The sequence below is a fragment of the Polypterus senegalus genome, chromosome 1, assembly GCF_016835505.1.
Source record: "Polypterus senegalus isolate Bchr_013 chromosome 1, ASM1683550v1, whole genome shotgun sequence".
Lineage (NCBI taxonomy): Eukaryota > Metazoa > Chordata > Cladistia > Polypteriformes > Polypteridae > Polypterus > Polypterus senegalus.
The window spans coordinates 323,396,620-323,684,977 of record NC_053154.1 but is presented as its reverse complement, the minus strand read 5'-3'; the positions used below and the strand labels follow the sequence as shown (position 1 = coordinate 323,684,977).

Genomic DNA, 288,358 nt, shown 5'->3' with positions numbered 1-288,358 from the left:
AGTCCCTCTATATCTACAATGAGAACCTGAAGTTATTGAACGCATTTTTTTCTACAAAAAATATTTTAGCAGCCTACATCAGAATTTCTTTGGCCAATTCTACAATAAAATCAGAACATTTCATACCAGTAATTTTGCTACGTGTTTTTCATTCACTATGTAAAACAGAGCGGTATACACCCTCAATAAATCAGGGCAGTAAAAACAATTTATATCAATTAATTAATAACAAGAGTGTGGTGTTTGGGCATCGGCTGCATTTGGTACGACATCATTGCTTTAAATATATAGATTTTTATCCGTTATGCATGTTACAATTGTGCTGCGACTACAATGCTTTAAGTATCAACGAAATATCAGTATGTGTTTTAAAATGCAATTTCCTTGATTAGAGATTACCGAGAAGCGATTAAAATAACAACACCACGCTATTGGAAAACTAATACCATTAAGGCCATGGGTCAGTCGAGATATGTGTCGGAAATTCCCCGTCAGACACGCAGTCCGGCCGACAAACGACGCTGAAATCAATCTAATCAGACGCACGACGAGCGCAGGTAACACTCGCGATTTGCAACGCCCTTAAATTAACGCCTCTGATCTCGGATCAGACACCTGTTTTAGGAACGTCTGCACAAGTAAAACAGAAAAAAAAAAACACACACACACATACATCCGAGAAAAACGCATGCAATACAAACGTAAAAATCAATTTTTAAATACTGTTTTTCACCGACTGGTTTTAATAACCAGGAAGCCGAAACTGCCTCGGGAATTCGAATTACGCTGGGAATGTCTTGCGCGGTAATTTCCGTGCCGGTCTCGACATTCTGACGGTAATGAGTCTTAGCAAAAAGAACACTTGAAATATTGATATTGTTAATGGTTATAGTTTATTATGTGTTTCGTTGACCTTTCAGGAGTCCAGTTTAGTTCCATCTGTGGGAAATTTTACATCGATTGTTTTCTCCTTCAGAGAGGCTTCCCACTTTCTTTTCGATGCGTTTATCAATTGCGCTTGCGCTATTATAAATACTGCGCTTTATAAATATTATAACGGTTTAGAAAAGGGTGCCGTCGTCTGGAGGCGTGCAAATCCCGAGCTGGAACTGAACACTCAAACACTGTAAGCGGTAGCCTATAGGAATATTCCCCATTTGTGCGTGTACCTAGAAGAAACACTCATACACGGTCTTGTACCATTCGCGTTACTGCAGTAAAATTATGTAACTAACACCGTGTGAGTAATGTACATACACAGCCAAGATTATATTATGAAAGCATATTGCTCTCTTTTGTAAATCTGTAAACACATTGTGCGCTATGCTAATCCCCCTCCCAAATATAAAGGAGGGAAGGGAGGCACGCCGCGCGCACAACGCGGCCAGAGCTGCCTGCCGCTGCGCCTTTCCAGCGGGTTCACTGGCAGAGTTCATTCAGAGGGCAGCCTGCTCCAGGACAGCCATGGTGAGGGCACTGTTGCTGACGTCACAGTAGCCAGCCCTTCCATTGGCCCGTTTCCAGTTTATAGCGGACACTCCGCAGCTCCTGACAGAGATGATGGTAAGAGACGCAAGAAGCGTCTTTTCAACGTAACAGCTAATGGAATTGGTTTAGTTACTCATAATGCTGACGACCTCCAAAATTAATACGAAAAGAGCGATTTCACATAATAAAGCATTTCCATAAACGATCTTTTTTCAGAAAGATGCATAATGTTTATTACTTTATTACATATTCAGTACTATTCCTTATTTAAATCCCACTCAATAAATGCATATCATTCCAAATGCCGAAAACGGTTATGATAAATGTCCAGTTTTCAACTGGATTTGATGACAAATACCATAAACAATGCTCCCCTAACATTTCAATCAAGAATAAAGATTAATTTCCAAGTCTCTTATTCAGTCCGAAAAACGGTTAAACGAATTTTCTATTTTACCGTGGTCAAATGGTCCTGACGTTTAATAGTTTTATTTATATAATTGGGCAGATGCTTTTTCTTCAAAGTGACTTGTAGATCGTAATCAAATGAATGAACCTTCTCGTCTTGTGACGGTGGTCGAGTAATCTTTTTTGGGGGTAGGAGTGTTTAGAGAATATCAGTTCACAAGAAACATAATTTCACACCATTTCATGGGTGTATTCTGAACCTAAACTATTCCGGATTAAAATGTATCTCTGGGAAATATCAGTAAAAGCCTTTATTTTTAAATATATGGTCAACCTGAGTTACCATATATTCTATAGGATTTAAAGAATGCGCCGCAGAATTCAAAGTGATTATTTAGTATGTTGCCCATCCACACCGGTTAATCCGTTCACATGTATAGCGGCTGAATAGCGTAGTCTCTTAGTTAGTGTTCTTAAGATCTGGGTTCGACTTCAGGGCAAGCGATTTGAACCCACAACCTTAGGGTTTAAAGACCGAAAGTCTTAACCATTACGCCTCATTGCCTGCCTTGGAATTGGCTCAGTTTCTTTTGTTTTTTCCAATTTGGTCACAGGCAGGTGAACTGATTTGCTCAAAGCCTTAAGCACCTGCGGCATGCTTCCTATAAATAATGATATTAAGTAATAATAAATTTAAAAAGTGAATTATCGATTGTCGAAATTAATAGTATACATATACATGATCCCGAAAAGTTTTTCCTTTGCAAATTCTGTCCGAAACGGAATGGAGGATTGTGAAAATAAATGGATGACGGAGGATCCATTCTTTGGACCCGAGACAGCACGGGTGACAGCATTTCTTTAGGCAGGCAGTGTGACATAGTGGTTAAAGATCTGGACTACCTCACTTGAGGTTGTGCGTTCAAATCCCTCTACTGACACTGTGTGACCATGAACAAGTCAGTTCACCTGCCTATGCTCCTACTGGAAAAAAAACAAAAAAAAAACAAAAGAAATTGTTCCAATTGTATCTCAGATGTTGTAAGCCGCCTTTGATAAAGGCGTCAATAATATACTTTATAATATTTGTTTTGCATGATGATTATTTGACCTGCGAAAATATACAAAACATGATCTCTCGCAATAGAATCCCCTGCAACGTTTAGAAGATTCGTTCACCACTATTCATAGTTGAGATGAAACATAATTAGTAGCATTATAGGTTTTAAGATAATGTTTTAGTTGTAATGAAATAAGCGAATTCTTTCTTTCAAAATACAGAATGAAACCGCGCCTTTAACTTGGCACGCGCGCTGCACGTCCTTACTGCCATCTTGTGGGCTTCTCTGAAATAGTCCTCAGTTCTTAAGTACCAACATCCTACCGGTCAGCAGCGTTTCAGGTGGGACACATATAAACATTTTAAATACAGCATTACACTGTTGTGCAAACATATAGAGGATACGACACAGAAGCAGTGTGTAATAATAACAACAACCACAACAACAATAATAAGAAGAATTAAAAATAAAAAGAACTTGCCAGACAATGCCTATAATTAGACAAACTTGGATAATTGTTTTAACTAGTTGATACATTTTTGATGATACCACCTTTATGACATTCTTATTACAGACGTGAATGTATTACTCTTACAGTCTTAAAAATGCAACGCTTTACTATTTAAGAGATACAGAGCATATTGCAAATCAACTTACATATTACGGTAAAGGACTTCCTCTAAGCATCGTCCTGATAAAGAGGGAAGGAAAAAAAAGAGAAAAAAAGAAAAGAAAAGAAACGCACAGTAAGTGCTTTTCAATTGCTGTGACATTTTCAGCCAGTGCGCAGTGCTTATTGGAGTAAGAATGTGCAGGTAATTGCCATCTGATCAGTGGTGCAATCAGATGTAGTGTCTAAAGAAGCGATCAAGACAAATCTTCGCCCAAAAGGAGGGCTTCTTCTCATTATGGGGGCATGTAGACTAGGGGCGCTGCTCAGAACAATGATGCTGGTACCATAAGACAATACCAGCGTCGCCCCGTTGCAGTTAATAGGTCTAACCTCCCTCCTCGTCATTGTTGCCTGCACTAGTTAAAAATGTGCCAAGGCCCAGCGGGGTGCAGCCGCCTTTCAATAATCCTGCCAGCTGGGGGAATGGATGCGGTGCTAAACACCCGTACTGGGACAGACATGTGACGGATAGGGGTCAGGGGAGCCACCTCCCAGTTCGTGTCAGGGTTGAGAGCGTTTGCTGAAAACTTCTTCCGTTGGTTTCTTCCATTTGTCAGCTAAAGCTGGATTCGGAGAAGGTGAATCACGGCACTGTGCATGGTATAGTTTTATTTCCAGTATAATAAGAAATTCGAGAAACGAGAGGAGACCATTCAGACCATAAAGCTCGTTTGTTTAGCTAATAGCTAAGCTGCTCCAGTATCTCGTCCAGATTGGTCTTATGTATATATCTGTATTGTTTTATGGCTATACACTTTAAGAAATGACACATCCTAAGTGTGTGAATTCATTCGTGTGGACACCCAGCCGGCCTCTAAAGGCATTTTAGTCGGGAAGAGACATATGCCCTCATTAGCATTTCTTTGTAGTATTTTAAAACTGCAGCAGGGCTGGATATTGTGAGGTGGTCTCCAATCATAGGATGTGCCTCAAACGCGCCATTGACAGGCAGCTCCGATTCTCCGAACCGCTCGCATTCAGATCCGCGGACCGTTCATTTACATTCACACATTTTAATTGTTTAACTAATGATGTTAAACAGCCTGCCAAGGGTCTCTGTGGGTCGTATGGAGAAGTGCCATTTCTACCTAATTAGCGTTTCTTTTTGCAATCCCTAGGCCTCCAGATGCAGTCCCTGATGAGTCCGAGGTTGACAGGTTCAATTGCCTTCAACGGGAATGGCGGACTGGTCATGTTTTCAAACTTAGCCAGGTGTTTTCTGAATGGGCCATTTCAGAATCCTAGTTCTCTGGGGGTTCCTTTTTTTCTTTATTAATTGCTATAAATACCCTCCCCTTTGCTATTTAATCTCACATCAAGGTCAATATCTGCTTTGCCAAATCAGCAATTAATTTGTTGTAGCTGATCAAGTTGGAGAGGCTCACGTCGTGGAGCCGTAAGGAGCTGAACTGAGCAGAACAGAGTTGAGGTGACGTGACGTGACGTGATGTGCGTGCGTGCGCGCGCGCGGGTGGGTCCGCCAGTATATGTCACTTTCCGTGCTCAAAACGGAAGAAGCCACTTGAAAATCCCACAGCACGGCACCGATACCCCTGAAGGCTTCTTATTTTATAAGTTCCATCATTCTCATCGTTTATAATAAAGGGTTAATAAGAGCTCTACTGAAATGTTTTTGCAGAGGCCCCCCACGAAAATCAATTTTTCTTTCAAGACACCAACCTGTTTTCAAAAGTGATTTTATTTTTCAGGCCGGACCCACATTTGCCTAAAGGAGAACAGTTTAAAAAATGCAAAATGAAATGCCGCACACAAGTCGAAGAGCATCCATCACAGGTCATGGTGGTAGTACTGGTAGTCACGTGTCCAGGGTACAGCGAACTACTTATCGTCTGTCCGACCACCATTGAAGAAATGATCGCTCAGGCGACATGATGAATGGATTAAATACAGAAGTACTGTACACTTTACTTTACTAAAACGATATGAATTGGATGGACTGTATAGTGTGCTGATTATCATAACTGTTAAACGATGTCGACCCTACAGGTTTATTAGTTAGTACACTTTGACATTTAAAATTATTTTTTTATTTTTTATATCTTAAATTTAAGAAATGTTGTTGCACTGATTGGATTGCATTTTACGTTCGCACTTGATATAAATATATAAAATATGACCGGAATGGAACTCGAAAGTTTTCTGTTTTTTTTTTTCGTTGATATCTAGCGATTGTTGTGCTAAATATTCATGTATTTCCTATAGTTAAACATCCAAATTGACCTGCAAATCACAATGTTATATATTTGTACAGTTTCAGGGAGAGCAGAATAAGTCATATTTTATATAGTTCCTTTAATTATTGAACATTTAATATAGTGTATTTATCGTTATCTATCTATTATATAGTGCCTTTCACATCTATCTATAAGCTCTGAAAAATTAAGGTGCCTTGCAGAACGTTTCTTTACATCGGGAACAGGAACCATTTTTGGCTCTTAAAAGAACCATCCTCATGAAGGTTAGAAAGAACTTTTTTTTATTTATTTAGACATGTAACAGGCTCCATACAGTAAATAACCACGAATAGATGGCAACAGTTTTGTAAAATACTACTAGATCATGATTTTAAAAAAGAACTCTTCCAGCATACGTGCAGTACCTCAAGCTAAGTTCTGGTTCTCTTTATCGGTTAGTCATCTGTTATCGTAAAGACTTCAGCTTTTTTCCTACATATTGGGAAGTTTTTTCAAAGCACAAAGAACCAACTTCATACACAATGAACCCTTCAAAGAATGAAATGGTACTTGGTCTAACAATAGCTCTAGGAACCCCATAAAGTGTTATTAAAACAGTATCTATCTATCTATCTATCTATCTATCTATCTATCTATCTATCTATCTATCTATCTATCTATCTATCTATCTATCATGTAGTGCCTTTTATTATCTAAGTGTCTTTAATTGTCTACCCATTTATTATTTAGTATCTATATCTTTCTATTTAGTACCTTTAGCTATTAATCAGTCTATAATTTAATATAGTAATTTTATCTGTTTTCAATGTAATATTTTATATAGTGCATCTATCATTCATGCCTATCATTCCTTTATCTATCTATCTCATTTTATATATTACCTTCAATGATCTATCTCTGTATGAACGTACTCCCAGTATTTTTATTCACAGTCCTTAAAAGCATATACATCCTTAGGTGTCATTTTATATTTAATATACAACTACAAGCATTTCTTAGTTCGCCCGCTGAAGCTAAGGGAGCCCCCGGACCAAACGCATTTCGTGGGTATGAAAACAGAAGGATGGGATACATATGTGGAAATGTGGGTTTCTTTACCACTTTTAGGACTAATCACATTAAATTATGTTTACTTTTAGAGCTCCTGGATATATTGACAGACTTTTTGGAGGCCATTTACAGTTAGGGACACTTTATCCGACAGTGATCAGGCCGTAACAACATGAAAAAGTGGATTCAACCCATAAACAGTTGTGGGATGAAATTAAATACAGAAAGGCTCTATAAAATGTCTCAAGGTCAGATTCCACCGTTAACTTTCCTTTTAGTTATGTGAGCCTGACTATCTGCTAATTCTTCTGGTAGAAATATGGACCCATAAAGTCGCTGGAGTAGCATTAAAAAGTCACAAAAGTGATGTGGCGACGGTTACAGTCTCGATTTTATCGAGGCCACGATGGCACTGCCTTGAAGTAAAGCAAGCAAAAAAAGTTTCTGCCATGTGACTCCTCCTAAGGAATAAACTCATGTCAACTACGTATCTCTTGTATCCCAGAAGTAAAAGCCAGCCCATGCAATGTTAAGAGTCACATCAGTTTGAAGTACACCGTTAAAACTAAAGGTTCCAGAGCGGCTCTTCAAAGCGATGCTATATGGGGGAACCAAAAAGACTCCTCCACATTACATTTCCAGAAAGAGCCTTTATTTATTTAGATCCGTAACCAGCTCCACACAGTAAATAACCACGAATAGATAACAGGTAACAGGTCTGTGAAATGCCAGTGGCTCCTGATTTTAAAAGTCCAGGCTTTCCTAATATGTAGCGTCCATAGCTTATCTAAAGATCTCAGCTTTCTTCTATATATTAGGGAGTTTTTCAAAGCACAAGGAGCCACATTCATATAGGAAGAACCATTACCAGAATGACATTGAATTGGTCAAGCAACCGTTTTACGAGGAACCACACAACCCAGTAAAAAACATAGCGTGCCATTAAAGAGCCAGGAGTTTTAAGAGCGTGTGTGCAACATTTCTGAACGCTTTAAAATATCATTAGACTTAAAATATGCTGTATATTTATTGCAGTTTTTTAATCTTGTCCTGTTGTTATTTAGCTCAGTATCCTATTTTTTAACCTTTAAAAGTATTATTGTACCCAAGTTGTCCCTCGTTCTTTAAAGGCTCCAACTGTTACATCTCTTATTTCGGACGCTTTGTAACCCACCCCAAATGGTCTAAAACTAAAATGAAATCTGTTTCATTGCTAAAATATGTCAACAAATGTGCTGCCCGATGTTTTATTAGGTTCAGTGAGAGGTTAAGTCCTAACATCCAACGCTCTTGACCTTTCAGTTTCCGAATCGAAACTTCAGGCGCGCTTCCCTTAACATTATACGGCCGAGCGTTTTATTCATCACTTCAGTTAAAATGCACACGCATGAAGGTCTGATCAGTCAAGAGGTGCGTGGAGATCCTGGTTACAGAAAGGGGGCTGGGGATGTGAAATAATTGTGAATAATTCAGCAGAAGTGCAATGGCGCTCAGATCGGATTGTATTTGTACGAACCTTGCATAACGCAAATAAAGGATCGACCTGTCCCTGAACTCTCCTGCAGCTTTAGGGGGGATTGACTTAAACAAGATCAGCTCGGCTGATTAGAAAGGGCCTTAAACGTGTGCTTTACACAAAACGATTAGTCTTAAATTGTTTTAAGATCGAGTCATTTAATTTATTTTACAGACTAGGAAAGCATCTAATTTGTATACATTGCGGTTATTGCAAGGACAAAAGAAAAAGAGGTTTCTTTTCACTTTTTCATTCACCAAAACAGACAAGTGAATACAATCTAATTTTAGTTGGTAATTCTGGATTGTTTAAGGTGCACGTTTGTATTAGGCCTTCTTCAAAATTAAAATACATAACTAAGCTGCGACATAACGCGTTTACTCTCCATTTTACCATATATCGCATAGTAGTGGCGTCCTTGATTTATACTGCCTTGAAATCCATGCGAAAACTTGACGGTTGTAAAAGACGGGGTGCCAGATAGTCCCGATCATCAGTTACATGTTTGCCATTTTATGAGGTGAGCACTGAACCGGCATTCATCTTTCTTTATACGTCAACGAGCGAGAATTGCAGCTCATTGAGACATTAAGAGGACGTGAGGCACACATTCTCCTTCCCCTCAAATATCATATCCCAAATGTGTTTTAATCCCATTAAGATAGCACTGTTTGTGTTAAATGTTATGCATTTTACAGTTAGTGGCAAAGCACAGCTGTTATTACAGTATTTGACATCAGATTATTGGTATACTCTCGCTGATCCTATTTATTATTTATTTCACAGACGACGCTCTTTCAGTGTGACACCCGGCGCTTTGACGATGCGCACTTCCAGCTGCTTCGGATGGCGCTTCCCACATCTCCGCATTCAGTATTACGCGTTCGCAAGAGACGCACCTCTTGGTTTGTTTTATATTCTCTGGCCATATTATGTATTATTGGTCAGCAATGCAGAAGAAGAAAAAATAAAACTGTCACCTAATGTAACGTCTCTGGTGCTGCAGAAAGCAAGCTGAAAAAGCGACGGGCATTTCAAAGCCAATTAAAACAAAGCGATATCCAGAGACGGTTAGCTTCCTTTCAATAAAAAGGCCGACCCTGTAGTAACGTCGATTTGAGGCTGTTCAGATGTGACCTAACGAAAGCGCCCAATAAAACGCCATGTCACGAGAATTCGAATGCTTACACAGATTATCATTCTATACATACTGGTCTATAGCGCCTGATGAATTGAAAGCCGACTGTTGACTAAAACTCGGCTCAGTGATGTAGTAAGGCATATAATTAAAAAATGTACACCCTTAAAAATAACGGTTCTGTCATGGCACTGTGCTGGGTTGTGTGGATCCTCGTAGATTCATTGTTTGACCAGGCACCATTGATGGGTTATTTGCGTATGACGTTAGTCTTTTGGGCTTTGAAAAGGTTCCTAATGTATGGACAAATCCGAAATCATTCAAGAGTAGTGGGGATCGTGGGAGGACGTAACAGAACAAGAACTCAGCCCGTGGGTTTGTCTGAGCCAAATATAATTCTTATAATAGGGATCTAAATAAATAAAGAATCTTCCTGCAGCCTTCACTTGGACGGTTCTTTTGGGAATCCCCTATTGTAGAACCACTTTGGCACTATTATTTTCAAGAGCGTATATTTCATATTCAAGGTTTACATTCAAATTGTGCTAACTTAAATGCATTAATAAATTTAAAAACTCGCAAATTCAGATGCAAATGTGTTGTGCGGATTTCATTTCAAAATAAAACTTTAAACTCATCAACATTTACATAAAACAGACTACTGGAACGGGAATGGCATCAACCTTGCATTGATATCGCATTCAGGCATTTAAGGGGAGATTTGCTGCTAAGGATGAATGAAACAAGAAAGCCAGAGAAGTAAACACAGCAAATGTGCAGTGCGAAATCATATCTTATAAAATTTGAAAGTGTATTGATTGAAAAATGTGAACCCTATATTCAAAAGTTCATTAACTGCTTACATTTTTTTTTTTTACAGCGGACATTAAACCTAAAATCAATACTTAGTTTTTATATCTTGAATTAAATACTCCAAGAATTTTATTCTAGAATAGATGGGATTATAAAACGTCTTTGAATTAGGGGTAAAGAAAATCAGTTTTTCTTCATAAACCACCAACTTAATTTTCAAATTTTCACATTTTTGTTTAAAGTTGTATAAGGTCGATCAGTGACAAAGAGACACCCTACTCCCTATTGTAATAATTGTGATGCAACTTTAGCTATCCAACAGGATTTTGAAGGTTATAGGACAGTGAAATTTAATGATACCGTCCAAAAAACAAAGAAAACTGCATTGTTATAAATGCCACATATGATTGTGTGAGTGTGTTTGTGCGCGCGCGAGTGTGTGCAAAGTGGCATTATATGCGTATATATATACATACATACACACACGCACATACACACATTATATATATATATATATATATATATATATATATATATATATATATATATATATATATATATATATATATATATATATATATATATATATATATATATATGAAACGAACAAATGTAGATATAGTAAACGACATCGTTCCAAATAGCGCAGAAAATCTACAACGTTAAGCCCTCTCTTATAGTGTTAATGTAATCTTTTTCGAGTGTACGTATGAAAAGTGAAGTGTGGACCCAAGTACACTTAAAGTGTTAATTTATCCCTAGCGATTTCGCTGTGATGCCTCGCAAATCTGCTTTTGGGGCAGTACGCTCTTGTTTCGGCTGTTGGTAAATTCAATTAACTTCAGCGCAAGTAACTCACAAACAAAGAAGACGTGCAAGAATTCAGATGAGGTCTGCCTGCACGTTTCGTCAGTTAGCACATCGCACGACCTCATACTGCAAAGGCACCCTTAACGAACAGGTTTATTTTATTAATGAAGTGCAGAGATTTACAAGAGAACAGAAGTCAAAGCCCTCATCTTGGCTTTTTAAGCGGAGGTGTTGGTTCCGCGTTCCATGAGCTTACCGTGAAAGGCGGAGGTGACGGGTTCAAGGAATGGATCCTCCTTCGTCCATCCATTTTCACAACCCTCCCTCCCATTTCGAGACAAAATAAATAACCGAAGGTTGAATTAAGAACTTCATGAGGAAAAGCTTTTCGGGACATTGTATATGTGTAATGTTGATATTGCCCATGTTTCATTCACTTTTTATTTTATTATCACGCATCGTTATTATTTATAGGTAGCATGGCGATAGTGTTTAAGGCTTTGGACTTCGAGCCCTGCGCTAGTGGGTTCAGTTTCCGCTTCTGACGCTGTGTGACCATGAGCAAGTCACTTCACCTGCCTGCGCTCAAATTGGATTAGCAAAAGAAATGGAGCCAATGGTATCTCAAATGTTGTAAATCGCCATGAATAAAGACGTCAGCCTATTATAAACTTTTAAGATGTGTGTTAAAACCCTCACATCAATGATAAGTGACTACTTAAAAATAGTGGAGTCTATGAGAAAGTAATAATATACAGTATTTTCCCAAAAGCTTTTTAAAACGAGCACTACAATGAAAAACGTACACCAACACGAAACGGTTTTCTTTTCTTTTTTAATACATACTCACATTTTAGAGCAAGCCCAACACGCACAAGTGGACGCTCCTCGCTCGGGTGAAAGGTTACGGTCGTTATTTTAAGATTCTTTCCACTCGATCGACGATGTGGGATACGTAAATGTGCGTTTTCACGGTCATGGACATTTACACATAAGTTTTAAGATCCAATTAGTCTGAAACGGGAGGTTCTACGATCCCACGACCATGAATTTTAAACGGTATCTGTCCTTTTTTTCTTCTTGTTCTTCTTCTTTTAACAGCGGGAACAAAACGGAAATGAAGGAGGATCGGAAAAAAATGATGAGGTGCAAACGATTAGGCACACAAGAGAGTTTGCATTTTTCAAATAAATCCTGTTTTTCTTAATGTGCCAATTAAAAACGTGTCTTACCAAACGACCGTTTTTGAGCTTTTTTTTTTTAACAATATTTAACTCATCAAAACGAATGCACAACAGGTACGGAAAATGTAGAAGGTTACGGGCACTGGTGTACGAAAGAATTCTTTGAACTGTTTCGAAATAATTTAATTCGGATTTCCTCAGAAAAAGGTCTATTTATATAAAGCAGGCAGAGGCAAGTCCACAAACAAAAGCGAGTTGAGAGGAAACAGCTATTCAAACAGCGAGCATGTCAAGCAACACTCAAAGAACCGTATATGTTAATGTGATCATTAATTTAACAAAAGACTGATTTTGTTGTATAACACACTATAATAACTGATAAGTCCGAGTTCACTACGGATGTATTGGCTTTCATTCGAACTGTACACTAAATGTGACAAATGAAGCATCGTGCAAGTGGATAAGAAATTACCAAAAAGTTACAAAAACAAAAGAAAGAAAAGTTAATGTTTTTAGAAATGCAGGCGGACACGCCGCATCCCCACTCACTGGCCCAACTTCTGGACAAATTCAGTTTGCGACGATCTGCACATAAGCAGTGTGTGTAAGTGTGTGAGTGTGGGTGTGAGCCTATATGTGTGTGTGAGTGTGCGTTAACTGCGATGGGTTGGCGATACGTCCAAGATTTCTCCCCGATTTATAATTTTTCCCCAATGCCTTTTAATAGAAAGCAGCTGTCTTATCGGTGCCAGGTAACAGTTTCTCAAGTTTATACTATGTTGGCGCCAAATAATTAAAATGACACGAACTTAATGTGAGGCACATGTAGCTGACCGGTGATTATACGAGAGAATAGATACATATTGATAAGGCACTATAAGATAGATAGATAGATAGATAGATAGATAGATAGATAGATAGATAGATAGATAATGAAAGGCATTTTAGATAGATAGATAGATAGATAGATAGATAGATAGATAGATAGATAGATAGATATGAAAGACACTATAAGATAGATAGATAATTATATAAAAGCAGCGTGTTTATTTACCGAGAACTTAATCAGTTTACAAACTCTTTGAGATTATTACTGAAAGCGTGAATTCGTTTGTTTTTTATCCATCCATCCGTAATTATGTTATATGCACTTATTTAGCTAAAAGCGACTTTCAAACCACGATGTTACTATTTTTACATATTTATACAGTTTCAGCGATGGCAGAATAAGTGTATAAGTTTAAAACTAAAGGGGCCTCAGTCTGTCTGTCTATCTTTTTAAGTATTGCCGTTCATAGCTATATATGATACAGTGTCTTTCACTATACCTATCTATGGTATTAAATTACTTAAAACAGATTTACGGAATTATGCGATTTTGTTTTTGTCCTGCAATCATTTTTACTCAAACGACAATTCAGCCTCTGTTCACGAAGATTTCACTAATAATTCCTGGCTATAACAGAGTATCATTTCCTAAGAAGTTTGCCATCTCATTTAAAGACACGTTTCTCCTTTTTCCCGGGCCTTTAAACAAAATTAAACCCTTCCCAAGCTTTGTAATGCAGCACCTCGTTCAAGATTTAGTTTTAAAATATTTTAAATTCGTGGATTACATTAAAAAACCGGATCATTTTAATACCAGTGATGGTCAAGTATCATTATGAGGAATAAATATTTATTTTTCCTACCGATGTCAGTCAGAAGAATCCCTGGGCAATGCTTGACTGTGGGAAGAGCTCTTGGGTTATTCCAGTACTTGGAGAGACGTTGGCATCAATTCAAGTGCCGCCAATATTTATTTCAAGAATTTATTTTGATTGTGCCGGGTGATGGTTGGTGTTGGTTTCCTGGAAACTTAACGAGCCCATTAACAGTAGCAGAAAATTGAATTTGAAAAGCATGAAATTTTAAAGCAATTCTGCTGTAATAACGTTTTTTTTTCTTTTTTCTTTCTTTTTCTCTTACCATTGATCAAACTCATGCAGACGGGTTCTTGCCTGATCCTGGTCGTTGTTCTGCTGCCATCCCTAAAGGAAGCCTCAGTCTTGTCACTGTAGCCGATGCTCCCTGCTCAATAGTTTTTACGTCTTACACGGTAATATTTTGCTTCGAATTGTACCTGAATAGTTTCTATTATAGGATTTTTACCGATTATTTTCAGGGTTTTACGCTGGTTTTAAGCAGCTTTTTTAAAGAAGAATAAAAATCTATTAACTGGATTCCTTGAAAAGTAATTACTCGTCTTTCCCGATGTATGATGTAGGCGTATACAGTATTAAAAGGTGCGTTTGACTCAAACTTTATTAAACATTCTTAAAGGTTTTAAAACTGCACTGCAGTCACAATACAGACCTGTCATTCAAAAAATGAACTGTTGGGGATGTTCGCTTTATGTACCTAATTCAAGTTATTTTAACCTAAGGTAACGTTTTCTGTTAATAAGTACCTTTTTTCTAGTTACACTAACAATTAATTTATGCTGAAACAAGACAATCAGATATGCTTCTGTTGAAAAAAGATACACTTGTCTCAGGAACTATTGTCATTACTTACTAATTTATGTTACTCCTACACAGAATTAAAGCTATTCTATCCTTGAAACATGGCATTCCTACTTTTCCTATACACAATTAAAATTACGTTGATTTAATTTAAAATAGTCACGTTGTATGTACAGGACTATCCCATATTTGCATAAAGTGTGATTTTTGCATAAGGAACCGCCCCTTTTCTTGACAACACAATCCGAGGGATCCTCACACCTTTGTATAATTGGAAAGAAAGTTAAAGACTTTTAGTAAAATTGACGTTTTTTTTTCCAAATGCGTGGGATTTGTGGGGTTGTGCAGCCGATTTATTTATTTTAAATACACGTCGTCCACCCTACATCAGAAAACCAGTTTTTCTCTTTGTTTTCAAAACAGCAATTTAATTATATTACCATTCCATGAAAAATGCAGTCAATGAAAATATGACTTAATTACCTGATCTGGTAAAACTGAATGACCACACGCTTAATAAATTGGACAGTATTTATATGATTCGAATATTTATTATGCAAGATGTAATTCATTAGTATTGCTATCTACAGCTAAGTAAAGATGTATCTTTTATGAAAGTCCATTTATTTCGTACTATATATTGTCGTTATTAAATCCAGTAAAATAAAACAGTGTTGAGGTTATAGTTTAGTTTGCTGAACACATGTAAATATATTTGACCTAACTTAACCACATTGTGTTGACTAAGGGCAAGTCATTTAAGGAGTCAATACAAAATATTTTTAATTATCATTTACACAACTCCGTTTTGTGGAAATTGTTGACATAACACAATTAAGTAAATCCACCAAGATTTTTTTGAGTGATTATTATTATTAAAAAGAACTCTAAAATAATGGTTCTAAAATTTCATTTTCTTGGATTGTGCGGTTCCTTGATGGCCATTGCTTCACAAAAAATAAAACTTTTAATTCTGGGATGAGTTCTTTGACTATGAATATGGTTATTGGATTTTGAAAAAGTTTCCAAAACAGAAATCTTTGATGACGTGCAACTGCAGGACACTATCCTATTAAGAATACCTGAACTTAGCCTGAGTTGATATTTAAATCAAGAAAACATTGGTGTTTACATCTATTCAGGCTTACTTATAGAACTTCTACGGATCTAAATAATTAAAGGTTATTTCTGGGACCGTGGATTGTTCTTTTGGAAACCAAAAAATGGTTGCCCTATGGCATCTCCCTGAAGAGCCATTTTAGTACCTTTATTTTAAAAAGTAAACATAACTGCTGTATCTCAATAAAAACGTGGACAGTTAACTTTTAAAATTGTATTACTTCTGAGGCAAGCCTGTCTAGCTCCACAAGTAGGCTGCAGACACCCGCGGAGAAGTTCCGCGCAGCCCTAATGGTGGGTCTTGGCTGCAGTGCGTCATGGCCGTTTGTTGATGTACCGAACTAATCATCTAGGAAGACATCATGGTCCCTGAACTAAGCCTCAACTTGAGCTATTCCCATTTAAAGTCTGTTTTTATACATGTATTTAATTTGTCAACAATTTCTCAGTATTGAGTTTGGTACTCGGTATATATAAAAAAGCATGGAGTCTAAATAAGCTTGGCTAGTCACCTATACATAAGGTAAAACGAAATGGTGAATGACCCAAATTGTACAAGAAAAGCGCATTCTAACGTGAGCCTCATGGCACCGATGAAACAACACGTCTTATCACGAGCGTCTCTCGGAGGAAATCCAAAACTCGCAACTTACATTACTATTGTGAGACTAAATAGGCTTTATTTATAAACGGCAGAAAAATAAAGTATGGCTTAACACTCGACTGCCGCATAGAATTGAAATATGTACTGGAAAACTACTTTCAATAAATAAATAAATAAATAAATAGATAAGTACAAAGAATGAATAATCAGATAAATAAAAGTGTAAAGGTGGCCTAATATTGATTTAAAGTTAAAGAGAACGAGTGGCCATAGTGTACAACAGGATGGATTCTCACAAAGTTTCAGATTTGTTAAATTATGCGAACTGTCGACTCACGATTGTCTTGGTCTGAGGGAATCTTAAAGTGTGTACCGTACTTTGTCCTAAGATGGGACAGGCGTCCCGTCCATCTCGACATCCTCACTTAAACTCCTAATGCTGCCGAAAGTGGCTTCTGCTTCTTCACGTACTGGACAAACAGTTTAGAAAGACAGAGAACTGTCACGGGGAAAAGGCGACTCCTTGTGGACTGATTAGTGACTTCCCTGTAGCAGGTTTAAACTGCCGCGTGATTTCCTAAGGGAGGTAAAACAGACATATTTTCTTGATTTCCTTGCAATAGGAGTACGTCCGTTCTAAATAAAAATAAATTAGCTTACCTGTTGAACTGCACTGTTGAAATCCTGATTCTTTAATAACACATTATGGTTCTTTTCTGGGTTGACAAAGCACCATTTCATTCTGGGAGATGATTTTTGCATATGAGGTGGGCTCTTTGTGCTTTTAAGAACTTCCTAATATGTAGAGAGAAAAAAAAAGACTCCTTTAATGTATGGTAGCCTGCAGGACACTAAGAACTTAAAAAAGCCTGAGTTACTGGGCGTATGTATGCAGCGAGAGTCGTTTTAAATCATGAACCATTGGCATTTCATAAATCTGTTACCATCATGGGTGTTCACTGTATGGAGCCTGTTACAGATTTAAATAATTAAAGGCTCTTTCTGGAACCTTCATGTGGATGGGTATAGCATCGCTCTGAAGAACCCCTCTGGCACCTTTATTTTTAACAGTGCTGTGGCTACTTTTGAGTAAATTGATTACCAGATTTATATTAAAAGGATCTCTCTCTTAAATCCATCCATCCAACCAAACATTTCATTAATGGGGGACGGGACCAATTACTGTCGCATCTGATGCAAAACTGGACTTATCCCTACTCTTTTAGAAATATTGGCTGTTTAATGGCACTTTACTGGGTTGTGTGGTTCCTCATAGAGCCACTGTTGGACAAACAGCCATTTCATTTTGGGATTTAGGGAAGGGTTCTTTGTCTGTTATCCTCTATTCATGGTACTGATTTATTGAACCTGTTACAGCTGTAAATAAATAAAAATAATTTCTGTTGATTGTTCTTTTGGGAACCAAAAATAATTCCCTTTTGGCATCTCTCTGAAGAATTACTTTGGCACCTTTAATGGAACCAGTGTCCCCAGGGTACATATCAACTAAAGACATTTTACCCACAACCATGATGTATTTTTTTACGTAGCCCAAATCCCTTTCAGTTTTGAGCACTTGGTGCTGTTACTGTTTCACGGGTTCAGTGTCCCCAGTGTGGATTTTGAACCTTTGCCCTCTTAGGTATGTAAGTTTTCTTCTCAGTACCCCCATTTTCACCCCACATTACCTGGGGCCTCATGTATAAAGCCGTGCGTAGAACTCACACTCTAACATGGCGTAAGCACAAAAGCGGGAATGTGACCGGGATTTATGTAGCGGAAAAACGTGGAAGTTTGCATACGCACAGATTTATGCATCTGGACTTTTCTGTGCGTACGCAAACTTCCACGTTCTTCCGCTACATAAATCCTGATCAGCGTGAAAAGTAATGCAAGTGCATGTGCGTGCTGTCCCGCCCCGTCTCCTCTCAGAATTATGCCTCTTTGAATATGCAAATCAATATAAATATAAGGGAAAATATAAGAATTTCAGCGAATACCAAGTGGAGGCAAAGACAAACATAATATTTGTTGGTTTAAACGGTGGTATAAACAACAAAAAGAAGTTTATCGAGTGACATAGAGTGTCGGAGAAACTCGAAAGCTCAAGTTCACAAAATCGCACAGTGCCTGAAATAAAAAAAGAAGTTGTCACATATCAAAGTTGCCGTGCAAAGGCGAGTCATAGCCCACCGTCTGAGTGTCATATGAAAGCTTATTAGGCTACAGAGAAAAAAGGCACACAGTGGGATAAAAGCACGAAATGTCAACTTTAATCTCGAAATTTCCACTTTAATCACACAGTTTATTTTGTCATATGTTGTAGAACATCATAAACTTCACCTTAAAATCGTTTAATTTACTAATTTCTCAAATCCCATCGTAACTAAAGTAGCACATTAAATGCTTTGTTTTGTATTTGATCTTCTACGTGCTCAATGTGTGTGAATCACTACGTGCTTCTGGGCTTTCTCTTCCTTGGACAGGACACTGAATCCATTGCATTCGTGATATTACAGCTCTCTGAATAACTAAAATACTGAGATGTATACGTGATATGATTTTCATGATGTTTGGAGGTAAATCGTGTTATTAAACATGGGAACACGGTGGCACAGTGATTGTTCATGTCTCACGGAAGATGCTTGTTGCACCGTGCATGACCTTCGATGAAATACTTTATTGTAGCAGTACTGTCTCTTTCAAACGTACTAACCTCCATTTCCTGTCCTTACTTTTCTTTCTCCAAGTAACCAGTCGCCACACAATCAGCTCTGTAATGGACATTAAACCATCTGTAAGCTTAGAACGTCGATTCTTCAAAACTTTTATTGAACGTTGAAATATCTTCATAGTATGTGTTTAATTATTCTATCCATCTATCTTTCCAGTGTCATGTTAGCACAAGCAAGAATACAGCGCGAGTCAGGAATAATACGTGAACGGAGTGCCAGCGCCTTGCTAGCGCTGCGACACCATGTCCTCGCATGTTTAATTATTAACAATATAGAATATTTAAATCAAGTTAAACTTTTATCTGTATAATATAATAAACATATTTTTCTGCATTTAATCATAAAATGATATTGTCATCATATGTAAATACATGCTTTATAAAGTGGCGCAGGTTGTGCAATATTATAACTGTATCGCAAGTTTACAGTGAGGTGATTGTACTTATAAGTACAAACAGTTCTACAAGGAGCACTTGATGGACTGATTGAGTGCGTTTAGAGTTCTTGGGATGAAACTGTTTCTGAACTGCGAGGTCTGTACAGGAAAGGCTCTGAAGTATTTGTCGTATGAGAGCAGTTCAAATAGACAGCATGGCTGAGGCAGCGTGTGCATGATGCTGTATACCGATAATTCTCTTTCTGATCAGCTGCTGTGATTCCCCACTCAGATACAGTGATATAAATACTCTGAGTGGTGCAATGAGAGTAATATGGAAAAAGATGATCCACTGTGGCAACCCCTAACGGGAGCAACTGAAAGAAGAAGAATACAATACAATACAATACAAATTATTTTTGTATCGCCCAAAATCACACAGGAAGTGCCGCAATGGGCTTTAACAGGCCCTGTCTCTTGACAGCCCCCCAGCCTTGACTCTCTAAGAAGACAAGGACAAACTCCCCAAAAAAAACCTTGTAGGGAAAATGGAAAAAACTTTGGGAAAGGCAATTCAAAGAGAGACCCCTTTCCAGGTAGGTTGGGCATGCAGTGATTGGCAAAAGAAGGGGGTCAATACAATACAGAACAAATCCTCAATACAGCATGAAAATAAAAATTTTAGAATTACAGAGCAGAATTTAACAATAGATGATATCATATAATAAGATTTGGATATTTTTAGAGTCCTGGAGACCTCATCCATCAAGCTGCCTCCCCCATTTGGCCATTCCACGGCTAAAAACAGTGCTGGGCCAGCCAATCCGATGAAAGGACCCTTCTTTCCCATGATTCCTGTGATCCTCCATCAGGGATGACTTTACCTTAAGCAGGCAAAACAACTTGGCAGGTGGGCCGTGGCACCAAGTGCCACATTTGAGTACCGAGAAGAGAAACAGAATAGGTGAGGTTTAGTATCCAATTATAACTGTTATGTTACTTATGTTTTAGTGCTAATGACTAACAACAGAGATGCAGTCTGCACAGTAAATCAGCAGCTCTAGTCAGGGTGTACTAAACTGAAGTAGTGAGTCTTCAGTCAGGATTTGAAAGCTGAGACCGAAGGGGCATCTCTTATAGTAGCAGGAAGACCACTCCACAGTTTAGGGGCCCTGTAACTAAAAGCTCGACCTCCCACTGTTATTTTATAAATCCTTGGAATCATAAGCAGACCGGCATCTTGAGATCTTAATGTGCGCTCAGGTTGTAAGTCATGATAAGTTCAGACAAGTAAGTCGGACCTTGGCCATTTAATGCTTTATATGTTGAAAGGATTTTGAAATCTGCCCTGAACTTAACCGGGAGCCAGTGTAAGGATTTAACCGGAGTTATGTGTTCGTATTTTTTTGTTCTTGTAATAATTCTTGCAGCAGCATTTTGGATTAACTGGAGGCTGTATAGAGAACAGTTTGAACACCCAGTGATCACCTCATTGCAGGAGTCAATCAATCCTACTAGAAACAAATGCATGAATTAATTTCTCAAAATCCTGTTTATTTAGAAAGCACCTTAATTTCCAGACATTTTTATGATGGAAAAAACGTGATTTGGACAACTTTGTAATGTGCACTTTAAATGACATGCTAGAGTCAAAGATAACTCCTAGATTGCGGGCTGATTCAGTAAAATTAATTGGGATTCCAACTGAGTTAAATGATGACAAAATATTGCTGTGATCAGCGTCATTCCCTCCAACAATTAACATCTCTGTTTTATCTGTATTTAAAGACAAGTAGTTCTCATTCATCCACTCCTTTAATTCGCCAACACAACTAATTAAAGACAACATCGGAGAAACTTCATTTGATTTAAATGAAAGGTATAACTGGGTGTCATCTGCATACGAGTGAACATTAACATTATGTTTCCTAATGATAGATCACGGTGGAAGCATGTAAAGTGAAAACAGTAAAGGTCCCAGGACTGAGCCCTGCGGGACACCATATCTCACTTCTGTGTATAATGATGGAGTCCTGTCAGCACATTTCTGTACATATTGGAATCGATTTGATAAATAAGAACTAAACCAAGCGAGCACGGGGCCTGTAAGCCCAACATCATTTTCTAGCCTGTGCAGTAAAATAGAATGGTCAATGGTGTCAAACGCTGCACTTAAGTCGAACAACATAATTACAGTGGAGTTTCCTTCATCAGAGGATATCAGAATGTCATTTACAACCCGTGTTAGTGCCGTTTCTGTACTATGACCAGTGCAGAAACCAGACTGGAATTTCTCAAATAAATTGTAATGCGTAAGGTGTGACTGAAGCTTACTGGCGACTACTTTTTCTAGTATTTTAGAGAGAAGAAGAAGGTGCAGTGAGAGTAACAACGCTAAAGCAGCTGTGGTATTTAGAATAGTTTGACCATTCTGTGGACCATTACAGGTTAATTACAATCAGATGCATTAAACTAATAAACAATATGCAGTTAATTTCAGTGTATTTATAAAGCCGCATCAGGGATGTGGATCTGAAAAACAAAGATAAACCACACAGGAACAGTAGCACTGCTTTGATGCTGGGTGCCGCCAGTCTGCAAAACCGAGCGGAGAACTTGCGTACGCCAGGGTATGAGGTACCGTGGAAATGTGCATGGCTTTACGCCAAGTTTAGGTTTTAAACATCGCGATCTGAACACGGAAACGTTCTTACACAACATTTTTGTGTGTACACACTGTTTATACATGAGGCCCCTGGTTATTCCAAGATGGCTTTGTAAGTTTCCTGCTTTGCACTTAGTGCTACTGGATAGGCTCTGGACCCCACGACCCTGAATTGAATTAAGCAGGTTATGGCAGTGCAATGATAGCGCTTCTGTTTGGTAATAAGCAGACTTTAGTTCTGGGTGCAGAGTCTGCATGTTCTTCCCGTATTTTGCATGGGTTTCCACTCACAGTCCACAGACATGCATGCAGATTAGGTAAACTGACATGAGATGGCATGGCTGAACTGCCTGGTGGCCTGTCAAGGTGATTGTGGCCGATGATGGGTGGGATAGGCTCCAGCTGCTCCTCCACCCTGCACTGGAATAAGGTGGGTAGTAATGTGGATAAATGGGTACTACCTATTGAAAAACTTTTCTACTTTTACACAAGAATCACATTAACTAAAACCCCAAAATATCATTAAAATATATCTGTTCTATCAAGCTCAATCAGTTCAGGGTTGTGGGGTATAGTTTTTTGTCCTGGAGATTTTAGGGGAACCATTGACGTGACGACAGTCCTTTCATTGTAAGGCACTGGCACACACAAAATGGATATTCATACTGGGTCCATAGGAAATTGTCTGTTAATCTAACATTGACGTCTCTTTCACGTGAAAGAAAAAACAGAGTATCCAGGGAAAATCCAACTAAAGGAGATGATGATGATGATGAACTCGCTTAATTCAATACAAGGTCTCTAAGGTGCAAAGCTTGTACCACCAGCAGACGTTTGTTCCTGCCTTGCGCCCTCTGTTGGCTGGGATGGATGGATGAATCCTGCTACTGTCACTGTGTGACCATGTGCAAAACACCTCACCTTTTTCAATTAGAAAAGCAAAAGGAATGTAACCAATATCTCAGATGTTGCAAGTTATCACGGACGAAGTCAGCTGAAGAAGAAGAACCAGCCCTAGGGGGAGCCATCTTCTCGCAAAGTCCATTAGCGCCAACGTCACCTCAATTTAGAGCCCATAATTAACTTGCAGGCGCGCTGAGAACGTGCAAACTCCAGACGGCTAAACCTTGAACTGAATTCATAAAGCAGCACTGATAACCAATGAGCGGACTTATTTACAGGTGTCCATATCATTTTGGGTGATAGTAAATTAAAATGTCCTTACGAAGTAAATTGTATGAAGACTAAACCAATATCGGCTGACAAAGTAAAGTGGTTTAATTAAACGTTTAACTGTTCGTATACAAGATGACGAGAAACCCTCAACCCGAGAGCTCAGTGGAGTGAATTGAGACGGGAGCGACGCGTTAATGAAACGCGACCGGTCACTGTAAGACCTGGGCACAGCCGCGAAATTAAATAGGAACTGGACGTTTTAGTTAATGCCCGGGTTATGTCTACAAACACGTCTTTGTTGGTTCTTTAAAACTGGACATGCTTTTAGTAATGCAAAGCATTTTAGGACGGTATTCGCTTACCTTAGGTGGAGTGGTGGCTCAGAGGTTAGGGATCTGCTCTGGCAATCGGAAGGTTGTGGTTCGAATCCTGTAAATGCCAAAGGGGACTCTGCTCTGTTGGGCCCTTGAAGCAAGGCCCTTAACCGACAATTGCTGAGCGCTTTGAGTAGTGAGAAAACCGCTATATAAATTCAAAGAATTATTATTATTACCTTGGTGAACATCTTCCATTAAGTCCTTTACATTTTCCATAAATTTCCCGTTAATATTGCGCGCTTTTGAAAATGTAACAGTGGTGGATGAAATCGCTTGCTTAGAATCGCACAGTATGTAGGTGCGACATAAACAACCTCGTTATCCGCTTTAGGTCTCAATTCCATCCATCCGTGTTCAGACCCGCTTACCTTGAGCAGGGTCGCGGGAGCCTATTCGACCAAGCATCGGGCGCAAGGCCATCGCAGGGTAAACACACACATCAGAGGCCAATTTTGGGGACGTCAATTCACCAAACCTGCACGTCTTTGTACGAAGAAATCATACGCATACAGAGGGAACATGCAAATTCTACACGGGGGGTTCTTTGATGGGATGCAACAGCGCTACCACAGCCCCACCGTACAAGGATAATCCTAAAATTAGCTCAGTGCAACGAAATCACACCTTTGGTGTATTCAAGTTATTGTGCTCTGTTACTAAATCAACGAGTCTGTGATTTGCATGGCTCCTTTCAAATTATTTATCGCAAGCCACTTTAGAAAGTCAGTCCTATACGGGAAAAACTAATATTAATGTGAAAACCACTGGGAAACAGGTGTTTATGTCACGTCAGTGAAACACGTCATCGCTGCGCAAGATCATTCCTAAATGATTTCTTTTGCTAACTTTTTGGCACTTTCATTTTTTTAAACTAATCTATTGCTTACAAATAAAAGCGGCGTTGAGAGTTCTTATGTGAATGCTACATTCTTTGTTTCTAACTTTTACAAATGACTCGTCTTCCACTTATACTTTTTAATCTGTGAGCACTATGGGAATTGGGAAATTAGCTTGGGTGCGTTCCCAAGGGGCCTTTATTCCAATGTAGCCCGCCACCGCCGCTGCTTGATTAAAGGATCGAGTATCAGCGTGCCGCCGAAATGACCAATGGAGATCCGCTCTTGATGAAGCAATCGAGTGTCGCGCCTTAGCTAATTGCGAAATACCGCGCTGCGCTAAACGACCGCTATCTGCGCGATGCCCTGGATCAACTCTCTGCTAGCCACCCAGGGCCAGAGGGGGTCTTGATCCGACCTTGCTGGGAAACCATATTAATATGGTTATATATATATATATATATTGCATAGATTCACGCGAGAAAAAATTCAAAACGTACATATATTTTGATCTTTGGGAAAAGTATTCTTAATGTTTGGAGAAAAGAGAAATCTTGCATGCATAGGCTACCTAGCAGGAGAGAAACGGCTCAAGAAAGTATAACTTAACCTGTCTAAATGCGATCCCGTACAAACACCAGTCTATGGATTTTTCCCGTATATGCTGGACTCAAGTCAGCCCTGGATGGGATGTACATCAGATGAAATCCACTTCACGAAATACAAACTCACTTTATAGCCCATCAGTCTTTCGAGTGTGTGAGGATGTCCGCAGAAACACAATGGAAATCAGGCAAACTACACACAGAAGGGAGGAGTTTACATTCGTAAAAATAAAGGAGCCAGAGACGTTCTTTAGAGTGATGCCTGGTTCCCTAAAGAATCATCAGCATGAAGGTTCCAGAAATATCCATTATTCAGATCCATAACAAAGTCTATAAACTGCCATGAACAGATTATGACAAATTTGTAAGCTAAGAAGACCAGGCTTCAAGTCCCAGGTGCTCTCTGCCTGGAGTTTGTATGTTCTCCCCATGTGTATGTGGATTTCCTCCACACTCTTAAAAATAAAAGTGCCAGTGTTATGCCATAGGGGATCCGTTTTTAGTTCCCATCCACATGTAGATTCCAGAAAGAACTTTTATTTATTTCGATCTGTACCAGTCTCCATACAAGCATGAAAAGACGGGAACAGATCTGCGAAATACCAAAGGGTAGTCATTTTAAAGAAACCCTTGCTGCATACAATAACATATTAGACTAAGTTCAGGTTTTCTTATTCTGTTTGTGTCCTGGTTAGGTAGCCTACCATATGTTAAAGATTTCAGTTGTTTTCAACATATTAACAACGCTTTTCAAAGAACCAACGTCATATTCAAAGAACCCTTCCCAGAATAAAATGGTGCTTTGACAAGTAATTGTTCTAGGAGGAAATTCACAACCCAGTAAAGAACCACAAAGTACCCTGGAAAAAACAGGAGTTTTAAGAGTGCAGGTGATCCAGTTTACTCCCACAATCCAAAGCTATTCAGGTTCACTCTTAAAAATAAAAATATCAGAGGGGTTCTTCAGAATAATGCCATAGAGGTGCCATTTTGGCTCCCAAAAGACCCATCCACATGAAGTTTCCAGAAGGAACTTTTATTTATTTAGATCCAAAATAAGCTCCATACATTAAATAACCATGAATAGATGATGAAAGATTTGTGAAGTACCAATGGCCCATGATTTTGAAAGGACTCTCGATACATAAATAACACAGGTAAAGTGTACCTGTAAGGTTTCTTAATCTATTAGTGTCCTGTTACAGTAAAGATTTCATTTTTTCCTACAACTTGAAAGGTTTTTCAAATCACAAAGAACCCTTCCCAGAATGAAATGGTCCTTTGCCAAGTAATGGAGCTACAAAGAACCACATGGCCCAGTAAAGTGCCATTAAAGAACCAGGATTTTTAAATGTGTTAGCTCAACTGGTATTGTTAAATGGTCCATTGTGTGTGTGTGTGTGTGTGTGTGTGTATGTGTGTAGTGGGTAGCGCTGCTGCCTCGCAGTTAGGAGACCTGCATGGGTTCGCTTCCCGGGTCCTCCCTGCGTGGAGTTTGCATGTTCTCCCGGTGTCTGAGTTTCCTCCCTGTACTCCGGTTTACTCCCAGTCCAAAGACATGCAGGCAGGTGCGTTGGCGATTCTAAATTGTCCCTGGGGGGTGTGTGTGTGCGCGCGCACCCTGCGGTGGGCTGGCGCCCTGCCCGGGGTTTGTTGCGCCCTGTGCTGGGAATGGCTCCAGCAGACCCCCGTCACCCTGTAGTTAGGATATAATGGGTTGGATAATGAATGGATGGATGGAGTGTGTGTATGTGTATTCAGCCTCTGATGGGCTAGTAACCTTTCCAGATGTTTTTCCCCATCTTGTACCCATGGCTTTCTGCCCTGGATAAGTAGGTTAAAAACATTAATGGATGGACCAATTGGTTTAAGATTGTAGAAGGACTCTTACTGAAAACACAGGAGGCTAGGTTCAGCTTTTCTTGATCTCCTGGTATCCTACTAGACATGAAAGATTTCTGTTTCGTCATCATTTTGAAAGCCCAAAAAATCAACTTCATATGCAATAATCTCTCCCCAGTACGAAACGGTCCTTTTTCAAGCGGTAGAGAGATACGTGGGACCAAACATCCCTATAAATGTCACTACAATTCCGTTATTTTTGAGACTGCAGGGTTCGAATCACGCGCTCGAGTATTTGCATTTATTTTACTTTTACAGTAAAGTGCTGTTTTATTACCGTTTTTCTTATAGGTCCATTCCAAGATTTTAGAAATACTTTTCAATCCGATTCCATTTTTATCACTCGCAGAGAAGGATTTGTAACGGGTAAATTCTCTAAGGACCATTATCGTGTGTTTTGACCTGCATCTGTAATTTTCTAAGAGTCACAGACAATGCCGTAATCATCAAACATGCAGTATGACAGGAGCCACCGACGGATGGAGAGTTAGCGGGGTCGCCAGACGCAAACTCATCGTGTTTGGTCCAAAATGAACTCTCAAAATTAAAACAAAAGCTGACCGACTGAGTGCGTATCTACTCGGAGACACAGATTGTAAATGCGCCCATAACTCTGACGTCCAGGACTCTCATCCGAGATGCACATTGATATCCATGAAATCTCTTTAGCGGATTGTACGTTTTTAAATATTAGAAGAGATCCAAATGGTAATGCCAGACATGTTTGTGTCTCAAAGGAGAGTGTCACCGACTATTGATGGAACAGGCACTTGTGTCCGCGACCCATCCACTTTAAGTAGGAATTAGCAACCAGTACTCCGTAATCTGTTCACGTGATAATAACGACTTACAAAGCTTTAACAAGAAGTCAAGCAAAATGACACTTTTTATTGGCTCACTTACAGATGACAATATGCCAGCTTTCGAGACAACTCAGGCCCCTTCTTCAGGTAAGATCTTGCCTGAGCTGCCTCGAAAGCTGGCATATTGTAATATTTTTAGCGGGCCAATAAAAGGTGTCATTATGCTTGACTTCTAATTACGTCCGTAACGACTAACAGGGTACAATACCCCACTGCTACGAACCTGTAACAAAATATTCTCAGACCTGGTGAATCCAAGTGAACCGTTAGCTCGGAGCCCTTTATTTTCCTCGGTTTAATAATTCATCTCGTTTCACGTTGTTTAAAAGATCAGGGCTGTGCAACAAGCACGATTTTGCACCATGAACTTAAACTGACCAGCACCTAATGACTTCCTGACCATCCGGTTAAAACACAGCCGTTTCATTAATGGCCAAACAAATCAACGAGGCCATCTAGCGGACGAACGCTGCACTCGTTATAGCTCTTAAACTGAAACCTCTCCCTATCAGTTGCCGATTAAAGTGTAATCAGTGATTAAAAAATTAACACACGTGACGTGAAATAACAATTAAATGGAAAAGACTCTCCAGCGAGATCGTCTTAACACTTTTCACTTTTGCTGCCCCGCAGATTCACGTCATCGAAATGATGCATAAAGATGATTAAAATTGTCCGCAATCGGCCGTCTTCCGCAGCTCAGATTCCTGCTCAGTTCATATCCTAATAGGTATTATGTTAAAGTCGTAATGATGAGCATTTACATTACGGCTGATGATTAATTCAGTATTAATCACAACAAGTGGATGTGTTCCCGTTAAATTGTGGAAATGACCTGAAAATCGGCGGCTTTGATGGAGGGACCTTGTTAATTCAAGTTGTGATGAACAATGCGGCTAACCTCTTTTAATGAATTGCATTGTCAGAAATTACAGACACTAAACTTAAAAAAAAAATTAAATTATGATAGCTTTGAGCTTTGGAGGAACTTATGCAAATATAAAAATATTTCAGAAATCCTATCATATTCCCAAATTAGTGCGCCCTAAAGACCATCATGTGTGTCCCTCAGAGAAGTGTCTCATTCGATAGAATTTAACAGATGAGCCACCCTCCTGCATGCAGCCTTCAGAAAGGCCCAGGCACTTTAACAGAATCAGCCTCTTCAAGACTGCAGAGAATATATGCTAGCATTTCTAAGAACACTCTTTAAACCATTAAAAATCCATTATTAACTTTTAGTTGTTTCTGAAAACTAAATCAAACTTCCTCAGATCTGTTAACCCAGAGCTGTGGGGAGCTGGAGCCTGACCTGGCATAACTATGTGCTTGCTTGGTAGACAAGAAACCAGGATGGGCATCGGTCAGTCACTCTTAAAAATATAAAGATGCCAATGTGGTTCTTCAGAATGATGCCATGGGGGAACAATTTTTAGTTTCCAAAAGAACCATCCACATGAATGTTCCAAAAAGAACCTTCATTTCGATCTAAGGCTGCATAGATAACAGATTTGAGAAATACCAATTCCTGATTTTAAATGGATGGCTGGACCAATAGGTTCATGATTTTAACAGGACTTTTGCTTTGTACAGTAACATAGGCTCAGTTCAGGTTTTCTTCATCTGTTGTATCCTGCTAGGTAGTCTATTTTATCCACAAATGAGCCCAAGGAACCAATTTCATATGCAAAGAGCTCCTCACAGATTGAAATGGCTCTTTGTGAAGGACTGGCCTTATGAGAAACCACACAACCCAGTAAAGTGCCAGCTGCGTGAGTCAGAATCAGGAGAGGAGGAGAGAGAGGTTAGAAGCACACACTGATACAGCACATGATAAAACCAACTCAGGATCCCAGATTAGGACCTGAGTGCCAGCCATGCAATGGGTGACACCTCAGAACCACACCAGTTCAGATGGAGTGGAACACTATAAGTTTTTTATGGTGGCTGGAGTGCCAGTTCTGCCACCAACACCCAGGTTTTTCCCTGCAGGTTGAATGCAGATTAACATCACATGCAGGACAGAGCAATTGTAGGTTAAGAGCCCAAAAGAGTAGAATCACTTTTGACATTTTATGGGATTGGAACCGGCAAGGTGCAGATCCCTAGCCTCAGAGCCACCACTCTGCCCTAAGAGGAGGAGGAATAGAAAGAAAAAGAATTGTGTTGTGGACTCTGAATTGAGGGTGGCATGGTGGCGCAGTGGTAGCTCTCCTGTCTCGCAGGAAGGTAGACCTGGGTTCGCTTCCTGGGTCCTCCCTGCGTGGAGTTCACATGTTCTCCCCGTATCTGCGTGGGTTTCCTCCCACAGTCCAAAGACATGCAGGTTAGGTGCATTGGCGATTCTAAATAGTCCCTAGTGTGTGCTTTGGTGTGTGGGTGTGTATGTGTGTGCCCTGCGGTGGGCTGGTGCCCTGCCTGGGATTTGTTCCTGCCTTGCGCCCTGTGTTGGCTGGGATTGGCTCCAGCAGACCCCCGTGACCCTTTGTTACTATGAATTGAGGAAAGAGAAGCCTCACCGAGGGTACTCTATCATATTAAAACATTTACAATCATATTTGATTGTATATTTGAAGATGTGTCAAGGTTTTGGGTCTTTAAGACACCCCCTTAGTAAAAGGATTAGCATGTGTATGTCTGTATATCTGTGTGTCTGTCCAGGCATTTATTTCTCTGTCATCCTATCAGATGGTGCATCACAAACCTTAACTCTGCTTTAACAAATCCCAGGCCAAGGCATATTACACAAATATGTTTGATGCATTTTCCATTCCAACAGATGGTGCACTGCAAATGTTAACACTAAGGTCTGTGTTGATCACTTAGATTTTTCATATATAAAACTAGCATAACACTAGTGTATACTAGTGGATGTATACACTAGTGGAGCTAAATTCCTAAAAATGGTTGTTCATATATAGCAAGCTGGACTTTATTTTTTCACCATTATAATACCGTTTCAATGTGATTACATTGGTGATCTAATTTTCTTAAGTCACGGTCTTCAAACAAGCATCGATCTAAGGATGTCAAAACAATGCCTGAAAATGGTCAGAAGTTTTGAGTATTTGATAATCAAACTATTCTGTTTATCCAACACATACTTTTGTTTTCAAAATGAAAAAATATAGCATGACATTTAACACATCGCTGATGTAATTTTGGTTAAGTTAAGACTTTGATGTAAAGATATAAAAGTAATGCTTTCATATGGTCTGAAGTTTTGACTATTTGATGATGTTTTTGATGATCATTGCTGTGCATTTTGGTGTCTGGGGTATTACTGTGTTGTATATCCTGGACTTTTTCTTACATGCTGATGTCACTTTGCCATCCTTTATTAACATTTAATAAAGTTGGGTGTTCATTGACCTATAAACACAATACTTACACTTGATTATGAATTCTGAACACCTCGCCTTCTGTGTTGTGCTTCACTCTCAGCAGACATCGCTGCTCTTCTTGTTCTTTCTTACTTTTATTGTGTTCTTCACCACGCAATTGGCCTCTGCAATTTGCTTGGCATTCAGCAGATGTCACCGCTCTTCTTTTTCTTTGCACCATGTCACTTGGTTTTGCCATCATGTTGTTGTAATTAAACACATGACCACAGGTCACATTCATGAGGTTGCCACTATTTTTTTTTCCAGAATGTAACAGGACATAAGTTTTCAATTAAGATCAAGGTTTGAGTCACAGTAGTTGATGAATAATCACATGACAGACAGAAACATAGACCTATGGACCTTAGCATTTTATATGTACACTCACTGGCCATTTTTTTAGGTACACCTGTTGAACTGCTTGTTAACACCAAGATCTAATCAGCCAATCACATGGCAGCAACTCCATCCATCCATCCATTTTCCAACCCACTGAATTCAAACACAGGGTCATGGGGGTCTGCTGGAGCCAATCCGAGGCAGGGTGCCAACCCACCGCAGGACACACACACACCAAGCACAATTTAGAATCGCCAATCCACCTAACCTGCATGTCCTTGGACTGTGGGAGGAAACCCACACAGACACGGGGAGAACATGCAAACTCCACACAGGGAGGACCTGGGAAGCGAACCTGGGTCTCCTAACTGCGAGGCAGCAGCGCTACCACTGCACCACTGTGCCGCCCATGGCAGCAATTCAATGCATTTAAACCTGTAGACATTGTGAAGATGACCTGCTAAAGTTCAAACTGAGCATCAGAATGGGGAAGAAAGGGCACTGAAGTGACTTTAAATGTGTCAGGCTTGTTGGTGCCAAATGGGTTAGTCTGAGGATTTCAGAAACTGCTGATCTACTGGGATTTTCACGCACAACCATCTTTAGGGTTTACAGAGAATGGTTGGAAAAAGGGAAAATATTAGTGAGTGGCAGTTCTCTGGGAAGAAATGCCTTGTTGATGCCAGGGGTCAGAGGAGAATGGCCAGACTGGTCTGAACTGATAGAAAGGCAACAGGAACTCAAATAATACAACTGAGGGGTGCAGAAGAGCAGCTCTGAAAACACAATGCATCAACTTGAAGCAGGTGGACTACAGCAGCAGGAGACCACAGCGGGTGCCACTCCTGTCAGTTAAGAACTGGGCAACTGTGGCTACAGTTCATCTGGACTCACTAAAATTGGACAACAGAAGATTGGAAAAATGCCTGGTCTACTGAGTCTAATTTTCTGCTGCAACATTTGATTGGTAGAATCAGAATTTGTCATCAACAACATAAAAGCAGGGATCCATCCTGCCATGTATTAGTGGTTCAGGCTGGTGGTGGTGGTGTTGCAATAATACGGGGGATATTTTCTTGGCACACTTTTGGCCCCTTAGTACCAATTGAGCATTGTTTAAATGCCACAGCCTATCTGAGTATTGTTGCTGACCATGTCCATCCCTTTATGACCACAGTGTCCCCATCTTCTGATGGTGACTTCCAGCAGGATAAAGTGCCATTGTTTAAAGCTCAGATCATCTCAAACTGGTTTCCTGAACATGAAAATGAGTTTGTTGTACTTAAATGGCATCCACAGTCATCAAATTTCAATCCAGTTGAGTACCTTCGGGATGTGGTGGAACAGGAGATTCACATCATGGATATGCAGCCAACAAATCTGCAGCTAATGCATGGTGGTATCAGGTCAATATGGAACAAAATCAATGAGGAATGTTACCAGCACCTTGTTGAATTTATGCTATGCAGAATTACAACAGTTCTGAAGGCAAAAGGGGGTCCCACCCAGTACTAGCAAGGTGTACCTATAGTAGCCAGTGAATGTATATAGAATATGTATTTGTATGTATACAGTATAATAATAAACATGAATGCAGTTCATAATTATGTAATGCAAAACATGGCAGTCTTTTTAGGGGCAAACAGCCTTAGACAGGAGCCAACCCTGAGTGAGGTGCCAGATATTTGCTGGATAGCCTCGCAAAAAAACACCTGTAGCCATTCATACCACTTAAGTTTTAGACATGCTGATTAAGCTATCATTCATAACTCACAGAAAAATTCATGAAAACAGAAAGTAAATGTGAGCTATAGTAATCGGCCATGTCAGAAGTCAAATCCAGGTTGTTAGAGCCATAAAGCATCTAAGATAACCTCTGTGCCAATATGACACTTTATTGGCAGATTCAGAGCTTCACAGTTGTACTAAGCAAGGCTGAAAGCAGCAGTTTGATTTGTATAGTGCCTTACATGACAATGTCCATGAGCTCAATGGCAGTATTGTAAAAGTCTGTTATCTCGCCTAATAGAAATCAGCAACTACATTTCATCACTACCTAGAAGTCCCTTTACGCTGCGCCACGACGTGTAGTTCGTTTATTTGGCAGCCTTTAGATCGGAGTAATTACATTCATAGCATCCGTGTTCTGAGTCCCGATATATATATATATATATATATATATATATATATATATATATATAAGCATCCTTCACAAACAAGACTTGGTGCAGACTGTCTAAAGACTACAATTTACCCTATAATTAGTACAATCTGCTAATGCTTATTATCCATGGGACGTGGATGCAATGCATAGTTTTGGTTAATTCGAATGTAAATGTTATTGTTGAGGTAATAAAATAATCGTTCATAAAAAATTGCGCAAATCGAATTGTGGATCAGGATACGCATTTAATGTTAAGCAAATAAGGATTTCATTTTAAGACAGAGACAGAATTGGGGGCGAGCTGAGGTTAACAGAGGTTAAAGATTCTGCCTCAGCTGCACGGCTGGGCTCATTCGCTCCGCCTGCCGTATTCAGTGTATTACACGCTAAACAAGGTCAATTTCTCTTATTTCACCGAGTTTGAATAAGCAGACAATGCACTGAAAAGCAGAAGATTTTCTTTTACTTATAGAAATGACCTAATGAGCAGAAAAAAAAAAACAAGTTGCAATAGCAAACATCCCTGCATACAAAAGAATTAAGATGACGCGACACGAGAAGCGCAACCGCTTGCGCCGCCGCCCGAGGATGAAATGAATTCTCCGCCAGGCTCCTCTGGTGCGCCCGCATCTGCGAGAAGCCCGAGCGCGCCTCACGCTTGGCCGGCTTAACGGGGGTTGACAGGGTGATGGGATCACCAAGTGCATAATCTGGGAGAAGCAAAGATTTTTCTTTTTTATCTTAATTGGGTTGATGTAACAGCATGGTTCATAGCCTGGTCACTGAGGTTTCGTGCCGCTTGTGCCTACTGGGGTGTTTTTTTTTTCATCTTTTTCATTCTTTTAATATTTCTTCACACTTTTACACTTTCATGTACAAAACAATTTGCTAGAAATCTACAAAGCAGCCATTCTAACGGAGCGGACGGATAAATTCCTGAGGGGTTTTAGGAAGGAAGGGGTGAAATCATTGCACACCTCCCCAGAGAGCTTATAAAATATAATGCACTGCTATTTATATTTTAAATGCTGCCCGCGTTCGTTTTTTGGTTCATTGAAGCGGGCTCTGTGCAATCAGAATTGGAAGCTTTAATTTTGTACATTCTTATACGTTAAGGTGTGCTGCTGCCAGTTGTCAGCTTAATAAACCGTCCTGCACCGGAGACATCCACCGTACGGCTCGAAACGGAGCGTATTGGGCTTTAAGGAGCTAACCAAGGGTAGTGAGCCCCAGGTTCTAAACCCACATTGACCGAGTCAGGTGTGTTTTTAATTAAAGGAGTGTCTGTATGGAATAAACAGAGGAATGTACATGTTTGGCGTTGTCGGCTTCTAATATGAAACTCTTTCCCGTATTCCATTTGTTCTTTAGTTAAAGAATTACAGTATATGAAAACATCACTTTTTAAATGTGTTTGTTTTAACCCACTGAATCCACCAAAGTGGCGAGCATAGAACCTAACACAGCTAACACATAGGGAACAAGGCAGGAACAAGTCCATTGCAGTGCGACCACACAAACACACACACACACACGACCCAATTTGGCGTCACCAGTTCGTCCAACTTGCATATCTTTGGACAGTAGGCGGAAAAACACACAGACAACATGCAAACACCATGGAGGGAGAAACCCGGGACATGAACCCTGGCCTCCTTACTGCAACTGTGCAACTGAAAATAGCAAATAACACACGCAAATGACAAATGTCTTCTTTATGTGTTATCCATCCATCTTCCAAACCCACTTATCCAGAGCAGGGTCACCGTGAAGATGGAGCCAATCCAAGCAAACATCAGGTTCAGGGTAGGAACAATTCCTGGACTGGACGCCAGTCCATCACAGGGTGAAAACACAAACACACACACATGCCTAGCAGGTGTCAATTTACCTTCTCCCCAATCTACCTAACCTGCATGATCTTTGGACTATGGGAGAAAACTGGAACACCTATAGGAAACCGACAGGGAGAAGACGCAAATTCCATGTAGAGAGCGCTGACGATTTCAACCCCAATTTTCTAATTGTAAGGCTGAAGAGCTAGCACTGCATCACCATGTGGATTCAGAAAGTATTCCGACCCCTTCTTCCCCTTTCTGTGCACTTTATTGTGTTGTAGATTTAATTTTAAATGGATAAATTTGTTTTTTCACCCCCATCAATCTACACTCAATAACTACAGTAGCTCCGCGCACACAAAATGAAATGACCCGTGCAAACTTAGAACAGGAGGCGCGCGGAAAATTAGAATGACGTCAGCATTAAAATATGGCGCGCGCCAAATCAGAATCGTGGCCGCAATGACAGAATACCCGCACAAAATCAGAGGCGTGGCAGCATCAACAGGTGGTGCGCGCTAAAGCGGAGTTGAGTGTACCAAAAAGGTGGGTACGAATGCAGAAGAAAAGACAACTGCTGCTTGGTCGAAAGAACTGCCAGTCAAATTTGGTGGCAGTAATTTAGTGCAGACTGGAAACGTTCGTTTATTTCATTTGAAACATACAGATAATTGAATTATACTATACATTCTGTCGGAGCATACATCTGAATTAGGGCGGTTGGCAGACAAACTTAAGGTGCATAACCTGCACCAACCGGATTCGAGTGTGATGCAAAGCAGTGTTGAGCAAATTCACACCTTACAAGAGCTATAGCTCAAAGTTCAGTTCATACATATTAAAATTAATAAATTCACGTTCATTGTTCAATATTTCAATGTTGAACTAGATCATGTTTAGTTCATTTTGTATTTTTTAAGGAGTGAGAATAAATGACCCATGTATACTTTTTTTTTTAGTTTTCTCATGCCTATATATTATAGGCTATTACAGTGTTCTTGAATAAAATACAATAATTATGAAGACTTTTTTTATTTAAATACACTTTATTGAGTTATACCCAGGCATAAACACGTATAACCATATATGCTAATATCCTCCCGGTTAAAAAATAAATTAAATATATGCAAGTATACGTATAAATTACCGCTCCACTTCCAACCGTGTGACACAAATGGTGACTGTGGGAGCAACGTGTAGGTGAACTAACCTTTTACTCTGCCGGTCAAAATTCGCGTCACATATTGCATGTCCAACGGGGGAAAATATAAAGTGGCCTCGCAAAGTGTAACGTTTTCCCAAGGCCTTGTTCAAACGGGCGTTAAGTTTTTGGATAAACGAACTTGCTCTGAACGTCCTAGACGTGTATGTTGCATTTTGTGGTGGCGATCGATTGACTTCTACACCGGCGTTCGTTTGTCTGTCTAACGCCAGCCTGCAGCCCAAATTGTAGTTTGTGTGTTAACCTGTGGAGGCAGTGTCGGGAACTGGATATGAAAGCCCTTGTCGTTTTATTTGAGGTGCCTCCTTTCAATATGGACCATTTTGCTATGTTAGATATTAATCTTCTTGTTTTAAAAATACTCGTAATACGGCGACGTAGGGAGAGAAAAAATCGCCGCCGCTACTGGGTTCATCCTCTGACTGCACAACGTCGGGTTAAAGGAAGTTTTTTTGTGCTTTATGAAGAAATGCGAAAATTTCCGCGCAAGTTTTTTAATTACTGTCGGATGTCGGTTTCCACTTTTGATTGTCTGCTGCAGCTGGTGCAATGCCACATTGCACGCCGATCAACCAATATGCGACTTGGTGTTAGCCCCGAAGAGAGACTACTTGTCACTTTGAGGTAAGGAAACAGTAGTCGAGTGTGCGCTTACACCGGTGTTATGCACTGAAATGCCCCCCGCTCTTTCGAAGCGTAAAATAAACGCGCAGAAAACGAACTAGAAGCGGTTTCCTTGCGTTCGTTGGGTTTTGAACGCCAAGAAAAAGCTGCATGCAACGTTTTTTGATGCCATAAAAACGCACAGCCGGACAAACGCACGTCACCAAAGCCCGTGTGAACACTCATTGACTCAAAAAGCGAAAGCGGAGCTCGTGTCAGCGGCGGTGCAGCTTAAGCGCAAGCAGGCAGATACAGGCAGTGCCTGTTTGGTTTTACGTTATTTTTTCCGAATACAAAAAAAATGCAAAAATTCGTATGAAATAAATATTCGTAAAAATCCACTATTTCTGCTTATCGGAATTTCGGATTCTGCTCCACCCCTACATTACAGGGAAAGGTAAAACGTTTAATGTGGACCTAAACCAGATCCAGAATGTCACCTAAAACTGAACTCGCTCACATTCAAGTTCTTCGCTTGCAAATACGATACCTTAAGTTCACCGTTCTTAGAAAAATGAGTTTGTTCAATGAACGCACTCATTTGAACTAGTTCCTGCACAGCACTGATGCAAAGTAGGCTATGTAGGAAAAAAAAATCACCCTTTTCACTTTCCACGTTACTAGATTGTTTTGAAAAGCCCTCCCAAATGTGCATAATGTAATACACTGGTATGAATTTGAGAATCCATATTTTTGTACCTTAACAAGTTGCAGCGTGAAATGTGACACCATAATGAATTATTGGATCTGTTTGCCTGGTTCACTGTTATCGTTATAGTACAGCAATATGCATCCTTTTAAAATCCCACATGCCACATTTCTTGCCAAATTTTCTTAATCCTGGATTTCACTAAATGTCTCTCTTCTCCTATATTCCAAATAGAAGTTTTATTTCAGATTTGTGTTTTTGAAGCGTCTTTGCAGATTGAAAGTCCACCATATCATTTCCTTCCACTACTTTATGTGAAGGAACCCATACAAAACTATATTCTTATATGCCTTATTGTAAGCATTGCCTGATTGATCTCTATTATTAAATAATTTGTGCTTTTACAGCTTCCAATACTCTTCAGTGCTGATATTGTGTCTGTACATATTACTGATCTATCCAGCCTTATTTCATCATTCCAGTGTAAAGGTAAAATTATGGCCACTATTTCTGTTGTATATACACATATATGAATGTATTCAGACCTTCCCAACTGGAGAAAAAAGTACTTATGCTAGGCTACTGTTCCTGGACTTCAGCATTCAATATCATCATCCCTTGGATACTCAGCATGAAGTCAAGTCTAATACACTACAACACGTCCCTACACACACTCTTAAAATAAAGGCGCCAGAATACCCCTTCAGAGCAATGCCATAGTGAATCATTTTTGGTTCCCAAGAAATATAAAATGACCATCAATTGCCCATCTTAAGATTGCAATGAACATCCGGGCCTGTACATGTGCCTTCTTGAGCAGGGGGACCTTGCGGGCACTGCAAGATTTCATAGTGTATAGTGTATTACCAATGGTGTTCTTGGTCACTGTGGTGGTCCTTCAGCTCATTAACAAGCTGCTCTCATGTAGTTCTGAGCTGATCCCTCACCTTTCTCATGATCATTCTCACCCCATAAGTCAAGATCCTGCATGGAGCTCCAGACCAAGGGCGATTGATGGTCATTTTATATTTCTTCCTTTTCAAATAATCACACCAAGAGTTGTCACCTTACAATATAATACAATACAATACAGTTTATTTTTGTATAGCCCAAAATCACACAGGAAGTGCCGCAATGGGCTTTAACAGGCCCTGCCTCTTGACAGCCCCCCAGCCTTGACTCTCTGAGAAGACAAGCAAAAACTCCCCAAAAAACCTTGTAGGGAAAATGGAAGAAACCTTGGGAAAGGCAGTTCAAAGAGAGACCCATTTCCAGGTAGGTTGGGCGTCCAGTGGGTGTCAAAAGAAGGGGGTCAATACAATACAATACACAGAACAGAACAAATCCTTAATACAGCATAATAATAAAAATTTTAGAAGTACGGAGCAGAATTTAACAGTAGATGATATCACATAATAAGATTTGGATATTTTTAGAGTCCTGAAGACCTCATCCATCAAGCTGCCTCCCCATTTGGCCATTCCACGGCTGAAACATTGCTCCGATGAAAGGACCCCTCTTTCCCATGATTCCTGTGATCCTCCATCAGGGATGACTTTACCATAGGCAGGCAAGCAACTTGGCAGATGGGCCATGGCACCAAGTGCCACATTTGGGTACCGAGAACAGAAACAGAATAGGTGAGGGTTAGTATTCAATTATAACTTATGTTTTAGTGCTAATGACTAACAACAGAGATGCAGTATGTACAGTTAATCAGCAACTCTAGTCAGGGTGTGCTAAACTGAAGTAGTGAGTCTTCATCTGGAATTTAAAGGTTGGGACCGAAGGGGAATCTCTTATAGTAGCAGGAAGACAATACAATACAATACAGTTTATTTTTGTATAGCCCAAAATCACACAGGAAGTGCCGCAATGGGCTTTAACAGGCCCTGCCTTTTGACAGCCCCCCAGCCTTGACTCTCTGAGAAGACAAGGACAGAAAACGAACTAGAAGCGGTTTCCTTGCGTTCGTTGGTTTTGAACGCCAAGAAAAAGCTGCATGCAACGTTTTTTGATGCCATAAAAACGCACAGCCGGACAAACGCACGTCACCAAAGCCCGTGTGAACACTCTCATTGACTCAAAAAGCGAAAGCGGAGCTCGTGTCAGCGGCGGTGCAGCTTAAGCGCAAGCAGGCAGATACAGGCAGTGCCTGTTTGGTTTTACGTTATTTTTCCGAATACAAAAAAATGCAAAATTCGTATGAAATAAATATTCGTAAAATCCACTATTTCTGCTTATCGGAATTTCGGATTCTGCTCCACCCTACATTACAGGGAAAGGTAAAACGTTTAATGTGGACCTAAACCAGATCCAGAATGTCACCTAAAACTGAACTCGCTCACATTCAAGTTCTTCGCTTGCAAATACGATACCTTAAGTTCACCGTTCTTAGAAAAATGAGTTTGTTCAATGAACGCACTCATTTGAACTAGTTCCTGCACAGCACTGATGCAAAGTAGGCTATGTAGGAAAAAAAAATCACCCTTTTCACTTTCCACGTTACTAGATTGTTTTGAAAAGCCCTCCCAAATGTGCATAATGTAATACACTGGTATGAATTTGAGAATCCATATTTTTGTACCTTAACAAGTTGCAGCGTGAAATGTGACACCATAATGAATTATTGGATCTGTTTGCCTGGTTCACTGTTATCGTTATAGTACAGCAATATGCATCCTTTTAAAATCCCACATGCCACATTTCTTGCCAGATTTTCTTAATCCTGGATTTCACTAAATGTCTCTCTTCTCCTATATTCCAAATAGAAGTTTTATTTCAGATTTGTGTTTTGAAGCGTCTTTGCAGATTGAAAGTCCACCATATCATTTCCTTCCACTACTTTATGTGAAGGAACCCATACAAAACTATATTCTTATATGCCTTATTGTAAGCATTGCCTGATTGATCTCTATTATTAAATAATTTGTGCTTTTACAGCTTCCAATACTCTTCAGTGCTGATATTGTGTCTGTACATATTACTGATCTATCCAGCCTTATTTCATCATTCCAGTGTAAAGGTAAAATTATGGCCACTATTTCTGTTGTATATACACATATATGAATGTATTCAGACCTTCCCAACTGGAGAAAAAAGTACTTATGCTAGGCTACTGTTCCTGGACTTCAGCATTCAATATCATCATCCCTTGGATACTCAGCATGAAGTCAAGTCTAATACACTACAACACGTCCCTACACACACTCTTAAAATAAAGGCCAGAATACCCCTTCAGAGCAATGCCATAGTGAATCATTTTTGGTTCCCAAGAAATATAAAATGACCATCAATTGCCCATCTTAAGATTGCAATGAACATCCGGGCCTGTACATGTGCCTTCTTGAGCAGGGGGACCTTGGGCACTGCAAGATTTCATAGTGTATAGTGTATTACCAATGGTGTTCTTGGTCACTGTGGTGGTCCTTCAGCTCATTAACAAGCAAAACTCCCAATAAAAACCTTGTAGGGAAAATGGAAGAAACCTCGGAAAGGCAGTTCAAAGAGAGACCCCTTTCCAGGTAGGTTGGGCGTGCAGTGGGTGTCAAAAGTAGGGGTCAATACAATACAATATACACAACAGAACAATTCCTTAAGACAGCATAATAATAAAAATTTTAGAAGTACGGTTTAACAGTAGATGATATGACATAATTAGGTTTGGATATTTTTAGAGTCCTGGAGACCTCATCCATCTAGCTGCCTCCCCATTTGGCCATGCCATGGCTGAAACGTTGCTCCGATGAAAGGACCCTCTTTCCCATGATTCCTGTGATCCTCCATCAGGGATGACTTTACCATAGGCAGGCAAACAACTTGGCAGGTGGGCCGTGGCACCAATGGCCACATTTGGGTAACCAGAAAAGAAACAGAATAGGTGAGGGTTAGTATTCAAATATAATTATCATGTTACTTATGTTATAGTGCTAATGACTAACAACAGAGATGCAGTATGTACAGTTAATCAGCAGCTCTAGTCAGGATATGCTAAACTGAAGTAGTGAGTCTTCAGCCGGGATTTAAAGGCTGAGACTGAAGGGGCATCTCTTATGGAAGCAGGAAGACCATTCCACAGTTTAGGGGCCCTGTAACTAAAAGCTCGACCTCCCACTGTTATTTTATTAATCCTTGGAATCCTAAGCAGACCGGCATCTTGAGATCTTAATGTGCTCAGGTTTGTAAGTCATGATAAGTTCAGACAAGTAAGCGGACCTTGGCCATTTAATGCTTTATATGTTAAAAGGAGGATTTTGAAATCTGCCCTAAACTTAACTGGGAGCCAGTGTAAAGATTTAAGAACTGGGGTTATGTGTTCATATTTTCTTGTTCTTGTAATAATTCTTGCAGCGCATTTTGGATTAACTGGAGGCTGTATAGAGAACAGTTTGAACAGCCAGTGAACACCGCATTGCAGTAGTCAATCCTACTAGAGATAAATGCATGAATTAATTTCTCACAATCCTGTTTATTTAGAAAGCCCTTAATTTCCTAACATTTTTAAGATGGAAAAACATGTTTTGGACGACTTTGTAATATGCGCTTTAAATGACATGCTAGAGTCAAAGATAACTCCTAGATTGCGGGCTGATTCAGTAAAATTAATTGGGATTCCAACTGAGTTAAATGATGACAAAATATTGCTGTGATCAGCGTCATTCCCTCCAACAATTAACATCTCTGTTTTATCTGTATTTAAAGACAAGTAGTTCTCATTCATCCATTCCTTTAATTCACTAACACAACTAATTAAAGACAACATCGGAGAAACTTCATTTGATTTAAATGAAAGGTATAACTGGGTGTCATCTGCATACGAGTGAAAATTAACATTATGTTTCCTAATGAGAGATCCCAGTGGAAGCATGTAAAGTGAAAACAGTAAAGGTCCCAGTACTGAGCCCTGCGGACACCATATTGAACTTCTGTGTATAATGATGGAGTACTGTCTGCACATTTCTGTACATACTGGAATCGATTTGATAAATAAGAACTGAACCAAGCGAGCACGGGGCCTGTAAGCCCAACATCGCTTTCTAGCCTGTGCAGTAAAATAGAATGGTCAATGGTGTCAAATGCTGCACTTAAGTCCAACAACATAATTACAGTGGAATTTCCTTCATCAGAGGATATCAGAATGTCATTTACAACCCGTGTTAGTGCCGTTTCTGTACTATGACCAGTGCGAAAGCCAGACTGGAATTTCTCAAATAAATTGTAATGCGTAAGGTGTGACTGAAGCTGACTGGCGACTACTTTTCTAGTATTTTAGAGAGAAATGGTAAATTTGAAATAGGCCTATAGTTATTTAGTATGTGTGGGTCTAGGTCTGACTTTTTAAGTAAAGGTTTAATGACTGACACTTTTAGTGCATCAGGTATGTGCCATGCAGTAATGAACTATTGATAACGGTTAGAATAGGGCTGCAAGAACATCCATTGCACTTTTACTAGTTTTGTTGGCACTGGATCTAGGGAACAAGTAGTGGGCTTCATTTTAGTAATTAAAGTTAAGACTTCCTGGTGAGTTACAGGATTAAAATTATTAAAGTGCTGAATGCAATGTGCGACAGGGTCTGCTAAGCTAGTATTTGGTTTGTACTGTGATGCTGAGATCTGGGATCTTATATTTTTAATTTTCTCATTGAAGAAGTTCATAAAGTCTGTACTGCTAATATCTGTTGGTATTTTGCACTGTTGATCTGAATTCCCATTTGTTAATTTAGCCACTGCTCTAAAAAGTACCCTAGGATTTTTATTATTGCTATCTATTAATGTAGAATAGTATTCTGAGCGAGCTTTAAAGAGGGCTTTTTTATATTTATTTACACACTCTCAGTTTAGGGGCCCTGTAACTAAAAGCTCGATTTTATTAATCCTTGGAATCCTAAGCAGACCGGCATCTTGAGATCTTAATGTGCGCTCAGGTTTGTAAGTCATGATAAGTTCAGACAAGTAAGCTGGACCTTGGCCATTTAATGCTTTATATGTTAAAAGGAGGATTTTGAAATCAGCCCTACACTTAACCGGGAGCCAGTGTAAGGATTTAAGAACTGGAGTTATGTGTTCATATTTTCTTGTTCTTGTAATAATTCTTGCAGCAGCATTTTGGATTAACTGGAGGCTGTATAAAGAACAGTTTGAACAGCCAGTGAACACCGCATTGCAGTAGTCAATCCTACTAGAGATAAATGCATGAATTAATTTCTCCAAATCCTGTTTATTTAGAAAGCGCCTTCTTACCAAGCTTCTTGCTGGTGGTCTTGTAGCCCATTCCAGCCTTGTTCAGGTCTACAGTCTTGTCCCTGACGTCCTTTGACAGCTCTTTGGTGTTGCCCGTGGTGGTGGAGAGGTTGGAATGGAAGAAATTGGTTCTGTGGACAGGTGGGCTTTATACACGTCACGAGTTGAGATCAGGAGTATCTGGAATTGATTGACAGATTGTAATCTGTTTGCCACACTGGCACACAGCCAATCTGTTGAAGGCAGAATTCTGGTTGGGTTGTAGGGAATCAAATCCTTATTTCTCTCAATGACATGCAAATCAATTTATAACTTTAATGTAATGTGTTTTTTCCTGGATTTTTGGTTGATATTCTGTCTTTCCCCATTAAAATAAAACTACCGTAAAATTAGAGACTGTTTCTTTGTAAGTGAGCAAAATTCAGCAGGGGATCAAATACTTATTTTCCCCACCATATGGAGTGCTTCTCAGTAACAAAGACAGGGGGAGCTGCTCAGAATTGAGGAATGGATGAATGTAACCAAATATAGAGTGGTCTTTAAGGAAAACCTGCTCCAGAGTGCGCGGGACTTCAGACTGGGGTGACAGTTCATGTTTCAGCATGACATCGCCAAGACAACACTTGAGTGGCCATGGGACAAGTCTCTGTGTGTCCATGAGTGGTTGAGCCAAAGCCTAGCCAGAATATCCGTGGAGAGGCCTGAAGATGGCAGTTCACTGGCACTTCCCTTCCAATTTAATGAAGCTTGAGAGAATTGCCAGGAAGAATGGGATGAACAAAAACCTGCAGCCACAGTGGGTCCCCAGGACCGAGTTTGGGAACCACTGTTCTAGATCATGGATTTTCAGCGTTTTTGAAAATGTGGCCCTTCGTGTGTACTTTGGAGTCGAGTCCCCTTCCCCTTAACGACACAAAAATACACACATCATAAGGATGCACACATCATAATAATATAGACTATTTATGATACATAAACATCATAATACCGGTTTTTTACATTCATCATATGATTTAAGCCAAGAACTTACTTTATTCAGTGGGACGGTTCAGCTTGTTTCTGGCACTCCATCTAATGAATTTGGGGTTCAATGCTGGACACAGCTAGTCTTAAATTATCCTCCACTGTCAGCAAACGTGAGCAGCAATTGCTTTTGATGTACCATAGAATAGAAAACGTATAATTGTGTTATTAGATAGTGGATTTTTCTCCATATCATTGGCAAACGTATCTCCGTGCAGAGTTCTAGAAATCGCCATTGCTGCTGGGCGAATTAGAGTCTCTGCAATTATATATGACTAGCCAAACCGTGGCGTGGCATACGCCGCATAATTATTTATTGATGTGAGAACACTTCCTGAAAGACACAGTTGTCCAAATGGGGAGGGTTTGAGGATACAACTGTCAGTGAATGAAAAGATGGAACTCTGGAGAGAGCAACATACAATTGTCTGTGACTGAAAACAGGTTTTGGCAGATACAGGCATATCTTTTTGAAAGTTTGACCCTATGCCTTATTAATTGTCATTGCAAACGACAATCTAACAGGAAATTGTCTGCGTATAAAAGTTAAAGGCAAATTTGAATCTGATGGGGTCAGGGAAATCCGGGGAATAAGGACAGTTTGTGAGGTAGCAGCTGTGATAGTCTTACACTCCAGTACATTGCGGTGAATGCTGGTAACAGAAAGTCTAGTGCCATTACAGAGACCTTTTGCTGGCATGAGGTTTCTGAGAAGCATGACGACTGAACCAATTTTAATTTTGAGTTTATGCGGAGGCATGCCAGTGGGAGTAAGACTATTAAGAAATTCTTCGGGGAATGAAAGTTGATCTGCAGGATCGTCTGTGACGATGGAGTCAACGCTGGTGAAAGTTACTTCGTCGTTAGGGATAAGTTTCAGCACTTGTTCATTAAGGTGTAGCGAGTCTTAGTTGGTGATGCTTAATATAGCTCGCGTACTGAGTTGTTCCAGAGTGACAGTTGAGAAGTCGATGTCACCATTTAGTTGTAGAATGGGATCAGAAATAAAAGGAAAACAATGTGAAGGCAATGTCACAGGTGTTCTGTTTTTCCCGTCTCCAACATCGAATAGCCCTTTTGCGAAATGTTGTTCTTCAGGAAGAGCTCTCATATTTGTCGTCAGTGTAAGAACATGCATGTGATGCTACAAAGGTTGCTTGTTAATGCAACTGGCGACAGTAAGTGCTCAGGGGCCACGCATAATGACAGGGAGTATTTGTTTGGTGACGTGTTGGGGGCAGGCACATCAGCGCGGCCTGGAGGGGTGACGCGGCAGGAGCGTGAGAGTTGGCGGGAGGGGCTCTGTTGTGCGTTCCCCATGACGCAGGAGGAGGGTTAGAGTGGGCAGTCGGGGCTCTGTCGTGCGTACCCCATGGTCGGGCGACTTGGTTGATTATGTATGTAGAAAAGCAGCTGGAACGGAAAAGAACAATGAAAAGTCAATGTGGCTCAGAGGTACATGTGGTCTTTAGCACAGATGAAAGCGACTGAGGCTGTGTTTGGTGAGTTGTTGCATGCTGGCACATGAGCAGGCAGTGTACATGCCTCGAGAGCGACGGTAGATGCGGGAGGAGGGTTGCAGTTGGCAGGAGGGGCTCTGTCAAGCGTATCCCATGACGCGGGAGGAGGATTAGAGTTGGTGGGCGGGACTCTGTCGAGTGTATCCCATGGTCTTAGAGTTGGTGGGCGGGGCTCTGTGAGTTGGCGGGCCTGGCCCTGTCATGCGTATCCCATGGTATCTCATGGTCTTACAGTTGGTGGGCGGGGCTCTGTCTTGCGTGCGTCTTGCGTGCCCTTAGTCAATTATTATATATGATGTTTTCGCTTTAGCGATGAAAACAGGATTACAACTCAAATAAAATGTTGAATTTTCATCTGTGAATGCTAACAGATTCAAATGTGAGAAGAACCCCATAAAACCATGAAGGACAAATACTAGGAGACAGATAGTGACTGTACTGGCCATTAATTCCAGCTCCCTGGAGCTCTGACGCAGCAGCCTCAACCAACATGTCTCATTTTACTAAATGATGTGGTCTGCTAATATCTCATTCTACATTATGGGAAGGGTCCAAGGGGGTGATGCTGCCACAAATGCTGAGGACATGTGCAGGCCCCTTATGGAGATCTGAAGCTGTAGAAAGCCGCTGGCACTATGGTGACTGCACCATTACAAGGAGAGCCTCTCAATTTAAAAGCTGCTGAAGGAGCTGAGATGGTGTCACACTGGCAGTTCTCATGACCCCCCTTTGAATGGAAGGCCGGAGTGGCACATTTAGCCGCTGTCGCATGCCCCTTCAATTATTGTTAAGTTTCGAGGGTCTAAACTCCCACCGGGTATCGGTTCAACCATTTGTCTCAATTTAGCTGATATGACTTCAGGTACTGGGCCACAGCTGCAAGGTGGCAAATCACTTAGAGTAGCCAGCGGGTGGGCAGTTAGTGAAATGAAGAGCCATTTTATTGCCAAATGCCCACTCCCTCCGCCACCCCCCACAATGGCATTAAGTGTGCAGAATGGACAAAGCCTTAGGAAATGTAAGGCTCTTGTCAAGCTGGTGGCTGTCACAGAGCTGAATAGCAGGGCACGCCGCCTTAGGAAAGCAAGCTGAAGGTGGTCTGCTGGCACATTTTGTACCAGTCATTTACAATAGGAGGATTTTGAAGCAGTTACACATTATTATAAGCATTATTGTACAGTTTAGTGAGACCTGGGGTTAGATGAAGTGGCTGCACTGAAAACTTGGAAGGCTATGTCTGGTTGTACCCTTTAAATCCAGGGGAGGAAGGGTGGTGTCACTTTGGTGTGCCCGCTTATAGACCTGAAGTGTATCATTTGCCTTTTCTGAGATATTTTTTTTTCAGTGTAATCGGAGACAGCTTTCTAGCTAAGTGTTAGGGGGTCACATTTATAAGTCCTTCAAAAGACAGCAGTAACGTGTTTGGACCACTAGGGGAGAATACTGCTACTCATCACAGGGGAGAACCAATAGGGTGTCAGAATTTGAAACTGGATGGGCAGAATCCTCAAAGCTTCACTTCTCAGAGACCAGAAGTCAGACCTTTGTACTGCTGTCGTTATGAAGAGCAAATCTGAAATGTCTGGTCCTACTCTTATAGTAAGACATTTTTATGTGTGTGTTTTCTGATCTTTTAAAACGAAGATTCAATTTTTGAGGGTTATTTTTCATTTTGATTTAATTTTTAAAAAGTTTATTTTCCTTCACAGGCAGCACAGATGTGCAGTTTTAGCACTGCTGTCTTACAGTAAATAGACTAGGGTTTGTGTCCTCCCTGTGTGGAGGTTTGCATGTTCTCTCTGTGTCTGTGTGGGGTTTCCCACAGTCCAGAGACATTCAGGTTAGATGGGTTGGTAGTGCTAAATTGTCCATAATGTGTGTTCATCCTGCAATGGATTGGTGTCCTTTCCAGAGGATTATGTCTGTCTTGTGCCCAATGTTTACTGGGATAGGCTCCAACCATCGCAGCCCTGTTCAGAATTATTCAGGCTTAGAAAACAGCACTGAATTTTTTTTTTTTTTACGCAATGTAGGTTATAATAAGTGACATTTGACATGGCAGGAAATAGATTGGGATTGGTCCTTTTGCACAGTCATTTACTGTAAACTGTTTTTGACCCTGTGAATGGGGCTGCAGCAGTGGTAGGTGCCACCAGGTGGTGCTCTAGCTGTGAATCTCCAGAGCTTCACTCCATTGAGGTGGTTGTCCCTTTATATTAAACCAGTAATGGCGCAGAATACACATGACTTGAACATTCATAGCTTTCCTATTCTTTCTCTGTACGTTTAGCATTTGTTTGCTCAGAAGTTGATGCACTTGCTGCTTTCCTGAGCAGCTCTTGTTTTCTCCACCCTAGTGGCCCGCTTCTTCTCTTCTTTCCTCAGCATCTTTTTGGTTTAAAACTGATGAAGTCAGTGTTTGTGTTGCAATTACTTAGTACATGTTTCTTTAATGTTTCACTTAAGCTGGCACTTTAGTCTTCAATCTGCCTCAAGAATGATTTAAGATATGAAGAGGTTCAGGGAAGTGATGGCAAAGGTGGTAGGGGTTAGTATGGCGCCCATACACATGCGCTGCATGACTGCCCTGCTGCCTGCTGCCGAGAGTTGATTCTACAATAAAATAAAATAAAAATAAAAATAGGAATAACCTTGGAGGTCATTCATCACCCCAAAAGCGGATAGCAAATGTCACGTAGTATATGTGTAGCAAATTTCAGGTCAATAGATCAAACGGTTTGCGAGCTACAGGTGATTTAAAATCCTCGACAAACAAACAGCCACGACAGCGTATTATATATAAGGACTAGCTGCTCCCTGCGTAGTAGTGAAACAGGTAAAACTTTAAAAATCAATTAAAAAAATATAAAAGAATGTAATACTTTGTATTTAGAAGAATTTATATTGATAGCTTTTATATCCGAGGGCCTCTTGATATACAATGTTTCGCTATTTTGAGAATGTAGCTGTGATTTCTTTGGCAAAAATGTTAAAAGTTGGCAAGGTGTCTGTGGCCAAGCGGAAGGTTAGTACACTCCATCTTTAAACGTTGGCACTATATCTGATCGTGTTCAGCTCCGACGGGAGAGCATCCCCCGTGTAGGGAGAAGAGCACATGGCCATGATATCTCTGCCAATGAACAGCCACCCTCTAAAACACATGGAGCTCTGATCACTCAAAAACGTCAAACATTACTCTTTAACAGCTCTAGATAATAATGTCTGCTGAACAAACATATCGCTAGCTAATCATAGGCAAGGTGTACTCCAACATGTGTCGAGAGCAGTGGTGACGCCATACCTGGTCCAGCAAGGTCCCAGGACCCTGTAAAAACTCCATGGACTTGTTAAAGGACCTGGTAAAAAAAACTTGGTGACTAAGTGAAAAAATTGATGTGATTTCTTGTTATTGTTCTTTAAATGCCATAGTATTGTAGCATTGTAGCATTGTACAAACTGCTGTACACTCCAGACTAGATCCCGGGGGATTACATTTCATAGGTAAGGCTGAACAATTGTTTTGGTTATATTTGGCCATTAGAAAATCCCGTTTTATAATCTTAGCACTCAAGGTCACCTTACAAAAAAATTAACATTAGTAAAATTAAAACAAGAGAATGATAAATCAAAAAGCAAACAAACTAAGATAACTGGCAGTAACAGTGCAAAATTCACAACTGGTATGCCAGTTTGAAAAGATAAGTTTTAAGGGCAGTTTTAAAATGTGTTATTGAATCGAGCTGACGTGTATGAGAGGGAAGAAAATACCCGAGTTGAGGAGCACAATGGGAGACGCTTGAGCTCCCATAGCACTGAATCTGACGTGCGGTACAGAAAGTGGAGCTGCAGATGAGGATCAGAGTGAGCGAGAGGAGTGTCAGTCTGTAGGAGATCAGTGAGGTAAGGGGGAGCTTTAAATGTTCAGAGCGGTATTTAGTATTGTATTCAGTAGTTAACAGTGAAGTTGAGAGAGAGTAGGCGTAATATGTTCAGTGGATTTAGAACAGCAGGTTATTATCCTGGCAGCAGAATTTTGAATAAATTGTAAGCGATGGATACGTTTTTGTGGGATGGCAGACAGAATAGCATTACAGTAATCTATATGTGAGGTGACTCGGGCATTAACCAATACTTTAGTACTGTGTTGCGTAAGAACAGGACAAAGTCTAGAAATGTTTCCGAGATGGAAGGAGGCAGTCCGAGAAATGTTACTTATATGGGAGGAATTATTTAATAATAATAATTATTATTTAATAATTGCCATTATTAGTGTATAAATGAATCTAAATAATTGCATGTAAATGATTCGCCAAAATCTGTTGTATGTAAATGATACTGTTTTAAACATTATTGTTTTTACATCAGAAACCCAGTTTCCACGCCTACCTGTATTAGTTTAAATGGCAATTTTGCCACTCGCAATATGGCAGACGCGCTGACGTATCGTGTCAACTGGGCAACTCAGTGAATGCGGCATCTACCTATATACTGTATGTCTATGGTAGAAACAACCACGCTTTCTCTTTCTTTCTGCTACCCACCTACTTTGCTCCACAGAAGGCAGCTTCTTAAGTCTGTCCTCCTGATGACTGAACTCCGCCTGTCAGACATAGATATACATTGGATTTTATATATATATAGATATGTCAGTGATAACACCTGGCTACACTGTGGTTAAGATTAGGGTCGAGGTGTGGGTTATCTCACCCAAGTCAAGTAAACCAAGTGCCAAAAACCTGCAATTCAATTGGCTGTCCAGCGGAACAAATGAGTCCTGTTGCTGAGGAGGTCCACAGCTGGACCCATCTCGAGTTTTGGCTGAGCTGCTCCCCAGATGACGTCCTGGTGGTCGCAATTGACAACTGCAAGTCCATGAGCTACCTGGAAAGAGCAGCAGCGGAGATGAACTTATGAATTCAATATTTAATCTGTTAGTCTCTACTGAATATAGCTCCTTTTAAAGTGAACATCACCACAAGGGATATATAAAAATTAAATAAAATGAATAAACAGCAGTACAAACAAGTGACAACATCTACTGGGGCTTTTCCATTTTGTGCTGGCTTTAAAGACAGTAATGGCACCATTGTGGATCATCTGCAGGGGTGGACTGGCCATTAGGGAATTTGGGCAATGCCCGGTGGGCCGCGGACTCTCGTCTGGTCATAGGCTGGTCATTTCATGAAATAAATTTTATGTACTGGTTACTGTTTGACATTAAAATTAATTTTCTAAACTACTAAACATTACCTGTCTGGTACTGTGATTTATATAGTTCTATATAATATACCGTATTATGTCATCAAGTTGTTTTAGTTGTCATTACACGACATTGCAGCGAAACATTTCGTCAAAACTGCCTTTTGCTGATTTCTGTTTCAATACCGCTACATTTCGGTTAGCATATACATTATAAGGTGCTACTCCGGTTGAACCTCCTAACTGATGCTTACAAGAGCACTGGGCTTGCCTACAAGCTACTGATAACTCTGCCTGTGTCGCAAGTGCCGTGTGAAAGATCATTCTCTGCATTGAAGAGAATCAAAAGCCACCTGAGAAGCACAATGACGCAAGAACATCTTGAAGCGTTCATGTTGATGTCGGTGGAGAAAAGTATCCTAGCCAAACTTGACACTAACATTATTGTTGATGATGTGGGTGCTAAAAACAGCAAGCTGCATAAGCTACTAGCCTACTAGGGTACTGGCACTTGGACCTGACATTGACATTTGACATGTACTCTAATAACGTGTAAGCCGTGTTACTAAATTTTTATGTTTCATTAAATTTTATTTCTAAGCATGTAGTCAAATTTTAAGTTGTGTCTAAACAACAGTGTACAGATTAAGTTTGGCAACAGTTTAGCAAGTAGCGAGCCGCATACTCATCACAAATTTAAGAAAATTACAACGAATAATGGGCCGCATGGTTTGACCAGGTCACCTCACTTGTTGACGGATGCCCGGGCCGGTTTTGAGACCCACCCGCTCCTCATCACCTGCCTAAGTAAAGTAAGAAGATAACAGAAGCCATATCTCTCAGCAGTAAGGGGCTTTCTTTTTTTTTTTCTTGAATAATTTTTTTATGCTCAAATGACAGAAGAAATGCCATGACATAAATGACACATTGTTCCTGCTGCACACCGGAGTTCATTCAAAGGACACCCTGCTTCAAGTCACAGAGCTTCATGTTCGCCACCCTCAGAACATCTCTCACTGATAAAAGCACAACTGACTCAGAAAAGACATCCAGTGCTCAGATTGCAACTCGCTCTGCTTTTCTCAGTGGTGCCTCCTAGTGAACTCATCTGTCAATTCACTCCTAAGCAACATGTTTAAGTGGTCCTTCCCAAGCCTGGATTAAGACCCTGCACAAGCCCCTAGGATGTTACATGAATAAAGCTCCTGATCGTACTTCTAACAAAGCATCATGGGCTTGCGTCACAGGTCCTCCATGCGTGGAGCATTTTGAGTAGTGAGAAAAATGTAAAGAATTTTTTAAAATTATTAATGCATTGCACGGACACAGTTGTTTAATGCAGCATGGTAATTTCCACCATTTCTTTCGGTTTTTCAATTGTTTCATGGTTGGTTTTGGTGAAATGGTCCCTTGCCATCACAGACCCCCAGAATGCCTGGTCAGGTGATCTGCCACAGGTCCTTCCACTGACCAGAATAACCCCAGGTTAGCCCACCTAGTGCTCCTGTGGTACCAGCAGTGAAATGACAACACCAAAATGCATCTTTGGACCACCTAATCTGGGATCGGGCGGAGCATTTCATTCAGGGGCTTTTAACTTGCTTGGACTTACAGTATGACAATGAAAACTAAAGAAAATGTTTAGTACTTTATGCCACTTCCCAAGTATAAAAAAAATCATCATATGTACTGATACAAAAAGAGACACAGCTCTCATTGTTGGACTGAAATGTCAACTTCCATTGCTGGAATAACAATAAACAAATGAGAATAACAGGAAAACAAAACAGGCAGACGAGAAAACAACAGGGAAAGCAACAAAAACAGTGATCTGGCAGTCCTTCAGTACCCTGGGTGATCACCACTACTGGATACCTCGGATAAGCCCGGAGTCTACACTTGTCAGATATTATCCAATTCCACCAGAAGAATCTGATAATGTTGCTGGCCATGCAGGACAAAAGAAATGCCATGACGTAAATGACACATTGTTTCTGCTGCACACCGGAGTTCATTCAAAGGACACTTTGCTCCAAGTCGCAGAGCTTCATGCCAGCCTCCCTCACAGCATCTCTCACTGATGAAAGCCCCGCTGACTCAGGAAAGACATCCAGCCCTCAAATTGCAAAGGCTCTGCTTTTATCAGTGGTGCCAACTAGTGGACTCATCTGTCACTGCACTCCTAAGCAACATAAGGGTCACTTCTCTGATCGTTGTGTTCCAGGATATCTCAAAGATACTCTAGGGGGTCAGGTAAGAAGGGAACCACACCAGTATTCCCACTTCAAAACAGTTGTGGCCAGCCATTGATGTTCTGTATGAAGGTGTAGATAGAGGGGTTCTGACAGGTCCTTCACTGTCCTCACACTCACTGCATCTGCCAGCAGCAACAGAAGCAATATGAGTGACAGATCTGAAAATAAATCTCTCAAATGTCTGGTATTGCTATGGTGTGGTCACTCATGGACGACCAGATCTTGGACAGTCATCTGACCTGCCAGTTGGCTGCACCCTCACCCACAGCTGGAACACGATGGAGTGGATTAATAATGTCTTGTGTATGAACAGTAGGACAAATGTGACAAGAACAGGCCATTCAGCCCAACAGGCCCATCCATCCTCTTTGCCTGGATTGTCCAAAATAACATGAAGTCAAGATGTGAAAGTGCCCAAAGTCCAACTCTCCATAACTCTACTTAACTAATTCTATGTGACTGTGGTTCTTTGCGTGAAGGAAAACACTTGAGCAAAATTTGGCTTTTACAAGTTGCCAACCATATCCCCGTCTTCTTGTTGCAGAGTTCATTTAAGGTAAAAACTGGGATCTACTGCACTAATTCCCTTTATAGTTTTTAGCTCTTCAGTCACGTCACCTCTTAATATCCATTTGTTTAACATGGACTCAGATTTCAGACTCCTCACAAATCCTACCTCTCAGTCCTTGAATCTGCCTCGTTGATTTCCTCTCGACATTATCTAGCATTGCTATGTGTTTTTTGTAACGCAGAGACCAAAACTGCACACAGTAGTGCAAGGGAGGCCTCACCTGTGTGTTATAAAACTTAAGCATAACTTCCATTGGCTTGTGCTCCACACCTCATGATATAAGCTAGCATCTTATTACCTTTTTTGATTGCTTTTGTACACTGTACAGTTATATCACTAACACATAACGTTCTCAAATGTTTTAAAATTCAGATTTGGTAGGTACATGGTTCTTCCTTAATGTCTGGGACATATCTTTCCTTGATTTTCCCCTCTGCTCCTCAGTTTAAAATTACAAATCAAACAATTCAGAAATTGTGATTAAAGTGCACATTGCAGACTTTCATTTATGGGGATTTGCATACATTTCAGTCAGAAAATAAAGAAATGACAACACTTTTTCTCTACAAGGTCCCCCATTTCAGGGTCTCATAATGCCTGGGACTCAGCAATGGCAGGTCTATTAAAGCAGTTGTCATATTTAGTTCTTTGTCACATATCCCTGCCATGCAATGACTGCTTGAAGTCTGCAATTCATAGACATCAGCAGGTGCTGAGGGTCTTCTCTGGTGCTGCTCTGCCAAGCCTCTCATGCAGCCATCTTCAGCTCCTGCTTGTTTTGCGGTCTTGTCTACTTAAGTTGTCTCTTCAGCATATGGATGGTCTACTCAATTGAATTTAAATCAGGTGACTGGCTTCGCTGTTCAAGAATTTTCCATTTTTTAGCTTAGATAAACTCATGTGCTGCCTTAGCAGTCTGTCTGGATCATCATGTTAGTGTCAGTATGAAGTGCAATCCAATAGGTTTGGAGGCCTTTACTGGAATTTGAGCAGATCAGATATTTCTATACACCTGTGAGGGATTGCCGGCCGTGTATCCCAGCCAACACCGCCAAACCGTCAGATGGAGCCATCCCTACAACATGAAAGGACCCCGAATTCCAGCAGGGCATCATGGAACTTGGAGTTTTTCACAACAGCCTTGCTGGATACCATGGGGGCCACAGGAGGACGCTGCAGGGAGGCCCAGGGACTTATACTTTCCTTATAGCCCGGAAGTAATTCACGATTACGGAAATAGAAGGATTGATATACTTCCGGGCTGAAGAAAAAGAGAATTACCCGACCCAGAATTGTTGGATAATCACATGAACTGAGGGCTCAAACACTTCCGGGTCAAGGAATATAAAGGACTGTGGGAAATCCCAGACGGACGAGCTGAGTTGGGAGGCTAAGCGTCTGGGAGTAAGGAGGATTGTTATGGGTTTATTGAGTATTGTGGAGAGGAGTGTGCTTTGTGCACCTATTTTTAATAATAATTATTTGAACTTTTACCTGGTGTCTGAGGGTACAAGGAAGTCCTAATATGTCACACACCTCAGAATTCATTGTGTGTCTGCTGTCAGCAGGTCCATCATCAGTGAAGAGAAGTGTGCCAGTCAGGACCTGTGGCAGCCATACATACCCAAGCTATAACACTGTGACAATGAGGGTTGGCTCCACACTCCCAACTTCCTTACAGGAGCCCTCAACCCCACACCGTCAATAATTATAACCGTGATGAGCTGACAAATGGGGGCAATTCTCAAACTGACGCCAGGGGATATTTCCAAAAGTGCTAAGTGCTTTTATTAAAACAATAATCAAATCAAAAAGTGCAGTGTCCAAAGTTCCAATAAATATTCCTTAAAACGAGTGTCCAGTGAAGATACAAAGCCATCAAATAAATAAATCCTTTAAAACAAGATGAAAAATGCAGTCTCTCTCTCCCCCTTTACTCTCCGGCCCACCTCCGTCTCTCTTTCTCCCTGGGTCACCCATTGCTCTCGAAGCCGGTGGAGACCCAACAGCCATGAGCTCCTTCAGCTAACTTCCTTCTTGGACTCCTTCCGGGCGTCACTGACAGACCGTCGAGGTCAGCTCTCCTCCCTTCATCCTTCGCACACCGGTAGTCGCTCCTCGGATGGTCACCTGCTCTGCTCACTCCACTCACTCGAACATTCAGTGGGGCGAACTAGCCCCTAGAGTGCAACTGACTAACGCTCCTGCGTGGGGCCCCAGCTCGTTCGTCTCCTCCTTACAGGTGACCAGATCCTCCTGCTTAGACGGCCTTTCTCACATTCTTTAACCTCCTTTTTCCTTTCTCCACGATCGACCTCTCTCCTCTCATTTCTATCTATCCCCATTTTCTGGTGTCGACCCGTATAAATACATACCTCTACGCGCAGTTAATCACACACCGCAGGAAGCCAATGAGGCAATCAAGAACGACCGCACTCACGCGTGCAGGTGTGTGCAATCACGCCCATGGAGAACGGCACGGCTATACGGAACTTAAAACCCAGGCTTTTACATGAGGCTGCGGACCCGATATACCATAAACACCCCCAGCAACACCATATTTAACAGATGAGGTGGTCTGCTTTGGATCTCGGGCAGTTCCTTTTAGTCTCTACACTCTGCTCTTCCTATAACTCTGATCAGATTCATCTTTGTCTCGTCTGTCCATGTGACTTTTCCCAGAATTCAGCAGGCTTCTTTAAGTCCTTTTTCTCAAACTTTAATCTGGCTGTCCTGTTTTTGTGGCTAGCTGCTGATCTGCATCTTGCAGTGTGGCCTTTGTATTTCCTTTCATGACGTCTACTGCTGGTAGTTGTCTCTGACTCAGACACATTGGCCCCCTGAAGACTGTTTCTGATCTGACAGACAGGTGTTGGGGGCTTTTTCTTTACCATAGTGAGGATTCTTCTGTCATCCGCAGTGAAGGTCTGCCTTGGTTTACCCCAGTCCCTTTGTGATTACTGAGCTCACCAGTGTGTTCTTTCTTCTTCATGATATTCCAGATATTCCAGTTTTCTTTCATCACACAGGCATCTGGGGTTTTTTTCTTGACCATAGTGAGGATTCTTCTGTCATCAGCAGTGGAGGTCTTCCTTGGCCTACCAGTCCCTTTGTGATTAATGAGGTCACCAGTGCGTTCTTTCTTCTTGATGATTTTCCACACAGTTGATTTCGGTCATCCTAAGGTTTTATGGATGTCTCTAATGGTTTTATTCTTGTTTTTCAGCATCATAATGGCTTCTTTGGTTTTCATTGCCACAGCTCTTGTCCTTATGTTGAATGATGGCAACTCCAGACTCCAAAGGGCAGCAGCAGGCTGAGGTGTCTTATGAAGCAATGAAACTCACCTAAGTGATCAGAAACACCTGTAACACAAATTGTTCTAAACATTATGGTGCCCTGCAATTGGGGGGCTCGGGGGGCCATGTAGGAAAAGTGTTGTCATTTCTACACGGTCAGACTGAAATGTGTGCAAATCCCCTTTAATGAAAGTCTGCAATGTGCACTTTAATCACGTTGGAATTGTTTGATTTGTAATTTTAAACTGTGGAGCAGATGGGTAAATGAAGGAAAAGTGGAGGGCACATTATGGAGGGAACTATATATGAATGTGTAAAATATTGGCTTATAATGCTTTGGTAACTTTTCCCATTTTGCTGACTTAAATACAATACAAATTACAATAAAATGTAATAGACTGAAAGAGTTACCTAATATAATGAAAAATGTATTGTGAGATTTTCCTGGTATGGAAGACAGAAATTTTGAGATAAAGTAGTTCTACTCACTTATCATGGAGCTGGTGAGGTGACCTGTTGATTAGCACAAGTAATTAAGAATTTCTCTGTACTTTGTATGTGCGAGAATAAGGACGCAATGAACATGTAGGCATAGGGTGGGGTACTCTTAAAAATACTGCTTCTGTCATGGCACTCTACTGGATTATGTGGGTCCTTTTGCTTGACAAAGAACTATTTTATTCTAGGAAGGATGCACTGCATATTTATTTGGCTATTTGGGCTATGAAACAGTTCCTAATATGTGGACAAAACAGAAATCTTCCATGACTAGTAGATTACTAGGCAGGATATGAACAGATCTAGAAAACCTGACCTGAGCCTGTGTGATTGTGTACAGGTCAACTCCTTTAAAAATCAGGAAAATATTGAGGTTTCACATGCCACTTCGTGGCTATTTATGGTACCTGTTACAGATCTCAATAAATAAAAGGTTCTTTCTGGATTCTTCATCTGGATGGTTCTACTGGGAACTAAAAAATGATTCCCCTAAAGCAGGGGTACCCAACTCCAGTCCTGGAGGGCCACAGTGGCTGTAGGTTTTCATTCTAACCCCTTTCTTAATTAGTGACCTGTTTTTGTCCCTAAGTAACTTCTTTTGAATTCATTTTAATTGACTTGCTCTTGAAGACTTAGACCCCTTAATTAGCATCCAAACAATAATGAGATACAAAATTAACCAAAACATGAACAGCAAAACATGACCAACATTGTCAATCATACAATATCTCTCTATTATAAAAAAAAATCTTGGAAGGAGACGAGATGTGATTTGCTCAGAGAGACACTTGTAAGTCCCTCGAGATGTGTCCACACCCGGGGCCGGAAATAAAGGACAAAGAGTACAAACGTTGTAAAGAATTTAAAAATGTTGGCGCAAATACACAAGCAGAGCAGGTTAGAGATAATGGAAGTACGAAAATTCGAAAGTCTCAAATAAAGGATAGTAAAGATCGCATTAGCGCAAACAAATGGAAATTAATTGGTGAAATAATGGAACAGTGAAAAGAGATTGAATATATTGTTTGGATTTAAACTTTAAGTCAGAGAATTGTAGATTGTCTAATTCATGTTGCCAGCGAGAATTAAAAGATTCCAAAAAAGCTGGCGCGGTATTTAGTTTCGTGAGACGGAGACTTTTAACATGAGATTCTTTCAAGTCACACCCTACTTACCACTATTTTCAAACAAGACCACCGTCATCTAACTTCAGTCGTGTGAATGCTTTTGGCAGACACACTTCCTGTGCACTCAGCTCTTATAAATTTTATCAGGACAATAATTTTATACGTTCTAGATGACACATCAATGACTAAGTGAAGAAGAAAGAGCATGGACCAACATTCGAAAAAGTCATTTTATTTATTAGAGGAAAGAAACGATATTCACTCACAGGCAGTTACATATTGTGTTGTCATGATGTAAGTCTAAACATAGAATCAAAATTCAATGCAATCTTGAAGAAAATTTAATTCCAGATATTGTTTTTACTAAAGTTTTAAAGTAAAAGTGAAAATAATGCATATGTAACAATTCCCATGCAAATAACAATGTATATCCGGTTAACCAAACCCAGGGGTGAGCAAGCAAAGCGAGCAGGGGGCAGAGCCCCCTAGTCTGAAAATAAAGAAAGATGAAGGTCTCCGAAATTTCGATCTTCTCAGGTCCCAAAAACATTTTAACAGGGCTCTTAGAAAAGAGAAAATTAACAATTTCAGAAATGTCTGCTGTTGCACAATGAGAGCAGCAACAAGCCATGGAATTAAAGAACGGGTTTAATTAACAGGAATCTGCGCCTAATTAAGCAACTAGTTGGAATAAAATTAGATGGATTTCATTTGGTCTTCTGTTGGCTCAATCACTTCACATTTCATTTCTGTTTGGGTGCCATTTAAGGAAAGAAATGAAGAAATGCAGATGAATGATGAAGAAAGTCAGGGGAACAAATCTTTAAAAAATAAGTAACTTAAAATGGATTCAAAGGAAGTTAATTAGCAGCAAACACAGGTCACTAATTAAGAAAATGATTAGAATGAAAACCTATAGCCACTGGGGCCCTCCAGGATGGGAGTTGGGGACCCCTGCCCTAAAGAATCACTTTTTAGCCCCTTTATTTTTAAGAGTTGATAATTAAACACTTTTGAGCGTGAATTTGAAAGGGGTGTTCTAATTCTGATCCCAGCTTAGGCTCTGCCTCTCTCGAGTCCTTATATACTCTTTGTGTGCTTGTGGCTTTTTCTTTGGGTACTCCAAATTTTTTCTGACATTCCAAAAATAAGTGTGTAAGGTTAACTGGCAAATCTAAACTCTCCCAATTTCAGTGAATTTGGGTGAGGATGTTGTGTAATGGGCAGGTGTGCAGTCCAGCTTTAAAACTGCCAGCATGGCTTCCAGCCCCTGTGACCCTAAACTGGATTGAACAGGCTTGCACACACCTAGTTGGCACATACCTACACACCTGTGTATATTTTCATACAGTCAGGCACTGACCATTCCATCTTCATCCTGTACTCTTTTGCTTTTTTAACTGGTGGACACCAGAGTGTAGCCTGTAATCTCTTTCCCTGAGTTTTGCTGATGACTGCATAATGCCTCTACAAGGCCAAAATGGAGGAATTGTGGGAATTACTGCCACCCTCTGGTCAAATGGGAAATAGCACCCATTTGAGGCACTTGAAGATAAACATTTGAGAATGCTATAAAACAAAAACTTCTTACACACAGCCAGGATTCATAATAATGGGGTACGTATCAACAGGATGGTGGGCCAGCTTACCACTCTGTAAACAGCATGCCATTTTAATCTGCTCAACAAAATTTTGATTTGAGATGTTCATCTTGCCTGAAGAAAGGGCCTGAGTTGCCTCAAAAGCTTGCATATTGTAATCTTTTTAGTTAGTCAATAAAAGATGTCATTTTGCTTGTCTTTTCTCTACATAGATAATAATAAAGATAATAATAAACTTTACTTATATAGCACTCTTCATACATGCTGTGGAAAGCTTGAACGCGACACACACAGGCAGACACGGAATGTCTTAAAACACACACGTTTATTTACACTACACCAGAACACAGAGCACCAATCACCATGAAATAGTCCTTTCGACTCCTTTCTTCTCTCTTTACCGCCTCCAACTCCTCCCAGGCAAGCTCCGTCCTCTTCCACCCGACTCCGGCTCCGGGAATGGAGTGAGGTGGCCTCTTTTATATCTTCCCCGGATGTACTCCAGGTGCTCGATAACGAACTTCCGGCAGCACTCCCCAGTGTGGTGGAAGTGCTGCCCTTGCACCCGGAAGCACTCCGGGTGTACACCATCCCTGGTCCTGCAGCACTTCCTGGTGTGGTGGAAGCGCTGCTTTCCAGTGCTCCACAAGTATCTGGGCGCCCCCTAGCGGTGACCACGGGCCCCAACCAGGTTGAACTTCCAAGCTCTGCTCCCGTGGCCCCCACACAGGCCAGGGCGGCTGCCCTCTGGCGGCCTGGGGAAGGTATTGCTCCTCTCCCGGACCCTCCAGGCGTCCCAGGTGGGCAGGACACCTGGCCATCTGTCACAATGCAATGAAGCTCAAAGTTATATACTAGATTAAATAAGAAACCAACCACAAGATATAAAGCTAAATAATTCATACAAACTAAACAATAGGGTGTTGTGCTGGGTTAGCCATTATGGGTGCAATGAGAAATTAAGCAAAATGGCAACTTTTATTGGCTAACTAAAAAGATTACAATATGCAAGCTTTCGAGGCAACTCGGGCCCTTTCGTCAGGCAAAGATGTAATACATAAACTGGAGTTCCCTGTGTTTATATACACACACTAGGACAAGAAACAACATTGGAAAACATCTTAAATGTAAAAAATGAATAGACCTCTCCAGGCTAAGATTCATTTAGCAAGAGAGGAGAACAATGTATGGTTAAGGTCTTTGGAAAAGATAACTGTCCAACAAAATCTTTTGAAGGTTTTCCATTTAATGTGGAACTATAGTCAAGTTGTCTGGGAGAAGCTCGAGAGATGTAAATGATCCTCATATCTGGTCATAAAACTCTTGTCTCTTTTTAAACTATGTTGTAATGTGTTAAATTTTAGCATTCGTTTAATTTCCAATTCCTTTCTGTCTTGCTGTGTTTTGATATAACGCGTCGTTTTTTGAGGAATTCTCTGACTTAATGTCAATTTTAATTACTAACTATGAAACACTCCTAATAGTTGGCGACTTTAATTTTCATATAGATAATCAGTGTGATCTAAAAGTAAAAGAATTTATGAACCTCCTGGATTCTTTTGATTTGAGACAACTCATAAATCAGCCTACACATAAAGCAGGTCATACATTAGACTTAGTGATTACTAAAGGACTGAAAGTTGATATAAAACAGATCATTGATATTGGTCTATCAGACCATTTTCTTCTACTTTTTAATATAGAAATAATGATAAAAAACACTCATGAGAAGCATATTGTTAAAAAACGCTTCTTTGATTCGGCAGCAGCTTTAAAACTTACAAACATTTTAAGCAATCAGTCCGTTTACAGTGCCAGCTATAATAGCGAGGACAATGTAAATAGTAAGGTGGAAAGATTTAATTCTAAAGTGAGAGCTGCTGTTGACATAGTTGCACCTGAAAAGACAGTGAAAAAATCTTCTAGCATTGGTATACCATGGAAGACCCAAAGAGTGTCTGATTTAAAGAGAACATGCCGTAGAGCTGAGCGTCAATGGAGGAAGACTAAACTTACTATCCACCACGAAATATTAAAAGTCAAAATAACAGAATACAATAACACTGTCCGTCTTGAGAGACGCTGCTATTTCTCAAGATTATAAATAACAATGCTAGTAATCCTAGAGTCTTATTTTCAACAATTGATCGCCTACTAAACCCAGGTAGCTCAAAGGAATGCCTCCTAAGTGCTTCCAGTGAAACCTGTGAGGCTGTCGCTGTATTTTCAATCAAAAATTAATGATATTAGAAATAACATAGTATATCTCCCCAACACTAAGGATCCCCTAAACCCCAACATCCTGTTATAAACAAATTAAACTCTTTCACTAGGATAGATTTACCTGATTTACAAAAAATAATCTCTCAATTAAAACCCTCCACCTGCGTCCTTGACCCGATACCAACAAGGTTTTTCAAAGAAGTATCAGGCGTGCTAATTGATAATGTTCTTGACATAGTAAATTCGTCACTAGATACTGGGGTCTTCCCAGACTGTCTTAAGACTGCTGTAGTTAAACCCCTACTTAAGAAACATAATCTTGACCCCTCAGCTCTTGAAAATTTTAGACCCATCTCTAACCTGCCTTCTTAAGTAAAGTTCTAGAGAAGGCAGTCATTATGCAGTTAAATGACCACCTAAATAAACATGCTATTCTTGATAAATTTCAGTCAGGTTTTAGAACAAATCACAGCACAGAAACTGCACTCGTTAAAGTAGTAAATGACTTGCGGGTAAATGCAGACAGAGGCCATTTATCTGTTCTCATCCTCTTAGATCTGAGTGCTGCATTTGACACCATTGATCACAACATTCTTAGAAATCGCCTTAGTCAATGGGTGGGCCTCTCTGGCAGTGTCTTAAATTGGTTTGAATCCTACCTGACAGGGAGAAAATATTTTGTTAGTTGTGGGAATTACAACTCGAAGACACATGATATCCAATATGGTGTTCCACAAGGCTCTATCCTGGGTCCGCTGTTATTCTCAATCTACATGCTTCCGTTAGGTCAGATTATCTCAGGGCACAACGTGAGCTACCACAGCTATGCTGATGACACACAGCTGTACTTATCAATAGCACCTGATGACCCTGATTCTATTGATTCACTAACACAATGTCTGACTAGTATCTCAGAATGGATGAATAGTAATTTTCTCAAGTTAAATAAAGAGAAAACTGAAATTTTAGTGATCAGCAATAATGGATACAATGAGGCTATTAGAAATAAACTGGATACATTAGGATTAAAAGTCAAGACGGAGGTAAAAAGCTTAGGGGTGATTGTTGACTGTAATCTGAATTTTAAATCACATATTAATCAGATCATTAGGACAGCATTTTTCACTTAAGAAACATAAGTAAAGTTAGACCTCTTATATCACTGAAAGATGCTGAGAAATTAGTTCACGTTTGTTTTCAGTCGACTAGATTACTGTAACGCACTCCTCTCAGGACTACCCAAAAAGATATAAATCGTTTGCAACTAGTGCAGAATGCAGCTGCTAGAATCCTAACTAGGAAAAGAAAATCAGAACACATTTCTCCAGTTTTGATGTCACTACACTGGTTACCTGTGTCATTCAGAATTGACTTTAAAATTCTGCTTATGGTTTATAAAGCCTTAAATAATCTCGCCCCATCTTATATATCGGAATGTCTGACACCTTATATTCCAAATCGTAACCTCAGATCCTCAAATGAGTGTCTCCTTAGAATTCCAAGAACAAAACTTAAAAGAAGTGGTGAGGGGCCTTCTGCTGTTATGCACCTAAAATCTGGAATAGCCTGCCAATAGGAATTCGCCAGGCTGATACAGTAGAGCACTTTAAAACACTGCTGAAAACACATTACTTTAACATGGCCTTTTATAACTTCATTTTAATTAATTTAACTTAATCCTGATACTCTGTATGTTCAATTCATCATAATAACTATTCATGGTGGCTCTAAAATCGTACTGACCCCTACTCTCTTTTCTGTTTCTTTTTCCGGTTTCTTTGTGGTGGTGGCCTGCGCCACCTCCACCTACTCAAAGCTTCATGATGCTCCAACAATGATGGATGGATTAAAAGGAAGAAGTCTACGTGACCATCATCATCATCAAGCCCTTCCGTGAGAACCCTAAATCCAAAGAGGACTGTTTCATTTATGTTAGGTAGAATGCCCAGAGGGGACTGGGGGTCTCATGGTCTGGAATCCCTACAGATTTTATTTTTCTCCAGCCGTCTGGAGTTTTTGTTTTTCTGTCCCCTGGCCATTGAACCTTACTCTTATTCGATGTTAATGTTGATTTATTTTGTTTTATAATTGTGTCTTTCATTTTTCTATTCTTTAATATGTAAAGCACTTTGAGTTACTGTTTGTATGAAAATGTGCTATATAAATAAATGTTGTTGTTGTTGTTGTTGTTGATGTTGCCCATAAGCACTGGGACTTTAAAGTCCTTCTCACAGTGTCCATGACTGCTGAAATGAGCTCCTACATGAACATCCCTATTGTCCTGCTTAATGTGGAAACTGAAAACTCAGTCTTAGGTGCAGTGTTTGTCCAGTTTCTCCCACACAGAGTGCAGTGTCAGGACATTTCATACAAAGAATGAGGTAGACCACTTTAGATGATTTACAGGAAAATGATCCCTTGATGCGATGTTCTAGTCAGCAGTGTGGTATAGCTCCAAAATCTGTATTATAAATGTGAGCATACATTTTACATCTTTTCTGTAGGCAGGGAGATGGACCATTATCTGTTGGTTCACTCTGGGAACTTCAGATAATTACAGTAGTTGCTGCAGGTTTGGTGGTTGTCTTTATGCCAGGAGGGGAGGTTCTGGGAATACATCTCTCAGCGTTTCATCATTGTTTAGTATTGGCTGAAGTTCTTTTATAATTTTTCGAAGTGGGTTACAGGCGAAACAAGCGGGATGCGGTTCTTGTTGTACTTGTTTTAATATTCCAGAAGACTGTCTCTGGGTATGGCAGTAGCTTTTCTTATTTGAGTACCTGTTGTTTTGAGTGTATAACCTTGTCTAATGAAATCTTGTCTAAGCTCCTGCAGTTGTTTATCTTGGTCTGTGATGTCTGAGCAAATACAATTCTAACATATTGCTTGGCTGGAAATTATGAGGAGCGCCTTATATGCTTGGGGTGGAAGCTACCACTTCTCTGGTAGGTTCATCTGTCTGTCTGTTGGTTTGTGAAAAACTGAAGTTACAAGGGTGTTGTCTTTCAGTTGAACAGTGGTGTCAAAGAAGCTGACTTCTATTTTTGAGTAATTAAGCTTCAGCTTTATGTTGGGGTGGAAAGAATTAAATTCATTATGAAAATGGAAGAGGTCCTTCTCACTGGCAGTCCAGATAATGAAGATGTCATCTATGTAACAGAGATACAACATTGGTTTAAAATGCTCGTTGACATAAAGTCCTCCTCCAGTTTTGTCATAAATAGGTTTGTGTAGTGAGGTGCAAAGCAACAGCCCATTGCAGTCCACTTTTGTTGCAAGCAGAAGTCTTTAGTAGCCATTCATCTTCTCTAAATTCATCAGCTAGTGCAGTGGTTCTCAAACTGTGGGGTGGGACCCCTAGGGGGGCACGAAGTAACAAAAAGGGGTGCGCGAAGATGTGAAAAAAGAAAACAAGAATCGAAAATATGAAAAATACATGTACTGAAACCAAAACAAATGAACTTAAACTACATTCTGATACTAGAAAAATAAATATAGAGTTAGATAAATGTTGATAAAAGTTAAGTAGGTATAATAAAATATGCAGCTATGATATATCGTTAATTAAAACAGAACAAATTGGTATTAGTGGGCTCCTTTCAAAAAAACATTAGGTGGGGGCGCAATTAAAACTGTTATGAAAACTCGGGTCACAAATACGTAAAAGTTGAGAAATGCTGAGCTAGTGTGTTCCATAACTTTGGGGCACAATAGCTAAATGCTGACTTCCCAGTATACTTATTAACGCTAGGTATATAAAGAACCTTAAAATTACAAGATCTCAAGGTTCTCATAGGAGTGTAAAAATTCAGATGTTCAGTAATACAGTATATGATGAGGCTAGAATATTATGTGATTAATAAGTGAGCAAAAGAATTTTAAAATCTATTGTGAAAGACACCAACAGTCAATGAATATAGTACAAAAGTAGCACTTAGTAATGTTATATTATTAATATTATAATACATCCATCCATCCATTTTCCAACCCGCTGAATCCGAACACAGGGTCACAGGGGTCTGCTGGAGCCAATCCCAGCCAACACAGGGCGCAAGGCAGGAACCAATCCCGGGCAGGGCGCCAACCCACCTCAGGACACACACAAACACACCCACACACCAAGCACACACTAGGGACAATTTAGATTCGCCAGTCCACCTAACCTGCATGTCTTTGGATTGTGGGAGGAAACCGGAGTGCCCGGAGGAAACCCACGCAGACACGGGAGAACATGCAAACTCCACGCAGGGAGGACCCGGGAAGCAAACCTGGGTCTCCTAACTGCGAGGCAGCAGCGCTACCACTGCGCCACCATATTATAATACAATCCCATACAATTTATTATTATTATTATTATTATTATTATTATTATTATTAGTAGTAGTAGTAGTAGTAGTAGTAGTAGTAGTATTATATTATTAGTATTATTATTATTATCCATTCCATCCATTTTCCAACCCATTGAATCCGAACACAGGGTCATGGGCATCTGATGGAGCCAATCCCAGCCAACACAGGGCGCAAGGCAGGAACCAATCCCGGGCAGGGCGCCAACCCACCGCAGGACACACACACCCACACCCACACCCACACACCAAGCACAAATTAGGGACAATTAAGAATCACCAATCCACCTAACCTGCATGTCTTTGGACTGTGGGAGGAAACATTATTATTATTATTATTGTTATTATTATTATCTAATGTACAGTCTTTATGCTGCCATCATGAACAAAGATTTTTGTCTTATTTCGATGCAACTAATATGAAACATTGTAAAAGACCAATAGCCCTCTGACCATAACAGTTAGAAGTATGCATCAGATTTGAAAGTCAGGTTAAAACAAATTAGAAATCTGTAGAATGACCTTCAGATTTCTTCCCTAAAGTTTTTAAATACAACTTAGAGCTAAATTTGGTATCATGTATTGGGAGCCTGTGTGCCACTAGAAGGTGCAATACGATATTGATTGGCTGATTCATTCATTGATCTGTATTTTCAACATTTACTCAGGTACAGGTAGGCTTTTGATAGATAGATAGATAGATAGATAGATAGATAGATAGATAGATAGATAGATAATGAAGAAAAATATAAAACAGATAGATAGATAGATAGATAGATAGATAGATAGATAGATAGATAGATAGATAGATAGATAGATAGATAGATAGATAGATAGATAGATAGATATGAAAGGCACTATATAACTGATCAATAGATAGGTTGAAACTATCACTGAAACTGTTTTTTGACAATTCATTTCCAATCTGAGACAAGCATATTGGGAATCCATAGAAGAAAAACTATCCTGGAGGGTTTCAGGAGTGAGGGATGCAGCAGCTACATCATCAGCATACTGAAGCTCAAAGACAGTCAGGACAAATGTGTTGGATATTTTTGCCTTTAGATGTAAAAAGTGTAAAAGATACCCAGGACACAGACAGACACCGAGATAGCCAGATGTCCACAACACGCACGTTTATTCCTCTTTTCTGCAACACAGCACTCACAGTGCACAATCCAGCACAATAATGGCTCAGTCCTTATCTCTGTCTTTCCTTTTGCTGCCTCTACTCCTCCCTTTGTAAGCTCCATCCTCTTCCACCCGACTCCAGCTCCTCGAGTGGAGTGAGGTGGCCTCTTTTATAGTTCACCTGGATTTGCTCCAGGTGCTTCCTGATGATCTTCCGGCAGCACTTCCTGGTGTGGTGGAAGTACTGTCTTCCAGGGCTCTATAATAATCTGGGCGCCCCCTGGCAGTGACCACAGGCCCCAACAGGGATGAGCCTCCAAGCTCTGTTCCCGTGGGCCCCATGCAGACCAGGGCGGCTGCCTTCTCGTGGCCCGGGGGAGGTATTGTCCCTCTCCTGGTCCATCCAGGCATCCCGGCTGGGCTGAATCCCTAGCTGTCTGCCACAGTGGTTTAAAAGATTACTAGACAGTTGGTATCAAGATTTCAAAACCATCTTCTGTTTCTCTGATGTTTCAGGATAAAAAGAGTGACTCCTACAGGATAGAGGTAGACAAATGTGGAGCTAGCACACAGCTGTGTATCACTCCAACTTGCACTGGAAATAAATCAAAAGAACCATTCCCTCCCATTGATACTCTTTCCTGCGTACCTTCATGTAAGATAGGTAGATAGATAGATATTAAAGTGCTCTGTATCTTTAAATATATATTAGATCTATCATAGATAGATAGATAGATAGATAGATAGATAGATAGATAGATAGATAGATAGATAGATAGATAGATAGATAGACTATATAACAGATAGATATGTGTTTCACCCTAATCTACACCCTGTCAAGTAAGCAAACCAGCTACTGTGGTGCAACATCTGAGGCTTTGACTTGGGTGCTGATGTCTGAGGTTCGATCCCCACAAGGGGAAGCAAAAGTGTATACACCTGATGAGCCCCAGTGAAGGCGAAACATGTGTCATGGGGTCTTTGTATTATTTGGCAGGCATTAAATATCATGTTTATGATCTGCTTCTCACAACTGAGAGGGCGTTACCTGGTAGGTAACCACCCAAATATTAGATTGTGATCAGACCTATTCATATATATGTAGGTCATATATTGAAAATTTAGATTTTTTTAATGGATTCAGGAGAAGATAGAGACAGTGGAGATGCATCTTTGATGATGGAAAATTTTTAGGTTGCAGCTGAGGCTGAGTTAGAAGATGCAGAGACACAAGGCATCGTGGAGAACATTGAAGTGATATTGTTTTCACTAATAAGCACAACATAAAATGGCATCATAAACCATATACAACTGTTGGAGCAACAAACCAACAAACTGTCAGCACCACTTCGAATGAAGCGTCACCACCCCAGAACCCATATGAGTACTCCTCCAAGTATGTTGCAGATGAGATATTTGACATGACGGCAATGAATTCCAACAAATAAGCCCTGCAAAGTGACACAGCAGGTTTCAAGAATGTCTGCTCTGAAATAATCCAAACTTAAATAGGTCTTCACTTAGCAGTTGTAGTTATAATGCTTCACAGAGTTTCTATATTCTGGGATACTAATATATATCTTGGCCCGTCACCCACTGCAATCGGGTTGGTTCGTCGTGTGGTGGGTGCGGCAGGGCGTTATCAGTGCATGCTCCCAATCTCCCTCTCCTCCTTTTCAGAAATAACACTCAGCAGCAAAAAATGTTTCCATGTACAACAACATAGCCAACTATGATGACAAAAAGAAGCAACAAGACCACAGTGCTCTGGAAAGGCCCAGGTCTGCCAAGACAAATGCAGCATCCACCTTTGCTTTAGGCCATGTAGAAACTGTTTCCAAACATCTCATTACAAATTGATATACAAAGTTGAAAAATGTGTAATTTGTTATTGCAGTTTTGTTGTACTTTAGCTTCACTAAAAGGAATGAATGGAGAAAAATCTTTTAGTTTTTTGCATTGTATGTTCATTGGTGTAGTAGAGGGAATATTTTCTGAATGTTTTACTATAAATATATTAAACTAACTCTTTTAAGATTAAGGTCTTCTTCTTCTTCTGTGCACCCCCATAGTCCTAGGGACTGTTGGTGCCAATGGTGGGAGCCTTCTATCTTCACCAGGGTCCTTTACTCTCTTCAACCAAGTGGACTGCACTTTGGATTTCCATTGTAGTTCATTCCCGGATATCATCCATCCATATTCTTTTCTGTCTTCCTCTTTTCCTTATCTCTAACTCAAATGTGGTAGTTTGGTTTTTAATTGGTACCCCACTCATTTATTGTTATAATTGCTTGGTGTGTTTCCTTAAAATATGACATAATATTAATAATAATTAATAGCATTTAAATAATACTTTTCTAACCTACTCAAAGTGCTTTACATAGACAATGGGGAGCCAGTTCAACCACCAGTAATGTGCACCATCTACGTGGATGATGTGACGGCAGCCATCCTTGCACCAGTACACTCACAACACAATAGCTAATTAGCTAATGAAGGGTGAGAATAAGAGAGAGTTAGCCAATAAGGGTCATGCCTTGATTAAGGGACCATAATGGTGGTCAATTTAGCCAGGGCATTAGGGTACAACCTAATCTTTTTTGAAAGATGCCCAAGGATCTTATATGACCACAGTTTTATGTCTCATCCAAAGGATGGCGCCAGTTATTACAGCACAGTGTCCCTGTTGGCCTCACCAACACCTTTTCCAGGAGCAACCCAAGCTTCTTTCTAAATGGTTTTCCAACCAAGTACTGGTTGGGCCCATACACGTTAGAGCTTCAAGTGGTCTACCTGTTGTGAAATGACTTAACGTCATCCTCCTCTCTGTCTGTCTGTCTGTCTGCTTGAAACTTGGCTTGTAATCCAGAAATCACAAGGGCATTGCGACAAACGCAGGACGTCATGTATAAATAAGAAGTCAAATAAGCTGATACCATAAGACAAAAGGCAGGAACCAGTCCATGGGTATTGCAAGACACAAGGCCATACTTGAACCAGGCAGATTAAAAGGCCTCCATCAGACAAACCTGCCAGTCTTTAGGACAGAGGCGGCCTTAGAGGTGTGTGTTTGGGCCTAGGGCTGACCAACCCCACGTGGGGCCGGTTACGTCATCTGCTGTTGCTAGCATGGGTGGACTGTATAAACTTGCTCGCAAATTTAATAAAAATAATGTTAACATACACCAGATTTTCTCATTACAGTATTCAGCTAAATTTTTGCAAGATAACATGCAGACTTTATCCTTTATCAAAATATAACTGGAGTATATAACTTGACTAATCTGCTTGAATGGGACACACGGACCTCAAAAGAGGGGCCCTCTTAGGCCTGGGGCGGTCACACCACTTGCCACTCCCAAAATGCCACTCTTGCTTTGGGATGTTAATTATGTACAAGAGCACCCAAAGCGGAAAACCCATGCTGACCAAGAAGTTCAAAATTATTTTACATGGGGATCATTAAAGTCAGGACATTCTGTGTATAACCAGAAAGTAAAGTGATAGCTAGAAGAACAAAAAAACTTTCCACTTATGACTGTTCAACCAATTAAAAATACAGCTGGATGGAAAATGTTTTAAATTTCAAATCTCTGTTAAACATTTATTGTCTGCTGGATGATTCCACAAATTAAGAATATTGAAAGAAAAGTTTCATAAAGGATCAATCTTTTTTGTCATTTGTAAGGAAGGAAACCAAATACATGCAGCCAGTAAATTCCCTTTCAAGCAACACTGGGTGCAGGAAGGCCTCAGGTCCACTAGGTGGAGAACTGGAGTTTTCTAAAGTCTACAACTGGGCGCATAAAAGCAAACCACAGAGATGCTGTGGGCAAAGAAACAGTCGGAACAGAAATCAGGGACAAGGGCCAGCGTACAACAGATGCAAAATTCTCCTTTCATTTACAGCTGAAATTGGAGATTCAATTCAAACAAAGTAGTAAATCTTTGAAACAGATGTGCATTTTTTTCGGGAGAGTGAATTTTTCAGTAGCCGAACTGCTTTTAAGGTCATCATGGTCTATTGCCTAGTATGACAGTAATTTGGAATTGGAATTTATGAATTATTGAGCTAAAAATAAACTACGCAAAATTAAGTGATAGCACTGTTTAGAAGGATACTATTTCATAGTGTGAACATACAATGGTTTTTGAAAGTTTGTAAACCCTTTAAAATGATTTCTGCATACATATAACCTAAGATGTGATCAGGTTGTTACATAGACTACCGGTCAAAAGTTTTAAAACACTTTAGTTTTTCTTCAAATTTAATGAATTGATATGCAATGAATGACCTAAAATGGTGAAAAGGTAAACAGTAAACAGACAGAGGTTTAAATTTAATTATAATATAACAAATTGGGCCTTCTTCAGGGAACAACTAATAGGTTACAACCTACAGATGTTCTGCAGCAATTAAAGTAAATGAAGTAAATGAAGTCTTGCAAGTTGAAGCAAACAATTTACACAGGTGTCCCAACTTGTGTTGATTACTTATAAACCCTCTGTCTGTCTTAAAGTAAAGTTGGAACAGACTGTGTTACTATACCCTCTGAAGTACTGCTTGGGCAATATTACACTGGCATAGAACAAGTGAACAATGGCAAATAAAAAATAAGCCAAGGAATCATTAAGTGTACACAATTTTATTCAGAAATTTGATTCATCAAAGTAGCCACCTTTTGCTCATATAACAGCCAAACTGTGTTAACTCTTTTGACTCAGAATCCCACTCACTCTGTGCAAATCAACAGCTCTGAGTCCAGCAGAGGAACCCCAGACCATCACACTTCCTCCTCCATGTTTGATAGCTGGAGTCACACTGAGGAACCACCCTTTCACCAACTTAACGGCGTACAAACACCCTGTGTGATGAACCGAATAGTTCAAATTTTGATTCATCAGTCCATAAGACTTTTTTCCTGTCTGCAGTAGTCCACAGCTGGTATTTCATGGCCCTATTTTGTCCTTTAAGGAATGGCTTTCTAACTGCCACTTGTCCGGTCAAACCTGCAGCACAAAGTCTCTTTTTCACAGTACAAACTGAGACTTGCTTTTTTGCCGCCACTGCTAAGTTGTGCTTGAAGCTGTTGTTCTGTGCGGTGTTTTATCATGCAGGCTGGTGACCCTCAGAAATTTGTCTTCTGATTGGTTTGTGACTTTGGGTCCTAAAGATCTCTTCCTCTCAGAATTTCATCCAGTTTCTAATTGGCTTTGGATTGTGTAGGACACCACCTGTGATGGATGGCCAGGGACCTTGCCTCACTGGTAGGCCTGGAGAAGCAGGGGACCAGAAGAGGAGCAAATTCCTTCCCAAGGTTGCAAGAGAGCAGCCATCCTCAATGATGCGGAAACCACGGAGCTCGAAAGATCAACTCTGTGGGGATCTGTGGTCACCGCCAGACGGCGCCCAAAGGAATGAGGAGCTTTGGACCGCAACACTTCTGCCATAGCAGGAAGTGCTGTAGGAAGATCATCAGGGAGCACCAGGAGCACATCCGGGTACATTATAAAAGGGGCCGCCTCAGTCCATTCAGGGAGTCTGAGTCGGGTGGAAAAGGATGGAGCTTGCAGGAGAGGAGTGGAGGCGGTGAAGGAAAGGCAATAAAAAGAGAAAGGAGTGGAAAAGGACTGTGAGTCTTTGGGCACTGTGTTTGTGCTGTGTTGTGTGCCAAACAAAAATAAACTGTGTGTATTGTGGACATCTGATGTCGTGTCTGTCTGTGTCCGGGACATCTTTCACACACCATACTTGCTGACACTGATTTTATTTTGCAATTTCTCTAAGTGAAATACCTACACTTCTAAGGGTAATAATTCTCTGCCTCATTTCATTTTTTAATTGCTGTTTTCTTGTCATTTTCACTTGAATATTGTCCAAGTACTACTTCAGAGGGTGTAGTAACATATTATGTTGCGACTCTGCTTTAAGACACACAGAGGGTTTTTAAGTAATCAGCAACAGTTGGGACACCTAAGCAAATTGCTTGCTTCAACTTGCAGGGCTTAATTTGCTTTAATTGCAGCAGAATATCTGTAGGTTGTAACCTATTAATTGTCCCCTGAAGAAGGCCCATTTGTAAAATTCTGAAATTTCCTTTATTTCAGTTTTTGCCAACCTAAATTTTAAATTTAAACTTCTGGCAATTTACTGCTTACCATTTAGTGATAGAACTGTTATGTTCATCTGCTCAGAGTTAAAGGGTCAGTTGCCTTTACTTTTTGATTCCCCCTAATACTAACTAAACAGACTTGCTTGATGGACTGAATGTTCTCCTCCTGTTTGTCAAATTCCTTATGTTCTTCTGTCTACTACCTGGTGTACACCTAAAGTGGGCTTTTTGCCTCAACTTAGACTATAGCAGTGCTTCTCAAATAGTGGGGCGCGTGGCTCCGTCAAGGGGGGCGCGTTTGACCTCGGGGAACATGCTTTTTTATTTTTATTTAAAATTTTTTTTTAATTTAGAATGCACTTTAAATCTTTTCTGTTACATTTAATAAAGCTATTCTTTGTTGTAAATTGGTCCATATTTCTTTCTTTTTTTATTCTCTTATACGTTAATAAGGATACAGTGTTATGCAGAGGTGTACTTATAACAATTTTATAGACAAATGATACTATTTATAGTCGCGGGGGGCGAGATGTTTTCTTCTTCCTAGGGGGGGCATGACAGAAAATAATTGAGAAGCACTGGACTATAGTGTTGTCAATCTCAAACTTAGTTTGCATACTATGCTTTAAATTTACTTTCTGTTCCTTCACCTTTGCAGTTTTAATGAGCATTCAATATGTTTATTCAGTATAATGTTTCGTCATGTGACGTATGTGAGTGATGAGCTATCTGAGAGGAATCACCAGTGTCCTACAGGCTCCTGCTGGGATAGCAGGAGTGGGTGGAGGAAAAGCCCATATGGCTCCCTGAGAAGCAGATAATTTGAAAGCTTTGGTATTTGGCTTTGGAGCCATAAAAACCTCATTAAAAGATTGGCAAAAATACAACAACAAGTCATATCTTGAATGGTCCAAAATAACACAAGGAATGCCTCAATGGGCTTTAACAGGCCCTGTTTTTTGATAGCCCAGCCTTGACTCTCTAAGATAACAAGAAAAAAACTCTCAAAAAATACCTTGCAGGAAAAGAAATGGAAGAAATCTGGGAAAGGGCAGTTCAGAGAGAGAGAGACCCCCTTCCAGATAGGTAGGGAGAGCAATGGGTGTTAAAAACTGGGGTAAATACAACAAACAAAACAGAACACAAGTAATCCTTTTCACAGATCTTGATAGGCATTCTATCATGGCCACCTCAGAAATACAACACAACAGTACAGACGACTTTGTTCTTACACAGTCCGCCTCACTGAGTGCAGACGCAGAGCACAGAGACAACTCTCAAGGCAAAATGCAAGAATAGATTATACCAATCACTAAATACAGAACTATCACATATGAGGATACAGATTTGTTCAGATATATCAAAAACAATATCTCTCCATCAGCTAATTGTAGAACCAAAAATCACAGTTATTGACATTTCTTTGAGTTCACTGAGAGAAACTGTCACAGTCATTTCAGTTGCCATTCTTGTTGCAAATGCACATCATCATATGCACAAATAAGAAGGTCACTGTATACACTGAAGAGTAGCTTATTCAAAGATAAACCATTCATGAGAAGTACTAGCGCTAATTAGGTTTGTCTGCCTGCAAAGCTTTTAAACAATGGTAGCGCACTCATATGAACAATCAATTCAATTGAATGAGCTTCAATTGACAAAACCAAAGTCTTTAAGAAAGAGTAAAGTTTCAAAAAAACAATTGTTAACAATATAAAATTGCACTTAGCCCAAGGTTGGTTTCCATTTTGTATCTAATCCTAATGGGACTGGCCCTGGCTCCCTGTAGCCCTAAATTGGACAGCAGGTTAGACAATGCATAGAGAAATTAATAAGGTATTTCTGAGATTGTACTGCTGCAGCAGACAACTTTGCCATATCACAATGTTAGGACTCTTAGTTTTATTCAGATATCTCCCACCTGGCTTGTAAATATTTGACTGGGTTTCATTTAGAGACTTCATATTTCAGCATGTGTTTGGCTGCGATTTCGAGCTGCTTGCCTGGAACCTCAGGCTGTTGGGACAGCTCAGCGGCATACTCCTCTGAATTGCTTGAGGAAGTTTGTTTAAATATTGTTTTATGTTTATCAGCAGTCACACAAGTGCGAATAGGAGGCAGCTGAAGGGCTTAGAGAATTATATTAACACATCTGCCCAGGGGGCGACGGGGTGCACTGACTCTCTTTTTAAGTCTCCTGCAGACCTTTTCCAGGAAATCCCGCCAGGAGCCGGTGCCTTAGCTCAGAGCACGTCACTCCCTGTCCCGGCCCCGAGGACGACATCATTTCCTGTCCCGGTCCCGAGGATGGCATCACTTCATCAAGTCTCAGTACAAAACCCCACTCCCCGCCTGTTGTGGAACTCTGTCTTGTAACACTACACGCTTCTCAAACCTTTTTACTTTTGCAGCCAGGAACATATTGTATGGGTGGTTGCCCCAAACCTTTGCGATGTCTGGTATCTCTTTCTGTCGCACAGCTTTTATTTTTATTGCAGTGTATCATCTATATGTTACACCGATCCCTCTCCCACTTGGGCAGAGGCAGTGGTGTTGTAAGAATTATGTTTCTGGACTTCTCTAGCGCCTTCAACACCATCCAACCTCTACTCCTCAGGGACAAGCTGACAGAGATGGGAGTAGATTCATACCAGGTAGCATGGATCATGGACTATCTTACAGACAGACCTCAGTATGTGCGTCTCGGGAACTGCAGGTCTGACATTGTGGTCAGCAACACAGGAGCGCCGCAGGGGACTGTGCTTTTCTCCGGTCCAGTTCAGCCAACATACATCAGACTTCCAATACGACTCGGAGTCCTCCCATGTGCAAAAGTTCACTGACAAAACTGCTATTGTGGGCTGCATCAGGAGTGGGCAGGAGGAGGAGCATAGGAAGCTAATCAATGACTTTGTTAAATGGTGCGACTCAAACCACCTGAACACCAAGACCAAGGAACTGGTGGTGGATTTTAGGAGGTCCAGGCCCTTCATGGACCCCGTGATCATCAGAGGTGACTGTGTGCGAAGGGTGCAGACCTATAAATACCTGGGAGTGCAGCAGGATGATAAATTGGACTGGACTGCCAATACTGATGCTCTGTGTAAGAAAGGTCAGAGCCGACTGTACTTCCTTAGAAGGTTGGCGTCCTTCAACATCTGCAATAAGATGCTGCAGATGTTCTATCAGACGGTTGTGGCGAGTGCCCTCTTCTACGTGGTGGTGTGCTGGGGAGGCAGCATAAAGAAGAAGGACACCTCACACCTGGACAAACTTGTGAGGAAGGCAGGCTCTATTGTATGAATGAAGCTGGACAGTTTGACATCCTTGGCAGAGCGACAGGCACTGAGCAGGCTCCTGTCAGTCATGGAGAATCCACAGCATCCACTGAACAGGATCATCTCCAGATAGAGGAGCAGCTTCAGTGACAGACTGCTGTCACCGTCCTGCTCCACTGACAGACTGGGGAGGAGGAGATCGTTCCTCCTACACATTATGCGACTCTTGAGTTCCACCCGGGGGGTAAACGCTAACATTATTCAAAGTTATTGTCTGTTTTAACCTGCATTTTTATTACTCTTTAATTTAATATTGTTTTTTGTATCAGTATGCCGCTGATGGATTATGTGAATTTCCCCTTGGGATTAATAAAGTATCTATCTATCTATCTATCTATCTATCTATCTATCTATCTATCTATCTATCTATCTATCTATGATAGATCTAATAGATATTAAAAGATACAGAGGACTTTAATAGAGAATAGCATAATTTATAACAAGGAAGATCAATGAATTAGTGATTGACATAGTGCCATTTTTATCCAAAGAATTTACAAATTAATCTTTGGCATGTTGATATTCACTGTAAGCAATCTCAATAGATTACATCATACAAATATTGTTCTAGTCCGGGTAAGGAATATCAATCAATGTACAGTAAATCCATTTATAGCCAAGAGCTTGGATCAATCAATCAATTATAACAATCAATAACACATAACATTCTCAAATTTTTTAAAATTAAATTCAGATTTGGGAGGCACAGTGCCCTCCATAATGTTTGTTACAAAGTCACATTTTCCCTTGATTTACCTATCCTTTACACCACAGTTTAAAATTACAAATCAAACAATTCAGACACCGCGATTAAAGTGCACATTTCATTTACATGCTCATGCTCAATCTACATGCTTCCGTTAGGTCAGATTATCTCAGGGCACAACGTGAGCTACCACAGCTATGCTGATGACACACAGCTGTACTTATCAATAGCACCTGATGACCCCGATTCTATTGATTCACTAGCACAATGTCTGACTAGTATCTCAGAATGGATGAATAGTAATTTTCTCAAGTTAAATAAAGAGAAAACTGAAATTTTAGTGATCAGCAATAATGGATACAATGAGGCTATTAGAAATAAACTGGATACATTAGGATTAAAAGTCAAGACGGAGGTAAAAAGCTTAGGGGTGATTGTTGACTGTAATCTGAACTTTAAATCGCATATTAATCAGATCATTAGGACAGCATTTTTTCACTTAAGAAACATAAGTAAAGTTAGACCTCTTTTATCACTGAAAGATGCTGAGAAATTAGTTCACGCGTTTGTTTTCAGTCGACTAGATTACTGTAACGCACTCCTCTCAGGACTACCCAAAAAAGATATAAATCGTTTGCAACTAGTGCAGAATGCAGCTGCTAGAATCCTAACTAGGAAAAGAAAATCAGAACACATTACTCCAGTTTTGATGTCACTACACTGGTTACCTGTGTCATTCAGAATTGACTTTAAAATTCTGCTTATGGTTTATAAAGCCTTAAATAATCTCGCCCCATCTTATATATCGGAATGTCTGACACCTTATATTCCAAATCGTAACCTCAGATCCTCAAATGAGTGTCTCCTTAGAATTCCAAGAACAAAACTTAAAAGAAGTGGTGAGGCGGCCTTCTGCTGCTATGCACCTAAAATCTGGAATAGCCTGCCAATAGGAATTCGCCAGGCTGATACAGTAGAGCAATTTAAAACACTGCTGAAAACACATTACTTTAACATGGCCTTTTATAACTTCATTTTAATCGTAATTTAACTTAATCCTGATACTCTGTATGTTCAATTCATCATAACAACTATTCATGGTGGCTCTAAAATCGGTACTGACCCCTACTCTCTTTCTGTTTCTTTTTCCGGTTTCTTTGTGGTGGTGGCCTGCGCCACCTCCACCTACTCAAAGCCTCATGATGCTCTAGCAATGATGGACGGATTAAAAGGAAGAAGTCTACGTGACCATCATCATCATCAAGCCCTTCCGTGAGAACCCTAAATCCAAAGAGGACTGTTTCATTTATGTTAGGTAGAATGCCCAGAGGGGACTGGGCGGTCTCATGGTCTGGAATCCCTACAGATTTTATTTTTTCTCCAGCCGTCTGGAGTTTTTTTGTTTTTTCTGTCCCCCCTGGCCATTGAGCCTTACTCTTATTCGATGTTAATGTTGATTTATTTTTTATAATTATGTCTTTCATTTTTCTATTCTTTAATATGTAAAGCACTTTGAGCTACTGTTTGTATGAAAATGTGCTATATAAATAAATGTTGTTGTTATTTAAGGGGACTTGCAAACGTTTTGGTCACACCCTGTAGAAATGACAACACTTTTTCTTCATGGTTCCCCCATTGCAGGGCACCATAATGTTTGGTGTCAGAGGTATTTGTGACTCCTCAGGTGTGTTTCATTGCTTCATAGGATACCTTGGCTTGCTTCTACCATTTGGAGTCTGTAGTTGCCATTGTTCAAGAAGAGGACAAAAGCTGTGTCAATGAAAGTCACAGAAGCCATTATGAAGCTGAAAAACAAGAATAAAACTACTAGAGGCATCAGTAAGACCTTAGGATGACTGAAATCAACTGTGTGGAATATCATCAAGAAGAATGAATGCACTGGTGACTTCATCAATCACAAAAGGACTGGTAGGCCAAGGAACACAGAAGAATTCTCACTATGGTAAAGAAAAAAACCTCAAACGTCTATGTGATAGATGAGAAACAGACTTCAGAGGGCTGATGATGTGTGTGGCAGAGACGACTCTCAGCAGAAGACTTCATGAACAGAAATACAGAAGCTACACTGCAAGATGCAAACCACTAGTTAGCCACAAAAACACCAGATTACAATTTGAGAAAAAGGACTTCAAGGAGCCTGCAGAATTCTGGAAAAAGGTTTTGTGGACAGACAAGACAAAAATGAATCTGCAGCAGAGTGATGGCAAAAGGAAAGTGTGGAGACGAATAGAAACTGACCAAGATCCAAATCAGACCACCTCACCTGTTAAACCTGTTGGTTGGGTGTTATGGCTTGGGCATGTATGGAGTGCCACAGGTACTGACTGGCACACTTTTCTTCATTGATGATGGAACTGCTGACAGCAGCAACACAATGAATTCTGTGGCCTAGAGAAACATCTGCTCACGTTCCAGCAAATGCCTCCAAACTCATTGGATGTCACTTCATCTTAACACTAACATGACGATCTCAAACACACTGCTAAAGCAACACAGGAGTTTTTCAAAGCTAAAAAAATGGAAAATTCTTGTCTGGCCAAGCCAGTCTCCTGATTTAAATCCAACTGATCAAACCTTCCATATGCTGAAGAGAAAACTTAAGGGGACAAGCACCCCAAAACATGCAGGAGCTGCAGATGACTGCATTAGAGGCTTGGCAGTGCAGCACCAGAGGAGACCCTCAGCACCTGCTGATGTCTATGAATCACAGACTTCAAGCAGTCATTGCATGGCAGGGAATATGTGACAAAGTACTAAATATGACAACTGCTTTAAAAGACCTGCCATTGCTGAATCTCAAACATTATGAGGCCCTGAAATGAGAGGACCACGTAGAAAAAATGGTATCGTTTGTACATGATGTGACCGAAATGTGTACAAATCCTCTTAAATGAAATTCTGCCATGTGTACTTCAATTACGTCTGAATTGTTTGATTTGTAATTTTAAATTTTGGAGCAGTGGGGAAAGTCAAAGAAAATGTGTCTTTGTTTCAAACATTATGGAGGGCACTGTTTACCTAAGCATCATCACGTACATGACATTAAACAGCTTTGGATGAGGTGGTAGTGCATTTTAGGGACCAGTCGGACGTAGATTCTAAATAAAACTGGTATGGGACCAAATTTAGAATGTCGAGAGAGCACATAGAAAGCAACAGGCATGAAATTCAAAGCCATGAGACTGGAACTTGAGGCAGCAGCAATAAACACTGCGCCACAGTGCCACCCCATAGTAAATTATATTGGTGCATAGAACATATAAATATCAAACAAAAAATCAATCAGTAATCATTATATTGCCCTTTTTAGCTGGCATGAATAACTGAGAAATCTTTACTATAGTAACATTCGTCATCAGAAATACTAATATTTAATGTTTTTTTTTTTTTAGTGAGGAATACCAGTCTATTATTCAGATGGTAGTAGTTCTCATAATAGATAATGGCTATCATTTAATCAATCTTTAGTTCATTGCCAGTTTCTGTAAGGAATGTCAGTTAGTTATTAGGGTGCCATTCACATTTGGAAGTATCAACAAATCAATTTTTAAAATAGCACTATTCATATTAAGACTATCCAACAATCACTATAAAAGTATATTTCATATGTAGCAGGATCAAATCAATTATTCTTTATTAGGACTATAAATCCACCTTCAATATAGTGTCATTCAAAATTTTCAATTAATTATTATTCAATCACTGTTTCATTGAATGCCCTGCAGTGGACTGGCACCCTGTCCAGGGTTTGTTCCTGGCTTGTGTCCTATGCTGGATAGAATAGGCTCGACCACCCCCTGCAATCCTGTTCAGGACAAAGTGGGTTAGATAATGACTGACTGATCAACTGTTTATACAATGTGGACAAAGCTAATGCCCCACTGCTGGGATGATGCCCTTCTATGGCCCTGTCCAGCTGTCCTTATGTCTCCTGGTATCTCTTCCATGCTCTTAGAGCTGTGCTGGGACACATAGCAAACCTTGTGATGGCACATATGGATGTGCCATTCTGGAGGAGCTGGACTACCTGTGCAACCTGAGTCAGCTGCGGGTACCACCTCATAATACCAGTAGTGACAAGGACACTAATAAAAAACACAAAACTAGAGAAGAATCGGTCAGGAAGGATAAGGAGAGAACAATTGTCTGTGGCCACCATTCCCTTTTTGGGGGGGTGTCTTGCCATTGTCTCCCCAGTGAACCTGTTCATACTTTCATTTGCACCAAAGCAGGTGAAGTTGATTCACAGTGATTCACAATCGCTTATGCTTCCTAACTGGACAGACTGATATCCCTGAAGCTTAACTGACTTTGTGTTAAACTATGATGACTAAGTGTTTCCTTAATTTCTACAGCAGTGTCTTTTTCAAAAATATAAATATAACATTTCCTTAGGCTGATTTATATTTCTGAGCCGAGCCTACACCGTAGCCCACGTAGCCTGCATGGCATGGCAACAGGCATAGCCAGCTGTGCTCCTCCACAGAAACTTGGCTACACGTCACTATCGACAACCCATAAGACTCTGATTGGTCAGCTTGGTAACTACGTATTTCCTGAAATGCTTTTATATTCTGGTATTATATTCTGAAGAAAATGAGGAGCAAATTGTGGAAAGACTTGTCGAAGAAGTCAGAGAATATACACATTTATATGATACCTCATCCAAGACATACACATACACATGCTTAACTCCACAGAAAGCAAGCAAGAAATGGATAATTTGATCTTCCAGCACACTGCAACCCCGCCAACTAGTGTTCAGGCATGAGCCTGCAGCACAAAGTAAAAACTGCGTTTGATGGCGTACCCACAGCATAGGCTCAACAGAGCGCCTTTACTTAACGATACTTGGACTAATATAGTGTGTAACAAAGGCACTATATAGGCGCCTAACCCGACACAGATGGACACGGAGGCACGTATAAAAAACACAAAGACTTTAATTTACTTTGGCTGTGGGACACGTCTTCCCCGTGCCACATAGCCCAAACACAGTCCCCAAAACACAAGCACAAAACAGTTCTCTTCCTTTCTTTACCACCACTCCTCCTCAAGCTTCGTCTCCTTCCTCCCATCTCTGGCTCCTCGAGTGGTGGTGGCTGGGCCCTTTTATAGCCCACCTGGAAGCGTTCCAGGTGATTAACCACCTGGTCCTAATTGCACTTCCGGGTAGGGCTGAAGACTCGTCCAGCCGGGCTGTGGGAAGCAGACAGCACCCCCTAGCGGCCACCCTGGGCCCCAACCAAACTGTGGAGGACTCCATCTCCCATGGAGCCCTGTGGGTGGTTGGGGAAGCACCGTCGGCCAGTGAGGCTGCCACCAAGCGTCCCGGGGGAGGTATTGAACTGCCCATGGCAGCTCTCCCGGAACATAAGCAGCGGGGCGTTCCTGCCGGACTTGGGACCCGGCTGTCCTTCACAAGTGTAAGATATATTTTAGAGAATACTAGCAGACCTGGCGCGCTTCGCTGCATGTTTAACCGGCTAGTTCCGGCAGCGGATCGTGGTTTTCCAATCTAGATGTCTTGTCTTTTTCAGATTCTTTTAACCGCCTGGTTTAAGCAGCCAATCGTCCTTTTCCCAATCTAGAAATCCTGTCTTCTTTAGATTCGTTTAACCGCCTGATTTTGGCAGCGAATTGTTTTTTTTCTAACGTAGAAGTCGATTCTTGTTGAGATTCGTTTAATCATCTGATTTTGGCAGCCAAGCGCTTTTTTTCCAACCTAGAAGACCTCTCATGTGATTCGTTTAATGGCCTCGTTGATTGCATGTCTTCCAAGGTAGTTTCAATACCCATTTTATGCACGGAGTCTTCTCCCCATTTATGAGTGACTGTGTAAATACCGCATGTACTAAACAGTAAATTAGTAAAGGAGAAAGGACTAAACACTAAGGAAAAATAACGGCAAGACCGCGTAGAGCTCAGCTCGGAGCGAAATGAAATGAATGAAATGACATGAATGGGAGGGGCGATGATCACGTGACTCCCCCACCCGCCTTAACTCTTAATCCCTCCGCAAACCCACAAACACAGCCTCTCCGATCCCAACTCTCCTTTATATATATAGATTACAGTATATTTTAAAATATACTATAAATCCAGTGTTAATATACTGTGCAATGTGTTTTAGATTTATATTAATATATTTATATCTCTACATTTTAAGATACTGGATACGTATGTAAATTGCAGTTCATTTTAAAAATATATTAACTTAGCATTAATAATATCATCCAATCGATATCTCATAGGTGTTTCTTATATTGAGACATGTTCTAAACAAAATCACACTGTGACAGAGCATGAATTGTAAGTCCTTTTATTAGTCTGGTACAAATAAGTAGTGAAGTTGTAAATTGAAATCATTAGTAAAATTGTATTTAGCTTTTTCCACGTTAAAACATAAGTCTTAAATGATCTGTCTTGGGTCTGGACACACAGTTTATTGCATGTCTTATACACAATATATTTGGAAATGTATGCAGTGGTAGTGCTGTTGCTTTTCAGTAACGAGACCAGGCTTTGCATCCCGGGTCCTACCTGTGTGGAGTTTGGGTGTTCTCCCTGTGTCTATGTGGGTTTCCTCCAGGTACTCCAGTTTCCTCCTACATTCCAAAGACATGCAGGTTAGATGGACTGGTGATATTATATTGGCCCTGGTATGTGTGTGTTTGCCCTGTGATGGTCTGGTGCCCTGTCTGGGGTTTGTTCCTGCCTTGGACCCTATGCTAGCTGGGATAGGCTCCAGAAAACCCCTGCAACCCTGTTCAGGACTAAGCAGGTTAGAAAATGACTGACTGGTTTTTCCAAGGCATGGTTTCCCTCTGTAGAGGATACAGCAGACCTGCTGAGTACTTCCAAGTAAACATTTGTAAAGTTTGTGAGTCAAGCTGAAGCCTTTGTGAATTCTGAGTCATTAAAAGGTGTTCTGAAATCAAGCAGCGGCCTATCTGAGTGGCAGCCCTTACTATGATGAGTCGATAATAAAACACCAGAGCTGTCCTGACTCAACGACAGAACAGTATTTTGGGGTACTCTGTTAATCTGCCTGATTTCTTGATTGTTTGTGGACACTAGATTTTTTTTAAATTATGTTTTAATTCTGAAAATGGTAATTAGGATGAGTTCACTTGAGTGCTGAAAGAAGTGGTTCACTGGCTTTGCTCTTTAACCATTCAAAATAAAAGAATATATAATATCTGACAGTTTCAGATCATAAATTGGATGTTCATTCTTTGCTTGTTTGTTTGTCTGAGCTCTTCCACTGTGAATTCTGTATTCTAAATCATAACTTATTTTGGATAAAATTTGGATATTACATCTTCCCCTCCTTTGGGGTACTGTCTCTCTCTTTCCAGTGGTATCAAATGTGAGTTTTTTTAGCTTGCACTTTTTCAGGGGCACAAAGTCCCCATACCCGCATGGGTTTCCTCCAGGTACTCCGGTTTTCTCCCACTGTCCAAAGACATGCAGGTTAGATGGATTGTTGATATCAAATTGGCCCTGATGTGTGTGTGTGTGTGTGTGTGTGTGTGTGTTTGCCCTGTGATGGACTGGTGCCCTGTCTGGGGTTTGTTCCTGCCTTGCACCCTATGCTATCTGGGATAGGCTCCAGCAGAGCCCTGCAACCCTATTTAGGACCAAGCAGGTTATAAAATGACTGACTGGTTTTTCCAAGGCATGGAGTTTGCTTCTGTGGAGGATACAGCAGACCTGCTGAGTACTTCCAAGTAAACATTTGTAAAGTCTGTGAGTCAAGCTGAAGCCCTTACCTTACCATTAAAAGGTGTTCTGAAATCAACTAGCGAGCTATGTGAATGGAAGCCCTTACTATGAGGAGTGGATGATAAAACACCAGAGCTGTCCTGACTGAATGACAGAACTATATTTTGGGGTACTCTGTTAATCTGCCTGATTACACAACTACAACTACAACTACAAATTATCTGTACAGATCCTGTTCAGAGCGTTAGGAATTAAATAGCAGTCTGTGTGTTTTTGGCTTTTTGTCAGTCTGTAGTTTATTTTCTTTTAATATTTCTATTGCAGTATTATATTGTATTGAGGATTACTTGTGTTCTGTTCTGTGTATTGCGTTGTATTTACCCCCTTTTTTTTGACACCCACTTCATGCCCAACCTACCTAGAAAGGGGTCTCTCTTTAAATTGCCTTTCCCAAGGTTTCTTCCATTTTGTTTCCCTACTATGGGTATTTTTTTGGATGTTTTTCCTTGTCTTCACAGAGACTCAATTTGGGGGGCTGTCAAAAGGCAGGGTCTGTTAAAGCCCATTGCAGCACTTCTTGTGTGATTTTGGGGTATACAAAAATAAATTTTATTGTATTAAATTGTATTTTCCTAGTGAATGTGAATTGCAATGTCAGGCAACCCCAGATTATTGTGTCTTTTGAACTGCAGTTCATGTCTGTCCCAGTGCAGGGGTTAGCAAAGGAAGCATTGGAAAAGCTTTTAGGCAAGCCAGGTGGGGCAGTTAGATTCAAATTTATGGTATGCTATAACATCTACCCATGACACTGAATATGATAAATTGCAATTGAGAGTATCTACTCACTGAACAAATTCTTAGGACCACTTATACAAATACTGGGTAGGGCCTATTTTTGATCTCAATACAGCCTCAGTTCCTTGTGGCACGGATTCCATGAGATGTTGGAAGCATTCCTTTAAGATTCTAACCCATGTTGACATGATTGCACCTCGCAGTCTCTACAGATTTGTCAGTTGCACATTCATGCAGTGAATCTCCCTGTCTACCTGTTAGAGAGACAGCAATAATTAAGAGACATGGCTCACATTTCAAGGTGATCCTCCCAGCATGCACGGAAGTACATACTGTATTATGGGATGTTCAAAAAGCAAAAGAGATGCACGTGTGCTACAGTAGTCATTATCGCGGAGAGAAACACTTGTTTGTAATAACTAAGAGTTAGTAGTGTACTGAAGTGTGCGTTAATGACCAGAGACCACACACATATATATACCAATTCAAATACAGGTGCATATCTTCGAATAAATAAGTCAGTGTCATTCTGAGCTGCTGTGTGGAATTCTCTGCATTATGTACCAGTGTCCTTACTGAACACTATAAGTCCTGAACACACTACAGATACAGTAGCCCTTTGCTACACTACCACATCCCAAAGATATCCTATTGGATTCAGGTCTTGTGACTGGGAAGGCCACTGAAGACCACTGAACTCATTGTCATGTTCATGAAACCATTTTGAGACAACTTGTGCTTTGTAACCTCATGCTTACCATGCTGGAAATAACTATTAGAAGATGAGTAAATTGTGGCCATGAAAGGATGCACATGGTCAGCTACAATACTCAAACAGGCATTCAAGGGATGATTGATGGATGTTAAAAGGCCCAAAGTGTGCCAAGAAAACATTCCTCACACCATTACACCACTACCACCACCAGCAGCCTGGACTGGCAACACAAGGTAAGTTGGGTGCATGAATTCATGCTGTTGCCACCAAATTCTGAGCCTTCCATCTGTGTGCCTCAGCATAAATCAAGATTCATCTGACCAGGCTACGTTTTTTCCAGTTTTGGTGAGCCTATGCCCACTACAGCCTCAGCTTTCTGTTTTTGGCTGGCAGGAGTCGATCCCAATGTGGTCTTCTGCTGTTGTAGCCCACCCGCTCCAAGGTTCAACATGTTGTGCATTCTGAGAGGCTTTCCTGCTCATTACAGTTGTCACAAGTGCTTATCGGAGTTACTGTAGCTTCTCTGTCAGCTCAAACCAGTCTGGCCATTCTCCTCTGACCTCTCTCATCAATAAGGTTTTTCCACCTGCAGAACTGACGCTCACTGAATGCTTTTTGTTTTTCACACCATTCTGAGTAAACTGGAAAGACTGTTGTGCGTGAAAATCCCAGGAGGTCAGCGTTCAGAAGAAATACTCTGACCAGCCCATCTGCCACAGACAAAATCACATTCTGGTGTTTGATGTGAAAATTAAGTGAAGCTCCAGAAAACTACCTGCATGACCTTATGTATTATGCCACTGCCATGTGATTGGCTGATTAGATAATTGCATTGTTAAGCAAATTTGTTCCTAGTCATCTGCTCAGTGAGTGTACAGTTGCAAGCAAAAAGTTTGTGAAACTACTAGGATTACTAGGATTTCTGCTATAATTATTTATAAAAAAATGTCGGATCTTTAGCTAAATCACAATACTACACAAACACAATTCGATTAAACTAACAATGCACACCTAGTTAAATTCCTGTTGACAATAACAAATACTTCTGTTATACCCGATGGAAAAGGCAGGCCATTTATTTATGAAGCGACCAGGAGAAGAGTCTCTATACCTGTTGTATAAGGGAGGTACATAAATGGCAAAAAGAGTGTAAGGTCTCCAAAATGATCCACAAAGCAGATCAGGACCTTTGCTAGCCTTTTCAGATGTAGACTTACCCCAAGTCAGCCAGTCCCTCCAACTAGTGCCTAGAGGCTGTGGCATTTACAGGCCAAAATAAAAAAATGAAGAGCTGGCTTTAAAAGTTCAAAATACAAAGAATGTCATAGAAATATGTCAAAATATCCTACAAGAAGGATGGTGACTGTAAACCCCTGGCTTGTAAACAAAATGGCAACAATGAATCATTGTAAAGTTCTTTGCAATGGTGTGCTCTGAGATTAGTATTACATAAAATACATGTTGTGACTGCTAGGGGGCTCTTTAAAACTAAACAAAAGACATCAGGAAAATACAGCATGTCAAGCCCACCCATTATGGATGTCTCTAATTTTCCATTTACCCATTGAAACCACTCATTCAGTTCAGATTTGTAGAAAGCCAGAGGTTATCCTGGAAAATTAAACACAAGGCAGACAACCACAGATGTGGTGCTAGTCCACTGCAGGTCATGCTCACTCATACATACTGTAAGTACTCAGTCACAGCGGGCCAGTTTACAGTCACCAAATAACTTACCAGGGATGTAGGAGGAAGCAGAGTTATGTGCATAGTGTTCTTTACAGAAACTCTATTTCTCCTACTAAATCAAGTGCAGAAACATACAGTGTAAACTCCACACAGACAGTGCCAGGGCTTGGATTGGAACCCAGTGTGGAGCAGATTATGATGTGTCTTTATATTTAGGCTACAATCCCTGTGCCCAAACAAATCTCACTACAGCACGTTGTTCAACAATGGTGCAAACCCTGCAGAGGATCGTCCATGTTCATTTGACCTTGGCTTCAACTAGACTGACAGCAGAACACTATGCTGTGTGTTGTCCAAACACCCATAAGCCACCATGTTGTACTGCATTAGCTTCTGTCCATTGCAGTTACCATGTATTGTAGCTTTAAATTGACTTTACTTTTTGATTTACCCTCATACCTCTTTCTCTGCTCGTTTAACAGCCATTTTATGTGTTCACCCAAACTGTACGATTGCTCCCACTTCCTTCATCTATTTTCTGTTCTACTTATCTGGTGTGTCAAGAAATGGTATAAAGGAGCCCCAGTCACAATAGCAGTATAATGTCCCACTGGGACTGGGACTGCCATGTCAGAAGCTCTCTTTTTTCAGTTTTCCTCCTTTTAGTCATTCTGGTGTGTGTTCAGACCATAATGTGTATGTGTATATATATATATTTATTTATCTAGAAATGTATGCATTTATTAATTTATTTAAAGAGCTTCCGTAAAAAGACAAATTTCCTCCTGGGGACAAATAAAGTTTTATCTATCTATCTATCTATCTATCTATCTATCTATCTATCTATCTATCTATCTATCTATCTATCACTTACAGTATACAGTGCCTTTTATTCTACAGGATGCAGCAGAAATAACTCCCACATTTCGAAAAATCACTGTGGGATCACCAAAGCAGATAGAGGGGTGTGGTCCGTTCTGTTAGGTACAGTACATAATAAAGTTTTCAGTCGTCACCATGCCGTGGTTGGGTGAGCATCGAGGCTTTGCAGGGGAGGCTTTTTTCAAAAATGGCGAATCTGTAGCTGCGACGCAGAGATGTTTCTGGGTTGAGTGGTCTCCTTACGCGAGACAGTTCCGTGGCCACCACGCTCACCTGATTTAAGTCCCTGTGACTTTTTTTCTGTGGGGGTACCTCAAGGCCGAGGTTTTCAAACATCGTCCTCGGTCCTTGGACCAACTAAAGGAGGCTATTCAAGAAGAAATTGAAGGAATTTTGCTTGAAATGCTAATGAGAGTGATGGAAAACTTCCAAGAACGGCTCCAAATGTGTATCAGCCATCAAGGCCACCATTTTGACAATATAATTTAAACTTAAAGTAAAAAAACTTTTTTATATCTACATTTGGGAAATAAAAGGTTTTTGGTGATACCTTGTAGCATTTTTTTTCAATCCCCCTTTGAAATATGGGAGTTATTTCTGCCACACCCTGTATTTGTCTATCTATCTGTCTACCTATCTATCTTATAGTGCCTTATCTATATCTATCTATTCTCTCGTATAGTTGCTGAGTCAGCTACATTTGCCTCTCATTAAGTTTGTGCTATTTTCATTTTTTACATACAGTAAACTTGCAAATTTGTTATTTGGAAGTTTATGGTCAAAATTTCTTTGCAGAGTTTAATTGATTGGCACAAAATTAATTCTTTTCTTTCCAATATGGTAATGATTTTTCAGTTGATGGCACTTATCCTAACAGTTCTCTTAATGTAGTCTTTACAGATGAGCAGAACACCCTGGATTAGAATATAACTTTTGATAAAAGTATCAGCTAAATAAATGCATCAACTTTATCTCAACAGTTTAGCAACACAACCATAAATAATGAGGATATGAAAAGCTAAGTCACTTTTTATAACCTTAGCTAATGTCAAAAAGTACAATAAAAGTGTTGATAATTTTATTTGATGAAATGGACTTTTGACTCAAACAGAAATGCTTGGTTTACAAAGATATGACATTTCCCGACATGTTCTAATTATATGTTTATTAGTAGACGGCTCTCTAGACTTAGGTCTCAGATCATGGTAATCCAGTCATAAGAGTCAATAAATGTTATTTCAGAAGATTAAATGTCAAGCTTTTACCGCACAGCCTCTCAATTTTCACTCTTACCTAACTCTCCACTGCACAAGATGAACAAATCAATTAAACTGTATTGAAAATTGCTTTCTTATCAACCTCCAATGTTTAGTACATCATATATTAGATATAAATCAATCTTCATTCATATATGTTGGAGTTGTTCCTGACATGATTTTATATTATTTCCTTAATAAGTAAAGCTACCCATTCAGGCTAATAGTATTAAGTCCTTCTTACTTTCTTGGTGTCCTGTGGTGCACTTGGCATTTTAACCACTTTAATAAAGGCAGCTGATGTGATCTTGGAAGAAGGCCTCATACTGGAAGTGAAACGTTAGACGTCAGCACCACCGATGTCCAATTTAACAATATATCTTTTTGTAGCCTGTCAAATAAATACATATATACATTACCACAGCACTCTGAGACAGTTTAAGAAACTATTTAAACTAATTCTGACTCACTGTTCCAGAGTTGTGTGTATGAATCCTGGCCTGGGCACTGCCCATATGGAGTTTGAGCATTTTCCAAATATCTATGTATGTTTTCCTCCAGGTGGTCTGCATATTCTTTCACATACCAACCACAAGCAGGTTAGTTTAACTGGCCAGTGTTAAATGACTGAGTAAGAAGCCATCAGACAGTACCTTTCTCCTTGCCTCTCACTATCATTCATTGGCTCACAGAAAAAGGGACAATAGATGCTGTGACCCTCCTCCCTACACTTATAGCAGCAGGAAAAAAGTTTGTGAAACTTTAGAAATTACTAGGATTTCTGCTTTAATTATTAAAAAAAAGTCTGATCTTTAGCTAAATCACAGTACTACACAAACACAATTTGATTAAACTAACATTGCACACCTAGTTAACTTCCTGTTGACAATAACAAATACTTCTGTTATACCTGATGGAAAAGGCAGGCCATTTATTTATGGGCCAGGAGAAGAGTATTTATTTCTCTTGTATAAAGGAGGTACATAAATGGCAAAAAAAGTGTAAGGCCTCCAAAATGATCCACAAAGCAAATCAGGACCTTTGCTAGCCTTCTCAGATGTAGACTTACCCCAAGTCAGCCAGTCCCTCCAACTAGTGCCTTTAGGCTGTGGCATTTATAGGCCAAAATAAAAAAAATGAAGAGCTGGCTATAAAAGTTCAAAATACAAAGAATGTCATAGAAATATGCCAAAATATTCTACAAGAAGGATGGTGATCGTAAACCCCTGGCTTGTGAACAAAAGGGCAACAATGAATCTTTATCTTTATACCTGTCGTATAAGGGAGGTACATAAATGGCAAAAAGAGTGTAAGGCCTCCAAAAATGATCCACAATTGCAACTAAATCCTGACTTGATAAAAAGTTGCCTTTGTAGGCATTGTATTTTATTGTACATTACAATAAGGTGGTAAGATGTTGTAGTAGGTAACATGGGTGCCTCGGAACTCTTGAGTTGAAATTAGGCTCTGGCAAAGTGTAAATCAGAGAAGAGTTTACAGATTCTCCCAATGTCTCTCTGAGAGGCACCTGCTAAGTTAATTTGGCTCTATAAATGGGCCAGGTGTGAGTGAAAGTGCCCTGGACTAGAGTGGCACCCTGTCCACAGTTGGTTCTTACAATTTACTCAGTGCTGCCCGCTGTGAAGGTCAAATAAGGAATCTCACATAAGTAAAAAAAAAATGTGTAGATAACAGGTGAGATTTTAAAGATATAGCATATATTTTATCATGCTGAAATCTCTCATAATCTATGATACTTTAGAGATCAAACACTTATTAAAGATAACAGTTAATTTTAGTTTACATAACACTTTTCAGAATGAGCTTTAGTAATGATTCTTACAAAGTTATAAACTATAATGACGCACTTTGCAAGGTTCTTAGCATTAGTATTCACTATCAAAAGCAGATCCTAAAACATCCTTGCAGATCACACTGGAAACCTGTAGAACGAGGCACGTAAAAAGAAAGGCTGCCACTCCCCTGCGCATCTGCGGAGATGTCATGAGAAGAAAAATAAGGAGGTGAGTGAATTGGGCGGCAAGAGGGCTACTGCACTGCAGTGACAGTCGGAGACGAACGCGCGCATTCAGGCCGAGAGGCGTGGTCGAAGCTTCAGATAGACTGGCTGCAGTCGCGCCACGGTCACTGTGCGCGCTCTCTGAACGAGGGGCGTGGCCGCAGTACGGCCGGTGAGCTCGCGCGGCGTGCGGATACTCGAGCTAGTTGTCGGGACCGCGCCATCTGCAGGAAGGCTCATGAGGAGAAAGGAAAAGTGTGTGTGGCGACACTGGCGAATGTGAGAGAGCGAAGGCGAGACATACAGCGGTAGAAACGGACAGAGTGCGCGCTAACATTACATTCTCAACGCGACTCAAGGATTTGATTCCTAAAGGAGGCTTCCAAATCACAAGATACACGAAGGAAAAACAATGACGGAGAAAGAGTGCGTGACTGATACCGGCACTGCAGGTAAGTCGAGGGAGAGGGCAACCGGCTAGCGGGACTCTACGCTGAGGTGCGGAACTTTGCGCAGATGCAGTTAGCAACACGCCCCCGCCTATTTGATTCAAGTTTGTCAAGCAGTTCTGTTAGTGTTGTTCGCAGTGTGCGATTTTGTGATGAAGGTGAAGAAGAGGATAAGGGGGAGAGCGTACAAGGGATCCCCGTACTCCCAAAGAGGTCAGCGTGAGTGTGGGAAGAGAGCCCCCCGCACGGAGCGCCATAGAGAAAGATGCAATGCAGCAAAACCCGCTCAATGACTTCCAGGTGAAATAACACAAACCGGGCAAACCCAACCCCCACCCGTGGGGACCCCCGCCTGTTTTGTGACCGTTTGGAACAGTCCTCGGCGCACTATTTGCCAGTGCAGACTGAGAACACGGGAGGCTTACCGTTCTGTCCTCTGTCTTGTCATTCATGAGAGTTTACTAGCAGGTAGACATGCTTTCTAGCGAGCTGGTGGCCACTGTGCATCTCAGAGTTCACTGCGTGAGAAGTGTGGAACTTCTAACCCTTTCGCATTTGTAATCTTTTTACTTCCATCAAAGATATTGATGCCTCAGTAGTGGTAGTAGATCACGTTTTAATTTTTTTACACTTAAGTGCTGTCATGAAAACTAAACTAAATACGATATTCCAGTACCGATTACACAAACTGGAATGGATGCTAGTCTGTCATAGGGTACGTAACACATCCTCACTCGTAGCAGCCAATTTAAAGGCGCAGATCATTGTAACCCCATGTGTTTGGGCTGTGGGAGGAAACTGGATTACCTGGAGGAAAAAAACATTGCAAGCGGCACGAAAACTTGTAAAATCATACATAAAAGGTGACCCATTCAGGAGATCCATAAGTAGTCACCCAGTCCACATAAATAATGCGATTGTATTATTAGGTTGAAACGCCTGGCCTGATGTCAGTGTGTGTGAAGTTTTTTCCCACGTTTACTTTCTCCACAATTTGTTTTTAATGTGTAATTTGTGTGAATGTTCATCTGGTGCAGTCTAAATATCTCAGTATCGGGTGACCAATTATATTACGAGTCTTGCATATTTTGTTCTGTGTGAATTTTTAAAACAGCTTTTCCTCAAAGATTGGGATCTTATTTTGATATCCATATTTAACCCAGTATTGCCAGGATACTGTTTTGGCTTCTTTTGACACAAAATGTGTGGTAAGAGTGTTGAATGAATATGTGGATGGAAGAAGAATAAAATATTTTAACATATTCTGGTTGTTTGACTTATAGGTGACCTGGGTTGGAATCCCATCTTGATCATTGTCTGTGGGGAGTTTTCTTGTTCTCCATGTGTTTGTATTGGTTTTTTTCTAGCCACACATCAATCAATCAACATTTATTTATATAGCACATATTCATACAAAAAAATGTAGCTCAAAGTGCTTTACAAAATGAAGAATAGAAAAATAGAAGACAATAAAAAATAAACATAAGTCAACATTAATTAACATAGAATAAGTAAGGTCCAATGGCCAGGGTGGACAGAAAAAACAAAAAAAAAAAACTCCACATTTATCTTCTGACATCCCAAGGATATATGTGTGTTACCTGTTAAATCTGGATTGCCCTGATATGAATGAGTATGCCAGTGTATAGAATTGTGCCCAATTATAGACTAGGCTGGTGTTAAACCCAGAGTTAGCCAGTACATTTTGGCATATTTTATATAGGTATATAGGTTCTGGTTTGCCAACAACCAATAATGCAAAAAGAAAACAAAAAAATCAGAAAATGGATGGGTGTTCCTAAGTTCTTGTGTAACTACAGTATTTGAATTGATCCAGGTAGCGTCTTTTTACGCTTAACAGTTTCTTCATCATAGATACAGTCTTTAATTATATTCTAATGCATAAGCATGGGGCTGTATACAACATTGCTAGTTACATTCTGGCTCTAGTGGATGTGCATCGGAGAGCTTAATTTGGATCTTGTTAAACTGGTTTGCTGATTTTACATTGAATAGACAAAACATTTTGAGCTACTTGTGCTTTGAGTGTATAAGGCTTGCATATCTGTGTAAGTCAGAATCTTTGCAAAAGACTTTACCCCTAGTGCAGTCTGCTCAGTGTGAAATATCTGCAGTCATACATACCAGTAATACCAGCAATGATTGTAATCATGTCTGTCTTAAAAAAAAAAAACAAATCTTCACAGTAATGTAAGAATTAGGATTTTTTTCTTTGTTTTTTGTCATTTATTACAGAATGTATCACTTGTAAGTGGTCTGGTTTACACTAGTGGGGTTGCTCATGTACACCCAATTTGTTTTTTAGGATAGAGAAATGTTTTGCTCTAGTGCTAAAGAACTACACCTGCGCTCTTGAATCTGTTTGCTAACTACCCATGAATTCTGTAGTAGAGTTCCTTCCTCATGCAGAATACATGTGAATTCTAGCCTGTGAGGGACTGCAATTACAGTGTATGGATTCTTAATGTTTAAGAGTGATATTAAACAAAATCTCCTGGGTTATAGGCTTGAGGTTGCACTCAATAATCAGATCCTTGCGTGTTATGTTTTAGTTGACACGTATCTGAGTCTTAATACATACCGTATTTGTATTATATATTGTAAATACATAATATTACAACTTGTAAATGATCATGTGGTTTATCTTGTTACTTCAAATTGTATTTTTTTTGTTTGTGTTTTCAAGCAATTTGTGATAATGTGCTCTGTGAATGACACTTTAATAGAATGATATACGTTTTTTTTTTTTTTAATTCATTACAGTTAGGGTGATCAGCTTGTTGTGTGTAAGCGTATATGTTTGTTTGGTGTTCATGTGGCTGGCATTTATTGGGACTTACACTTGTTTATACTGTTGGGGTGGATTAGTGACTCCTTTCAACAGCCTAGCATTCTAACAAGGGTTTTGCTCCAACCTTATACCCAGTCCTGTTCAGGTTGGCTGTGTCTCCTAACCCTATCCTTAAAAGAAAAAAAAAGAAAAAGAAGGTTCAGAAAATGGGTGAGATTTAGTATAATCTTTAAATTGTGGAGTGTGTCTCGAACCTTTAGTTTTCTTTCTTGCTGTTGGGACTGATAATAATAATAATAAGTTGATAATAATATTGTGACTGCTAATTTCTGGCTCAAACTCGCAGTGGTCAATTATCAGGTTTGTTTCAGTATAATGCGTTTAAGAGGGTCTTTGCCCCTCTTTTGTTTTCAATATATATTTAAAATTCTTTCTATTTGTCACTTGACTCATTTATTTAATTGATTTTAATTTTGCCTTGTGTTTTAAATTATATTGTCTTAAAGATCTTTAGATTAATCTTGTGTTTGAGTATTTTGTAGATTTATTTTATTACTATTATTATTTGTGTCGTTTTCTTGTAGTGCTTTGTATATATAGTCTTTTTTGATGTGTGAAGTGCTGTGAAAGCACAATATAAAAGAATGATTAAAGTATAGAACACTGGCGCAGCTGGGTTCACTTCCCGGGTCCTCCCTGCGTCTTCCCATGTCTGCGTGGTTTTCCTCCGTGTGCTCCGGCTTCCTCCCACAATCCAAAGACATGCAGGTTAGGCACATTGGTGATTCTAAATTGTCCCTAGTGTGTGCTTGCTGTGAGTGTGTGTGTGTGCCCTGCTGTGGGCTGTCACCCTGCCTGGGATTTGTTCCTGCCTGGCTTCCTGTGTTGCCAGACCCCTGTGACTCTGTGTTAGGATATAGCGGGTTGGATAATGACTGACTGACACTTGTGCAATTGTTGTCTATGCTGCTTCATAGCTCCAGAGTTGTGTTTGTGTCTGGCTATTATCTGTATGAATTCGGCATATTCCCTACATGTTAGTGTCTTATTCTGTTTTTATTTCTGGTTTTCTTGTATTTTTCCCTCTTGTTTTTTTAAAAAAAAAAAGTGTGAGTCTGGTTGATTGACAACACTAAATTGGCATTGTTGTGGTTATGTCTGTGAGTGTGCTCTGTGATGGATAGGCAGGCCACCTTCCTTGTGTGCTGTGTTTCTGGGAACATCAAACTGGATTTAGCAGGATCAAAAACGAACAAATTAATGAAATGTGATCTGACAGTATTAAGAGAGCTATAGATGCAACTGGAGCTTTTGGCCAATCTGAGGAATGCAAAATGTTTTCCTACCCTGTAAAAGTTAAATTAAGCATAGGTAGCATATGCAGTAGCATCCTTCCTATGCCCCGTGTTTATTTCTTTCATCCTTTGTAGGAGCTTTGATACATGGATTTTTACTTTGAGGTATATCCTCCCTTTTAAAAGCATCCTAAATGTATTCACAATGCAAATGTTTTGGGAGGCATCACAAAGAGCTATTGTTCACGCTTGGGGGGGAATGCATTGTTCTACAGCTTTCACTGGCAAAAAAAGGAAAAAAAAAAACAAAACTCTTTGAGATGCATTTTTCAAATCCAGGGAAGTCTTTATTTATATTTCAACAGGAAGTCATGGCTACAGAACACAGGGAAACACATCCCCCATTTGAAAGACATGCAGCACAAGTTGATATGAGCAAAATTCAGTTGAAAAGTGCACTGATGATCATCTCTCCTGCCAACAGACAGCTGAAGTTTAATGACTAAAGAGGATAAACTCAAATTCACATTGCTGCTGAGTAGTGGTGCAGCATTTTTTTTAATATTTAGTTTTCCAAATATAGGCTGATGCACTCAGCTACACTTGAGAAAATGAGCAAATATGTAATGCTTAAAAAGTAATCATTGAAAAAATATATGATGTAAAGTGGAGGAATTCATATATATTTTTTAAAGTCCTGCTTGCTTTATAGTTTTGCTATGGTAGATAGCAGAGAAAATTATTTGTGCAATGAACTGTTAAGTAGAATAAGGATGTTAAAACAGTGATTTAAAGATACAGCAATTCACAATCAAACTCTTTGCAACTTGAAAGCCATAGGAGGCTGTGCTGCTCTGGCGGCAAGGAGTATATATTCTAATTAATTTGATGCTCAAGTACCTTTTAAGGGTTATAGAATGGCTATTTGGCTAGCCATTAATTATACTTTTGCCGTTACTAGAGATCATCACCACACCCATCCTTTTCAAAATAAACAGCAGCCGTAGGGATTTTTTTTCTTCCTGTCTGCCATGTTTAAATATTAAAATATAAAGTTAATTGATATCCCTGATAATTCATGCTCTCCACTGCAGTAGTATAACCTGCTCACAACTGCTATCACTTAAATAAAAGAAGTAATAACTGTAGCCTTTATTTCAATTTAATCACAGTTTCTGTTTTTGTAAATAATGTGTGATTCTCGAAATCCAGTGCAGGTACTGGGATATATATAAGGCATACTGCTTCCTTCAATCTACTAGAGGGCTTTGCCCCTTGCTTGCTTTGCTCGCCAACCACCCAGCCTGTGCTACGCGCCAGCCACTTTGCATCTCTGCCACTTGCGTATGTGGATTTCACTTTCACCAAACAACAAATCTTTTAATTCTCACGGATGGGCCTCTTCATTGGGAAGAAACACTACTTTTCCCTGATGGTAACACAAATTAGACGATCTGCGAGTCTCCAACTTAAAGTATAAACCTGAACAATAACTACATACTTCTGTCATATAACCTGTGTCCATCTAGTCGATCTCTTTTTGCTGTTCCGTTATTTCACTGAGTATTAATTTCCGTTTGTTAGCGCTAATGCGATCTTTACTATCACTTTTTTGAGAGTAATTCTGCATGTGTATAACACCAATGTGTTTGAACCTCTTTACTATGTTCTACTTTGTCTTCTACTCTTTGTCTTTTATTTCCGACCCCACTTGGAGCTGAGAGTGCAGGAACTGTGTATGACAATAGCATTCACATGAATGAGAAGTGATTGGACCGTGGGCATGGTTGTAAATGTTTGAGTGGAGGGCGGGACTTGTCAAAATCTCTTGGCAAAAAGTCTCGTCTCGCGGGACCTGAACTTATCTCTCGCGGGAGATGAAATTATCTCCAAGAAAGTCTCGTCCCAGGATTTCCTTTTATAATAGAGAGAGATTTTTTTAAATTCAATAAAATTATATATACTTTTTTGTTTTATTGTGGGTTATTGTGGCATTCCTAGTAACTGAGCAATTAGGTTCTAGTGTCTATACTATAACTAGCTGTGTAAGCCCATGCTGTAAATAGCCCAGGGTCCTAGAAACTATTGAAATCGTCAGGAAAAAAAATTGAAATGTAGAGATGTCAGGTAATTGAAAGGAACTACTCTGGACGTCTCTAACCTAGGAGGTTTCATTTTGCCGACGTGCTCGCATCGCTTGTGCATTAGCTGCTGGAGGAAGAGTAAAAGGGATACCGTTTTGCTGATGTTAATAGCTAAGCAACTTTGTCTTTCTTTGGAGGTTTCGTTTTGCTAATGTGCTTGCCTCGCTTGTATTATTAATGGCTAAGCTAGTTTTCTGTTTCCTCGGAGGTGGAGCCCTTACCCCGAGTCTGCTTCTCACTTCTGGGCCAGACAGACAGACACACACACACACACACACACTTCCATGCGTAGACGTTTATATACAGGGAGTGCAGAATTATTAGGCAAGTTGTATTTTTGAGGATTAATTTTAATATGGAACAAACACAGTGCTATCAGTCAATCCAAAATGTTAATAAACCTGAAACCTGAATGTTTCACAACGGAAATGTGAGTGTGAACATCATCAGGGGAATACATATGTGCGCACAATTATTAGGCAACTATTAGTGTGCAGATTTATTATGCAACTAAAGGAAAAATGAAAATTTTCCCATCTCACTTGTTTATTTTCATCTGTTATAGTGAGAATAATAAACAAACACCTCAAAATTTACAAATAAACATCTCTGACATTTCAAAAAAAATAAATCAATCAATTAATGACCAATATAGCCACCCTTCTTTCCAATAACAGTCATAATCCTTTCCATTCATGGAGTCTGTCAGTTTCTTGATCTGTTGACGATCAGCTTTTTGTGGAGCAGTGACTACAGCCTCCCAGACACTCTTCAGAGAGGTGGATTGTTTTTCTCCCCCGTAAATCTAGCGTTTAAGAAGTGCCCACAAGTTCTCGATAGGGTTTAGGTCAGATGAGGAAGGGGGGCCATGTCATTATTCCTTCATCTTTAAGGCCTTTACTGGCTGGCCACGCAGTGGAGAACTTCGATGCAAGTGATGGAGCATTGGCCTGCATAAAAATCATGGTCTTTTTCCTGTATCACTGTTTGAAGAAAGTGTCTTCGAAAAACTGGCAGTAGGTTTGGGAGTTGATTTTGAGTTCATCTTCAATGCAAAAGGTCCAACTAGCTCATCTTTAAAAATACCAGCTCATACCAGTACCCCACCTCCACGTTGGAGTGGAGCTCTGTGCCCATTACTGATCCACAGGTCCATCCATCTGGTCCATCAAGAGTCACTCTCATCTCATCGGTCCATAAAACCTTTGAAAAAATCTGTCTTCAGATATTTCTTGGCCCAGTTTTGACGTTTCAACTTATGTTTCTTGTTCAGTGGTGGTTGGGTTTCAGCCCTCCTTACCTTGGCCATGTCTTTGAGCACTGAACACCTTGTACTTCTGGGCACTCCAGGTAGGTTGCAGCTCTGGAATATGAAAGTACTGGAGGATAATGGGTTCCTGGTAGCTTCACGTTTGATTCTTCTCAAATCTTTGGCAGCTATTTTGCGTCTTTTGTTCTCAACACGTTTCTTGCGACCCTGTTGACTATTTGCAACAAAATGTTTGATGGTTCTGTGATCACACACCAATATCTTAGCAATTCCAAAAGTGCTGCATCCCTCTGAAAGACTTTTTACAATTTTTGACTTTTCAGAGTCAGTTAAATCTCTTTTTTGGCCCATTTTGCCTGAGGAAAACTAGCTGCCTAATAATTCTGCACACCTTGATATAGGGTGTTGATCTCCTTAGGCCACACCCTCCCTCATTACACAAATACACATCACCTGACGTGCTTAAATCCAATAAGCATTCAAGTTAATACAGCTTGGAGTTGGAATATACGCATAAAAATGATGATATGGTCAAAATACACACTTGCCTAATAATTGTGCACACAGTGTATAAGATACCTTTGACAGTGTTAAGTCAGAGTGCATATGCAAAAACTATAATTGTGAAGTTTAACTTTTGTAGTGCAATTTCTGAGCAGCTGTGGCAAAATCTAAAACGGATTTACTGGAATTAACATTTAAACATGTGGACACAATTGAGGACGCAGAACAAGTTTATCCTGAAATTTAGAAATAGTAAATTTTCCAAATTTCCTTTTGGGGACAAAATAAGTTTTTTCTTTTTTTTTTCAATCCATCAGTGAAATTAAAGAAAACTGTGCTGTGGGTAAATAATTAGATTACAAAGAAGCAGCAAAGGAATAAATAGCTACATGAGGTGAACATGGCAAAAGTATCCAGCACTAACTGTAGAACATATGAGAGCAACTGTTAAAAAGGATATGAGGAGAGCTAAAAGGCAATTAAAAATATTGCAGAAAAAGTAAAAGATGAGGAAAAGATTCTTTCAGTATTTTAGTTGAAAAAGAATAGCCTAAGAGGAGGTGGAGGATATTAGGAATATTCAAGGGGGAATTCAAATATATAGACAGTGGGGAAATTCCTAAGGAAGTTAGAAATATTGCAGAGATGGTAAAAGATAAGGAAAAGATTCTTTCAGTATTTTAGTAGGAAAATAATAGTCTAAGAGGAGGTGGAGAGTATTAGGAATATTCAATGGGGAATTAAAATACACAGACAGTGAGGAAATTCCCAAGGACTGGAAGGCTGAAAATATTATCCTGTTTTATTTAAAGGGTAATCGGGTGGATCCAAATAACTCTAGCCTGATAAGTATAACATTCATCAAGTGTAAATTAATGTATAGAATTTTTAAGGAAAAGATTGAGCTTCATATGGCAAGAACAGATGTGTTAGTGAGGAGTCAGCATGGGTTCACGCTGGGGGTGTTGTGTTTCACTAATAAGCTGGAAGTCTTTGAGGAAGCAACAAACTGATACGATTAGGAAGTTGCATATGATGTAATTTGTTTTGATTTTCAGAAAACCTTTGGTAACACATCTTAAGAGTAGCTAGGCATCAAATTACCAAAGTGGGAGTTCATGGTCTAGTGTGTAGATGGGTGCAAAATTGGCTTAGAGTCAGGGTTCCCCTCACCATAACCCTTTGCTTTCTATCAGAATTAGATGATGTTAGAACTGAGGTCCCTCAGGGGTCAGTGCTGGGCTCACCGCTCTTTTGTTTACAAATAATTACCTTTGTGTGTGCATGCAAGCCTTTGCACTTGACTACATCCTACTGTGTGTTACAAATATTTGCCCAAATGGAAACAGTATTTATTGCCCCTAAGTGTTTACCAGTGTTGGTATCATTTGTAAATTTCACAAGTTTGCTCATCATGCCCGAATCCATGTCATTAACATAAACCAAAAAATGATCACTCATCTGATCATCTCATGTCTAGCATTATTTGTATTTGTACTGTTCTTTCTAATAAACCAACTTAAAATCTTGAAAGTTATATCTGATTACAGTTCATATGTACAGTAGATTCTGAAAATATTCAGACCCTTTCAATTCTCCGCACTTGTTGTAGATTTAATTTTAAATGAAAATATTTGCCATTTTGCCCAGCAATCTACACTCGAAAGCTCATGATGACAAAGAGAAAACAAGTTTTTAGAAAGTTTTGTAATAAAAATCAAAAAGTGAAATCTTTCATTAGTAGAAGTATTATAGGCCCTTAGCTATGGCAGTCCAAATTCTGGCTAGATGCTTCCTGTTTGCTTTAATAATCCTTATGATTTGTCTAGAATGTGATTGGAGTCCACCTGTTACAAAATGAATTGGTTGGACATTGTTTAGAAAGGCACATGTGTACCTGTGTATGTAAGGTTTCACCATTCACACTTCATGTCAGGAATAAAAACAACAAGCCACGACATCCCAAGAACTCTCTGTAGACCCCTGCAATCAAATTGTGGTGAGGCATAAATCAGGGTAAGGGGATAAAACCAATTCTAAAACTGTACGTATCCTCAACTATTGTGAAGCATAAGAGGTTTGGAAGCACTAGGACCTTTCCTGGAGTTGGCCATCCAGCCAAACTGAGTAATTGGGCAACAAGGGCCTTGGTCAGGGGGGTGACCAAGACCACAGTGCTCACTTTCATAGAGCTTTAGAAGCTCTCTGCTGAGATGGGAGAACCTGTCGGAAGGACAGTCATCTCAGGAGCACTCCATCAGTCAGGTGTTCATGGTAGAGTAGCCAGATAGAAGTCACTCTTCAGTACAAGTTTGCCAAATGGTACTTAAAGGATTCTGAGAATAAAGGAGGAAAAAAGAGTCTGTGGTCTGATGAGACAAACACTGAACTGTTTGGGCAGAACTCCAAGCACTTGTCTGGAAAGGACCAGGCACAGCTTATCACCTGCCTAATACCATCCTTATGGTGAAGTATTGTGGAGGCAGCATCATGCTGTGGGGGTAGTTATCAGCAGCAGGGACAAGGAGACTGCTTAGAATTGAAGGAAGGAGAAATGCAGCCAAATAAAGAGAGGTCCCTGAAGAAAACCTGCACACTAAATTAGACTGGGGTGATGGGTGACATTTCAGCATGACAGTGATCAGATACATATTGCCAGGACAATGCAGATATGACTTCTGGACAAGTCTCTGACTGTCCTTGAGTGGCACTGCCAAAGCCCAGATTTAAATCCCATGTTTGGAGAAACCTCAATATGGCAGTTTACAGACCCTTCCCATCCATTCTAACAGAGCTTGAGAGGATCTGCCAGGAAGAATGGCATAAACTGCCCAAATCCAGGTGTGGAAAGCTTATAGAGACTCGCCCAAAGAGATTTAAAGCTGTATTTGCTAAGTGGGCTTCTACAAAGTACTGAATTAAGGATCTGAGTACTTGAATGAATGAGAGATTTCAGTTATTATTTTTTAATAAATTTGCAAGCCTAACTGAAAACACATTTTTACTTTGTCGTTATGGGCTATTGAATGTAATGTATTGTATTATGTAATGTAATATATTAAAATTTAATCTACGGCACTTTAAAGTGTACAGCTAGTGATGGGGTTAGAATACTTTCCGATTACAATGTAGTTTGGGCCCTGCTTTGTCCAAGATGCCCTCTAATCAATTCCCAATTTTGAAATGAACAGAATTATCATTCTTTGAAATCATTATTACTTATGTTTAAGCAGCCCACCTGCTCAGTCACTTTTTTTAATCTCAGTTCATCAATTTGAAAATAAATAATAAAAATTTCCTAAAGTATTACTATTGGCTGCAATTTTCAGTAACTTGGCAAAAGCAATTTTTTAAAATGTATGTTGTCTGTGTATGGCTTGTCTAACAAGCCCTTCAGTCAATCCCATTGTTAGCACTTGCAAACATTTGCATAACACACAATTAGAACAAAACATATACAGTATGTGACTCCTGAAATTTCATGCATACTTGGGAGGTCCCAAAATGATTCAATTAGGAGAGACATTGAAGATTTCATCTGCACCTTGGAGAAGTGTTAAACATAAAAATGTTTAAAGTTTCCTTTTTTTTTTTGTAACCTTTGCTTATGTAGTTGGGTGCATTGATGCTTAACACCTGGTCACCATCTGGAGTGGTTAACTTCTCATTACACAGTAAAAAACCGCACTTTACAACTGTGCCTGTTGGTAAACACTGACAGCCTGGTACTGTGTTTAATGGGTTAACACAAGGGTAAGTTGTAGTGCACGATGAATTTAACCAATAATTGGCACCTCACTCTTTATTTTGTGTTTTGCTTTGCTTGCCAACCCCCGTGTTTGGTTTTCCGGATGCACACTTGTAAGATTTTTTTTTTCTTTGAATTGTTGCTATTTCATTAGTTTCACTTTTATTTCAGAACTTCTGTAAAAACAATATTTGGAATCTTTCATGTTCCAATATGCTGAATCTTTTAAATGAGGTTAGTGAGACTTGTGTTTAATGACTTTGTACCATAAATTAGGATAGGTTTCTCTGTTTGGAATTTCAGCACAGACAAAAGGATCCACATCATCCGCAGTTAATAATTTTTTTTGCAAAGCAACCAATAAATGCATGTGAGTTAAACCCCGTTTTTGAAATTCTCGGACTTAAACTAATTTCTTTTTGTTTGCATCAATGCGATCTGTACTATCTTTTTTTTTGATACAGTAGCGACTGACTTAATAAAGTGTCACAAAAGTTCTACTTTAACAATCGCCGACTGCGTAACCCCAAACACAACTTTCTAGCACCCTCTCCAACCCCTCCGCCCACGGGTCTCACCTCCCCCTTACCGCATCAATCAGCACCCAGCTATCAGTCTTCCGTGCTGTACTCTGCCCTCCCTCGATCGGACCTAACAGTTACTTAAAACAAAAAAGGCTTCAGCTTGACTGGGACGCTACAATACTTTTGAATTTTACTGCTTTCATATTCTGTACCTTCCTCTGCATGTGTATCGTGCCTTGGGTCTCTTTTCTCCGCGCTGCTCTTTCTTCTTTGCTGAGGGCACAGGATCTGTGCATGCCATGTGACTTTACATGACTGAATGTTTTGCTGGCTGTCCGTGCTCTTATTTGATAGGAAGGGCATGTCTTACAAGAATCTTATGTTCCACATCCCCGTTAGAATGCCCTGGGACAATCTCTTGGCACCAAGTCTCATGTTTACGGTCCCCGTGAGATGCTCCGTGGCCAGTCTTTTTTGTCTCGCTGGTCTTTTAAATGTCTTCCGAGAACTTCCGAGAAGATCACGTTTCGTCGCCTTGCTTTTCATTTCCAGGGTTTTTTTTTTTATACATAGAGAGATGGCTATACAGACGTAACTCTTTTCCCTACACTCTTAGAATAAGCTTGCACACAAAAGTATTTTGCCTAGTGGTATTAAAAGCTTTTTACTTAACACATGCAGCAATACACTAGATACAAATAATTTTAGTGCTTGAGGCAAGGCCATTTTGTAATGTAAATATTTATAGACAGTTTATAAAACAATATAGAGCTGAAGGTCAAGGACAACATCATCTGCATAGCCAAGAACTTTCCGAAATGGTTAGGGAGAAAGGGATATAGGATGTTATCATTTATTGGAGTAATTCTTGTAAATAGTTTTTCAATAAGATATTAAGAGTAGCTCGCACACCCTGCTGCTTGCTCGCCAGCTCTCTGTCACAGTATTTAACATCTAAGTGATGTCTAGTTGGAATTCATCAAGACATCCAGACTGGATCTTTTCTTTGAATTAAACCACCTGGACACGGCTGAAGAGCCAAGATCTCCGTCATAGACAAGATGTTTGCCAAGATCCTGATGTAAACAGATACTCCTATTCTGGGGATATTGATGTGCTGTCCTTTTGTGTCTTGACAGCCATTTGTTTCAACAAGACAAATCAGTATTAAAAGTCGAACTAAGTGTTTTTTTTTTATCTAACGCAGTTTGTCCTTCGCCTCTATTTTAAGGTGTGTTTGTTTTTGAACTTGTAGTAAAGCTGCAGGATGAAACAAAACAGTTCATCAGAGAGCCTGTGCATAATACAAGTGTTGGGTCAAAAAACATTTGAGCAAATTTTTGAATATTTTAAGGCAGAATAGAAATGGTGAATCACAATTTCTGGACGTGTGCATGGGGAGTGAGGGGGATGAGGGAGGTACGAGCTGCAGTTGTCCTACAAGTTGCATTTTAACACTAGAAGCAGACTGCTATTTCTCTTCAACAAGAAAAAAAATGTCAGATGTTCATTTTATTTTAAAATTTTCATTTTAAAAATAAAACCTGATGTCTATATGCAGTTTACAATATATTTGTATGTATATGTGGGTTTTCTGTATGAACTTCATTTGTATTAGGTTATAGATAGACAGAATTGGTCCCCAGGGGGGAAATTGGCTTTTTACAGAAGCTTTTTTAATAAATAAATAAATAAATACATACATAAATAGGTAGACAGATAAATATAAATATACACACACACTTTTTAAATAAATAAATAAATACATACAAAAATATCAATCAATCAATCAATCAACATTTATTTATATAGCACATATTCATACAAAAAAAATGTAGCTCAAAGTGCTTTACAAAATGAATAGAAAAATAGAAGACACAATAAAAAATAAACATAAGTCAACATTAATTAACATAGAATAAGAGTAAGGTCCGATGGCCAGGGTGGACAGAAAAACAAAAAACTCCAAAAGCTGGAGAAAAAATAAAATCTGTAGGGGTTCCAGACCAAGAGACCGCCCAGTCCCCTCTGGGCAATCTACCTAACATAAATCATCATATTTTCATGGAAGGACCTGATGATGATGGTCACGTAGACTTCTGGCTTTCAGTCCATCATTGTTGGAGCATCATGATGCTTTGAGTAGGTGGTGGTGGCGCAGGCCGCCACCACAAAGAAACCGGAAAAAGAAACAGAAGAGAGAGTAGGGGTCAGTACGGATTTTAGAGCCACCATGAATAGTTATTATGAAGAATTGAACATACAGAGTATCAGGATTAAGTTAAAGTGAAGTTATAAAAAGGCCATGTTAAAGTAATGTGTTTTCAGCAGTGTTTTAAATTGCTCCACTGTATTTGCCTGGCGAATTCCTATCGGCAGGCTATTCCAGATTTTAGGTGCATAGCAGCAGAAGGCCGCCTCACCACTTCTTTTAAGTTTAGCTTTTGGAATTATAAGGAGACACTCATTTGAAGATCTAAGGTTACGATTTGGAATATAACGTGTCAGGCATTCCGATATATAAGATGGAGCGAGATTATTTAAGGCTTTATAAACCATAAGCAGTATTTTAAAGTCAATCCTGAATGACATAATAGATAAATCTCTATATATAATCATCATTTGGATCTTGATCTTTGTTTGTCCGCGAATGAATTAGAAGAAGAAGCACTAGATGGCAGTAGAGAGACAGCTAAAACATAGGCATTGCATTAAGAATCTCCTCCAGGCTTATACTACTGAAGTCTGTAGTACTCCAGTCACACCTCAAAACACAGACATTCAAACTAAACAAATTGTTGTGCTTTAAATTAACTAAAGAGATCTTGATCTTTGTTTGTCCTCGAATTCCACGCATGCGTAGACCACCTTCCAGTTTAGTACGTTGTTGTTACTCACGGATGTCAACAATGTGCCGGAAAAACGAAAGGGGTGGTGGACAGTGTTACGCTGGTTAGCTCCTGAGGCCTGGTTAGAGAATGAGATTGCTGAAGATAAAAGGTACGTGCCTACGTAACATATGAATGAAAGAAAGACAGTGGGTAAAATGAATGACAACGTAACCGCGCGTTCCAGAAATTATTATTGTTACGTTGTAGCCGGCGAGTGCTGCGTGTCTCACAGTTGTACCGTGGCTTGCTCACATGTCAGTGAAGTGATCCCTATTTATGCTTTAAAGAGCCTGGATACCTATGTGTCCCCCTTTTATAACAATTGCTCCGTGTATATTGCCTTACTCTTTGGATTGCCACAAAGCAACCTGCGAGATTGGAGAAAGGTTGAGAAGAGATCGGGAGAGGAAATGATAGCGTCATGAAAATGAGATGGACTGTGAACAGCAGAAATGCTCCGACACCACCACATAATTACTATTCGGACAGTGATTCCGAGTAGGCCGTTCCTATCGAATTAATGTCCAAGGGTTTTCTTTTGTAATTTTGTTTCCCTTATAAAAAATCATAATGCTGTGTGACGAAGGGCCTGATCACAACTGGCAGCCGCGTTTAAACAGACAACTGTACAAACAACTTTAACACGCGCAACGTAGTTGGCCGCACATGGCTAGTATAAAGATACACACAGTATGGTTTGAATATACATCAGAATGACTACAAAGGAAGAATATTTGAAAAGATAAAAAACTTCTTACTCGACAGTCCCAGTGAGGTGTCATGCAGGCATATTGCAGTTGGTATAAAGGAGCCCCTGTCTCATTTCTTGACACACTTCTGCTGAATTTTTTTATTGGCTGAAATTCCTCAGTGTTAGTGTGTCACAGAGATGATGTGCAGCATTGTTCATAATAGCACTCAGTTTTGTTTTCATTCTCTCATCCTCAACTACCTATAAGTGGTCCAGAGTGCATCCCATAACTGATGCTGCCCTTTTTATTAGATTGATGATTTGGTGGGCCTCTCTTGAAGTGAGATTACCAACTCAGTACACCACAGCGCTCGAGATCTCACTCCCTATCATAGAGTTGTAGAAGATGTGAAGGATGTTACTACTCGCATTACACAGTCTCCCAGGAAAAAAAGTCTGCTTTGCCGTTTCCAATATAGTTCCTCTGTTTTATGAGACCAGTCCAATCTGTTGTTGAATTGGAACCCCAAGTTCTTGTAGGAGTGCACCACTTCTACGTCAAAACCCAGAGTAGTGGCTAGATGTAGAGGCTCTTAGGTATAGTGAAAGTCAATAAGCAGTTCCTTGGTTTTGCTGATGTTAAGTGCAGACAATTCTCTTTGCACTAAGAAACAAAATTCTCCATCTGAATCTTGTGCTGTCTCACCCTTCTTTATCAGTACACCCTGTAAGTGCAGAGTACTTTGAGAATTTCTGCAAATGACATGACCTGATGTTATATTTGTAATCTGAGACATACAGAGTGAAGAGAGATGGAGACAAGACTTGTTCCTTGAGGTGCTCCAGTGTTGCTCATATCTGCATCAGAAACAAAGTCCATGAGTCTCACAGACTGCGGTCTACCCGACAGGGAGTCCATTATTCATGACAACATAGGCCTCATCCACCTACATATCTCTTTTGAGTTTACCCCTTAACATGGATTGCTGGATGGTATTGAAGGCATTAGAAAAACACAGTCCACATTGTGCTCCCAGCTTTGTCCAGGTGTGAATAAGCCTCATGGAGCAGACAGATAATTACATCCTCCACTTCAATCTTTGTCCTATAGGCAAACTCCAGTGGGTCCAGGAGATATAGCACAAGAGGACACGCATAGTCCAGGGCTAGTCTCTTAAAGGTCTTCATGATGAGAGATGCAAGTGCCATTGGTTTGTAGTCATTAGGTGAAGAGGCACCTGTCTGCTTTGGGACAGGGGCAATACAGGATGTTTTCCACAGCAGTGACACTTGATGGGGCCTTGGGGACAAATTAAACAGGTGACACAGGATACCACAAAGTTGGTCAGCTCAGGCCTTATGAACTCAAGGACTGACTCAATCTGTTTCCATGGCTTTTCTTGTATGTTGTTTCATTTACGACTGAAAATGGGCCTGTCTGTGAATATTACCGACTATTAACTAGCATCCTGCTCAGCATTGCCTGGATAAGCTCTGTCTCCATATGATTCTTTGATGGAAGAAACCGGTTCAGAAGAATGAAAATAAGTTGAATTTGTGAGGAAATTACTAATATTGAGAGTAATTGAGATGGATTTTTTATTTGATTGTCATTCCTCTTGTGTCAGAAAGAAGTTTAATGTGCAAAGCTGAAATGTTTTCATTAATGATCTGGTTATATAATACCGTCATATTAAAGTACAAAAAAGAATGTGATACAGTCTAAATATTGAAACTGACCAGTGCAATGCAAACATAGCAAAAATATATATATAAAAAAAAAATCCAGCACTGACACATACAGGAGAAGGATTTAGTAAGTATAGACGGGTTAGTTTAAGTGATCCCTGTCTTGTCATTTCTTTGAATGATTTGTTCATTCCTGCTGACTTCTTCTAGTTTTCCAGGCATCTTTTTTTATTAGTTACATGAATAGATGTTTGCCTTGCATAATATTCACTGACCATATCAATTTGGGCTATTCTGGCACAGATATCATTCAGTTAGTGGGATTTCAATCAAAGATAATATTCTTTGCCTGAGAAAACTACAGCAAAGTTGGCAGACTATTTGGTGGAGGGCATGATTTAAAGGACTGTATTACATCAATTCAGGGTTCTTTTCCATAAAAGTAGACCTCGCCTGATATCACACATACAGAATTGGAACAGAAGTTTTTCAGAATGGGTGTTCTGGTGCCTCTGAAAAGTTGAGGAAAAGTAAATATATCCACTTTCTTAACTAAGAACACATCAGTTGACACTACTGTAATCAGTGGCCAAATGCACTGTACTTAACACGAGTGTTTGCATGCCTATTGTGTGTCTTAATACTTGCTGTCTTCCATGTTGGCAGATATTTGATATTAAATATCGCGTTTAATTTACTTAATCAGTGCTGAACTGTGTTCTTTATTCATTCTTAAAATGATGTTTCCTTACAAATATCAAATCAATGAAGTGTTAAAGAATTGCTGTGAAAGAGCTAATGGAGCCCCAGACACAGTGGCCATAGTCGATCTGATCATATTTTATAAAGACATAAAGTGCACTTTATATTTTTCTCTTCATAGGAGTATACCCTGACAAGGCAAACAAAATACATTTTACAATACAAAAGTTACATGCAAGATTGTTCAATACGTTAATGCTATAAAAAAATAAGCTTGAAGTGTACAGTAAAGATGAACCAGAAAAGTAAATTGAGTTGGTGAGATGACATGATAGTATAGTTTAAAGAGGAACATTATATCTACAGAGAAAAGAAAATTAGAGAATACCAAGTCTGAATAAAGTCTTTGAAAATGAAAGTGGAAAATGTTGTGTTTTGAATAAGCTATAACTAAATTATTTGAAGGAAGCAATTTCCAGGGGGTATTATTATTAGTTCACGTGCTTACTATTGAACATGTTACATACAGTCCTTGATGGTGTTGGTGTATTAAAGCAGTATTCAGTAATATTACAAAGGTAAATTTAGGGTTGATTTATTCAAAGCTAAAAACTGACAAAACTCATGACTCTCTATTAGTATCAAAGCCTAAACTTAGTACTGCCTCAGTACACAGTGGATTTGAATACATGTCGTCAAACAAAAAAAAACCAAAAAACAAATCAAAGTTACTAATGACTTTTACTCAATGAAAAGCACTGTCCTGTTCTCTTCTTATTATATTCTGAAAAACAGCATTGCCATCAACTATAGAAAATAACTGTGCTTCATTCTGTTCAATCGTGGTTTGGCTCCATTAGTTGATATGCAGTGTTTTTTTCCCCCTCTTCTTTTATTTCCTTGTTATATTTTTTATCTTCAAATAGAGCTTAATTCTGAATGTTGATTGGTATTGTGAACTTAATTAATGATGATTTGTAGGTTATCATCAGTGTTGCCTTTTTCAAAAATACAGTACGAGGCTATGCACTGATAAACTGAATACACTACATTTTTTTTTTGTCTCAGATTTATTGTCACATATGACACACCTCTGATTCACTGAAGTGATCAACAACACTACATGATTTTTTTTCCCTCTTTCTAACTATGTTTGTTTCACCAAATTGAGCCCTTCCCTCACACTGTTCCATTCCATTCGAGTGTGGTGGGTGTGACATCGCAAAGTATCAGTGCATGCTTCCCAACCAAACCTGCTCTTCTAATTGTGCTTGATTCACAAAGAGAGAAACTCTCAATGCTTCAAATACTGTTGGGGGGTCACCTAGGAACGTAAAAAGGTAAAACCGGGTCCTAAGGCCACAAAAGGTTGAGAAAAACTGCTTTAAGAAAAATTCTGTAATCTGGCGAGACAATGAAATTATTATCCCAAAGTGTTTGAGGGGAAAAAAGCACAGCAGTTGTTAAAAGGGTTGTCAGATTAGCCCAAAAATAACAACAATTAATTTTTAAATAAGTAAATATTCAAATATATTCAAACTTGGTTTAACAATTCCGGAGGTTACATTATGATTGTATGTGTTTTTTTTATACTCTATCATTATGGTAACCACAGCAAGAACGTACACTGTTACTTAAATATAAGAGCAGTCAAAATCCTGAGCATCTGCACCATTGTCTTTTTTTCAGGCTAGAACTGACATCTGGGTGAGAAGGTCCATCTCAGGATAGCGAGACATAAAACCAACCACGGAAAGGAGCTGAAATCCCCATACAAGCCACACATGCTGGCAATGTGCTTCAATACATTATTATTAATCATGTTTTACTTTTTACTTGTGCATCTGCAAATCATGAAGCACTTATACTGTTGTGTGTGTGTCCCGTTATTAACACTCAGCTGGGGTGAGGCGTCTTGCTGCTAAACAGGCACAGGAAGAACAGTTTAAGATCATTGGGAATACGGGTTAGTCAGTCGGTCAGTCATTCTCCAACCCGCTATATCCTAACACAGGGTCACGGGGGTCTGCCTGAGCCAATCCCAGCCAGCACAAGGTGCAAGGCAGGAACAAATCCCTGGGCAGGGCGTTAATTAGTAACACAGCACAAGTGTGAGAACAGTGAGAAAAGTAAAACAACAAGCAAGAGGCAGGCAGATTAAAGGTGGACTTGGTTTATTATTTTAGAAGTGTCCAGTGGACAATGGCAAGGTCCAATTTATATCACGGCATTCTGAATAAAAAAGCCAGTTGGCACTTATGGACTCACCCAGAAAAATGGAATTGTCTCAGTAACAAGTCAGGGTCCGCACAGTCTTATCTGCTTTTTTATCCTTTACACAGACAGCAGTATTTTAATAAAGGTTGTGACCTGAATATTTTTCATTACACTTTTTTTTAGTCATTATGTATCAAACCAGCAGCCATTCAAGATGGAGACTAATTATGGGTCAAGCCATTTTGGGTGACAAGGCTTTTTAAAGTTGGGGCTTTAAAGCGTAGTTATAAAAGGAAAATCACAATAATGTGTTGTTTTCCATTTGCTTTAATGAGAAGGTCTTAAGTTTTAACAACACTCTGGGATCTCTGGTTTAAGAGTGAATTGGACAGAATCATATGGAAAATGATACTTTTACATCACAGGAGACACGTTTAGAAAAATTGCTCTGAGTACTCATGTAGATGAGTAATGGGAAAGGAAAAAAAAACGCACTAAGATGTAAAGGTATCTGGCTGTTAGTTTTACTAATGAAGATAAATAGCCATTCAAAATTATGAAATGGCTGTTCGTGGAAGTGAAGCGTAAAAACAGATCAGTAAAAAACTGTAGCTTTGCATTGCATGCCTGCAGTAATGTGAGGCCAGAATTAGTGCAGGCAAAGCAAACAGTGGTTCTTTGACAATCTAATGTCATCTTTTGCCTTTGAACCACAAATTTTTTTTTAAGTAAATTTGAATACGGTTGTTCGATCTGACCACCCTAGTTGCTACCTTTGACAACATGGCGCTATTATTGATACTTTTATTGAAAAACTTTGATTAAATCTTCTGGAGCAGGGCACTGGCTGGTGGAAGTTGTAGTCCCCACATCAAGATTTGCACAAGGGTGCGGTTAAGATGAAGGAGGTGAGGGATTTAATATATATTAAATACCTGTCTTTCTGGATCAGTTGCATGAAATTGGCGATGCTAACAGCCACAATGCCTGGCAAGCACTTGCTAAATGCATGTTCTTTCAACTTTGCTTCTTTCAGTTTTCTTCTGCAGATGGTCTTCATTTACATAAACTGGCATGCCTCATTTCTTTGTGAAATTGCTGTTAGTGTTGTGGCAAAACCGAAGATGAGGTGTGTTAGAATGTCCCACTCTTAGAGCATTATTATTATACACAAATGAAATAAATGTTTCGGCTAATTTGTTTTTTTTTTCTACATTGTCACCAAATTTCAATCAAATCCGTCAAGGCATTTATGAGATTTTGAGGCATTTAGTTTTTCTGTTTACCCCTAAATATTAATATATTGAAAATTCCTTTCATTGCATACAACTACTGCCCTAGATGTACCATCCTGCCAAATTTCAGCTTTTTATCTAAACGAAAAATACTGCTTTTATTGATGAGTGAGTCTGGCAGTCAATCTTGCTTGAGACACACACACACTTTTCCTATAAAGTGCATACTTAAGGGTAAACATGAAATTGAAGCCTACTTTTGAGGCCACCTTTGGGGTGGTCTGCATGTTTACTATTAAAACAAGAAACTCGAAACTGCTTTGAGAAAAATTGATATTGAAAAAAATAAGCTATTTATGGTAGATTTACTTTGTGGTTTTTCGTACAAGGATGGTTTTTAAATTTTAAATATCTCTCATTAATCCATAATATCCAATTCAACATCAAAATGAAGGCATAAGCAATGGTTTTAGTTTCACGTACTGTAAAAGAGTTTGGTGATGGGTTTGGTTAAAAGTTCACTATTGAGTTAACCCTGCCTGATTCTATGATGTTTAAAACGTTGATGCAAGTTGATTTTAGAAAGGTGTTGATGTGTTTGTCTGTGGGAAATCTTAATTGATTGTCATTTGTTAAAATTACAAATTGTGTTAGAAAATTGTGTGCTTTTTTTGCCTTTTTTTGTTTATGTAAAGCTCCTGGATGACTACACTCAACGGAAGATGCAAAAAAGCAGGCCGGATGGTTTCTGAGAAATCTGCCCTGAACGCTGAGACTTCTTGTGTCTTGGCCCAGGCATATTGTTTTTGGTCCAGTACTCTTCCCCATATCCTTCAAAAATAGTATGGCCTTTGTCCAACAGTAACAGCCATAAAAATAGTTTAATTTAACCAGTATTTTTCTGCTTTGTGTCATTTTTGCATGAGTAGTTTTTGTGGTAACGTAATTCAATTAAATATACATGTATGCATACATGGAAGCACACAGAGGCACATGCAAGCAAGCACACACTGAAGGAAATTTATAAGTGAAGTGGTAGGACATGTAAAATCACAGAGGGGACATCGCATGCTGAGGTGCACAGTGTGCAGAGGTTGCCAACTTTCTGCAGAGTCAATAGCAACAGACCTCCAAACTTCATGTGGCCTCCAGATTAGCTCAAGAACAGTGCATAGAGAGCTTAATGGGATAAGTTTCCATGGCCGAGAAGCTGCATCCAAGCCTTTCATCACCAAATGCATCGCAAAGCGTCAGATGCAGTTGTGTAAAGCCCACCGCCACTGGACTCTAGAGCAGTAGAGACGTGTCCTCTGGAGTGACGAATCACACAATCTGATGAACGAGTCTGGGTTTGGCGGTTGCCAGGAGAACGGTACTTGCCTGACTGCATTGTGCCAAGTGTAAAGTTTGGTGGAGGGGGGATTATGGTGTGGGGTTGTTTTTCAGGGGTTGAGCTTGGCCCCTTAGTTCCAGTGAAAGGAAATCTTAATGCTTCAGCATGCAAAGCCATTTTGGACAATTTTATGCTCCCAACTTTGTGGGAAAAGTTTAGGGATGGCCCCTTCCTGTTCCAACATGACTTTGCACCAGTGCACAAAGCAAGGTCTATAAAAAAATGGATGAGTGAGTTTGGTGTGGAGCAACTTGACTGGCCGGCACTGAGCCCTGACCTTACCCCGAAAGAACACCTTTGGGATAAATTCGAGTAGAGCGGAGACTGTGTGCGAGCCAGGCCTTCTCGTCCAGCATTAGTGCCTGACCTCACAAATGCTCTCCTAGAAGAATGGTCAGAAAATCCCATAAACACACTCCTACACCTTGTGGTATGCCTTTCCAGAAGAGTTGAAGCTGTTATAGCTGCAAAGGGTGGGACAACTCTTAAAGCCTATGTATTAAGAATGGGATGTCATTAAAGTTCATGTGTCTGTAAAGGCAGGCATCCCAATACTTTTGGCAATATACTGTAGTGTAGCTGACAGCTTGCCTGTTCTGACAGAGCACATACTGGATGATGACTAAGCCTACCCAAAAATGACTCCCTTTTCCCTCATTTTGTGGATGTTTTTCCTGTGTTTCCAATATTTTCTCACTAACTGATGAAAACAAGAAGTCCTCCTTTTATACTCTTGTGAATAATTCTGCTGTATTAACAGTATAGTAGAACTGGGTATTGATCATTGACCACGTACCTTCTGTAGCATGAAATACATTTATTTAAACTGGTTATGTACAGGCGTACACTGAGCAAAATCCAGTTGCCAGTTAGCGTTGTACATTTGCAGGAATTGACAGTTTCTAAATCTAAATGAAAATTCATCCTTGATTAAATATGTTGGTTATCCATTAGCATTTGAAAACCTTGGAATCTTCAAGGCAGTTTTGACTGTTAGTGCCCACCATTCTGATATATTTAATACTTTACTAGAGTACTAGAGTGTTGTACCGTGTTAGCCATTATGAATGTAGAGAAAAGCCAAGAAAAATGACACCTTTTATTGGCTAACTAAAAGGATTACAATATGCAAGATTTCGAGGCACCAGGCCCCTTCTTCAGGCAATACTTTACTATCAAATACTCAGAAACCTTTCATGCCTTGCTTTACATCTTTTATTCTTAATTACTGTACCTTTCAATAAAATTAGCATTGACTTGATTCATGCAATTAATTTTACTTGATTAAATAAATATAAATCTGCATATTTTGGTTGGTGATTTCAGTGATAACAAATTTACAAACCATAGGGCCTACTAACTCTACTATAGGCATTTCCTGTTTTTATTAATATTCCTGAATTTTTTTTCTAAAACCTACACGTATAAAGATAACGTTTTTAGATGGGGACAGGTGATTAAGATACATTTATTTAATTGCACCCTTCTGCAAGTAATCCCAAGAGCTCAGTGCTGTTCTCTCCACACATACTGTGATAATATTAACACAGGACTATTGATCATGGCTAAGAGCTCTGATTTAATTTGTTCAATGATAAATAAAAGCAAATAAAACATCTGAACCTAATCAGTTCAGGTCTCAATAAAGGCGAGTTAGAGAACAAAATTGATAGTAATTGAAAAAGGCATAATTGAAAAAGGTGAAATACAGTCATGGCCGAAATTAGCGACACCCCTGGATTTTCCCAGAAAATGCACCATTTCTCCCAGAAAACTGTTGCAATTACAAATGTTTTGGTATACACATGTTTATTTCCTTTATGTGCATTGGAACAAAACAAAAAAACAGTAGGAAAAAAGCCAAATCTGACATAATTTCACACAAAACTCAAAATCCGGGCTGGACAAAATTATTGGCACCCTCAACTTAATATTTGGTTGCACGCCCTTTGGAAAAAACTGAAACCAAGCGCTTCCTATAACCATCAACAAGCTTGTGACACCTCTCAACTGGAATTTCCGACCACTTTTCTTGTGCAAACTGCTCAAGGTTTCTCAGATTTGAAGGAAGCCTTCTCCCAACAGCAAGTTTGAGATCTCTCCATAAGTGTTCAATCGGATTTAGGTCGAAATTCATTGCTGGCCACTTCAGAACTCTCCAGAGCTTTGTCTTCAACCATTTTTGGGTGCTTTTAGAGGTATGTTTGGGGTCATTGTCCTGCTGGAACACCCATGACCTCTGACGCAGACCCAGCTTTCTGACACTGGGCCCCTACATTGCACCCCAATATCTTTTGGTAGTCTTCAGATTTCATGATGCCTTGCACACAGTCAAGGCATCCAGTGCCAGAGGCAGCAAAACATCCCCAAAACATCTTAGAACCCCAACCATGTTTGACTGTAGGTACCGTGTTCTTTTCTTCGTAGGCCTCATTCCATTTTCTGTAAACAGGAGAATGATGAACTTTTTACCAAAAAGCTCTACCTTGGTCTCATCTGTCCACAAGATGTTCGCCCAGAAGGATTTTGGCTTCCTGAAGTACATTTTGGCAAACTCCAGTCTGGCTTTATGTTTCTGTGCCAGCAGTGGGGTCCTCCTGGCTGTCCTGCCATAGCGTTTCATTTCGTTTAGATGTCGATGGATAGTTCGAGCTGACACTGTTGCACCCTGAGTGTGCAGAACAGCTTGAATATGATTTGAAGATGTTTGGGGCTGTTTATCCACCATTCGGACTATCCTTTGTTGCAGTCTTATCAATTTTTCTGTTCCGTCCACGTCCTGGGAGATTAGCTACAGTGCCATGTGTTGTGAACTTCTTGATTATGTTCCGCACAGTGGACAAAGGAACATGAAGATCTCTGGAGATGAACTTGTAGCTTTGAGATTGTTGATATTTTTCCACAATTTTTGTTCTTAAGTCCTCAGACAATTCTCTGCTCTTCTTTCTGTTCTCCATGCGTAGTGTGGCACACTCAGACACACAACAGAAAGGTTGAGTCAACTTTTCTCCATTTTAACTGGCTTCAGGTGTGATTGCTATATTGCCAGCACCTGTTTCTTGCCACAGGTGAGTTCAAATGAGCATCATATGCTCGAAATAAAACGGTTTACCCACAATTTTGAAAGGGTGCCAATAATTTTGTCCGGCCCACTTTTGGAGTTCTGTGTGACATGATGTCAGATTTGGCTTTTTCTCTGTTTTTTTGTGTTGTTCCAATGCACATAAAGGAAATAAATATGTGTATACCAAAACATTTGTAATTGCAACAATTTTCTGGGAGAAATGGGGCATTTTCTGGGAAAATTCCAGGGGTGCCAATAATTTCGGCCATGACTGTATATGCAAATACCCTTAATTTAAAGTCTGCAATGTGCACTTTAATTATGTCTGAATTGTTTGATTGGTAATTTTATAATGTGGAGCAGAGGGGGTAAATCAGTGAAAAATATGTCTTTGTCCCAAACATTATGGAGTGCACTGTAGCTGCCAGTTAAAGTTAATAAAATGGAGTGGTATTTGTTGGCTTTCACAGTTTATTCACTTAGGTAGATATAAGTTTATTTGTCCTCAGGGGGAAATTTTGACTGTTTGTAGAAGCTCTTTAAATAAGTAAGCAGATAGGTTGTTAAATAAATATATACACTAAAGTTTGAACACATACCATAATGACTAAAAAGAAAGAAAAGCTTCTGACATGGCAGCCGCAGTGAGGCATTATACTGCTGTATTGCTGTTGGTATAAAAGAGCTCCATTAGTGTTCCTTGACACACTTCTGCTGAATAATTCATTGGTTGAATGCCCTCAATGTTAATGTCAGAGTCAAGTTGTGCAGCATTGTTCATAATGACACACAGTTTTGTTTTAATTCTCTCATTTTGTACTATCTCCAGGTTGGTCGAGTGTGTGCTCCATAACTGAGCCTGCCCTTTTTAATAGCTTCACTTAATCAGATGTTGTTTGTTTGCAAATTGAAGTAACACAGTCAAATAAAACAGGTCAGGTATGTGCCAAAAATTGAAATTCAGTCATTTTTAGCTGCACTCTATAAGTATCCTTAGGTTAGTTTAGATAGACTTTTTTTTTATTTCACAGCAAAATTTGTTTGCAATTGAAAATTACAACACCTAAGACACTGTTACAGAGATTCAAGAAAGTAAGCCAAGACACAACAACTAACAACCAATCTTATCATAAGTACACACACTGAAGATTATTTTTAATAGTACAAAAACAATTCAGCAGCTTTCCTTCAAGTATCAGAATTCAAAATGATTATAGCTGTAGGAATAAGAATTCTTAAACGTGTCTTTCTTTAACCTTGAGAACCTGAATCTGCAGCCTGATGGCAAAACGGAAATTTAAGCTGAAAAGGATGGCTATTGTCTGATAGGACTGAGTCGACCTTCCTTCTAACCTTCAGGGATCTGCTGCAAACCAGTTAAATGCATCCAGTATAAACTTTTTAACTTAATTTTACCATTGCCACTTCTCTCCAGCATTGCCCTGGTACTGCCCCCATATACAGTGCCTATGTTAAGGAGGGCGTTTTTTACACCCTTGCTTGACTGATACATTGACCCAGAAGTTTAATGTGGCCCTGCCTATGTTGTGCTTACATCAATACAAGCTTCTTGGTGAAAACTCTGGATTGTACTTCAGTAACGTTTCAGGAGTTTTTAACCTTTCTTTGGTAAAATTGTAAGAATACATTGGTCACTGGGCGTAAGTGGTGATTATTTTCTGTAGCACATTCCAAGATGAATACCAGCACAAGGTGCTTTACATAGGAACCAGTATGTCACATATATTAACTGCAGTGTTTTTTCTTTATTTGTTTCATTTTTATGTAGTAGCGACTTCACTTTTACAAGCTGTTGTAGACATTTATTAATATAGTTAAAACAGAACTCGATCCTCTGAAATAAAGTAGACAATAATAAAAGTTTAGAGTTGCACTGTCACATTTACGTCTGGTGTTTGTGTTTCTCTCAGCACTTACCATACGTTGCTGAGATGTTGTAGATTATATCCAAACACTCGTGTGGTGACAGTTACACATAATAACATAACAGATGCAACCATTTACTTAAACATCAACAGAGGAAAAAATGGTGACACTGTAGAAATGCATCTATTGCTCATTTACACGTACGTAACAAGACCTAAATAAAGACTTCTTTTGGTCTTTATAACTCTTGGAAAACATTTAAGCACACTGCCCTTGAACATAGATGCAGGAAGCTCCCTGATGGCCATTTCTATTTTTTGCACCCAAAAAACAGCTGACAAGTTTTTCAGCCGTGTGCAGTGTGGTATATTGACATTACAGTAAAATTACTTGTTAATATGAAGGAATCTCAGATAGTATACTAAATATGTAATATTAAGAGAAATATATCCCAGTTCAGTCACCTCAGACCACTCCAAAATGATGTGTTTATAGCAGGTGTGGAAACCAAGGGGCGCCCTAACCCGACACAGACAGGCATAGATGCGAGTTTGCCATACAGCACACGTTTATTCACGTGGGAAACACTTTTCTATTGCTCCTCACAGTAGTACAGTACAGAAAGCACCAAGTGCACAGTCAAGCACAAAACCTCTTCTTCATTCTCCGCCTTCACTTTTCTCTGGGCAAGCGTCATCCACCTCCTCCCGACTCTGGCTCTTCGAGTAGTGGCAGCTGGCACTTTTTTTAGGACACCTGGAAGCACTCAAGGCGTCCAATGATCTTCTGAGTGTGGTGAAGGTGCTGCCAAACAGGGCTTGGCAAATGTCCAGGCGCCCCCTGGCGGTGGCCACGGGCCACAGCAAGGGAGAGCTTCTGTTATCCAAACCTGTGACTCTGCTGCAAGCCAGGGGTGCTGCCCTCTAGCATTCCGGGGGAGATTGTGTCCAGAATAAGTTCTCTCCCCCTGGTCCTTCCATGATTGAGGTGATTAAGGGCCCCAGCGGTCTGTCACACAGATCAAATTGCAGAGATGCATAAAACATTTTACTGATGCTGTGTAAGTGTTATAAAGACCCAAAGATGTACTTGATAAGGTCTTGTAATATAAGAATAAATTAGTAATTAATACATTTTTGCAGTGCCTAAACTAAAGTATTACTAAAAAAACAAGGGATAAATAGAAATACAAAAGGAAAAAAGCGAAACAAGATTCAACTCCCACCCAAGACAACATAAAAAGAGAGATATGCGCAAAAAAAAAATCTTTTATTTAAATATAATAGCATAAGAGAGTCAATTACAAGTCCAGCATGCTTATTCACAAATATTATTAATTAATTCTTCCCATGTTTTAGAATATTTTTGAGCAAATCCTCTAAGTGAGAAATTGATTTTTTTTCTAATTTGAGATAATATAGACTCACCATTGAATAGGGTGGCACAGTGGTAGCACTGCTGCCTCACGATAAGGAGACCAGGGTACATGTCCTGGGTCCTCCTTGTGTGGAATTTGTGTGTTCTCTCCGTGTCTTCCTGGGTTTCCTCCCACAGTTCAAAGACATGCAGATTAGGTGGATTGATGATACTATTTTTTTTTTTTTTAATTTTTTTTTAAAATTATTTTTATTAATTGTATTTCACTCCATACAAAGCAATCAAGTTTTTACAAAAAGAAAAATAGAGTTAAGAACAGATCGATCCCCACCCTTGAGAGAGAGAGCAAGCCAAACGGCATAAAAATTTTACAGCTTTTAAACATACCTAAATTAATATATTCTCTATGCTTCATGAACTTATTTTAAAATATTACTGATTAGATCCTGCCATGTTTTGAAAAACGTCTGTACGGATCCTCTAACTGAGTATTTGATTTTTTCCAATTTCAAATAATATAACACATCAGTTTCCCACTGACTTAAAAGAGGAGAGTTTGGGATGACAATTTAGTTCATTCCCAGATCATATGGTCTAGAGATCCTGGAGCTGGATGGCAACGTTCACAGGTTAAGTCTTGTCATGGGTACATTTTGGACAATTATAACCTAGATAAGTGTGATCAGTGAAAGATCCTTAGTCCAATTATGGAATGCTTAGCGAATACAGAACTAAGAGTGTATTCTATGTATGGCTGAGGTTTTTTAAATTTATTTCATTTGAAGAAAATAACATTACATACCATTAGGTTGAACAAACACAACAAATGACTACATAGTCATTAGGTCACAAAGAAAAGCAAAAGCTAGTCGTAGGCAAAAATAGTTAATGGGAAAATGCCCTCTCTCCCGATATACAGTAAATGCTTATTCTACAATCTAAAAGCTTTTCTGTGATGTCAGTTGAAAGGTCTTTGAAGGGCAGATTCTTTGAAATATTTAATATGTTGTTGTAATGCTGTCTGAGCCTTCATCCAAACTAACCAGTATGCCCTCTGTGATAGATATGGGTGCAAGATGTGGAGAGTTGGGCAGGTTTCTTTTAAGAAAATTTCTAATTGGTATTAAGGTAAAAAAAAAATGTGTAAAATTAAATTTGGAGCAAAATTGTACGTATAAAGATCTCTAGATGTCTTAATTTGTACCGTTTTCCAGTGATTAACACTGTGTAAGCCAGATAAGGTGGAAAAAGGTGATTAATGTGTGTCAGAGCAACAGATAACAGCGTCTCTCCTTCATTGGACCCATATTATAAGTAACCAGTAATGGCGGACTGCACGGTAACGTGCAGTGAATACACTTGACCTATAGTTTTCATACTCTTTCTCTGTACGTTTAGCATTCGTTTGCTCAGAGTCATCTTTTCACATTAAAACTGATTAATTCAGTGTTTGTGTTGCAATTGCTTAGTACATTTTTCTTAATTTTTTAGTTAAGCTGGCACTTAAGTGTTCAATGATTTAAGATATGAAGAGGCAGAGGAAGTGAGGGTGAAGGTGGTAGGGATGAGAACGGTGCCCAGACGCATGCGCCGCATGGCCGTCCTGCTGCTCGCTGCTGAGAGTTGATTCTACAATAAAATAAAATAAAAATAGAAAGAGGAATATCCTTGGAGGTCACACATCACCCTGAAAGCGCTTAGTAGACAACACATAGTATATGTGTACCAAATTTCAGTTCAATAGGTGAAACGGTTTGCAAGCTACAGGTGATTTAAAACCCTGGACAGACAAAATGGACAGCCACGGTAGCCTATTGTATAAGAAGATTGGTGGATGAATGGGTTGCTGCTAAACTGACCATAGTTCCTATTGACTGATGCACACAGTAAGGCATACAAGATTTGTTTTCCATTGCAAGACAGGCTAGTATGAATGCAGGAATTTCTAAGTAGCTCTTAAGTTTTATCAGATCTGTAGAATGTGAAAGCTGTGATAAAACTGTAGCTGCTAATAGTAATGCTTTATAAATTGGAATTTAAAGAGCTATGTCAGGAATAATAATCATTTTAAATATTAGAATTGTTGTCTTATTGCTAAGTCTGCGTGTGTGTATGTGTATTTTAATATATCACTCTGTAAAATATGACAGGCTAAACCTATGTTTTAGCCCTTTTTTATGTAAACCTCAAAATGAAAGGGAAAAAGATGAAGGAATTTTTAGCTGTCCCCCAGCAGCATCATGAAAACAAAAGCTCAAGGATGTGAAAATTGAAGTACAAATTCTTCAGAAATTTATTTGTTTAAAGTAATGGCTCAGAAATATTTGCTGTGTCTGCTGTTATTTTCATAAACATTCACCCGGGCAGAGTAACACCACAGATAAAAAGTGGTGAATTAACAACCAGTTTTCCGTTTTACATAACGTTCTTGTCTGACATTGTATGATTAAGTTAATGTGGAAATGAAGGGATTCCATCAGAAAGACATTCCCTGGGTCTTAGGCTTCCTGTAGTTATGGGCTAAAGATTTAGTGAGCTGCTTCCTCTGCTCTGCTGAACAGCTTGTGTATCTCAAAGTTGAGCAAAAAAAAAAAAAATCTGAACTTAGTTGCAGGACTGCATTCCATGCTAGAAAGAAAGGTCTTGGCATTGCTTTCATTGCTGCAATTCCGTGCAATTATTAGCTCCTCTTCATCGCCAGAGTGCAGCTTTTCCTGCAGCTCTTGAAGAGGAATGAAATTGTATGCAGAGATGGCGGGTGAGGGAGATGAAGTTTATGGTGATGTGATACGTCGAGCGTGTCCTTGAGAATCACTTGGCGACAGATGTGGACATTACACAAACCATTAATTTTTTGGGAAAAATCGTCTGCATGAATAAATGAAATGCAGATGAGAGTGCAGTAGGATGAAATTTATGTCTTTATCTGTACTGTCTCGATTGGCATGACTTGTGTCTGCCAATACCGTTGCTGATTTCATACACACTCTGAAACATTGGAAGAATTTTTTTTTTTTTGAGGCTGCATATTGTCAGAATGGACTGCCTTGGTGTTTTGTTTTTGGTTGCAAAAAATAGAAATGGCCGTCAGGGAGCTTCCTGCGTCTATGTTCAAGGGCAATGTGCTTAAATGTTCTACATGAATTGCTGTTGTGTTTCCTTTCTCTGTCCCTCTCTCTCTCTCTTTTTTCTTTTAGACTTTTTGTTATTGCAGATGTTGCTGCAGTTTTTAGAGAGAGATTTTTTTTTTTCATTTTAAGAAACTTTTTTCTTTTCCTGTTAGTAGAAGGAAATATAGCATATTGAATTTGGATTTTTAGAACTGTTGGACTGCTTTTTTTTAATGTTAGAAGCAGGAAGATGTGTGGAAGTCTGGATTGGGGAATGAGATATGGCAATTCATAATAAATAATAGCCAATCATAGTTATTGTATCAGTTGTTCAATAAAGTAAAGTGATTAGTCGGTCAGTCATTTTCCAATCCCCTATATCCTAACACAGGGTCAGCTGGAGCCAATCCCAGCCAACACAGGGTGCAAGGCAGGAACAAATCCCCGGGCAGGGCACCAGCCTACCGCAGGGTATACACACCAAGCACACACTAGGGACAATTTAGGATTGCCAATGCACCTAACCTGCATGTCTTTGGACTGTGAGAGGAAACCGGAGCACCAGGAGGAAACCCACGCAGACACGGGGAGAACATGCAAACTCCACGCAGGGAGGACCCTGTAAGCAAACCCATGTCTCCTTATTGCGAGGCAGCAGTGCTCCCACTGCGCCACCTTGCCGCCTGGAAAATGATTATTCATTGTATATTGGCTTTTACAAAGAATTAAAATATTGCTTTTCATTAACTAAAAGAGGGCATCATCCTGAGCAGGATCATAAGGTGCTGGACTCTGCCCAGGGTGGGTAATACTTTTACACAGCAGCATCCACCCAATGGAAAACACTTTTTTTTTTTGTTTAGCATGATTGAGGAGGTAAAAGTTTGTTTTGTAATTCAGCTGGAACAAGACCAAGATCCAGCCAGCTGTGGACAGATGTTTAAAATGGATATGAGAGTTGTTTGCATAATTCATCAGTCAGGTAGTTTCAGCTGGTGTGAGTCAGTAGGAAGGGAATCATTACGCCAAGGTGGCTGGATCTTGCATTACGTGACATTCCAAGGTTATAGTTATTGCCAGAATTTGTCTTGCCTGGCCGCAGATTTTACTCTGTGGATTAACAATGAAACAATCCACAAGTATCTTAGCTTATGGTAACTCAAACATATTCATTGAGTATCATTTACTAGATTGAAAGTGGAAATGTGAAAGTTAGTGTCCAAACTCCAAGCAACCCATTATTCATTTTTGGATGCTTTCATGGTCTTCAGTAACTCGGATCATAAAGTATTTGACAAACAGGAGGAGACAATTCAGTCCATTACGCTTGTTAGTTTAGCTAATAGCTTAGCTGTCCCCATATCTCATCCAGAAATGTCTTAAAAGCTGTCAAGGTGTCTGCTTCAACTGCATGACTTGGTATTTTGTTCCAAGTTCCTACAACTCTCTGAGTAAAGAAGTGCTTTCTGGTCTCAGCCCTAAATGCACTACCCCTTAATTTCCACTGGTTTCCTTGAAGATGTGATTAACCATTTCATATCTGCTCTATCAATGCCTTTCAGATTTTTAAAGACATGGATTAGGACCTCATGCAGTCTCCTCTGCTCCAGACTAAAGAGGTTTAATTCTCTTAGCCTGTCACAATAGGACATATCCTTAAGTCCTGAATGCGCTTGGTTGCTCTCCTCTGCACAGTTTCAAATGCCGCTGTCTTTCTTGTAGCGTGGTGAGCAGAACTGCACACAATACTCCAGATGCGGTCTTAGTAATGCATTATATAACCTAAGTGTAAATCAAGTCAAATTGTATTTGTCACATATTATTATACCAGTAACGGCGTGCAGTGAATACACTTGACTTGACCATTCATAGTTTTCATACTCTTTCTCTGTACGTTTAGCATTCGTTTACTCAGAGGTTGATTACGCTTGCTGCTACCTGAGCAGCTCGTTTTCTCCACTCTTGCGGCCTGCTTCTTCTCTTCTTTGTCAGCATCTTTTAAACTGATTAAGTTAGTGTTTGTGTTGCATCTACTAGTACATTTTCCTTAATTTTCACTTAAGCTGCCACTTAAGTGTTCAATTTGCTTCAAGAATGATTTAAGATATGAAGTGGTAGAGGAAGTGACGGCGAAGGTGGTAGGGAATGAGAATGGCACCCGTACACATGCGCTGCAAGGCCACCCCGCTGCGCACTGCTGAGAGTGGATTCTATACTTTTATATAATTTGATACTATCTGTATGTATGGTGTTCACGTCAATACTCCGTATGTGTGGTTTTCGCGTCAATACTTTGACTCAATACAAGTTAGAACCATGCAATGGGACTCTGCCTCTGTAGTTAGAACATAACGTGGCAAATGCGGACGCAGTATTGCATGATTGGCTAAGAATGTTCGAATGCTTCAGTGACGCCGCTGGACGGCCGAGTATAGTAAGTCGGTGTTGGTTTGAGCAGAAAAAGTAAGTTCGGTTGATTTGATTTTTGGAACATTAGTTTGGTGTGGCGTGCTTTCCAGGACTAACATCGTCGACTGACTTAAACCCTTTGACAGCTCTGGAACCGTAAGTAATTTAGAACGTATAGCCATTTGTTTGGTACATCGAACTTTGGGCAGTTCGGTTTTGGCATCCGTCCTTCTGACATCTATTGGCAAATTGAGTAATGACGGCTGGGTATTAATAACGGTCATTGTTTAAATTTTAGCCAATCTCAGATTTAAAATGACTACACCAACATAATTATTACTCCGATTCTGATTAGAGTCGTAAAATACGGTTTGTTTTGAAAATTTGTTTCCTGGAAAAATCAAATGAGGTGCGCCGAAGAGCTGAGTTCACATCTCACAGCCCCGTTTAAAGAGGAAGCTCTTCATTATATTTGCCGAAAAGGTCTATTTTAGCACAAATCAGTGCCATGATAACAAAATCATTTAAAGGACTTAAAAAACATAGGATTTTTAGCCCGATTCGATCAGGCTCCCAGTCGCTAGTGTATATTAAAACAAAATAAAAATAAAAAGTGTAATAAAAATCATCACTCTGAAAGCAGACAGCAGACATCATGTAGTATATGTGTACCAAATTTCAGGCCAATAGGTAAAACGATTTGCGAGCTACAGATGATTTAAAATCTTGGACAGACAAAATGGACAGCCACAGTAACGTATTATATAAGAAGACACGTAGTGCAATATGTAGGGAGATGCTTAGTTGCTAAACTCCTAGACTGTGCATTAGAAGTAGAATATAAAAGACAGTAAACAATATGACTATAAATATCAATGGATATTAATGTGTTCAATGACAGCAATAGTATGCACTATATTAATGTTTAGGGTTTGTATGGACTTTAAAAAGAAGCTCCTTCTCAGTCTTGTCCCAAAATTTATAATTGAAAGTTTTTACGATATTACCTAACATTTTATTTGCCTTTTTAAGTGTTTCTGCACACTGCTTAGACAATAAGAACTTTGGGTCAATGTAAACCCCTAACTCCATTTCAGAAGTCACTTCCTTTAGATCATTGTCTACCATCTTGTATTTATAATTGACGTTCCCTTTGCCCATGTGTAGCACTTTGCACTTTTGTATGCTAAGCTGCATTTTATGAGTTTTTGCCCAGTTCTGAATAGAAGAAGAACTAGAAAAGGTAGAAAAATTGTGTGAGCTGGTATGAAACAGAGAATGTTTATGGAGGTGGTGAGAGAGGACATGGACGTGATGAGTAATACAGAGCAAGATGCGGAGGACAGGGAGATATGGAAAAAGATGCTCTTAACGGGAGCAGCGGAAAGAAGAAGTAGGTATGGAACAGACACAGAAAGAATGGAAGTGGCCAAGAAGCCACTGAGGAATGACATGGACTTGCATAACTACAGATCTCTTCATCCCTGGGTCTTTTTCATCACTCAGCGTGGCAGAAGACACAAAGCAAAGTGTGGGGATTGATTAGTGGTGGTATTTGTGTGGGCCATGAATCCCTTCTGCAACATCCATCGTTTTCTTAAAGCATGCTCTCAGAGCATGTAAAGTTATCATAATATTAATAAAAATCAACAGATAAAAAAGCATCAACAAATTAAAAAAAAAACACTGCAGATAGATAGATAGATAGAAGATACTTTATTAATCCCAAGGGGTAATTCACATAATACGACCGTTTCTGACAGTGCTTCAATACTATGTGATTTCATTTACTATATCTCTATGAAAGCTCAGTTGATAAAGCGTGATGTTGTTAGTCAGGACATTAATTGAGTCATGACTGTATATTGTTTTTTATGAGCTCCCCGTTTCATTTATCATTCCTGCATGATGGGTAGCAACAGAGCTTCCAAAATTAGAAAAAAAAATGCTGCAGAGCTGCAGCTGAAAGAGAATTAGTGGAATGTCCACTCTTTACTGAGACACATTCGTTCAGCATATGACTAAGATCGGATTCCATTGTGCACCCTGGTCTCTGTATCATTCAGTTTGTTTTTATTTTATACAGTATATGGTGTATTTTACGAAACAGAAATTTGTTTGTTCTGCAGTTTACTTTTCAGTTTAATAGGTATGGATCATTGGACAAATATTTGTATAGAGCATATATCAGTAATGAAAAATGACTTTTCATTTAACCTGCTTATAAGTGCGCTGGTTTACACAGGAAAGCAGAAGTGAAAGGATTTCTACAATAGGAATATACTGTGGAATGTGCAAGGCACCCCTAAAAAATTGTGTTTTGTTTTTGTGTTTCTTTTCTGTTATGTGTTCTAGACAGCATTTTAGTTTTTTCATTTTTACACCTGAGTATTTGTGTTTAAACCGATGTCACATTATGCGTCTAGTTGGACGGCAAATCAGACATGGAAACTGCAGTAGTTGTTCATCTTGTTGCTTGATTATGTCAGTTGACATGATTAGAAATCGCTGGAGATGTCAAATAATGCAACTTTCCAGCAAAATTTCACCACTCCAAATTATCTGAAATCTTTCCCTTTTTCTGATAGCCAATAACGTGCTGCCTCGAGGGTTTACAGGTATGGCAAGTTTAGCTGCAATTAGCCTTTTCTTTATTTCGTTTTTCCATTCCATAAATCAAGACATTAGACAGACAAGCTTCTCTTCTGTTTGTGAGGTCTATAACACTGGGGGCCTATAACGCCAGTGTTCCTTATTGCCTGTCACTTCATTATAAGATTGTCATGATACCAAAATTTCAAACTTTGATACCATACAAAGAAAAGTATTGAAATTTGATAGAATTTTTGATGCCCAATGCAGTATATAATGTAACTGAATAAAAAAATGTATTTAAACAAATTGTATTTTTGCATGCTTTGAAATCTTTACATTGATTAAAGGAAATAATACACTTTAGTCATTAAATCATATGAATAATTAACAGCAGAATTTGTCAATAACCTTTAATGCACATTATACCCCATCCCAAAAACTAATGATCTTTTCCACCCATAATCATAATCTTATATACATTATAGGCAGTTTGGAATTTTGAGCTAGTTTCTCCAATATTATGTGGATGCTGTAGCATAACAGGGCAGTCACCAAAGTAAAAAAAAAAAAAAAATCACAATCATTGCTGTACTGAGCTATGTTTTTGTGCTGCAACTCAAAAGGAAATACACCATGCTGCTGCATTCATGCAGACCCAATCCATGAAGCCAGTCAAATCCATCAACTTTCCCTTTAGTCATCATCCTACGTTCAATTCCGTGTCTATGTAATGCACTGAGCATTACAGTATGTGAGCAAACTGAGGAGCAGTGTCACTGTTTACATTATAAAGTAAATTTGATGAAGTATAATTTCAAAACCCCATGTAATTAAATAAAAGAAAGTAACTCGCTATGGCACAACACTTTGTGGAGAGAGTTTAAAAATTTAGGGAGCCATGGAGCCCTAGTGTTAAAGAGGGCCACCCCTGAATGAACAATGCAGAATAAAAGTGGTTGCGGATAAAAATAATTGCAGACCCCATCTTAGTGCATTAAACATTTAACTGACTAAAAAAAACATTTTAACCTGTAGAAAAACGACAAGCACCACATCCCTAATTCAAATGCAGTGGTTTAAAAGATTATAATGATTAATATTTCAATAATTTAAAAATAAGATGCATAAGAAATGGTGCTGCAACTTCTGTTTTATAGTGCATTTTCTATCTATCTACAGTGTCTGTCTGTCTGTTATATAGTGCCTTTCATTATCTGTCGTGCCGTATCTGTGATATCTGTTGTGTCGTATCTGTCGCATTGGTTGTGTCGTATGTGTCTAATTTAAATAGCTTCTGTAATGAGAAGTCAAGCAAAATGGCACCTTTTATTGGCTTACTAAAAAGATTACAATATGCAAGCTTTTGAGGCAACTTAGTTAGCCAGTAAAAGGTGTTGTTTTGTTTGACTTCACATTACATCCATAATGGCTAACGTGGTACAACACCGTAGTACTAATAGCTTCTGTAAAAAGCCAGATTTCCCCCTGGGGACAAGTAAATAAAGTTCAGTTCTATTCTAAGACCAAATCTTACTAGTTTGATTTTGTTTGGGATACACTACATGACTAGTGTTCATGATTGAGCTCCTGACTCACTAAGATTATGTTAACGAAATCTACAACTGAAAATCACCAGAATTGTCCTGTAATGTGATATGGCCTTCAGGGTAATCAAGAGATAATCTTTCATTATTGCTTACTTGTTTAGTAGCATTTAGACATTATTTTCCATTTCTAAATGACACAGAAGTTTGACGAATATACTCATTAACTTTGCATTTATTTTTTGGTTGGTATCATGCCAGCCACAAATAGATTATCCACCAGATTTTACAGGATATGATATCAGTTAACAACTCTAATACAGAAAGGTCAGCATTGTCCAGGTTTTTGTCACAATGAAGGTCATGGACGTTCTGTGAAACTGCTGAGACTTTGGAGATTTGCCTATATCCCAAATAAAAATGTGGAGATCAAGAGAGAGACATTTTCAAAGATGCTGTTAAAACCTTGGAATTCCTAAGCCAAAAATTCTGTATGCAATATCTCAATGTTCTCTCTTGGGAGGTTTTAAAAAAAAAAAGGAAAGGTTGAATGGTAACCAAAACCATCTGCATAGCAGGCAGTATTCATTTCAAAGGGAAGGTGCTTAGTTATGCATAACATCTCACTTGCTCGTAAATCATTCCCGGTGGCTGACTTCCCTTGGCCCCTGTATTCTCTGCAGTTAGCTTTGAGGGAAGAGGGCAATTCAGTGATCTCTGTCTAGGCTGCCAAATTTTTTTTTTTTTTTCTACAATTAGTCTTCTTTGGTCAGCCTATAGCTTAGCACTGCTACATTATTGGTTTTCATATTTAAAAAAAAAAAAAAAATGTTTCAGTGAAACCTAAGTTTGAAAGCGTGGCACACTAATGTATTTTTTCAAACATTTACATCACCATTTTGTGTACTTTGTACCAGCAGCTTTGAAAAATGAAAGTTATTTTTTTTTCCTTTGAGTTGCTATTTCTGTCAGCGGGCACTGCTTAGTGTCATTCATTTTGTAAATTTGGGTAGCATGGTGCAAGTTTAGGCAAACTTTTAGAAAACTGATATGCTCTGAAACAGTTTCCTATCTGGAGAGAATGCAGTAAGTCAATGCCTAAACCAAACATGTTTCTTTAATGAGGAAAACATCTGATTTGTGGTTGTTCACTCAAAACTGGACATTTTTCAATAAGGTGGTACTTTACGCACACCTTTCATTGACCCTCATTAAATGAGTTGTGAACATATGTGAGCACTATAGCTGTTATACTGTTACACTTAACATTCATGTGCTGATGGCTTGCAATCATAGCAGCCAGTCTTAGAGCTTCTTGATTGTGTTATATAAGAAAAACAGCAATAAGCCTGAATTCCTTGTGGCCTGTGGGGGTGTAACATAGCCCCGAACCCACGACACAACTTCACCCACACAAGGCCCGAGTTCAAATAAATATTTTTATTAAACAAAACCTCCTTCTTACAAGCTTCTCCTTTAAAATTTAACACAATTCTTTACTTTATTTGTCCTCCTTCAGTTTTCCCAGGCAAGTGTTGTCTTTCTCCTCTCCCATTTCTATCTGCCAGAGTGAGGTGAGGAGAGTTCTTTTATGCTGTACCCGGGAGTACTAATGGTGTTGAGACATTGCCCCTCTACTCTTAAAAATAAAGGTGCCAATGTAGTTCTTAGAGCGATGGCATAGGAGAACCATGTATGGTTCCCAAAAGACTTATTGATATGAAGGTTCCAGAAAGAACCTTTTGTTTATTTAGACCCATAACAGGTTCCATACAGTAAATTACCATATATACTGTAGGTGGTAATAGATTTGTGAAATACCAATAAGTCATGATTTTGAATGGACCATTGCTTACAAAAACATAAGGTAATCCAGGTTTTCTTAATTTGTTCATGTCCTGCTAGTTAACATACCATACAATAATGATTTCAGGTTTTTTTCTGCCTTATAGGAAGTTTTTCAAAACACAAAGAATCAACTTCATATGCAGAAAATAAAAATGGTGTTTTGTTGCTTGAAAATGGTCCCAGAATAAAATGGTGCTTTGTCAAGCAATGGTTCTATGAGGAACCACACAACCTGGTAAAGAGCTGTACAATGGCATTAAGGAACCATTATTTGTACAAAGAATTTATGGGTCAAATAGAACCACCGTAAAATAAGCATAGTGGCAACTAGGGAACCCAACAAGACTTCCCTTTAGAACTACATTTTCGCTGTGGCTGGCCAAACCCAATAGAATCTAGCTGTGGACTTCCAGAGGAGGTTGTTGCTTTGTATTATATGTCAGTAATAACACTTGGTTACACTATGGTTAGGGTTGGAGCAGGGTTATCTGACTCAAGTCAAGTAAACCAAGTGACAAAATCATTCAATCCAATTCGCTGCCCAGCGAAGCTACTGAATCGCTTAGCTGCTGAGTTCTGTAGCTGGACCCATCTCGCCAAACCAGAGACTTGCCAGAGCAGTACTGTCACGCATCATACTGGGAGAACAACTGTTCTTTGGAGTAAGTCTCCTTTTATCCATCTATAATGTCTTTGTCCCGACTGGTAAGAGCAATAGGAAACATCCTGACTGTAAAGCACATCCTTCCATGCTGTCCTTACCCAGCTGGGTAAGATGGCACTCTCTATCACAGTTAGGATGCCAGTCCATCCATTATGTGTATCACAGCCTTAAACACTGAATTGCATCTCTCCTGGTGTAGTGAGAGTTAAAACATAAATCAAACTGTCTGTAAGCAGAGTGTTTTTTTTTTTTTGTGTGGAAAGTTTCATTTGGTTGAAGTGCAGTAATAATTCTCCAGAGTTGCTGACAGTTAGACTTGGGACTTACTCTTAAGAGCCCAGGCGTGTTTTTTTTGTTGTTGTTGCTGTATGAGGCCAGAAAAACTCTTGACACTATGGAATAGAAGACCTGAATGCAGCATTGTGAGTCTGTCCATACTTTTCTTGTGTGGAGACAGTGATTTGAATCTGTCTGCATTAAACACAATGAATATCGGTCTTCTTCAGCAAATTATGCAGTTGCTTGTTTCTTTATCATGTGCCCCATGGTCTAGTCTCAGTGCCCCATTAGGATTTCCTTTCCTTTACCTTTGGCCCACCATCAGAATGCACATTTTTGTCTTGCTCAAGGAATGCGAGAGCTGCCTTGCATTACTAGCTGACACTACACCCTTAAGTTCCTGCCTTGCCCTGCATTCCTTAGGCAGCTGGTGACACTAAACTCAGTCCTGTCCCATGGTGTTCTGAATTATGGGGCTTTGAATCGTCTTTATTTGGGCACTGCTGCCTCCTGATTGTATTCATGTTGCTAAAGGTCTTGTGTGACCCAGGGAGAACCGACTGAATTTCCTGCATAAACGGCTCCCACATCTCTCTGCTTTTCATATTCATGAAAGTGATCTGAAAGGTAAGCTTTCATCTACCATTGATTTTGCTGTGCATCAGGTATTAGCATTGGTCTACAAAACACAGGGTTACATTTGCCCCACTTCTTTTTCAAATAAGTTGTCCTTCTGGATCCAAGCTTCTCAACTCAATCCTTTTGGGTCCACCATGGTTTTGGGTTTTTGTTTACAACTATTCTTGATGTTCCTTGATTTGCAGCTTTAATTTAATAGGCTATTATTTTGCCAGTTTGAACCTTTAGTGTGCCAATCCAGAAATGCACAACATGGTTGATTTATTTGTTAAAGGAATTTACTAAGCTATATTGATGTCTCTTATCAAAATTGGTCTGTTTTAGTTCTTTTCTTAAAGTCTTGTTTTTTAATCAGTTATTAATGATCAAGAAGAAGAAGAAAGATTGAAGCAGAAATGACAATGAAATAAGTACTCCTGTTATTTGTACATGTGTTTGCTCTTTTTTAAATGGCACTATTTGCGGAAAAAGTACAGATTTTTATTAAACTCTTTTTCCATTTTCAACTTGCACTCAGACAGACGTTTCAATATTGAGTTTGTATTTTTTCCATAGATTTAAATAAACAAATTTTCTTCTGTTTGTTTCGTTTACTTGTGTAACGTAAACTTTAAACTGTATCCACATATTGGATATAAATAGAGAGAACACCAGCACTGAATGCTTAAAGAAAAGCAGTAACAGTTCCACCTGTGAAATCATTAATAGGTAGAGTGTCCCACTGTCTATAAAAAGTATTCACTCCCTTTAAAGTATTTACATTCTATTTCTGTACAGCACTGAATCACCGTGGAGTTAATTTGGCTTTTCTTGAAGGAGCACCATGTGAGGGCATTTCTACACTCAGTCATCAGGCTCTATAATGAGCCACCCCTCCGCCGAGATGGTTTTGTTCCCTGTATGCTGAATGGTACAGAGCTGGTCTAGCAGACATCTTAACAGACAATGGTACCACGTCCAATATACTTTACCAGTGACTGACAACCTGTAGTGTAAAATTGTCACTTATAAGCCTAGAAAATGTCTAGAATTTGTTAGCTTACTTATAGATAATTAATGATATATGTGTATCGTATTTATACCTTGTTAGCATATTTAAGAATATTTATAATTCTGTCTACTTAAATGACAATGACCTATAAAATCAACTCAGAAAGCAAGATCTCGAGGTCCGGAAAAATAATCATAGTTTTAAAAATTCATTTAAAAGGGAAATATTAGTGTGTCATTTTATAATGACACAATAAAGCTCTAATGTGGTAAATCAGAATGTGCTGAATTAATTCAAATAAAAACCTTCCCTGGACCAAATTGAGTAGCTGAAGTAAGTACTGGACCAACATCTGAGAGCCCAGTAGTCTGTCTCCACTCTGAATTTATGTTGGTTTCCTTTTTAGTAAGCCAGTACACGTTGAATTCATATTAACACCTATCACTTCATGCAGCTGCTTTTCAGTCTGGGAGGAAGCCCATGAATGCTTGGAATGCTGTTATTTTTGCTCGTCCTTTTTTTTTTTTTTTTTTTAGTCAAGCAGAGGGCAGATGCTCCTTTTGGCATACTTATTCAAATGATGGCATGTGCAAAGTGTCACCCCTTCCCAATACTGCAGACTGGAACAAACCTGCTTCTAAACAGTCTAAAACCCCCATGGGGGGTGATAATGCAGGGTCACTTCAGCAGCATTTCACTCTGTGTAAAGTTTATATGTGTTATAAGGATTGGACAATTGTTTGATTCTTGGCTGATTTTGGTTTCTTTTTAAACACTCATTGTTGGGTTGATACATGGCAAATGCTTGACTTAATATATACAACTGCACTCTGCAAAGGAATTGTATCATGTGAAGACCTGAGGCCTCATCTATAAAGCCTTGCTTAGGTTCTGTACTAAAATTTTGTTTACACTTGAAAGGCAAAAACAGTGTATGCACAAAAAAAAGGATTTATAATACCATACGTACGTCACATGCAACACCAAGTTCCTTTATAATTCTCAAATCAACTTAAAACTATGCTGTTGCACATACACTTTTAACCACTTCCAGTCACCGCCTGCCTATATGCCTTAAAAATGGCTGTGGTGGAGTGATATCTATGATATAAGTTGATAAATATTTACAGTTGTGCTTGAATGTTTGTGAACCCTTTAGAATTTTCTATATTTCTGCATAAATATGACCTAAAATATCATCAGATTTTCACTCAAGTACTAAAAGTAGATAAAGAGAAACCAGTTTAACAAATGAGACAAAAATATTATACTTGGTCATTTATTTATTAAGGAAAATGATGAGTGGCAAAAGTATGTGAACCTTTGCTTTCAGTATCTAATGTGTCCCCCCTTTGCAGCAATAACTGCAAATAAATGTTTCCGGTAATTTTTGATCATTCCTGCACACCGGCTTGGAGGAATTTTAGCCCATTCCTCCATACAGAACAGCTTCAACTCTGGAATGTTGGTGGGTTTCCTCGAATTAACTGCACGCTTCAGGTCCTTCCACAACATTTCGATTGGATTAAGTTCAGGACTTTGACTTTGCCATTCCAAAACATTAACTTTATTCGTTAACCATTCTTTGGTAAAACGACTTGTGTGCTTGGGGTCGTTGTGTTGCTGCATGACCCACCTTCTCTTGAGATTCAGTTCATGGACAGATGTCCTGACATTTTCCTTTAGAATTCTCTGATATAATTCAGAATTCATTTTTCCATCAATGAATGCAAGCCGTCCTGGCCCAGATGCAGCAAAACAGGCCCAAACCATGATACTACCACCACCATGTTTCACAGATGCGATAAGGTTCTTATGCTGGAATGTAGTGTATTCCTTTCTCAAAAAATAACGTTTTTCATTTAAACCAAAAAGTTTTACTTTGGTCTCATCCATCCACAAAACATTCTTCCAATAGCCTTTTGGTTTGTCCACGCGATCTTTAGCAAACTGCTGATGAGCAGCAATGTTTGTCTGGAGAGCACTAGCTTTCTCCTTGCAACCCTGCAATGCACACCATTGTTGTTCAGTGTTCTCCTGATGGTGGACTCATGAACATGAACATTAGCCAATGTGAGAGAGGCCTTCAGTGTCTTATAAGTTACCTTGGGGTCCTTTGTGACCTCGCCGACTATTACACGCCTTGCTCTTGGAGTGATCTTTGTTGGTCGACAACTCCTGGGGAGGGTAACAATGGTCTTGAATTTCCTCCATTTATACACAATCTGTTTGGTGGAGTTCAAACTCTTTAGAAATGGTTTTGTAACCTTTTCCAGCCTGATGAGCATCAACAACTCTTCTTCTGAGGTCCTCAGAAATCTCCTTTGTTCGTGCCATGATAGTCTGCTCTTCACAACACGTGTTTGTGGAAGTCTTTGATAGATCCTGTTCTTTAACTAACACAGGGTGTCCACTCACACCTGATTGTCATCCCATTGATTGAAAACACCCGACTCGAATTTCACCTTCAAACTAACTGATCATCCTAGAGGTTCACATACTTTTGCCACTCACAAATATGTAATATTCGATCATTTTCCTCAATAAATAAATGACCAAGTATAATATTTTTGTCTCATTTGTTTAACTGGTTTCTCTTTATCTACTTTTAGGACTTGAGTGAAAATCTGATGATGTTATAATTCATATTTATGCAGAAATGTAGAAAATTCAAGCACAACTGTAGTATGTCTTATTTGTAAGCTAGACAAAGCAAATGTAATGTTAGGTAGTGTTTTAGGAGGCAAGTTTTACTTTACTTGTTTTATGAGAACAATGGTGATGTGATGTTTACCTCTTTGTTCGTTTAAACTCTTTGTTCTGTTGTTAGGGGAGTGAGCTTCTTCCAGGGTCAGACATAATGCCATTATTAAAGTACAACAACAACAACAACATTATATAGCACATTTTCATACAAAAAGTAGCTCAAAGTGCTTTACATAATGAAGAAAAGAAAAATAAAAGACAAAATAAGAAATTAAAATAAGACAACATTAGTTAACATAGAAAAGGAGTAAGGTTTGATGGCCAGGGTGGACAGAAAAAAACAGAAAAAAAAACTCCAGACGGCTGGAAAAAAAAAAAATCTGCAGGGGTTCCAGGCCACGAGACCGCCCAGTCCCCTCTGGGCATTCTACCTAACATAAGTGAAATAGTCCTCTATCTGGCTTTTAATCCATCCCTCATTGTTGGAACATCACGGTGCTTTGAGTAGATGGTGGTGGCAAATGAATAACGGAAAAGGAAACAGAAGAGAGAGTAGGGGTTAGTACAGATTTTAGAGCCACCATGAACAGTTATTATAATGAGTTGGATATACAGAGTATCAGGGTTTTGATTATAGTGAAGTTATGAGAAGGTCATGTTAAAATAATGTGCATTAAAATAAATATCCATTATTGCCAATCACTAAGATTTCAGTTTTCTCTTTGTTTAACTTGAGAAAGTTACTATTCATCCATTCTGAGATACAAGTCAGAGTAAAGGACCTCTTGGAAGTTACCTGGGTGCATCATACCCCAAAGTAATAACTACAGGATGTAAAAGGTCTGTTTTGCCGTGAAGGCTGTTATAAGAACTTATTTTCCAATATGGAAAGGTTGCACCCTTCTTTTTCACAAGAACTTTTGAATGGATTCAAACTGTGCGCCATTTGTATGTTAATTTAGCAGAGCGTTTGAGTATGTCTTCATGATGGTAGGTGTTTAGGGGAATGACTCAATACTGCCTTTGTTTTGTGTCAGTGTAATACGTTACTACATCTTTTAATGCATGAATATTAATTTGTTTTTTACTTCCTTGATAATGCCTGTGGCAGCTGAATGTTGAGGCTAATGAAATCACATGGATGAAACGTGTCACTTTTGTTGAAATAATCTTGGGCATAACCTTCTTTATTGCCAACCCTAAAGCATCTTAGAAGATATTGGCATATGAGCTGAACAGTAAGGAATGATCACAACTACATTCTTCTTTGACAAGGCTTATGATGAAACTATTTAGAGGTATGATGGTATCTTGGTCTGAGGGGTTAGCAGTGAAATTTGACTTCTGGACTGTTTCCTCCAGCTCATCAAGTTGCTCATTTCATGAGTTCATAGCCATTAATTTGAGGATAGCTATCAAAAGCTTCCCATAGAAATCCATAACATCTGTCACCTTGAAATGTGAGTACTTACCTGAGTTGTGCTGCTGCACATTTTTGTTTTTTTCTTTCCTTTTATACTTATTTGTTTTAGGGAATAGTACTATTTTAATTTTAAATACAAGAAGCTATGTGGTGAGCTTATTTTGAAGGAAGTCAAAGTTGATTAAACAGAATTTTGTAAATCATTTTGCTAATCATTTTCTCTAGGATCAGGTCAGGTCGGGATGGGGAGCATGCACTGGTAAAGCACATTGCTACACATACCACACAACGAAACAGCTCAAGGTCCTGGCTGGCAACAAGGCAGACGCATGGTCCAGTCCCACCCTACCGGAAATGTCCATCTATCTGGCATAGCCAAATGTTACGTTGACGTCTCCTTGTTCTGTTCTCCTTGTCCAGCCACTTGGGTCTTCTATAATTAGGAGCCGAGTCACCCTTGGGGAATTTTGCTACATGGCGGCAGTGCCATAACTGACACTCCATCACAATGCAGGTAACATACCTCAATCAGGAGTCCATGAGCGACTGCTCATTCGACACAAAGTCAAACCAGCGGTACTCAAGGATTCTCTGAAGAGACACAGTACTGAAGGAGTCTAGTCTTTATCTCACGTCACTGGATAGCGTCCACATCTCACAACCATATAGCAAAACAGGATGCACCAGGACTCTAAAGAATTGGATCTTCATCCTTTTGCAGAGATATCGGGAGCACCACACACCCTTTCCCAGCAACCTCATGACCCCCCATGCTCTCCCAATCTGTCTACTGACTTAATAGAACGAGTTACCAGAGACATGAATGTCACTGCCAAGGTAAGTAAACCTCTCAACGCGATTGACACTCTCACTGCAGACAGACACACTTCTGATGGCTGTGACCAAGAGACCTGGATGTTGGTTTTTATCCAGGACACTCTCAAGCCCAGACACTCAGAATCCTCACTCAGTCTCTCGAGAGCCCTGATCAGAGCCTCCCTCGACTCCGCAAAGATCATAGCATTGTTGGCAAAGATCTGTGAGTCTCTCTTTACCAACAGGTGTCCAACTGCCGCAGTACACCACAACCCTGCCCAACACCCAGTCCATACAAGCATTCAACAGGATAGGAGCAAGGACGCATGTGGAAATTAAAGGGGTTGGGGTTTTAAGGTGAAATCTAAAAAGAATTTTTTTATGTAACGGATTGTCAAATCTGCAATAAACAAATGAGCCACGCAGTTGGAACAGGGCCTTTTACAGCTTAAAGATATTGGAGTAATGTAGTTATTAGCTAATGAAAGAAGTTTAATTGACTGGAACACTGTTGTTGGAAGAATTCCTAATGTCCCCTTGATATGAAAGATGACTTATTGTTGACTTGACAGTGTTTATTTTATTATTTTCTGTGACAATTACAAGACTTGCACAACCAATATTTACTTAGTGGACACTCTATTATGTATTCAATCTTTGTGACCCCAAAGTCAGTACCCTTAATTTCTTTTTGGACATGTGTGCAAAAAAAAAAAAAAAGTTTGCTTAGAACTGTTGTTCCCATCTTGGGGGTGTCCATACCTTTGGGGTGGTGCAAGATGGCATTTCAGGGGTTTGGGACATTGAGGAAGACTGTATCTTGATTGAGTGTTATCTGAATTATCGTGATGCAATCTCTGTCTTCCAGTGTGCCATCATTTGTAGGTAATTTATTAGTTAGTGCTCCTGTTCTGTGATATGAAAAGAATCCAGAATTGTGTGCACCTGTGAGTGAGCTCCAGAAATGCCCGTTCTTGTGGCTTTCTTGCTGTGTGTGGAACAGCAGTAAAGGCAAATAACATTTTTTACAAGAATAGAATTTAGACCTTGCAATGATCCGCAGAGAAAAGTGAGGTCTAGTATTGATTTCTGTGCAAGCCCTGATCGTGAAACATTATTGATTTTGAGATTTGACTGACACTTTATTCCACAAGTGGGACTGAATTTAATGCAACAGCTGCTGCTTACTCTCCGCACATCTCTCCTGCTGGTGGTCTTGGCAGTAGCGCAGGTATTTTAACTGTGCAGTGCATCTGCATGCAAATCGGGGTGGGGGGAAGCTCATTGACTGTGCTTCATTGCTTAGCGTTTCCCCACCATCCATTGCTTTTAAAAGTGTTTCTCCAGTCCTCTAAACCTCTTGATCATTGATCATGTGTCATTTCCTTGCAGCGCTTGAAACTTTATAGGATACCCCACAGCCCTGGATCATCAATCAACTGTTTAAGTTTCTTGAAGGGACACATTTACAAGATTATTGTGATTTATAAAGGAAAATTGCACAATTTATATTTAAATAATATGTAAAAAATTTTTAGGTTCAGTTTGTTCTCCCGCTGTACTGTATGTGGTTCAAAATTTAGTAATTCGACTTCTCCTTTACATGTTATTTCACCCTTGTAGTTGGTGCAAACATAAATCAAACATTTGCTGGGGGTGCAGGGCATAATAAAGGTTGTGAACAACTGGATTAGAATCTCTATAAATGTACCTACTATATTTGTCACCTCTTCAGTCTTCTCCTATCAAAATGTCAGTGTGCAATTGTATATGATTTTATACATATTGCAAAAGGGATGTGAAAAATTCTGGTTATTTGCAATATACGGTCAAAGTGATTTAAAAGTATATGAATGTTTTTTTAAACACACAGCTTTTTGTGTAAAAGTAAAAACATGTTATTAATGGTAAGGTGGTTGAATCTATACCAGCTATAATGTCTAACTTGTCTGCTATAATTTTGAGCGACACATTTTTGCTGTCATTTAGCTCCTTCCATTTATTTTCTATCCTGCTTATCTAGTTCAGGCCTGTAGGAAGATGGTTCCTATTCTAGCACTAGTCAATTGCAGGGCATACTTATGTATAATCCCCCATTCACCTCCAAAAAGGCCAACTTACATTTACCAGTTAACTTGCATCTCTTTGGGCTGGAGAGGAAAAACAAAGTGCTCAGAGTAAAAAAACACAAACTTGCTTGGACAGCGAGTTGAATCCAGAACTCTGTAACAGTGAGGCAGTAACCTTGAGTGCGATGCCATCATGATCTCACTTTTATCTGGTGAAGGTATTACTTAATTTTTCTATAATTGAAACATTTTTTAATAATGTTGCTAATAGGCTAAAAATGAGTCAGTAACTAAAGGAATACTCCACACAAAAATGATATTTTATATGTGTTACTTTGTTACCCATGTATTTTGTAGTGAGAGGAAATAAAATGCATTGCGTTTGTCATTCCAACAGATGGTGCATCACAAAAATTTGATTAGATTAGAGCCTTTTATTTGCCATTTGCACATGTACATATATACATAGGCATTGGAACTCTCTCCATAAACAAAAACTTTAAACCGCAGTAAACTCAACAAAAGAACAAATAGTAAATAAATATTCAACAATATAAAAAGTAAAATTAATAAAGTACAGAGACATATGCGTTACGTTTTTCATTTCAACAGATGGCACATCACCAACATTTGTAGTAATGTATTTTGCTACTATAAATGATTGTTGTGTGCCATCTATTGAAATGAAAAATGCAATGCGTTTAATTACATCGTGCATTACAAAATATGGTGCACAGCAAACATTAATGCCAAGTTCTATGTTGATTACTTAGATTTAAACTCCATGTCTTAGATGGGTAGCACAGCTGGTAATAATAAACGAATTAGGGGATGGAATGACAAAAGTGTGAAATGGGAATGAGCAGCAAAAACTGCACACAAGGTTTGTGATTTGTTGTTTCTCTCTGTCTTTCAAACCGCCACTTAACAAGGACAGCTGCAGGTCAGTTGAAAGATGTTATTTGGTGTGTTAATGGCTAGTCTCGCTGATCTATGCATTTCTTTTTTAATTTGTGATTCTTTTCATTCATTGAGTTAATCTTTGATAGCGGAATTCCTTGTAATCTTTGACCATTAACTGTTTTCAGCTTTATAGATGCTTGCACTTAATTAAATTGCCTTGATCTACTCAGTTGAGCGTAGGAGTCCTATTCATATTGCAATGTGTTTTAATATTTAATGTCCTTGTTTAACTAGTCACAATTACATTCTGATAACTGAAATTGCATTTTCAATATATTAAAATATTTTGTCTAGTCAACATTTTAATTTGAGGTTACCTATTACATATTTTTGAATAGTCAGAAATAAGAATTAGCTACAATTTAGGGATATTTTATAAACAAAGAGAGGAATTTTGCAGAGTATACAACATAGCATTATTAGAATAGTGAAAATGGCTTATCTCGCTCATTAGCAGAAAAAATTAGGCAGTGTATACAAGTATTTTCCTTTTTAATTTAAAAAAAGCTCATAGCTTAAGCAATTCAATTTAAAAATTGATAAATGTATAGATTTAATTATCTTTCTTTAATTAAAATTTTCAGAATTTAAGTAACCAGCTAACTTGATTCCATTTGCACCTATATGTCCTTTATAAATGTAGATGTACTTTATTTGTTCCCATGGGGAAAATTAGAAGAGTATAAAAGTTCGAGAGAGAGAGTGTAACAAATATGTAAATAATATATAAATAATACATCAAACAACAATCCCCTAAACGCACATAAGAACTTCTGCCTTGGATACTTGATAAATGTATAGATTTAATTTTCTTTCTTTAATTAAAATTGTCAGAATTTAAGTAACCAGCTAACTTGATTCCATTTGCACCTATATGTCCTTTATAAATGTAGATGTACTTTATTTGTTCCAATGGGGAAAATTAGAAGATTATAAAAGTTCGAGAGAGAGAATGTAACAAATATGTAAATAATATATAAATAATACATCAAATAACAATCCCCTAAACGCACATAAGAACTTCTGCCTTGGATACTGGGGAACTGCTGCAGTCAATAAGAGGGCTGTAGCGGGCAGTAAGAAAGTCATACCTGTCCAGATGTATGTTTGAAGGTGTTAACATTGGAATAAAGCAGATCTAGCTTGTTGTGTCTGAAAATGGAACAGTGTTTAGACATTGGACCAGAATTACTAAACTACAGCAGGAGGATAAAACAGCTCTGCTTTTACCACTCTGTCTGATCATACCAGATGAAAACTGTCCTGCATTAAATAGCATCCAAAAAACTTGTTTAAGCTGGTTCTCTGCAATAAACAAATTCTACAGTATGAGGAACAGTGCATGATTCTACTTAACATGTAAAAGTTGATCCAACTTATTGAAAAGCAATCGAACATTCCAAATTTATGGAGACAGGCCAGTTCTAAGTCTCTTCCACCTTACTTTTATCCTTGCTCTGTATTCTTTTCAACTTTGGATGAGCTGCTTCTGCGATAAGATGCAACAGTCGGCTGTAATTGCAGAGCTACCAGCTGAATAGGGGAACATTGAATATTTCCGTCTTTACATGCACAGAATCTCCTGCATTCTTTGACGTTATAGACACAGGTAGCCATCAAGTTCTCCTTAACGTCTTCGTTCACACTGTGATAAGTTTCAAGTTTCCATCTCATTCGAATAGCAGTTGATAAGGGCTAACCACTCGGGTCTGCATCTGTGATGACAGCAGAATATTTTCAGTTTAAAAATGTGTTTAAAAGTAACAAGCCAGAAGCCACATGTTTAATTGTCATTAATAAAGATTAAGCAAATTGATTAATAATATCAAAAGTTGTCCCAAAAAAGAAGACAGAGAGAGAGGAATCCTGTAAAAGGCTGCCACTTGTGCAGCACGTGGATGAAGAAGCTTATCATTATACTCGTTTATATATTTTCCATTATTAGTTTCAAATAATATTTAAAAAGAACAAAGTAAATATTTGAGAAGTGTTGATCTGCATGGGTCCACAAAACATTGATGGAAATCCACAATTTTGGAAGTGTCTGGTGAGGCAGAATTAATGTACTGAAAAGCCTTAGATTTAAATAATGTTTTTCATTATCTGCAAGAAACGGCTTCTAATTAAGAAATTGGTTGCAGCAAAGATAGGAATTCTGCAGGAACTGCATCTGAGAAACCAGAGTTAGATGGTCATCTGTTGGCTCACTTTGCATCTCTTTACATTTTTGGTTAAAGAAAAAAGAAACTTTTAAGGTTTATGACTCAAACATAAGTCAATTAAAAAAGTAAAAGGTAAAAAGTATATTTCATTAATATCAGTAGTTGGTTACTAATTTAAAAAGTAATAATAATAATGCTTTTTATTTAGTACAGAGGAATATTTGTCATTTTCACCAATTTTTGGTCTGTGCCAAAGCAGGAGCGAAAGGTTTAGATTCATCAAAAATTTTGATGTCCGGTTTTTGACGGATCTCGATGTTTTAGGGTCCCCTGATACAGAAAACATCAATATCTCAAAGATGGGTGTGTGTCTGTCTGTGTATGTGTCTGTGTGTCACAGTTTCTTGAGGACAGTCTAGAGCTAAAATAGCTGACAGAAAAATTCCATACTCAAAACTTAAGCCTGTTATGAGATGACGGTGTGCTGATTAGTTTTTGAGCCAAATTGTACAAGAGAAAGAGGCACTCTAGGGAACCCTCAAATATCGTAATTCTGCAATTAATTATGAATTCTTCTCCTCAATTGCTATCGTAATGACCTATTTTATGATCAGAAAGTTCAGCATCAGAGCGGTAAATAATTACTGAAATGTTATACAATAGTTTGGGTAACTTTTTTGTCGGTACAGTGAATGTAAGTCTTAGGCCATCACATAACACATTTGTTTAGCAGACAGTTCAGCTGCAGATTCCTCAGAAGTTGATTAATTTAGCGATTCTTGAATTAAAGCAGCCACTTGTAATTCTGGGCAACTTTTTCTTGCACTCTCTGAGTTTGTGCCTTACTTGCCTTGAGAACCGTGTGTCTCATTGGTGTATTGGTCTTGACTACAGCCACTAGAGGTGGGTCTCTCAGAATCACTCAACCATTCAGTAAGCCCTTTTATGTTGAGGGGTGAAAAGAACAGTTTTCATTTCAAGATGTATTTCTTGCTATATGTGGTGTAAATTAAATAAATGAAGACATAATTAAGTACAAATTTATGCTCACATATCAGTTTCAGTTTAGGCGGAGTGGTGGCTCTGAGGCTAGGGATCTGCACTGGCAATCGCAAGGTTGCCGGTTCGAATCCTGTAAATGCCAGAAATAACTCTGCTCTGTTGGGCCCTTGAGCAAGGCCCTTAACCTGCAATTGCTGAGCACTTTGAGTAGTGAGAAAAACGCTATATAAATGCAAAGAATTATTATTATTATTTATTGCACATTTCACAATACCGTTGTTTATTTGATTATATAACTTTGTATGCACTTTGTATAAATAGTTCTCCATACTGTAGCACTTTTACCATATTTGAAATGACTGTAATAAAAACCTGCAGCCACTGTTGTCCCACAGGATCTCAGTAAGATAATCCCGGTTTACAGAACTTCGGTAAAGCAGAGTGGTGAGCCTATGTATAAAAGAGGAAAAGAAACCATGAATACTGTTCCCCCATTGTTCATTAATAAAGTCCTCACTTTTTCTTGTTCATTAATGATGTCTGCTGACTGTGAATGTTCTCAAAGTGAAAAACACATTGCAAAGCTAATGAAACACTTCAGACCCCTTTGGGTAGAGTGCTTCATGGTGGTAGTGCTTGACTTAATCCTTGTGGACCCAAGTTCATTTGGTAGTGCAAATGTTAGGCACAGCCTAATTATTATGAATAAATAAGCACCTAAAGTATTTATATAATGGATTGATCTGAGTAATATAAAATTCTGGTATAATGACTCTCACCTTGCAGTCCACTTGATTATTGCTTGTAAACCTAGGGGATCAACTGACCACACATTGAGAATCAATGATATAAACTTTCAAACTGGGTTGCTAACGTAATATTTTACATAACAATAACCAGCCTGTTAGCTACTTAAATTAACCCATTCATAAACCATCATCCGAGAGATTAATCCACACTAATCATGAAGAGATGTGTGATGATTAGTCGACGGATGCCAACCAAAAAAGCCAGTTACTTTTTTACTGTTTTATTTTTGCCACCCTTCATGAAATCACCAACATCACAGACAATTAGACAAACATAGAAAAACAGTGGGAACATGGAGCTTCTGTAAAAGGCTGCTACTTTCACAGCACCCGGAAGTAGATAAATTCAGTGATGGAAAACTCAGCAAGCCTTGCTTATATAACTTTAAGGTATTTTATTTAGCACACATTTCAGTTTTTTAGACAATGTGGCTTCCTATCTCAGTGACTGTTTATACCATAGCAATACATGGAATCCAAGTATTAAGTCCAGGTTTTAGTACTGCAGTGGTGAATAAACTTATTAAAATCTTTACTAATATTGAAATTTTCTCACACTGATGTGCTTTAAGGGGCAGAATTGTTTCATTTGTGTGCAGTTTTACTCTTTGATCCATGATTATTTGTGACACTGCAACTGGAATACTTTCTGTTGACTTCCATGAAGCTTTCAGTTTGATTAGCTGATATCAGTGGCAGGTTGTTTTAACATTTATTGTCTGGCGCTGTTGAAATTCTCAGTCTAGTATGGAATTTGAGAAAACCACTTTACTGGTATGCATGAGGCAAAAATTCTTTGTATCATTTTACGTGATGTGAAATATTGCTACTTCAAAATGTGGCCTTGTTCCATGTATTGTATAATATTTCCACATGACTGAAATGAAACACAAAAGCAAATGTAAGTAAGTCATAAGCAGGGAATTTAAAAATGTGATTGAAAGCATAACACTAAGGTATAACATGATAAACTAACTGCACTTTGGCAGAACTGTTATTCACAATCTGCGTAATGATGTGAAAAGTGTCAGTGTACAACACGGACATTACTGTACGTGAAGGTGAGCTTGGACTGCAGGTTAAGTGTTTTGAACACACTCTTAATTTAGTGAGCTGCATGCTCTCCGAATTGCAACATTGTTTGCAGTTGTACTGCATTCACAGTCTTGTTTTCAAATCAGACTCTATTTGGACTGGCAAAGCACAAACTTATTGCACAGGAAACGTTTTCATGATAATAAAAATTCTACTGGGAGCAGCAAGCTTCATTAATGAAGCTGTCAAAAGTCTTGGACGTGACAACGAATGCTCAAAACATCGATAAGCCTTTCATTGATACGGATTTATAAAATGGGGTAAATTTCTGCAAGGAGGAATTATATACATCAGTGGATCTAGTAGTTCTTTCAGCAGCAGTCCTCTAGCCGGGAGGAGAGAAAAAGCAGCCAACATTCTGGATGCTTACTTATATGATCAAGTTGTTTCACCTGCAGGGGATATTGGCGCAGCGGAGAGGTCTCAGCTTCATGCTCAGTGTTGACATTCTCATTTTACTCTAACAGAAAATATACTATTACAAGTTCTTCATAGACCTGGTCAGGGTCCACAGCCAGTGGACTGCCAGCAAGCAAGCAGATAAAAAAGAAGATCCTTAGTTGGAGCAATACTTGATGTTAATTGTATAAACAAAAAGATAACCTTAAACTTGGATAGTTTTGCACTGTATAGTAATTTTATATTACAGGTTTATTGGGAGCGGCACGGTGGCGCAGTGGTAGCGCTGCTGCCTCGCAGTTAGGAGACCCGGGTTCGCTTCCCCGGGTCCTCCCTGCGTGGAGTTTGCATGTTCTCCCCGTGTCTGCGTGGGTTTCCTCCGGGCGCTCCGGTTTCCTCCCACAATCCAAAGACAATGCAGGTTAGGTGGATTGGCGATTCTAAATTGGCCCTCGTGTGTGCTTGGTGTGTGGGTGTGTTTGTGTGTGTCCTGTGGTGGGTTGGCACCCTGCCCAGGATTGGTTCCTGCCTTGTGCCCTGTGTTGGCTGGGATTGGCTCCAGCAGACCCCCGTGACCCTGTATTTGGATTCAGCGGGTTGGAAAATGGATGGATGGATGGATGTTTATTGGGTCATTATTTGCACATGTACAGAGTACAGTAAAAAAAAAAAAAAACTTACAGTACTTGCATGTTACTTGAATTTTATGTTAATATTTAAGTTTATTTTAATAAAAAAAAAATTCTTATAAAAACCTACATTCAAACTTGTGTATCTGCACACTGATTTCAAGTTATCTTGTAGTCTGTTGATTTATGAGTGTCCAGTAAGTAACACTAGATATACAGTACATTTCTTTTATGAAATTTTCATATTGTGGGAATACTGTATTTTATTGTGAAGCTTGAACTGCATTATGAATTATATTGTGACATTATGGATGCATTGTCTCACGCTTGTTTACTGGTATGCTAAAAACTAGTGGACATTTGTAAACACATTTAAATACAAACCTTTGTGATGTGCGAGTCCCTGTCTTGCACCCCAAAACATGAGGCTGAGTCTCCGTACTTTAGCAAAACCAGCCTTATTCAGCTTGAAACAGGAACAGCCCAAAAGAGTTTAGAAACCTTACAGCGTTTTTTTTTTTTTTTTTTTGTAAGTATTCATAGAAAATGCTGGACTTAGAACACACTTTTACATGGCAAAGGCATTTATACCATGTTTGTGAAGAAATAACTTTAACTTGAAAAATACCAAATGTACCCTTTAAGGAAGGAGAACAAAATATACCACACTATAGCAAATGATGGCAGTGTAACATTTGTGGCCTTTTCATTAACATCCTGGAATTTTATCCCTCAAGGTTGTCAGTTCTGTTGTTTGACTCTAAGTGAGTCACTTAACCCACCTGCACTCGAATTGTAAACAGTATGTTCTATCCTATTATTATGAAGCGGCACATTGTGCTTATTATAGCAGTTGACATAATGTAAAAATGAAGTCATTTTGTCCAGTGATTTCTGCACAGAGGGTATTAACACATTGTGTTTATTATGGGGATTGACATAATATAAAAATGAAGCAATTTTATCTGGAGTTGTGTGTGCAAAGCGTATTAATAAACTCTACTACAGCATCACACTATGCTATGTCCCACCACCTTTAGTGCATGTTTAGATAATAAATCTGTGGAAACAATGAAGGAAAAATGCTGTATATGTTATCATCTTGAAGATTCAGTTTTTAAACGGTACAAAGCTATATCACCACCCAGCTTGTGTTGTTCCAGAATCCAAAAGCATTTAAGAGAAGGGATTTTAAACCTGTACTGACTATAGATGTCTGTTTTATTTGATATAGAAAAGTATTTGCACCTTTGCACTCAGAGATTTGATGTTGGAGTACCTTGAGTATTGAGCAAAGAAGTTGGGTGGCTTGATACATTCAGTGATATTTTATATCAATATTATAGGCATGCCATTCTGACCCTCTTTTAAAGATAATTCTATTGCACCTGCATAAGTACTGCATTGCACCTGACATTTATACAAATTTCCTCACATCAGCATATAAGCCTTGGTGTACATTAACAATTCAATGTCTGTTTTGTGCTGCAGTGCCGCGCGGTCTGTGATTATGACTCAACAATTAACTGAACAGTAAAAGATTCTGTAAGTCACTTACTGTATAATGTAATTCTGTTCTTTACAAAAAATAAATATTTTTTTAGCAAAAATTACATTCTTTTAATGAACAATCCCCCTTTTTAAATTGATATTGTTTGGCCGTTATGACTTACCTAGTGGAGAAAATATTGTTAATATCTCTGTGCAATATCAGTTTTTTTTTTGGACGTACTTTCAGGGCGGCACAGTGGTTCAGTGGTATCGCTGCTGCCTCGCAGTAAGGAGACCTGGGTTTGCTTCCCGGGTCCTCCCTGCCTGGAGTTTGCATGTTCTCCCCATGTCTGTGTGGGTTTTCTCTGGGTGCTCCAGTTTCCTCCCACAGTCCAAAGCATGCAGGTTAGGTGCATTGGTGATCCTAAATTGTCCCTAGTGTGTGTGTGTGTGTGTGTGTGTGTGTGTGTGTGTGTGTGTGTATGTGTACCCTGAGGTGGGCTGGTGCCCTGCCTGGGGTTTGTTCCTGCCTTGCACCCTGTGTTGGCTGGGATTGGCTCCAGCAACCCTCCGTGACCCTGTGTTGGGATATAGCGGGTTGGAAGGTGACTGACTGACTGACTGACTTGTACTTTTAGAGCCAGGACACCAGGCATATGTAATACATTAGCATCCCTTTTCCTGCTTTGCAACGCTCTAACTTCAGTTTAATTCCTGACTGGAAAATCATCTGTGTAACGCTTCCTTGCTCCCTTGGTGTGTTTGTGGCTTTCATCTTAAGACTCTAGTTTCTTTCAGGTTTGTGCTTTTAGGTCAATTGGAGTTTCTGAATTGACCCAATACAAATAGCATCTTTCCCTAGATTAGTATCTCAGCTGGCTTTTGTTTGGCATGCTTTATTGCAGGGATAAGCTCCATCTTCCTTTAATTTTGTCCTAAGGAAAATGTGTTTATGAAATTATATATATTATATATATTATTTATTTGAAGCATAAAGTAAAGTTAATTAATAGTTGCTCATCACGTTCTTCGTTTTCCTACTTTTGCTGAGGCTCACAGTTGTATCAACCTGAACTACAGGTACTCCCATGCCCACTTAGTGATGGAATGCCTCCAGCGTATTCATAGACTGTTCAAGATGTCCTCCTAGTGAGCCATGATCAATACACTTTCCAGTGGTGGGTATGTAGATTACAGTCTTCACTAGCTATCCAGATTTTTTTTCCTTCAGTCTGCAGTAGCAATGGCTGTACCTTGAATTTCTCTTAGATTGCTACCTCCCCACAGTATCACAGAGAGCCTAGTGTTTCTGTAAAGGAGCTTCATTTCATGCATTATACTAGCAGTTTTACCATTTATTTGTTAGCAACCCATAGCTCATGTCAGTGCATAAGTTCAAGGATGAAGAAGAATTTGAAGTAAATCTAAGTCCTTCATCTAATGAGTTAGTTCTTGCGTCACTGCCAACACATGGTACAACATGCATAGTACTGCATTTCAGTTTCAGCTCCAAAGTGCTGTTCAGTTGTAAAATTTCCACATCATCATGAACAAGATCTCAAGTTATTAAAACTTTTTCATTGGAGCAGATGTCCCCACCCCACCTCATATATATATATATTTTTTTTTTTTGGAAAAGAACCATAACCTATGGTTTGAAAGTACTACGTTGAAATTAAGATAAAGGGGCAACATAATTTGTGAACAGCATAGGTGTAACACTTAGTCTCCTATAAATGACACTCCAAAGGCTTTGCAGATATGCAAAATATCAAGGATGAGGACCATTTAAGCCCTATTTAAATGGGATTAATTCAGTGCATTCATTATTTCCGTGAATATTCGGCATTAGTTTACTCTGTACTGGCATTTCCTCTTTCCCATTAGTTAATGTATACATAACCGTCGGTTTGAACCACTTTAAAAACCGCTTGTTTATAAGAACATTGTGTCCTTTTGTTCTCCCAAGGGTGACGGTCCTGCACCCATATGCTTTTCTGTATAATTTGGATATACAGTATTAGCATTCCTGATGGACCTCTGAGGGAATACAACAACTCCGAGTTATTTAGCGAACACAACAGTAGGAATTTTCCCACTTCGGACACCTGGTAAAGCAATTATTACCAGAGGACCGTTGTATCTTTAGTCCAACTCTAATCACTCAAATGATGAAATTTTGCTGACATGTTGTTTCACAAGGGAATAGTTTAACCTAGGCTTATTGTTTGTAGGCTTTTTGCAAAAGGTTAAAAACTCAACGTAATTTTCACTGACACGTGAACGCACAGTCCATCGCATGTTACTGACGTGAGTGATTTGAATGGGACTAAAATTACAGTGGTCCTCCAGTAAAAATTACTTTACTCACCACCTGGTGTAAAACTAATCCCGTATGAATAGGAGTTTCATTTGCTTTAAGCGATATGCGCTTAAAGCAAATAATGAGCACAGAATTCTTACCCTGTTGCATCTTCCAATATATCCCTGCATACTCAGTCATAAGCCTTCTCCAGTTCTGCAAAAATATCTTTACATCTCTTCTCTGTCTAAACATGTTGATTGCCCTCCAATAGTACTGTATTATGTCCTTTTTTATTTCTTCTTATAATTTGCATACCTGGTAATTTTTTTGCCTACTCTAACCGGGATGGAGCTCATCACATTTTTTATACAATACACATTTATTATGGTTAGTCAGTAAACAGTAAGGAAATCTATTAACCATGCTTTTAATTTCCACCCATCCAGCTACCTACAACAACAACAACATTTATTTCTGTAGCACATTTTCATACAAATAATGTAGCTCAAAGTGCTTTACATGATGAAGAAAGAGGAAAAAAAGACAAAGGTAGAATTAAAATAAGAGAACACTAATTAACATAGAATAAAAGTAAGGTCTGACGGCCAAGGATGACAGAAAAAACAAAGAATAACGGCTGGAAAAAAAATCTGCAGGGTTCCAGGCCATGAGACCCCCCAGCCCCCTCTAGGCATTCTACCTGACATAAATGATCAGTCCTCATTGTATTCAGGTTTCTCATGGAAAGACTTGATGATGACGGTCACGTGGACTTCTGGCCTTTAATCCATCAGTGTAGGGACATCACGGTGCTTTGATCAGGTGGTGGTGGTGCAGATCGTCACCACAGAAAACCGGAAAAAGAAACAGAAAAGAGAGTAGGGGTCAGTACGGATTTTGGAGCCACCATGAATAGTAGTGATAATTAATTGAATATACAGAGCATCAGGATTAAACTAAAATGAAGTTATGAGAAAGCCATGTTAAAGTAATGAGTTTTTAGCAGTTTTTTTAAAGTGCTCCACTATATTAGCCTGGTGAATTCCTATTGGCAGGCTATTCCAGATTTTGGGTGCATAACAACAGAAGGTCGCCTCACCACTTCTTTTAAGTTTTGTTCTTGGAATTCTAAGGAGACACTCATTTGAAGATCTAAGGTTACGATTTGGAATATAAGGTGTCAGACACTCCGATATATAAGATGGAGCAGATTATTTAAGGCTTTGTAAACCATAAGCAGTATTTTAACATCAATTCTGAATGACACAGGTAACATATGTAATAACATCAAAGCTGGAGAGATGTGCTCAGATTTTCTTTTCCTAGTTAAGATTCTAGCAGCTGCATTCTGCACTCGTTGCAATCGATTGATGTCTTTTTTGGGTGGTCCTGAGAGGAGTGCGTTACAGTAATCTAGTCAACTGAAAACAAGAACGTCAACTAATTTCTCAGCATCTTGCAATTATATAAGAGGTCTAACTTTTGCTATATTTCTTAAGTGAAAAAATGCTGTCCTAGTGATCTGGTTAATATGCGATTTAAAATTCAGGTCACAGTCAACAGTTACCCCTAAATTCTTTACCTCCGTCTTGACTTTTAATCCTAATGCATCAAGTTTATTTCTAATATTAATTATTACCAATCACTAAAATTTGTTTTTTCTTTACTTAGTTTGAGAAAATTACTGCTTATCCATTCAGAAACACAAGTAAGACATTGTGTTAGTGAATCAACAGAGTTATACAGTATGTCTTTCCCCACATAAATGTTGAATTTTCTGAGTAGAACTACAGAGTTAATGAGAAGCTTTCCTGTTGAACATCTAGTGTCTCAGAAAAATAGTTTTTAAACACACACACAGACACACGCGCACACACACACACACACACAGAGACATGAACAGAGCAAAAATTTTAGTCTTTGCATCTCTCATTCAATGGCACAAACTCCAAATACAGATCACCCAACAAGAACGCCAGGGCTCTGCTGACACAGGTCTGAGGCCTCTATCAGGCTCTGGTGGAGTGAAAGTGAGAGCACTCATGATTAAGAACTCTGGTCCTCAAGCCTTGCCACTAAAGTACCATTTCCATTCCGCAGAGACAATTTGCATTTAGGGTACAGTATGTCAGATTTTTCCTTTGCAGTCCTTTCACTTAACTAGCCTACACCTGCCTCTTTTGGAAGGCGAGTCCATCTGGCCATGCGTCAGTGTTGTACCCGAACAGGTTGTTATGGTTGACCCATTTTGAGTTTGCCTTTGAACATTATCCCTGGCCCTGGCTCCAAGGTAGGTTTCATTATCCCTGCTTGGTAGGAATTATTTTCTGAAATCAGTTTTGGATTGTTTTTTTTTTGTGAACAGGTTTAGTAGGTTGTAAATGTATAATGAAAACAAGACTCCCAAATAAAATTTATCTTATGTTTCCTTCCGCACTCAAGCTTGTCTACCACACCATAGTCACATAGTCCTAGAAAGGGTTTAGTAATAGCTGCATGGTTAAAGGTGTCTGTCATGCAAATAATCACAAGTCTAGAACTACACAATATGTGATCAAATCTGATCTGTCAAAGAAATCCTGCAATGACAAATTAACCTTGATTTCCATTGTAGGATTAAAGTTGGACAGTTTAACATCTGTGGCAGAGCGACGGGCACTAAGCAAACTCCTGTCAATCATGAAGAATCCACTGCATCCACTTAACAGTGTCATCTCCAGGCAGAGGAGTAGCTTCAGTGACAGACTTTTGTCACTGTCCTGCTCCACTGACAGACTGAGGAGATCGTTCCTCCCCCACACTATGCGACTCTTCAATTCCACCCGGGGGAGTAAATGCGAACATTAATTTTATTTTAATTTTTTTTTCATTTTTATTACTATTTAATTTAATATTGTTTCTTTGTATCAGTATACTGCTGCTGGATTATGTAAATTTCCCCTTGGGATTAATAAAGTATCTATCTGTCTATCTGTCTATCTGTCTGTCTGTCTGTCTGTCTGTAACTTAATATCTATCTGTCTGTCTGTAACTTAATATCTATCTGTCTGTCTGTAACTTAATATCTATCTGTCTGTCTGTAACTTAAATATACAATTATGATCCTAAACCATATGACCACTTCAAAATGAAGCAAATGACGCTGACTATCTCGTAACAAGGTTATATGTTAAACTCGGGCAGAGATTAGTTCTTGTTGTCAGAGTGTTGAATGCAGAAGATATGGGCAGGGGTGACTTGCCCTGAGTGACTTTAATTAGGGCCAAATCTTTAAGATCAGATGACTGGGTCAGACCACTTCTAAATCAGCAAGTCTTGTGGGGTGGTCACAGTCAGCTGTGGTGAGTCCCTAGTGACAGAGGTACAAGGAGGAGAAAAGCACAAACTGTCAACAGGGTGTCTGGTGGCCAAGACTCAATGATGGGAGAAGTCAACAGAGACTTTATTGTCTGGTATGAATCAATGGAAATGCTACTGTGCCATGAATCACAATTAATTTTAATGATGGTTAAGGGAATAATGTTTCCCACAAGTGCACCAAACTCCTGCTGCATATGAGACTGTGTGGCCACAGGCCAGTCAGCATTCCTCCATGCTAATTCTCGTTCACCATGGAAAGAGACTACAATGAGAAAATGGGAGTCGGAAATGGACCTTAAATAAATGAAAGAAAGTCATCTGGTTTGATGACTCTGTTTCTCATGTATCATCTGGCCTGCTGGGTATGTGTGCCGTGTTTACCCGAGAAAGAGATGGCACCAGAATGCAGAAGGAGTGTGATACTTTGGGCAATGTTCTGGGAAACCCCGGGTCTGAGTGTTCATGTTGATGTCAGTTTGTTGTGTATCACCTACCTAATCATTGTTGCAGACCAGGTTCTCCCCTTCATGTCAGTGGTATACCCTGATGGAAGTGGCATCTTTCAGCAGGACTCTATGCCCTACCGTGCTGCGTGGATTGTTTGGGAATGACTTGAGTTCAAGTATTTTCGTGGCCTCCAGATTTCCCAGATCTTAATATGTTTGAACATCTATGGGATGTGTTGGAGCAACAAGTTCAATTGCACTTTACAACATAGAAGATCTGTTGTTAATGTCCTGGTATCAAATACCAAAGGACGGCTTCAGAGTTCTTGTAGAATCTATGCCTCAATGGGTCAGAGCTATTTTGGCGGCTCATTGAGGAGTAAATATTAGAAAAGTGCTCATAATGTGATCAGTGTATGTTCACCTACCAGCATACAGTACAGGCCAAAAGTTTGGACACACCTCCTCATTCAATGTGTTTTCTTTATTTTGGTTTTATTTCAGGTGACTACCTGTTGAAGCTCATCGAGAGAATGCCAAGAGTGTGCAAAGCAGTAATCAGAGCAAAGGGTGGCTATTTTGAAGAAACTAGAATATAAAACATGTTTTCAGTTATTTCACCTTTTTTTGTTAAGTACATAACTCCACATGTGTTCATTCATAGTTTTGATGCCTTCAGTGAGAATCTACCAATGTAAATGGTCATGAAAATAAAGAAAACACATTGAATGAGGAGGTGTGTCCAAACTTTTGGCCTGTACTGTAGTTGATCTCGGTGTCCACAAAAAAAATTGCCACAAAGACTTGCTCATCTTCCTCTCCAAACACTGAAGCAGGAACCCAGTGAAGAGCTCCAAATAGGATGCAACAGTCATTCGTTATGAAATTTGCTCTCTTTACAAAAATGGGCTCCACTCATAATTTATCATATATTAAAATTGGAATTTTTTTAATCTAAACTTGAAGATGTCTCCAGAATAAAAAATAGGGGCACTTCTGCTTTTTTTGCTAGAATGATTTTTTTCTCAAAAATATAGGTTCAAAGTCACAGAGTACTCTGAATAGGCATCGTTAAGTCAATGAAGATGGAACACCACACCAGCACAATAACCTCAGTATTCCCTTTTCAGAGCCCTATTATATCTAAAGTAATCAGTTAACAGAAAAATAAAGACAAGCAATCTACCCATAATGCCCAGTTTTGCACAGAACAGTAAACGTGTTGTACTGTTATGAGCAGCAAGTTTGGATGTGACCCCAAATTAAAAAAAAAAATCCATCTTGTATTGAAAATGTTAGCAGCCAGGCCTTTCAGAGCTAATCATCAGCTCTATTGAGCATATGGGGGCTGAAGCGTCCACTGCAGCAGAAACAATCTGCTTCAACTTTCCTGCTGAGGCAGGCAGTTTAGAATGACACTGTTGCTAAAAAAAACCATTTGGTTCTGCAAATGAAAACATCACAAAATAGAAAGGCACTGGTAATTACTCTACTTTTCCCATACAATTATAATACACTGTTTGAATTGTTTGGTGAGTTCCTGTCTAACTTTTATTAGCTGTTAGGTTTTATGACTGGTTTTGTATTTTTAACTGGATTGTATTTTATTCCAAGCTCTCCACTTGTGGTTATCAATTTTGTAACCTTGTCCTGCAACACTTTTTCCCAAACAGACCCCCAGATTAATATTTACTCGATTATGTTGGAAATCACATTGGATGAAAGCATCTGCTAAGCAAATAAATGTAAATGTAAAAAAGTACACTTGTGTTAACTTTGATACCCATATATATAGTTAGATTTTATTGCTAGACATGGATCATCCTCACATGCATGGAGTTGGTTTGTCTTTGAAAAAATGGAAGCTACATGAAAGACGGCAATGTATAACCTACAATATATTACCAAACGTCTTTACAAGCACATGAACTTTAATGACATCCCATTCTTAATACACAGGCTTTAATATGGAGTTGTCCCACCCTTTGCAGCCATAACAGCTTCAACTCTTCTGGGAAGGCTTTTCACAAGGTTTAGGAGTATGTTTATGGGAATTGTTGATCATTTTTCCATGAGAGCATTTGTGAGGTCAGGCACTGATGTTGGACGAGAAGGCCTGGCTCGCTCGCAGTCTCCGCTCGAATTCATCCCAAAGGTATTCATTCTATCGGGTTGAGGTCAGGGCTCTGTGCAGGCCAGTCAAGTTCCTCCACACCAAACTCGCTAATCCATTTCTTTATAGACATTGCTTTGTGCACTGATGTGCAGTCATGTAGGAACAGGAAGGGGCCATCCCCAAACTGTTCCCACAAAGTTGGGAACATGAAATTGTCCAAAATGGCTTTGCATGCTGAAGCATTAAGATTTCCTTTCACTGGAACTAAGGGGCCAAGCCCAACCCCTGAAAAACAACCCCACACCATAATGCCCCCCTCCACCAAACTTTACACTTGGCACAGTGCAGTCAGGCAAGTACCGTTCTCCTGGTGATCGCCAAACCCAGACTCGTTCATCGGTTTGCCAGACAGAGAAGTGTGATTCCTTACTCCAGAGGATATTGCTCTAGAGTCCTGTGGCGGTGTGCTGCACACCACTGCACCCGATGCTTTGCATTGCACTTGGTATGATGTAAGGCTTGGATGCAGCTGCTCAGCCATGGAAACCCATTCCATGAAGCTCTCTATGCACTGCTGTTGAGCTAATCTAGAGGCCACACGAAGTTTGGAGGTCTGTAGCTATTGACTCTGCAGAACGTTGACGACTTCTGCACACAGTACACCTCAGCATGTGCTGTCCCCACTCTGTGATTTTACGTGGCCTACCACTTTGTGGCTGAGTTGCTGTTGTTCCCAATTGCTTCCACACAGCTGGCCGTGAAATATTTAGTAGCGAGGAAATTTCACAAATTGACTTTTTGCACAGGTGGCCATCATATCAGGGTAGCACACTTGAATTCACTGAGCTCCTGAGAGTGACCCATTCTTTCACACATGTTTATAGAAGCAGTCTGTATGCCTAGGTGCTTGATGTTACACACCTGTGGCCATGGAAGTGATTGGAACACCTGAATTCAATGATTTGGAGGCTAGTCCCAATACTTTGGGCAATATAGTGCATATCAGTAATCAGTTTCTGTTAAAGAACTCTTGACAACTTGCCTCATGATCTACAAAGTATGAACTAACCACTGTACAGAATATGAAAAAACATTTGTTGGAGTCAGCTGTTCACAACAGGCCTAAACCAGTCAAAGTACCAGCACAACAACACACTTGGCAAACTTTAGTCAAATCTTTCGGACAGAGTTTGTGAGAGAGAGAGAGATGATTCCAAACAACTTTTGAATGCTTTAAGACTTGATACACACTGCCAGATTGAAAATACTTCAGTCAAGTAGTTCTGCCTAAATTTTATAATTCATGTTGCCAAATTCTACTGCATAATCTTCAGGTTTCACATTTAGCCACAACAACAAATTTATGGTCAAACAGAACATCTGAGCCGTAAGAGCATAATAAATTTGACAAATGAGGGAGACCATTCAGTCCATCTTGCCTGTTTGTTTACCTAACAGCTAAGCTGTCTCAACATCTCATCTAGATTCTTCTTAAAGGTTGTTGAGAGTTCTGCTTCAACTCCATGTCTCGCTACTTTGTTCCAGAGTTGCACAACTCTTTGTGTAAAGAAGTGCTTCCTGGCTTTAATCTTAAATACATTTCCCCTTCTCTGATGTCCTCAAGTACATGATTCACACTTAAGGTGAAAGAATGTATCTGGATCTACTTTATCAATGTCATACCTCTCCTTGACAGTGCATTTCATCAGTGAAGGTTAGCAACTGCAAAACTACTGTTTGCAGTACTGTTACAAATACAAAAAGGAACAATGATAATAAGCAAAGCTGTTCTTATATAAAAATGACAATTGTGAATGGAAACATGGAAGGACCAGCATTCTGATTTGGTTGGAGAGTGCAGCCTTAATTGGCCGGGAGGATGTAGTAGATTGACAATGTAATAGACAAAGCAACCCAGCCAGGATGACTATTGATTCCTGTCCCAGTCGGGCAGTTGGGGTCTAGTGGGTGTACTGGGACAGTTTATCCACCAATACAGGAGGTGGCACTGGATCTCTGGTTGGCTCAGTTTCTACGGTGAAGAGGAGACTTCATTTCAAGGCATTATTTTGTCATTTAAGGAATGGCTTGTCAAATCTGCTGCAGAAAGTCTCATCTTCACCGTAGAAACTGTGACTTGCTTTTTTTAACCACTGTGCGTGAAGCTGTGGTGTTGTGAGGCACCTATGATCATGCAAGCTGGTGACCCTCAAAAAGTTGTCTTCTGATTGGGTTGTCACTTTGGGCCTGCCAGATCTCTTCCTGTCAGAGTTTCTTCCAGGTTCCACCTGTCTTTGGATTGTGTAGGACACCATACTCACTGACACTTGGATTTTTTTTTTTTTCAATTTCTATAAATGAAAGGCCTACACTTCTAAGGATAATAATGCTCCTGTCTCATTTCATTTGTTAATTGCTGTTTTCTTCTGATTATCCCTGGAATATTGTCCAAGTAGTTCTTCAGAGGATATAGTAACACAGTCTGTTCCAACTGTGCTTTAAGACAGACAGAGGATTTTAAGTAATCAACTGAAGTTGGGACACCTGTGCAAATGGTTTGTGTCAACTTGCAAGGCTTCATTTACTTCAGTTGCTTCAGAACATCTGTAAGTTGTTAGTTGTTTCCTGAAGAAAGCCCATTAGTAGTATTCCAAAGTTTCCTTTTTACTTTCTCATATGTGAAGTGTAAAAAAAGTATTGGAATCCTCCAAAAAAATTCAATTTTCAAGATTTTGATGAATCTCGATGTTTTAGACCTCCCCGAGTCCGAAATTACCATTTTTGTAATTATGTCTGTGTATGTACGTGTATGTAAACACAATAACTTTGGTCAACCAAATTTTGCATACAAGTATTAGGTTCAAAATTTAGATTTCTGTCAACTTTTGGGCTATTTCTGTTAACCGGAAGTGGTATATTCCCTTTTTTCATGCAGCTGCAGAGTCTTGATTTATTTAACTTTACTTTTATAATAATTGTACAATATATTATTAATTTGATTTGATTTGTTGTTTATGGTTCTTTTATATACATAATATAAAAATATAATCATTCAGTCTTGCGGTTTACTCTTCAAATATCCATTCCCATATATATGAGAAAGTGTATGGGAGACCAGTCCTGATTTTTCAGCTTTTGTTAACCTAAACATTTTAAATGTAAACATCTGGCAGTTTACTGCTTACCTTTTCAGCATTTTAGGTCATTCATTGCATTTCAACTGCTTAAATTTGAAGAAAAACTGGAAAAATCGAGGTGTTCGAAATCTTTTAGAAAAGATAGATAGTTATTTTTATTTATTTTTTTAAAAGGGGCAAATTTTATCCTCACTGACTTAAATCCAGAGCCATTTTGCAAACAATCTGCAATCAATTGGGGGAAAAAGCCAACGTTGTTCCAGAAATAATTTGACTAAAAGACTTTATGGAAATCAGAATGTCAAAATATGAGAATTGCTGCTGTCTGTGGCTGAGGGCACTAAAAGTAAAAACAAATAAAATGATCAAATCAGAGTTATGCTTTTCATTTCACTTGGTTGAAAAGCCAATAGAGAGCCTTTCCTGCCCAGGAACTATAACACCATTGGTTACAGAAGCACAGAGTGTGAAAAAGAAAGGGTACAATGTCACTTCAGTACTTTGGCAGCCTCGGGCAGTTCAGCTAAAATCTGGTGGCATGATAGAAAGCGTTGGCACTGCAAAATTTAGAGTCTGGAGTTCAAAGCAACTGAGAACTGGTTAAGTGATTTACATGGTCAATATGCTGATATAATCAGAAGCTCCATCTCTCTTGTTGTGTGGGTCAGTTTTCTTATCAAACCAAACAGTATGGCTGCAAACGTTTAAAGCTCTACCCCGATATACTTCAGCATACCAGTAAGTACTTGAACTCGCACACAATAATGCAATCAAGTGCTGTAAAAAGCAAAATGAGAAAAGTGCAGTGTTGTGACTACATGGTTTTCCCAGGAGCTGCCTGACTTATCTGAATTGACTGTACCTTTGCCTTCAGAATGAGCAAATCCATTATGTTTATGTAGAGGTGGAGAACTTGACCTACTTTTCTTCCATTGAGTTATTAATGTGCTTTCTGGCTCTTATCATTTCTCTTTATTTCCCCTTCAGGAAATAAAGTGATGGTGCAAGGTAATTAAAAATCTCTCAGTACTTTTCCCAAGTTTGTCAGCTAATGTCAATTTTGGACTGTCACTTTTAAATTTAATGCATATGTGAAATTCTGCTCCTATACTAACTCCATCTTTACTGGAGATTCTAACATGAAATTATGGAGGCCTTACCAAGGAAGGGATAATGCATAATTTTGATAAGGGTATGTGAAGATCTAGCACCATAATGTGTGTGTGTATATATGTATATGTACAGAGAGAGATCACTGGATATAAAGGTTTTATTTAGAAAAACAAGAAAAAAGAATGAGCATTGCATTATTACCTTTACTCGGCTAATATATTGCATGACAAGTTACAAGAACTTAAATAAATATGAATTTTGATTGGATGTTAATGGAATGATGTGCTTTCTGTAATCAGTATGCTTCAAAATCGCTGGCGAATGATGCCTTCTGCAAATGGTCTATTCAAAATAAAGATTTTGATTGAATGCTGGTTTGCTTTGTCTGTCTGGTATTTGCTTATCAAGTTGGACTTCCAAATATAAAGGTGTGGTGAAGCTGTTTATTGCCCCATTTCTGGTTTGTTTTGTTGATTTCATTCTTTAAACTGTTTATTTCCTGAAATTGCACTTTGGTTGACTACAAGTGGGAAATGAGGCTGGAGCTCTCCATAGTGCTGAAGACCCAAGTGCTTTTTCTTTTTCTTGTACTAAGCCTGTTGCACTGCGGTGGGCTGGCGCCCTGCCCAGGGTTTGTTTCCTGCCTTGCACCCTGTGTTGGTTGGGATTGGCTCCAGCAGACCCCGTGACCCTGTAGTTAGGATATAGCGGGTTAGATAATGGATGGATGGAAGCCTGTTGCATGCATGAAGATCTGAGCCCTCTGCATCTGTCAAACTGTTCATTCACTTATTAATGTTTTTTGCTTGTCTTTCATTCTTTCTTACAGATTCTGTTTCTTCTGAATATTCTTCTCCTGCCAGAAGCATAGGGGATCCTGGAATTACACCACTTTCTCCAACTCATTCTGCGGTAAGAAAAATCATTTTTGTATAATTTGTACAGTAGTCATAATTTCCCTTGCCATCCTTTTCAGACATGCATTGTCTCATTCAGCTTTTTTTGCCGAGTTTTCATCTGGGATGCTCTGGACCTTCTGTTAAGTTTTAACCTTGCAAGGGATATAAGACTGGGGATGTCTTCTTGGATGAAAGGGGGGTAGCTCGCTTCAGTCTTGTTCTTTACTGGAGTCACCTTCAAATCCAGGGAAAGTGCTGGCCTCTCATTTTGCTGTCCCTCACATAGTCAGGGGAGGTACCTAATCTTCTGACAATAATAGCTGCTATGTAGGTCTTCTCATTGCGTTTTAAATACTTGGGATCAACAGTACAGAGTAATGGGGATTGTGGAAGAGAGGTGACAAAGAGAGTGCAGGCAGGGTGGAATGGGTAGAGAAGAGTGTCAGGAGTGATTTGTGACAGACGGTTATCAGCAACAGTGAAAGGGAAGGTCTGCAGGACGGTAGTGAGACCAGCTATGTTATATGGGCTGGAGACGGTGGCACTGACCAGAAATCAGGAGACAGAGCTGGAGGTGGCAGAGTTAAAGATGATAAGATTTGCATTGGGTGTGACATGGATGAACAGGATTAGAAATGAGGACATTAGAGGGTCAGCTCAAGTTGGATGGTTGAGAGACAGAGTCAGAGAGGCGAGATTGCATTGGTTTGGACATGTGCAGAGGAAGGATGCCGAGTATATTGGGATAAGGATGGTAAGGATAAAGATGACAGGGAAGAGGAAAAGAGGAAGGTCTAAGAGAAGGTTAATGGATGTGGTGAGAGAGGACATGCAGGTGATGGGTGTAGCAGAACAAGATACAGAGGACAGAAAGATATGGAAGAAGATCCGCTGTGGCGACACCTAATGGGAGCAGCCGAAAGAAGAAAAAGAATATAGGTCTTCTAATGTTGAAGGCAGTCTCTGTAAATGTAGCTGACCAGTCTGCAGAGATTTCAGACAACCTTTCTGGTGCATTCCTTTGTCTCGTTTCCAGCTACTTGGCAGTTCCTGCATGCAGGTTCCTTGCAGTCCTTTAATACATGGCCCAACCTGTCACATTTCTTACAGGTATAAGACAGGTTGAGGTAGTACAGAAGTCCAAGCTTTGTTTCAGGTGCTACAGTCCATCGGGTACGGTAATCTTCTTCCTTATTCTGCTGATGACAGGTTAATGTATTTATCTGTCCAGGATGTGAATGACATTTTTTACCACCTTTGTAGAAACCCATAAGGAATGTGCCAATGTCTTTACAAGAAATTATGTGGATTCCTTGTGGACATGTTCATCCACCTTTCTTCCGTCTAGATGGCACAGTTCCCCACAAAGCAAGTAAAACTGGAGTTGCCCTTCACCATTTCCCAGTGTTGTTTACAAAGTGAAATCATTCCTATGCACCATTTTCCTGCCGAAAGTCTCCAAACTCGTGTGGGAATCACCCCTCATCTCCATTCAGCCTCAGTACTGCTCTCTACTTTATTCAAGACTCCAGTGACTGCATTCCCTATTGGTGCTCCTAGATTTGCTTCAGGCTGGATGGGGCTGGAGAACCAGGCTTAGTCAGGTTACTTTCAGTGAAGAAAGTCCCTGATTTACTACCCTTCTCGGCTGGCAGCTTAATTGGTGGATAGAAAAGCATAAATGGGAGCTGGAGCCACTGATGCCATCTTTCTTGGTATAATCCTACAGTAGTAATAGAGGGGTACTAATTGAGAAGAAGCTGCTGAGATTTTCTCCTGTGGGTGGGTCTCTGCAAATCTTTTTTTTTAAGGAGGCCAGGATCTACAGATATTACAGGTGGTGATATGCAACTTGCTTGGAGCTCGTTGCTGGTCAGTCTTTAGCTATTAAAATAGCTCTAAGATAATTTTTGCTGACTTTGAAAAAAGTGGTGGACTAAACCTACATATTTGATCTTAACCCAGAGGTTGAGAAGTGATAGTGATGGGAACAGTGCAGAACAGTCCCCGGAGGGAATGCTGGTCCCTCACAGACACACTCATTTTCTCCACTCCCATTTTGATTACCTGAGTTTGAGAATTTTAAATTTAGTACAAATCAGCCTTCAAATTCTGTTCTAAATTGGAGTGAGAGAGAGAGAGAGAGAGCGAGAGGGAGGCAGTCCTAATTTTAGTATGCTGGAGTAATTGATTTTCATATGATAATGCTTGGAATTACATGTTTCATATTAAGCTCTTTCTTTGCTGTGACACTGTGAAATCAACCTGAACCCATATGCATGACTTAGATGTGAACAAAGAATTTGATTTAGTAATCTCTGTTGCAGTGCAGTGTCATTGAGAAAGTAGAAACAGTTAATTTTTTGGCACACTGTAAAGGCTAGCACTTCTGTAGAGCTTTCTTATATTTCTATATGTGACACAGAAAAACAAAGAATGCAGACAAAATCTCAACAGTTCTTATTATACTGTGAATATATTGGTAAAAATAATTACCAATACTGTATTGAACCCACCGATATTCCTCTGCAGTCCTACATAAAAGTGGAGAGGGATAATAATGGTGATGTACTAAAACTGAAAGTGTCAATTCGCAGAATTCTCCCAAAGTAGATAGACATCAAACACAATGATTATTCAGGCTAACTGAAGATTACTCTGTGGTATATCTAGAAGGTTCATTGTAACAGTTCATAAACCACTACTTTCCAGCATTTTAAACACCCTGTGTAACTTCAACTGTGTTTTTGAGCGCTTGACATATCTGTTGCTTTTCTTCTTTCAAACCGTTGTGGTTGCCTAGCAAAGAGTGCTTTATTCTAGCCCACAGTAACCGTCTCTTTCTTATGCTGCTGATGACAATTTTACTCTGAATAGGGTTATACTTCAGTGTAGTGCTGTTTCTGTATTTGATTTTTGACTATTTTTGTTTTTTCTGTGCTGCAGAATGGATCCTTTACTTTATCATCTGAAGTTTGGATTTTCAAAGTCATAAGTGAAATTCAGCCTTTGATGTTTAAGAGGAATTTGGAATATATGTTAGATTATTTGTCATTTAAAGATCTAGTGAAAATTAAACTTTAATTACCTCAAATACTGTACTGTAGAAGTGTGATTAAGCCGACCACATAATCGAGTGTCAGATGTATGTCATTGTGTTAGTTAGACTATTTGATGATTTTTAACACTAATTGAAACATTGGGTTGCTAAACTTCTTGTATGTTTGCCTTGTTTAGGACTGCATTCTTCTTATTTCCCTTTTGTACTGTTACACAGTGTTTTAATATGTTGCAGATATTATGCCATGGCTGCATTATTTCTGTTCATACTTAAACTTCTCTGATGATTCTGCACTTAGGGGTGTATTGATAAGGGGAAGGAGGAGAGGAGTCAGGTGGAGACATTTGTTTCTTGGTGCGAAGAGAATTGTCTGCAGCTTAACATCAGCAAAACTAAGCAACTGGTGATTGACTTTCGCCACATCAAAGAGCCTCTATGCTCCATCACTATTCAGGGTGTGGATGTAGAGGTAGTGCATCTCCTCCAAATACTTGGGGGTCCACATCAATGACTGGTAGGAATGGTCATGTAACACTTAGGAACTATAAAAGAAAGGGCAGAGCAGGCTGTTTTTTCTTAGGAGACTATGTTCTCTTAAGTTGGCTTCACATCTTTAGCTATGATGGCCAGTGTGATATTCAAGACTGTGGTGTACTGGGCTGGTAATGTCACTTCAAGAGAGACCCACTGAACAAAAGAACATAAAAACATCGGAAATTTGTCAGATGATAGGAGACCATTCAGTACATCAAGCCTGTTTGTTTAGCTAATACACTGTCTTTCTTTCAACTAGTGAATTGTCTGTGGATGTCATTTTTGGATTCAGTTTTGTTTTAACAAATAGCACAAAGGCTGGAACCACCTGTTGGTTACACACACAACGTTCACACAGGGCAAGGTTTAAATTTACCAGCGGAGAAAGGCTCTGGTCCTTGCAGCCCTGACTTGGATTAAACAGGTTAGAGAATGTTACAATTTTGGTTGTTCTCCATTATCAGAAGTATTTAGAAGTTATTACTATAAAAAAAAAAGTTTACTGGTTTTGCAATATACCTTTGGCACCATAAGATTGTTTCTTAGGGATGTAGGATTATCTATTAGCACCCAGTTATAATTACAGTAATGGCCATATTTCAATTAATTAGTTATCTTTAAAACATCCAGGTGAGTTGGTGCCTTTTCAGGCTTTTGTTATATATATATAGGATCATGACACAATATAGTTTTTAAAAATACGTAAATGTCTTAAAAATACAACATCTTGTGTAAACAAGATAATAGATTTTAACTCTTTCACGGCGGGTGTCGACCTTTGTCAAAAGCAGGGTAATGAACTGTAAACGGTGACAAAACCTGGCGTATATGTTTTAGGTGGACTCTTTATCTTAGAAGGAAAGTTAGCTTCATTGATTTGACCGACATTCTCAAGTGAGCAGCGAGGAGTAAATAGTGGCAGAGATGGCATTGACATCTGGCGAGTGATTGAACCGAATGCATAAATCAAAAATACGCTGTGGACGACGTTTGCATATTATTACTCCATTGGACTCTGACTTGCGATCGAAAACAAGTGTGAGGTACCAGCATCAGCGGATCATAGTCCTGAACAGGTTTGTGTAGCTGATGCATCTATGGCAGCGTTCGCCTGGGAGGACCGCCAGTTACAATGACAAGAAATACAAATCTGTGCCTGCCGCTGCTACACAAAGACAGCATGGCAGCCAGTGTGCCACACATTTCTGGCGAACTTGTAGCCACAGTGTGCAGCAACAGAAATCTTGTGTTGATTTCTTTATGAAACCATTGCTTTGTGTGCTGTCAGAAAACTGTGTTGTTTGGAAAAAATAGTCAGCCCTCAAAGAGTTGAATGTAATATAGAAATTCTGAAAAGAACTTGATATCTGTACTAGAATACCCAATAAATTGAGATCATATCAATAGTGGATGATAATGAAGTACAAAAATGGACCTGTATCTGATCCATTGTCAAGATTGTCAATACACTACACCAATAAGATCACAGAAGCAAAACTACAACAACAACAACATTTATTTATATAGCACATTTTCATATAAACAACTAGGGGGCTGTATTATCGTGGTATTTCCCTATACTTGCCCTTTACTTGTTTCCTCAAGGGTAAATGTTCTCGTTAAGTTCGTTATCGGGTTGGTCTACTGTTGCACTTTAAGATGAACACACACACACACACACACACACACACAGATAAACACACACACAGACCCTAACCACAACAGTGCTCCATGAATGACACACACACGCTGATTAACCCTTAGCACTTTAAACCACACAAGTGCTATAGGAATAACAGCCTGTCATTCGGCACTTCAAGAGACTTACTTATTTTCGGCACGAACAACATACGATGTTTTAGTGTTATCTCAGACCTAAATATTACTTTTGGTCTACAAGAATACATTTAAACATACAAAGACTCAGCACTCTTGACTATAGGCCATTTATCAGCCAAGAAAGGCTTCTTTATCGTATTTGTCCCTTCTGTTGAGTAGCGCTCTCACTCTCAGCCTTATAAACCTCGCAGCACAGAAATAATGGCAAAAATCCGGCTGTCACCTGGTGCTCAAAGAAATCTAGCTTACTGTATTACTTCAATCACTCTAGACATTAAGACAAAGCATTGAAAGTTAAAAGCAGCATGGTATTTATTACAAGAATAATAATAATACCACAAGAACAAAGAATACTAGAAAATAGGTACTGATAGAAAAGTTTGAATATATAGTCTTTAGAAAAAGTTACAGATGACAAGGATGAATGTCCCAGGGAGGCGTTTGATTTAGCAATCGATGTTCATGATGCCTTTCTGACGACCAGGGCCGTCTGTCCGTTCCTCTTCTTCTCTTTTTCTTCTTTGCTTCTATCTTCTTCTCCCTTTACTTCTCTCTATCTTGCTTTTCAAACCACGGCATATTTATTATGAAATGTCAAGCCTTGGTTTCACAACACATGCACCTGATTGGCTGGCTGTCAAAATGATTGATGAATTAATTGACTGTCCGTTTTCCCACACACTAAAACCTTTGATGTACTCTGAGGTATCAGTAGTTCTTCCTGTCCCAGGCTGTAAACCAAATTGTTGTTCCAGATGTCCATCCATAAAGTAATCAATAGCCTGAGGTACCAGCTCAGCATCCTTTCCCAGGCTATAAACCAAATTAGCACTAAGCTATGAACAAAAAGTAAGGTGTAAGGGAAGACAACCTGCTTTAATTTGTCTTTGTTCATCTGTTGTCTTGTCTTGAACAAAATATAATGGAAACCAAAATGTACATATTTTATGCACCATAACAGGGGCTTTGCCCCCTGCTCGCTTCGCTCGAACACCCCCAAGCCGGTGCAACCACTTTGCGTCTCTGCAGCTCACGTTGTGAAGGGGGGGGCTGAACGCACCCCAAGGAGATGCGGTCGCTCCTCTGAAACCCCCTCTTAAACGGTGATACAATGGGAAACATATATAGGTTTTTTTTTTTTTTTAGTTTCTTTTTACTCAATCAGCTGCTGGATTTTTGCTGCTTCCATGCCGCATGATCTGCATATCTCTCGGCACACTTCTGTTATATCACCTATCTTTTTTCGCTTTTACCTTTTTTATCAATATCAATTTTGATTTGAATCACATAGTGACAACGCAAAGTATAACTGCCCATGAGTGAATAACGTTTCTTTCTCTCTACAAGAAATGTGTCTGACATAACCACGCAGGACTTTTTCAAATCACTTTGCATAAGATCTTGTCGTCTCGTGGGATATGAAAGTGTCTCTGAGACAATTGCGTCACGTCTCCTTCCAAGAATTTTTTTTATAAAAGAGAGATGTAGCTCAAAGTGCTTTACAAGATGAAATAGGAAGGGAAATTAATATAAAATAAACAATCAAGATTATGCAATAATATTGTACAGTTTAACAAAAATAAAGGTGAGGTCAGATGGCCAGGAGGACAGAAAAAGCAAAAACAAAAAAAAAATAGTTAGGCTTGAGTATAAAACAAAATCTGCAGGGGTTCCAAGGCCAAATGACCAACCAACCACCATCAGGCATTCTACCTATCATAAATGTTCTAAATCAGGCTTCACAATGAAGAAATTGATGGTGATGGTCATGTGGACATCTGGGACACCTGCCATTCATTCCATAAACACAGAGGACAGCAAGGTACTTTGCTCAGGTGCTGGTCAGGCAGATCACCACCACAGAAGAACCGGAAAAGACAGCAGAGAAAAGTACAGATTTTCAGAGCCCAGAGAAAAAAGATAAATCAGTGCCAACATAGACTAATAGGGATACAACTAAATTGTAGCTCCGAAAAAGCCATTTTAAAATAATGGGGTTTTAGCAGTTTTTAAAATTCTTGTACAGCATTAGCCTGGTGAATTTCTTTTGGTTAAGTATTATAAGTTTTAGGTGTGTAACAGCAAAAGGCCGTCTCACCACTTCTTTTCAGGTTGGCTCTTGGAATTATAAGCAGTCCTTCATTTATTCATTTCATGCATTCAACCTAGTCACTGAACACTGTGCAGCTTCTTGGTTAAGTGAATGTCAGTAGTAATAAAATAACAGTATGTAACACTTGCTCTGCTTTGCCAACATTAATTAAAAAAAAAAACCCAAAAAACTTTAAAATGGCATAAAGCAGACATGTGCACTGCTTGTCTCAAAGCTAAAGGGGACTACTTTATCTACACTACAGTCTGCTGTCCCTTTGTTAGTTTAAGTCTTGTTTAAGGAAGTTTATATCTTCAGTCAGGATGGGCAAATGCAAAATCCTTTCCTCATGAAGCAAGTATTTATGCATAGAGTAAAGTATGCCATGTCTTCGTTTAAAACCCCTAAGAAACAACAAAGTGTTTTGGTGTAGTGTATGTTAATTTATTTGTTCCTTAAAAAGGGTAATTGGCATAGGTCAAAAATATTTAGAATAAAATAAAACTCCTACCACCTTTAACTAGTCTGTGTTCATTTATGTTTTCAGTTTATACAGAAATTTGGTTGCAAATTACACATTAACAATATAAAATAATAGGGAATAAGTACTGATTTGAAATTGTTAAATTTACCACACGATTGTCCAAGTGGGTCTTTGTGTGATTAATGCTTTCATGCATATTGCTAACAGTCTGTTTAAAAAAAAAATTAAAAAAAATTACCCTTCAGTAAGATTTTTATAGAAATACTGGTGGAGGAATAGAAAGCTGGCACCTGAAAGTTGTCTCATCGGTTTTTGTAATGTAGGCCTGTGTTTTAAGGTGTAGCTGTAGCTTTGTAAGTTGATGTTTGAGGAATATGTGACCATTATATAGTAAAGCTGTATAGCATATGTCCTGTAGCAGACACACTATTTTATACTAAGGACTTTGATAATGTATAGCACTGAGCAGTCCCACAACCACTGTATTCAGTTCCTTGTATTGTACTCTTTTTTTTTTTTTTTATTTATTCAATAATCCTCTGTTTGTGACAAAACCAACCAGCCATTAGTAACTCCATGACATTCACATAAACTTCAAATCTGTGTCACTGGTACCCTCGCCAAAGGCTGGTGTATCCTGGGTTACAGTAGTCCCTGCAGAAGAGTTTGCTTCTGAAATGGGTGTCATACATCACTGCACATCACTGAATAAGGAGCACTGAATGAATCAATACCTAAACAGTGATTACTTTTCAAGCCTGTTTTTCAACAGTGACTGGGCCAAACCTGTAAGCTTCTCTCTCTGTTTATCTTACAGAAAGATCCTGAGCACCATGTCCCTGCACAGCAGTGCTTTGCGGTGGTAGTGGCTATCGATTTTGGCACCACATCCAGTGGGTATGCATACAGCTTCACAAAGGAGCCAGAATGTATTCACATTATGAGGTAAGCACTGCAATGCAGCAACTGAGGAGGTGTGGATGTATGAGTGTCACTGCTGGCTGCTTAGGGTATAATGTTTAAAATATGTGGGCAGCAAAAACCACTTGATTCTTTCTTTTTTTTAACCTATACTTGTCCAGCAAATGTTTATATCCAAAGGTCTTTAGTGGATTTCAGTTGCAAGGCAGGCTTTAACAATAAATATGGATTTTGAAAGTGCAATGCCACTGTTTATTTAACTGCTGCAGCATAATTTATACATGCTGCACTAGAAGTTACTTATCAGCCATGTGCAGAAAATAAAGTGCACTGCAGTGCTATTACTTTTGAGAGCTGCCTTGTACATCTAATGTACCTAATTTTCAGCTATGGCTTTCCTTCACTGGTCATGCAAAAGTTCCCCATACAAAACAGTTTTATGCATCAGCTTTTAGGAATTGCCAATTAGGACCAATTTAGCCCCTCAAGCTAACTTGTAATATAACTTCCTTACTGAAGTAGTCTTGATTTACCTCGAAACAGTTTGATTTGTCTTGTTTTCAGTGGGGTAATGACGTCATACAGTATTCTGTCTGTTCATGTTTAACGTCCTTGTATTTGATGTATGAACAGATGAATGCATGTTATATAAAAACTTATTTAAGAGAAACTTAAAGAAATCTAATAAGATATATGAGCCTTAAACAGAAACATCTTGTATTAAGAACTTTTATATTATCAATTTTTCTCTTTATTTTTGTTTGAACTGTTTTGCTTTGAATTATTACTAACTTTTTTAAAAGGAAGACACTTGAAGTATGGAATTATTTGCATACATGCCATTGAGTCACACTTGTTGCCTGAACCCCATGAGGAAGCAGAGGCTGTAGAATTTTTGGAAACCAGATGAGCACTTTTAGCTTCCTTTAGTGTGTACTGGATCTGCTTCTGAGTCATCTCTATGTAGGTATACCTGGTACCCGTTCTCTGTAGACTTAATCTAGAGGAGAGTAACTCTGCTCTGAAGTCCTTGACCATTGTCATTATTTTCCAGCAATTATGGAAAGTTAACAATGGCAGCTTGTACAGGAACCTTATTTCATCTTCTTGTACCTGCTGCCTTATTGTTTATGTTGGTACCCAAATTTAATGACCATAACTCAGTATGGGTGATTTATAGCTTGAATCCAAATCTAAATGTTAAATCTGTGAAATTCTGTGTTTTTTTTGTTTTTTATAAATCTATAAAGCAGAAGCCAGTAAGGTTTAAATAACAGTCCTTAAAATTAGACATGAAAATTAGAACTGCACAGTGCTTGAGTTCTGGGTTTGTATCAAGTCTAGGCATAGATGTAGCCCTCTTACCATTGTAATAAAATAAAGGCAATAGATATTATCATAAAGCATTGGGTACCTTGTGGAAATCCCATTTATTACCCACAAAGGTCTAAAAAAAAATAGCGGAGATGGAAAGTTGATTGAGTTGTAATGGAAACAGTTGGATTGCTGTTTTGCCATTCCTTGCAATTTGTGAATGCATACCAAATGTGTATTCAGAGATTAGAAATGTAAACAAAGTGACTCTGTCCTCAACTTGATTATTACAAAAATGCCAGAATCGCGTCTTGTAATATCCTGTATTCAAGCCATGCACTGTTAATCTGTTGTACCAATGAGCCGCAAAGCTGTGCACCTTACCAGTTAACAGTTGGAAAGTTTACTATGGATTGAGTTTGCGGCTCATGGATATCAGACAAATCACAGCTAGCAGTGGGGTATCATTGAAATTTACAGGGCTGATGTCAGACTCTGGCACATTTGACAGTTTGATTTGTTTCCCTTCGTCACGAGTTTGGGAGGCAAGGTCAGTGTACTTCTTCTGGGTTATCATAGTCTCTGAAGGCGAAAATGAAGATTAGTAAACCGTTGTGCCACTCATAAATGTTTTCCTCTGGGGTTCTCCTGAAATTCGAACCTAATATAGGCAGGTGTTATCTGAACGTTTGATAATATTAATAATGTCATTTTGTTAATAAACAGAAATATGAATACTTAACCATACCCTTGATATAGTCAGAATTTTTCATGCCCTATTTGCAATGTGCATAAAATCCGATTAGTTCTTATGCTAATCTCTTCTGCCCAGAGTTATGTGGAAAACAAAAATGATTTAAAGGAGAATAAAGACCTTTGAAATTTTTAAATGGAAGTAACCTTACCAATTAATGTGGGAGAGGAAAAAATAAAAACTTTACTTTTCTGATATTTGATCAAGTTTGGATTGTATTTAATGTGAATAATATGTGGTAATATTGGAATTAAATACTTATTCAGCATGCCTCTGTAATTGAAATGTAAGAAGTTCAAGTGTTTTATAGAAATTTGAATCTTTTTTAAGCAAGCCCTGAACAAAGGAGCAAGATTCGCCATGTTGCTACACAACAGTAACAAACAACATTTAAAGGAAGATATTACTTTAATACTTAATATTAAAACAATACAAATGCTAATACACACTACATATACAATAACAATCATACATTTACACCTTCAAAATCACAGTTTTACAATCATGAGTATTAATAAAGTGGGATAACTTCAAGTTCATCTAAATGAATTTCCATGAAGATGCTATATGACTTTAGAAGACTTGAAAGTTTTATGATTTCAGTCTACAATATTTAGCCTGTTGGTATAAACACATGCAAGTAGTTTTCAATGATTGGCTGATAAATTTTCTAAGCTGAACCTAACACCTTGAGTCATCCATCCACTTCTATTATCCATCTCTGCCTCTTTTTTGATTCAGGATTTTTCAGAGATGGATAGAAATAGTCTTTTTTTTATTCTATTTTTGGAAATCTAGTTGTCACTGCCAGTGCTCTTGGCTTCAAAACCGAATTACATCGTTATGCCATATGTCAAAAACCTGTACTAGCAGTATTTGATTGTTTATCTTTTGTTAGCTTTCATGTTTTCAGAAAAATTAAGTAAGTCAAAAATTTTGGGAAACTAAAATAACAGGTTCCCTTTCTGGGGGATTATTTTAAGAAAATGCCTTGCTATTATAGATGAGCATGACAGTATTGTGTGTATTAAATTATAATCCTTGTCATACTGCCACTGAAACTGAATCACACAGTGATGTGATATGTATGGTAAATAACCTTTTCAATTGACAGATTTCAGGAAAGAGGCCAGAACCTGAATGGCTGGTCAGGTTTACCACTGTGCACTGCATCATGGGAAGGCTGAAAGGAAAAGCAGGATTCTGAGTATTTTATAGCAACAACACAGGATATACAGTAGCTCAAAGTACTTTACAAGGTGTCAAAGAAAATATAGTTATAAAGTGAAGCAGGACTATAGAAAGTTATGTAAGCAACCTTTGAATTCCATGGGAGTTAACCTTGACTTGGTGATAATGAATCATTACCATTTTTACTGTATTGAGAAACTATCTTCCAGTTGAGACAAAGCCAGGTGCTCACTTTGATCAGTCTGGCTGTGTTGGTATTGCGGGAGCATTAACTGCCTTTAATTACACGTTTTTAATAATAATAATAATATGTCTTAAGTTATATAGCACCTTTCCGATGCTCAAGATGCCTAAAGAGTTCTCAGTTTACAAAGCACTAGTTGGTGCTTTGTTACATAAAAGGAGTATTTAGTTCAGTTATTTTCTGATGCTTTTGTAAAGAGCTTAGCACATTTGCAAGAATGGACACTTTGTGGGGAGGCACTAACTTTAAATGGAGCTTGCTGTTTGCTTAGCTGCTGGACACTTTCCAAGGAGCTCTGTCTTTGGCAGGAAATTTTTCTTTTCATTTTTCAATTATTTTGTAACTAAGATGCTAGGCCATCTGAGAAACGTTATTTGAAGTCTGTATAATTCTTTGTATTGCTTATACAGGAAGATTAATTTGAAAGAGGCCCTGAATATTCTGTAATAACTCTCGCTAGGACAAAGCAATCTGAATGAAACAACATGCAATGTGCTCCTCAGTATATGGAGCTTTGAGCACGCCGGGATGCCCCTGTGTCGGAGCGATGAGGTAGGCGCTGGACAGCTGTCTCAACATTTAACATTCGTTTGCAACTTCTGGTTGCATACCGCCCATACCCTTTCACTCAGTCACTCGACTTCTCATCAGTATGGTGGTGTACAGTATTGAACAGTGCATCTTCATTGTGTGAACCTATTGGGTCACCAATTCGTTTAAGAGATTTCAGAATTAACTGGATGGTTGTGAGTTAATGGAAGGTTACTTCCAGCAAGATGGAGCAAAGTATCGCACTTCGGAACAAGCCCCGCACTGTGGAAGGTTTGAAGGAAAACATCCAATGTGAAATTGCTGCTATTCCCCCTGAGACACTTGTTTATGCATTCAGGAACATGGAGATTCCCGTTGAAAACGGAAACCACTTCCAGCATCGCATGTAATACAATCGATTACACATATGTCAAGGTATATTGAGTATTTTTTTTGTTTGGATTGCTTCATCCTAACGTTAGTGAATCTCCCTGTATTAGGTGCTATTGGTTTTTCTGCAAAGATATATACATTTTAAGTAAAGGCTTAAAATAGCATCCGTATCCAGTTATTATTAGAGAGCTGAGTGCTGAATTGTCAACCCTTGTCTTGTCTAGGGCACTAAAAGACACTTTTATAAAGTCCTCAATTTGCTGTAAACTGGTTTGAAGTATTGAAAAGTAAACACGGTCTCATTCAGGGAAACAGCCTGCTAATAAAGGCTCCTAGGGTTGAATATGCAGTGTACGGTATGGACTGTAAGATGGAAAAGAGGTTATAGATGACAGTTGTATAGCTGGTTTTGACATTTCTTCCAATACCACATTAGAGATTAAGAGATTAATTGATACCTTTCATTTTAGATACATCTTATAGGTGATCTGATAACACAACTGAGCACTGCATGCTTTAAATCTGTAAGGGGTTTTATTATTACGTCCATGTCATAATATGACAGGGGAAACTGCTTTGCTTCCTACCCTTCAAATAAATAACAAATAAACAAATAACAAATAAAGCCTCAAATTCTCTATCTTCTTGTGCAAGCAATTCTGCATTTACTGAGAGTATCAATTGTTGTAGTCTTTAACAAGTAATTCAAAACCCAACCTGGATGTTAATTCCATAAATAATGGCTGATGTTAACTGATGATCAGTTTAATTCTTAAAAGTGCCAAGATTTAATCAGGAAGCTACTCGAGTGGCTTTCACAATCTACCAATTGTGTAAATGTTTACAATAGCACTTGGATTGGTGGAGCCACATTTGAGTGTCTAGCACATTTTGCTCTTTATGTTTTTCACTGATGGATGCTTTGTGCAGGGAAGCTAAAGGCTAATGTGACTCTTTGAAGATGAACACAGACTGTTGAGGATTCCTACATCATGTGAATAATAACAACAGACAAAAATGATGGTGAGAAGATACCATTCAGCTTAATTGAGCTTGCCATATTGTTTACTTATTTTTTTTCTTACCCAGTATTGAGCCTACACTAAAAGCTTTTCAGTAATGCATCGACTAACAAAGTTGCCATTTTTCCCCATGACAAAAACTTGTAATTTCCATTTTTTATCTTTTGTGGTGCATGGGTTACACTGCGGTATTGTAGTGCATTGAAAGCAAGTTGTTAGAAAATATGACATATAATCTTCTGTGAGAATAAAGAAAAATTTCTATGTTAACAAATCAATTTTTAGTTTCAACACAGATAACATTGTAAAGACACAGAAGTCAGAGTGACCTCAAATGTCAGAATATATTGCAGATAAAAATTAGAGATTGATTATTTGGAGTTCCAAGAAAAATTTTCCAACATCAAAAGCAGTTACTCAACCTAAAATTAAAAAGAACTGTTGTATACCAATGAAGGTAGAGTGATACATTTGTTTTGCATGTTCCAAAAATGAATTTACAGTTGTGTGAAAAAGTAAGTACACCCCATGAAAATTGTTGATGTTTTCAACCTATTTGAACAGGCAAACAGTAGATCTTCATACAAGCAGTGCCTACAGAGCAAGGCAATGGACTTCAATAAAAACACACAGAAAAATTGCCTTTCAATCACTTATTCAACAAAAGTGCTAACAGATGCAGTTGTCTGTTGGGGAAAAAGTAAGTCCACTTTTGGCCTCAGAAGCTAGTAGTGTCCTCTTTAGCAGTAATGACTTCTTATAGGCATTTTGCACAACTTTCCACTAGTCTCTGACATCGGCTTTGTGCAATTTCTGACCACTCTGTGCAAAAGGCCTTTTATTGCAAGATATTTGTAGGTTTTCTTACATGTCTTACCCGTTTCAAATCCCGCCACCACATCTCAATGGGGGTCATTTCTTCTTTTAAAAACATTTTTTGGTGGATTTGCTTGTGTGTTCAGGATCATTATCATGTTGAATGGTCCATTTCTGGTTCAGCCTCAACTTTCAGACAGATAGCCTCACATTCTCCTCAAGCATACTTTGATAAGAAGCACAATTCATAGTTGACTTGATGATGCAAGCTGCCTAGGCCCTGAGGCAGCAAAACAACCCCAAGCCATAATATTTCCACCACAATGCTTCACAGTTGGTATGAGGTTCTTCCCCTGAAATATCTTTGGTTTGCAACAAACACTTTCAAAAGTCTTACGTTTGATTCATCTGTCCAGCGCACATTATTCCAAAAGGCCTGGTCTTATGCCTACATGTTCAATGGCTATCTTGCTCTTAAGTTCTTTTAGGATGGCAAAGCTTTTCTTTGGTACACCTCACATGCAGGTCAGTTTTGTGCAACTTCTTTTTGATTGTGGTGACTCTGAGGCTAGTGATCTGTGCTGGCAGTTGGAAGGTTGCCAGTTTAAATACCACAAACGTCAGAAAGTGATTCCACTCCATTGGGCTCTTGAGCAAGTCCCTTAACCTGCAATTGCTCCATTCTGGGTATGACATTAACCTGCATCCAGCCCAGCAAGCATGTCCTTCAACTTGCAGGGAAAACTGAGGAGTTGGTACTCTATAGCCACTGTTTTTAAAAAAAAAAAAAGTACAATTTTCATCTCCATTCAAATTAATGTGGTGCTGAGATGTCAACCGTTGCACGGCTGCGCTCAGGTTCTAATTTGGCATCCTGAGATGGTTCGCTGTGTGGTGGGTGCAGCAACGTGCTGTATCAGTGCATGCTCCCAGCCTCCTTTCTGATTGTAGATGCATTTACTTTTGGCAAAAACTTTTGCAAGAGTTACCTGCAGATTTTGCGTTGAAATTTTGGGGTTCTTGCAGACTTCTTTTAGTACCAGACTATCAGCTCTTGGGCTGAATTTCGCCTTTCTTGGACAAATTATCAGCTATTTTAAATTTATGCCATTTTTAGATGATTTTGTTTACAGTGGAATGAATGGCTTTAAATGATTTGGTACTCTTTTTAAACCCCTTGTCAGACTTCGGCATCCCCAATGTTGTTTCTGAGGGATTTAGAGGGCTCTCTTCATTTTGGCATTATGACACCACACATATCAGTAGCAAAGAGAATAGAAAAGAAAATGCTCAGTATCAGTGGTTTAAATAAGACTGTTGGGTCCACCTGCATACTCTCTAAAGAGGTTCTAATCATTTGCACCTCATCTGGAACACCTGATTCTAATCTGATGGTTTTGAAGTGGTGATAAATAGAGGGTTAGACTTATTTTTGCACATGACAAATCTGCATTTTTGTTCATTTAGATTATAAGAATGAATACACATGATTATGTGTCATTTGTTCAAGTAGACCTTTATCAGAGGGCAAAGTCTGCATTGTTTGCCTGTTCAAATATGTTGAAAAAGTCAATGGTTTCCAGGGGGTGTACTTACTTTTTCCCATGGCTATTTGCAAGTTTAATTTTTTTTATTTTAAGCAAGTTGGCTTTATAACATCAGTTTTTAAAGTGTTGCCATATTTTTGATGAGTAATTTTTCATTTTTATCCAACCTGCGAACTCTGCAATCAAGTCCCAGCCTCACTGGGTCACATGTTTTGGGCCTGCACGAAATTAACGTCATTCTGGAACAAAAATTTTTAATTAACTTTCAGACAGCCTTAGTGTCACAATACCTCCTAACCCATTAACAGCTGTGTTTGGTGTTCTTCCAGGTGGGTGTAAAGTGGGGGAAGGACAAACAAACTGTGATTGCATTCACTACACTCTTGGCACGCAGACTTGTTTTGCCAAGCTGGAAGAATCCTAACTCTCCTCTTTTAAGTCCGTGGGAAACCGATGTGTTATACTATTTGAAATTGGAAAAAATCAAATACTCAGTTAGAGGATTTGTACAGAGTTTTTTCAAAACATGGCAGGATCTAATCAATAATATTTTAGAATAAGTTCTCAAAGCACTGAGGAAGCAATTATTTCCGCATTTCTTTTTCTTCTCTATTCATCTCTATTGGCCTATCAAACTCATCAATTTAGGTATGCTTACAAGCCTTAAGCGGTACCCCGTTGGTCATGCTCTCTCTCTCAGGGGTGGAGGTCGACTTGTTCTCAATCCTATTTTTTGTAAAAATCGATCGATTTGTATGGAATGATTACAGTAAAATTAATAAAAAAAAGTAATTTTTCATTTTTATATTTGTTTAATATCTCTTACCCCTTTCTTATGGGCTTGTTTTTATTATTAGTAATATTTTCTCTGTCCCTTTTCTTATATATAAATGTCTACGTGTGGAAGTGTGTGTGTGTGTGTCTGTCTGACCGGCTCAGAACTGTGAGGCTACAGCATGAAGCGCAAAGAACCGGAAAAGTGGCCCCAAGTCAATGAGTCAGAAGAAGAAAGAAGTGCCAGGCTACAGCATGAAGCTGAAAGAAAGTGACTCAGTTGCCAAAGTGAAACCGCTAAAGAAAACACGAAATCACTTGGCCGCTGATACAAAAGTGAAGCGAGCACATCTGCAAAACAAAACCTCCGAGTAGAGAGAAACTCACTTAGCCGCTGATGGACAAGGGGGAGGAGCACGTCTGCAAAACGAAACCGCCGATTATGCATTTCAATTTTTTTTCTGACGATATCAATAGTTTCCAGGAGCCCGGGCATTTTACAGCACAGCCTTACACAGCTAGTATATAATATATGTATGAGAGCATTCAGTACAAAAAAATCCACTATAGCATTATTGTTTTTTATAGGTGTGATTACATCTACTTACATTTATTCTCTAAGTTGACACATTTTTCCAAAATAGCTTACAAATTGCAGCAGTATAGTTGTTTTCACATTTCTTCAATATGAACAACAAAAGATAAAGTGATATGCAAATTTACTGGCTATTAGAGTAATCACCATGGTTTGAAATAGCAGCTTTGCTGTTTCTGTTCGTAACACATTTGCCAGCTGAAAAGGCTACACTCTTCTTTTTCAGGAAAAAATCCACAAGAGGGAAAAGTGTTTTTTTTTTTTCCATTTTAAACACATTGTGTTTTTAAGATATTAATTTAACATTTCATAATATCAAGCATGCCCCATGGCACACATGCCATAATAGGCCTGATCACCAACAGTAATGATACAGTTTACAATACAGTTGTGCCTGGACACCAGTCCTTCACTTAATGTCACCAGAACCAAGGAGCCAATCATAAGAGTTCAGGAAGTGGGAGACCAGGCAGCATTCTGTGGAACGGGTCAGCAGCTTTCAGTTTCTTGGAGCGGCCACCACTGAAAATAGAAAAAGGGGCCATGCTGCTTTCTTCGATGTCTGTGCAATTTCCCATTTTTCTCCATCTACGTACACCGACTTTAATATGTACACAGTGGAGTCCACCCTCACTCGCTGTAAACATACACACCTCTGTTTTTGTGTTTTTTGTGCTTATGGTTTGTGAATTAATATTTATTTGTACAGTAAAATATGATGACTTGGTAACTGACAAAGTTACCAGATACAGAAAAGATCCAAAATGAGGATGCTGGAATTAGCAGTACGTTTAATGAAGCTATACACATTTGGTATGGGAAGTGTCTTGGGGCTGCTACGTTTTTATTTTTTGTTGTTAAATATGATAGAAGCCAATTGAAATGTACATTCGTTTAGCTGATGAATTTAGTAGTAATTTAAAAATAGCCTGACATCCTAAATGAGTGAAGCCAAATATATGAGCAATAACTTATAAGCACTATGTTAATATGCAAGTGATTTCACACATTATTGCCCTTATATTGGCAGAGGAATTGGTTTGATGAAGGTCATGCAAATAAAATATCAACGTAAATGTGCATCATAAATACAACAGAAATCATTCTACAAACATTTCAGGTTAGTGTAGATGACTCAGAGTTATGTTTTGAGGCCCAATGGTCTTAGCCTTCACAAACCTAGTTAATTAATCATAATAATAATTCATTACATTTATATAGTGTTGTTCTCACTACTCAAGAAGAAGAGTCAGCAAAGCATGGTTGGTTTGTGATGGGTCAGATAAGATCTTTGAGGTGTTACAGTATGGAAGGGTGAAGAGAATTAGCATTAGTGAGAGGATATTCTCTGATTTTAATAAAAAAAAGCCCCTTCATAGATCAAGACTTGGGGTCTGCAGATGTGGTCCTGCAGGGTTGTAGTGGCTGCAGCTATTTGTTCTAATCCAGATTCTTAATGAGATGCCATTTATTGCTGATGAAGCACTTATTTCTCAAGCAGCACATTTAGGTTTCCTTTTAATTGTCTCACTTGTTAAGATTCCCCACCCTTAATTGCTTATTTTAGTTTTAAAATGCTGCATTCACTGTTTTTAATTGCCCCTAATTAGCAGTAAGATGCAAATGACAAAGGAACCAACAGTTCTCCATTCTGTCTGTTACCATTACACCTGTTTGTATTCATTGTGAATTGTTTAGTTAATGAAATGTTTGCACATACAAAGTTTTATATATTTCATTAAATGAATTATTAAATTAAATTAGATAAAGTTTATTAATTCCATGGGGACATTCGGATTCATGCAGCAGCTGAAACATAAAAACAAGGAATCATACGTGGAGGACAAATAATACACTCAATCAATCGATAAATAAATAAGTACACAATAAACCTAACAAGTACATTGGGTGGAGGCTTTGAATTGACTGATAGTAGTGGGCTGAAAAGACCCCCAGAGGTGCTTCTTGGTAAAATGAGCCTACTGCTAAAAGTGTTTCAAGAGAGCACCTCCTGAAGAGAATGGAGGGGATTTTTCATGATGACATTCAAATTTGCCACCATCCTCTTTTCTACAGTAGCTTCCAGGATATCCAGGGTTTACCCTGTGATGGAGCAGGCTTTAGTGATAAATTTGTTCTGACACTGTGCTTCTTTATGACAGTAATATGCAAATACATTATCAAATATCGCCCATTAAGAGCCCACTGTTACAGTATAGTTGAGACTGTGTAGCACATCTTTCACTTATGTAAAAAAATAAAGTCATCTTAACCCTACACTTCCCTGCATCCCTCATCCCCAATGTGCCACAGAGCATTTCAGGCCATCCTTACCTTTTTAGCAGCAAATGTTTGGGCAGTGAAACCAAAGTAAATCTGAAGAGATAATAAGATTTCTGAACAATCATTCTATGAGTAGAATGAATGTCAGAGGTACTGATTCAAACAGCCCTGTTCTGGAAGCAATTATCCTGTTTCTTTGGTTTCTCATGTCCTTATATACTTGTTGGCATTTTAATTTCCCTTTAGAGATCAATATATAATTGAGTGCTGAGATTGCTGTATACAGTATGTTGTTAAACTGTGACATACAGCGCCAGTCACTCGGACTATGTAATTATTCCTCAGTATATATTGCTTACCCCAATTAACTGTGCTCAAGAGTTGAGATCCTCTAAAGATTTCCTTCTCATTTCCCTAAACCCATGCAGCACTTCTGTCAATCAGTTCTTTTCGGTTCACTATCAGTAGTAGTTTGCAGTAAGAAAACCCAGAACAGAGCTACAGTGATCCAAGCAGCATTAGGTACTTAGGCTGGTTTATACATATATACTAACTAGGGGGCTTCTCCCCCTGCTAACTTTGCACACCCACCCCCGGGTTTGGTTTACCGGATATACAATTGAAAGAGATTGTTATTTTCATGGGAATTGTTACATATGCATTATTTTCACTTTTACTTTAAAACTTTTGAAAGAACAATACTTCATTTCCGGCAGTGGTTAAATCTTTCTCGTAGGGCATATAATGATGCTCGTCTTGTGAGGGGGTTTGGCGGCTTAATGCACGTTAAGGAGATGCTGTCTTTCTGCTGCTGCTGCTGGCGAGCTGTGTGTTCTTTTTGCTGTGCTGCACGTCGATCATTAAAAGGCCTATTCAGCAGCTGTCCTTTTGCCATTCCTTGTCTCTGCTGCTCACGCTGTGAAGGGGGGTGTGCTGCTAGCGCTGAACGTACACTAAGGAGTTGCAGTCGGATCATCTGCTGGCTTGTTGCTGCTGGAGGGCTGTGTTTTCTGCTTGTCGTGCTTTGCGTTGATCATTTCAAAGCCTGTACAGGAGCTGTCCTTTTGCCACTTCGCATCTCTGCCGCTCGCGTTGTGAAGGGAGGAAGGGGCTGAATGCATGCTAAGGAGAAGTGGTTGGATCATCTGCTGGCTTTCTGCTGCTGGAAAGCTGCGTGTTCTCCTTGTCGCTTTGTCATCGTTTTAAGAGCTGGGAGTACATGAAGTGTGTCTACTAAAGGCATTCCAACAACTGCTTGGTTAGATGTCCGTGAACTTGTTTTAAATGTTGTCTCACTGCCTTGTCTTGCGTGACATTAACTTGTCTCTCGCGGGGCGTCATGTTTTTTTCCAAGAAGATCACATCTCGTCTCCCTCCCAGGATTTTTTTTTTTTATAATAGAGAGATGTGAAATGTTGTTATTATTATTATTATTAGTATTATTATTATTATATATATACTAATGTGCAAAAGAAAATTTTCTTACACCTTTACTGCATCATTAATGCTTCTGATCATACTAGGAGCTGATGTGTCTGTTCCCAACAGTTTTGAATCTTGCCTCATCTGTCAGTGCCCGTGTGCTCGGCTGTGAATTATATGGCAGTCAAAGGACATATTAGTGTCAAAAGGATAAAAGAATGTCTTTTCCTTATAGGCGTTGGGAAGGAGGAGATCCTGGGGTGTCCAATCAGAAGACACCCACCACCATCCTACTGACCCCTGATGGAAAGTTTCACAGCTTTGGTTATGCTGCTAGAGACTTCTATCATGACCTGGACCCGAGTGAGTCAAAGCACTGGCTGTACCTGGAGAAGTTCAAAATGAAGCTGCATACCACTAGTGTAAGATATATTGTTTTTCTATGCATTTATGACATGGTCAAAAATTTCACTAGCATTGGATTAGCCTCAGTGTCGCTTATCGCCAATACTGTTTGTAAGATTGAAACAATTGAAAATGTCTGCATGTGTCACTCCAGTGTCCTTCATGAAAGATTGCTTTGAAGCAGGTTCTCCTCATAGGCCAGCTTTTCTTAAGTCTTTTATTATGTTGTAGAAACCGAATCAATGTTTAGGTCTGTCTGGTGCACAGACTTGAATGTGGGAGTTAAAGAAGACTAGCTGAAAAATTTACTTAGTGTTAGAAAAATCACATCCTCCAGCTAGCTTTTATCTGTCCGTATTACACTGTGCATGTAATATCCAGCAGCAGGGAGACATTGGAACTCGCTGACACTGGAACAGTTTGTCCCCTTTGCCTAAATGGAGGGCAGATGTTTTCGTCTTATTTTTAAATTGGATCACAAATTTCTATTGCTTGTCAGAATTACATGACAGCTCTCAACAAGTGAGTAAATTATGGTTTCCGTCCTTTTTCTCTGTGTCCCACAGAATCTATCAATAGAAACCGAATTGCAGGCTGCGAATGGGAAGAAAGTGAAAGCCATCAATGTGTTTGCTTATGCCCTGCAGTTCTTTAAGGAGCAGGCATTGAAGGTAAGAAATGCCTCTTACCAGTTATGAAAGCCATCTATCTGTAACTTTTGACAGTAGTGATAAAGATATTTGTGCTCTTACCACTTTGATTTGCTGGACTTGAACTCTCCAATCCCTTAGTGTGACTATTTAATTCGCTTATTACCTGTATTCATTTTTTTCTGTCACTTTCCCTTGCTTTTTTTAAATTACACTTGGCAAAACTTTACTGCTTTAAGTACTACATTCCAGATATCTTTCAATAAACACTGTTCATTAAAGTTTAAGTTTACAGTTGATGTTTTGAAAAGTGTTTGGCTGATGATTAGGATGGAAGTACAGGGTCCACCAACAGGTTGAATCTCTTGTGACGCCCCCATCCCTGCCAGTCACTTTGCATTTACCTTATATTGGTATTTGGATGATTAAATACCTTGTGGTGGAGTATGAGTAAAGACCAAATCTAAAGAAATGTTGGGGGAGCCAGCCGTATCACCTCATTTAATTTAAACGTAAGAAAGAACAAAACAAGCACACATTGGCCCAGAAAACAGAATATAACTGAGGATTATAGCCTTTCTCATTCTACATGATTAGTTTGGATGAATAAGTCTGGTTTGGGAGGAGTTCCTTCTTCCAGTCGCCTCAAAAATAAATGAGAAGCTTCCTTATGGGGATGTATGGGCTTTATAGGGCTCTCACTGGAAAGGGGCAGGGTCAGTTGCCTTCACTGAGAGTCTTCTCGATTCTGTGGAAGAAGGAGGAGATGACACTATTAGTGTCCTCTCGTGTCTTGGAGTGGGATTATGTACAGTACCACTGATGAGCCTGGAAGGCAATCCTCTGACATTGCATGCATGATAACCTTAAAGGCACTAATTAATTTTTATAAGATTGTTGCCTGAGTGGAGTTGGCCCATTCTCATTGTGTCTGTGTGGGTTTTCCTTTCACATCTCCAAAAATTGTCCAGTGAAATGAAATGGTGTAGAGACCCTGCAATGGACTGGTGTCCTGTCCACAGCTGGTTACTTATGATACTAGGATAGGCTTTGCCTGCTGGAACCCTGAATTGGATTAAATCAGATCTGACAATGTTACATTTTATTCTTAAACCACCTTTCCCATCCTCTAAACACTTGGTAAGTGGGTATGTGTGTATGTTATTTAATCCAGACTGAAGTTTTCAGATAAATGAATGTCATGTTTTATGTTGCAGGAACTGAGTGACCAGGCTGGCTCACAGTTCGATAATGCTGATGTTCGATGGGTAATCACTGTACCGGCTATTTGGAAGCAGCCAGCTAAGCAGTTTATGAGACAAGCTGCCTACAAGGCAAGTAATTTATCTGAAGTTGTAATTGCCAAATTCAGCAGTACCCTATCTTTGTTCAATGTAGAATAAAGAAACTAAGCAAGAAATGTTGACTATATGACTGCCAGGAACTGTGAGTATACTGGAGGTGTCAGAAAATATTTACTGTTGGAAAATGTTATGTTAAATTTTATTCTTAAGCCACTTTTCCCATCCTCTAAACACTTGGAAAATGTATCTGTGTGTGCTTTAAACCAGACTGAATTTTTCAGATAAATGAATATCATGTTTTATGCTGCAGGAACTGAGTGACCAGGTTGGCTGCAAAAAACTGTCTGTATTGTAAACCTAACGTAGCCTTTTAGCACTGAGAGTTGGTGTCAGTGTCTAACCAGTATGCAATTGGACTGTGAATTTGCCTTGGATATTTAACTTAGTATGTCGTGCCTGCATAATACTAAAACAGGTGCAAGCATTTCCAAAATGTCACGTGATATTTAAGAGGACTTAGAGTATTGGAAGGTGAAAAGCTTTCCTTAAGCTCTCTGGAGCACTCAGAGTGAATGGAATAATCTATTACCTGGTCCTATCTAATGGTATCTTATAAGTCATGTATGTGCTGCTAAAATGGAAAACATATACATGTTCTCTTGATAAATAATGCAGTAAGTTAAGTTAGATACATCCAGATGATTTCATCCTTTGTCTCTCCCATTGGGAAAACATTTCAGATTTAAAACATCACAAAGTGTAGGTGGCCAACAAGCAACTGATATTTGGTAATATAAATATTTTACCTTTTATATAGTTTGGAATGTCATGTTGGGTCATACTATACAGATGCTGAGAGTGACATGATTTTTGTTTTTCCACATAGACTGAAGATAAAATACAAAATCAAAATGCCCTGTAAAAGTTCTGCCTTTCCATTTTCCTATTTTAAGTATAAGTACTGCAAAAATGTCATAGAACAGTAACTTATGTATTTATGGTAAGGGGAAGTTTGTGACAGCACTCCTAACTGAGTTAAGATGTTTAAAAAAGTTCTTTCTTTCTTTCTTTCTTTCTTTCTTTCTTTCTTTCTTTCATGATGTCTAAAAATTCTCCTACTGTATTGTGCAATATTTCATTATTTCCTAGCCTTCTACCTTCTTGAGCCACTCCACTTTAAAGAGCATTGTAAAAAAATAAATAATTGTATCTAAGTCTAGTTTTGAAGTTCTCTGAAGTCCTACTGTTTATCACACTACTTACTCCATTAGTCTATGGTTCTCTTCATGAAGACAAATGTCCTAATAGTTGTATGAAATTTACTCTTACCAAGTTTCCAACTATGTCCCCATGTTGTTGTTGAAGAGACATTATAAAGAGACAGGACACAGGGACATCTATACACCTAACACATATCTGTGATTTGGTCTATTAATTAAATTTAAAAAGTGCTTCAATATAAATTAGAATATGAATCAAAAATTACAATTGGAGTGTGTTGTTTACTGAGCCAAGCAGAATGCTGCAAAAACTAGAAACAGTTCTACATGGAGTAACTTTTTAACTGACGAAAGGTTAGTGGAGTGTAGTATCAGTAAGCTTCACAGGTAAAACCCCTTCCAAACATTAAAAAATAAAAATGGAATGTCTTTCTTCCAAGTGAGAGGCTAAATGTAGAAGATCTTGGAATGTCTTAAGATGTTTTGTCAGAATTGTTGTGATTTATTTTGTAATTTAGTGCTAACATTTTTGGGCTGACATCTCATTACAGATTCAACTTTCAATATCACGTTGAAACTGCAAAAAGTAGTTTAATTTCATCTGTAATTTTGTGTAGTTGTGTTTGCAATAAAAAAAAGGTAAAAAATTTAGATTTTGATAAAAAGAAAGAGAGTTAACAATGATTATATTACAAGATTGTATCCTACATGATGAAACAGGATGAAGCATCTTATTTGACCCTTGACATCACAATGCCTTTGTTGAAAGCCTTCCTAGACTGGCATGAATTCCATATACTGAACAGAACCAAACACGCTACAAAGTTTGACGGGTTGTTCTAGTAACCTTTTAGGAAAAAGGTAATGTAATTTATCAGGTTCCACCTCATTCTAGGTTTTATTGGAAATGTGGCTAGAGTTTTCTTTTTCTAGAGAGCTTCAGATTGACCTTTGGTCAGAGAGAACTTTAGTTCTGGCAACAAGAGTCAAAGCCAGTAAGAAGTATCTAGGGTAGTGTCTAGGTTTGTATTCACAAATCAGGCCTCAGTTATTCAATAAATTCAATAATCTTGGAGAGACTCACAGGAAGATCTTGCCAAATTCAATTTCAAAATTCAAAGAGTTACCTTTTCTGAGAAATCTACATGTGTAGTTTCTTCTATGACATATAAGTTATTATTTTTCTTTTATGCTAAAAGCTTAAATTTCTTTCTCCTTTGAACATACCAGCTTTGAAAGTGGCATGCTGAATCATCCTTCTAATTGCTGTTTCCATGGGGTTTAAGTGTCTCAGAGGACTGTTATGTTCATTTTTCTTTGATTGAATGGCTTTTTAAGTTCCAGACTCATAGAATAACATCTCTTGTGGCACATGGCTAACCGGCATTGCACACGCTTTACAGGTTCAATTCCGTACATTTCTATTTGCTTCAAATAAATTATGACGCTGTGAGATATGATTACCACAGTGCATCTCTATGGCTTCAGATTTTGTGTTCTGTTAAAAATTATTTTATTTTTTTTACACGCTTATTTGAAATGCACAAACTTATTGCTTAAAATACACTGTGTGCACAATTATTAGGCAAGTTGTATTTTTGAGGATTAATTTTAATATGGAACAAACACAGTGCTATCAGTCAATCCAAAATGTTAATAAACCTGAAACCTGAATGTTTCACAACGGAAATGTGAGTGTGAACATCATCAGGGGAATACATATGTGCGCACAATTATTAGGCAACTATTAGTGTGCAGATTTATTATGCAACTAAAGGAAAAATGAAAATTTTCCCATCTCACTTGTTTATTTTCATCTGTTATAGTGAGAATAATAAACAAACACCTCAAAATTTACAAATAAACATCTCTGACATTTCAAAAAAATAAATCAATCAATCAATGACCAATATAGCCACCCTTCTTTCCAATAACAGTCATAAGCCTTTCCATTCATGGAGTCTGTCAGTTTCTTGATCTGTTGACGATCAGCTTTTTGTGGAGCAGTGACTACAGCCTCCCAGACACTCTTCAGAGAGGTGTATTGTTTTTCTCCCCCGTAAATCTAGCGTTTAAGAAGTGCCCACAAGTTCTCGATAGGGTTTAGGTCAGATGAGGAAGGGGGGCCATGTCATTATTCCTTCATCTTTAAGGCCTTTACTGGCTGGCCACGCAGTGGAGAACTTCGATGCAAGTGATGGAGCATTGGCCTGCATAAAAATCATGGTCTTCTTCCTGTATCACTGTTTGAAGAAAGTGTCTTCGAAAAACTGGCAGTAGGTTTGGGAGTTGATTTTGAGTTCATCTTCAATGCAAAAGGTCCAACTAGCTCATCTTTAAAAATACCAGCTCATACCAGTACCCCACCTCCACGTTGGAGTGGAGCTCTGTGCCATTACTGATCCACAGGTCCATCCATCTGGTCCATCAAGAGTCACTCTCATCTCATCGGTCCATAAAACCTTTGAAAAAAATCTGTCTTCAGATATTTCTTGGCCCAGTTTTGACGTTTCAACTTATGTTTCTTGTTCAGTGGTGGTTGGGTTTCAGCCCTCCTTACCTTGGCCATGTCTTTGAGCACTGAACACCTTGTACTTCTGGGCACTCCAGGTAGGTTGCAGCTCTGGAATATGAAAGTACTGGAGGATAATGGGTTCCTGGTAGCTTCACGTTTGATTCTTCTCAAATCTTTGGCAGCTAATTTGCGTCTTTTGTTCTCAACACGTTTCTTGTGACCCTGTTGACTATTTGCAACAAAATGTTTGATGGTTCTGTGATCACACACCAATATCTTAGCAATTCCAAAAGTGCTGCATCCCTCTGAAAGACTTTTTACAATTTTTGACTTTTCAGAGTCAGTTAAATCTCTTTTTTGGCCCATTTTGCCTGAGGAAAACTAGCTGCCTAATAATTCTGCACACCTTGATATAGGGTGTTGATCTCCTTAGGCCACACCCTCCCTCATTACACAAATACACATCACCTGACGTGCTTGAATCCAATAAGCATTCAAGTTAATACAGCTTGGAGATGGAATATACGCATTAAAAATGATGATATGGTCAAAATACTCACTTGCCTAATAATTGTGCACACAGTGTACATGTTGAATTTCACGGTACTTAGTGAGAGAGATTTGTAAGTCTCATGTATGAATGAATGGAAAATGGCATTTCCAGAAACATTTGTATTGTATAAATATTCTGCCCCCTTTTATGTGCAGGTATCTTTCATTTTAGGTTTTTTTTTCCTTATGGGTTCAAGCACAGGCTAAGGTATCAGACTATAAAGCTTAGGGTTTCAGATTTAATAGCTACTGTTAACTAAATGTGTACCCCTGCATCTTCCCCTTGGAAATAACATGTTGGTACTGTAAACCACATCGGGGAAAGAGTAAAAAAAACTGATAATGATAATAATTATGATAGTTGGTGAAACCAGTTTGATTAGAATCCTCAAATACTTGTATTCAACCACAGGTGTTAATGCACAAACTAACCAGATCTGAACCATTCTCAGAAAGTAGATAAACTGTTTGGTTACTATTCTGAAAGCTGTACTTATCTACACCTGGGGATACTCTGAATCAAAAGGCGTGTCTATTTCAGAAATGTGTTGTGTCTGGCCATATCACCGATTGTTTAATGTGTATAAAAACTGGCAATTTATTCAGTATGGTTTAATGCTGATATTGGAAAATTTTTCTTGGCATCAAGACTTGGACGTGTAAAGGCAATCTCGTTTACAATTTGAAATTCACTGTTATGGTAATAATTAAAATCCCATCTTTCTGCTATATGTTGTATGTATTGCTCATTTAGTTGCCTACAGCACACTTCTCAGGTCGACTGTAGACTCTTAAAACAAAAGGTTCTATAATGGCAATGCAGTGAATTGTGTGGTTCCTCCTAGCTGCATTGCTTGTCAAAGAACCATTTAATTCTGTAAAGAGTTTTTGGTATGTGAGGTTGGTTGTTTTGGCTTTCAAAAGGTTTCTAATATGTTGTCAAAGGAGAAATCTTTAATACGTTGGAAAACTAGAACTTAGCCTGTGCTATCGTGCAGCAGAAGTCCTTTTAAATTTTGTTATCATCTATCCTTCCATCCATCCATCCAACCCACTTATCCAGGGCAGGGTCACCAAAATTGGTTCTCCTATGCCAGGGCTATTCAGTTACAAATTCAGTTGGACCATATTTTCAAACCAAGAGATTTAGCTGGGCCAGGCATTTTCAGCGGCAGGTAAGCAGCAGTTAACAGCAAATTTTAAACCAAAACAAATGAATGTATTGAAAAATATGTAATGTATGTTTATTAATTGTTATTAATTTAAATTTGGTCACATCTGACACAGACAAATTAAAAAGTGCATAAAAACAATAGAAAAGCTATAACTGAACAGAATCTGAGGTAGTAGCAATACTTTTTTTCTAACTTTTGAAATAAATAGATCATATCTGACCTTGGCACATCTCAAAGTGTAGAAAAACAAAATAGTGCACACTATTAGCAATAACATTTGTTTCTGTTTTGAAATAAAATAAACATTTTGCTCACATCTGACCCAACCACATCTCAAAGTGCATAAAATCCAAAATGTGTACAGAATTAGCAATAACATTTGTTTGCCTTTTGAAATAAAATAAATATTTTGGTCATATATGACCCAGGCACATCAGAAAAAAAGGTGGCAGTACACATACATTGTTTTTGGATGAAGTTTGAGATACTGTGAAGGTATACAGTGCATCCAGAAAGTATTCACAGCGCGTCACTTTTTCCACATTTTGTTATGTTACAGCCTTATTCCAAAATGGATTAAATTCTTGTTTTCCCTCAGAATTCTACACACAACACCCCATAATGACAATGTAAAAAAGTTTACTTGAGGTTTTTGCAAATTTATTAAAAATTAAAAAAAACTGAGAAATCCCATGTACATAAGTATTCACAGCCTTTGCTCAATACTTTGTCGATGCACCTTTGGCAGCAATTACAGCCTCAAGTCTTTTTGAATATGATGTCACAAGCTTGGCACACCTATCCTTGGCCAGTTTCGCCCATTCCTCTTTGCAGCACCTCTCAAGCTCCATCAGGTTGGATGGGAAGCGTCGGTGCACAGCCATTTTAAGATCTCTCCAGAGATGTTCAATTGGATTCAAGTCTGAGCTTTGGCTGGGCCACTCAAGGACATTCACAGAGTTGTCCTGAAGCCACTCCTTTGATATCTTGGCTGTGTGCTTAGGGTCGTTGTCCTGCTGAAAGATGAACCGTCGCCCCAGTCTGAGGTCAAGAGCGCTCTGGAGCAGGTTTTCATCCAGGATGTCTCTGTATATTGCTGCAGTCATCTTTCCCTTTATCCTGATTAGTCTCCCAGTTCCTGCTGCTGAAAAACATCCCCACAGCATGATGCTGCCACCACCATGCTTCACTGTAGGGATGGTAATGGCCTGGTGATGAGCGCTGCCTAGTTTCCTCCAAACGGGACGCCTGGCATTCACACCAAAGAGTTCAATCTTTGTCTTCTCAGACCAGAGAATTTTGTTTCTCATGGTCTGAGAGTCCTTCAGGTGCCTTTTGGCAAACCCCAGACGGGCTGCCATGTGCCTTTTACTAAGGAGGGGCTTCTGTCTGGCCACTCTACCATACAGGCCTGATTGGTGGATTGCTGCATAGATGGTTGTCCTTCTGGAAGGTTCTCCTCTCTCCACAGAGGACCTCTGGAGCTCTGACAGAGTGACCATTGGGTTCTTGGTCACCTCCCTGACTAAGGCCCTCAGTTTAGATGGTCAGCCAGCTCTAGGAAGAGTCCTGGTGGTTTTGAACTTCTTCCACTTACGGATGATGGAGGCCACTGTGCTCACTGGGACCTTCAAAGCAGCAGAAACTTTTCTGTAACCTTCTCCAGATTTGTGCCTCGAGACAATCCTGTCTCTGAGGTCTACAGACAATTCCTTTGACTTCATGCTTGGTTTGTGCTCTGACATGAACTGTCAACTGTGGGACCTTATATAGACAGGTGGGTGCCTTTCCAAATCATGTCCAATCAACTGAATTTACCACAGGTGGACTCCAATGAAGCTGCAGAAACATCTCAAGGATGATCAGGGGAAACAGGATGCGCCTGAGCTCAATTTTGAGCTTCATGGCAAAGGCTGTGAATACTTATGTACATGTGCTTTCTCAGTTTTTTTATTTTTTAATAAATTTGCAAAAATCTCAAGTAAATTTTTTTCATGTTGTCATCATGGGGTGTTGTGTGTAGAATTCTGAGGGAAAAAATGAATTTAATCCATTTTAGAATAAGGCTGTAACATAACAAAATGTGGAAAAAAAGATGCGTTGTGAATACTTTCTGGATGCACTGTATAGAGGCAGAGAGTCAGAGCTACATGTTTTATTTATTTGGTGGAAAAAAAATAAAGTTTAATATTTGGAACTGGTAAATCCTCAATTATAATAATAATTCTATACCTATATATAGCGCTTTACTCACAACGAGGACCCAGGACACGAACCTGTAACCTCCTTATTGTGAGGCAGTGGCACTTCTAATGTTCCATCTGCGCAGGTATACTGTGCTACATAATATTGTACTTGATAGTTTGAAATTACAAACAGAATTTCCAAAATTGAATATTAATAGTGTATTAATTACGAGCTCTGCATTCTTCAGAAAAGTTATGTAGTTCTGCAAAGTAGTCAGTGCTTAATTTGAGTTTTAAAGAAAATTCTAAACTTTTTACATGTTTTCATCAAATGCAGTTGTTCTTTCCTTTGAGCATCAATGGCTGATTATTGCCCTCATAACAGCCATGAATCTGCAGGATCGAAGCATGCGAGTAAAGGGACAACTAGTTGTATGAAATGAAGTATGGAGACAGTGACTGTCAGTAACAAAACTCTCACTGGAGTAACAATTAAGTTAATTTGTGAAAACCCAGGTTTGCACAAGCTTGATGAAACTGGAATATAACTGCGTTATATCCAAAATGTACTTTTCTTGGTGTTTCTTGCAGGACTGCAGGCTTGGGATATTGGGCCTCTCGGAGGTTGCTTCTGAGCTGCATGTGCCCTGTGGGCCACATTTGAATAGGCTGGCCCTATACCATTGCTCTGAGGATCCACTTTGGCAGCTTTATTTTTTGAGTATACCCTGTATCTATATGCATGTTACCTTCCTTTCCAGAATGAACAATTATAATTAAATTTAATTTGAATGTGTACACTGAATGACTTTCTTAGTTAATACCAATCTTTAGGATCTCTCCCTTTTCACCTTCTGTATGTGTTCCGGGGGAGCAGGCATGGGCTGCACAGTACCTCCCTTGGACCACTTGGTGGCAGCCCTCCTGGGTGACTGTGGTACCTCAGATACCCGCAGCGCTTCATGGGAGATGGAGTTCTCCACAGCCTTGTTGGGATTCGGGGTCGCCACCAGGGGGTGCTGCAAGGGTTTCTGGGCCATAGTTCAGCCACACCCGGAGGTGCAATCAGAGGCAGACTTTAGAAGGAGCCAGAAGCCACCACTCTGGGAGCCTGAGTCGGGAGGAGGAGGACTATGCTTGCCACAAGGAGGAGTGGTGGTGAAGAGAAGGGTTTTTTGTGTTGTCCTTTTGGGACTGTGTACTGCCAGTGGGACATGAGGAAGACGTGCCCCACAGGTGAAGAAAAATGTAAGTTTATTTGATTTTATACGTGCCTCCGGTGTCAGTCTGTGTCGGGTTGGCACTCATATAGCGCCCTTGTTACAATGAAAAGGTAACTCATTTTCTGAAGTACATTTAAGGCAGAAAAAGTGTTGACATCTTGTGAGCCAACTGCAGAGCCAAATGAGTAATAACTTCAGAAGTTAGTGAAAGCGGTAAAAGTCACTTAAAGCAAGGGGACTCCACTTTGAAACTGTGTATTTGCAAAGACCAGTGCTGCTGTTAGTCTGGATTCTTAGACATTTTTATATCATGAGAGCACCAAAATGGTACCTCCTAAAATTTAGTGTGCTGCAGCTTTCAAATTTTTGTGTCGTGGTGATTCCTCTTGTAGATCTTTAAGCAAGTGGCAGTTTTACCAACATTGTGATAGTGACATTTTGCCATAGTTTTAGAGTGTAGGGAAGTGCGTATAGAAAATAAGATCTCAGTGGAGTCTTTGCTTTCACTATAGATGTCCATAACAGTAGACTTATTTTGTCTTTCTTTTTTTGAAGATTCAGAGCTCTCATTACTCAAAGCCTGCCTTCATAATAAAACAGCACTTTGTTAGCTACTACTGTCCTCACTATGTCTATGACAGGATGGTTTTGTCTGGTAGTACACTAAGCTTCTCTGCATCATGGGGTACTCTTGGGATTTTTAGATGCATTGCTGCTGACTATCATATTGATCTCACATGCATTAGGATATTTTATTATTGTATTCCAGAGCCACTGTCAGGCCCCCTGATGGCCTATATTCTGTGAGTTTTTGCTTGGTAGAGTATTGACTTTGGTTTCATGTTGCCTAGCAGTCAGCTTCTTTTAAACCGGATAGAAACACTGAGAGAACATTTTTCTTGTAATTATACTGCCACAAAAATAAAAAAAAACACCTTCCTGGATGCAGACACACAGACAGAAAAATTAAGAAGCTATTGTAAAATCTGAAAGTTAATAGCTTTTGCTAAAACACTATTGGGCATGGATGTCATTCTGTCATTCATTTGTGGAGATTTCAGTTGTGAGCAGCAAACACTAATGTTTTAGTGAGAACTTGACGTGCTGCTCAACATAGATGTTCATTTTCTGTTTATCTAACATTTTTGTTATACTTAGGACTCCCAAACATATTAAAGTCATGAGGCTTTCTAAACGCAACATAAAGGAAGGGCTATAAACTAACCAAAGCCTTCCCAAAGAGACTCACCCCAAATCCAAATATCTTTAAAACTGCTAATTGTAGGCTTTCAGCATTGCAGACCCCCAACAAGGCGACCATGCTAAATAATTAAAAATGGATTAAAAATATAACAAAATCCCCATAAGAAAGGAGGGGTGAGCATAAACCCTTGGCTTATGCACAAATGAGAAACAAAAATCTTTATTATTAAGGGATTTATTAACAAAACAATTGACAAATACAAGGAAAATTACAAAAAAACCAAAAATAGACAAAAAGAGTTGTCTAAAAAAAATTCTGCAGCAAACATATCCAAGTCCACAATATATTAGAGTAAACCAGAGACTGAAGCATAATAAATCAAGATAATCCAAGTATGAAAAATAATAATTTAAAAATAACACTAAAACACTATAATAAAAAAAACATAATAAATTCCTAAAGTAACATTTTGAGATTTAAAGATTCATAAAGTTGCACTCTGATCTGCACTGCTATTTCTATGGAATTACAATTCACTTTGTGAAGGTTTGTTTCTTAACATTTGTAGGAATCCCAGTTTCTGAATTTAAATTAACAGCTGCTTCTTTAATTATAAACTTTCCATCGTTTTTCTCCTTCTAATGTGACCTTTTTTTTTTTTTTTGCTTCTTCATTAAAATTAAGGATTTATTTAACTTCTGACTTTTCAGTAAAAAAAAAAACCTATACTAGTTTTTTTTATCACTTTTGTATGCAAGTTATTATTTGTCCTGGGTTACATGTTATGCTAAATGGCCTATACTTAACAGTGTAAACCCACTCATTTAATATACAGAAAAATGTACTCTGTACTAGTTGCTGTTTCATTTTTAAATTATTCCTATGTAGTGGTTTCTGAAAATGCATGTTAACATGTTACTGTATGAAATGTAATCATACGTTTCTTTCAGCGCTCTTGGGTAAATGCTGTTTTTTTAATCTTGGAAACTCTCCATTCCCTGTAATCTCCAAATAGAATATTATTTAGCATTTAGAGAGTCTCATATTGCTCTTGAGTTAAAGGATTGCTTTTATGTGAATTTTTGAAAATGATCCCTTAAACCTTTTTCTATGTGCTTTATCAACCAGTGCTTTTTATGTGATAGCATTATTGATATGTTGTACTATGTAGAATAAGAGTAGGATCTTGTATATTCTGAATGTGAACACGAACGTAAGAGTTCATTTTGTATACACACAGCATTGTTTTCTTCAGGGAACTGAACCACACCCTGACTTGCAACTTCCGATTTTTGGCAGTAAACTGTTCAGAACTGGCCAACAGTCTACCAAAAGGGGTTTGTAGGCTAACTGCTAATATCTCCATAATAATAATAATAATAATAATAATAATAATAATAATAATAACAATAATTTTTTATTCATACATTACAATAATTCATACATTTACATAATTCATACATTTACATGCAATTCAAGGTGCATTCTATAGATTAATCAATGAAAACAATAAAAGACATACCATAGTTACCATTATGATTGATTAATATTGTGATCATTTCTAATAAATTTAAGTAAACTAAATAGAAAATCAACCTGGGCATTGTTAAAGAAAATATAAACACTAAAGTGCAAAACATACCTTCACTCTTATTACAAAAAGGTTGATATGTTTTTGCTTTAAGTTTTAAGGATACTTGTAGTGTGTGTGTTTATTTTTCAAATTGTAAGTTGTTTCACAATACATTTAAGAGGTTAACTGCATCCTGCCAGGCCTAGTGGTACTGTATACATTTCTAAAATCCACAAACGTTTTTATAGTATCGTAATTTTCAGCACATACACAATAGTATGCTTATATTTGCATCAATATTGGCAAAAGAACAACTTCAAATGACATATCTCTAAGTGAGTAGCAGCACCTCTTCAGCATTTCCTGACCAATGAGAAGTGTCTTGTGCAGGGGTTCCCACACTTTTTCGGCTTGCGAGCAGGTCGAAATGATCTACCCACATTAAAATGATATATATATATATATATATATATATATATATATATATATATATATATATATATATATATATATATATATATATATATATATACAGTATATACCAAAAGTATTCGGCCCCCTTGAACTTTTCCACATTTTGTCACATTACAGCCACAAACATGAATCAATTTTATTGGAATTCCACGTGAAAGACTAATACAAAGTGGTGTACACGTGAGAAGTGGAACAAAAATCATACATGATTCCAAACATTTTTTACAAATAAATAACTGAAAAGTGGAGTGTGCGTAATTATTCAGCCCCTTGAGTCAATACTTTGCAGAACCACCTTTTGCTGCAATTACAGCTGCCAGTCTTTTAGGGTATGTCTCTACCAGCTTTGCACATCTAGAGACTGAAATCCTTGCCCATTCTTCTTTGCAAAACAGCTCCAGCTCAGTCAGATTAGATGGACAGCGTTTGTGAACAGCAGTTTTCAGATCTTGCCACAGATTCTCGATTGGATTGAGACCTGGACTTTGACTGGGCCATTCTAACACATGGAAATGTTTTGTTTTAAACCATTCCATTGTTGCCCTTGCTTTATGTTTAGGGTCGTTGTCCAGCTGGAAGGTGAACCTCCGCCCCAGTCTCAAGTCTTTTGCAGACTCCAAGAGGTTTTCTTCCAAGATTGCCCTGTATTTGGCTCCATCCATCTTCCCATCAACTCTGACCAGCTTCCCTGTCCCTGCTGAAGAGAAGCACCCCCAGAGCATGATGCTGCCACCACCATATTTGACAGTGGGGATGGTGTGTTCAGAGTGATGTGCAGCGTTAGTTTTCCGCCACACATAGCGTTTTGCATTTTGGCCAAAAAGTTCCATTTTGGTCTCATCTGACCAGAGCACCTTCTTCCACATGTGTGCTGTGTCCCCCACATGGCTTGTGGCAAACTGCAAACGGGACTACTTATGGTTTTCTGTTAACAATGGCTTTCTTCTTGCCACTCTTCCATAAAGGCCAACTTTGTGCAGTGCACGACTAATAGTTGTCCTATGGACAGATTCCCCGACCTGAGCTGTAGATCTCTGCAGCTCGTCCATAGTCACCATGGGCCTCTTGGCTGCATTTCTGATCAGCGCTCTCCTTGTTTGGCCTGTGAGTTTAGGTGGACGGCCTTGTCTTGGTAGGTTTACAGTTGTGCCATACTCCCATTTCTGAATGATCGCTTGAACAGTGCTCCGTGGGATGTTCAAGGCTTTGGAAATCTTTTTGTAGCCTAAGCCTGCTTTAAATTTCTCAATAACTTTATACCTGACCTGTCTGTTGTGTTCTTTGGACTTCATGGTGTTGTTGCTCCCAATATTCTCTTAGACAACCTCTGAGGCTGTCACAGAGCAGCTGTATTTGTACTGACATTAGATTACACACAGGTGCACTCTATTTAGTCATTAGCACTCATCAGGCAATGTCTATGGGCAACTGACTGCACTCATACCAAAGGGGGCTGAATAATTACGCACACCCACTTTGCAGTTATTTATTTGTAAAAAATGTTTGGAATCATGTATGATTTTCGTTCCACTTCTCAAGTGTACACCACTTTGTATTGGTCTTTCACGTGGAATTCCAATGAAATTGATTCATGTTTGTGGCTGTAATGTGACAAAATGTGGAAAAGTTCAAGGGGGCCCGAATACTTTTGCAAGCCACTGTATGTATACTGTATGTGTGTGTGTATATATATATATATATATATATATATATATATATATATATATATACTAGCAAAATACCTTACTGCCTTAAAATTTTTATTAAGAAGAAAATTAAACCTTTTAAAACTGAGGGAAAATATACCAATAATTATTTGTTAAGGATCTCTTTGTATACCACATTGTGAGTTCGGCCCTCCGGTTGTAATATGACCAAGCTGTGCTGAGCTTACTCTTGAACATGCAACGTACAGTTGGCAATGTAAACAGTAATCTTGTTTCAAATATCACAGTTTGGATTGCTGCTGTCATAATCTGTTTGAGTTTCATGGTTTGTTTCAATTACAACAGTATTTGTAGGACTTGTGTTGAAGAGACATTTGGCATCTGTCAAGCGCTGTAAGTATACAACCGGTTTCATCGATAACTTCACATCCAGCTTTTGAGAGTTTAAACATTCATAAACATCAAAGTGTCCATTACTGAAATTGTCACCTGTCAATCTAAGTTGTTTAAGAGGCATTGGCGATTGTCGAAAGGTGTAAAATATTTGGCCATTTCGGTACACTTGAAAGCAACAACCGAACAATTCAGCGGCAGCCATCAACTCATCTCAACTGATAGTGCTCCTGTTTAGTATAATTATTTCCTGTACCGTCATCAGTCCACACTTTGAACCTGTCCCAGTCATTCAATACATAAGACACAATGTTCCTCCGGATATCAAGAGCGAGGCTGATATGGCCGTGCAATATGTAACAAAGAGAATGGAAAAGGTAGGTGCCATCTCCGGGCATGGAAACCACTCTGTAAGTGACAGTTCTTTAAACGATGGTGATCACCTCGATAGACATTTTAATGTGGGTACGGTTGGAATGATAAAGGAAATGGGTACCTGAACAATGTAAAGTAAGTCTAAAATACCTACACAATAACTATAATCGTAATAAATGAACAATAAAACAGCGGAGAAGCCGTGGATTAAATAAAAAGGCTGTAGTTATCAGCAGGGAGACGTGAATCCCGTGGCGAAGCAAGGAAGGGAATGTAGAGACTGGAGCGACGGATGGCCTTATATAGGCAGGCAGCCAACAACGTGGGAGGCGTTGGGATGCGGGGACCCAACGCCGCCTCACACGGTGACCGAGCTGCAGGCTATGGACATATATATGTGCGTAAGTAGGATTCAGTTAGCGTTGGGAACCCGCGTACCAAATTTCTTGAAGATAGGCCCATAAGTAACAAAGACCGTTGAAAAGTTCAATATGGCGGCTGACAGTGGCATCATACCACCGAAATAAGTATGTACATTGGTTTCGGTTAGCGCAGGGAAGCCACCTACCAAATTTCGTGAAGATGGGGCCATGAATAAGAAAGTTCACATGGCGAACGTTGTCAACCATTATGACTGTTACGCATAGAATTTCGAAATGAAACCTGCTTAACTTTTGTAAGTAAGCTGTAAAGAATGAGCCTGCCAAATTTCAGCCTTCTACCTACACGGGAAGTTGGAGAATTAGTGTTGAGTGAGTGAGGGCTTTGCCTTTTATTAGTATGTGTGTGTATATATATTTATATAATATATATACACACTGAGTATACTTTATACATAAAATACATGTTGTTGTACCTTGCATAACTGAATAACATTTATGGCACAATGATAATTCAATACATTTATGGTCACTACAGTATTTGGATTTAATAATCTTCATGTGGGAACAGGCTGACTCGCATAAATAAGTAGAGCCGGATAATGCAGTCAAGGAGCTTTTGAATTCAGCCGAGTGAAAAATGACAGCTGTCCGATTAACTGTGATTTTTAGTTCCCTCTCCTTTCTCTTTCTTAGATCACTTTTCGGAAGGATGTCAGTTTCGTAGTTTTTATGAACAGTTCGAAAGTGCCTTTCCACATTATCCTTCTTTGGAATAGCATTGATAGATTGACACATCAGACAAACACACTTCGATTGTGACAATATGAGAAATAAAATCCTCTTCCAATTCCACATCCAGCCCATACCCTCCCCAAACAAATTTTTTTAAAAATATTAGTCGATATAAATTGGAAGGCTCACTAGATCACAGCCGGAGTTTTGCAGTAGCTCGCGCGTTTGATCGTCGCGTCTTGGGATGACCAGTGTTTTAGAAGAAAAGAGATCTCAGACTGGCCGCCCTGTATGTCAATCAAGTGGCAAATGCCATAGGGAGGATATATGATAGACTAACATTTAAAAATAAATTTTTTGAATGCAACACAATCTACTTGCAGTACCTTTGTGATCTACTGGTCAATCGCAATCGACGCATTGGGCACCCCTGGTCTTGTGTATTATCCCATCTCAAGGTGTATATATAATATGTCATGTATAGGTATGGGCTAACTTGTATCCATAGCTTTTATATATGAGCATGTCAAAAAAGCATTTGCTGCTGGTTCAAAAATCAATTATAAACTGTGTTACTACCATTTAGAGACAAATCAAACTGTTCACATCCAAATATCTCAGTGTCATGTAAACATCTGCTCATTAGGAAATGAGGCAACAGTAGTTAGGGCTATGGAGTCTGAGTCAACAGTATTTTTTGGCAGAGCCAGAGTTGGAAATTCTTATCAGACTCTGACTGCAGCACTTGTGTCTCAAGTGCTTTCATAAGTAGGCCTGCAGCTCCAATTATGACATCTGTTGGTTTTCAGCGGCTGAGTTACTAATGAAACACACAGATACTACAACTGTAAATGTGATTTAGTTTAATGTCATTCCTTTACAAGAAAGATGACACCTGTACCAAACTGGATGGAAGTGGCTACAACAGTTATGTGGGGAATGCTGTATAATTTGAGCTATGCAGAGCAAGCTAGACTTGTAAATAATGTTATAGAACTTTGAGTACTAAAGTTAACAGCCTTGAATGACCGTACAGCTGCAGGGTGTACATTTGTTATATATATATTCACATTATAGCTTTCTTTTTTTAAACCTGTTAGTAATTAATAATAATAGAATAATAATAGTAATAATAATAATAAAAAATAATGATGATGATTATTATTTATATAGCATCTCTCCCATACTTAAATTACCTGACAAATATCCAAAAGGGTACAGTGCACAATCCGTACCTAATAAACTATGTTCACCAGACCAAACCCCACTCCCATAAATATTTAAAAGGGCATCTGCCATATTGCACTGTCCTGTCAACAATGTATTTAGCAAGTTACACAAAGCCTTTACCAGCTCTAACAATGTGCTAGTTAGCTTTTGAGCCAAATTGTGCAAGTGAAAGAGGCAATCTAGGGGAACCATCAAATACCGTAATTCTGCAATTAATTATGAATTCTTCTTGTCAGTTGCTATCGTAATGACCTATTTTATGATCAGAAAGATTAGCATCAGAGCAGTAAATAAGTACTGAAATGTTATAGAATAGTTTGGAAAACTTGGTTCCTAGGGTGCAAAGCCCACTGATGCTCACATCCAAATTGTTATAATGGATTTTGTTCATATTCAAAGCAATAACATTTTTACTGGAGTTTTATTGAAAATTCTAGGCAACTTGTCATGCCACATTTCTCAGTGCTGATTGGCAAGTGAAAAGGTCCCATAACCACAACTTTTACATTGAGTCCTATAGAATTCCCAGTCCCAATGCACATCTCCATTTTCTAACACCCTCGTTTGCCATATTCTTTATGAAGTGAGGGTCAATGTCGTCTTTTCCAATACTATAAAATGAATAATTACAAACCAATCGGAATTTGGAGGTTTTTAGAACTCTGTTGAAAAAAAAACAAATTTATGTGTAGCCACTCTACAAAAACAGCCTTAACTTATTCAGAAAATATCTCTTGAGTGTGGGAAGTGATTGTCATTATGATTTTAGGTACTGCAAAGGTCTGAGAATTTAGTTGGACTGCCAGACATAGTTCTTAATTGGTTTAATTATTAATTTTCAAACTGTTTTTACATTCATAAATCTGATGATGGTACTCCCTGTTTCCTTTTAGCAGTTAAGTATGGGGTCTCCTTGGGCTCAGTGTTAGAACCATTTCCTCTGTACACAGCACATTACGCTTTGCAGTTGTAATTTTATAACAATGCACTTTGCACATTTCCACACTATACTGTATATGATCTGTATCCAGTGTAGAAATGTTACAATGTTAAAGCAGTTAATATGCAGGATAAAGAAAACCTTGTGCATTCTCAACCCCAGTGTTGTTGCCATACTTTTACTAAGGCGTTCTCCCGTGTAGCTTGAACTTTTCAATTCATCATTTCATGAATCACGTTAATCATTTTTATATTGTATGATTTAGCAGCTTGCTCATTAAACACAAATTAAATTGGAAATCTATTTGTATTCACTTGCGTTTCTGCTTTCAGTATTGAGTGTTTGATGTTGAGATAGCATTTAACATTTTCCTTTGGTGGTTGTACTGTAAAACAATATATTGAAAGATCTTCATTTTGTGCAATTTATTTTTTAATTGTACTATTCAGCTGGTATTTTATCATCCTTAGTGTTGGTAAATGGCTAAACGCTGTGTGGAGTTTGTCTCATTCCTCTGCCACCCTCAACACAACACTGCTGATGCCATTCTGATCATTCACTGCTTCTTCCATGCAGCTCCAATGATCTTTTTCTACTTCATCTCCTGCCTGCACCATCACAGTTCATATAGCATTCTGTTCTGAGTACAAGACAAGAGCGGCCAGTCTTCAGCTGTTCAAAGCACTGCTGAGGTCTCTTCTGCAATATCGTATCCAATTTTCGTTTCTGTATAACAAAAAATGAGATAATCGTGCTTGGGAAAATCTATTGAAGTAATATTAAACTTAGTACAGATAACATCAATGACACAAGGATAAATCTCTTTTTAGTTTAATCAAATGAAAAAGTGACATTAGAGATGAGATTTAAATTTTGAGTAGAACTGGTAATGTGGATGCTGGATGTTGCGACATAACTGGTATAGATAAACTGCTTGGAATAAAAACTAACACCAATGGGGTATCCCAAGAACAAACTGGAACAGAGGTGAGAAAGAGGTTCAGGTTAGTTTGTCAGGTAAGTACTGGATGGGTGTCTACTGCGGCTTGTGAAGGATGAGTCCTTCCGTTTTGTTTTCTGACTTGCTTCTGATCACAAATTTGGTTTTGCTTTTTCTCTTATTTTAACCTAATTATATATATATATATTTTGTTTGTTTTCAAAACTAGTCTGGCCTTGTCAATCCTGAGAATCCTGAGCAGCTGATTATTGCTCTAGAGCCAGAGGCAGCCTCTATCTACTGCCGGAAGCTACGTCTTCACCAGATGATTGACTTAAGTAACAAGATGGCAGTGAATGGCATTAGCCCTGCAGAGACTGTTGCCTCCGGAATGACTCAGGGTAAGACCAAAACCCTCCCCTCTCCCATTTATAATAAAAATTTCTCATAAAATAAGGAAGCACATTTCAGTCAATACTGTGCAGACATTGATTTTTTTTTTAGCCGGTCTTCTATATCAAGGTTGCTGGAAGAACGAAAATAAATACTTACTAATGTTTGTTGCATGCATCTTCTTGTATTAAAAACTGCACTGGTCCATCCCTTTGAGGGAAAGGGACTACAATGACATCTGGAATGTCTAGGCCTATGAGCTTCAGTGATGGAAGTCATTTGTTTTTTATTTTGTACTATTCACAATATAAATTACTTTGTAATATAATGCCTTTTAGCGTGAAAACGTTGAACATACTAAATACTGTAAAATTATTACAACACTTAAATTTGTAAAAGCAGGCTCAGATTGTTGTATAAACTTAAAATAACCATAAAGTGCTTGTCTTGGAATATTTACTGTGTTGTGAAAGAATTATTTGTTGCCTTTCCGATTTTCTCTAATGCTGGTAATTTTTCACACTGAATGTTTTAGGGTCTCAAAATTTGGGCACTTGAGTTAGTAAGTAAACTTGCCTCAGTTATCTATATATCAAAGTTATCCAATACAAGTAATTTTCTCCTATTTAAGTAAACCAAGTTACAACAGTTAAATGACTAAACACTGCCAGACTTAGAGATAAACTTGTTCAATACAAGACTTAGTTTGATCCTTACCATCTGAATAAGGTTGTAAGCATAGTTATTCTAGTATATAATATCATAATAAACAGAAGAGATAAAAAAAGTTCATTATCGCTTATCCTTGAAATGTCTACAAAGCTGGTTCTGGAACTCTACCCGCAGTATGAGCTAACATCTCCAGACGATAAACACTTTGAACAGCACTGAATGTTCACAGAAGTGCTCGACCTGCCGAAATTACTCCTAAGGCACAGTATACATTCATCCAGTAAGTTACAAAGTATCCAATAAAATAAACTAAACAACTACAGGCATTATATGCCTCTGCATTGTCAGATTGGAGTTTGCATAATTCCAGAAACAGACACTGGACAAAAATAGTAGCATGAAGGAAGAAACATAGTGGAAACCACTGCTAATCAAGAATATAAATGTCTGTCTCTCAGAAAGCACCTGGATGATAACAAGGCCTTTTGGGAAAATGGGTTATGCACAGATAAGACAAAAGTAAAATGTTTTGGATGATATGGGTTCCATCATGTCTTACAGAAAGTAAATGCATCATTCCATCTTAAGAAAATCATAAAAATAATAAAATATGGTGATGGTAGTGGTATGTGGGAATTCTTTGCTGCCTGTATACCTGGACAATAACAACAAAATTTACTGTACTTCTATAGCACATTAGCTCAAAGTGCTTTATAAGATGTTAAAAAGGTAAAAGTAAAAAGAAAATAATTAAAAATAAATGAACATATGAATGAATAAATAGTAACTAAGAATTAATCAAGATACACTTACAGATAGATAAGTAACAGATAACGTAGATTAATTCATTCATTTTATAGATACATTTGCTAAATTCATTCTGTAACAGTAAGTCTGATGCTGTGGTCAGATGGCTGGAGAGGACACAAAAATAAAAACTCCAGTTGGTGAGATGCTGAAGAAGAATATTCTGAAATGGTTCCAAGTCCAAAAGACCACCTACTGGGATATTCTGCTGAACACATGGTTAAGTAGTTCACTATTGTTTTTAATGCTTCAACTTAGAAGATTTGATGCAGTGGATCTGATCAACAGCTGGAATATATACAACATCTCAGGAAGCTGAAGAGTACTTGAATCAGATATCAGTGGCACAAAACACCACGGCAGAAAACCGGAAAGGAAAATGGAGAATAATAGAGGTTGATAGTGATTGCAAATCCAACAAGTATATAGTAATCCATTCATAATCCATTTGAAGTAGAGCTAAAAAGCAGCTATGGAAAATCTTTTAGGATTTTTTTTTTATATAAATAATGTTCTATGGCTTTAGCCAGGCATATCTGCATTTGTAATGCATTACCAATTTTTGGTGTATAACATCAAAAGGCTGCCTCACCATTTATGCTCAGCTCATGGAATGATAAGCAAAACAGTGTTTGATGGTCTATGATACGACTGGACATATAGGGGGACAGGCACTTCAAAATATAAGCTGGAGCAAGATTATTCAGAGCTTTATATACCATTAATAGTATTTGAAAATCAATCCTAAAAGACACAAATAACCAGTGTACTGATGGCAAGACTGGTGAGAAATGCTCAGATTTTCTTTTACTGGTTAAGATTTTTGCTGCTGCATTCTAAATTAACTGGATCTGATTGATGTCTTTCTTAGGTAGGCCATTACAGTAATCGAGTCAAGTAAAAACAAACATGTGAATTAATTTTACAGCATTTTGCAGTGTTACAAAAGGTCTAACTTTTGCAGTGTTCTTTAAATGTAGAAATGAAGTCCTTGTGATATGCTTAATATGTGATTTAAAGTTTTTGTCCAAGTCCATAATAAGCTAACATAATAACCTCATTATTTTCTGCCTTGACCTTTACTGCCAAATTATCAAGTTTATTTTTAAGACTCATTGTAGTGGTATCTTTTCCAGTTTCCTAAAATCGAGCAGGTACTAAGATGGCAAGGTAGGATTCAGCCTGAGTCAAATAAGTGTATTTTAAAAAGGTTTAAATTTAACAAGGAACAAATCACAAAAATTCAGAAAAAAGTTATTACACACAAAATAAAAGGTTAAAAGGGGAAAAAGGTTTCTTCTTCTGTTTCATTACAATCTTAGCTTTCACATGTTAAACTTCAGTTACTTAAAGGTAACTTAAAAGGTGTGTTATTTCTCTATGACAAAATTACGTAGGCATCACTTCAATACATTCAGTATGGTATGAAACTGTTTGCCTTACCAACTGCAAGGAAGATCATAAACGAAACTTGTCTGTAGTTAGAATGACAAGAAATAATTAGAATATTCCATTTACAGTTTAGCTTGTAGGGGTTATAATAGAACCTCTCATTGACTAATAATAATACATTTTATTTATCTAGCACCTTTCCCATGCTCAAAGCACTTATACACTAATATATAGGCAAACAGTTTAATATAACTAAGAAATTTAACATAACTTAACAAGTGGCCCTTACACTCACTTTTTTCATTTCTGCTAACAAGCTAGGTTGCATATATAATCTGACCTAATGAGAGCATGTAGATTAAAGGTAACAGTTGGCCCAGAATAGATCCTTGAAGTGAACCCTATACCATTTCATGGATACCTGAACTACAATAACCACAGCTAACAAAGAATTATTATATTAAACCCTATACCATTTCATGGATACCTGAACTACAATAACCACAGCTAACAAAGAATTGTTTTCTAAGACTGAAACCAATTTTAAGCAGTACCAGAGAGACCTACTCATTGGCTAACGCAATTAATTAGAACACTGTGTTCTGTGGGGTCAAATACTGTTCTTCAACATCTTGACATAAGTTAAGAAACTATGAATTTTCAGCTGCACTGGAAAATATATACTGTACCATGATTGGCCAGTCATCTGTCTATAAGCTGAGGTTCAAGCATAGACAGTCAATTCATTAAGACGATGATCCAAAGCACAAAAGCAGATTCACATCTGAACGGCTTAGAAGACCTAAACCAAACAAAGCTGCTGTGCCACGAACTGAAATAAGTAAAGTGTCATAAGATCTACATATGATTCTGAATTAAAAGTAGTTGAGCATGGAAGTGTGAGCTAAAATTCCATCTGAGTGATACAGAAGACTGACACTAAGTTAGTGCTGTTGCAGTAATAACTATAACTAAAATCAGTTATCTGTATATTAGGAGTGACAGGGATTTGCTTTTTAACAAAGTTTCAAATGGTATTGAACAGCTTAGCTCATTCAATAAATAAAATAACAAAAAAAGAGTTCACCCCTCTTATTATAATTTTCTGAAGACCTAAAAACATTCAGTGTCAAAAATGTACAAAATAAAAGAAATAAAAAAATGGGCTTTTTCTCCGCATTTTGCATTCATTCTGCATCCACACACATGCAGACATTAACAGGGTTGAAAGTTTTTAACTTAGTTGGGCACTTAAGACAACTGAAGCTAAACATTCTTATGTAAGAGAGTTGTTTTCCGTAATAATATAGTTCAACTTATAGTAGGAGCACAGATAATACTGTACTAAAGAGTTCAGTTATATTTTCTTTGTTGTTTTTAGCAACTTTAATAACTCAGCCCAACTGTGTAGATATCTAAACATGAAAAATGACATTTGTAGCCGTATCCCTTTTTGTATTTCAGCTTCAGTTTTTACAGCCTAATTATACAACAATGAATAATTTGTTTATGTATATATGTATTTATTTGCCTAATATGTTTCATTCTGTTTGGTCCTTTGTTGAGCAACTGCAAGCACGCAGGAAGCTGGTCTAGACAGTAAAGTTCAAAATGTGCCACAATGCACCATATCCAGTGCTATATTTAATATATTAGTTCTGTTTTAAAGATAGTCACAAGTGTTTCCTGCACAACCCTTAAATATACTTGAGAGTAACATAATTGAACTCAGAGTTACTATCATTACCATACAGCTAATGTGCTTCACATTTGTCTGTGGTTGTGCTTTGTATTTAATTTTTCAGATGAATTGTATATAGAAGTTAATAATAATTAACCGCCACGGTTAATTGTTTTGCAATTATATATCTGTGAGCCATACAATAGAGTGAATCACATTTTACAATTAGGTCCATACATATTTGGACAGAGACAACCTTTTTCTAATTTTGGTTCTGTACATTACCACAATTAATTTTAAATGAAACAACTCAGATGCAGTTGAAGTGCAGACTCTCAGCTTTAATTCAGTGGGGTGAACAAAAAGATTGAATAAAAATGTGAGGGAACTGAAGTATTTTTTTTAGCACAATCCCTTTATTTCAGGGACTCAAAAGCAATTGGACAAATTAAATAACTGGAAAAAAAATGTTCATTTCTAATAGTTGGTTGAAAACCTTTGCTGGCAATGACAGCCTGAAGCCTTGAACTCATGGACATCACCAGATGCTGGGTTTCCTCCTTTTTAATGCTCTGCCAGGCCTTTACTGCATCGGCTTTCAGTTGCTGTTTGTTTGTAGGCCTTTCTATCTGAAGTTTAGTCTTAAACAAGTGAAATGCATACTCAACTGGGTTAAGATCAGGTGACTGACTTGGCCATTCAAGAATTTTCCTCTTCTTTGCTTTAGTAAACTCCTGGGTTGCTTTGGCTGTATGTTTTGGGTCATTGTCCATCTTTATCATGAAACGCCGCCCAATCAGTTTGACTGCATTTAGCTGGATTTGAGCAGACAGTATGTCTCTGAACACCTCAGAATTCATTCGGCTGCTTCTGTCCTGTGTCGCATCATCAATTAACACTAGTGTCCCAGTGCCACTGGCAGCCATGCACGCCCAAGCTATCACACTGCCTGACTCCACCGTGTTTTACAGGTGATGTGGTATGCTTTGGATAATGAGCTGTTCCACGCCTTCTCCATACTTATTTCTTGCTATCATTCTGGTAGAGATTGATCTTGGTTTCATCTGTCCAAAGAATGTTTTTCCAGAACTGTGCTGGCTTTTTTTAGATGTTCTTTAGCAAAGTCCAATCTAGCCTTTCTATTCTTGAGGCTTATTAGTGGCTTGCACATTGCAGTGCACCCTCTGTATTTACTTTCATGCAGTCTTCTCTTTATGGTAGACTTGGTGTTGTGAAGGGGTTTCTCTTCACCATGGAAATGATTCTGTGATCATCCACCACTGTTGTCTTCCGTGGACGTCCAGGTCTTTTTGCGTTGCTGAGTTTACCAATGCTTGCTTTTTTTCTCAGGATGTACCAAATTGTAGATTTTGCCACACATAATATTGTAGTAATTTCTTGGAAGAGTTTTTTCTTTTTTCGCAGCTTAAGGATGGCTTCTTTCACCTGCATGGAGAGCCCTTTTGACCACATGTTGTCTGTTCACAGCAAAATCTTCCACATGCAAGCAGCACACCTTAAATTAACTCCAGGCCTTTTATCTGCTTAATTGATAAGAACATAACGACGGACTTGAACACACCTGCCCATGAAATAGCCTTTGAGTCAATTGTCCAATTACTTTTGAGCCCCTGAAATGAAGGGATTGTGTTAAAAAAATGTTTTAATTGCCTCACATTTTTATGCAATCGTTTTGTTCACCCCACAGAATTAAAGCTGAAAGTCTGCACTTCAACTGCATTTGACTTGTTTCATTTTAAATTCATTATGGTAATGTACAGAACCAAAATTAGAAAAAAGTTGTCTCTGTCCAAATATTTATGGACCTAACTGTATGTAGCATTTGTCTATGTGATTTGAATATTTTCTTCCATCTTTGGAGCTTCAGAGCCTTTGTACTGCACGTCCATTTTGCCAATGCTGTTTTTTTTTTGTTTGAAGGAATGGAGTGGACAAAATAATCTTTCAACAGCCTGCTTCAATTATAGGTGTTATTATTTAAACAAAAAAACATAACACTTTACTTGGTGTAAAGAGAACAGAAGGATGATTTTATGAAGAATTTCTCAACCTTCACTCTGAATCCTTGTCTTAAACCCTTTTTCTCTAATCTTAAATCCCCCTAAACCTAACCCCTTGCAACCTCTATCCATTCTATAAACCTGACCCTTTGCTTTCAGTTGGATTGCCATGGGATTGCGTTGCAGCCAAGACAATGATTTCCTTTTGAAGTCTAGATTGACAAACCCTTCTCAGGAATTTTTCCTTTGCTGTTGTCCAATTCGCACGGTTATGTCCTTTTTTTGACCGAGCCACAGTATGTAGTTGCATGTCATTTTTAAAGAACAAACAATTCTGCACGATCCTTCCACACTAACTTAAAACCCTTAACTGTTTGCATGTCTTGACTTTCCTGTTTATCTGATTTGTTTTGTGTGTTTTTTTTTTTGTATTCATAAAACCTCAACCTCCAGGTTCATCAGACTCGATTTTGTGCCTGCTATCTGAAGTCCAGAGTGCCACACAAGAGATGTCCTGTATGTCCTCTTGAGTAAACTTTGCTGACTGTCTCTTGGCTGGGGGTCAAGTGGGGGAGGGATGAGCTGCATTTTTGGCAGAAATTCAAACGTTGCCCATTTTTGGGCTGCTGCCCCTTCTTTAGACACTGTTTTTATTTTCTGTCTAGTCTCCGGCATCTGGAAATCACATATTTGCTGTTGCAGGATATCAAACATATCTCAGGGCCTACTGCTGTTTGATCTGCTTACTAAAAAGCATGGCTAAACATTTTTGCATTGCTGCAGAATGCATGTAACCTCCCCAATTCAAGCATTTGGCAGAAATGGCTTGCAAACTTTATACAGGAATATGATATCTCATCTACCATTTTTGACGGTTTGTACACTGCAGTAAATTGATATTCAGCATTCTGTTCGGGGTCTCGGTAACATTGACATATTAAGACATTGGGGAAATTGCTTAAGAAGTATAGTAGGTTGTGTCATACTTGATGATTCAACTTTTTCTTTTTTGTTTTCAATTTTTAATGATGTAGGGTGATATGTCTCCTTAATCGATCGCAAAGGTGCTGGGTCTGTATATTTCAGATCCATTCATCAATTTTTTAAACTGATTTTTTTTTCCAGGATAAGGTCATGGAGAACAGATTCCTACCCTATCATCAGCGGACACAAAGAAGCACACTTTGGAAGGGGGAATCTGTCCATTGCAGGGCACACTGTTAAACACATAAACACCAGACGATCTAAGAGTCTTAACTTACTCCTACTACTTAAATACTGGAAGAAAGCAAACATACATTATAAGCCTTATTTAGTTGATTGGTGCAGGTGTACAAGAATATTTTCCAGGTCATTGTATATGTTAGATTTATTGGCAGCATTTTTAAATTAAATGATAAGTTTGGTCTTTTTCAAGTCCAAACTTACTTCTTCACAAACATGCTATTATGCATTTGCCACGGGAAATTATGTACTAAAGTTAATCGCTTTCTAGAAATTAAAAAAAAATATCTTCCTGGCTCTGGTGCTTTACATTGTAGTCTATGGGGCACAGAAGAAAAGCTTAAAAACGTACTAGATACCATCCATTTTTCAAATCAGGACAGTTATCAAGTATTGATCCACGTCTTGCAATTACACACACTTGTAAAATAGTTTATACACGTCTTACACACATTTGTAAAATAGTTTATACATGTCATTTTTGAACATAAAAACACCAATATTATGAGATTTTGCCATTTTTAAACAGCAACAACAACATTTATTTATATAGCACATTTTCATACAAAAAGTAGCTCAAAGTGCTTTACATTATGAAGAAAAGAAAAATAAAACATAAAATAAGAAATTAAATAAGACAACATTAATTAATATAGAATAAGAGTAAGGTCCAATGGCCAGGGTGGACAGAAAAAAAAAAAAAACTCCAGACGGCTGGAGAAAAAAATAAAATCTGTAGGGATTCCAGACCATTAGACTGCCCAGTCCCCTCTGGGCATTCTACCTAACATAAATGAAACAGTCCTCTTTGGATTTAGGGTTCTCACGGAAGAGCTTGATGATGATGGTCACGTAGACTTCTGCCTTTTAATCCATCCATCATTGTTGGAGCATCATGATGCTTTGAGTAGGTGGTGGTGGACAAAGAAACCGGAAAAAGAAACAGAAGAGAGAGTAGGGGTCAGTATGGATTTTAGCGCCACCATGAATAGTTATTATGATGAATTGAACATACAGAGTATCAGGATTAAGTTAAAGTGTAGTTATGAAAAGGCCATGTTAAAGTAATGTGTTTTCAGTAGTGTTTTAAAGTGCTCCACCGTATCAGCCTGGCGAATTCCTATTGTAAGGCTATTCCTGATTTTAGGTGCATAGCAGCAGAAGGCCACCTCACCACTTCTGTTAAGTTTTGTTCTTGGAATTCTAAGGAGATACTCATTTGAGGATCTAAGGTTACGATTTGGAATATAAGGTGTCAGACATTCCGATATATGAGATGGGGCGAGATTATTTAAGGCTTTATAAACCATAAGTAGAATTTTAAAGTCAATCCTGAATGACACAGGTAACCAGTGTAGTGACAAAGACCAGCTGTGCATGATAACTTAGCTCTTAGTTTTTTGGCGCAACAGACTTGCATCCTCAGGGGCATGGTTTCCTCCCAACAGACCAAATAACAGTAAATATTTTTGGTGATTGGTTTTATTTTGATTTACTTCCTTATTTCAATAAGAATTTGCTCAGGCAAACAGTAAACGTATCCTTACCGTGAGAAAAGTAGTATCAGGAATCTATACTAATAAAATGCAAATCACTCACTCGCTCGCTCGCTCACTCACTCACTCGCTCGCTCATTCCATGTAGGTAGAAGGCTGAAATTTGGCAGGCTTATTCCTTACAGTTTAGTTACAAAAGTTAGAACGGCCATAACTGGAACCTACTTATGTACATATATACCGGCCATAGCCTGCAGCTTGGTCGCCGTGGGAGGCGGAGTTGCGTTCCTCATTATCACGCCTCCCACGTAATTGAGTGCCTGCCCATATAAGGCCGTCTGTCAGCGGCAATCCAATAAAAACACTCTGCCACTAAATATTCGCGGTTGAAGGACTGTTCTTATGCAGACGAAAATGAGATGGTCAGGGTGGTGTTTGGCACAAACTCAGCGAAACTGCGAGAGAAACTTTTAAGTGCCGGGTCTTAGCTAACATTAAATAAAGCCGTGGACATCGCACGAGATAGCACAAGCACAGCTGAGAACCTTTGATGCATGTACTCCGAGTGGCTCACGTGAACTGACTGTGAACGCAGTACGCAGAGAAAAAGCAACAGCTCCAAAGAGCGCTGAACAAAAAGTGCATTGCACAAATTGTGAAGGCAGCAAAAGAATATGAAGCGAGTGACGCATACAAGCATATTCATACGTGTAGCTACTGCGGAAACAAAGCACACGGTGGAAAAAGTCAATGTCCAGCTAAAGGAAGACAGTGTAAAAAAAACCCCTGCATGCAGTGTGTGATGTCTCAAATAAAGAGGAAGACTAGCTATTTATTAATGCAGTAAGAAAGGAATTGATGAATGAAACATGTTATCTTTACAACAGTTGACAAACATGGAATGTAACTTGAACACAAAACATCCTCCAAATACGAACCTGATTGAATGAAATAATGATAATCAAATCCTTGATGACAGCAACACTCATAACTGTGACAAAACAATTACATTGACAATCATGTTACGTTATTTTCAAAATGTTTCCTTTTCTTTTTCATTATTTTTTTAACACACTACTTCTCCTCTGCTAAGCGCGCGTATTTTGCTAGTGTGAGATAAAATGATTATTTCCAAATCCCTTTTGTTGTCACATGCATGCATTGGAAGCACAGATCAATACTTGACTATTGTCTTGGCTTGAAAACTGGACGTATTTGGTAAGTTTTTAAGCTTTACCTCTGTGCCCCACACCCTCCATTTTAAAGTACGAGAGTGGGCAAGATAATTTTTTTTTTATTTATCAAAGTGCTTAACATTGGAATAATGTTTTGCGTGACAAATGCATATATACGTTGATTGTGAAGAAATAACTTTGACTTAAAAATTACAGAACTTATCTTTTAAGAGAATAGGGTCTTTCATATTGTGATAAAGCACCACGATACCTTTGCTGACTGTCCAGATTTGTTTGTAAGTCGGCATTCTGTAAATTATGTTTCGTTGCTCATGTAGAGGATGCAGCTTTTTGCATTCTACCTTCAACAGGTCTACTGACACTAATTCATGAGTGTGCTAATAAGTTTAACAAAATAAATAGGTAATTAAAGAAAATACAAGTCCTTACCATGGTCATGCAGTTTCAAAACAGACAGTCTACTTATTAATAGACATGAATGCAACGTCAATAAACTTCAACAGCATCACAATCTGTGAGCTTTTCCAAGAAAACAGAAAATGATTGTTTTTACCAGTTATCCTTAATTTATTTTTGGATGGATTGTTTAACATATCTTGGGCTTACACACAGTTTTCCATTCTTCCCGTATTAATTTTACATAGCACACAATAACATCTTGAACCTGCTTAATTCAGTTCAATGACAGTATCTTGACAATATCCTGGCAGTATTGTGCACTTCGCAACAACCAACAGTCCATTATAGGTACAAATCATATACATACACTTAAACTCACTGTGTCACATCTTTGGTATTAGAGAGGAAAACCAACATACCTGGAGAAAAATCCACACAGACATAAGGAATATTCAAACCAGAAGATAACTGTGTGTAAAAACAAAAATGCTTAAAATCAATTTTTAGTAGACTGAAATACTTTCATTTAGTGTCATTTTAGGTGTAATGTAGTAACTTTTACTGGCTGTCTCCCGCGGCTCGGCCCGCGTAGTAGTGAAACAGGACAAACTTTAAAAAACAATAAACAAACAGGTATCGATAGCTAAATAGAGGCAAGGTACGCTCCAAAATGTGGCCAGAGGTAGACTGATTCTAACAGAGGCTGGCACGTGAGAGAGGAGGGCCCTGGCCGTCTCCCTACTCCTGATGTCACGCCCCCCTTCTCCTTGACCCACAGCCTCTGTCTCAGATTAGCGCTAATATATCGCTTCTGCATGTAACCTGTGATACTTGATTTGATGACAGAAGTCGCAAACACAACCGGAATTTTCAAGCAAATTATAGAAAGAAACCCGATCTAAATCCATTAAGTACTTCTCTCGTGAAAAGCAGACAGACAGACAGACGTTGAATTTTATATATATATATATATATATATATATATATATATATAGATATAGATATAGATATAGATATATATAGATAGATATAGATATATATAGATATAGATATAGATATATATAGATATAGATATATATATATATATATATAGATATTGGGATTTTATGTTTTATTGTAATATTTAATTGGAGTTCTTAAGATAAGATTGGCGCGGTATTAGTGCTTTGCCTTGCAGCACCACAAAACAAGTTTGAATCCCAGCCCAGTGTTTTATCGTGAAAATGTCTTTGAAAGGCACTTTATCCTCCAAAGATTATTTTTTATTATTGGACAAATTAATCATATAAATGCCTAAATTGTTAGCCTTGTACATCCTGCAGTGCTTACCACTGAAATCCTTAATATGGGTTTGCTGCCTCTGTAAAGGATTTTGTGCCAAACCTCTAATAAACCTGAATAATGTTTTGAGTTTGCTTAAGCCTCAGTTTTCCTTACTGCATGGACTGAACCACTGAATACCCTAACAAAGGCCAGGTCCTGCTCTTGCTGGAATCATATACATCTTTCTACTCCCAGTTCACTACCTTTGAAATGATTTTGAGCAGATATGCCTAAAAGAGACTGACTACCCTTGAAAGGCTTGCACTATAGAACTGCATTCCATGAGGCCCAACTCAATTTTTTGCAGCGCAGGACTAAAATTTAATTGTAGTGAGCGGACAGAGGTGAATCAGCTATAGCACAACGGTGGTAAGCGGGCAGTCCAACCGTTGATAAACATCCAAAAAAAATGATTGTTAATAAATTTCCTACAGTGCCCTTCATAATATTTAGGACAAAGAAACATTTTTCCTTGATTTACCCCTTTGCTCCACAGTTTAAAATTACAAATCAATTCAGATGCGATTAAAGTGCACATTGTAAACGTTAATTTAAAGATATTTATATACATTTCAGTCACATCATGTAGAAACAACAACACTTTTTCAGGGCACCATAATGTTTGGGACATAGCAATGGCAGGTATATTAAAGCAGTCATTTTTACTACTTTGTTGCATATCCCTGACACACAATGACTTCTTGAAGTCTGTGATTCATAGACATCAGCAGGTGCTGAGTATCTCCTCTGGCGCTGCTCTACCAAGCCTCTGTTGCAGCTGTCTTCAGCTCCTGCTTGTTTTGGGCGCATGTCTCTTAACTCGGGTGACTGACTTCACTGACAATTCAAAAATTATTCCACTTTTAGCTTTGACATACTCTTGTGTTGCCATTGCAGTATGTTTGTGATCATTATGTTGGTGTAGGATGAAGTGCTGTTCAATGAATTTGGAAGCATTTACTGGAGCTTGAACAGAATTCATTGTGTGACTGCTATCAGCAGTGACTGCTATCAGTGAAGTATGTCATTAGGCGACCATACATGCTCAAGACATAGCAGATCCCCCCAGCCCACTATGTTTAACAGATGAGTAGGTATGCTTTGGACAGTTCCTTTAGGTATCCACACTTGGCTCTTGCCCTCACTCTGATGCAGGTTCATCTTTTTCTTGTCTGTCCACAAGACCCTTTTTCCCGAATTCTGCAAGCTCTTTGAAATTCCCCATGGGATTAATATACATTTATCTAATCTAATCCAATTGAATCTGATCTTTTAGGTATAGAGTAAATTAAGGGAAAGCTGTGTCTTTATATTTTATCATCAATGTTCTATTCTATGTGGCTAAACTGTAAAATTACATACAGACTGAAGAGAACAAAAGGTATTTTATCTGTTATGTGGTGGTGTCTTCTAATGATACATTGAAGGCATTATCATGCTTTTACGGCATGTACACAGTATGATTGTTGGTTATTATACTGTGATGTTTCTTCTCCTTTCCTTTGTACCTGTATCCATTTACTTTTGTATGTCCAGTGTTTACCACTTGTTCTACTCTGCTGCAGTCACTTCACATCTTGCACATGTGTGTGAATTGTGCGTATTTAAGTGCTTGTCTTAGTGGCATTCACGCCAAAGCAGGCTTATCTACAGTTAGGTCCATAAATATTTGGACAGAGCTTTTTTCTAATTTTGGTTCTGTACATTACTACAGTGAATTTTAAATTAAACAACTCAGATGCAGTTGAAGTGCAGACTTTCAGCTTTAATTCAGTGGGTTGAACAAAAAGATTGCATAAAATTGTGAGGCAACTAATGCATTTATTTAACACAATCCCTTTATTTCAGGGGCTCAAAAGTAATTGGACAAATTAAATAACTGGAAATAAAATGTTCATTTCTAATACTTGGTTGAAAACCCTTTGCTGGCAATGACAGCCTGAAGTCTTGAACTTATAGACATCACCAGATGCTGGGTTTCCTCCTTTTTAATGCTCTTCCAGGCCTTTACTGCATCGGCTTTCAGTTGCTGTTTGTTTGTAGGCCTTTCTGTCTGAAGTTTAGTCTTCAACAAGTGAAATGCCTGCTCAATTGGGTTAAGATAAGGTGACAGACTTGGCAATTCAAGAATTTTCCACTTCTTTGCTTTAATAAACTCCTGGGTTGCTTTGGCTGTATGTTTTGGGTCATTATCCATTTGTGTCATGAAGCGCCCAATCAATTTGACTGCATTTAGCTGGATTTGAGCAGACAGTATGTCTCTGAACACCTCAGAATTCATTCGGCTGCTTCTGTCCTGTGTCACATCATCAATAAACACTAGTGTCCCAGTGCCACTGGCAGCCATGCACGCCCAAGCCATCACACTGCCTGACTCCACCGTGTTTTACAGATGATGTGGTATGCTTTGGATAATGAGCTGTTACATGCCTTCTCCATACTTTTTTCTTGCTATCATTCTGGTAGAGGTTGATCTTGGTTTCATCTGTCCAAAGAATGTTTTTCCAGAACTGTGCTGGCTTTTTTAGATGTTCTTTAGCAAAGTCCAATCTAGCCTTTCTATTCTTGAGGCTTATGAGTGGCTTGAACATTGCAGTGCACCCTCTGTATTTACTTTCATGCAGTCTTCTCTTTATGGTAGACTTGGATATCGATATGCCTACCCCCTGGAGAGTGTTGTTCACTTGGTTGGCTGTTATAAAGGGGTTTCTCTTCACCATGGAAATGATTCTGTGATCATCCATCACTGTTGTCTTCCGTGGATGTCCAGGTCTTTTTGCGTTGCTGAGTTTACCAGTGCTTGCTTTCTTTCTCAGGATGTACCAAACTGTAGATTTTGCCACTCGTAATGTTGTAGCAATTTCCCGGATGGGTTTTTTCTGTTTTCGCAGCTTAAGGATGGCTTCTTTCACCTGCATGGAGAGCTCCTTGGACCGCATGTTGTCTGTTCACAGCATAATCTTCCACATGCAAGCACCAAACCTTAAATCAACTCCAGGCCTTTTATCTGCTTAATTGATAATGACACGACGACAGACTTGCCCACACCTGCCCATGAAATAGCCTTTGAGTCAATTGTCCAATTACTTTTGAGCCCCTGAAATGAAGGGATTGTGTTAAAAAATGCTTTAGTTGCCTCACAATTTTATGCAGTCTTTTTGTTCAACCCACTGAATTAAACATGAAAGTCTGCACTTCAACTGCATCTGAGTTGTTCCATTTAAAATTCATTGTGGTAATGTACAGAATCAAAATTAGAAAAAAGTTGTCTCTGTCCAAATATTTATGGACCTAACTGTATTTGTCTATTAGCGTGACCAGATTTTGTTTTATTTAAAGAAGAGGATTGGGGGTAGAGATATAATTGGAACTTAACACATGCCTTCATATACAGTGGGGCTTTGTTAATTTTTCTAGTCAAACAATTCATTCATTTTAAACATCTCTTTTGTAAATTAAAAAAAAAAAAAAGAAACAACTCAACTCTAAAGTTGAAATAAAGACCTTTACACGTATCATTTATAGGAGAAGACCTTACAGGTTTTAAATATGAAATATAATGAGATAAGTGTCACCAAGTTGTCTGTCACTTCAGCTGAGATCTGTCATCCTTAACAGCAGTTTTGTGGTCTTCAGAGTGATTGTGAACTTTAAGTTGCACATACAAGCTTACCTGATTGCTCATTCTACTTCCTACAAGTTATGTTCTCATTGACAACATGGTCAGTATTTTTATTATTACAGTAATCCCTCGCTATATCGCGCTTCGACTTTCGCGGCTTCACTCTATCGCGGATTTTAAATGTAAGCACATCTAAATATATATCACGGATTTTTAAGCTGGTTCGCGCTTTCTGGACAATGGGTCTTTAATTTAGGTTACATGCTTCCTCAGTTTGATTGCCCAGTTGATTTCATGCAAGGGACGCTATTCGCGGATGGCTTAGAAGCTACCCAATCAGAGCATGTATTACATATTAACTAAAACTCCTCAATGCTATAAGATATGCTTCCCGAGTGGCACTTGTTTTGTTTGCTTCTCTCTTTCTCTCTCGCTCTCTCTGCCTGACGGAGGGGGTGTGAGCAGAGGGGGCTGTTTACACAGTGGCTGTTTGCCTAGAAGATAGGACGCTCCTCTACAAAATGCCGCTTTATCGGGTGCTTCTGTATACTTAAAAGCACGTATTGATTTTTGATTGTTTGCTTTTCTTAGCGCTCTCTCTGACATTATCTGCTCTTCATGGTGCTCCTTTGAAGATAAGATATGTTTGCATTCTTTTAATTGTGAGAAAGAACTGCCATCTCTGTCTTGTAATGAAGCACAGTTTAAACGTTTGACTAAAGGGTGTTATTTCATGTCTAGAGGGCTCTAATAATGTTAACAGTGTGGGAGAGTTTATAAGTGCTTAAAATATATAAAAATAACCATACAAACATATGGTTTCTACTTCGCGGAAATTCACTTATCGCGGCAGAGTCTGGAGCAGATTAACCGCGATAAACGAGGGTTGACTGTAATATTATTTTATTTGTCTGTAGATGTGCACTGTAATGTGGCTCTGCCCAGTCCTTCTGGCTGTCACCAGAGTCAAACTGCTATCTGTGCTCTTCTTTAAACAAACCCTGCCCCATACATCAGTTACACTGATTGCAAGACAGACATGTGGATCAGACAAAACCTTTAGGTCTGCTGTTTGTTTACATAGTCAAAGTAACATTCAAGATAAGCTTTTTTAATTTTATAAATAACAGCCACACCGCAATTTTAAATCTCAGCACATCACCCTTTATCTATTCAATTATTTATCGTATCATTTTTTGAAAATGATAAAATACGATCAGAATTGATTTATTACTTACCCGCAAATTGTGTAAAACCGTGAATTTTGGATGTGGTTAAAAAATGGCTATTTTCATAGTTTAAACCCTAAATATGCCCCCAAAACACTGTCATTTAATTTCAAACTCCGCTTAATACATTACCTAAAAATAAAGAATGCAAAGGTAAATCTGTACACTGTACTGCTATGTCTCCCGCAGTGCTAGAATGTAAAATACTGATGTTACCGCTATATGTACTGTAATTCATACAAGTGCATTTTCATTGCCAGAAGCCTTAGATGATGCAGCTCGTTTCGGCGGCATCTTGGGGCTTTAACCCTTAAACTGCCACATACTTGGGGGTTAATGCATACCTGAACGCCAAATACTTTTTTGCTGCACTTTAAGTAAACGTTACAATTAACAAAGAAAAAGTGAAATTTTAATAGAACACATTTTTTTTCATGCAAATAACATCACAATTACTGCAACAATGATCATTTTACACACTGCTAATGAACTGTAAAAACTATTTAAAAAACTACTGGAACAATATGTACAAAGTGCAACTGACGCCATGGACGAAACTCAGTAAATCACTGAGCCAACTGCGGTTGAACTGGCTGTATGCAAGCACACAGAGGTAAGTGCTGATGCTTGAAGGCTAGTCTTGGTGCAGCTTGGGTCACAGAATTGCACAGAAGCACAGGAGATCGTAGAGACAGGAACTTTTATTCAAACACTTCAAGCAAACATGTCTCTTTCAGAAGTTAAAGGAGCTCAATATACAGTTAGTTTAAACAACAAACAAACATCATAAGGGAGCATAACCCCCAACAGGAGCAGAGAATGTCTGAGGGAGGAGAGAGAAACAAAGCAATCAGCCAAAAAGGGCAGGTACTGTTCAGGCTTTTTAGTAAGTATAGTGTCGCTCGTGAAGCCGCAATCGAGAAGCCGGTGATTTATTTATTTTTATGGTGGAGATTCCAGGGACGCACCCAGCCTTGAGAGACAAAAACAAAGCAAACCGGTAATCAAACAGCAAGTAAAGAATGTAATGAAAACAAATGAAATAAGAAAACAACGATACCACCCCTGTTCCCCTTATGGTGATTATACATTAAATACAACAAAGCACAAACAAAACACACACAGTAAATCATGAAAAAGTTAATGAAAAATGGCAATGGATGAAATGTAATGATGAAAATAGAAAGTCCCGAGATCCACACATTGAATGGGAATGTACAGATAGTCCTACCGGTAGCTAATGAAATGGTGAAGACGGGTGGACGGGTTCAGGAGCGTTCCTTTCTTTGCAGGATGGCCATGAATCCACTTACAGTCCTCATGTACACAGGCAGACGGCACACAATCCAGACGCGCAAAATGATCTAGGACAAAATTAATAAGTACAGGTAACCCAACAGAAGGCAGACAGACAGGAACTTGAAACACAAATTACAAAAACTTTTTTTTTTTGTTTTTGGTCACCGGGCCCCTTTTTAAAAGCAGCACTGACATCCTTGGACCTCCACACCTTCAGCAGAAGACCAATCAGAGCCATTGCTGGGAGTTGCAGTTTCAAATTCTGTTGGCTAATTTCACCATCCCAAGTCGTGGTTTTCTCTACAGTTACTTCCTGTTGTCTCCACAGTACAGTATTGCAACGAAAAAGCCATAAAAATTGCGTAGGATATTTGCGGTTTCCGCTAACAATTGTTTGTTAGGTTCTAAGTTCTGAAGCCGTGAACTCTGAACCGCAACTTCGTGGGGGTCTAGTGTGTGTGTATGTATGTGTGTATATATATATACTAGCAGAATACCCGCGCTTCGCAGCGGAGAAGTAGTGTGTTAAAGAAGTTATGAAAAAGAAAAGCAAACATTTTAAAAATAACATAAGATGATTGTTAATGTAATTGTTTTGTCATTGATATGAGTGTTGTTGTCATATCTATCTATTTATATTACAGGGAGTGCAGAATTATTAGGCAAGTTGTATTTTTGAGGATTAATTTTAATATGGAACAAACACAGTGCTATCAGTCAATCCAAAATGTTAATAAACCTGAAACCTGAATGTTTCACAACAGAAATGTGAGTGTGAACATCATCAGGGGAATACATATGTGCGCACAATTATTAGGCAACTATTAGTGTGCAGATTTATTATGCAACTAAAGGAAAAATGAAAATTTTCCCATCTCACTTGTTTATTTTCATCTGTTATAGTAGAAATAATAAACAAACACCTCAAAATTTACAAATAAACATCTCTGACATTTAAAAAAAAATCAATCAATCAATCAATGACCAATATAGCCACCCTTCTTTCCAATAACAGTCATAAGCCTTTCCATTCATGTAGTCTGTCAGTTTCTTGATCTGTTGATGATCAGCTTTTTGTGGAGCAGTGACTACAGCCTCCCAGACACTCTTCAGAGAGGTGTATTGTTTTTCTCCCCCGTAAATCTAGCGTTTAAGAAGTGCCCACAAGTTCTCGATAGGGTTTAGGTCAGATGAGGAAGGGGCCATGTCATTATTCCTTCATCTTTAAGGCCTTTACTGGCTGGCCACGCAGTGGAGAACTTCGATGCAAGTGATGGAGCATTGGCCTGCATAAAAATCATGGTCTTTTTCCTGTATCACTGTTTGAAGGAAGTGTCTTGAAAAACTGGTAGTAGGTTTGGGAGTTGATTTTGAGTTCATCTTCAATGCAAAAAGGTCCAACTAGCTCATCTTTAAAAATACCAGCTCATACCAGTAACCCACCTCCACGTTGGAGTGGAGCTCTGTGCCCATTACTGATCCACAGGTCCATCCATCTGGTCCATCAAGAGTCACTCTCATCTCATCGGTCCATAAAACCTTTGAAAAAAATCTGTCTTCAGATATTTCTTGGCCCAGTTTTGACGTTTCAACTTGTGTTTCTTGTTCAGTGGTGGTTGGGTTTCAGCCCTCCTTACCTTGGCCATGTCTTTGAGCACTGAACACCTTGTACTTCTGGGCACTCCAGGTAGGTTGCAGCTCTGGAATATGAAAGTACTGGAGGATAATGGGTTCCTGGTAGCTTCACGTTTGATTCTTCTCAAATGTTTGGCAGCTAATTTGCGTCTTTTGTTCTCAACACGTTTCTTGCGACCATGTTGACTATTTGCAACAAAATGTTTGATGGTTCTGTGATCACACACCAATATCTTAGCAATTCCAAAAGTGCTGCATCCCTCTGAAAGACTTTTACAATTTTTGACTTTTCAGAGTCAGTTAAATCTCTTTTTGGCCCATTTTGCCTGAGGAAAACTAGCTGCCTAATAATTCTGCACACCTTGATATAGGGTGTTGATCTCCTTAGGCCACACCCTCCCTCATTACACAAATACACATCACCTGACGTGCTTGAATCCAATAAGCATTCAAGTTAATACAGCCTGGAGTTGGAATATACGCATTAAAAATGATGATATGGTATGATATATACACATATATATATATATATATATATATATATATATATATATATATATATATATATATATATATATATATATATATATATATACACACATACATATATATACATATACATATATACACATACTGTATATATACACACACACATATATACATACTGTATATACAACATATACATATCTACATATATACTGTATATACACATATATATACAAATCTACATATATATCTACATATATATATATTAGGGGTGGGACTCGATTAAAAAAATTAATCCAATTAATTAGAGGCTGTGTAAGAATTAATCTTGATTAATGTATGTAATCGACACGTAAATTTGCCCCAAATCGCAAATGTTTTTTTTTTAATTTAAAAGCGGTTTTAGTGGGCGACAGAATCAAATAATAGACATGGACATGAATATTGTAAACTGAAGCTGTTTTAATTTCTGAAAAAAAAAATTTTAAACTGCATTTGAATTCAAAACAGAAACAAAAATATCATCCCTGGTTAAAATTGGGCAGACTTAAAAATAAAGTGGTAGTTTAAGTACTTTAAGTACATTTTCAGAATAGTATTGTCTTTAAATAATAATAACCAAAATTTCAACATAAAGTGCAGTTTTCTTCTTAAAAAAATAAGTCAGAAACATAAAAGGTAATTTGACCAGCTTACTCTTTAAACTCTGAGTAACATTAGCCAAAATTATTTTGTACATTAGGCTAAAACAGTGTGATCATTGAACATTTTGTAATTAGATGTATTTAGAATTACTAACGGTCACGGAAGTCCAATGATCCCCAGTAAGAGCCACAAAGTCCGCTTTCTGTAATGCATCTAATTTTGCTTGCTTTTCAGTGTGCACAAAACCATGCTTTTATCAAGGCTTCGGGTAGTCGAAATGATCAGTCGTAGGAGCGCGCTTTATTCCGACTCTAACATTTTGTAGCTGTGATGTGTGCATCAGTGTAATGGATGTACCAGGAAATCATGCATTGACAAAAGTTCCGTTTGCTTGGAATTGAAAGTGTGATTAAATCGTTATTTTTAGCGCGTTATGGAGTACATGCATCGAAGCTTCTCAGCTGTGCTTGTGCTAAGAAAGGGAAAATTTTAAAAATAGCGTAACATGATTCTGCGTTAACCTAATATTTTTCATACGTCCCAAACCAAGGAGATCGAAGGTAAAATGAATCAGGTAGCGCGTACATAGTCAGTACACCCTCTCGGGAATCGAACCTCGAATGTCGGCGTTAGAGGCGAAGACTCTACAATTAGCCACAGCGTGTGGCTTGTCTATGCTAAAGTATGTATTGTAGATCGGGTATATATATACATTTATATATATATACCGTGTACGCAGTGGAGAAGTAGAAGTTATGAAAAGAAAAGGGAACATTTTAAAAATAACGTAACATGATTGTCAATATACAGTAATTGTTTTGTGAGTGTTATTGAATGTTGCTGTCATCAAGGATTTGATTATCATTATTTCTTTCAATCAGGCTCGTATTTGTAGGATGTGTTCAAGTTACATTCCGTGTTTGTCAATCGTTGTAAAGATAAGAGGTTTCATTCATCGATTAGTTCCTTACTGCATCAATAAACAGCTCGTCTTCCTTTTATCTGTGATGTGACAAACTGCATGCACGGGTTTTTTTTACACTGTCTTCCTTTAGCAGGACATTCACTTTTTCCACCGTGTGCTTTGTTTCGCAGTAGCTGCACTTATGAATATGATTGTATGTATAAGGCGCTTCATATTTTTTGCTGCCTTCTCAATTGTGTAATTCGGTTTTGTTCAGCACTCTTTGGAACTGTTGCTTTTGTCTGCGCATGCGTCAGTTCCGTGAGCAGCTTGGTGTTCTTGCATCGAAGGTTCCCAGCTGTACTGGTGCCATGTCGTGTAATGTCAGCTAAGACCCGGCACTTAAAAGTTTCTCTAGCAGTTTCAATGAGTTTGTGCCAAACACCACCCTGACCATCTCATCTTCCTCTGCATAAGCACAGTCCTTCACCCGTGAACATTTACGGCAGTGTTTGTATTGGATTGCGCTGATGGGCGGCCTTATATGGGCAGGCACTAAATTACAAACGCTAGTAGCAGCCTGTCTATGAACTTAATTTAATATAAACTTACGGTTCACGCCGTGCTTTGTTTCCGCATATGCATCATTTGCTTCATAATGTTTTTCTGCCTTCTCAATTGTGAAATGGCGTTTTGTGCTTGGAGTTCTTCCTTGTTCTCTACGTACTTACGTAGGAGGCGTGATGATGTCACACGAAACTCCGCCCCACGGCCATCTCAACTCAAGACTCCATTACATTATATGGGAAAAATAGCTTCCAGTTATGACCCTTATGCGTAGAATTTCGAAATGAAACCTGCCCAACTTTTGTAAGTAAGCTGTAAGGAATAAGCCTGCCAAATTTCAGCCTTCTACCTACACGGCAAGTTGGAGAATTAGTGATGAGTCAGTGAGTCAGTGAGTGAGTGAGTGAGTGAGATAGATAGATAGATAGATAGATATACATATAGATAGATAGATAGATATACATATAATAATACACACACACACACAAGGTACGACACATAAATGACTGGACTTGGCTTGAGGATTTCCTGGAAAACCGTCTGGAAGTTGGCCAAACCTTAATCATAGAAATATATCCCCTCCTCAATGCCCTCTCAAACCACTGACCAGCTAAGTATATTCTGTGAATAGCTCAGTCAGTATTTGCAGAACAATCGCTACACGTGTTGCCACTATAATGTTGGGTGAAAAAATAGAACAGTGAATCAACATCAAATTTCTCACAAAATCGAACAAAACGGCCACAGAAATTTATGAAATGATAAAAACATTGTATGGTGATAACAGTTTGTCTCACACACAAGTTTTTGAGAGGCACGAGCATTTCAAGGAAGGACAAGAAAATGTGGAAGACGCCCAGGTTGCCCACGCTTGTCTCGGACGGACAGATAAAAACATCAAAACAATGAATCAGATTGTTTGAAATGATCGTACTACTTTTTCCGTAAAGCAGTTTTTGTCTGACAAAAACATTCCTGTTCTCGATCATCCTCCCTATTTGCCCGATTTAGCTCCCTGTGATTTTTACTTGTTCCCCGAAAATCAAATTGAACACATTTTTCAATGGATGAAGTGAAGACAAAAACAGCAAGCCTGTTGAAGAGCCTCAAGCAAGAAGAATTCTAGCACTGTTTCAATCGATTGGAGATACGTATGGATCGGTGTAGAAATTTGGGGGGTGGGGGAGTTTATGTAGAAGGTGACAATGTTTAATATGCTGTAATTCATTTTCATTTTGTGTCTTACCTCGTGTGTGTATATGTATATATATATATATATATATATATATATATATATATATATATATATATATATATATATATATTAGCAAAATACCAGCAGCAGTGAAGTACTGCCTTAAAATATTTATTAAGAAGAAAATTAAACCTTTTTAAACTGAGCGAAAATATACCAATAATTATTTGTTATGGATCTCTTTGTATACCACATTGTGAGTTCGGCCCTCCAATTGTAATATGACCAAGCTGTGCGCTGAGCTTACTCTTGAGCATGCAACGTACAGTTGGCCATGTGAACAGTAATCTTGTTTCAAATCTCACAGCTTGGATTGCTGCTGTCATAATCGGTTTGAGTTTCATGGTTTGTTTCAATTACGACAGTATTTGTAGGACTTGTGTTGAAGAAACATTCGGCATCTGTCAAGCGTTGTAAGTATACAACCGGTTTCATTGATAACTTCACATTCAGCTTTTGAGAGTTTAAACATTCATAAACATCAAAGTGTCCACTACTGAAATCGTCACCTGTGAATCTAAGATGTTTAAGAGGCATTGGCGGTTGTCGAAAGGTGTAAAATATTTGGCCATTTCGATACACTTGAAAGCGACAACCGAACAATTCAGCGGCAGCCATCAACTCACATGCAGATCCATAGGTGAAGGGCTTAAACATTTCACTCTTATAGTGCTCCTGTGTAGTATAATTATCTCCTGTACCGTCATCAGTACACACCTTGAACCTGTCCCCGTTATTCAATACATAAGAGACAATGTTCCTCCGGATATCAAGAGTGAGCCTGATATGGCCGTGCAGTATGTAACAAAGAGAATGGAAAAGGCAGGTGCCATCTCCGGGCATGGAAACCACTCTGTAAGTGACAGTTCTTTGATCGATGGTGATCACCTCGATAGACATGTTAATGGGGGTACGGTTGGAATGATAAAGGAAATGGGTACCTGAACAATGTAAAGTAAGTCTAAAATACCTACACAATAACTATAATAATAAATGAACAATAAAACAGCGGAGAAGCCGTGGATTAAGTTAAAAGGCTGTAGTTATCAGCAGGGAGATGTGAATCCCGTGGCGTAGCAAGGAAGGGAATGTAGAGACTGGAGCGACGGATGGCCTTATATAGGCAGGCAGCCAACAACGTGGGAGGCGTTGGGATGGGGACCGCGCCGCCTCACACGGTGACCGAGCTGCGGGCTATGGACGTATATATGTACGTAAGTAGGAATCAGTTAGCGTTGGGAACCCGTGTACCAAATTTCTTGAAGATGGGCCCATAAGTAACAAAGACCGTTGAAAAGTTCAATATGGTGGCCGACAGTGGCATCATACCACCGAAATAAGTACGTACATTGGTTTCGGTTAGCGCAGGGAAGCTGCCTACCAAATTTCGTGAATATGGGGCCATAAATAAGAAAGTTGAACATGGCGGACGTTGTCAACCGTTATGTCCGTTACATGTATAATTTTGAAATGAAACCGGGTTAACTTTTGTAAGTAAGCTGTAAGGAATGAGCCTGCCAAATTTCAGTCTTCTACCTATACGGGAAGTTGGAGAATTAGTGACATTGGAAACTTCAATATGGCGGCCGACAGCGGCATCATACCACAGAAATAAGTACATACATCGGTTTTGGTTAGCGCAGGGAAGGCACCTACCAAATTTCATAAAGGTGGGGCCATAAATAAGAAAGTTCAACATGGCAAATTTTGTCAACCGTTATGACCGTAACGAGTAGAATTTCAAAATGAAACCTGCTTAACTTTTGTAAGTAAGCTGTAAGGAATGAGCCTGCCAAATTTCAGCCTTCTACCTACACGGGAAGTTGGAGAATTAGTGAGTGAGTAAGTGAGGGAGGGAGGGAGGTAGGGCTTTGCCTTTTATTAGTATAGATATATACACATACACAGAGTAGACCCCCGTGAAGTTGCGGTTTTAGAGTTCATGGCTTCAGCCGTTCACGGATTTTTCCTTGTAACCTAACTAACAATTGTTAGCGGAAACTGCAAATATTCTCCGCAATTTTTATGGCTTTTTCGTTGTAATACTGTACTGTAGAGACAACAGGAAGTAGCTGTGGAAGCGAAGGTCTGTGATATGGTTTGCATATTTGCAGCTGGGGATCCACAAAGGGAGAATCACGTATCATAAAGTACTTTTTATTCCTGAGCTTTCAGCCCCTTCCAGGAGCCGTCATCAAAGGATAATGGTTAGACATACAAGAATCAAAGGCAATATATAACAAAATTAAGTGAGGTGGGGGTAGGTCTCTGTGTGTGTGTTAATGAGGTGGGGTTAGGAGGGGTATTGGTCGTAAAATTTAATTTTATTATGAACGTCTTCTTCTTAATTTGCATATGCTGGGTTTATGTCCAAATGTCTCTTGATGTCTCTTGAGTTTTCATTTGATAGCCAAGATTCAGCCAGCTCTCTGGCACTTTTAGTACTGGCCTTAAATCTTACTTATCCCAGTTGAATGTATATCTGGTTGATTTTGTATGCGTAATAGCACACAAGCCTTAGAACAATCTGCACACTGCCCTTTTCAATGCCAAAAACAAGAAATCGACAGCAGAAACACAAAACACAATTTATGGCATTCCATGCAGTTCTTGTCCAGCGGTATACATGGGACAAACATAAAAATAATCGTATACAAGAACATCACAACGCTGTTAGAAGGAAGGACTCACAATCACTGATCGATATGCATATATTTTTTTTTTTTTTACTTGCATCTGTGTAAAATTTGGAATGCAATCAGGAGCAGAATGGAACCTTAGGTGGGTGGTATGGCGTAAAATCCATATCACAATAAAAGTGCATCTTTGTTCTCTCCTTCTCTTTATTACTTGGTCCCTCACTTACTAGCTGCTGTCCTAGCTGACAAGCAAACACAACACAAAACAGGGCTTCTTCCTGACTTCCTTTATGTTTGGATGGATTTAACGATAAATTTGAACCCAAAGGGGTACGCTCGTATATATGCACTTTTTATATTTAAATGTTTTCACAACTTTTTCTTAGATTTTTAGTACTCTCAAAATCCATACCAGCAGAACCAGTATATTGCCAACTATCATATACTGTTTGTGTGTGTTTGTCTGTGTATATAATTATTTATGTATTTGAATATGGACCTTTTAAATAAAGGTAGGTTTTGCCGACATCCAGGTGTAATATTTCTCCCTTATTGTGCAATTCAGCTACAATACCAATGTTTGTTTTAGTCTGTTCCACTCAAGTACTAAAGCTCCAAAGAACAGTATTCTAGTACTAACCGTTTCTTTTTCTAGTCATGTAACTTCAGTTCTGTCAGCATTTTGTGTTTCTGAAGGTGGGTTAAAAAATGTTTTGGGAGGTATTGTAATATTGTTTAATTTCTCCTCTTATATTTCATATGTGCTTGAGCATACTAACACATTCAGGTATTTTCATTCAGCAAAGAACAGACACTTCAAGTAATTTTTTTATAGAATGGACTTTGCTAGTAGTTAATTACATTTGCTGTCCAACATACTAACTACCTAAATCTTCTGCAGATACACTCTGTATTGAACCGACAACCCCACCATGCATAACTTTTTTTACATATGGTATTCAATACACTCTCCCTATTTCTCCAGATCATTTATACTTGTGTAAAGTTATAATGCCAGGAACTCTGCTCTTGCCATATATATTTACGTGTCATTCTGTAAACTAGGCTTCCCCCAAACGATTTGCTTTCTGTAAATAAGAGAACCCTCAAATCATGCTCAGAGTGGAACAAACTAATACTCAACCAACACATATTACTGTAAATATGTCTTCTCTGAATACTTACAAAGTTGCAATAAATTCTTGAAAACAGTTCCATTATCCTACTACCTCACATTTTACTTGTTAACCAAGAGAAGTGTTTTAATATAACACTTTAGTTCTATCCCTTACCGAAATCTGCTAACCCCAGATGAAGTCTCTTTAAACAGTTACCTCAGGTTACTTTAGTTTTCGATGAAAAGCTAAATATTTCTAACATGCTGCAAAATTATTCACATCACAGTACAGAAAATTACATTAAAAATATGCTTTTAAATTTGCAGAATGTTGCCTCACCTTAAATAATAGGCGCTGCCCATGAAGTTTTATTTCAGTTGAAAGTATGACCACCACAATACTGAATTATTAGTCAAAACTGGCAAAATGCTAACTCATACTGTTCACAGTAGAATAGGCTAATAAGGGCATGGCACTGTCACTCCAGTGGGGCATCTCCTAAACAGAGAGGTACATATGTGAACCATCACAAGTATTAAGTAGCTCCAGTTTTTGCGCTGAGGGTTTCTAGTTTATTTAAAAAAAAAAATCCCATATCACTCATGTCTAATTCCATTCACCCTATATTCTAAACCTCACAATACCAGACTGTTGTCCTTAATTTTTTTTTAAAGCCAATGGCTTTGCCAGTTGACAGCCTTTAATACCTAGTCCCATATTCCACTACTTCTCAAGCACTGTTAAGCTGTAGAGTTGAGCAGCTGTAAGGCACAAGAAGTTTGGGGAGGCTGGGAATTCTGGGGTTTTGTGGTTAGGGTTGACCTGCTTCAGGCAAGCTTAGCTCCCCAGCTGTGCTGGCACAGGACTTTGAATGTTTTCACTTCACTTTGCCTTCTATGTTAGTGTTGAGCAGACATGCAGCTTCTGTGCTTTTCCCATCTCTTACATTTAGTCATTTTCTCTCTGTTAACAACCAGCGAAGGAGCACGTCCGACGTAACCGGCAGAGCCGCACCTTTTTGGTGGAAAATGTCATAGGAGAGCTCTGGTCAGAGCTGGAGGAAGGTAGAGTGCTTTTTTTCTCCCATGCTCTTTGCACTTGCTAATTCTTAAATTGCTATCCAGGATAATGTGTGCAAGATTGCAAACTCTTAAGCACTGTCCTATCAGCTTATTAACCTGCACCATTTTCCATTTCTGTCCAGTCACATTCTGAATGCTTTTGTTATACTTTCTTCACCTCTTCTAAGAATACAGCACTGTTTGCCTTGGATTTAGGGGAAAGATTCTGTTCTGCACAGTTGGGAGTCTGGAATTTGACATGCCTCTTGGAGCTGGGTGTTTTTCACATTTGATTGGAACATAATGTCAATTAATTTTCCTTTTAAGTATCACTGGATTTATTCTGCATGTGTATGCTCTGTATAGGCTGGATAACCTGTCTAGAATGGAGGTCCCACCCTTGCATTGACTTTTTCTATAGCTGTTTTGTAGTTAAAGTGTTTGTGCATGCTGAGTGGACAGTTGCCCTGGTACTGTTTTTTTTTTTTTAATTCTATCAACTTCCAGTTCCCTCTTTCACTGATTCATCTTGGTCTGACTAGGGTCTTTAGTGCTGGGCATCAATCTGGCTCTCATACATTCAGATTACTGTGCAGGGTTATTTACGTATCTCCAGCTTCACTACTCTTTTAATAATGTATTAACAAATATAAGAAAGGAGGCCAAGTGCCTTTGTATTGCTGCCAGTTACACTTCATGAGCTTTCTGTCAGCAAGTGGTCCATCCAGTTGCTCCACCCAAAACACTTCCAGAGTCATCTAGTCTTGTGTTTTTTTAAACTACTCTCGTGGTGGTAATATGAACAGATTCCACGTATCAACTAGTAAGGCATATGTTGATGTTTTGAACCAGTTTGAGGATAAGCATTCAGAAGACCCTTTGTTCATAGGATCATAGTAGTTTTTTTGTGCTGGCACTTAGTATTTCTGTTAGCTCTGTCCAGGGTGCAGCAATTTTAAATATTTTATTTAAACCAATTCAAACTGCAGGTAATGCTCACACATCCTTTGAGCTTTAGGTGCTCCTTGAATAAAGAAAAATTGCTGTCCAAAAAGAAACAGATTGCGTACAAATATCTTTGAACTGTTTCATTGTTTTTTTTTTCCAGTGTTGTTTTGGGGGTGCTATATAAATAAAGGTCTCATTAACAAACCCCAAGTACATTTTTGCAATGTAAAATAATGCATTTACCACAATATTTCAAACACCTGTATATGGTATAAATAGGTGTGATCCGATTCATGACTTTTTTTCAACTCCTTAAACATACTCTTAATTTAATGAAATCAGACCTTGTGCGAGTCCATCCATCCATTTTCCAACCCGCTGAATCCGAACACAGGGTCACGGGGGTCTGCTGGAGTTAATCCCAGCCAACACAGGGCACAAGGCAGGAACCAATCCCAGGCAGGGTGCCAACCCACCGCAGGACACACAGAAACATACCCACACACCAAGCACACACTAGGGCCAATTTAGAATCACTAATCCACATAGCCTGCATGTCTTTGGACTGTGGGAGGAAATCGGAGCGCCTGGAGGAAACCCACGCAGTCACGGGGAGAACGTGCAAACTCCATGCAGGGAGGACCCAGGAAGCGAACCCGGGTCTCCTAACTGCGAAGCAGCAGCGCTAACACTGCACCACTAAAACTTTTGATGGTTTGCTTTAGGATGCAGTAATTTGACCGAAATGCCTTCCAATAGCAGCCTTCTTCGACACCTACATGCTGCTGTTTGTCTCTATATTAGAAGCAAGTATTTCACTAAATATGGAGGTAGTGCACTATAAACCACATGATTATTGTTTTAGCCCCCTCCACTGGCTTACTATGTGATCACGAAGTCAGTTTATAAACCAAGGCTCGCATTATAGAATATGGAGACGTTGTTACTGGATGGTATTTAGTGTGTAAAGCTGCCACATAAAATCATAAGGTCGCGGGTTCAGTCCTTCAAAAGGTGAACCGTGATCTAGTTATTTCATTTGCCTCTTCTTTAATTGAATGAACAGCATAAAAGTAATTGTACCTTAACTCTAAACTGCCTTGGGGAGAACTAGGATGATCTACTGTAACTTTATTGCAAGGTTTCTAGCATTCCTTTTTCCATTGTACACTTTTAATCATGGTCACTCTTTAACAATTGTTAAATAAATAAATAAATAAGTTTATTTCCTATTTTATATGCTTGATCAAATTTGACTTTGACTGCTAAGAGTCCAGTATGTCCCATAAACAAGAAAGCACAGTGTTTTTCAAAATCAGAGCTGAAAGAGCTGTTCATTTTGTCGCTAAATCCTAGTTTTGCAATGGAGTTTGCCTTGTCACAGAAAATGCAAAGCGCTATACCCACGTAAATCAAAGTCTACAAAGCTCCCGTTTGCATAAAATTCCCCCTCAGCCATTATTTCATTTAATATTATGACTGTTCACAGCAAAGTTGTTGAGGTGGCAGTGAACAAAAACATGTAAAGCCTCACCTTCTCTGAGGTTGAGATTTCTCTTGGAGTATCCATTGGTGTTCAGAAGCAGTGATGGGAGATTTTTGCCCAGCATCTAAACTGTGTAAGAAAGCTATTACTATTACAGCCTCTGTGTGCCCACACCATGACCAGCCACTTGAATTCTGTTGTGCCAGTAAAGCAGCATCTTTTTTATGACACTCTTAAAAGATAAGTTTGGTTATTCAAGTCTATATTATTTCTTCACAAACATGGTATATATACATTTGCCACACAAAATGATGTTCTAAAGTTAATCGTTTTCTATAGATTTAAAAAATATGTTGCCCGCACAGGCACTTTACAATGGAGGCTATGAGGCATGGGACACCACCGGAAAATAAAAGCTTAAAAATTTTTCAGATGAAGCAGCAACAGTTTCGATAAAGGAAACATGCCTTCTGTGTTTCCAGTCCATGTTTGTCACAATTTTATTGCATATTACTGGAAATATTTTTCACAAGGTAAGGATGCTTTTTCTATTTGCTTGTGTATGTTCTCACATAAATACCTAAGTAAGTTGAGATGAAACCATCCAGAGCATGAAGAGTTTACTGTGATTTGGTCTTTCAAGGGGAAACCCTGTCCTGGGGGTGGTGAGAGGTTATTGTGGAAGAAGACGAGCACTGAGGTGGTGTGCACAGTTGGTCTGCTTTTAAAATGTCAAAATCTCATAATATTGGTGTTTTTTGGTCAGAAATGATATGTATAATCTATTTTACAACATGTGTGTTAATCACAAGACGTGGATCATAACTTGATAGCTGGTATATTTAGTAAGTTTTTTTTTAATTTTCGTTGATGTCTCATGCCACATAGCCTCCATTGTAAAGCACCAGTGCAGGCAAGATATATTTTTTTAATCTATTGAAAACACTTAAACTTTAGAACAAACTTTTTGCATGACAAATGCAATTATACCATGTTTGTGAAGAAATAACTTTGGCTTAAAAATACCAAAGTTATCCTTTAAGTAGTGTGGACAATTATCTATTTAGCATTATATGAAATATTTCAAATTTCCTTTGATTTGTTTCTTTAGTTTCATAAATGCAGATCACTTAATAATTGGATTGCTTTAATCAAAAACAGCATGAACGTTGCCACCAAAGACTGATTCCTCAGACTGTCACCATTATATCATTGTCAGTTTCACACCTCATAAACACCTTTTTCATAGAGTAGGATTTCAAAGTGTCAAGTCTCATTCCTAAAGAGTCAGAATTGGCAAGAAATTTCTAAAAAGATCACCCTCCACTCTGCTAAGGTCATAAAGGTATCTGCAAATAGACAGTCTCCCAGCCTCACCTGTGCCTTACAGTCGGTCAGTGAAAGTCACAAATAGGAGTAGTGACATTGCTGCACCCGATGGCTTCACATCAAGAGGGCTGTCAGAACTGCAGGAATATAAGAAAGACCTAAATAGTACACAGCTGTCCTCCTTGTGTCTCATGACAGTCCTGCAAAAGCTTGTGATTGTGTATCTGATCCAATTTCATAAAACTAATAAACGTTAAGTACATTGGTCTTCTTTCACTAGGCATTATGGCCAAAATATTGGACTTTAAATCAAAAAATTGTTGGTTCACTGCCTAACACTGACTAACCCTGAGCAAGTCACTTGACATGTGCTAGCTCCTTTGTCATTTGCAATAATGAGTTATTAATGCAGTGAATGCAGTTGTTTAAGACTAAAATAAGCAACTAAGGGCCAGGAATCTTAGCAAGTGAGGCAACTAAAATGAAGTATAAAAAATGTTGCTTGAGCAATAAGTGCTACAACAGCAATAATTGACTTCTCATTAAGAACTTTGATTGGAACAAAATCTGTAGCCCTTACCTCCCACTTTGAACAACTTTGCAGACCCCTGATCTAAATTATTAATTGAGATTAAAATGTTTCATGCTGAACATGAATGTTCAAGTGTATTACTGGCACCACAGTGCTGCAGTGGTACAGTTGCTCTCTCGCCGTCAAGAAGCCAGGTGTTTGCATGTTCTCCTCGTGTCTGCCAGAGTTTCCTCCTACAGTCAAAAGCCATGCAGGTTATGGGGATTGACATAACTAAATTATTCCTAGTGTGTGTGGGTGGGACCCTTTCCATAGGCTAGAGTTAAGTCTTAGCTCCCCTGTGATCTTACCCTGGATAAGTAGGTTAGAAAAATGGATGGATTTATTTGAATGTTGGATTATAATAGGGCTACTATATATATTTCCTTATGAGTTAGAATGCATGATACCAGCAAGAAAGCCATTAACAAGCTATTTTTAAAATTAATTTATTGAAGCTAAGTACATTTGTCAAGTACTGTCAAAGATGGTCAACCAAATGTTTTGAACACGCTCCCATTTTAAATACCTATGAACTTTCTCTTGTTTTATTCTAACTTTATATTTTGCTTATGGATCTTTGCTACAGTTCAGACCTAATCTGTTCATGACATGCAGTAAGCTTTGACTGTTTCGGTAAAGCTGAACATTCTGCCTCAAATTATAAAGTGGTTATAGTCTGTGAACTGTCCCTTGAAGGCTGCTTGAGGGACACATGCAAACACTGCAACTCTAAGATAAGTATCTTGGCAACACAGCACCTTGCAAAGTCACATGAAACAGCTGAGGTTTTCTGCACCTTTGCTGTCCTATCAATGCTATTAGTAGTCAACCAACTGTAGGTCTATTGGACTGCTAGCTTGCATTTAGCCATGGGACTTACTGTAATACTAAGTTTCTTGTAATCAGCTAGATGATTTTGTTCTCTTTTCTTGAAAACTGTTATGCCAGTTTTTATACAATAGATATTAGCAGTGTCAATAGGGGTTCTAGCCTCTGGTAGCAAACAGAGAAATATAACTATGAACAGCAAAATGGACCAACAACTTTGTGAGCCTTACACCAGCTGGCTCCTCCATTTGGGGAGGTGAGCCAATCCACAAATAATAGCTAAGCTTCTGGTAGTCAAAAAGAAAAGTGCTCCTTATTCTCACTTGATAGAAAACTGTTGGTGTCCCTGATGCCCTGATGATAGTAGTAGAAAAACAAAAATATGAATAAAATAAAAACAAATAAAATATAATTAAAATAAACTCCCTATCCCCCCCCAAACCCCCCCAGACAATTTCCCCCAAACACACATAAACACTTCTGGCTTCGTATACCAGAGAGCTGCTGCTGTCAATAACAGACTTGTAGGTGGCAGCAAGATGAGGTCAGAACTGCTTAGGTTGTACCCTAGATTTATAAACCCTAAATTTAGGCCCAGCATGAATGGAGCATGCCTAATAGACACTTGATTCCTTGTTTGACGTCACTAGTATTCAGAATCGCCCATCATTAAGATATTGGTACATAACTAATCATTTCTGTTACATTCCTGGACAGTGTTGTGGATGAACTCAGTGTGCATTTCAGTGTCTTGATCACACATTTTACTTTTAATTGTACTGCTCTCCCTTTTCACTATTGGACATTCACAAAAATCTCCAGTCCTCCTCCTGCTTTTTCCACTGTGCATTAAAATAGCATCTGAAATAAGAGGTATAATCCAGTCTTCTGCAGTACCCAAAAAATCAAATTATCTGAACTTGCTGTAACTCGCTATGAGATATAACGGCTCTATATAAGCAATACAACATTAGTTATTATATGAAGTAATGCCATGTCTGAATCCTTTCCACCTCACCACCATTCTCACTCCAGATCATCACTTTCTACATCTCCAGATGAACTTGTAACTTCTGTCCTTGCTCCAGATATATTAATTCTTTTGCCCTTTTTGCAGCTGTTCCGATAGGGCATAATGGGGGTCTTTTGGCAGCAGCAGCGATCACAGTGCTAACAGGCGAATACGGGAATGTCTAATATATTTCATTTTACATTTCCTAGAGTCTGCCACATTCTCAAATGGTATAGATGTAGGTAGCCATCAGATCTTTCACGCTCACTGTATGACATTCTGCAAGTTTGCAGCTTGTCTGAGAAGCAGCCGAGGCAGGCAGGTGCACAGGTCAGCGTTGACAGCAGCATATCTTCAGTTTAGTTTGAAAATTCTTTCAGAAATGTATTGTAAGAATCCAGAGACCAAATCGTAACATTAATAATTAATAACATTCAATTACATAAAAATATTGATAATTCTGAATTAAAAAATAACAAATATATAAAATATTTTTGATATGAATGTGACAGCCATAGTGGGAAAGGTAACTGTTTGACAACACAAGGTGTTTTTTTGCACAGAAAAGAAGGATACACATTGCTTCTACTGATTCACAGCTTTAACTGCAGGCTTCGCCAAACAGGCTATATGATGTTTGCAAAGCTGACTATTCTTATGGGAGAAAAATAATATGCTGTCTCCACCAAAATGCCAGTGCTGTGGTGTTGTCACAGCCTTCTGTGTAACTTGGAGCAGGAATGTTGGCCAACATACCCGAACTCTGCTTCTGCTTTCAGCATCTGTCTGAACTCCGTGCACACCTGTACCTTTCTGTCTGACCACTTTAGTAGAACATAGTCTTAATTATACAGTGCCCTCCATAATATTTGGGACAAATAAACATTTCAGAACACCATAATGTTTGGGGCAATTGGGTTCACAGGTGATTGTGATTCCTCAGGTGTGTTTCATTGCTTTGTTAGCACAGCCGATACGTTGGCTTGCTTCTATCTACAGACTATCATTAGAGTCTGTAGTTGCCATTGTTCAACATGAGAGCAAGAGCTGTGGCAATGAAAGTAAAAGACTATAAACAAGAATAAAACCATTTGAAACATTGATAAAACCTTGGAATCCCTAAATCAACTGTCTGGAATATCATTAAGAAGAATGTTCATGTTGGCAAACTCTGTAATCGTAAAGGGACTGGTAGACCAAGGAAGACCTCCCCTGGTGAAGACAGGTGAATCCTCACCACGGTGAAGAAAAAGCCCTAAACACCTGTCTGACAGATCAGAAACAGTCTTCAGGGGGCAGAGACGACTATCCACAGAACACTTCATGAATAGAAATGCAGTGGCCATACTGTAAGATACAAACCACTAGTTAGCCACCAAGCCAAAATTGCCAGATTACAGTTTATGAAAAAGGACTTCAGGGAGCCTACAGAATTCACGGAAAAGGTTTTGCGGACAGACAAGACAAAGATGAGCCTGCATCAGAGTGGTAAGTATGGAGACGAAAAGGAACTGCCCAAGATCCAAAGCAGACCATCTGTTAAACAGGGTGGTTGGGGTGTTATGACTTAGGCATGTATGGCTGCCACAGGTACTAGCACACTTATCTTTGTTGATGATGGAACTGCTGACAGCAGTCGCACAATGAATTCTGAGTTGTACAGAAACATATGCTCAAGTTCCAGTGAATGCCTCCAAACACATTGGACGACACATCATTCTACACATGATATTGATGCAAACATACTGCTATGGCAACAAAGGAGTTTTTAAAAAAAATACAGAATTCATAAATGGCCAACCCAGTCACCCAACTTAAATTCAACTGATCCTACCTTCCATATGTTGAAGAGAAAATTTAAGGGAAGAAACCCTCAAAACAAGCAGGAGCTGAAGATGGCTGCATTAGAGGCTTGGCAGAGCAGCACAAGGGAAGAACCTCAGCAGCTGCTGATGTACTGTATGTGAATCACAGACTTCAAGCAGTCATTGCATGCAAGGGGTATGTGACAAAGTCATAAATATGACAGCTGCTTTAATAGACCTGCCATTGTCGTGTCCCAAACATTATGAGGCCCTGAAATGACGGTGCTCGTGTATTAAAAGTGTTGTCATTTCTACATGGTGTGACTGAAGTATATGCAGACACTCTTAAATGAAAATCTGCACTTTAATCACATTTGAATTGTTTGATTTGTAATTTAAAACTGTGGAGCAGAGGGCTAAATCAAGGAAATGCATATTTATCCCAAACATTATGGAGGGCACTATATTTAAAACATTGCATCCTGAATTAAAAAAGGACTGTGACTCTTTCTTGTTAACCTCTCAGTCATCTTCTCGGGTACTCTCTTCCAGTATGAATAAAACAACTGCATTCTCAGTTAAAACACTCTATTAAAACAGTAATGATAGCTTGGTGGCATTATTCACAGATTTAAGAGTTAGTTTGGCTTCCAGGAAACTGAACAAACCCTATGAGAAATTCACAGCTGTGAAATAGTAGAGTATTATGACCTTAGGATGTAGGTTGCTGGGCAACTGAAACTATTTTGGTAAGAATGCATAAAACTCAAGGTTCCACCCTACTGCACATTTCCAGTGAGAAGCACAGTGCTTGGAAATAAATCATTGCTCACAAATAAGCATTTTTCAGTGGCTAATTTTCCAAATGATCTGCCCATTGATAAAAGGAGAAGCATTTCTCTGACTGCTTGAATTGCCCATTTGCCTGACATATGACACCCAGCCTACATTTTTACTGGTGCAGTTTTACTTGCCAATCATAATCAAAATGAATCCTTAAAATGTTGCACATACTTTATAAGATGAGACTCAATAAAAGATTCTGCAGGCAGAAGGTGTGAATGGTCAGTTGAGCAGTGGCTGATGTTCGGGTTGAACCAGCTAAAGTGAATGTGTCCTGTTCAGCCATGCACATAAGACTCCCAAAGCTATGGCAGTCAATCCCAGCAAATCTTTTTGAATTATCCATTTGATAGATTTTGCTGCTTAGTTGCCTTATCCCTTTCTATCAATATCTACAGCAAGTGACTTATTCATCACTCTTGTCAGAAAGGGAGGAGAAAGTTTGCATTGTGGAATGTTTGCTGTCTGTCTTCCTGCAAGTCAAGTCAGAGATTTTCCTTTATACCTAGGTGATCGCTATGTGGTGGTGGACTGTGGAGGAGGAACTGTGGATCTCACTGTCCATCAAATTCGCCTTCCAGAGGGCCATTTGAAAGAATTATACAAAGCTTCAGGTAAGCCCTTGCACTTCTCTTACTTATTCTGCTAAGTGCCTCACAGCAGTAAGCAATCCTCCTTGGCAGAGTTCCACTTCATTTCAAATTCATGCTTATGTAATGCGAGTGACATCAGCTTTCCTCTAGAATTTTCCTTCTGCTATTAACTCTATTCCTCCTTTTTTGTTATAGCTTCTCAGGTTTATTTAAAATTTCAGCTGATGTTTTGAATAATTATAACATATCAAATGAAACTCTATATTATCTGTTACAAAGTATAATTAACTCTTTTAGGGCTTTTTTTTCTTTTCTCCCAGGGCTGAATATTTTTCCAAAAACTTTTTTTAAAAAAAGAACACAAAACAATTGTTTAACTTATCAAATCAACAAAAAATATTTAGTTTTGACTAATATAACTGTTTTGCGTTTTGTATGAGCCTGCATACTATATAATGTAACATATTGTTATTTCACATACTGTACATGTTCCTCAATCTCTTCCTCGATCTCCTTCTTGTAAAGTCCGGTAGCCAGTTCGGCACCCAAGGATCAATTTCTGGGTATTCCTCCCACGCGAACCTTGCCGTTGGTGCACCGGCAGTGCGCGACGCGCTCAGCTGCCAGCCGAGCAGCTGCGGCGGCGGCATCGGCCGGTCTGTGATCGGCTGATGCCGGGGTTCTGACGATTTGTCCTACTTTGTCGAAGTATCCTGCCGTAGTTTATTTAAATGGCAGGTACGGTATATACACCGTATATGTTACACCCATCCGTTTATTGTAAGTCGTAACATTAAACTTATAACGTTATACCATATCATCATTTAACATGTTGTATTTAGAAGTCGTCTATCAAATTTATGGAAATGCTAACATTTCTCAATTTATTCTATATGCATCATTTAATGCCCGAAAGAGACACAGCCGTGCATGGATACAATGGCCGGTACAAGATTAAAAGTCACACATGCAAAATATACAACTTATAAAATGTTGACAGTAAATACCTATGCAGAAAACTGTAAACATTTTTGGTCTGCGCATGCGTAGTATCAGTGAGTAGATCATTTCAATGGGTAGGATGTTTCGTCAGAACACTGGCTCCTCAATCTCTTCCTCGATTTCCTGATCACTATCAAAGAAATCTGACTCTGACAAATCAGAGTCCGACTCCGTGATAATGCGCAAAATGTCTTCTGTTGAGTATTTTCTTTTTTGAACTCGCTTCACTCCCGCATGGGATGTTGATGCCATCTTGCCTTTGTTTCTATTTGTTTACATATCCCAACTCAGCACACGCAAGGATTAGTTGCTGAGTCAATGAGTCTAACATTCCTCCAAGCAGAGAGGGAATACCTGTGACGTGACAATGAGTTTTGTCGCCATTAACAGCTGATTGTTGCCCTCTATCCCTGGATGTCGACATTTGTCGACATTCGCCCTCAGCCCCTCCCGTCGACAAAAGTCGACATCCGCCCTGAGCACCAAAAATAGACTTGCATAAATACTGCATTTGATAACCAGCTAACATAAGCACATATGACAAAATTCAAAACATTTTAATGTACGTAGCTGATCTCTAAACCATTCATTTTTATTCCTAGTTTTGACACCTACTATGACTATACTGTAGAAATTGACTAGATGACTTCAAATAATGCCATCAGCCTATTCATGTTGCACATCCCCTTTTCTAGTATTGGGTTGTGGGGGAGCTGGAACCTTTACCTGTAACAGTGGATACAATGCAGGAACCAGCCTTTGGATAGTACACAAATTCTACAGATGCCATTTTCATGTTCTGACTACATTCCAACACATTCCATGGCTCTGTCCTAATGGAAACTAAATTACTGTATTATTTTTCAATGCTAAATGAACACCAAATCAGTAAAAAGTCATACAATTTTCCAAAGCTGTTTGGATTGATGCTATTATTAAGGTTTTGGGTAAAGTTTTACAGTTGAATGCCCTTTCCTGACACTAACCCTTTCTGCATATCAGGGCTTGGGACCGGCACCAAATTGGTGGCTAGATTAGTAAAAATGCATACAGTAGTGTTTTTATAATTTCCCTTTATTCAGTGCATTTGCAGTGCTATCTCTGGAATAAGGGATAATTCAGTATGTAGAACCTGAAGATTCCACAACTGCACTATTCTAGATAGTGCATTTATTTATACTCCACAATCTGAATGTGATTTTCTTTTCATTTGTTTAATGACACAGGAAGGTCTAACTCAGTTCCTTTGCATCTTAAATTAAGCCCATTGTATCTTATTCTGGTGACATTCTTGTCACTGTTTCTCTATAAATGCTTGTTGTCATTATTTAGTTTGCTTTTATTTTCCTATACTTTATACATGCCACCCTAACAATTAAGTATATTTTAAAGTAATTATAATTAATTAAATAATCTCCTTGTCTAAGTATTTAATATATCAGACATTTCAGGCGAGAGGTAATGTACTGGGCAGACATTTTTGGCTAATATATGCCATCTTGTGTAACGACAGCTCCAGTTTTCAAACAGTGGATGCAGACCCATCCAGTATAGTCTTGGATAACATTTTATCACTGGCGTTGAACTCCATGACAAGTAAATTTAGAATTGAAGCTGTTTTAGCACATCAAAACTTATCAAAACTCAGAACTAGTATAGATAACGGAAATGTTTCCCAAGTGATGATTCTTTCCCACAGTACAGAAGCCCTGACTGTACATGAGCTGTTCTGTAAGTGTTGAAAGTATAGTATGTGGTTTGATCATTCTTCAGGGCATGGCCCGGTGTTTGCATTGAACATGGCTATAGATAGCTTATTGTGAACACCAGCCAAAGCCTGTAGCTCTTTGCCTTTATTGCCAAGGTCTAGTGAGAAAATTATGAGAAATATTTCTTTTTAAGATGGATAGATAGATATGAAAAGTGCTATATAAAATAGGTTGATATATATGAAAAAAGCTATATAAAATAGATTTGAAAGGTGTTTGTTATATTAGATAGATAGATATTGAAAGGTGCGAAAGAAAGAATAAACTTTATTTGTCCCCAGGGAGAAATGTGGCTTTTGTATAGAACCTCTTTTATTAAATACACACATACACAGGTAAATAAATAAATAATAAACACATACACTTTGTACTGAACACACACCTGAATTACTATAAAGCAAAAAAATAAAAAAAGAAAAGTTTGTAGTGTATAGGAACTTTCCAGCCCAAATCAATGACTTCCTGATTAACTGGGATACAAATGTAAGGAGACACAGAACCACATTTCCTTACCAACCATCATCATTGCAAAGAAAAGAAAACATTCAATCCAAATGATGAAATGTGGTGCCCTTCAAAACCCAGGGAATGGTTATAAAAAAATAGCTACGTGCCTGAAAATGGCCATTTCTATAGTTAGGGCAATAATAAAAAAGTAGTCATTAACTGGAACTGTGATAAACTTGCCTGGAAGAGGACTCAAGTTTATTTTACCCCCACATACAGTGAGAAGGATGGTAAGAGAGGTAATAATATCTCCACTGAGATATTAGTTGTTGGGGAATTGCAAGAAAAAGTAAAATCCAGGGGTTATCAAGTCTCCAGAACCACCATCAGATGGCATCTCCAGATTATTTGGAAGGTATACCAGAAAGAAGCCTCTTCTGCCAGTTATCCACAAACTTAAGCACCTGAAGCTTGTAAAACGTTCCTACAACTTTGACTGGAACAGTGTTCTATGGTCTGATGAAACAAAAATAATTAAACTTTTTGGCAATAAGCACACAAGGTGGGTTTGGTGTAAAAAGGAGGATGGCTATAATGAAACAAACCTTGTCCCATCTGTGAAATATGGTGGAGGTTCTGTGTTGTGGGGCAGCTTTTCCTCCAAAGGCTCTAGAAACGTTGTTCGGGTACATGGCATCATGGATTCCATGAAATATCAGGAGATTTCAAATCAAAACCTGGCTTCCTCCACCAGGAAACTAAAACTGGGTCGTTACTGGATCTTGAAGCAGGATAATGATCTGAAACACATGTTCAAATCAACCCTGCAATAGTTAACTAACCACAAAATCAAAGTTCTGTCATAGCCATCTCAGTCCCCTGGCCCTATTGAAAACCTATGGAGTGATCTGGAGAGGGCCTAGGATCTGGAGAGATTATGTAAAGAAGAATGGTCTCAGATGCCATGCTCTGTATTCTCCAACCTCATAAAAGGTTACAAGAAAAGACTCCATGCTGTTATATTGGCAAAGGGAGGTTGTACAAAGTATTAAATGCAGAGTGGCCAACAATTGTGGCACATTGTTTTTATTAAAAATATTTATTTCTTGATGAGGGCTTTGTTTTTCTTTGAATGAACTTTTTTCAATTAAAAATCAGATGTTTCTATTTTTTTCAGTTCAAGATGACAGTTTTTGTTTACAAGGGGTACCAATAATAGTGGAGACCACTTTATATAATAATATATCTTTATATATAATACACTACTGTGGCTGTTTGTTTACTGTCCAGAATTTTAAAACACCTGCAGCTTGCAAACTGTTTGACCTGAAATTTGGTACACATATACTACGTGACGTCTACTATCCACTTTCTGGGTGATGATTGACCTCTAAGGTTATTCCTCTTTTTATTTTATTTTATTGTAGAATCAACTCTCAGCAGTGGCCAGCAGGGCGGCCGTGCAACGCATGTGTATGTGCGCCGTTCTCATCCCTACCACCTTCACCATCACTTCCCCTACCTCTTCATATCTTAAATCATTCTTGAGGCAGATTGAACACTTAAGTGCCAGCTTAAGTGAAAAATTAAAGAAAACTTACTAAGTAATTGCAACACAAACACTGACTTAATTAGTTTTAACGCGAAAAGGTGCCAGCGAAAGAAGAGAAGAAGCGGGCCAGTAGGGTGGAGAAAACAAGAGCTGCTCAGGAAGCAGCAAGCACATCAACCTCTGAGCAAATGAATGCTAAATGTACAGAGAAAGAGGAGGAAAACTATGAATGCTCATCAAGTGTATTCACTGCACGTTATCATGCAGTGCACTGTTACTGGTATTATATATAAGCAAAAGATCATTTACATTTATTTGCTTATCAAATGCTTTTATTGAAAGCAGCTTTGAAAGGAGGCCAACATAACAGAGGAGTAATAATGATAATACATTATATTTATATAGCACCTTTCCCATGTTCAAAATGCTTAAACATCAGTCTGAGGGACTCTTCAGGAACTAAGTGTTAAAGGACAAGGTTACACAACTGATCACCGCTCAGAAGAAAACACAAGCAAGTTGCAATAACTAGGTTATAAAACCTAACCTCCAATATCACTTAGAAATTCACAGAACAGAAGAGTCTTCAAACACTTCTTAAATGCATCGAGAGAGTCAGCAGTTCAGGTGGAGATGGGCAGCTTGTTCCACCAACTTGGAGCTGGACATAAAAGGAGTCTGGATTGAGATTTAATGCCACACAGAAACGGCGTCAGCAGACATCATTCAAAAGGTGGAGCTGGACAGCTGAGATGGGGTATATAGGTTCTCACAAGTGTCTCCATATGCTTAGGCTATGATCCACTGACAACTCTGAAAGCAAGCATCACGGATTTGAGCTTAATTAATGCTTCTACATGGAGCCAATGTAGAGATCTGAAAAAAGCTGTGACTTTTGCCAGCCTTGGTGTTTTTGAACACCAGATGTGCCACTGCATTTTGAATCATCTGCAGCAGCTTTGTGACACATGCTGGTTCTGCTGCGAGCAGAGAAGAGCAGTAGTCGAGACAAGATGGGACTAAAGCCTGGACTGAGAATTGAGCTGTGTACTCTGTTAGATATGGTTTGATCTTGCAGATGTACTTTAGAGTGAATATGCACGGTTAACCTGAAAAATTATAACCAGGTTACAAGATAAGAATGATATATAACTTACAAATATTAGAAATTTGTATTAAATTGTTTTTATATTTTTATTGTGAATATGTGTACATCTTTAGGTGTAGAAATAACATGGGAGTTGAACACTATAGCACTTGGTGCTCAAATTAATCTCTGTTCCTGACATGTTTTTTCTATATAAAAACAGTTAAGAAATTATTAAAAATTATATGACATGCTATGTTTGAGGTTCTTCTAGATCAGCGATACTTGCATTCAGTCCTGTCCCCACCCCAACACAGTGGCCACAGGCTTTCAGGCCAATTAGTTACTTCCATTAAGTTGACACCTGTTATACAGTAACTAGCCTAGGTGTTATTTCTTGGTTTTGATGTTTTTTTTTTTTTTAAATCATTCCAAGAATTACAAACTGGTTAGGTTATTTGTTGTAGTAAATAAAAGAATGTATGTGTGTTCTATTGGTGATAATTCATTCTTTTTGCTTTTTAATATTTTGTTCTGATTTCTTAAGCCATTATTTACTAATAAGTGCACACACAAGTGGGTAATACTAAAATAGCTATTATTTAGCATTCAATATTGTTTGCAGTGGTGTCAATGTTGCTTGTCGATTGTCAGTATTTAGATACAATTCAGAGAAAGGTCTGCTATTAGATACAGATAAGTTCAGTGGGGTACCCATAGTGCAGATGATCCAGAGCCCTTCAAAATGAACAAATAGAGGAATGAAATGGGTTCTGGTATAGATCTTCAAAAGGTGTGTCTTACTCTCTTAATATTGTGTTTATTCCATTTATTATTTCTAGGAGGTCCTTATGGGTCTGTCGGTGTGGATTATGAATTTGAGAAGCTGCTTTGTAAGATTTTTGGAGACGATTTCATCGACCAATTCAAAATCAAGCGTCCAGCTGCCTGGGTGGATTTAATGATTGCATTTGAGTCCCGTAAAAGAGCAGCAGCCCCAGACAGAACTAATCCCCTGAATATCAACTTACCGTTTTCCTTCATTGATTACTACAAGAAGTTCAGGGGGCACAGTGTTGAGCATGCACTTCGGAAAAGCAAGTAAGTATATGAATTAACAGAAAATCTAAAACTCGGGGACACTCAAGATGTTATTTTCTTGGTGGAATGACATAATTGAGATCATCAGTATCCTAGTATATTTTTTACTGTAGTAATTATTCCTGTACTGTTTTCAGTGTGAAGTCAAGCAAAATGACCCCTTTTATTGGATAGATTATAATATGCAAGCTTTCGGGGCAACTCAGGCCTCTTTTTCAGGCAAGATGCAGTCAATGTAAGAAGAAAGGGTCCGAGGTCGCCTTGAAAGCTTGCATATTGTAATCTTTTTAGTTAGTTAATAAAAGGTGTCATTTTGTTTGACTTCTCACTATATCCATAACATGGTACAACACCCTTGTACTGTTTTCATAAGACACTATGTCTGAGTTCAGTTTCAGCCACAAATTGAGCGAAATAAGAAAGCTATGTCCATTTTTGGTGGTGTTAATTTTTCACAGGAATAATCCACAGGTAAAATGCAATTACCACTTTCCAAATTACTAATTACATAATGATAAAAACAGAAGTAAAATGAAGCAGTTCCAGACTGATTAACATAAATGTAACCTAACATTGTCTCACCAGTCCCTTCTAAAAGCTTTCTACAACACAGCAAATTTCCTCTGAGCAGGGAACTGGTGTAACTGATGAACTGAACTGATATGTCATTAGAAGTTGGTATTAAAATGACATCCTATCGTCACAAATACCAATTATTTCAGCAAACAAGTCCTGAAACTGACCAAAGTACACACAATCTTAGAATTTCAAAAAATATACACATTTGTTCAGAAATGTCAAAAAAGGAAAATTCTCCATTGCTGGAAGAAATAGGATAACAAAAATTACAGTTTGCAGAGAGGACTATAGTAAATTCTAAGGAAATATGGAGTAAGTATGCCTTTCCTTAACCAAGTTGCCCAGACCTGAAATTAAAGTAACAGGAGGTAAGGAATTGTTCTTGTGAAGATGCAACTGAGAGGTGCAGATAATACACTTTTACCCAAGATTAGGATTGTACATTTATATATGAGCTAAAATGAGTTATTACCTTTTATTTTGTCCATTAAATATCTTCTTTGACCATATTACAAACACTCCATTTTGGTGAATTCACATAGTAGATAAACTGGAAACAAGATTAAATTTTATAGCAGCTAAGCTAGTAGCAGTTTATCCCAGCAGACAACGAATTGACTTGGTCCTTTCCAGATTTTCACCCGGTGTTTTCATGAGGTATGGGAGACCAAGGGTTATATGCTTAGATGGAAACTCAAGACTTAAGGCCGTATCACATTTGACACCTTTTCCAGAAATTTTCAGTTGTAGCCTTCATTTAAATAATCTTGGCAAGTCTGAGGCAGTCTGCTGTGCACTACTGTGAAAACCATTCGTCTAGTTTGACATAACCAACAGACTTGCCCTGACAAAATCAAATAGATTTAGTTTTGTCTTTAGTTGTAATTGCAGGCTCTGTGTGTGCATGAGAGCTGACAACCAATGAATGCTCATTTGGAAGTAAAATACATATACAATAATGTAGTGTTGAGGAATGAGGGGGTTTTAGATGTCACAAACACAGGTCAATGTCATCTGTCTTATGTCTTGTGTTTTCCATACCATGACAGAGTGAAATAAACTGGCTAACCTTTCCATAGTATTAGTCTTTAATACAGCACCGGCTCCATCAGGCTGTGTTGGCTTGTGTTCTAAAGTCAGCACTCATTTGCCAAATTTGACGTGCCCAGAGGTTTTCAGTCATGTAAATTGACTTGGTCTGACAAGATAAGCACCTGCACTCTGCAAGTCTGACATACCACATGATTAGAAGTTGTGTAATATGTAACATTGGTTTTAGTGTGCATATTTTGGGAACTGGTGGTATAATGTCATGGATTACCAGGTATTCTAATAATAATAATACATTTTAATTATATAGCACCTTTCGGACGCTCAAGGCTGTTCCCTTCCTAAGTCTAAGGACATTTTACAATCCTTGTATGAACAAAATTATGAAGATTGTGATGTTCAAGGTGATCTCAGTGCCAGAAAGATTGGTTTAGCTACTACAATAAAATATGAATTAAAAATTCTTCCCTTCACTTATTTTTATGTAATCAACGTTCAGCTAAGTATTTTTGCTTCCTGTTCATGTTGTTCAGCTCTAATCTGTAAATTAAATTTGACCATCTTTAACTGAATAGACTAAAGCCTACCACCTCACAATCTGATTGCTGTTGCGGGGTCCATTGCTAATTTTATAGAAGCAGTGATAAGAAGGAAGCTGTTCATTCAAATGAAGCCTGACTATTGTGCTGTAATTAGCAGGTGACAGCAGCTTTATGTGGGTGGATTTTATCCAAATAAAGGCCTATTTATAAGGTACATTTGGCAGAGAATGAGACAGATAGGTTATATAATTGAAAATAAGCTTGTACTAATATGTATTACTGAACACAAGAAATAAACATAAAAATTAGGTAAAAGCAGTATTTCATCATCATAATCAGCACAGCATGAAGATGTTTAGCTCATCATGTTTGAGGCTGACATGCCACACAATTTTCCCCTATCGGCTGGGAAAAGATAAAGCTAAAATGTAAATACTTGGGGTTAAACATATATATAGATATCGATATAGGTATACACATATATTTATTTATAGATATATATATATACAGTAGTTATAGATATATTAGTGGTTATCTGAGGAATATTAGGCCGGTACAATTGTAGCAATTTGTGGTGCCAAGCCAACTACCTCCTTTTACTTGTCAAACATACAAATGAACACACGATAACGTTTAACAATAATTTAAGCAAAAAAAAGTTGCTCCTCTGCAATTGGGTAGTCAAATCTTCCTTTTTTTTTTTTTTTTTAAAGCTCTGTTTATTAGTCTAGAGCTCCTCTCCTTGGTTGCAGAAGCCTCATGTGACAGGCCTGGAGGGCCGCAGTGGCTACAGGTTTTCATTCTAACCCTTTTCCTAATCATTGACCAGTTTTTGCTGGTCTACTAAAGCAAAAGAAGTTAATTAGCAGCAAAAACTGGCCACTAATGAAGAAGAGGGTTAGAATGAAAACATGCAGCCACTGCGGCCCTCCAGGCCTGGAGTTTGATACCTGTGCTCTAGGGTGACCTCAAAGCCCAGGGATCAGAAGGGGTGGACTTAGTTGCCCTCACTGAGTGGTCTTTCTGTGCTCTGGGACAAAGAGGAGATAATGTAATTACCGGAGGCAGCACTCCCTCTCAACTTGGGTATCATCTGCCTGTGAAGAACTTGAGAAGTGTCTAACTGCAGCCTACAATGGCTGTGACATAGGTCAGGTAATCAGTCACAAAGCGCCCTTTGAGTCGGATAACTCCCCCACAACCCTAATCTTAACCATAGTGCAGTGGGGCCCTAAAGTTAATCATAGTCTAATGCAATAAGTGTTTCGTCACTGACGTTAAGGGCGTTTCCTGATGTTGGGGCATTACATGACTGATCTCATAGGTCCTGCACTCTGCAATTGCACTCTGTTGAAGAACTTGGATAATGTAACGTGCACCATTACCAAGCATCATTTGCCACTGCTCTTATATAGTAGCAGTGGCAGAAGATGCTTGATATCTGTGCACATCACACAAATGTTACAAAATACATTTTATCCAGAATAATATCCGTCTATTCAACCAGTTTTCTAATGATATGTTACAGGTATAGCCGTTAGAAACATTTCAGCAATCTGTGTAATGGATGAGTAATGTTCTCTGACATCCAGATGAAATGGTCTCTTTCTCTTTCTCATGTGCCTTGGTCTCTAACATTTTTGTTGCTCTCTAGTCCCTCAGACAGGCTATTATTTATGTTAAAAATATTCATGGGGTTCTGAACAGTGTGCTAGTATATACTCATGGAATTGGCTGACTAACCTAGTGATGGCTGGCGCTGCCTAAAGTTTTGATCCTTGTGTATATATCTGTGCAATCTCTTGTCTCCTGTTGTTTTACTATTAAGTTGTAAACTATCTAACCATTCTAAACTAAAGTCAGCACAAGTTGCTTAGATAACAAGAAGCATGCATTAAATTTATAAATGATTGGTATAGAAACAAATGTAGATGTAGTTAGATAAGATGCTTTCAATGGTTTTGGAAATTGCTTTTGTAAATTAGTTAGGTTCATTACCTTCAAGGGTCCTAAAAAATGCATCTAAATTAGTTAGATCCTTTATAGTTTATGATGGTTCATTTGAGCAAAATAAAAGAATAAATGTATAATTATAACTTGTCAATATTATTATTAACTTATAACAAAGGCAGTCTGCAGTTTAAAAAAAATGACGATTTTATCTTCCAGTATAGGCAGCATCACTTTAGGGAAGTCAGTAGATGACTTACTAAATCAAGATACCTCTGTCATGCAGATGAGCACAAGAAAATACTGTAAGCCTGAAGACACCATTTGAAAGAAAAATGACAAGTGACAGTATCACAGATTCAAGGTGGAACCTAAGCCTGTAGTAGAAAGTCTTCTAAACTAATGATGATCTTTGTTTTTGCAGTGTGGATTTTGTGAAGTGGTCCTCACAAGGAATGCTTCGGATGAATCCAGATGCAATGAATGCCCTCTTTAAGCCCACTGTGGACCAAATCATTCATCATCTCAGTAAGTGCTACACTAGATAGGTTACATTTAGTGTTGGAGGAGAAGTTACTCGCATTACTCACATTGAAGATGGGCTTCTCAATTACTTCAAAGTAACTGGCAAAATCTTCTAACATCTGACTTGCTGTGAAAGGCATGCCTGTCCTCCTCACCAATGCATGAATCTTAACTCTCCTGCATGCAAAATCCTCACCAAGCTGGCCGTCACTTTAACTGTCACCTTCTGTCATTTCAGGTGATCTCTTTCAAAAGCCTGAGGTGTCTGATATCAAGTTCCTCTTTCTGGTAGGGGGATTCTCAGAGTCCCCTTTGCTACAGCATGCTGTGCAGAACATGCTTGGTGAACGGTGCCGCATAATTATCCCTCACGATGTAGGCCTTACCATCCTCAAAGGTGCAGTGCTGTTTGGCTTGGACCCAGCAGTGATCAAAGTGAGACGCTCACCTTTGACATATGGAGTTGGGGTGCTCAACAGATACCTGGACGGGAAGCACCCTCCTGAAAAGTTACTGGTGAAGGATGGGACACGCTGGTGTACCGATGTCTTTGACAAGTTTATCTCTGCTGACCAATCAGTGGCCCTGGGAGAAACGGTCAAGCGGAGCTACACTCCAGCCAAACCATCTCAGATGGTCATTGTCATCAATATCTATTGTTCGGAGCAAGATGATGTGGGCTTTATCACTGATTCCGGTGTGAAGAAATGTGGCACTCTGCGTTTGGACCTGAGTGGCACAGAGTGCTCCCCTCCCCCGGCCCGCAGGGAGATTCAGACACTCATGCAGTTTGGGGACACAGAGCTCAAGGCAATGGCGGTGGATGTTGCCACTTCTAAAAGTGTGAAGGCCTCCATTGATTTCTTAAATTAAATCTGGTTAGTTTTCCCCACAGTACACTAGGAAATTGTTAAAGCCGAGTGGAGTGTCAGCAGCTTAAGAGTCCAAAAAAGCGAGTATTTTTAAACTGAAACTTTTAATTTTCATAAAATGTTTGTTTCTTTTTAATTGTATTATCTGTAGCCATGTCCCAGCATTGATTTTGAATGATTTGGGAGAATCCCTGACTTTGATCAGAAAGTTCCCAAATTCTCATGCCTGTTGCTTCAGTATGACTTTTTTAGAGGCCATTCAACCCTCTTGTGTGTCTGTGTGGCTTACTATATATCGGGGACCAACGCTGTCGTAAGAAATATGTTTGGGCACAGAAAAGGGGACACAAATTTTAATTTAGCCTGAAAAATATCTTTTACAAATGTATGCTACCATTGGGCTGCTAAGTGATGCATTGCCTTGTATACTAAAAATTCAAAAATTAGCTTTAAAAATGTATAATAGTAATGATAATGCCAGGAGGCGTGTAGTCAGAAGCCAGCAGGTCAAAAATTGACAGGTGCCATGTCACTTTTGTTGGGTGAAGATTTTTTTTTAGGAAAAGGATGCAGAGAATCATATGAAATGGAACCAAACACGCTGCCTTGAGAATGCTGCCAGCTTCACCCTGCCTTTGTTTTTTCACTATAGCCATACCGGTGCGCCCTTTTGATGCCCCTTTTTCTTATTCTGTTCCTTTGCTTGCTACACTGAAAAAAAGGAAAAAGCCAGCATTACAGAGAAGCAATTATCTTTTTATCAGTTAAAGGAAAGTTTGAGTATGTTGAAGTAACTTGGGACTGAAAACTTGAGCGAATATATATTGTGCTTTAGTTTGTATATACACTATTTAAATCATGTACAGATTTATTTTTATTTCAGCAGAGTGCGCAGAATTATTTAGGTAGACTTAATTAACTCTGCTGTCACCAGCGTACTCTTCCTGTTATCATTGCTGCTGTTAACAAGTAATTTACAATCTGTGCACACAGAAGAGTAAAATTAGCAGAATCTGTGGGGGCCTTAGCAGGTGAACAGCCGAGTATTTAGATGATGTATTGCTATTGATCTTTGGTGTGCTGCCGCTGTTAGCTTTTCAAAGCTTCATTGAATCAGTTGTTGTACATTTAAAATGATCCAAGATCTGTCCTGCAGGTGGAGTTGCTATTGCTGTTAGTCTTCGTTAGAAAACATTTCAACTGATGTATGGTATCACATTCAAACTACACACTATGTACCTGATTTCATGTACACCTCTCTAGATACTATTAAGGTGACCAGATATTAATTTTATATGAAGTTCTCATGCGGTGCCAATGGGACTAGTAGTAGCTGTGCCAGTGCCATCACCACAACGCCTTCGGTGTTTCTGATCTGTTGTTACATACAGTGCCTTGTAACAGCCTTGACTCCTTGTGCATGATTTACAATCTGCTGCCTTAAATATCACATTCAGAATCATTCCAGCTTCATTCTTTTTCACTGATACCAGAAAAAAAAAGGATTAAAAAGTCTTCTTTTTTAAATTGCGTTTCAGAACTTTACCTGAAAGTACAGTTTTTGCCCCATTGTTCTTGACAGGAGCGCTGTAACTCCATGCCTCTCACACATATTTTTCTGTACTAAATGAAATTTTAGGGTAGTGTGTTACAGTCTGTACAGTGCCCTCCATAATGCTTGGGACAAAGACACATTATTCCTTAATTTCCCTCCTTTGTTTCACTGTTTACAAATCAGTTCAGATGTGATTAAAGTGTACATTGCAGACTTTCATAAGGGGATTTGCATACATTTGTTCACGCCGTATAGAAATTACAATGCAGTTTATACATGGTCTCCCCGTTTCAAGGCACCATAATGTTTGGAACACAGCAATGGAAGGTCTATTAAGGAAGGCCATTGTCATATTTAGCACTTTGTTGCATATCCCTTGCATGTAATTCCTGCTTTGTATCTTCTGTGGTGTTGCTCTGCCAAGCCTCTGCTGCAGCCATCCTCCTAATTGTTTTGGGGGCTTGGGCCCGTACGTTTTCTCTTCAACATAAGGGAAGGTTTGCTCAATTGGATTTAAATCAGGTGACTGGCTTGGCCATTCTAGAATGTTCCTTTTTTTAGCTTTGGAAAAACTCCTGTGCTGCCTTAGCAGTATGTCTGGATCATCATCTTGTTGTAGGATGAAGTGCAGTCCAGTGAGTTTGGAGGCACTGACTGAAACTTGAACAGATGTTTCTATAGACTTCAAAATTCATTGTGCCAGTTCCATCATCAATGAAGAGAAGTGTGCCATTCAGGACCTGTGGCAGCCATACATGCACAAGCCATAACACCCCCACCACGTCTAACAGATGAGGTGGTCTGCTTTGCATCTTGGGCAGTTCCTTGTCATCTCCACACTTTCCTCTTGCCATCACTCTACTCAGGTTCATTTTTGTCTCGTCTATTCACAAGACATTTTCCCAGAGTTCTGTAGGCTTTTTAAAGTCACTTTTCTCAAACTGTAATCTGGCCATCCTGTTTTTGTGACTTAACTAGTGGTTTGCATCTTGCAGTGTGGCTTCTGTGTTTCTGTTCATGAAGACTTTTTCTGATAGTTGTCTTTGACACATCCACATGTGCTCCCGAAGTCTGTTTCTGGTCTGTCCGACTGGCATTTGGTGCTTTTTTTTTTTCTTGATCATTGTGAGGATTCTTATGTCATCAGCAGTGGAGGTCTTCCTTGGCCTACCTGTCCCTTTGTGATTCCTGAGCTCACCTGTGTGTTCTTTCTTCTTAATGATGTTCCAGACCGTTGATTTCAGTCATCCTAAGGTTTTATGGATGTCTCAAATGGTTTTATTCTTGGTTTTCAGTCTCATGATGGCTTCTTTGACTTTCATTGCCACAGCTCTTGCCCTTATGTTGAACATAGACAACTCCAGACTCCAAAGGGTAGAAACAAACCGATGTGTCTTATAAAGCAATGAAACCCACCTGTGTGGTCACAAACATCCCAAACATTGAAGTGCCCTGAAATGGGGAGACCACGTATTAAAAGTAATTTCAACATGGTGTGACTGAAATGTATGCAAATCCTCTTAAATGAAAGCCTCCGATGTGCACTTTAATCACATCTGAATTATTTGATTTGTAATTTTAAACTGTGGAATAGAGGGGTAAATGAAGGAAAGATGCATCTCTGTCCCAAACATTATGGAGGGCTGTGTATGTACTGTAGCTTTTTATTAGAAAGAAAAGCTTTGCTTTGTCCACATGATGTTATCGTCTTGTCTGAATGTTTTTTTTTTTTTTCTTTTTTTAAATCTGGGACTCCATTTTCCTCCCATATCCCCAAAACCTTGCAGGTTAGTTTTATCCGCAGTTCTAAACTGGCTAGTATGAGTGTGCATGAGTGGAACCTTACAACAAACTGTTGCCCTGCCGACGGTTATTTTCTGCCTCCTTTCTGATGCTGTCATGGTTGACTGTGCCTGCTTATGATCATAAACGAGATCATGTGTGTTTGGCTTTCTTTTAAGAAGTCATGTCCTCCTTGTTTTCAGGCCATGTTTCCACAGGTCGTCTTGAGCTTGTGGTAGAATACTAATGTTTAGTCTTAACTGGAGATCACCTAGAAATCTTCTTGGACAACTCAGTCAGCTTCTTTGAAGCGATTCATAATATATTCTACAACTGCCAGCTTAGGTAGAACAGCCTGGTACTTGCATTGGCGTGAAACTCTTTCTAGCTGATTTTGATGTAGTGAGCAGTGTCTCTGAGACATGAACAGACTTTGAAAAGTTGTCTCTAAATCTGTATCTTTCATATCAATTTCTAGTAATGATAATATGTTTTATATATAATGAGCCTTTCACATCTCATGGATGTGGGGCAAAGCTTATCATACAATAGTTAAAAATGCTTAAAAGGATAGCAGAAAATGTTAACAAAACAGATTATACAAAGGGTTTAGCAAACAGATATGTTTCAAGTCTGTTTTTAAAAACTAGCAATACCTTCACTACTTGGTGCTTCTGAGGAAGTGTGTTCCACAACGTTGGAGCTGAGGCACAGAACGCTTTATCGCCCATTGTACTCTTCCTAGACCTAAATGTGGTAAACAGAGGACCACCTTTAGATGATCGGTGTTGGCATGCAGGAATATAAAGATGAGGAAGATCAGAGATAGAAGATGATGGAGCTTGACCTTTCAAAGCTTTGTAGGTTAGCAGAAATACACTCTATGGACAAAAGTATTGGGACAACTGAGCACTACACGTAAAAGAACTTTAATGATGTTGCATTCTGATACATAGACTTTAATATGTTGTTGGTCCCCCCTTTTGCAGGTATAGTAGCTTCCATTCTTCTTGGAAGGCTTTCCATAACATTTTGAAGTGTTTCTGTGGGAATTTGTGCCCATTCATTCTGTAGAGCATTTATGAGGTCAGACACTGATAAGTTTGACGAGAAGGCCTGCCTCGCAATCTCTGTTTCAGTTCATCCCAATGGTTTTTGATGGGGTTGAAGTCAGGGCTCCGTGGTCCAGTCAAATTCTTCCACAGGGCTAAATTCCTTAGATGATAAAAGGAAGTTTTCACAAAATTATAAGTGTGTGCAACAAATGACAGAGAAGACTCAATTGTAACACCTTGACTTAATGCTGGACAGATATTAATGTAGAATGATGCAACTTGGCCAACTGAGACTTGTTTGCAATAAAAAATATTTGTTTTTTCAGTGCCTAATTTAAAAAAATTACGTTTGGTGTAAATTGACAACATACAAGCAGGCGGTAAGCATTGGAGGTGGGATGGTATGCGAATGTTTTTACATATATGCGGGTATCGTCAGCATAGTGATGATAGTACTGGCCATGTGTATGAAGAACATGACATACTGTAAGGGGAAGCTAACAGATATATTAAACCAGGGGTGTTTTAATGCCTGGAGGGCCGCAGTGGCTACAGGCTTTCATTCTAACCCTTTTCCTGATCAGTGACCAGTTTTCGCTGTGTAAGAACTGGAGACCAGAGGCGTGGAAAGGTTTGGGGCAGCCACCCGTTTAATGCGGTTTCCCGGCTGCAAAAGTCTTTGAGGCATTTTTAAACAGTGTATCACAATAGGAGTCCAAAACAGAACTGCCTGCCAGAGCAAAGGCAGTGTGCTTTATAGCACAGAGGGCGGAAGTGATGTCGTCCTCTGGGCCGGAACTGGAAGTGACATCATCCTCAGGGCCGGAACCGGAAGTGACCTCGTTCTTGGGACCGGAACCGGAAGTGATGTGTCCTTCCTGGAAATGGCGGGTCCTGGTGGGATTTCCCGGGTGGGACCTGCAGAGAACTCAGAAAGAGCGTCAGCGTACCCGCCCCCCCCGGCAGATGTATAAACAGTATTGTCTAAGCCCTTCAGCTGCTTCCCATGCACACGTGTGCGACAGCTGCTAAACTACTTCTTTTCTCTTCATTTTAATAACTCTATTTTTAAGGATTCAGTCCTCTGAATTGATTATTTTCATCATTAAATGGAAGCCAAACAGAAATCAGATGTGAAACGAGCCAACAGATGACCAGCCAAAGTAGGGTTTCAAACTCTAACAAGTTTCATTCCAACCAGTTTCTTAAAGAGAAGCTGATTGATTCTTGCTGCTAATTAAACTAGTTATTTAATTCCATGGCTTGTTGCTGCTCTCATTCAGACACAGCAGACATTTCTAAATCTGTTGATTTTTGTTTTTTTCTAAGAACAACATCAAAATGTTTTGGTGACCTGAGTAGAACAGCCTTACTGAGACCTTCACCTTTATTTTCAGATACTGCGTGGTGGGCACAGGTGAGCTGGTATTTTGTGGCAGCTCATTTTGTGTATCATTATTGTTTGGCTGCTAATTAAGGAAAAAGAGACAACTAAGGGGTCTGAGTCAACTAAGGCAAAAGAAGTTAATTAGCAACAAAAACTGGTCACTAATTAAGAAGATGGTTAGAATGAAAACCCTGCAAAACCACCCCTGTATTAAATAGCAGGGCCCTGCACCGAGCCTTGTGGCCTTCCCTGGTTTAATGTGTTCCCAATACAAGAAGCTACTGCTCGTCTGCTCCATAGAAGTGACTGCAAACATTCAGTTAATTAGCTCTTTGGGCATCATATTTATGTAAGATCACTTCATTTACTAGGGACAATTTAATTTTATTTTAGGTGTTGTATGAATAGTCAGATATGTGTGGACAGATGTCACTAGTTACAATTGTATGCCATTTTAAAGACATTTACTTTATCTAAGGTCATTCGAATTTGCTGTGCTGCAAGTTGTGAACACAATCACCCAGTACGTGGTGTTTCGACAATTCTGGTTACTTTTTGAAGATGTCAGGAATTGGCTGTTTATCTTGAAAATTTTGTGCATCATGTAGATCAGTGATGTGACCTGTCCTAATCCATATTAAACTGGAATATTCAGGCAGCTGATTGTAAAACATGAAGCAGGCGTGAAGACTCTCACAAGGTGCTGTAATGATGATCTTTTTTGACCTGCAGATTGATCCTCCGCTGAAGTCAATTATTGCGTGAGGCATTTTGCCAAAACCAGCAACTCAGGCCTGCATGTTATCATCACCTGCATGTAGTGATGTCATCGCCACCATGGCTAGAAAGTAAGTGAGGGGAAATAAGCAGAAAGGTAAGGATAAACTGTTTATAGTATGTTAAGTAGTGCCTTGGATACCTATAAGAAAACAAAGCAGTGTGCCAGTGCTCACTTTACAGTATATCATAGTTTCTTAATAAATGAATGGAAAAACGGGCAAGACTGAAATAGGAGAGACAAACAAACAGCTTAGGTCTATGGGCATGGTGATAATTTTCTGTCAGTGCTGCAGAGATGGCTCAGTATTAGTAACATGCAGTAGCCACTTACTCCTAGGTGCACCTCCTTACTGCCATGCAACTGCAAGGCTGCTTACAATCAACCAGCTCTGCATTTAGCCACACCAGAACAATGCATTAGGATGCCAGGCTGTTGTTTAAAAAGCGAACTGTACAAAGGGTTCCAGCTTATATGCCAGAGATGGACATCATATAAAAGGTTACCCCCAAGTGTTTGTCATGAATAGCCAGAAACCAATTGATTCATTTCACTCACCACCAAAAGTAAGACTAGTCTGGGAATAGAAGTGAAAAGCAGGACACCCTCTACTGCCCTCCAACGCGTGCACCCCCCTAGCAGTCCGAGTCCCGCCTTTGGGCTGCCTTAAACTTGGATAAGCTATCTGCTGTTGACCCCCTTTGCCGGTACACCCTCTGCCATTCGCATTTGAAATTTAAGGTGGCCTTGTGTTTACACTTTGTAGCTGTTAATGTTAGCGAAGTGAATGCTGAGAGTTTGAAGGTGATGTAATCTGGAAAATGGAAGATGTACATAACAATCAATCAAAAGTGGCAATAAATAAAGATTGAAAAACAAATGCTAATAAACAGGATGGAAACCTACTGAGTCGTAACAATGGCAGTGTTGTGCCTGTCTTTTATTTGTAAAGTGGGCACCTCTTCACTCTCTAAATGTTTTTATTTAGCAACTGAAATGACTGCATTGTGGCTTATTTACAAGCCAACTCTCAAACACAGGAAATGCTTGGCACACTGAAGGAATAAGTCGTAGCAGAAACACCTCAACAAATAAAAATGACAAGTTGAATTTGGCACAGGATCGCATCTAAATTTGTATCTTCTGCATTGAAGGGGTCTTTCTCATTTAGCATGTATAGCACATGTAGGGATTTGTTTTTTTTTTTCTTCAAATGGCTCTAATTCATTTTCCATTTATAACATACAATGATGTGGTAAAGTATTTGCCCCTTTGAGATTTCCTTGATTTTTTTTGCTTATTCTGATCACAAACCTATTGAGTGTAATACAAAAGACAACAATCTGAGTAAACATATTACACAGTGTTTAAATAATTATTACATTTATTGAAGGAAAAAAATCCACCAACCCTATATCATGTGTGTGAAAAAGTAATTACCCCCTTAGTCACTCAATCAACCAATGAACCAAATTTAAGTGATAACAGTTTAAATCAGCCTGGATACAGCCAAGCTTGACTGTTGCCAGCCCTTCTGAACCTACACATCAATTCAGCAAAGTGAAGGCCTCAACAAGCAGCACACCATACATCAAACAAAATAAATGGCAGGAGGAGGAGAAGGTTGGGAGCATGCACTGATTACAGCCCATTGCTTTTCCCACAACATGGCAGACCACCCAGATTGAGATCTGAGTGCAGCTGTGCAATGGGTGACCCACCTTAGCACCACACTGAACAATGTGTAGTTATTTACAATACCAGAAGACCTTAGAAAGAAAGTTACTGAAATGTATTGGTCAGGAAAGGATGCCAAAGGAATCTCTAAAACCCTGGGGCTCCTGTCAACCACCACGAGAGCCATCATCAACAAACAGAAAAGACTTGGAATGGTGATACCATCTGCCCAGGCCTAGCAAAATTACTACCAAGAATGCATAGAAAACTAGCCTGGGGATTAACATCTAAGGAACTGCGGGCCTCTCTCAGCTCAGTAAATGTCAGCATTCACGATTTCCACCATTACAGAAACCTGGCGAAAATGGTATCCATGGGAGAGCAGCAAGGCAAAAACCACCGCAAAACAAGAGCCATAAGTCGTGTGTCACATTTGCTCGATTACCCAACACAATTTTGTGATACTGTTCTGTGGACTGATGAGACAGAAATGGGACTTTATGTAAGACATGGGTCCAGTTACATCTGGCGTACAACAAACACAGTAGGAATATGATGCCCACAGTCAAACATGGTGGTGTTAATGTGCTGGTGTGAGGATGCTTTGCTGTTTCAGGGCTTGGGTGACTTTCCTTTAACTGAAGCACAAGTTCAGCTCTCCGTCACAAAGTACTGATGGAGAATATCTGGTCAACAGTCCGTGATCTGAAGCATATTTGGATTATGCAGGAGGACAACGGTCCAAAGCACAAGATCAAGTCCACTTTTGAATGGCTGGAAAAAAATAAATTAAGGTTTTGAAATGGTCTGACTTTGAAATCCATTGAGATCCATCCAGTGTGGCTGAATTAAAATAATTTTGTAGAGAAGAGTGGGCCAAAATTTCTCCACATCGATGCCAAAGACTGATCTCCTGTTGCCAGAAGCTTTTGATGGCAGCATGGCACAGCCAAGTATTAGGTTTAGGGGCAGTTACTTTTTCACATGAATGGTATAGGTATTGGTGAACTTTCTTCCACCAATAAAACTAATAATCATTTAAAAATTGTGTATTGGGTTTGCTCCGATTGTCTTTTTCCTAAATTTGTTTGTAGATCAAGCATCAAGGGTTATGAATAAGCAAAAATGGAGGCACATATATGAAAAATGGAAAAGACAAAAAAAGGGGACACCTGTCAGCCTAAATTATGTAAGATTACAAATACTGCAGAGAGGAACCCTCACAAAAAGCATGTTATTTTCATCAAATACAAGTACTGACATCCTCACTTAATGACCGAGTTCTGTTCTTACAACATGGTCATAAAAGGAATTGGTTGATAAGCAAGGAGCCACTAGCAGAGCCCATGGTACAGTATGTGCCCCTCCATTCTGGGTACATTATTTTTGAGTGAACAGAAGAAGAAGTGGCGCAGCTCACCTGGAGACCCCTGTGCACACTGAAGATTTTTCTGCTGTAGTCTGAATTGAGACCCGTAATGGCGGACTCTTCCCACTGAGATTTTCTTCTCGACCTTTTTCATACCATTGTAGCTGCAGGAAGACCTCTGCACCTCTTGTAACAGAAAAATGCCCCTGATTCAAATGGGCGGATCACAGGCTGGGTGTGACATGGTGGTACACTGACTGGGCAGTGTCTAGACCAGGGATTGGCAACCTTTTTAAAGCAGGTCACGTCAGGTTGGTGAGCATGCAATGATACTGTACTTTGCCACATCCACCACTCAATGAAACAGCTCAGGATCCTGGTTGGCAGCCCCCCAAAATCCCTCCCTCTGAAAATGACCCTCTAATTGCTGCAGCCAGGTATTACGTGGGCGTGCCCTTAGCCTGGTCTAGCCATTCAGGACCTTAACAATAAGGGTCCTTTGAGCTGGATCACCCTCGGGAAATCGCAACACATGACTGTAGTGGCGTAGCTGACGCTCCCTCACAATGCAGGTAATGTCCCTCATTCAGGATTCCATGAGCAACCGCTCATTCAGCACAAAGTCAAACCAACGGTGCCCAAGGATTCTCTGGAGAGATACAGTACCAAAGGAGTCCAATCTTCGTCTCAGGTCACTGGATAGCGTCCATGTCTCGCAACCATATTCCAAAATGGGAAGCACCAGGATTCTACACACACCCCTTTCCAGCAAACTCCTGACCATCCCACCCCCAACCCCCCAACAAATCCACTCCCAATAGTCTACTGACTTCATAGGAAGAGTCACCAGAGACATGAATGTCAATGTCAAGGTAAGTGATCATCTCAGTGAGGCCGACACTCACTCCACAGACAGACACACTGCTGATGGCTGTGCCCAAGAGATCATTAAAGACCTGGATGTTGGTTTTTTATCGGGACACTCACAAGCCCAGACACTCAGACTCCTCCCCCAGTCTCTTGAGAGTCTCCATTGAGTTTGTGAAGATCATAGCTTCGTCAGCGAAGTCAAGATCAGTGAATCTTCACCAAGAGATGCCCCACAGCCGCTGGACCCCAACACCCAGTCCATGCAAGCATTGAACAGAGTAAGAGCAAAAACAGACCCCTGACATCCCCCAGGATCAACTGGGAAAAACACAGAGGTTCAGCCTCTACTCTGAATTGACTTTGAAATGGAAGCTCTAAGTAAAATTGTGACTGCAGAATTGGATTCCTTGGTAATTTCATCTTGGTGGTGTTTTGGAAATTTTTATTTTTCCGAGCCTCAGGAAAACCCACAAAGCAATAAAAATAAACTCAAATCACAACTCTGAAGAGCCAGCTGATATTTTCCAGGGAAAGCCTGCAACCTGACATTGTCCTTTGGTCTAACACCACGAAGCAGGAATTTGAAGGGAATGGAGGACGGAGGAAGCAAATGAGCTTTAAACTTGGCAAGTATGACGCCCTCATCCTCTAATGCAACCTGGGCAGATGGAGTGCCTGGAACTTCCTAGTAGAAGCCACTTTGGAATAAATTGAGTGCCCTCGGGTTTAGAGGAAGCTTGTGGGTGACACCAACAAGCAGGCGGAGACAGCATCTGCAGTAGGTGGCTTTGGGTCAAGAGAAATGAGTGGTGGGAGAGTTCAGCTCATGGAAGAGGAGTGAATAGAGCTGAGTGGTAATTGGACCGGATGGGCCGAGGGGGTAAATCTAGGATGTTGGATGGGGTGCCCACTTGAAAACCTGGTGAAGCCCTGACAGGCTGGACTGAGAGGCACAATCCCAGGGAGAGAAGGTAAGAATGGTAGAAAGTGATATAAGAAGGAGGAGACGCAGTGATTAATTCCACCTGCCTCATGTTAGGTACGGGATAATTCCTGGAAGGGATTTCATCTTGTTTTACACCATAATGACAAAGTGAAGATTCGACTTAAACCCCATAGAACATCTGTGCAGTTTACAGATGCTACCTGAAGCTTGAGAGAATCAGCCAGGAAGAACGGGATCAACTGCCCACAATCAGATGTGCAAAGCTTGTAGAGACTTAGCCCAAGAAGATGTGAAGCTGCAATATCTGCCTTTTTTCTACAAAGTACTAAATTAAGGGACTGAATGCTTATATGAATGAAATTTCAGCTTTGATTTACAGTGGTGTGAAAAACTATTTGCCCCCTTCCTGATTTCTTATTCTTTTGCATGTTTGTCACACAAAATGTTTCTGATCATCAAACACATTTAACCATTAGTCAAATATAACACAAGTAAACACAAAATGCAGTTTTTAAATGATGGTTTTATTATTTAGGGAGAAAAAATCCAAACCTACATGGCCCTGTGTGAAAAAGTAATTCCCCCCTGTTAAAAAAAATAACCTAACTGTGGTGTATCACACCTGAGTTCAATTTCCGTAGCCACCCCCAGGCCTGATTACTGCCACACCTGTTTCAATCAAGAAATCACTTAAATAGGAGCTGCCTGACACAGAGAAGTAGACCAAAAGCACCTCAAAAGCTAGACATCATGCCAAGATCCAAAGAAATTCAGGAGCAAATGAGAACAGAAGTAATTGAGATCTATCAGTCTGGTAAAGGTTATAAAGCCATTTCTAAAGCTTTGGGACTCCAGCGAACCACAGTGAGAGCCATTATCCACAAATGGCAAAAACATGGAACAGTGGTGAACCTTCCCAGGAGTGGCGGCCGACCAAAATTACCCCAAGAACGCAGAGACGACTCATCCGAGAGGTCACAAAAGACCCCAGGACAACGTCTAAAGAACTGCAGGCCTCACTTGCCTCAATTAAGGTCAGTGTTCACGACTCCACTATAAGAAAGAGACTGGGCAAAACGGCCTGCATGGCAGATTTCCAAGACGCAAACCACTGTTAAGCAAAAGAACATTAGGGCTCGTCTCAATTTTGCTAAGAAACATCTCAATGATTGCCAAGACTTTTGGGAAAATACCTTGTGGACTGATGAGACAAAAGTTGAACTTTTTGGAAGGCAAATGTCCTGTTACATCTGGCGTAAAAGGAACACAGCATTTCAGAAAAAGAACATCATACTAACAGTAAAATATGGTGGTGGTAGTGTGATGGTCGGGGGTTGTTTTGCTGCTTCAGGACCTGGAAGGCTTGCTGTGATAGATGGAACCATGAATTCTACTGTCTACCAAAAATCCTGAAGGAGAATGTCCGGCCATCTGTTCGTCAACTCAAGCTGAAGCGATCTTGGGTGCTGCAACAGGACAATGACCCAAAACACACCAGCAAATCCACCTCTGAATGGCTGAAGAAAAACAAAATGAAGACTTTGGAGTGGCCTAGTCAAAGTCCTGACCTGAATCCAATTGAGATGCTATGGCATGACCTTAAAAAGGCAGTTCATGCCAGAAAACCCTCAAATAAAGCTGAATTACAACAATTCTGCAAAGATGAGTGGGCCAAAATTCCTCCAGAGCGCTGTAAAAGACTCATTGCAAGTTATCGCAAACGCTTGATTGCAGTTATTGCTGCTAAGGGTGGCCCAACCAGTTATTAGGTTCAGGGGGCAATTACTTTTCACACAGGGCCATGTAGGTTTGGATTTTTTCTCCCTAAATAATAAAAACCATCATTTAAAAACTGCATTTTGTGTTTACTTGTGTTATATTTGACTAATGGTTAAATGTGTTTGATAATGAGAAACATTTTGTGTGACAAACATGCAAAAGAATAAGAAATCAGGAAGGGGCAAATAGTTTTTCACACCACTGTATAATCAATTTGCAAACCTTTCTGAAATCATGTTTCCAATTTGTCATTATGGGTTATTAGGTGTGGACTGATGGGCATAAATGGCACACTGATCCATTTAAAGGAATACTCCACCCAAAAATGACACTAGTTTTATAATTCACTTACCTAGCATACGTTATAGTGGTAGCAAAGAAAAGTATTCTAATCTTGTGTTTTCATGCAGGATGGAGAGAAATGAAGCTTATGATATGATAGAAGCACTAATGACAGATGATGTACAACAGAAAACTGCATAAAAAGTCCATGGAAAAAAAGAAAAAAGTCTCATGTTACTGTATAAGGCATAAGCCAAATTTCAGTCTTATACTCAGAAATACCAAATATGTGCTTTTTTTGCTAATATATTGTTAAATAGATGTTTCTGGAATAGTTAAACATCATAAACAGGAGCCTGAGGCCAGATCTAAGCTCTAGTGGACGCTTCTGCTACACAGGCGTTTTACTCTTTATACTTGCGCACGTACTTTAGATAGATAGATATTTTATTAATCCCAAGGGGAAATTCACACACTCCAGCAGCAGTATGCTGATAAAAAACAATATTAAATTAAAGAGTGATAACAATGCCTCTCTTGCACAGAGCATCAGTATTGGCAGTCCAGTCCAATTTATCATCCAGCTGCACTCCCAGATATTTATAGGTCTGCACCCTCTGCACACAGTCACCTCTGATGATCACGGGGTCCAGGAGGGGCCTGGTCCTCCTAAAATCCACCACCAGTTCCTTGGTTTTGCTGGTGTTCAGGTGTAAGTGGTTAGAGTCGCACCATTTAACAAAGTCCTTGATTAGGTTCCTGTACTCCTCCTCCTGCCCACTCCTGATGCAGCCCACGATAGCAGTGTCGTCAGTGAACTTTTGCACATGGCAGGACTCCGAGTTGTATTGGAAGTCTGATGTATATAGATTGAACAGGACCGGAGAAAGTCCAGTCCCCTGCGGCGCTCCTGTGTTGCTGACCACAATGTCAGACCTGCAGTTCCCGAGACGCACATACTGAGGTCTGTCTGTAAGACAGTCCATGATCCATGCCACCAGGTATGAATCTACTCCCATCTCAGTCAGCTTGTCCCTAAGGAACAGAGGTTGGATGGTGTTGAAGGCACTAGAGAGGTCCAGAAACATAATTCTTACAGCACCACCGCCTCTGTCCAAGTGGGAGAGGAATCGGTGTAGCATATAGATAGATGATGGCATGCTCAGCACCCACCTTCTCCTGGTATGCGAACTGCAGAGGGTCGAGGGCATGGCAGACCTGTGGCCTCAGGTGGTGAAGCAGAAGGCTCCATGATCTTCATCACATGTGACATTAGGGCAACAGGCCAGAAGTCATTCAGTTCACTAGGATGTGATACTTTTTGGACTGGGGTGATACAAGATGTTTTCCAAAGCCTCGGGACTCTCCCCTGTTCCAGGCTCAGGTTGAAGATGCACTGTAGAGGACTCCCCAGCTCCAGCGCATGCCTTCAGCAGTCATGGCGATGTAAATCTGGAAGATTCCACCAGGTGGCAGTGCGAGATATCACGGTGAGAACAGGTTTGGCTTTGCTGTGTTGTGAATTGCCTGAAACGCCCATTAAATTTTGAGGACACCATACCGCAATATCTCTGAAAAGGATGAATGTTTAATGATTACATCCATCAATCCAGGGATGCACCAAGTCCAGCTAGCATTGGAGCGTGAGGCAGAAACAATTCTTGGACGGGGCATCAGATCATTGCAAGGTCAACGCAAGTATACACACACACTGGCGTCATTTTAGCATTGCCAAATCCCCAAACCTGAATGTCTTTGGAAGGAAACCGGAGCACATGGTGGAAATCCACCAGGAAAACATGCCAACTCCAGGAAGGGAACACCAGGGGCGTGACTTCCTGTGAGGCAGCAGTGCTACTGCTCTGGCACACATGTAATTATTGTCAGTATTCATTATTTAAATGAAGTTAACCATTTATCTGTAAAATGTAATATACATAGTTTAATGCATTTCATCATGGAAGTGATAATAAAGTATAAATCTAAGGATTCTAAATGTGGAGAGAGCTGGAAAATCACAAATTTAACGAGTTGAGTGGCAATTGCTGCTTGCCACTGCTGTCAGTGCAGGAGGAAGGCCCAGAAGCACATGGCGATTAACAACTGGGTCGGTTTTAAGGTGATGTTTATGACGGTCTTCTTTAATGATACAGTGAACTATGAGATTAAAGTGGACATTTCGAGATTTAAGCTGAAATTTCCAAATTAATCACCAAATACACCTTTTTCACTGTGTCCTAACTATTTTTTCTCTGTGGCTCAAATATGCTGCCGCACATTCTGATGCTGCTGTGAAGGTGCAAAGAAAAAAAAAGACAGCACAGAAAATGGTATGTGAGACCTTTAAAATGTATCATGTCATTATGGTGGGGAATATGTGACGCTTGAACATAAAAGCACCATGAATGCATTTGTATGTTGACATTTTGCCTCACCACTTTGAACAATTCATCAAATGTGGAAGCACGCACATCGATCCTCAAAGCGGCTTTCTGTAACATGTAAATAGTAAACAGAGACTCTGACATATTGTGCCCCCCGACTTTTTGCTGGCACTATAACTCGCGCATGTATTTCGGAGGAGTTGCTCAGAGGATGCGTCAAAAGTACGCTGGAAGCGCGTTGCAGCCATGATGCGTGGGCATCCGAGTTCTGAGCGTAAAGTCTAAACCGGCCCTAAAGCCTCATGGAATTGAGCTGTTTACTTGAAGACCCGCCTCTACACCTCATTCATTGGTTACTAGTCTTTTCTTCAATTCAAAGTCATTCCCATGGGGCTTCAGTTCCCAGTTTATGATGTGCACTGATTATTGCAGCCTTCTATGAAACACTGAATAGACTCGTTGGTCACACTATCCAAACAATGTCCTGTGCTGTCAGCGTCTCCAGTTAGATTTCTTCTACCTATGCAGCCTCCCCAACATTAGAACACTCTAGATGAGAACAGGCCATTCAGCCCAACAAAGCTCTCCAGTCTTTTCCACTTATTTCTTCCAAAAGAAAATCAAGTCGCTGAAAGTCCCTGAAATTTTACTGTCTACCATGCTACTTGGTATCTTATTCCACGTGTCTATCGTTCTTTGTGTAAAGAAAAACATCCTAATGTTTGTGTGAAATTTCCCCATAACAAGTTTCCAACTGTGTCCCCTTGTTCCAGATGAACTAATTTTAAAATAACAGTCTTGATCCCCTGGATGAATTCCCTTCATAATATTAAACTCATCAGTCAGGTCTTCTCTTAATCTCCTTTTTCTTAAACTCTAAAGGCTCAGCTCATTTAATCTTTCCTCATAATTCATCCCCTGTAGCCCTGGACTCAGCCTAGTCGCTCTTCTCTGGACCTTTTCTTGTGCTGCTATGTTCTTTTTGTATCCTGGAGACCAAAACTGGACCCAGTACTCCACATTAGGCCTCACCAGTGTGTTATAAAGCTTGAGCAGAACCACCACAGAGTACTCAGACCACCATGACGGGATCTTCCCCACCAGACATCCCCAATGCTGCCTCCTGGTAGGAGGACACGTCCACGGAGTTGAAGGGTTCATCACAGTGTTTCAATTAAACCTGCACTTTGTCTCGAAGTCTGCACTATGTGATTGACTTTTGTAAGCCCTCAAACAAATTCTGAAACAACATGACTGCAAAACACCCAAGAAAAATAAAAATTGCAGTTTTGGTATGGAGCTGTCAAACTCAGAATTTGTTCATTCATTTTAAATGTTTTGTCTATCTCCTGCTGGACTGTAGTGAAGACAATGGAAACAGATGGATGGAACAGGGAGGACATTAGAGGAGACTGCCAGGCCACCACATTACATGTGAACAACCTGTAAGCCTGAGATGGTGTGAGCCTCACCACCCCTGAGATTACAGCGCTGATGGCGGACAGCACAACAAACATCGTTAATGGACTGGATGGTCTCCCTTCGCTTGTTACATCGTTTATGTTTTTGTCAACCACAAATATCTTAGGGTGTACTCACACTGGCAATCTGTTCCGTGCCCGTTTGTCCATATGTAACCCAACAAAGTCTGCGTTGTTTGACAAGAGTGATCACTCAGAGGATGGGCAAACCATTCCATGCCCTGGCCCACTTGTAAGAGGTGGGCCCGAGCAGAGTTCAGTAGCATTCCGGAAAACAGTGTGATCGCTAAACGTGCCCGAGCACGGAAAACAGACATGACGTCAATGATGTGACAAGTCAGATAGTTAATAGTCAGATAGATAAAATCTCATTTCATTCCGGTCCTGTTCAGCCTATATACATTGGACTTCCAATACAACTCGGAGTCCTGCCACGTGCAAAAGTTTGCTGACGACACTGCTATCGTGAGCTGCATCAGGAGTGGCCAGGAGGAGTATAGGAACCTAATCAAGGACTTTGTTAACTCAAACCACCTACACCTGAACACCAGCAAAACCAAGGAGCTGGTGGTGGATTTTTGGAGACCCAGGCCCCTCATGGACCCCGTGATCATCAGCGGTGACTGTGTGCAGAGGGTGCAGACCGATAAATACCTGGGAGTGCAGCTGAATGATAAATTGAACTGGACTGCCAATACTGATGCTCTGTGCAAGAGAGGACAGAACCAACTATACTTCCTTAGAAGACTGGCATCTTTCAACATCTGCAATAAGATGCTGCAGATGTTCTATCAGACGGCTGTGGCGAGTGCCCTCTTCTACGCGGTGGTGTGCTGGGGAGGCAGTATAAAGAAGAGGGACGCCTCACACCTGGACAAACTGGTGAGGAGGGCAGGCTGTATTGTAGGCACGGAGCTGGACAGTTTGACATCCGTGGCAGAGCGATGGGCGATGATCAGGCTCCTGTCAATCATGGAGAATCCACTGCATCCACTGAACAGGATCATCTCCAGACAGAGGAGCAGCTTCAGCGACAGACTGCTGTTACCGTCCTGCTCCACTGACAGACTGAGGAGATCGTTCCTCCCCCACACCGTGCGACTCTTCAATTCCACCCGGGGTGTAAATGTTAACATTTTGCAAAGTTATTGTCTGTTAAACTTGCATTTTTATCACTCTTTAATTTAATATTGTTTTTTATCAGTTTTCTGCTACTGGAATATGTGAATTTCCCCTTGGGATTAATAATCTATCTATATCTTTTGAGTTAAAAATCGTTTTTTATTCTCATCTTACACAAGAAAAGCTATAAATTCCTCCCCTAATATCATTTGTTACTGTTAAAATCACGTACGTACAGCACGATTAACAGCAAAATGCCGCGCTGCATGCTCAATAAATCTGTAAGAGGGTCATCCTGCCTTATACGACTCCAAAACAATCACAAAATAAGGAAAATCAATTGGACATACATGCATGTTCAGATCTTGTTTTTGCTTTACACGAAGCGGGCCTGGGCCCGGGCCCAGAACGTTAAGCGCAGGCCAACAGGGGAGTAGAGAGGCGGGGACAATCACTTGGGCACACTATGGTACAAACGTGGCTAGTGCAAGTACACCCTACAGCATGTCGGCAAATCAGTCTGCCTTGTCAATTCCCTTTCATGTGATCTTTCCACAGAAGCAGTAATTTGACACTTGAACCACTTTAAGGTGGCCACTGAAGTAAAATAAATGGCATCTCCAACTGTGCTGGTGGCCTGGAAGAAGTGCTTCTGATTCCTGAAGAACAGAGCAGGTGGCTTGCAGACACAGACGAGTGTCTTCCCAAAGCTAAACCACCATTTCATTGAAGATGCATCTCTTAGCTCCACTTTAGACTTTCAAACTGCTTCATGGAGTGAAGGAAGTAGTGCCCACTGGCTCCTGCTGCCTATGCAAGTAAGGTAGAGGCGTAGTCGTGAACCACTCCGGCACACCCGCATGTATGTGAACTGCATTGTTGGTACACCAGGTCAGACCTTTTTCTGGGACTCTAAGCTGGTCTCCCATCTTCCTGTTTAAGCCCCTGTGACCCAAAGCAGGTGGTGACTGTGCCAAAGACTATTTCTCCATTCTGAACTTCCCTCAGTCCAGTAGATGATGGTTAATCTTGGAGTACTGGGGAGTGCGACCATTGGGGAGCCCTCTGACACACACACACACATCCACAGTCATTTATAGCTGGCCTGTTCAGAATGGCCAAGTAGCCATGTTGGAGGGACACTGGGGACAGCAAAGAACATTCACATTGGCTTAAAGGCAAGGATCACAGGGTTATCAGACAAGGTTTAAAGATGGTGTTCTTCAGATAGATAGATAGATGATACTTTATTAATCCCAAGGGGAAATTCACATAATCTTTAGGGTCAGTCCTGGAAATGCTGCTTTTTTTATTGTATGTAAATGGATAAGAATTAAAAAAAAAAAAGCTGGCCAAGTTTGTAGAAGATACCAAAGTAAAAGGTCTGGCAGATGTCAGAGACAGAATTCGGACTTTGGCAGATGAAATGTTAATGTAAAGAAAGGGTTACATGAAGGAAGGAAATGTATTAGGTTTAATATACAATGGGAGGTCCTGAACTGATGAGAAAGACAGAGGAGTCATAGTGGACAGTTTACTGTACAGGAGCAAATTGAGTGGGCTAAAAGGATGTTAGGTTTTATAACGCCTTGAGTCAACCAAGGTTACGCTTAATCCTTATAATTTACTGTTGTATGGTCTCTGCTTCAGACTTGCTTTATGTGGAATTTTGGTCTCCATATTACAAAAAAAGACAGTGCCTGAGAAAGTCCAGAGAGGATCTGTCATGATTTACATTTCTATGGTACGCAGGTTTATTAAAGAATCTATCAAAGTATATTTCATGATATGAAAGGACAACTTTTTGGTTAAATATAAACGACTGTCTTGAGCATGCTTGATGTTATTGTAAAAATAATAAATATTGCTACGAAAACTAATTCTGAGTCCAAATATTACAAGGTGATGACACTCCTGTCTATGTCACAGACATCCCAGAAATGTACTGGTTAGAGTCACTGGTGACTCTGAATTGTTGCAGTGTGATGTAGTGTGGCCTTTGATGCTCTGATGCCAATTAGAGCATTGAGTGTGCCATACTGTTAGATTTTCACATGCCAGGGACACATACACAGAATCGAGTGGCAGACCTCCACAGCTTAGCTCCGATGTCCACCCCATTAAATTGCACTCAATCAGTAAGGTTTAGCTGCCTTTGCATTACATGTCAATCATTCTATGTGACACGCCCAGTCATTTGCATCTTTCCCAACATGCCCATCTCAAGGTGTAACCTCTGCATCCTTCTCATACAACATCCTTACACTTTGGTTAAAATTAGGGTGGGGGGGGTTGGTTATGTTACTCAGGAGTAAAGGTGGTCATCAAGTGCATGTGTCCTGTAGTAGGAGTAGCACATTTTCACTGAGGAAATCATGTGATAGAAGTGCTCTATCTGATCAGTTGTTAAATGGAGTTCCTGCATCACAGAGCTCTGGACGTCTATAGCTAGACCCTCCTCGACTAGTGGCCACTGGCCCACCTGCATGTGGTTCTTTGCATTAGGGGTCCATGGCAGTGCACAATTTTAATAAAAAAACAGAGTAACTCAGGTTTGTGGTTGAGTGTGAACACCGCTGGAAAGCCATGTAGGTACGGGGTGTTCAATGGGGAAATGAACTGATTGCTTACTAATGTGCAGGTGCAATCGACTCAGCTGTTCCTCATTGCCACTCCGTGGGTCGTGAAGCAAATCACCCGCATCCACAAAAGTATAAAAGAAAAGGAACAGAGAAGGCAGAAAGAAGGTTGGGCGAGATGAAAGAGACAGTGGATCAGATATGTGAGTCAATGTGCTGGGTCAGAGGCAAAACAGTCAGGTGGCCCTGCAAGGGAACGAGAGCGATGGCACTCCAGAGGTGGGATGCCTCCCACTGAGCAATTCGGAGGAGCAGGAGCGATCAAATGCTCCAGAGTTCCTGCCAGACCAAAAACATCTGGCTGGATGATGGAGGCTGGCACCGAGCATATTAGCCACCTCAGTTGGTCACTGCTGGAAATGGAGGCTTTGTGCTTGCCAGCGCCTCAGCCCTGCTGTGAAGACCCAATGGATGAGCGAAGGATGCAGGATAGAGTGATAATAAAATGAAGAAACTGATTTTACCTCTGTGATTTTAGTGTTGATTTTTAAACCTATTTATTGATGGATTTATTTATTATGAAATGGTTTTATGCCCACAGGAGAGCACCAGCTTTATTATGGATTATTTATTAACCTTATTTATTTGCTGAAGATTTGGCCCCACACTTTATTCATTTATTGGTCATTGCCCCGGTTCGAAGGAGTAAAACTGTGCACAATTTACTGTTTGCACTAAACTTGTTGCTCATTGTGTCTTCATTATGCTAGTCCATCCCAGTCAAGGCTATCGATATCCCACATACAGGTGGTGCCAAAGCTCCGGGTTACCCTAAGGCACGGGTGTTGAACTCCAGTCCTGGAGGACCGCAGTGGCTGCAGGTTTTCATTCTAACCCTTTTCCTAATCAGTGACCAGTTTTCACTGCTAATTAACTTTTTTTGCCTTCATTTTAATTGACATGACTCGAACCCCTTAGTTGTCTTTTTCCTTAATTAGCAGCCAAACAATAATGAGACACAAAACAAGATGCCACGTGACCGGCTCACCTGACAATAAAGAAAGGTGAAGGTCTCAGTCATGTTGGTCTGCTTGGGTCACCCAAACATTTTGACGGTGGTCTTAGAAAAAAACAGAAAATCAACCGTCTGCTGTGGTAGAAGGAGAGCAGGAACAAGCCATGAAATTAAATAACGGGTTTAATTAACAGCAAGAATCGCCTTCTGATTAAGAGATTGCTTGGAGTTTGAAGCTGGTCATCTGTCGGCTCGTTTCACATCTCATTTCTGTTTGGCTGTCATGTAATAAAGAAAGGAATCAATTCAGAGGACTGAATCCTTAAAAACAGGGCTATTAAAATGAAGGGAAAAGAAGTTCATTAGCAGTGAAAACTGGTCACTGATTAAGAAAAGGGTTAGAATGGAAACCTGCATCCACAGCGGCCCACCAGGCCGGGAGTGTGACACCCCTGCAGGGCATCATGCTGCACACTTTACACAGGACAGAGGGCTAATGCAGAGTACAGGGTGATTTATAAAGATTCATTGAATTTCGAAATGATTCATTTCACTTGCTAATCATTACAGAACAATGCAGTAAATTGTAAATGCTGGGCCTAAAGTTTATTGTGTCATTTTACAAGGCTTGATATGACCTCCTCCAGCTGTATGGACAACATCAACGCGCTAATGAAATTCGATTGAGCATGTCGGGTGTCACTGTACTCACGGCTCTTTCAACGCGATGTCGGAGATCATCCACTGCTGTTGGGAATGGTGGCACATAAACAGAACCCTTAACGTACCCCCACAAAAAAAAGTCACACGGCGTAAGATCTGGTGATCTTGGGGGGCCAAAAGTGGAGAGCCAAATCGTAGGCTCCGTTAAGGCAAATCCAGCGATGAGGGAGCTCGTTGTTAAGGAACGCTCGAACTTCCGGTGAAGGGTGCCATCTTCTGGGGACAGTCGAAACTCAATGATTTGATGAACTGCAGGTAGGTACAGATGGAGCAAAGTGACAAAGGCGTTCTTAATGATTATCCAATTATGTCCGCTGGAAAATTAGTGGATGGATCTTAGGCGCTGTGCAAGGCCGAGGGTTCCCATCTTGCACCTAATGCCCTCGAGACAATTAACTATAACTGGAATAAATACGCTAAAGGGTTACCCTTTACACATGCAGCATCCTAAAAATTTCACCAACAGTACGATTTAATTAAACGTTACTGCCAGCCAGGTATATTCGCTGCAGTAAATAATTATAGCGGGATGATGATCTTACCAGCCGGGTGACTGGGGTGCACACACTGGAACCGTACTCTCAAGAGACCTTTAGCATATGCCAAAAACAACAACAACAACAAAAAAGCCGTGTAATAGGAAAAGTCCACTCATTCCCTAACAGTGCAGGTATTCACAAATCCGCTATCCAGTTCACGCCCCTCTCCGATTTCAGCACTCATGGTTGTAAACCTACCTCATCCGACCAAAATACAAAGCTTTTAAAAGAAAAATCAGAGTACTGGTTTATTAACATGGGTGTTGCACGATCAGGTCACTTTTATGAAATCGGACAATTGATGTGTTATTGTGGTTGAATAAAAGAAAAAGTCCTTATGGACGGTCATTCTGAACAACTGGTCCGTGAATTGAAAAATGAAAAAGGAGAGGAGAAGAGCACCGTTTGGGCGAAAATGATACCTGACACACACAAAAGATTAAAATAAAATCTGAACAAGCACTTTGAACAAGCTGTGAGACTAATGAACAGCGAAGACTAATGAGACGGCCCTTACAGTGGGATGCAAAAGTTTGGGCAACCTTGTTAATAGTCATTATTTTTCTGTATAAATCGTTGGTTGTTACGATAAAAAATGTCAGTTAAATATATCATATAGGAGACACACACAGTGATATTTGAGAAGTGAAATGAAGTTTATTGGATTTACAGAAAGTGTGCAATAATCGTTCAAACAAAATCAGGCAGGTGCATAAATTTGGGCACCGTTGTCATTTTATTGATTCCCAAACTTTTAGAACTAATTATTGGAACTCAAATTGGCTTGGTAAGCTCAGTGACCCCTGACCTACATACACAGGTGAATCCTATAATGAGAAAAGAGTATTTAAGGGGGTCAATTGTAAGTTTCCCTCCTCCTTTAATTTTCTCTGAAGAGTAGCAACATGGGGGTCACAAAACAACTCTCAAATGACCTGAAGACAAAGATTGTTGACCATCATGGTTTAGGGGAAGGATACAGAAAGCTGTCCCAGAGATTTAAGCTGTCTGTTTCCACAGTTAGGAACATATTGAGGAAATGGAAGACCACAGGCTCAGTTCAAGTTAAGGCTCGAAGTGGCAGACCAAGAAAGATTTCGGACAGACAGAATCGACGAATGGTGAGAACAGTCAGAGTCAACCCACAGACCAGCACCAAAGACCTACAACATCATCTTGCAGCAGATGGAGTCACTGTGCATCGTTCAACCATTCGGTGCACTTTACACAAGGAGATGCTGTATGCGAGAGTGATGCAGAGGAAGCCTTTTCTCCGCCCACAGCACAAACAGAGCCGCTTGAGGTATGCTCAAGCACATTTGGACAAGCCAGCTTCATTTTGGAATAAGGTGCTGTGGACTGATGAAACTAAAATTGAGTTATTTGGGCATAACAAGGGGCGTTATGCATGGAGGAAAAAGAACACAGCATTCCAAGAAAAACACCTGCTACCTACAGTAAAATATGGTGGTGGTTCCATCATGCTGTGGGGCTGTGTGGCCAGTGCAGGGACTGGGAATCTTGTCAAAGTTGAGGGACGCATGGATTCCACTCAGTATCAGCAGATTCTGGAGACCAATGTCCAGGAATCAGTGACAAAGCTGAAGCTGCGCCGGGCTGGATCTTTCAACAAGACAACGACCCGAAACACTGCTCAAAATCCACTAAGGCATTCATGCAGAGGAACAAGTACAACGTTCTGGAATGGCCATCTCAGTCCCCAGACCTGAATATAATTGAAAATCTGTGGTGTGAGTTAAAGAGAGCTGTCCATGCTCGGAAGCCATCAAACCTGAATGAACTAGAGATGTTTTGTAAAGAGGAATGGTCCAAAATACCTTCAACCACAATCCAGACTCTCATTGGAACCTACAGGAAGCGTTTAGAGGCTGTAATTTCTGCAAAAGGCGGATCTACTAAATATTGATTTCATTTCTTTTTTGTGGTGCCCAAATTTATGCACCTGCCTGATTTTGTTTGAACAATTATTGCACACTTTCTGTAAATCCAATAAACTTCATTTCACTTCTCAAATATCACTGTGTGTGTCTCCTATATGACATATTTAACTGACATTTTTTATCATAACAACCAATGATTTATACAGGAAAATAATGACTATTAACAAGGTTGCCCAAACTTTTGCATCCCACTGTATATACTGATAGTCAGGAGTGGGCCAATACCCCCGCCTCCAGCATCCGCGTGCACTTAAGTTTTGTGCAAATACGTAAACCCAAAACTGTCCCACTCAAAAATTAACAGTAAGCTAATATAACTTAAAATAATCCTGTTTGTTGTTATTATGTAGCTTGTAGTTGTGTTGAGATACTGCACTTCTGCTAAAAGTCATATTAACACAAACCATCCTGAAACAAAACCGTTACATTTTCTTTTTAAAGAAGTGTAATATTGCTGTCTTTACTTGTGTATTAAAAAAAAAAAATCACACTTTTTAATGCTCAAAACATGACATGCACGTTTTCGCTCTACACATTTGAATTAAGTTGTTTTAATTTAAAAACACGTTTTATGCATAAAGATCCACCCTTTTTGTTACATTGTGGTCGAAGGGATTCCAACACCTTTGCACAGCTGGAGAAGTGTTAAGTTTAGTAAATAGTTTTTTCCGAATGCCTTGGGTTCTATGTGGTTGTGGAAGCTGGTTTATGATTTTGTTTTGGTACACTGACAAATTTGTTGCCTAGTCTACATCAGAAAAACATCTTTTTATTTGTATCCCAGTTGGGCTTTTTGGTTGTATGAAGCCTTTGTATTTTTGTTGGAATGTACAGGGTGTCCCAAAAGTCACTATACACTTTTAATAAATTCCTAAACATTACACAAGAAACTGTCATCATCCAGTCAGTCACTTTCCAACCCACTATATCCCAACACAGGGTCGCGGGGGTCTGCTGGAGCCAATCTGAGCCAACACAGGGCACAAGGCAGGAAGAAATCCCGGACAGGTTGCCAGCCCACCGCAGGCCACACACACACCAAGCACACACTAGGGACGATGTAGGATCGCCAATGCACCTAACCTGCATGTCTTTGGACTGTGGGAGAAAACCGGAGGAAACCCACACAGTCACGGGGCGAACATGCAAACTCCACGGAGGGAGGACCCGGCAGCGCTACCCACAAGAAACTGAGTTTATTAATATTTCTAGCATGCATCAACAAAGGAGTCGTTGCAGTTTTATTTGCTAGGCTTGCCATCACGTTCCAGCGCCTTGAAGACTAGTTGTATACCTTCACATGAGCGCCTCCATTGTTCGACAACTTTCAGCCATCTTCGGACGCAAGCCTCTCAGGCGTTTTGCAGCATCTCTTCCCCGACCTTGCTGCAGGCCGTGCGGATTCTTTCCTCAAGCTGTGATAGGTTACGGGGCTTAGTGGCATTTCTTCTTGCTTTTGATATAGTCCCACAAAAAAAGTTACAAGGTGTATAAGGTCGGGGGATCGCGGAGCCCATTCGAGGGCACCCCTTTGACTGATCCATCGGTCAGGAAACTTGATGTTCAGGAAAT

At 39.1% G+C, this 288,358-nt stretch overlaps 1 protein-coding gene across 3 annotated transcripts; it reads left to right on the top strand.

Annotated features, from left to right (window-relative positions):
- Positions 1–94,784: 94,784 nt before the first annotated feature.
- Positions 94,785–264,228, top strand: hspa12a (heat shock protein 12A). 3 transcript variants are annotated; one of them, XM_039737197.1, is made up of 13 exons: positions 94,785–95,127; positions 167,517–167,599; positions 176,414–176,541; positions 189,639–189,825; positions 190,375–190,479; positions 191,676–191,792; positions 210,774–210,945; positions 217,964–218,026; positions 239,525–239,611; positions 248,943–249,047; positions 255,726–255,984; positions 260,530–260,633; positions 260,869–264,228. In XM_039737197.1, the coding sequence occupies exons 1-13, from the start codon at positions 95,088–95,090 to the stop codon at positions 261,501–261,503; spliced, it is 2,085 nt and encodes a 694-aa protein (XP_039593131.1). In that variant the 5' UTR covers positions 94,785–95,087; the 3' UTR covers positions 261,504–264,228. The 3 variants fall into 3 exon arrangements, with proteins under 3 accessions (XP_039593131.1, XP_039593141.1, XP_039593148.1); XM_039737207.1 differs by lacking the exon at positions 217,964–218,026 and having other exon boundaries at positions 94,786–95,127; XM_039737214.1 differs by lacking the exons at positions 217,964–218,026; positions 239,525–239,611 and having other exon boundaries at positions 94,786–95,127.
- The last annotated feature ends 24,130 nt before the right edge of the window (positions 264,229–288,358 follow it).

Bases quoted from the DNA above. Each gene is read 5' to 3' on its own strand.
- hspa12a (XM_039737197.1), top strand. From the start codon at position 95,088: ATGACGGAGAAAGAGTGCGTGACTGATACCGGCACTGCAG. The intron at 176,542-189,638 runs GTAAGCACTGCA...TTTTCCTTATAG, and splicing joins GAATGTATTCACATTATGAG to GCGTTGGGAAGGAGGAGATC. The intron at 210,946-217,963 runs GTAAGACCAAAA...CTCAACCTCCAG, and splicing joins TGCCTCCGGAATGACTCAGG to GTTCATCAGACTCGATTTTG.